The 284672-nt window shown below is 48.8% G+C and overlaps 7 protein-coding genes, 1 long non-coding RNA gene and 1 other non-coding gene across 14 annotated transcripts; 4 read left to right on the forward strand and 5 right to left on the reverse strand.

Annotated features, from left to right (window-relative positions):
• Positions 1–1621: 1621 nt before the first annotated feature.
• CIMAP2 (ciliary microtubule associated protein 2) lies at positions 1622–27434 on the reverse strand. 2 transcript variants are annotated; one of them, XM_066269094.1, is made up of 10 exons: positions 27345–27434; positions 24271–24358; positions 23649–23813; positions 17503–17640; positions 17210–17353; positions 15282–15443; positions 14154–14279; positions 12018–12151; positions 7710–7780; positions 1622–3206 (listed from the first exon to the last, which is right to left on the reverse strand). In XM_066269094.1, exons 2-10 carry the CDS (start codon positions 24271–24273, stop codon positions 2995–2997), a joined length of 1155 nt encoding a protein of 384 aa, XP_066125191.1. In that variant the 5' UTR covers positions 24274–24358; positions 27345–27434; the 3' UTR covers positions 1622–2994. The 2 variants fall into 2 exon arrangements, with proteins under 2 accessions (XP_066125191.1, XP_066125190.1); XM_066269093.1 differs by lacking the exons at positions 7710–7780; positions 27345–27434 and adding exons at positions 23366–23488; positions 25643–25692 and having other exon boundaries at positions 3082–3206.
• A 1017-nt stretch (positions 27435–28451) lies between these two features.
• On the forward strand, positions 28452–57569 carry TTC22 (tetratricopeptide repeat domain 22). Of its 3 annotated transcripts, none has more exons than XM_066269096.1 (7): positions 28452–29160; positions 43233–43288; positions 43487–43602; positions 44249–44367; positions 46005–46166; positions 49860–50012; positions 56347–57569. In XM_066269096.1, the coding sequence occupies exons 1-7, from the start codon at positions 28594–28596 to the stop codon at positions 56410–56412; spliced, it is 1239 nt and encodes a 412-aa protein (XP_066125193.1). In that variant the 5' UTR covers positions 28452–28593; the 3' UTR covers positions 56413–57569. The 3 variants fall into 3 exon arrangements, with proteins under 3 accessions (XP_066125193.1, XP_066125194.1, XP_066125192.1); XM_066269097.1 differs by lacking the exon at positions 56347–57569 and adding an exon at positions 55030–55864; XM_066269095.1 differs by lacking the exon at positions 56347–57569 and adding an exon at positions 50498–52312.
• Positions 57570–63700: 6131 nt separating this feature from the next.
• Positions 63701–68701, forward strand: PARS2 (prolyl-tRNA synthetase 2, mitochondrial). 2 transcript variants are annotated; one of them, XM_066269098.1, is made up of 3 exons: positions 63701–63884; positions 64962–65141; positions 65703–68701. In XM_066269098.1, exon 3 carries the CDS (start codon positions 65732–65734, stop codon positions 67157–67159), a length of 1428 nt encoding a protein of 475 aa, XP_066125195.1. In that variant the 5' UTR covers positions 63701–63884; positions 64962–65141; positions 65703–65731; the 3' UTR covers positions 67160–68701. The 2 variants fall into 2 exon arrangements, with proteins under 2 accessions (XP_066125195.1, XP_066125196.1); XM_066269099.1 differs by having other exon boundaries at positions 63701–63842.
• Positions 68702–74048: 5347 nt separating this feature from the next.
• On the reverse strand, positions 74049–102376 carry TTC4 (tetratricopeptide repeat domain 4). 2 transcript variants are annotated; one of them, XM_066269100.1, is made up of 10 exons: positions 102192–102376; positions 101449–101566; positions 100078–100239; positions 97010–97087; positions 95506–95630; positions 83803–83889; positions 81705–81916; positions 80980–81061; positions 77176–77258; positions 74049–75161 (listed from the first exon to the last, which is right to left on the reverse strand). In XM_066269100.1, exons 1-10 carry the CDS (start codon positions 102312–102314, stop codon positions 75059–75061), a joined length of 1173 nt encoding a protein of 390 aa, XP_066125197.1. In that variant the 5' UTR covers positions 102315–102376; the 3' UTR covers positions 74049–75058. The 2 variants fall into 2 exon arrangements, with proteins under 2 accessions (XP_066125197.1, XP_066125198.1); XM_066269101.1 differs by lacking the exon at positions 80980–81061.
• TRNAV-GAC (transfer RNA valine (anticodon GAC)) lies at positions 83323–83398 on the reverse strand. The gene has a single exon. It is a non-coding gene; the product is annotated as a tRNA-Val (tRNA).
• Positions 102377–107574: 5198 nt separating the features above from the next.
• Positions 107575–140179, reverse strand: MROH7 (maestro heat like repeat family member 7). The gene is made up of 18 exons (XM_066266547.1): positions 140078–140179; positions 139119–139214; positions 138535–138639; positions 138182–138317; positions 134391–134503; positions 133860–134036; positions 133359–133513; positions 130758–130896; positions 127610–127800; positions 122458–122595; positions 120114–120228; positions 115513–115653; positions 114702–114881; positions 113979–114134; positions 113595–113717; positions 110482–110584; positions 108354–108416; positions 107575–107819 (listed from the first exon to the last, which is right to left on the reverse strand). The coding sequence occupies exons 1-18, from the start codon at positions 140177–140179 to the stop codon at positions 107575–107577; spliced, it is 2478 nt and encodes an 825-aa protein (XP_066122644.1).
• Positions 140180–142875: 2696 nt separating this feature from the next.
• On the forward strand, positions 142876–158582 carry FAM151A (family with sequence similarity 151 member A). The gene is made up of 8 exons (XM_066269102.1): positions 142876–143148; positions 144261–144407; positions 153459–153611; positions 154079–154238; positions 155551–155775; positions 156436–156575; positions 157317–157460; positions 157909–158582. Exons 1-8 carry the CDS (start codon positions 143034–143036, stop codon positions 158580–158582), a joined length of 1758 nt encoding a protein of 585 aa, XP_066125199.1. The 5' UTR covers positions 142876–143033.
• Positions 158583–158713: 131 nt separating this feature from the next.
• Positions 158714–214903, reverse strand: ACOT11 (acyl-CoA thioesterase 11). Its single transcript, XM_066269103.1, has 16 exons — positions 214585–214903; positions 181638–181848; positions 180599–180668; positions 176651–176711; positions 174276–174374; positions 173484–173619; positions 171530–171686; positions 170045–170164; positions 168533–168677; positions 166547–166602; positions 165627–165693; positions 165190–165273; positions 163270–163403; positions 160384–160515; positions 159651–159777; positions 158714–158869 (listed from the first exon to the last, which is right to left on the reverse strand). Exons 2-16 carry the CDS (start codon positions 181774–181776, stop codon positions 158714–158716), a joined length of 1683 nt encoding a protein of 560 aa, XP_066125200.1. The 5' UTR covers positions 181777–181848; positions 214585–214903.
• Positions 214904–232095: 17192 nt separating this feature from the next.
• On the forward strand, positions 232096–240961 carry LOC136331127 (uncharacterized). The gene is made up of 4 exons (XR_010730448.1): positions 232096–232239; positions 238067–238273; positions 238413–238463; positions 240513–240961. It is a non-coding gene; the product is annotated as an uncharacterized lncRNA (long non-coding RNA).
• The last annotated feature ends 43711 nt before the right edge of the window (positions 240962–284672 follow it).

Raw genomic sequence — 284672 nt, forward strand, 5'->3', positions numbered from 1 at the left:
CATATATTTTTAACTCAACCGTGGCCCTTATCTGAATTTCACCAATTTTAACACTAATGTTCGTGTGTGTGTGTGTGTGTGTGTGTGTGTGAAACAGAGAGAGGGACAAATAGGGATAGACAGGGAGAGAGATGAGAAGCATCAATTCTTCATTGCTGCACCTTCATTGTTCATTGATTGCTTTCTCATATGTGCCTTGATGGGGACTACAGCAGAGCGAGTGATCTCTTGCTCAAGCCAGTAACCTTGGGCTCAAGCCAGTGACCTTGGGCTTCAAGCCAGTGAGCCCGTGCTCAAGCCAGGGACCTCGGGGTTTCAAACCTGGGTCCTCTGTTTCCCAGTTCAAAGCTCTATCCACTGCACCACCGCTTAGTCAGGCATGTTTCTTTTCTTTATGGAATCCTTTCTAGGACTCTACATTGCATTTAGTTGTTATTTCTCTTTAATTTCTTCCAAACTATAACAATTTATCAAGGTATAATTAACATATGATAAACTGCACATAGTTTAAGCATACAATTGGCTTAGACTTGACATCTGATGGACAAAATGCAATTATTAACTCATTCACCTGTTAATGGACATTGGGGTTCTTTCCACTTTGGGGCTATCACGAATAACGTGGCTGAGAACATTTCTTTATGGTCTTTGTATAGATCTGTGCTTTCCTTTCTTGGGTAAATACCCAGGAGAGGAATGGCTGGATCATATGGTAGATGTGTAGTTAACTTATTAACTTGCCAAATTATCTTCCCAAAAGGGTTGTACCAGCCTAACCAGGCAGTGGCGCAGTGGATAGAGCGTTGGACTGGGATGCAGAGGACCCAGGTTCAAGACCCCGAGGTCGCCAGCTTGAGCACTGGCTCATGTGGTTTGAGCAAAGCTCACCAGCTTCGACCCAAGGTCGCTGGCTTGAGCAAGGGGTTACTTGGTCTGCCAAAGGCCTGCGGTCAAGGCACATATGAGAAAGCAGTCAATGAACAACTAAGGTGTCGCAATGAAAAACTAATGATTGATGCTTCTCATCTCTCTTCGTTCCTGTCTATCTCTATCCCTCTTTCTGGCTCTCTCTGGCTCTGTAAAAAAAAAAAAAAAAAAAAAAAAAGACAAAAGGGTTGTATCATTTTACATTCCCACCTACAGGGTATGAGACGTTCAGCAGTTCTACATCCTCACCAGCTCCGGGTCTGGTCAGTCTTTTTAATTTTAGCCATCCTAATAGGTGGGTAATGCTATCTCATTGTGGTTTTAATTAGCATTTCCTTAATGACTAACATGTGAATTCTGAATGTAAGTCTTTTATCAGACATATGACTGACAAATATTGTCTTTGGATAGTCTTTCCATTCTTTTAATACTGCCTTTAAAATAACAAAAGTGTTTCATTTCAATTAAATCCAATTTAACAAATTGTTAAATAGTTAAACATTTCAATAAGTAGTTAAATTGATATCTAAGAATTATTTGCCGAACACAAAGTTCAAATATTTTTCTCTTATGTTTTCTTCCAGAAGTTTTATAGTTTAGATTTTACATTTAGATTTGTGATCCATTTTGAATTAATTTTTGTATATGACACAAGTTTGATCATAGTTTTTAAATAATTATTTTATTTCTTTTTTGTATATTGATATCCAATAGTTCTAGCACTATTTGTTGAAAAGACTATTCTTTTCCCACTGGATTGTCTTTGCACCTTTACTGAAATGCAGTTGTCCGTATGTGTTTGTGTTTGAGTTCTCTTTTCTGTTCCTATAATCTATCTATCTTGATACAAATTCCACACTGTGGAATAAAGTAATGTTAGTTCTCCAGCTTTATTCCTCTTTTTCAAATTTGTTTGGTTATTTTATGTCTTTTGTATTACCCTGTATAAGTTTTAGGATCAGTTTTTCAACTAAAAAAAGAAATTGGGATTCTGATTGGTATTGCTTTGAATCCATCTTAACACTATTTGATTCATGAACATGGTATATCTCTCCCTTATTTAGATCTTTAATTTCTCTCAGCAGCATTTTATAGTTTTTAAGTGTACAGAGCTTATACTTTTGTCAAATTTAAACCTACGTATTTCATAGCTTTGATGCTATTATGAGTGGTATTTTCAATTTTTGATTGTTTATTTTTAGTATATAGAAATAGTTGCTTTTGGTATGTTAATCTTATTTCCTGAAAGCTTGCTAAACTGCCTTATTAAATCTAGTTTGTGTCTAGTTTGGCTTAGTTTTCTGAGGATTTTTACATAGATGACATGTTGCCTATGAATAAAAACAGTTTTACTTCTTCCAAAACAGTCATTTTGACACGACTGAGAAATAAACTGCTTTCTGTAACACGCTCAGGCTCTGAAGGAACTATTGGAAGTATTTTTTTTTTATCATTATGTGTATTTTGTGGCTGAGGCTGTGGTGTCCCATTCTCCTTTTCTCTTAAGGACAACAGTCTCCTGCCATCCCACCCAATCTCTCACTGACAAAAAACAAAACAAAAAACAAAAACAAAAAAATACCCCAGCTAAGACATTATGATGAATGCCCAGAGACTCAGCTTTGTGCTAGAGTGGTGTGCCCATGAGGCATGACTCCAGGGGTGAAACTTATGTGCCCAATGGCTGCATATTGCCTGCATGTTAGCAGCCTCTTCATAGCACAGAGGCCCTGCTGAGCTTCCAGAAACATCCTGGGGTGGAGACGGAATACTCCTAGCGGGGACCTAGAGCGGCCTTATGACATATGCCACTCTCTCCCACCCGTTTTGGATTTTAATGAACAAGGAGTCAAAGACTTTGGTTTTAGAATAGAAGGGATCCCAAAAGTGTCCACCACATTTTACCCCTTTAATTGATCTGCTGTCTGGTTCCTATGTTCCTGTTACTGACTGATTTGAATTCTCAGGATAACTGATCTCTCATATCAAAAAATATCTGGCTCCCGATGTTCCAGCAGACATTGTGAGCCCCAGGAAGATGTCTCTAGTAAAAGTGACCCCACCACATCACCACATCTCTTCTAGGCATTCCTGTGTGTCCTTTCTCCAAGACCCCCTCCATTCCCTCCTGCACCCTCCCACCCCCAGATTTGTCTTCAGTCCTTTTGGCCGTCCGGTCACCACAGGCTTTCCTTCATATGCAGCTTTAAGGAGTAGGATCTGAATTGTGATCCACGGTTGGAGGGCACCTCCCCTTAGTAAAAGGTGTGAGCCTTTCCCTTTAAAAAGAGAAAAATAGAAAATGGAACTGGTCCCTTGGAAGGGAGTGAGCCCCCCACCCCTGGAAGGCACCCACAGGTATGAACAGGTTGGTTGTGGTTCCCAGGAGATCCTACACTCGGTGAAAAGCCAACATTGATGACTTCCCAAGCTCTCCCATTAAAACAGGCTGGTCCTAAGGAGGAGATCCCTCTACTTCACACCAAGTTCAGTTCACCAGGGCCCCCACGTTGCTTTACCAGAACTTCAAATATAAAATCCTAGCACCTGAAAGATCATTTAGCCCAAACCTGAGAGGGGGTGCTAAGGGCCATGGAGAGAAGGGAACTTGCCTGAGATCACCCTGATGTGAAGAGTTACCCAGACTCCGGACCATTTCATCAATTAATGCAAACTCACCCTTTAACGAATATCCACTGAGCACCTTCTATGCATACCAGCTAGATGCTGGGCCAGAGAACAGAGAAGTTCTGTTTAGTGGGGACCACAAGCATATGAATAAATACTACAATAGAATGGGAAAAGTACTCCAAGCAGGGAATTCACAAGAGGCTGAGAATGAAGAGACACTATCTGGAAAGATCAGGGAAGCCTCATATTTAAGCAGAGTTGCAGAAGATGAACAGAAATTTTCCACACAGAGACTAGAAGGATGTTCTAATAATAGATCACAGTGTGGCCAAAGGCTGTAAAGCAGAAGGGTGAAAAGCAAAGGGAGGCCTGGCTGGAGCACAGAGAGCCCATGTCCACATGGCCAGAGGTGGCCAGATGGGATAAAGAAAAACCTGGCCATAAGAGCCAGAAAGGTGACCAGATGGTAAACCTGGCCCACTGGTCAGCCAGCCAAATTTATAAGTGCCTGTATACACAGTTCTAAAGAATGAAAAACAAAAGCTGCCTTTCCCATGCAGTAGTTAAATCCCAGGCTGCCTAGCTAGAAGCCCATAACCCTACAGCTTAGCAGGAAGAAGCAGGTGAGATAAGGGAGTGAGGGGTGAGAAAGACTAGCTATAACTACACATTCCAGAAGGAGACTTCACAACTCTCCCACAGATGCCCTCCCTTGCCTGCCTCAAGGCAGCAACGCTTCAAAGACATGTTGTGTTCTGTCAATCCACAGCCTCCTCCAAACCTGGCCAGGGAGGAGAGGCTGAAGCACAGGGTCGGAGTCAGAGCCCTGGCTCCTGGTCCCTGCCATATCTCTGTTTGGCTGCAGGACCTGCGCCAGTAGCATCACCCCAACCTCTCCAAGCCTCACTTACTCAAGTGCAAAATGGGGGCGGGAGCTCTGACAGTCACTCTATAGCAGTCTACAGCCCATGGACTTCCTACACTTTCTCATTCTCAGCTGTGCACACTGGACGGTGATCACTACCCTGGAGCCAAGGCAAGGATTAACAATAGCATGTCAGCCATTGTGAGGGTCCTATGAGAATGCCTCCATTCACTTAGTCTCCATTCAGTTTTTTGTTTTGTTTTGTTTTGCAAGATAGAGCAGGCAGAAAGGGAGAGAGATGAGAAGCATCAACTCATAATTGCAGTACCTTAGTTGTTCATTGATTGCTTCCCATATGTACTTTGACCAGGAGGCTCCAGCCGCACCAGTGACCCCTTGCTCAAGCCATTGACCCCTTGCTCAAGCCAGTGATCTTGGGCTTCAAACCAGCAACCCTTGGGCTCAAGACAGTGACCATGGGGTCACGCGCTCAAGCTGGATGAGCCCACACTCAAGCTGGTGACCTTGGGGTTTCGAGTCTGGGACCTCAGTGTTCTATCCACTGCACCACCACCGGTCAGGCTCCATTTGTTTTTTGTTTGTTTGTTTGTTTTCTTAAGGGAGAGGAGGGGAGATAGACAGACTCCTGCATACGCCTTGACCAGGATCCACCCGGCAACTCTGTCTGGAGCTGATGCTCGAATTAACTGGGCTATTCTTAGCATCGGGGGCCGAGAAGGGGGAGAGAAGCAAATAGTCGCTTCCCTTGTGTTTCCTGACTGGGGATTGAACCAGGGATGTCTGCACGCCAGGCCAACGCTCTATCCACTGAACAACACAACCAGGGCGGATTCCATTTGTTTTTACTCCTGCTTTACTTTTAATTTATTTTTATTTTTTAAAAAAACTTCTAGAGTAGAATATTGTATCTTTTGATTTCAGTTTTTCTTGTTTGGTATTAAAAGCATTTAAAGCTATGAATGTTCCTCTAATGAATGCTTTTTAACAATGTTACATAGGTTTGATACAGAGTTTTCATTGCAATTAATTTATTTAAAATATGTCATTTCAAACTTGACTTTTCTTTTAGATCCAAAAGCTATTGAATAAAGTATTTTCTAATTTCCAAGTACTTGGTTTTGGTGGCTATCCTTTTATTGTTAAGCTCTTGTTTTATTGTACTATGTTTAAACATTTTTAATCTTAAATTTTCTAAGAAGGATGTTTCTAATTTAGGTATTTTATTTACTTTATTTATTTACTTACTTATTTGAGAGAGAGAGAGAAAGAGGAGGAAGAAGTGGGAAGCATCAACTCATAGTAGTTCCTACATGTGTCTTGACCAGGCAAGCCCGGGGTTTCAAACAGGCAACCTCAGATTCCAGGTTGACATTTTATTCACTGTACCACCACAGGTCAGGCTTTAATTTAGACATTTTAAATGAGATTTTATTGGAGGATCAACTTTTATAACTGTTCCATGAGTATCTGAAAATAATGGGAATAGAATACACCCATCCAAATCTTCCAATTAACTATTTGTCCTCATCTTATTTCTATTAAGAATTCCCATTATGATTGTAAGAGTTTGTCATTGTTTTTTGGGTATGTAAAAGTTAGGGTATTGTAACTTCTTTTGGATTTTATTGTTTATCATGATTAAAATCCTGAAGTAGCTTTGTCCCATGTAATATTTTTGCCTTGAATTCTACACTGCTTGGTGTTTGTATTACCACTTTTTCTTTTTGATTACATTTATTTGGTCTATCTTTTTTTTGGTGTATGACAGAGACAGAGAGAGGGACAGATAGGAACAGACAGGAAGGGAGAGAGAAGAGAAGCATCAATTTTTCATTGTGGCACCTTAGTCATTCATTGATTGCTTTCTCATATGTGCCTTGACCAGGGGGCTAAGCAGAGCAAGTGACCCCTTGCTCAAGCCAGCAACCTTGGGCTTCAAGCTGTGAGCCCATGCTTAAGCCAGATTTGTGCCTTGACCGAGCCAATGACCCCTTGCTCAAGCCAGTGACCTTGGGCTTCAAGCCAACAACCTTTGCACTCAAGCCAGTGACCTTAGGATCATGTCAATGGTCCCACACTCAAGCCGGTGACTTCGGGGTTTTGAACCTGGGTCCTCCGCATCCCAGTCTGACGCTCTATCCACTGCTCCACTACAAAAACTCTTAGAGATTAAAATATGAAACCAGAAATGAGAACTTGGTAAAAGAATAAGAGAACATTTCTGGTCACCTGAAAACAATCAGCATTTCAGAAGTGCCGGGGCTGCCTGACCAGTCGGGGCACAGTGGATAGAGCATCGGCCTGGAATGCTGTGGTCCCCAGTTCCTTTTCTTCTTCTCAGTTAAGCTTTCTATTTGTTGTGGCTGTGATATCAGAGAAAACTATTTATATTCTTAACTGCATTTGCCTCCTTAGCTTTAGTTTTAAAATGAACTTCCTTGGATTTCTTTAGGTAAACACATATATCATTACAAATTGTAATGATATTGCTCTTTCTTACCAATGTTTATATTTCTTATTTATTATTCTTGTTTTATTGCGTTTCCTAGAACCTCCAGAACACTGTTGAATACTGACAGTGATACAAGCCTCCCTATTTTGTTCTTGACCTCCTGAGAAGCTTTTAGTATTTTACTGTCATATTTAATATTTTTGGCCTCCTCTTTCAAAGCCCCCACCCTCCCTCAGGATTCAAATGCCCTCCTATTTCTCCTCCCATCTCTACCAAATCTCCATCTTAATAGAGGCATTTCCTTGGATCTCTAACAACAGAGAGTTATTTAAATTATTGTAGTTTCAGCCCTGGCCCGTTGGCTCCGTGGTGGAGCATTAGCCGGGTGTGTGGATGTCCTGAGTTTGGTTCCTGGTCAGGGCACACAGGAGAAGGAAACGACCATCTGCTTTTCCACCCCTCCCTCTCCCCCATCTCTAGCTCTCTCTCACTCTCTCTTCCCCTCCCACAGCCATGGCTCAGTTGGAGCAAGTTGGCCTCGGGCACTGAGGATGGCTCCATAGCCTTGCCTCAGGTGCTAAAATAGCTCAGTTGCTGAGCAATGAAGCAATGGCCCCAGATGGGCAGAGCATCACTGGGTAGGGGGTTGCCAGGTGGATCCTGGTTGGGGTGCATGCAGAAGTCCATCTCTCTGCCTCCCCACTTTTCACTTAAGAAAAATAAACAAACAAACAAATAAATACATAAATAAATAAAATATTATAGTTTCTTTTCCTAGATGATATGCAATTTAAGCCTCTTTAAAGAACTTACCCCTTATATTAACAAGACGGACTTCTGCCGAGGTGCAGCAGCTGCTAAGGGATGAGGCAGGTACAGCCTTCCTACAAAACAGCATCCACAGGGCAGAGCACATGTACAGGCATGATCTCCCTCAGTCCTCAAAGCAGACTCCACATGGTGGTTATTTTGTTTCCTCTTACTTTTCAGATGGAAGTCTGTCTCCAAGTAACTTGTCCCAGGTCACACAGCTAAGTGGTGGACACAGCATTCTAAGCGAGGATGCGAGGGAAATCCTGTAACTCTCACAGGCTGACTGCTAAATGCGGTAACCGTGGTTGTGGGGAAAATGGTTGCAGTTGGGCTTGCTCACTTGTTTTCGTCTGCGTAGCTGTAATGCCTGATGTAACCAAGGACATAGGACTTTGCATACTGCCTCAATGTAAACACCTTATGTAATCAAGAACACGGCTCTTGGCTGAAAGCCACTTTTGTCTAGGCAGCTCATAAGAGGCTGTGGGCATTTGCCCGAGCGATTCTTCCCCTGCCTCCACCGGGAGAAGCAACTCCTTCCCCTGCCTTGTCTCTCACACACCCAGTGAGACTAAATAAAGGGGAATGACACACACCACCCTCCGCCCTCTGGCTCCATATATGTAAACCCGCAGGACCTGGACCTCTTGCATTACAGCCGTGAAAGGAGAAATTTAGACCCAAGGGGAGGCAGATGTTGAAGGTTCTGTGGGAGTGGGGCATTCTTCCTTTCCTTAGGTGAGGACACAGTATGTAGCATAGGCTCTGCTGACAGGATGGCTGAGGAGAGGTGCCCCTTCAGGAATCAGGGCATGACACTCTTCCTGGCACCTCCCAAATCCTCACGAGGGCATCTGTGTATGGAATGGACCCTGCTCTGGGCCGGGAAGGACTGGATTCTAGTCACAGCTATCACTCACCAGCTGTGTGACCTTGAGCAAGTTGCTTGCTCCTTTCCCTGGTCCTATAAAACACCTGTGAAAGAAGGTGAACTACCTTGGCTAGAAAGGGGAAGAAACCACTTCTGTCCACTGTGTTCCATATGGCTTACGATTAAACAGTCGAAAAGATATGCATTTATCTCTATTTATTCTACTTCTGCCTGCAATGCACTAAAAGAACTAGACAGAAATTTTTTTTTCCTAAAAATAGACAAATAAGAAAGGGGGAGGAGGTATCAGGGGACAAAGGCATTAATACGGTTTTGGGAATGGGCAAGCGGGGGGGGGGGCATTCACAGAGCAGAGAGGGTGGGGGACAAGTGCCTGCAGTGGGAGAGCCAGTGAGAAGCTTGCTAGCTCTAGCCAACCCCCCCCCGGGGGGGCAGGAATTGGAGGCACCAGTATCTCGAAATGCAGGTGCAAGATGACAGCTGAAAATGGAAAGTCAGACACACTCCCCTTCACACTCCTCACCCACCCGACAAGAGCGTGCAGGTTTATATTCAGAGAGTCTCCAGAGTGGGGAGGCCCACAGTGGAAGGTAGGCAGCCAGGCACCAGTGAGAAGAGAGGGAGCAGGTAGAATCCATATACTGATTAAGACCCCAGCCTCCTTGGCCCTGGCTGGTTGGCTCAGCGGTAGAGTGTCGGCCTGGCGTGCAGGGGACCCGGGTTCGATTCCCGGCCAGGGCACACAGGAGAAGCGCCCATCTGCTTCTCCATCCCCACCCCCTCCTTCCTCTCTGTCTCTCTCTTCCCCTCCCGCAGCCGAGGCTCCATTGGAGCAAAGATGGCCCGGGCGCTGGGGATGGCTCCTTGGCCTCTGCCCCAGGCGCTAGAGTGGCTCTGGTCGCGGCAGAGCGACACCCCAGAGGGGCAGAGCATTGCCCCCTGGTGGGCAGAGCGTCGCCTCTGGTGGGCATGCTGGGTGGATCCCGGTTGGGCGCATGCGGGAGTCTGTTTGACTGTCTCTCCCCGTTTCCAGCTTCAGAAAAAAAAAATACAAAAAAGACCCCAGCCTCCTTCCCTAAACACTAGCAACCACACTCGCTGTCACCACCCCAGATGTGGGATCCTTTTCTAGGAAAGTTGAATAAGCCCAAAGCAAACACCTAGAAACGCTGACATTGAGGGTCACCCTCTAGGACGGCCACATCTCCATCCAGTCATTCCCAGGGAAGCCACTGACTGACAAGCCCTACCCAGGTTCACAGCATGTTTTAGCACTTTCCTGCTCAGTATGAATAAAGCATGTGAAAGAAGGGGGGAAAAAACTTTGAGGATGTGGAGACAATGCCAGGAGCAAAAGGAAACTTAAGGAAAAGTCATAATCCTCAGACCAAAGAACATACTGCACACATGACACAGAGCTGGGTGCTATTAAAAGAAAAGAACACAGAAGAGCTATTGGAAATTTAAAAAGATGACAGTTTTGTAAAAGGGCAATAGTAGGGAAGGAAGATGAGGACAAAGAAAATTTGCTGGAAAGTAGGACAGAAAATGTAGAGATGGGAAATAAGGGGAAAAAAGAAAAGGACAGCATCAAACCAGAACATCTAACATTCATTTGAAGAGAAGAGAGAGAAAACAGAGGAGGAAATCATCAAAGACAAAAACGTAAAACTTTTCCCAGAATAGAAGGTTCTGAGCTTTCAGAAGGAAGGAACCCACTAAGTATCCAAAACAATATATGAAAGTAGACTCACACTAAGACCCAATGTCATGAGGCCTGACCAGGCAGTCACAGTGGATAGTGCAGGGGTCGGGAACCTTTCTGGTTGAAAGAGCCATGAACGCCACATATTTTTAAATGTAATTCCATGAGAGCCATACAATGACCCATGTACGTTACCCATTATCTAATAAAAATTTGGTGTTGTCCTGGAGGACAGCTGTGATTGGCTCCAGCCACCCACAACCATGAATAGGAGCGATAGGAAATGAATGGATTGTAATACATGAGAATGTTTTATATTTTTAACGTTATTTTTTTTTAATTAAAGATTTGTCTGGGAGCCAGATGCAGCCATCAAAAGAGCCATATCTGGCTCACGAGCCATAGATTCCCGACCCCTGGGATAAAGCATTGGCCTGGAACACTGAGGACCCAAGTCTGAAACCCCCAAGGTCACTGGCTTGAGCGCAGGCTCATCCAGCCTTGTGCAAGAGGTCGCCAGCTTGAGTGTGGGGTCATAGACATGACCCCATGGTCGCTGGCTTGAAGCCCAGGGTCACTGGCTTGGAGCCCCCCAGTCAAGGTATGAGAAAGCAATCAATGAACTAAGGTGCCGCAACAAAGAGAGATGCATCTCATCTCTCTCCTTTCCTGTCTGTGTCTCTTGCTTAAAAAAAAAAAAGACCCAATGTCATCAAATTTTAGAACACAAGGGGCAAAGAGAAGATTCTAAAGAGGCTCAGAGAGGAAGAGGCAGGTGCATACAAAGGACAGAAAACCAGAATGACACTGAATTCTCAGCAACCATGCCTGAAACTCAAAAGCAACGGAGCAAAGCCGTCAAAATTCCAACGAAAAATGATCTCCAACTTAAAGTTTTATTTCCAACCAAACTACTGATCAGTTGCACAGGTAAGAAAACATTTTGTTTCCCAGGAATGCAGTCTATCAAAAACATTACTGCCCATCACCTTGCCTAAGGTAGCCACCAAATCAAGGGAGTAAATCAAGGAGGAAGACACAGGACTATTTAGATAAAAATGAACAGTTAAAAGCTGGTTCTCCCTGAGCAATCTGATCCCCAGAACCTGGTCCTCATGCCCTCACCAGGATTTCCAACAACAAAATGACCAGCTCTAAAGTGCATGCTTATCCACATCTTTGCATTTCTGAAAGAGAACACACTGTAATTGATGGCCTCTTTGGTCAATAAAATACGGCAGCCACTAACATTTGCAGGCTGTTTCACAGCTAGCCATGGTTTTTATGTACTTTTTCTTTTGGCTTCACAACACCTTCCTGAAATGAGTTTTACCCACCCTTCTTCTGAACACCAAGAAACTGAGATTCCATCGGGTGAAGCCTTGTAAGGCAGAGCCCCAGACTGGGTGGGTTGTGGGTGGAGGCGTTAGCGTTGTTGAGTTCCTGTTCCTTTTCACAGCTTTAGATAGAGCGCCTCAGTTGGGTCTCTACAGTCCTCCTCTACAGCTGGGGAAAATGAGGCTCAGAGAGGTCAAAGCAACATGCCCCCGCCTCACAAAGCCAGTAAGCAGAGCCACAGCTGTTTGGCTGGCACTAGGGGCAGCAGCCACGCTCCCGCAGGAACCAAGCGTGAGGTGGAGAAGGGCCCCGCCCACCCAGAGTGAGTCCTTCCAGGCCCTGGCCCCTCTGCTGGAGCTCCAGCCACACTCACTGCATGAATCTGTCCCGGTCCAGGTCTGAGAGGTAGCGCTTGGATCCGCTCAAGAACAGGGACCGATATCGCTGCCGATGGTCCTTTGTCTCCATCGGCCAGGTGTTGAAGTAGTAACCCACACCCACAGGGTTCTGTACCAGTGAGAAGAGGCGAGACGTTAGCAAGCTGGCTGCCTGGCCTGGAGACTTTATCTCAGGCCTCCTCCCCTCCCCAAGGCTCCTCCCTATTCTGTCATGGGTTGAATTGTGTCCCCCAAAAAGGTATGTGGAAATCCTAACCCTCAACATCTCAAAGTGTGATCTTACTTGGAAATACTGTAGTTGCAGATGCAATTAGTTAAGATGAAGTCATACTGGAGTAGGGTGGGCTCTTAATCCAATGTAACTAACTGGTCTCCTTACATGAGAAGAGATGGGGAGTAGGGGCCGGGGGGAGGAGAGACGGCCATACAACACGGAGGCAGAGATGGGAGTGATGCATTTACAAGCCAGGAATTACCAGGATTGCTGGCGGCCACCAGCTCGGAGCAGACCAGGAAGGAGTCTCCCAGCAGGTTTCAGAGGGAGCACAGCCCTGCTGACACCTTGATTTCAGACTTCCTGACTCCAAAACCACAAGATCCTGTTGTTTAAACCATCTTGTTTGTGGTGCTTTGTTATGGCAGCCCTGGGGAATTAATATGCAATCCCCTCCCCCAAACCTGGGTTGGTCATAGATACAAGAGGCACTAAAGGTTCAGAGAGGAGATGCACCCTGCCCAGAGCGACTAGTGAGGCCAGAAGAGCATCAGGACAGGAGCCCTACCGTCTGTGGAACAGGGGTACCCAGGGTGAGCTAGGAACCAAACACTAGTCCAGTGTGAAGCTGGACTTGCTGCCAACATGCAAAGAGGCCTGTCTGGTGGGAGCAGGCCCCCAGCCCGTGTGCAGGCAGAGGGGCTTCCTGTCCTGGGGGCGGGGCGAGCTCAGCCTCCAAACCGGAACTGGGGCCTCTCTTCAGCCCCTCCCACCCTCCCACTGTGGCCAGCCCTGTGGTAGCAGCATGGTCATTTGGCTCTTTTTAAGAAAAATGTTTTAAATTGATTTTAGCATGAGAGGAACGGAGAGAGAGAGAGAGAGAGAGACAGGAATGTCAATCCCTTCCTGCATGTGCACTGACTGTTGATCAAAGTGGCAACCTCTGCACTTTGGAACGATGCTCTAACCAACTGAGCTATCTGGCCAAGGCTGTTTGGCTCTTTTTAAAACATCTTGATGGGGTGTCCGAGGGAGACACTCTTCCAGGAGATGCAGGCTGGAGGTGAGAAAAGGAAGGATGTGAGGGACTGACCAGCTGGCTCTCATGAGAACGGGGGGGGGGGGGGGGTGTCGTGTGGGCACACCGGGGACCCAGCCATCACTCAGGGAGGGGAGGAGATGGGGAGGTGGAACGCTGGCATGCTGCTCTCCTTGGGGTGGAGCTCAGGTGTGGGGTGGGCATTTGGCCGTGGGAATACAATAAGAAGACAAGTAAGTTACAAGCAAGATGTTCCCAGAGAAACCAGCAGGGGCCTTAAAAATATACAGCTGTTCAAAACTGGGCAAAACTAACCTGTGCTACTAGAAGTCAGGACAGGGAAGATTATATCACATGTGGGGCTGGCCACCTCAGGAGGTGGGGGAGGGAGCACAAGGGGTCCTTGCTCAACCAGAGATGAGAAATGGGCCAGCTCCACCAGCTGCCCCTGAGACCTCAAGACAAACACAAGGAGAGAAAGGAGAGAGCATTCTCCTGGAAAAGTAAGAGAAGGAGCCGGTTCTGGGCGATGTCCCGCAGCCCAGTGGTTCTCAGGCGCGGTCCCTGGAATAGCAGTATCGGCATCACTTGGGAACTGGTTAGAAACGTAAATTCCCAGGCCAGACTTCTGAATCAGATGCTCCACAGTGGGGCCCAGCGACCTGTGTTTTAATAAGCCCTGCGAGGTGATGCTAACACCTGCTCAAGTTTGGAAACCAGTGCCTCAGAGAAATGAAGGCAGGAGTGGGTGTCAGGCCCTGGGGGAGGTCGAGGGGGAATCTGGCCCACTCAGAGCATCAGTTCCCAGGGGGCAAGGAGGGTTTGGGGCTGCTCATGGCCCCGTGCCAACTCACTCACCCAGATCCCCTGAAGCATCTGGCAGGCCCTTAAGTCCGCCCGCTTGGAGGACTGCAGGAATGGTGGCTGGTTGGTTCGTCTGAATTTCTTCTCTGGAGGAAGCCACATGCCGGGGCCAGAGGTGGCCTAGGCGAAAGGAAAGAAGGCTGAAAGCTGAGGAAGGCTGGCAGCGGTCAGGGCCAGGGCAGGTGCGGGCTCCCTGACAACCCTGGGCCTTCGGTGGGAGGCACTTAGCCACCCCCCACCTCACTGGGAGCCCATCCTTCAGGGGTGGAGGGCCCTATGGTGCCTTCATGATCAATGCCCCTGCACTAACCTCCACTCACGAGCCTGACACCTCTTTCCAGGCTCCCAAGGGCCCTCAGGCCTGGCAGGGTCCAGAGAGATGCCCAGCTGCCAGCCGAGGGCAGAAGCCACTCAGATTTTGGAGCTAGATGAGTTGGGTTCCAATCTGTTCCTTCTCGTCCTTGCTAGGGGAGCCTGGGCGAATCCCTTCCTATCTCTGGGGCTCAAGTTTCCTTTTGTGAAATGCAAATAGTAACCCCTCCATGTGGGGAGATGCTGGAAGGTGCCTGGCCCGGCACAGGAAATGGTGGTACCCATTCTCCTTCCCCAGACCCCACTCCTTCCCAAACTGTTAGCAGTTCTCTCAGAAGGGGGCAGACCCTACTGGGGGAGCAGCTAAAGGCAGGGGCCTACTCGGATGACAGCCTGCTGGCCCCGCAGCGGGGCCCAAGACTCCCCTCGCTGGAACAGGGGTGCAGTCCTCTGTCAGAGTAGAGCCCTGACTCGCTCTGCCTGACCCAGTGCCCTGCCCCCCGTTCTCTCTCTAGGGAAGAAAGGCACAAGATGGAGATGAATGCTGGCTGGGCACTTTTGGGGACTAGACTCCAGCCCTTAACCTCATTTAATTCTCACAGCCACCTGGTTATGCTCCTGCTTAGATCAAGTCTGCAAAACAAGGCTCAGAGAATGAGAGGGACTCACGCAGCGTGGCTGATAAGTGCAAGACCAGGACTGGGAACCAGGGGGTGGGACACCAAGGCTGAACTTTCCACCGGAAAGAGCTATCCACTCCACCCCAGCCCCAAGGAGGGGAAGGAAGGCAGGCCCTGGGGGGACACTGACTAGTTTTCGGGGAAACTGGCTGAGGGTAGACCAGTAAATCCTCTCTGTAGGGGTTGGGGGATTGCGGGAAAGTTTCGAGAACACCCCATGCTTCTTATTCGGATATGAGTTCAGTTCATCCACGAAGCTCTTGAAATTCACCAGTTCCCTGGGCTTTTTTTTCTGAGAAACAGAGAGAGGGAAAAAGGTGATCTGGTATGCCAGGAAAACCAAGGGTGCCCTTTCTGGACCCTCCCCAGCAACCAGAGAAAAGCAAGTGGCCACACAATGAGCTATCCCTCCCCATCTACCTGAGGGTACCCTGCAGCCAGGCCTGCCCAGGGCAGGTGAGAAGCCGCCCTCAGAAGCCGCACCAGCCCCGCACGGTTAGTCTGACAGTCTTTGGCTCCCCCACCTACGTGCCACATTCTACAACCCAGCTGAGGTTTTCCCATTTCTTCTTCCACTCAATTCATGAACATTTACTGAGTCAGGCACAGTTCTAAGCAGGATGGTAGTCTAAATATTTAAAAACCAGTGTGATGGGGAAACACAGGACTTGTAGAGCAGTGAAACTACTCTGTCTGATACTACAATGGTGGGTACATGTCATTATACATTTGTCCAAACCCACAAAGTGTACAACACCCAGACTGAAGCCAACGTAACCAGTGGACTTTGGGTGATATCAATGCAGGTTCATCAACAGAACAAATCAATACAACAGATGCACCACTCGGGAGCGAGAGGATGACGGTGGAGGAGGCTGTGCATGTAAGGGGGACGGGACATGGGAACTCTACTTTCTGCTCAGTTTTGCTGTGAACCTAAACTAAAAATAATCTATTATGTTTTAGATAGCAAAAAAATATACAGCTCACAAAAATTCGGGGATATCTTATAGTCTCATATTCATTTTGAAATATCCCCCAATTTTTGTGAGCAGTATATTATGTGGCATGAGTACTACATTTAGCATGGGCACTGACCTCAGGGCCTGAGGAGGGAGGGCCCCAATGTCCCTGCTGTGCTGGGCAGGACCACCATAGTAACTGGTCTGGAAAGGCCCCGGGGAGCTGGCACCAGGTGAGAGAGATCAGTTCAGTGGCTATTTACCAACCGGTCCAAAAGTAGGCAACGCCCCCCCACCCTCCCCTCTTCCCTGCTGACGCCCTTCACCACAGCACTCAACACCGCTAACACTCTGTTATTGTTACTCAGGACTGTGTTTCCTTTTCCATTAGAATGTAAACTCCAAAGGGACAGGCTTCCCAGCACTTAGACTATTATTACCTGGTCTAAACATACACACAGAGTGAATGCATAGTGGAGACTAAAAAAAAGGTACTTACACAAATACTTAAGTCCAGTTGCTATGAGCACAAAGAAAGCAAAGCATCAAGTACTACGGGTCACATAACAGGAACTTGATGGGTGCAGGAAAGGGAGGATGGAGCTAAAATTCTACCTCCGCTTCCCCTCCCCACCCTCCGGACCTCTGCCTCATTAACAGCTCGCCACTAACCCAGCCAGCTTAGCTAGGTCTGTGATGCCTGGGAAGGGAGTGCTGAACAGCAGGACACCCAGACCTGAGCTGTCAAGGTCCCGGCGGGCTTTGTGGCCAGTCTCCCATCCAGTCCTGGCATTGTGGCCATCTGCACTGCCTCTGTAGTTCATGCCAGTGCAGAGGAGAGAAAACTGGAGAGTGAAATCACAAAGACATGCCAGAGTTCAAATCCAGCTCTGCGCCTCACCAGCGGGGTGGCCGGCCTGTTTCTTCGTCTAACACAGGGAGCCGTATCCCGCCCTTGCTGTAAGGGTGAAGTGAACAGGAAGTGGGAAGGGTCCTGCATGGTGCCTGGCACACAGGGTGGTGTTTCCAGTGGCGGTAAATGAGGCCTGTTATCCTTTTGGGGAACGCACCCCCCAAACCCTACCTGGGCACACACCTGCACAGAGTAATGTCCATACGGTTGGGGCTTGCTTCGGTCACCAGAGAAAATGTCATAGGGGCCGCGGGTGCCTGTGGTTCGTTCCAGGATTGCCTCTGTGCCACTTTTGAAGGAGTAGGTGCATGGTGCCAGACCACTGCCCTAGAACAGAGCACAGAGGGCCAGCCCTGAGTGAGGGCTGCTGAAGCTGGCCCATCGCCCCCTCGGAGTCTCAGGCTCCCATCTGCTCCGGCAGTCTGCTCCCAGGACTGCACAGAACGCAACCGGGCCTGGCCAGGTGAGAGAGATACCTGAGGAGCCCTGGGTGGCAGCCTGCTGCTCATCCTGCACATGAGGCCCTCGGAGTGAGACCGGTTCCAGGCCATCTCCTCCAGCTTCGTGTATGGGTTGCCCTTTTCCCCATAGTTTCCAGGGCCTGGATAGTAGTTCTGTGGGGGGAGGGAGGGACAGGAAGGCCATCAGTCCTCACACCTCAGGAAGAGATGCCCCGAGAGGGGAATGGGATTTTCAGGGACCCTGCGTGTCAACCACCCCCCAACACACAGCACTGTTGCCCTGCTGGCCTCCACCACGGATCAGACCTTCAATTCCAAGCTCAGACTCTTCACTGGGGCCCTGCTGCCTGTTGACTTATCTCTCACAGCTCCTCTCCTACATCCCTACTTCAGCCCAAGTGGTCCTGGCTGGTCCCCAAACACAGGCCATTCTGCAACCTTCTTGCCTTTGCTTACTTGTGCAGTAGCCACTCAAAATGCCCCTTCCTGCCTTCTTTGCCTTGAAAAATTCTTCTAACCCTGAAGAGCCAACCCAAATGTCCTCTCTCCTGGGGATGAGGCCCTCCCCTAGCACCCCAGACAGTCGCTTGCTTTGGTGTCCTTGGAAATTCCACCCATGTCATAACCTTGCGTTTGCACAAGTGGGTTTCATGTTGAGCTGTAAACTGTGACCTGGAAGGACCTGAAAGGACCTGAAAGGAACTGAAAGGACCTGGAGTCCTGGGTTCGAATTCCGACTCTGCTCCTTCCTAGCTGAGTGACGATAGTTGTCACTTGCTCCTTCTGGGACCTAGGGTCCTCTTCTGTAACATGAGACGGCAATACTTTCTTCCAGGGTAAAGAGAATGAAACTTTTAAATGCCTATAAAGCCTCCTGCACAGCGCCCAGGCCATAGTGGACACTGACACACGATAAGTCCAGGTGGGGACCGTTGTCTTGGAGGTGGGGAAGAGGTAAGAAAGGCTGAGTATTACTGCTAGAAGGCTGGAACGACCATCTGGGACCTTGACTGCCAAGGTTGGAAATATATGCTTTGTAGGTAGAGTGAGGAGAGCCACCCTGTAGTGTAGGTTGGTGGGTGAGTGGGTGGAGGTCCTTGGGCAGAGGCCCAGCAGGAATGTCTGTTGCTGCTCTGCACCTTTCAGCCACGAGGAGTCGCTGCCGCTCCACGGTGGTTCAGCCCTTTCCACCTCCCGCCGCAGAAGCGCTGCGGAAGCAGCCGGGAACCAGGCAGGGTGAGGGGGCAGGGGGCTCTGCTGGGGGACTCAGCGCTGCCGGAATCCGGATCGTTCACCCTCAGGGTAACACGACTAGACGTCGCCCCCATCAAGGACCCGGGTTTCCCGTGTGCTCAGGAGAAAAGCTGGGTCCCTGCATTATGTGTTAGGTGTTTCACAAGCCTGACACCTTGGTCCTGGAGAAAACTCAATGAGATCAAATCAGCGCCACCCTCAATGAACAGATGAGGAAACTTAGTCTCAGAGAGGCAAACCTGTGGTCAAGGTCCCACCTCCGAAAGGGGCGGCACAAGTATTCCAACTCCAGAATCCACAATCTTTCTGAGCCTCTGCTGTTTGCCAGGCATCATGCAGACAGTGGGGCGTGGGGGAGCGGTGGGGGGTGGAGGGGCAGTGAGCTCCCAGGGACCTTAAAGGTGACAATTGTAACAGGAGGGAGAGTAACCGCTGTTCCTGGAGCCCCGTGCTGGGCCCTCGGTTGGCAGAGCCTCACCCTTCCTCAGACTTCCAGGTCCAGCAGTGTGGTAACACACCTGGGCAGATGTGAAAGCCTGTGATTTGAATGGTATGTTGTTGGAGCTTTGGGGACCTAGGTAGGAGGAGTGATTAGTTCTGAAGGGGAAGAGTGTGTGGGAATAGAGGAAATGGCACTTGTAAGATTTTTTAGCTGGACTTTGAAGGTTGAGAATGGACCCAGGAGATGGGTGTGGGGTGGGGGCAGTTCCCCCAACCAAAGGGGCAAAGACAGGGAGGCCAGAACATCACCTTTGAGGCGAGCTGAGAGAGGCATGCTGGGAAGAGGGTGGGAAAGTCTCTGGAGGCCCCAGCCAGGCTAAGACCTGATTCCCAGGTGTGAGGGAGCTCCAGAAGGTACTGGCAATGTAGGAGACCAGGGAACCCACGAGGGGGCTATCTCTGGGTGGGGTGCGGCAGTGGTCTGGGCCGGGGCAGGGGCAGTAGGGATGGGGCAAGGAGGCCAGGAGGCCAGAGCACAGAACCCAGGGGCTGTGGGAAAACAAGGCGGGCTGGGATTCTGGCTCTGACAGCTGGGTGGGGCCCTTCCCCAGAAGGGCAGGCCTGGCGGAGATGCTGACAGGTGATGGGGGTGGTGCAGAATTTGAGGTGCCTAAGGGACCCTGGAGTGGGAAGTCATCTGCAGGGAGCCTGGCTGCATGAAGGAGATCACCCCAAAGAAGGGGTGGTACTCGGAAGAGGAGCCATGGAGGACGGCTGGAGACTCCAGGGCTGCAGAGCCCGCTGTCCCCAAGGCCCAGAGAGGGAGAGTGCAATGAGGGAGGGGAGGTGTCAGCACCCAGTGCCATGGGGGGTGGGGTTCAGAAACCAGAGAAGGCATTGCCTTTAGAGGGTTCAACAGCCCCATCCTCTCGGGGGAAGGAATCATGAGACCCCAATGCAGGCACCCACAGTTTTGGTGGGTGGTATTTACAGACCGGCAGTGGTGGGGGACAACAGAAGGGACTAGAGACTAAAAAGGCCATCAGGTTCCCAGCCCAGCTCTCACAGCAAGACAATGACAGAAAAGCTGGCCCTGCCCTGGCCGGGTAAGTCAGTTGGTTAGAGCATCATCCTGATACACCAAAGTTGCGGCTCAATCCTCAGTCAGGACACATACAAGCATCAACCAATGAGTGCATAAACAAGTGGGACAACAAATTAACATTTCTCTCTCTCCCCTCCACCATTCTCTCTCTCTAAAACCAATAACCAAAAGTAATTAAGCCTGACCTGTGGTGACTCAGTGGATAAAGCAATGACCTGGAATGCTGACATGGCTGGTTCAAAACCCCAGGCTTGCCTCGTCAAGGCACATACGAGAAGCAACTACTATGAGTTGATGCTTCCTGCTCCTCCCCCAACTTTGCTCTCTTTCTCTCTCCTCTATCTAAAGTCAATACATGAAATCTTAATTAAAAAAAATAATTAAGAGAAGCAGATTTTGGATGTGAACTCCTCACATCCTGCCTTTACCCCACCAGAGCAGCGACACCTCCTTGAACTTACTGTCCAGGGCTGAGCCTAGGAGAGTGACTCTGAGAAATCCTGCAGGGCCGGGGCAGATGTGGGGACCAGGGGAGAGAAGAGACAGCTAGGAGGGAGGGATACACCATGGCACTGTCACCTGCTCATCCAACCCTCACAGATGCCCCAGAGCGGTGACACAGGAAGGAAACACAGTATGTCCCCCCAACCCCTCTGCCGTCAGCTGGGCTGGGCTCTGACACTAGACCCTGTCCTCCACAAGGAGGAACAAAACCCGAGTGGGCCAAGCCTATAGGTACAGTGCAATAGTTACGTGTGGATACCTGGATTCAAATCCTGCTTCTGTCACTTAGAAGCTCTGTGACCTTGTGTGGTTACTAAAACTCTCTGTACTCTAGTTTTCTCATCTTGAAAGTGGAGACAATGATAGTGTCTACTTCATAGGGTTTTTGTGAGGATTAAATTAATTAGTACACTGAGGTCCCGGCCAGTTGGCTCAGCAGTAGAGCGTTGCCCCAGAGTGTGGAAGTACTGGGTTTGATTCCCAGTCAGGGAACACAGGAGAAGCAACCATCTGCTTCTCCACCCATGGCTTGAATGGTTCAAACAAGTTGGGCCCGGGCGCTAAGGATGACTCCAGAGCCTCACCTTAGGCACTGAAATAGCTTGGTTGCCGAGCAACAGAGCAGCAGCCCCAGATGGGCAGAGCATCGCCTGGTAGGGGGCTTGCCAGGTGGATCCTGGTCTGGCGCATGCAGGAGTCTGTCTCTGCCCCCCTATCTCTCACTTAATAATTTTAAAAAAATTAATACACTGGAGTGCTTAGAACAGTGCCTGGCAGGTGGTAAGTGCTGTGTTAAGTGTTAGCTATTACTACTCTAAATATGAAGGTTATTACTCATTTTTAAATACCTGCAGGTATCTCCTCTCTTTAAGTTGCAGTTACAGCATCTGAACCTGAAGATGCAAGTGCTTGACCCTGCACAAAGCTAAGAGTAATCTCCAGGCCTCAGAAAGGGCTTCCCAGTGGTGAGGTGTGGGAGAAAGGCCCTGGATGTGAGGTTGGACATTCCTCACTTGCAGCTGTGCAGCCTGGGGAAAGTTGCTTATCCTCCCTGAGCCTCCAGGGCCTCCTTAGGAGTGAACGTTAAAAATGAGAATGTTTTGGAGCACCTGGTACTTAGGAGGCATACATGCAGGCAGTCCACCGATACTTACCACATGCCTTCTCTGTGCCAGGCACTGCCAGGACCTGGGAATTCTGCAGTAACTAGGCAGATTTGGTCCACCCTAGAGGCTGATGTCCAGTGGGGTGTGGGAGGACACTAACCACACGATCATAATAGGGACTCTTAGGAAAGGGACATGTCATCTAGTGGGGTTTCAGGTCAGACCTTGGAGCTGAGAGCTGAGGGACAAGTAGGAGTTCCTTCGGTGAAGGGCTACTCAGGGAGGAAGGGCATTTCTGGCAACAGGAAGAGCAGGAGCAAAGCTCTGGTTGAAAGAGCATGTGCTTGTGAGAAGCAGGGAGAAGGTCAAGAGCATCCAGCACAGAGAGCGTGAGAGCTGGGGAGGGGAGGCACTCAGCGAACCGCAGTGCTCTCAGCATGGTGTGCCTTCTCTCTCGTGACCTCCCTGAGCTGGAGCCTCACTCCATGTTCCCCTACATGGGACGTTCATCCCAGCCCACACTGACACCACTGCGGCCCTCCTGCCACCCCCATCTCCACAGCCATCGCATCCCATCTAGACCGCTGCAGCCTCCAACCCTCACCCCCACAAGCAGGCTGTACCTCTGAACACGTAAGTCGGGCCTTGCCCAACAAAACCCTACACTGACCTCCCACAGCACTTGGAAGCAAAACCAGAAACCCCCACATTACCGCAAGCCCCTCGTCCTGCTCTCCCCCTCCCTCCGCCCTTGCCCACTCTCTCCGGCTGCACTGGCCTTCTGCCTGCTGCTCTGACTCAGGGCCCCCGGCTTTGCTGCTCCTGCTTGCCCAGAACGCTCTCTCGCAGATACCATCTACCTCAGTGGCTCATATCCTGCAGGTTTTGCTCAGATGTCACCTCCTCCCAGAGGCTAACCTTGACCACCCTATAAATTGCACCTCTGTCACTCTTTATGCCTTCCCTGTCTCAAGTTTCCTCATAAGCCTGATAATATATGATTTGCTTCTTTATATTGTTGTTTCTAGCACTAGGACGCCAACACCAGGACAGCAGGAATCTTGTCATCATCACTGCCGGGTCCCCAGGACCAACAGTGTATGGCATTTAGTGGGTGCTTCATCGTCATTTGCTGGCTGGCTGGCGGGCTGGATATATAGATGCAGGGGTTTGTTGTGCACCTAATGTACGCTGGGCTCTGTGCTGGGGACTCAGAGATGAACCAGACCCATCTCTGCCAGCAGGGAACTTCGGTCTAGTTGGGGGACAGACATAGGGACACACCACAGCCAGTGTGCTTGAGGCTGTGGCACTGGGAAGGTGAGGGCTGTGGGGACCCAAAGGGGAGCCTGGCCAAGCCTGGGGAGGAAATGGGGATGAGAAAGGTGCTTCCTGCACCACCCAGGCTACATGCTCTGGAGAGAGCAGAGGGTGGGAGGGCTCCCACTGCCTATCCGAGAACACCTACCCCAATGAGTCCTCGGAAGCGAACCTCCCCAGAGCTGAGCAGCCCCCGGGTGCTGCACGGTTTCTGATGCAGCTCTTCTAAGAAGTCTTTCAAGTTGTAGGAGCCAGGCCCCAGCTTTTCCTTCTGTCCCAAGAAAAGAGGGAAGGTGAACACCTTACACTTGGGGATGTCCACACGGGAAGGAGCCCGGGTAATGATGCTTAAAGAATGAGCTCTACCTGGGCCTGGGAGGAGACTGAGACCACCCTGGGAGTGGGGAAGGGCGGGGCCTAGGGAATCTCACCTGCAGCCGCTTCTCTCTCATGATGGTCTGGTATTGGAAGTGGGGCAGCTTGGTCAGCCGGGTGGCTTCCTGGGCCTTGGCCCAGCCTGTGCCCACCTCCCTCTTCAGCTTTTTCTTGCTGAAACAGGTCTCCTTGCAGCCATAGGTCCCAGGTCCTATGTGGGCCTGAGTCAGAGCACCGTCAGAGGTGGGACAGCTACACACAGTCTACCCACAGAGCAAGTCCTCGCGACGCTGCCACCCTCACCTGGGGTGGCCTGCCCCCCCGGTGGTTCCACCACCAGCACTGAGCCTGGCACCGAGGGGCATGGTGCTCAAGGTACCATCGTGAATTCCCCTGTCATTGGCCCCCTCACATTTCAGAGAGGAGTAGTAACTCATTCAAGAGCCCACAGCCAGTCAGTGCAAGAGACTGGAATGGAACCCAGGTCTCTGTAGCCCCAATTCACGCTGTTTTCTCTACAGTCCTGCCCTGGCTCTGAACCAAGCTCTGTGCTGAGGACTGAGGGCATGGAGAGGTGTATGCCTATCCCTTACACGGCTCAGCTCATCCACCATGGTGAGGACTCAGAGGGCAGAGGCCAGACCACGTGGGAGAGTAACTGAAACTGGGCAAACTCACCATGTCCACAGAATGAAGCCTGGAGTACGGGACCTCCGTGAAGGTACTACATTTCTTCTGGTCTGGATAAACAGCTGAGACATCAAACCTGGGAAGGACAGAGGTCCAGTGAGAGCCCGGCGCCTGGCACCCAGCCCTGGCACGAGCAGTTCTAGGGTGTAGGGAAGGTGACTTCGGAGCTAGCCCATGTAGGGTGAACTCCCACCTCAGGGTCCTTCCTGGTTACCTCTCCTTGGATACCACTCTCGCCTGGTCCCCTCCCCCTGCTGGGAGCCTTTACTCAAATTCCTCAGTGCAACCCCCACGTCACCTTCCAGCACTTGCCAGCTCCTCCTCCCAGATTTCTTTTCCTCCATAGCCCTTATCACTACCCGACATTTTATGTATTTTTATTTTTGTTTATTATTCACTCCAACTACCCTGTCCCCCAAGAATGCAAACCCTGATTATATTGCTGTTCTGTTTACTGCTGTATCCCCAGATGCTACAGCTGTGCCTGATACACACTAGGTGATATATATATATATATTATATACACACACACCTCAATATCATATGTATGTATGAATGAAGAAAGATGCCTGGACTGAAATCCTGCCCATCACTTTTAAGCTGAGCAACCTGCTTCGCCTCTCTGAGGCTATCACCTTGTAGGTGCTTTAAAAAAATTTTTTTTTCTTTTTCTTTTTTTTGGCCTGACCAGGCAGTGGCACAGTGGATAGAGCATCAGACTGAGACGCAGGGGATCAGGTTCAAAACCCCAAGGTGGCCAGCTTGAGCACGGGGTCACTGGCTTGAGTGTGGGATCATAGACATGACCCCATGGTCGCTGGCTTGAGCCCAAATGTTACTGACTTGAAGCCCAAGATTGCTGGCTTGAGCGAGGGGTCACTCACTCTGCTGTAGCCCCCTGGTCAAGGAACATATGAGAAAGCAATCAATGAACAATTAAGAAGACAAGGGAGCTGCAATGAAAAATTGATGCTTCTCATCTCTCTCCCTTCCTGTCTGTCTGTCCCTCTCTCTGTATCTCTCTCTCACAAAAAAAAATTTTTTTTTAAGATTTTATTTATTTACTTTAGAGAGAGAGGGAGCGAAAAGCTCCTTCAGTAGCTGTCTCACTCTAGTTGTTCATTGACTGCTTCTCTTATGTGCTTTGACCAGACAAGCTCAGGGTTTTGAACCAGCAACCTTAGCACTCCCAGCAGAGGCTCTATCCACTGTGCCAGCAGTGGATGGCGCTGAAATGGTTTTAAGTAACAATAACGGCGATAAAAGGACTCTGGGCACGGAAGTGCAGCAGGCCTGAGGAGGAGAGAGCGCCCAGCCCCCTCGCACAGGTCCCTCTCCCGCCGGCCCGGCCCAGCCCCACCTGTGGCTCTGCACCCCGAACGGCGCCCCGGTGAACCACTTCACCGCCATGGCGCTCGCTCGCGGCCGCCCTCAGCAGCGAGGTCCTTTGAGGGCTGGGCCTCCACCCCTTCTCGCGGGACCCCTGCCGGAAGACTTCCGCGCACCGCTAGTCTCCAGTCCGCTGGCCTCTGCCGCTGCCACAGCAACCGGGCTTTGAGATTTGTGATTAGCCAGAGAGCTGTGGCCGCGTCGCTGCCGACGTGGCGCCCCCGCCGGCCTGCGCTGCCCCCTGACCTTTTCATTCCGCTAAGCACGTTTTCACCAGCTACCTTGCCAGAGCTTCCTCCCAGAACCCCGCAGATTTAATGGTCCCTCATGGTGGTTAATATGGATGCCACTGGTCAGGTGTTAGAGTCACTTGCTGAGGAATGGGTTCTGATTTCTTACTTTATCCCTAGGCTCGACCATGAGCCAGGTAGAGCACAGCTCAGGAAATGCCTTTTTTTTTTTTCCTAGCGAGAGAGGGAGGAAGAAGGGGAAGGGGAGAGAGAGAGAGTGAGAAACAGACAGGAAGGGAGAGATGAGAAGCATCAACTCATGATTGTGACATCTTAGTTGTTCATTGATTGCTTTCTTATATGTCTTGGGGTGTGTGTGTGTGTGTGTGTGTGTGTGTGTGTGTGTGTGTGTTGGGGAGGGGGCTCCAGCGAGCCAGTGACCCTTGCTCAAGTCAGTGACCCTGTGCTCAAGCCAGCGAACATGGGATCCTATCTATGATCCCACGCTCAAGCCGATGAGTCTGGGCTCAAGCCCACAACCTCAGGGTTTTGAACCTGGGTCCTCAGCATCCCAGGCCAATGCTCTATCCACTGGGCCACTGCATTGTCAGGCAGAACATGCCTCTTAATATTCCCCTTATGCTCATGGGAACATTGAGACCCATAGAAGCCTCAACCTGGGCAAAGAGGGCACCTGGTTCCTTCTCCCTTTGGGGAGCGAAGGAGAGCCAGAGGAAAGGGCATGAGTAAGGCTGCAGAGAGGGACAGAAAGGTTACAAGGATGGAGTCAGGACTCATCTTCTTTCAGAAATCCCCCCCCCTCTCTCTAGGAAGCGTGGGACCCACATGAGGTCCTAGCCCTGAGAGTCTAGTGGGGGAAACAATGATCACAAGTTTGGCCAGGCCTATGAGAGAGGAAGGCCTCTGACCCAGCCCTTGGGTGGGTAGATCAGGGAAGGCTTCCTGGAGAACTCCAAACTCATCATTGACATATATGCATGACCTGCTAGGTAAAGAAAGGAGTTGAAAATATATGCTCCCAACAGAAGATGGCCAGCTCTCTTTCTTCCTCTTACCTATCTGTCATAGCAGGGAGCCACAGCCCATTTACAGTGACAGGACTTAACGGTAAGTCAGAAATAGGATTTTCTCTGCATCTAACCCATGGTGGATTACTGGGACAGTTCTTCCAGGCCCCACCCAATGCCTTTCTGACATCCCAGACATCCTAATATAGCATTTAAATGGACGCCCAGCACGGCCATGAAGCTCAGGCATCAGGTCAGGCAGGCACATAGCATGGCTGGTGGAGTGTCCACCCTGCACTGCTGAGCTGAACATGTACAGAACAGACCCCCGGGTCACCCAAGCACAGACCCTGCCCATTCCCAACTCTGCTACCTTGGGCAAGCCATTTCCTTTTCTGTTTCTCAACTTTCTTACCTGTAAAATAAAGCTAATAATCTCTGTCTCTCCAGATAGCTGTGAGGATTAAACAGGCTAATTTAGGTATGCTTCTGGCATGTGGCTCAGTAAAAGGTCACTATCCGCCCTTAGAAAGGGGCCTTCAGAAGGTCCAGGGCAGAAACTGTGTCTCTTTCACTCCTGGTGCAGTACCTGGCACATAGTAAATGCTCAGTAAATATTTGTTGAAGACAAGTGAACAAATAAATTAACAAAGTCCAATTTCCCAAAAGTACAAAAATATTCAGAGACTCATGTTTGAATCCTGGCCCTTCTGCTTCCTAGCTGCTGGCCCTGGTCAAGTTGCCCTGGCTAAGGTTCAGTTTTCTGGTGTGATATGGACATATGACTGCAGCCTCCTGGAGAAGCTGTGTTGGGGGTGTCAGTGTGGTTTGGCTGTGTACACTACCAAGTCCTGTGCATAGGAATCCTTGAAACCAGCCCTGACCTGCTCAGGTATTCTCAGTGTGGCCCAGACTGCCTGGACCTGCTTCTGTCCCAGCCTGAGTCTCTTGGCTATAGGACTCATGGAGGAGTGACCACAGGATATAGGCCAAGGTCCACAGGGATGGGAGTCCTGGTTCCTGGCTGCCAGACAGACCAGAGCAGGCCAGGTTGAGTCAGCTGTGCAGCAAGGCAGCCTGCCCTGGTTAGCCCACAGCTTCCCCATCACAGCAACTCACCCTTTCTCTCTTGTAGGTACTGCTGCAACCTCTCCCCTACCCCCATTATACAGAAGAGGAAACTAAGGTTCAGACAGGGAGAGTAACTTGCCCTGGTCACATCTAGTGAGGTATAGAATCACACAGTGGATATGGAACTCATAACTAGGTTTGGGAGTTTCCTGGCTGCAAGAGTTTCTAACTCATCCAGATTCTGGAGCCATCTGTTATGTCAGCCTCAGTTTCTTCAGCAGATAGAGTGAAAACACGCCTTTTGCCATTCACCGGGGTTTGTGCGCCCCACATTTGGCAATGCACCTGTTTGTCTGGCACACCTGGTTGTGCAATTCAGGACTCTAAGAGCAGCTGAACAGCGAAAGCGGAAACACCCACAGGGACCCACCCACCAGCGGGAAACGCCCCAGGACCCGGAGGTGGCCGCGCCCTGGGCCCCCGAGCGCTGACCTTCCTTCATCTCCCGCGCCAGGCTAGCTCGGGGACGCCCCATCCACTGCCCTCTGCAGCCTCCCGGGCAAGGGCCAGGCCCGGGGAGCAGCGGGGCAGACATGGCGGACCCCGAGGCCGTGGCTGAGGACCTGAACGCCCTCATCGACGACCTGGACTACCTCCCAGGCCACTTCCACCTGGAGATGCAGCTGAACTTCGAGCCGCGCTCGCCGGCTTCGCTCCGCGCCAGAGACCTGAAGTTGCAGCGGGATGTCCTGCGGCAGGAGCTGGAGCTGTTGGCCGCCCCGCAGCGCTCGGCGGTGCGCCACCTCCTGGGCACCTTTGCCTTCTACCTGGAGAAGCTGGAGGAGGCCCGCGAGCGCTTCCTCGAGGTGGCCCGCGAGGACCCGGGCAACCTCAACGCCTGGGCCAATCTGGCGCACGTGTACGGGCGGCTGGGGCAGGAGGAAGAGGAAGAGGCTTGCGCCGGGAGGCTGGCCGGCCTCATGGGCCTGGCGACTGACTCGGAGGCCGACGGGAACCCCCAGCTCCGTGCCGCGCGCTGCCTGGCAGAACAGGGCTATGCACACGGCTTCGACGTGGGCTGCGCCAGCCTGGAGGAGCGCGCGCGGGTGCTGGCGGCGGGCATCACGCTCTACGACAAGGCGCTGAGCTACGGGCAGCTGGTAGGTGACCCCTCCCAGGCTGGGAGGGCTGAGGTCGTGGCCTCAAAAATCTATGCCGCGCACCCTCAGGCTCTCCAAACCCTGGAGCCCTTTGATTTCCTGGGGAACTTTCTAATGTGCCTCTCCTCTCTAGCATGATCTGTGGGTCACAAACCAAGTCTGTAGCTTTTTTCTGCTGGGCTAGAAGTAGACCATCTTCCTATCCAGGCAGCTTGCATATTATTTTATTCTGGCAACACCAACTCAACTTGGCCACCTCATTCCTGTTATCGTGCCCCTCCTACCAAGTACATGTCCATGTGTCTATGCACACCCACCTAAGTAAAAGGCCCAGAAACGTGGACAGCATTCTTACCTCCTCTCTGCCCCTCATCCCCCCACCCCCATCCCTTCAGACCTCAGATCCCATCCATCCCACCTCCTGATGTCTCTGAGGTTTGTCCCCTCCTTTCCAGCCTCCCTCTGCCAGTCCTGTGTCCATCATTCTCTGCCTGGACCAGGGTGGTCGCCATTATCCTGCCTGAGTTTCTGTCCTCTGCTTTGACCCTTCTGCCTTGTCCTCCAACCTGCTGCCAGTGTCATGTTGCTCCATCTTGCTAGCCACGTCCTTCAGCTGCTTGCAACCCCCAGTGACTCCCTACTGCCTGGCAGATTAAGTCCAAGGCTCTGCAGTGGGCATTTGCGGCCCTGCGCGATCCCTGCCCTCCCTCTGTCATGTTCCCCCTTCCAGCCAGGCTTTTCCCATGGTCTGTTTCCCCTTGCTTCCCCCTAAGCCAAGTCTCCTTATGATCTGTCTTGGCACTCTCTCAGCCTTTCTTACCTTTCACTCTTCTGCTCACCTTTGTCTGGAAGGTTCTCCACCATTTCAGATATCCCTCCACTGACTTCTCCAGACTGGGTTAGGTGCCTCCCTGGGCTCCCATAGCACGGTTCACACTGCCCTCCTACAAGTCTGTCTCCCCAACTCAACCTTAAGGTCTTTGAGAGTGAGGACATCTGTCTGGCTTACCACTTTAAACCCAATACCTAGCGTGGTGCCTGGTACACAGTGGCACTCACTAAATGTATCTTGAATAAGTATAGGTGAAGCATCCTGGCAATAAATAGACAAATACTAGGTATATTAGTTACCTATTGCTGTATACAAATACCTCTCAAAACTTAGCAGCTTAAAGCAATAAGCATTTATTATCTCAGGATTTTAGTGGATCAAGAATCTAGGCTTGGCTTAGCAGGGTGCCTCCAGGCTGTGGTCTCATCTGAAGGCTTGCTTGCTCTCCTTCCAAGCTCTCTCACATGACTGTGGACAGGATTCAGTTCCTTGCTGGCTCTGGCCAGAGGCCTTCCTCAAATCCTTGCCACATGGACATTCTGTCATTTTTGCTATATTTTGTCAGTAGAAATGAGTCAGTAGGTCTAGTCCACACTCAAAGGGAGTAGATTGCACAGGGCACCAAAATCAGGAGGGAGAGATCACTGCTGATATCTCAGAGGCAGCCTGCATTGGATGACAGGAACAGAGGACGCTGTCCTCGTTCCCACAGAGAGGGAACCTCGGTTCAGAAAGGTACCATGACTTTTCTGTGAAGGCCTAGCACAGGCAAAGTTGAACTGATAACAACATTTTATAATGGTTTCGATTTGTGATGTTTAAATAACATGCCTTCACACAGGCCTCCACTCACAAAACCTCTGCAGACTCCCTTTGAGTCGTTTGCACAAAAGCTTATGGCTTCAGAGAGGAAATGTGGAGTCTACACCTCAGGGGACGTGGAGTAGACGGCATGGACTTGATTGAAGAGGAGCAGTGTAGGGTGGAGGGTAAGAAGGTAGACTACGGGTCAGGGGACCCAGGCCCAGGTCCCAACTCCTCCGAGCTCTCTCACCTCCAGTCGCTCCTTAGCATCACTGAACTTCTGTTTCCCTCTCTGTAAAATGGGGGTGCTAATGGCACGATGTCCTCAGCTTCCTCGTCTGTAAAATTAGGATGTTCTTATCTGGCTAGTTTCATAACTAAGAGCTGATATTTGGAAAGTACGTGGAATACAGCCTTCACAGAGACCACCGGGTCACAGACAACCACTGCCTCTTCTGACCTGGAAGAGTCACCTCCGTCCCACACTGAGTGTAGCTGTGACAACGCATGGGGCCAGCAGGGACCCAAATTTCCTGTTCTAAAGGCTGCACCTGAGGCCCTGAACACCAGCTGCCCTGTTTCTATTGAGTTTGGTCTCGGCGTCAGAGTGAGGCCTAGAGAGCCCTGGGCTACGAGCGAGGAGAGCTGACAGGGGCCTTCTCCTGTCTGAGCTGTGGTTTTCCATCTATGAAAGGGGGGCAGGGACGAGGACTGGGTGGTCTTCAAGGGCCCTTCCTGCTCTCTGGAAGGGGTTCACCAGGGGAAGGCTTCTAGGAGGAGGTGAGCAGGGAGGCAGAGGTTTTGGCATAGGGGTGGAATGGAGGCTGGCTCTCCCGCCCTGGTGGGGGCCACTTACATAGTGAGTGACCTCCCAGAAGAGAGAGTATCAAGCAGGGCCCTGCCCAGTGCTCCAGGGAGAGAGCTGATTGCATTGGGGGAGATGGCCGCCAGGCTGTGTGCTGTGTCCTCAGGCCTGGCCCAGGTGCTACTCTCCAGGTTTGGACAGAGAGGCTGTGGTCATATCCCCAAACAGTCCCAGGAGAAAGTGGGGGATTTGAAGCTCCTCATTTAGTCATCTGAGGATTAGAAGAGATCGCGCTTATAAAGCAGCTGGCACAGAGTAGGTGACCAATAAGTAGCCACGGTCAGGATAATGACAATGATTTCATTACAGTTAGAGGGCTGAGGCCCCCAGCTCATTATTTTGCTGTGTGGCTATGAACAAGTCACTCTGGCCTCAGTGTCTGGCTTCATGAACATTAAACAATAGTGATCTCAGTGTACAGACTATCCAAGTGAATCGTGAGGTGAAAGTGTGCATAAGCTGGTCAATGCTGGGCATGTCCGAAAGGCATATACTCAGCACCTTAACATTTATTGAGCACCTGCTGTATGACAGGCCCTGTCTTGAAGAAGCTCATGGACAGAGGGATGGGGTAGCATTTGTGTCTTCACTAGCTAGTCTGGCCTGGGCCCTTCCTCTGGGAACAGGAGCCAAAGGGACAAGTCAGAGATGTGCCTACGACTGGCTGAGGTCTCAGGCATTCATTACATGGAGTGTGCCATGTGTCAGTCATCTCTGAGTGATGTACACCAAAGACCATACTTTCTGAACCAAAGACAGGTCCCCTGAGGCTGACAAGGGTCGTGACCTTTGAGGACATCAGCAGTGACCTGTAGGGGCCAGTCCTGAGGATAGAGTGGCATGACTGAGTTTCAGAGAAGGAACACTTCTGTCGGGCACAAGTGACTGAGGGAGGCTTCTGGAACAGGCAGGAGTGGACTGGCAGGAAGGAGGGGAGGGCACTCCGGCAGAGGGCGGACCTGCGGAGCCTGAGGGCTTTGGTGTGGAGCAGGGAACGAGCCTGGAAAGAGGGCAGCCAGAAGCTTCCCAGGAAGAGCACACGATGGCTCTGAAGAATGACTGCTGTGTCCCAGAAATCCGGCTCCTGCCCTCCTCTTCACCCGTACTTCCTCTTACTTCCCTTGAACCTACTTCCCAGCGATTCTAAACTACTTATCCTTCTCCAAACATGCTATGCTGCTTCATACCTCCCTATGCAGCTCCTATTCCCTCTGCCTAGAAAGCAGACTCCATCCGTCAAAACCCAGCCCAAGTCTCACCTCCTCCTTGAAGCCTTCCTTCATACAACACACAGCTTCACACAGTAATATTCATGTCTTCTATGGGTGCCTTCCCCAACTTTACCTTAGACCAGGGGTCGGGAATCTTTTTGGCTGAGAGAGCCATGAACGCCACATATTTTAAAATGTAATTCTGTGAGAGCCATACAACGACCCGTGTACGTTATACATTATCCAATAAAAATTTGGTGTTGTCCTGGAGGACAGCTGTGATTGGCTCCAGCCACCCGCAACCATGAACATGAGCAGTAGGAAATGAATGGATTGTAATACCTGAGAATGTTTTATATTTTTAACGTTATTTTTTTTATTAAAGATTTGTCTGTGAGCCAGATGCAGCCATCAAAAGAGCCACATCTGGCTCACAAGCCATAGGTTCCCAACCCCTGCCTTAGACAGTGTCACAAGAACCCTCTGATGCCATTTTACAGATATGGGAACTGAGGCACAGCCAGGCTAAGTAACTTGCTCAAGGTCACAGTAAGTGGCATTTGAATCCACTCCACTCTGCCTGACATCAAGGCCTTTGCTCTTTCTGGAGAGGTCAGCGAAGTGGGGGTATGATGAGTGTGGTGCAGGGAGCTGGAGGGTGGTGAGGGAAGACCCCTCCTAAACCACCACCTGGAAATCTGGGGTGGAGGGTGTGCTGAGAGAGAGTAGTTGGGTTTCCCTGTATCATTAGGGGCGTCTGGAAAGATGAGGGCAGAGATGAGGCCAGAGTGAGGGCCAGGGAAGGAGGAGGTGGAATAGCAGAGCAGCAGCTGTGGGACCCCTGGCCAGTTGAGAAGATTACCACCCACAGGAGCACAGCAGGGGTGAGCAGCTTGTGTGTCCCACCCTGTGCTGCAGCTCCGAGACTCTCCATCCTAATGGGCTGGGACTGGCCCAGGCGGGAGGAGCCCCTGGAGTTCAAAGGATAAAGAGAAGCTGAAGAGCCAATGAACAGCTGCTCATCTGCTAACTAAAATCACAAGAGAAAACATTGTAAAAGCCTAATAATCTGGCCCATAATCCAAAAACAAGTAGAGTGTTTGTATATGAGAGGGTGTTTACCACTTCCTGTCTCAGCTCTTCATTCCCTCCCTTTCCTCTTCCTCAAGTTACAAAAATATGATCAGGCAGGTTGCTTTTATCTGTCATTCGTCCCCTCCTCCCAACCCCTACACACACACACACACACACACACACACACACACACTGTCACAGATGGATTCGTGGTGGAAATCTCAGGTTGAGTGGGTAATAAGCATTTGGAATTAGACCAGGTTAAAATTCTGCTTCCACCACACCATCAGGTGGCAAGTCATTTCGCTTCTCTAAGCCTCAGTTTTCTAATGTGCAAAATAGGATTCCAACATCTGTCCCAAGGTGTCCCACAGGGTTGCTGTGAGGACGAAGTGAGAGGCTCCAGGCAGGATGCAGACCACGTGGGGCTGGCGCCTCCCCTGCCCGCCTCACCCCACAGCCTTTGCTGTTGCTTTTCTGCAGAGCCATTGCCAGCCTCTGGCTTATCGCCAGGGGTCTGCCCCCTGGACGGTGAGCCCTCTGTCTTGGGCTTTCCTCTCTCTTCTCCCACCAACTGGTGTCTAGCACAGAGTTGGACACCCAAGAGTTTGTGATTATTGTTAAATTTAATTTAGTTGAAAACTGAATTTTAAATCTTAAAACCCCTATTATGTTTTTATAAATAAGGTAACTCAAACTTACTGTATTTCCTCATGAATAAGACATTTCCATGTATAAGACACACTTTAATTTTAGGCCCGAAATTTGAAAAAATAATATATTACATAAAGTTACTGAACTCAAGTTTTATTCATCATAAAATTCATACAACTCCTCGTCACTGTCAAGACTCCTATCCATTAGCTTGTCCTCATCTGTGCCTGATAACAAGTCATTGTCTTCAACAATGAGCGCAAAAACAAGCACGAAAAAGCAGGAAATGCAAGTTAAAAAAACAAAACAAAACTACAACCACTGTATAAGGCGCACCCAGTTTTTAAACCCCAGATTTTTCAGGAAAAGGTGTGTCTTATATATGAGAAAATACGGTATATTTCTTTAAAAAATAACATCCCTGTCTCAAGCTACCTGCTGGGCTTCTTCCCCTTTGCGCTTGGTCCGGCACACGCACACGTGCAGGCTCCCACATTCATCGCCGGGGCTCAGGCTCAGGGCAGGCCCTGGGTGACAGTGAGGCCCGCCACTGAAGGGGGTGCCCTCTGTCCCGGCCTGTGCCCAGGCACTGAGCTCAGAATGTTACGTTCATTGGTGCATTTGACTCTTACTCAAACCCCACAGACACACTGCCAGGTGAATGTTACCATTCCCTGTTGTACCAAGGACATGGCAGCCTCAGGGAGGGAAGTGACTTGCCTGGGGTGACCACTGTACCAGATTTCAGCTGGCCAGCAGGGGCAGGTGGGGAGGGAGGCAGTGCTGGTCGGCCAGCCTCACAAACAAAGGTGTGAGCATTCTGATTGCCACACCCAGGGGGTGGGGACCTGGCAGGAAGGCCAAGGGCACAGCCAGTCAGCAGTACAGGGACCCCAGCACACACACATGCTCTTCTGCCCGCGTGCCCCTTCTCCCTGTCTTCCTTTCTCACTCCCCTCCCCTTCCCCCAGGCCCAGGGCTGCCCCCAAACACTGGCGACTCGGATGTTCTATGCAGGGCAGACGCAGGTGTGACCTCAGTCAGAATGTCAGTGTGGGAGACCACAGGCCGCAGGAGAATCCCTGAGCTGCCAGCCATGCCCGAGATGACTGGGGCCAGTTGCTTAACCTCTCTGAGTATCGGTGGCTTCCTCTGTGAAATGGGGACAGTGGCACCAGCCTGATGGGTGTCGGAGGAGTAACTGGGGTCACAGAGGGAAGGCCCAATCCAGCGAGCATCAAGAGACGCAGGCTTCTTGTCCTTGTCCCCAGGTGGGGCTGCCAGGACCAAGGATGCACAAGAGCCACGGAGTCTCCTTAGTGAGTCCCCGTCCCCTCTCTGCTTCCTCCTGCCCTTCCTACGGTCTCCCTCATCCCGGCCCAGAACCGGCCTTGGGAAAAGAATAATAACTGGAGAAGAGCCCACTTGGGGGCAGGGGCCAGGAAATGGGTACCGGCCCCAGCCCTGCCCCGACTATGGGACAGTTGGCAAGTCATCTTGCTTCCCTGGGTCTCTGTTTCCTTCTCTGTCAAATGGGGGAGAGGGCGGACTGAGGTGGTGGGCAGGTGATTTCAGGGACAGGAAGAGCTTAGAGAGGTGGAGGCAGGAATGAACCTCCTGGCAGAAGAAAATGCATAAACACACATATGGAGGTGGGAAACCACAGCCTCGGGAATGTGGAGGGCAGTATTTTAAGGCCTCAGGAGCTGATCTCCAACTTTTGAGATCATGGGCAAGGTTTCTCTTCCCATAGTGCTTGCAAACACACACAGACACACACACACACACACTCCACAAATCTGAGTGGTTTCATTTCGTCCAACTAGGAAAGGAGACAGATGGCCGCTGGATGCTGAGCTAGGCATTGTGCATGCACATCCTTGCTTTCCACAGATTAGCTCACTTGGTCCTCACAGAAATGCTGGGAAATCAGAATTGGTATTAACTCCATTCTACAGATGAGAAAACTGAGGTTCAGAGAGGTGTAGTGACTTGCTCAAGGTCACACACCCATAAATGGCTGGCAGGAACTAAATTGAAGTCTCTGGGACATAAAGCCCAGGCTGAGGGGTAGCTTTCCTGAGGCTCTGGCTCCAGCCTTCTGATGACCTTGGTGCCGCTGGTATTTGCATATTAGCACCTTCTGAGTTTGCCCCTGGCTTCTCTCCCTACTTACCTGGCAAAGTTTGGAAATGGGCTCTCCCCTCCTCATTGATACAGGATCCCAGAGCCAAAGTCTTTAGCATCATCTGACCCAACTGCCTCTTTTACAGGAGAAAAGATCAAATTTTGTTACCGGTACACACAGCACAGACCTATGGGAGGAGCTGAGGAAACTCAGGCATCGCTATTATTACTACAGGGGGCAGGATACTTCTTCAAAGCCACCCAGCCTCCTCCGAGGCTAGAGCTGGATTTGGACCCAGGACTAGACGGGATCCCTTTCCTCTAAGGACAGTGGAATAGCAAAGTGGTTCAAGGCAATCCTGCAAGGCTGGGGAAACAGTGCAGAGCCTAGGAGACCCACAAGGTCTGGGTTTGCTCAACAGTCCTAGGAACAGAAAGGGGGTGATAACAGGAAGCTGCAGTTGATCTGATCAGATCTTAAAATCCACATAGAACCCTCCAGAGAACCCAAGACAGGGATGTGTACGTGACTTACTTCCACGGCATAGCACCCGTCCTTCAAATCCCCTCCAGCCGGTCACACTGCCCACCCCACCACCACACCTGTGGAGAGACAGGCCAGGTGCATTATCCCAGTTTGTAGATGCAGTAGCTGAGGCCCAGGCTGGGCCAGCAGCCTTTCCAGGATACCTGGAGGGTAAGGCAGGGGTGGGCCTCAATCTCATCCCACTTCTGAGGTAGAAGTTGGGTGAGGGAGGAGAAATCCTCTGCTCCTGCCATTCTGTTCATGCCCCCACAGATGGCAGGGCAGACCCAGGCGGGGTGAGGGCAGGGTTTGGTGCGCAGATCAGGGAGGCTGCTCTGAGTCACCACAGAGGACATTCCAGTTGTGCAGGAAGAACATATTCCTGAGCCTGTCACCTTGTGACTTTTCTTTCTGCAGCGTCAGCCTTAACAGGGTCAGTCTGGTGAGGTGGAAAGGACAGGGGCGTTGGAAGGAGGCAGATCTGGACTGGAATCCCGCCGCTCTGCCCTGTCCTGGGCTGTGGGTCTGGGCTGGTCCGTGGGTTTTTCCTTAGCCTCTGTTTCCTCACCTGGAAAGGGAGGAGGTTGCATTACATCTCAGCCTGCTGTGAGGACCCAGTGGCTTGATGCGCTCATGTGCCCAGTGGATAGTTGAAGCTCAAGAAAGGTTTGTTCTCTTTCCTTCTCATTCCTCCTCCCTTTGAGAGATAATTAGCTCTCAGGAACTAACTTGCAAATATAGAATACAACAGTCATCAAGGCAAAGTTCAAACTGCAAGGTGAATATTTTCCTTAAGAACCAACAAAGTGTCTGTATAGCCAATTCAGATACACACAGAATCGTAACCCGTTGGTGTACTAAAAGATCTTCTATTAAAATCCTTTAAAACAGCCAAGCCCCCAACATTTTCTTCTCTGGGGGTCACCTTTACAAGTAAATAGAATAGCTAAGACCCATCCTCATGCCCCTGTGTTTGCACAAACCTGCTCTGTAATAGTTTGTCGTAATCCTACTGTCCACACAGGTTCGTTGAGGTCACCCACCTTTGTCACTTACCAATTGAACTGCAGCAGCTTGGATCATCAGGTTTCTCTGAGGGCTGCAAGTTCTGATCCTTTGGCTCATTTATAAAAAGATCCACCAGCCAGCCTGTGTATTACCACGAGAACCTAGTGCCGTGGTCCTCAAACGGGGGTGCAACCTGTTAAAACACTGGTTGCTGGGCCCGCCCGCAGAGTTTCTGATTCAGTGAGTCAAGAATCTTCACTTCTATCAAAGTCCAGGTGTTGCTGATGCTGTGGGTCCTGGGAACACATTTTGAGAACCACTAGTCTAAGGTAGTTGGGGGCGGGGGCTCTGGGGCTTAGCTACTACCTTCTAGCTGTGCCACTCTGGACCATCAGAATAACGACAGTCTCTACCTTGTAGGTGTGCCTGGACAGGGCCCAACGTGTTAACACATGCTGAGTATGTGCCCGCTGCATAGCAGTGCACAGGAAAATTTGCTGTTATTAACATAGCAAAAAAGCACCATTTCCAGGTCTCAGTCTGGGCTTTCACGCTGGCCATATGACTTTGACGACATCATCTTGCCTCAGTTTTCCCTTCTCTACTAAGAGGGTAATGATGGCCCACTTTACATTCCACACAGGGTGTTGTAAGGATCAAGTGGAAGCTGTGAGTGCACTTTTTCAATGATAAGCACTGTACACACACTTGCAGCTAGGCATTTCAGGAGAACACAAACATGATATCAGAGAGAGCTGGCTCAAAATACCAAGTTAAATACACAGGTCTCTACTTCTTTAAGGCTCAGTTTCCCCATCTCTAAAATGAGGGAAATAATAGTGAGAGCCTCAGAGAAGCCGGGAAATGTCCTGAGAACCCCTCATCTGAGGTCCGTTCCTCACTCTCATTTGCAGTTAGTACCAGAGTCTAAGGATTTCAAATCAAGTCCTGTGCTGGCACCTGTGCCTTGCCCAGTCCCCTCCCACAGATCGGCCCCTCCAGCTTGAAGCCTGGGCTGACACACACTGGCCAGCCTCCTCTTGTAGGGAAGCCCCAGAAACCCCAGCTGATGCGGTCGTGATAAGGAAGGAACAAGAGAAATGTGCACTGCCCAGATTCCCACACCAGGCAGGCCCTCAGTAAACACCCCCCTCCCAGCAGAGGTCCTCTCAGCCCCTCCCAGGCTGCCTCCAAACATCTTGCCTCTGGGAGCTATCAACTCTGGAAGTGAATTCCTTGCAGCTAAGAGATTTCACAGCAACTTTATTCTCCAAGAGAGAGGTAGAATAGCCCTTACCTTCTCCAGGAGGGGAGGGAATAGTCAGAAACCTGTTTAATTTAATTTAACGCACTGTGGCTTGCCAGGTTGCCCCTAGTAACAGCTTTAGTGGCTGCTTCAGTTACAACCAGAAGAATTTTTAAAGAGACAGTCCATTTTAGAGCCAGTATTGCACAGCAGAGTAAGGGCATCCATCAGTTTCATCACAGGGCTAGAAGATTAAACCTTAGGCACAGCAAAGCTTCAGACCAGATCCATTTATACAATTAACTCCATTTCGTATCTGCAACCCCATAAGCCCTCCTGCAAGTGTAACTCTTAAGTGGGAATCTAAAAAGGGACTATGTTTGGGATTTGTCATACAGATGTCACTCAGCTGGCTACTTTCTGAAAATCACTTTCAGTCTTCAAGTTGAAAGGGAAGGAGAGTAAATGCCTAAGAGTTGTCCCTGCAATTCAGGCATACTGCCACCAGGTGGTAGTATTGCATGGTTGATTGCTTAGTTCAAACCATAACCAGGCTCTTGAATTACTCAGGAATATCAGAGTAATGGCTAAACCACTGGATTTTAAGCCTTGATACTACTGTGTGACCATTGGTAAATTGCTTCACTTCTGTGGTCTCAGTGTCCTCAGAGATATAATAAGGAGATTGATCAAAATAATTGAGTGTTGTGGACAAGGCTTGAGGCTGGGATTATGAAAGCATGAACTTAAGTCTCAGCTCTGTCATATACCCTATGACTGGACATATAATTATTTCTTGTGAATACCAAACAAGAGAGTGGCTATGAACCATGGAGAACCCTGAGGACACCCCACTGCTCTCCAGTTCTGGGGACCTGTAGAGTTGAGAAAGGTTCCTGGGAATCGAGGGGTTCTGAAGCCTAGGAGCACAGCAGGGTGTGGAGAGTTGGGCGCGGCAAGGATGCCTCTGACTTCGGGGCCTGAGACCTCATTGCCCCATATGGGACTGAAATAGGTCACAGTGGATGGAGCAGCTTTCTAGACACCCCAAACTCCACTCAGCTTTACCCCAAACCAGGAGAAAGGGAGCAAACATTAATGGAGCAAGTACTCCAGGTGAGGCACTGCCTCATTTGCCTATGAGGTTGCTGTCATCGTCCCCCTTTGCAGGTAAGGACACAGCCCCGAGAGCCGGCCACCAGGCCTCTGCTCTTTGTAGTACAGCCCCCACATCGACTACACCTGCTCTTGCTCGTAGCTACGCCTCCTTGGAAGGAGCCTGAGAAGAGGAGCAGGTTCTGTCTCTCCCGACCATGACCCAATTTGGCCAACCTCAAAGTGGGCAAGGAGTCAGAGGTCACGAGGTCACACCTACAAACATCCAGGGAGCCCGAGGCATACATGCCTTCAATCTCTCCATGGTCAGACACTGATATTATGTCCAGGCCTTCAGCCAGGGTGGCACACAGTAGTCCCATGAAGCCGAGTTCCCTTCCCACATCCCAGGTCCTGTGTAGGTGCAGCAGGTAAGGTTACACAGCAGCCAGTCTCAGACTTTTGCTTTAGCCAGTGCTCCCCATTGAGCTCGCAAGGGTGCCCTTTAACACTCGGGACCTGTTGCTCTCTCTCCCTTCTGGACAGCCCGATCCAGCCAAAGCCCCATACACACATCCCCTCCTAAGTAGCAGATTCCTCTCCAAGACGATGTGAGTGTAAAAACATTGGAACTTGGCACTCCCCAGCTCTGACCTTTCTGTGGCTCCCTGCTGCCCTACAGATGAGCTCCAGGTCCTAACCGGGCACTCGGGGGGCTCCTCCTGGTGCCCCCCCTGCTGGCTCATTCCCCGTCCCTTACAGCTGGGATTCCAGCCACTGGGGCTGCACGCAGCCTCGACACGCCATGCTCACTCATCTCTGAGCTTTTGCACACGATGTCCCTCCGTTTGGAATGCTTTCTCTCATCAGATCCATTGGGACGGTTCTTATTTGTCCTTGAAAACCCTCGTCTAACTTCTCCTCTGGAAGCCTTGGGGGTACCCCTGGATTGTGTGGGATACCTCCTTCAATATCCCTAGTGTTCCTTTACTTTGTGTCTTTAGTTCCGACTTTCCCACCGGACCTGGAGCTCCTAAAGGCAGGGCCTGCTTCTTTCCTCTCCTATCCCCCCCCCCGCCCCGCCCAGCCTGGGCCACCCAGGAGGATACTTGGGGAACAGTGGCTGAGGAATGCAATCAGTGGGGCCTCCTCCTGGTGGTCTTGCTTGGTTCACTCAGTGGGATGTGACTCCCAGGTTGCCTTCTTCTTCCTCCCTCCAAGCTCATCTACAGCCTTTCCAGAGAAGCTGCAACGTAACATGTAAACTTGAGCTCACACACCATGCTCCGTGCTCACCAGGCTGCCCACATATCTCTATGCTGAGCCCTCCATCTGGAATGCCCTTGTCCCCCAGCCCACCGTCTGAAATACCGCTGCTATTCAGGGCCCACCTCATAGCCTCTGTCTCTGCGCGGCTTTCCCAGAGCCTTCTGGCTGGGACGGCCTCTCCATCCTGCTGTGTCTGTCTGCGTCCCTCTCAGGGCCTTCACCACACCCGGCCTTGTGCACCCAGTGTGATGAAGGGAGCATGGGCTTTGGAGCCTAACAAAGGGAGTTCAAACCCCAGTTCTTGTGTCACTTTACCTCTTTGAGCCTTAATATGTTCCTCTGTAAAGTGGGACACCTGCCTCACTGGTGTGCGACTGAGATGGTGGGTATCAGGATCCTGGCACGCGGCAGGCACTCAGTCAGACCCTATTATTTATGCCTGGGTTTGTTTCCCCAGCCAGGCTGTGTGCCCTTTTGGGCCCGGCTGCAGTTCCCATTCATTTCCACATCCCCACAGCACCCAACACTGGGCCCCACATCACGGATGCTCAGAAATGCTGACTGGACTGAGTGTGTTCACCCCAGCTGCTGGGAGTGGAGGCAGAGAGATGATGCGGTCCTGAGCCGAGGCAGCCATAGTGGGGTGTGGGGTGAGTGCAGAATCGAGCCTGGAGATCACCAACGGGAGATGAAGGCAGAGGGAGGGGCCGGAGCCCGAAGCAGAGCTGCTGATATGCACTGGGGGTTTTATTGGTTTTCATTAAAATTCCTTCCCGAGGCAGGAACAGCTACTCCCATAAATAACGGCATAAATATTTTATCTGGTGCCCAAGTCGGTCTAAATGCACGACAAGGTTGGCAAGAATAACAATGGGAGACAGTTCAGGGGGGTCCTGGGCCTCAGCTGAACTCCCTCAGCATGCCCAGTGGGGCTTTCTCTAGAAGGCGGGAGCTGAGGGATGGTGTCGAAGGGGAGGACGGAAGGACAGTGTGGGGGGCAGGTGAACAGTGTGGTGTGGGCCCCAGAGTGGGGGGAGGCAGAGTACAGGCAGGGGAGGGGAGCTTAGCTTGTAGAGCAAGATGGGAGGGGATGTGTCCCACACCAGCTCTGCAATGGGCTCCTCATGTAGGACATTCATATGGATTGTCTCGTCAATTCCTCTGTGGTCAGAGAAGTAATGTGACTTGCCCAAGGTCATCTGATTAGTCACTGGCAGAGCCAGGACTATATCAAGGATGTTTAAGGCCAAGGCCCTTGTACTACTGGCTGCTTCTTGGGGTTCAGGGAAAGTGTGGGAATCTATGAACAACAGCCTGAGTACTTCAATAACAGCAGCCTCCCCCATTCTCTGCTTCCCTAGATCCCCATGGAGGAGAAAAGGGGCTGGTACTTCACCATGGCAACGCTTTGCATCAGGTCAGGCTGGGAAGGGGAACATGGGATGGGGGAGAGGTGTGGCTTGGAACCCAGGGGAGAGGTAGTTAAGCCCATCTCCATGGCAAGGGCTCCCCAAGGTCCTCTCCCTGCCGGGGGCCAGGGAAAGGGAGGACTTACTGCACACTGGGGACAGCTGGGGGGGGGTACCAACCAGCTGCATCCTTTTCTTGGCTGCAGGCTAGATGGCATCTTCCTGGAGCTGGGCAGTGAGGAGCAGAAGAGGCTGCCTGCCTTCAACCGCACACTGGCCCTGCTCCAGCAAGTCCTGAAGTCCTCGGACCCCCACCATCGAGGTAGGGCCCCTGGGGATGGTGGGAGAGCAGCTTCTGCCCTGCTCTTCCTGCACCGTCTCTGACATTGGCCCCACCCCTAGCACCGCCTCTCTTCCCTGGACCCTGTTTCTCTCTCTCACCTTGTCTCATATATATATTCACTTGTTCCTCTCAAGAGCTCGCTCACCTTACACAGGTGAATACAACAATCGCAAATCACTACAACTGCATGTTTTGAGGTGTGCGCCCCACGACCTAGCAAATAAGAGACAGAGTGTCTCTCTCAGCCTCCCGTCCCCACTTTCTGGCTGGGAGCAAAGGCTCTGCTGGAAGAGTCCTCATTTCTCACAGGGCCACACGACCAGAGCAGGGACGAGCACTCCAGAGCTGTGGAGACTGGAGCCAGGGAAGCCGTGCGCCTCCGGAGAGGCCCCCTGAGAGAACACAGATTAAGCACCACAGTGTGTTCATCCATTCACTCACATGCCTCCCCCCTTCTGTTTCTCTCAGTTGGCCCCTGAGTGGCCCTCCATGATTTCATGCCACTGACCCCACCTTTGTCTTCCTGGGAGCTGACACCTTGGGGCAGCTGCCCCTGCCTCCTGTGGCTCCTCTCCCTCTGTCCTCCCTGCTGCTTCTTAGAGGCCCCTATCCCACCCCTCCCCAGCTCTGGCCTGGTGCTACCTCGGGATGCTGCTGGAGAGAAAGGACACCTTCTCCACCACCCCCATGGGCGTCCACGACTGCGGGTACTCAGGGACCGAGCCCCTGGACTGCTTTGGCAAGGTACGTGCCCAGCCACACCCATTCTCCAAACTGCAATGGAGCCTAGCACCCCATCTTCTTCTTCAGGAACCCTCCTCTGCTTCTCTGGGTGTCACCCCCACTTTCACCCCCTCCCCACTGTGTGCCCACCCCGGATGTGCCCTCACTCCAGACCTTTCTCTCCATCCCAAACAAAACAAAAATGCCCCCTTGTCATCAGTCCTCTGTGTAAGCATCGGACCCTCCCCACACCCTCTCCGGCCCGAGCCTGTGTCTTCAGCCTTGTCTTCTACGCCGTCCACCATTTCCCAGATGTCCCCTCAGGCTCTTCTCCTTGAGGCCTTGGCTCACATTGCCCCTCCCCACCTCCAGCCCCTAATGGAAAGAGGATGGGTTTAGCCAGAGTCTCCCCGTGTGCTCGTTGTGCCCACAGGCTATGTGACCCTAAGGCAAGTCACATCCATCCCTGAGCCTCCTTATCTGTTATCTGGTCTGTCTACCTTCTAGATCAGGGGTCCCCAAACTACAGCCCGCGGGCTGCATGTGGCCCCCTGAGGCCATTTATCTGGCCCCCACCGCACTTCCGGAAGGGGCACCTCTTTCATTGGTGGTCAGTGAGAGGAGCATAGTTCCCATTGAAATACTGGTCTGTTTGTTGATTTAAATTTACTTGTTCTTTATTTTAAATATTGTATTTGTTCCCGTTTTGTTTTTTTACTCTAAAATAAGATATGTGCAGTGTGCATAGGGATTTGTTCATAGTGTTTTTTATAGTCCGGCCCTCCAATGGTCTGAGGGACAGTGAACTGGCCCCCTGTGTAAAAAGTTTGGGGACCCCTGGTCTAGATGACTGAGAGGCTCAAAGAGGCCAGTAGAAAACTGCAAAGTGCCAGTCAAGCCTGATTCCTGCACCTTGTTTATGTGGCAGTTTCTATACTCAGCTCAGTTTTGAAGTCTTTCCTGGAGGCTAGGGTCCCTGTGATATTCTTTCACCTGTGCATTCAGCAGTGCCCTGCACGAGCTTGTCCCTAACATTTGCTGGTAGGCTGTGGGCAATGTGTTGACGACAGATCTTAGAACAGAGCATTAACACCGGTTCATGAGGGTTCTGAGAGTTGTGTCCCATTTATCAAGAACACTGCCTTCACCACTGCTCGCGAACCTACTCAGTGCTAGGGCAAAGAGCTGGGCAGACAGGCCCCTGCGGGAGTTCAGCATCTCAGGGGCAGCCAAGAACACAGCGCAGGCAGCCATCAGAAACAGTATGGGGGTGAGTGCTATGGCCTAGATAGGATCACTGTGACCAGTTACGGCTGAGGCTGGCCCCTACTCCCACCTGCCCTGGGAAAATGGGGAGAACACACCGGATATGTCTGAAGAAGAGGGGTTTGCCTGGGGTCTGAAGGGGTTCACTGGACATGAACATGGTGGAGAGCATGGCGGTGAGTCAAGCTCTCGAGAGTTAAGTGCCAGTGAGTTGTACCCCAAAGTGTCGGGCTCCCTGAGAAGACTGAACTTACTGGCAGGTGAACAGGGGGAGTAAGAGCATTACGATGACATGGCTCTATCCAGGGATAGGGTTCCTGAAGATCAGGCACTGTCTAGCCAGTTCTGGCAAACAAACAAATTGTATGCTCTTACCCTCCTCCCTTACCCAGGCCATCGAGATTGCCAAGGACCAACCCCCAATCCTGAATCGCCTGGCCAAAATCTTCCACTTCCTAGGAAAGCAGGATATGGCCATTGGCACCTGCAACATGGCCCTGGATGTCCTACGAGATCCAGAGCTCAACTGGCAGGCATACTACACAAGGGCCAAGGTGAGTCACGCTTTAACTCCACCTCCTCCTGCCATCGGGAATTAGAGAACAAGAGCCACGGGCCAAGACCCGGTTGCCAGAGTCCAAAGATAAGACCCGGTTGCCAGAGCCTTCATGGTGGAAAGGAGCTTAGGAATCACCGAGGCACACAGTTTACGTTCTGCACAGTTGTTGAGGTATCCCTTCTACAATGACCTACCTGGTAAATGACCTGCAGCCTCTTTTTGATTAGTACCCAATATACTCAGACTGATCTGGGTTGAAATCTGACCCCTCCATTTATCTATCACTCTGGGACTGGGAGCAAGCCAGTTAGCCCTCCAAACCTCCAAATCTGGAAGATACAGATAATAACACCTGTCTTACAGGGTTGTCAGAAAACTAAGTGAAGTAACATCTAATGTACCATGCCTGGTGTGTGGGAGGTGCTTGTGAAAGGCAGTAATATATATCAGGAGGAGTCTAAGGTAGTAGATCAGAGTTCAGCTCTGGACGTACTAGTCTTGGTTCAGTCCCACAGCACCACTTACATACTATGGGACCAAAGATGAATGGTGTTGCCCAAACTCTGAGTCTTGGTTTATTCATCTGTAGACTGGAAATGATTGTACCTACCCCATAGAGTTGTTATGAGAATTACTGTATTTCCCCATGTATAAGACACACCTTAATTTGGGGGCTCGAAATTTGAAAAAATAATGCATTACATAAAGTTATTGAACTCAAGTTTTATTCATCATAAAATTCATACAACTCCTCATCACTGTCAAAACTCCCATCCATGAGCTTGTCCTCATCTGTGTCTGATGACGAATCACTGTCCTCGTATATTGCCTCGTCCTCAATTCCATCTAAGGCATTTGAAATGCCACAGCCACTGTATATGACGCACCCAGCTTTTAGACCCCGAAATTTTTTTGAAAAAGAGTGCGTCTTATACACGGGGAAATGTGGTAAATTAGATTCTGTGTAAAACTGAGCACTGAGCACATAGTAAGAGCTCATAAGTGATGGGTTGCTATTATTAGGTGGATATTTAACTGACTCACTAGCTCTTTTTTTTTTTTTTTTTTTTTTTGACTCACTAGCTCTTGAAGCAGTTTAACACATGGTCATTCAGCTCTGCAAGTTACAAATTTAGTTGAGAGCAGTCTCTCTCTGCCTTCCCCCACTGGTCCCAGATCTGGCCTGTGGACCCACGTAGAGCCCATCTGCTTGGGGAAAGAAACATGGAGCCCTTAGTTTCCTTTGCTCCAGGCTAAACAGCTCCTCTTATCTTCTCTACTAGCTTTCTTAGGACATGATTCCGAATCTGCTCCCTTGTTCTTGGTCTCAATGACATAATCATTTTTGCCAGCTGGTACTAGGCAGGATATTCATTCATTGTAGTTAATGTGATTATTATCAGTAGTAATTATATTAGTCACAACAGTAAATAATAGAACATTTCTGAAACACTGTGTCTTACCTAGCACTTACATTTATGATCTGATTTAATATCCTGACCTCATCACCAGCTTGTGTCCTGCTCACTGCCTCCCTATAGATCCAAAGGTCACACACTACTCAGATGGCCAGACTAGCACCACAGATGGGGGCAGGGAGTGGTGAGATGGCAGGAACAGAAAAGAAGGGAACTCATTACCTGTGTGAAAGCCTCAGTCCCCACCCCTGAGGCTGCAACCCGGAAGGCCCTACCTGGCTCATTACCTCCCAACCCCACCTCCCTCTGCTACCCCTCCCTCAGCTCCTTCTCCTCCAGCCACCCTGGCCTCCTTCCTATTCCTGAGGCAAGAAGGATCTCCCTCAGGACTTCTGCCTAGAAGGCGCTTCTTCCAGACGTCCACTTGGCTTCCTCCCTCACTTTCTGGAGTGCTTGATAAAGACAGCTTCTAGTACTATCTCACTGAGAATATCAACCCCTCAACATTTTATGTCCTCCTTTCTTGGTTTACTTTTTCTTCTTAGCACTTATCACTCCCTAACACACTATTTGCTTTATTTATTATCTATTTTTGTCTCTCTGCACCACTAAAATATAAGCTCCATGAGGGCAGGGAATGTTGTCATTTTGCTCTCTAGAATACCTCAATTCCAGGAACAGTACCTGGCACACAGCAGGCTCTTGATGGATATTTGTTGAATGAATGAATGAACGAACTAAGCACCTACCACGTGCTAGGTCCTGGCTGGAACATGTTCTCTCAATCATCATGGTAACTCCCCAAGAAAGACAGTAGTGTAATAACTTTTCAGATGTGGAAAATGAGGCGCAGAGGTTGAGGAACTTCCCCCAGTTCACAGGCTAAAAGGAGAGGGGCTGGATATCAGCCAAGTCCAACCGGCAATAAAACCAGAGCTTCCCACCCTCCACCCACCTTGTGATGCTCTCTTAGAATCAGAGCCCATCCCCTCAGCTCTCTGGCATTAATACCTTCGACCATGACCCCCTTCTCCTTATTTTCTCCTTTTCACCCCTACCCCACCCTGCCTGAATCTCTAGATTTTCTAAATGCTCCAAGTATGGGGAAAAAAGGAAGAAGTGGGGATGAAAGCAAGGGTCTGAAATCATTTGTAATTTGATGCAAGTTGGGGCCACCTGCCATTCTTCCCGAATTGCTTGCTTACATGGACTTTCACCAAATCGCTGTTGCCATCCTATCTAAAATAACCCTCTCGCCTGACCTGTGGTGGTGCAGTGGATAAAGCGTCAACCTGGAGCCTGACCAGGTGGTGGCGCAGTGGATAGAGCATCGGACTGGGATGAGGAGGACCCAGGTTCAAGACCCCGAGGTTGCCAGCTTGAGCATGGGGCTCATCTGGTTTGAGTAAAGCTCACCAGGTCGCTGGCTCAAGCAAGGGGTTACTCGGTCTGCTGTAGCCCCATGGTCAAGGCACATATGAGAAAGCAATCAATGAACAACTAAGGTGTCACAACGAAAAACTAATGATTGATGCTTCTCATCTCTCTCCGTTCCTATCTGTCTGTCCCTATCTATCCCTCTCTCTGTCTCTGTAAAAAAAAAAAGAAAAGAAAAGAAAAGAAAAGGTCGACCTGGAAATGCTGAGGTCGCCGGTTCGAAACCCTGGGCCTGCCTGGTCAAGGCACATATGGGAGTTGATGCTTCCAGCTCCTCCCCCCTTCTCTCTGTCTCTCTCTCTCCCTCTCTCTCTCTCCTCTCTAAAAATGAATAAATAAAATTTTAAAAAAATTAAAATAACCCTCTCCTCAGTTACCTCAATCACATCACCATGCTTATTTTTGCATAGAACTTATTACCACTGGAAATGGTACTGTTCACTTGTTCGTGATCATCTCCCTACTAGAACGTTAAGTTCCACAAGGGCAGGAACCTCATCCGTCTTATCAGCATTGCACCCCAGTACCAACCACAGGGCCTGGCATATGGTAGGCACACAATACATATTTGTTGAATGAATGAAGGGCTCTTACTTCATTCAGCCCACTCATTGTACAGACAGGGAAACTAAGGCCCAGAAAGGGGAGTGGCTAGCCCAGACTGGCACAGGACTAGAACCCAGGACTCCCGGGTCCCAGTCCTGGGGGTTTCTGCTATACTACAGAACCCCCCTGAGTTGCTGTTAAGGAAATGACTGGCTTCATGTAGGGCAGAAAGGAGGGCAGGGGTCCTTGCTTGGAGCCTCTTTCCTGAGCTGACTCTTTGTGGGCAGATCCATATCAGAGCCTACCTTCATGACCTCGAGCGAGTCAAGATGGGGTTCGGAGGCATGCCTGACAGGAACCATCTGGCCTGCGCCAAGGCAGACCTCGAGGAAGTGGTCAAGGTGTGCCCAGGCCTCAAGACCTACCTGGACATCGGCCAGGTAAGGCAGTCTCTTGGCTTGCTAAGAACCTATTTACTTTCTGCCAGCCAGCCCTGGGAACTTAGGGCACAGGGAGGAATAGGGGGCATCATCCTACCTGATAACAGTACCCACTTCCTGTAAGCGAGGATTAAATGAGGGAATGCGTGCACATCGTTTAGAACAGGGCCTAACTTCTTCTAAGCACTCAGTAAGTGTGAACCATTCATCTTTACCAGCAGTGCCTTCTGTGAACAGGGCATACTAAAATGTGACAAGATCTTATTTTAAATATGAAAAAAACTGAGAAATTGCCTTGGTCAAGGTTATGTGGCCAAGAGTGTGGGGCTGGAACTGGAATCAGAGTATTGTCTCACCTTTTCCAGGGAAGGGAGACCAAATATTGTGGTTAATAATTGTGAAATAGGGAATGTTGGGATGCAGGAAGCAGCCCTGGCAGGGAGGGGGTGGTGGTTGCAAGGCTCACCCAGGCCACCCCACCCCAGGTCTACTACTACATGGGCGTAGATGCGATGCAGGAGCTGCTGGCCGTGGACGAGGCGGCGCTGAACCAGGCCCTGGTCTTCCTGGCCAAGGCTGGGGAGTCAGAGGTGGGCGCCACGCTGCCCGAGCTGCAGCTACTGCGAGGCAAGTGCCTGCGCATCAAGGGCGAGGAGGCCAACGCGGCGGCCTGCTTCAAACGCGTGGTGGAGCTGGACGACACTGGCTCCTGCCACACCGAGGGCTTCGGCTACCTGCTCGAAGCGCTGCTGGCGCAGTGGAGCCAAGCACAGCTGAGCGACGGCGAGCTGGGCCGCGAGGTGGACGCGTGGCTGCGCTGCGCCCAGGACAAGTACCCGGCCGCGCGGCTGCGTCAGGAGCTGCAACGTGTGTGGCGCGGCCACACCGGCGAGGTGCTGGGGCTGGCCCGGGCCTTGGTGGCCCAGGGGCGGCCGGCGCTGGTGCGGCTGCTCTTTGAGACCATGGAACACGAGGGCGAGGACACTGGCGCACCGCGGGGCCGCCGCTCGTTCTCCTTCTGAGGGACCGCATCGGGGACCTGCCCCGCCCCCTCGAGGCCCCGCGCACAGCTGATTGGACCAACTCTGAACCTGCTTGAGCAGGTGGGGACTTTGAGACACTAGGGCAGTTTGACATGCGTGCGGAGAAAGAAGGACCTGGTTCAGGAAAGTGCCAATTGAAGGAGAGAATTGGGAAAATATGCAGAGAAAATAAGATGGTTGCGAGTCTCCTAAGGGATACGGAAGATAACTGTCTCCATTTTGGCCGTTCTCTAGTCCATGGTGTAGTCCCTGAGGCCTTAGTGCCTGTCTTTGGATTCCCGGGAACGACACTCTGTAATAAAGCCCTTATTTAAGTTGACTGGAGTGGGTCTCACAGGTCCTGCAGCCAGAAAAGTCAAGGCTAGAGCAGAGGGCAAAGCTGCACAGTGAGCAGGGAAGGGGCAGAGTGGTGGCCCAGACCCGCCTGCTCAGGGCTCTTCCCTACCTGGCTAGCAGCCTTCCAGCAGGCCTCATCCTTGCTCGGGTGTCTGCAAGCCTCCCAGGAAAGGAATAAAGCCCATCAATAGTGATTTTGCTTCACTCATCAGGAAGTGCCACCTGCCGCCAATCTTGAACCTACCACAAGAGAATGAAGAATATCTTGGAATTTTACACTCTTGGAATCATAGACATAGAATCTTATGTGGACTTTGATGGTCAAAGACATAGACATTGGCCACCAAATCTTAGACTGGCCAACCTGGATTTTTGTGGCCCCACCTACAAGAACTACTCAACCTAAAATTCCAGATTAAGTTCTTGCCAGACTCCAGGAAAGCTAGTTAGTCGTACATAACTGCAATGGCAAAACCCCCATATTGGTTTGTAATTTGTTTTGCATTTGTTCCTTTCTTTAAACAGTTATACGCACTGCTTTGCTCAGATCTCTGATCTTCAGCTATTCACCAGGGATAGGCCAGCACCCCTACATTGCTCTTTATGCCTCCAATAACAGATGGAGAAAAGACTGAGAGGTGCAGGCCTTAGCGATCACATTCTCCACATCTCTCATTGTGGAGATGGAAAGACTGAGAACCCTCCAAGGGAAGTGATTTGCCCAAGGTCACATTTCCTAGCCATTCCTCCTTTGTACCTGAGACTTGCTGTGAGCATTTTTTAGGTTTGGAAAAGTATGAATATACTGGTTAACACTAAAGCATTAAGTGTTTATGTGTCACCTGTCACATAAACACTTTTCCTCTACTGCCTCCTCTTCCGGTTAAACCTTTTTAATAAACTTTCATTCTGATCACCTCATTCATACTTCTCGTATAAATGACCAACAAACACCCACTATAGCGTCTCTCAGAGATTTCGTGTATTGACTAAAAGCTAAAAAGATAGGAAACCCCATTTCCAGGACAGACCCCAGATTCAATTTCCGGCACTTCTTGCATGTAATTCTCTCAACAGCCCTGGGTAGTAGCATTCTATCCTCATTTTACAGATGAGGACACTGAGATACTGTGTCCTCAGGTAAGTATGGGAAGAGCCAGAATTTGGACCAGGCCTGCCCAGTTCTGTGCTGCCTTCTGAAACAGTCTTTCCTGGGAGATATGTCATCTGTGGTCTAGAGTTGGGTCTATTATAACCAATTTGAACTGTCCCTTCCCCCAGTGCCCTAGTCTCTGTGTTCCCAAATTGCTTTTCCTCTGTGACTTTGTACATCCTCCACCTCCACTGGCTTTTTTCCTGTGACTTCCATCCCAAGTGCCTCTTCCAGTAAGTCTTACCAAAGCCTCCCAGCTCTCATTAATCACTCTCTTTTATGCATAGAGAGCTCTCAGGGCACCATGTCCTACCGCATTGCATTTATTCCTTCTTTTTGGGTCATAATTTTGTTAGCATGTCTGTTGCCCACCCTGCCCCCAACTCTATTTACAGCAGGAACTATAACTGATTCAGCCCCAGGGCCCTGCACTGATCTTGGCACACAAGACAGGCTCAGTCTGGGTTGTTGAGCTGAGTAAACTCACAGCGGTGATGTCGCTACCTCAGTCACAAACAAGTGACTCCATCACCAGGTCCACAACGCTGAGGCTGGAGCCAGCTCTGCAGCCCAAGGACCTCTGAGGCCCAGAACTCAAACTTAAAGCAGGGGCTTTCTTTCCTCGTCCTCTCCAGCCTTAAGCTAATTCTCCAATTCTGCAACTGGGAAACTGAGGCCCAGCTTGGGAAACAGGCAAGAGAGCAGGGACTTGACCAAGGTCAAGCCATGAACCAATGACTGGTTCAAACTTGAATCCCAGGTCCAGACTTGCGGGCCAGTGTTCTCCGCCCTTTCAGGACATGCCTCCTTTTACTTCTATCAAGTCCAGGAGGACTACAGGCCTTCCGTTCCTTCACTCAGCTAGTACTTATCAACCACTGGTTGAGTGCCAAACATAGTGCCAAGCTCTGGGGCTCCATGGAGAACAAAATAGACCTGCCCTTACCTTCAGGGAGCTCACAGGAGACTAATGGGAAGCTGAGGAAGATTTTTTTTTTTTAATTTAGTGAAAGTATGGAAGGCAGAGACAGACTCCCACATGTGCCCCGACCAGAATCCACCTGGCATGCCCACTAGGGGGTGATGCTCTGTCCATCAGGGGCCCTTGCTTCATTGCAACCAGAGCCGTTTTTTAGTGCCTGAGGTGAAGGCCATGGAGCCATCTTCAGTGCCTGGGGCCAACTCGCTCTAATCAATCCACGGCTGCAGGAGGGGAGGAGAAGAGAGAGAGAAGCAAGAGGGAGAGGGGTGGAGAAGCAAATGGATGCTTCTCCTGTGTGCCCTGACTGGGAATTGAACCCAGGACATCCACACGCCAGGCCGACGCTCTACCACTGAGCCAACCGGCCAGGGCTGAAGAAGGTTTTAGCTGGCAGAGCTGGCTACCCTCCCCCTCCACACCAGTCTTCTGCATCCTGTTTTAGTGGCCTTCCCCACCCCCCTTTGGGGAGGAGAGGATGGCCATCCCTGGGGCTTGGGGCCTGGTCCTTGGCTGCCCCTCTCCAGCAAGCCACTGCTGAGGCCAGACCTCACCGTCTCCCAGGTCTATGGTTCTGGCTGGTCTGGGGAGGCTAGTGGGTGGCTGATCTTTATTTAATTACAATTTTGAGCCCTGCAGAACACCCCTGCCCGCTGGGCAGCTGGGAGAACAACTGTCTGTCACACAGCTGAAGCAGCAGGAGATCCTTAGGGGAGCACTGCAGAATAAAAGCCTTAATGACCCCATAATCGGAGTAATGAAGATAAATCACACCTCGTGCTGCCTGCCCTCTCCTTCCTCTGCACCTAGCAGCCAACACCAGGCAGCTGGAAACTCCTGTTTAGCCAGTGTGAGCAAGGCATGCTAAAGGAAAGCAGGCGAGATATTTCAGCTGTAGGCTTCCAGAATCTCAGGGTTGGAGAGAACCTTAGTCATCACCTCTTTCAACCTGTCCATCTAAAGCAGGACTCCCCTCAACAGTGGTTGCTCTGGAAGGAGGGTCTGACTACTTGCACACCTCTGGCAGACAGACAGCTTACTACCTAGTGAAGGAATTAACCCATTTTCATCTGGTCTGCCTTTTGAGTTTGTGCTTCTATTGGTTGAAATCCTCTTTTCTGTAGTTTCTATCTTTTAATTCAACTTCAGCTTCTGGGCCCACACAGAACAGGCCCTAATAAACATGGTGACCTTGAACAAGTTACTTTCCTCTGGTCCCCATTCTCTCTTTCTGTTTTAGCACCTCTTTCAGTGTTAGAGTTGTTCAAAAGGTGGCTGGCCGCTCCGTCCGTGGCCAGGTGGAGCTCTGACCGGCTTCCAGCGGCCAGCGCAGCCTGGAGCCTGCACAGAGCGGTGCTAACAGCTGAAAGCAGAACAGAACAGGGCTCTCCCGTCCCTAATCAGGCCCCAAGGGTGCACCCTGTGTGGATGGATGATGGTGGCTGGATGCCAAATGAAGTGAAATATCTCCTTTTCTCAGGCTGTTAACTTTTTTTCTTGTTTAAGGAAGGGGAGGATAATGACATCTAGCACTTTACAACTCAGCAGTAAAACGAGCAGATGGAAACAGATCCCCAGCATGGCGGGCATGCTTGCAGTGAGAAGCCCTCCCCAGCCCTGTGGGCTGAAGTCACTGGCAAGGCTGGCTGATGCGCTTAGGGCAGCGCCTGCTCCCTTTCTCTCCCCCAGCTCCTCCCCACAGGCAGCTGCTCCAGTGCCTGGGCTCCACCTGCCCTCACCTCTGGCTTCCTACCTCTGCTCACCCTATCCCACCTGCCTGGAGCACCTTCCCTACCTCCCAGGTCTGCATGGAAGACACCTAGCTCTAGTTTTTATGAGGAGGGGAGGAGGGGGCTGTTCCTGGCCAGCTGTGGTGAGCAAAAACTGGAGCTGCGGAAAAGCTTCAGCTGGCCTCTAGGTGGCCATAAAAGAAAGATTTGGCTGAGCAGGGAAGTTTCCCACAGGGAAGTCAAAGAGAATCATCTTCTTCATCATCACCATCACAACAATGTACTGAGACGTTGACTTGGCCCGTCCCTGTGGCTCGTGGCTCACACGCCTTACCTCGCTTGCCCCTCATAAGCCCATAAGCTATGTTTCAGCTTTGTCTCCGTTTTACAATAACTTGCCCGGAGTCCCTCCACCCCGCCTGGAATGGCAGGCAAGCTAAAGAGTACTAATAAATGGCTTTTTAACTGTTTGGGGTTTCGATTACTTTCTCTTCTATCACATATGTTGCTGTATAAACTGAACACTTACAAAAAATCTGAATGTATTTTTCAGGTTTATGTTTCCAAACCCAGCAATAGCTCTGTGGTGGGGCTTGTTCAATTTTGGCATGTAAATTGTTTCATTAAACTGCAGCTGCTCTGTGAGTTTTATTTGTCATCCACAAAGTAAAAGAAACAAACAAAAGAACCTCCATATTTACGGTGGAGATCTATTGTTTCCTCTGCTCAAAGCCCCTCCCTGCTGGGAATAGCATACTTCTTCCTGGGCTGGGAAGTGGCTCCTTCCCTACTCTGCCTGGAAGAGGAGGGCTGCCAGTCACAACACCGCATGCCCAGAACACAAGAGCTGACAAATGACTGAAGTTGGGCTAATCAGAGTCCTTCCCATAGACTTTTCCAACTGGGTGCAGGGACAGAAAATGCTCTGTGTGTCTGTTGAAACAGCTGTTAGTGGCTGTCCCGTTAGGATTAGGCTTGGTTTTCATCAAAGACCTGAAAACAGTATTTCAAACAAGATGGCAGTTTGTCCTGTGAGGGCAGCTCAAGTATCACTTTAGTGCTTGCCCACCTCCCTTCTCCCCTCACCTACCAGGTACCTGCTGAAGTCATCCTACTGCAAGCACCTGCCACTCTCCACCTGACTGGAAACACTGGGTAACTGAGGCCCCTGAGAGCAGCCTTCAACTAATGGGGAATGGAAATTGAAGAAGAGCCCAGCGCATGGGGGGTGGGGGAGATAAGATCATTCGGAGGCAAATTCCACATTCTCCCTGAGGTCCCATTGGGACTGAGTCTGGTTTTCCATAGCAGTAACCTGCTTGTTCATTCTTCCTTCCCTCTCTCATTTCCCCACTCCTCTATTGGCATTTCCTGGGATCACCTCCCAAATTAACTGCTAGCCCTAAAATCCTTAATTCAAGGTCTGCTTCTGGGGCAGCCCAGCTTTGGACAGCCTTGAAGTCCTTCTTTCTCCCAAGATGAGATCTGCACCACCTCAGTACTCCCTTGGCACTTTCTTTGTACCTCTAATATAATGCATCATGGTCTCTTCTGTTGTATTTAAGTATGAGAAAAGAATGAATATAGGGAATATAGATAATTGAGTCACTTAACCAAGCTGCTAAAATTGTTAATGTTATGAAGGTTAATGCATAAGGTAACTATCCTATTCTTGATCTAACTCACCTGGGAACTTAAACTTCTGGACTTTCAAGTCCTGTGTCAATGCCTGGATATACATCTGGACATACCCTAGACCTCCAGATAACCTCTGATTACTCCCTGAAGGACTCGTGTATCCAGCCCACCTGACATCCATTCTAGACCCCTGACCTCTGACTGATAACCATCCTAGGCCAACCCTAGGGCTAAGAATGCAGGACAGAAAATTCTCAAAAAGGTACTTTATGGCCTGACCTGTGGTGGCGCAGTGGATAAAGCGTCGACCTGGAAATGCTGAGGTCGCTGGTTCGAAACCCTGGGCTTGCCTGGTCAAGGCACATATGGGAGTTGATGCTTCCAGCTCCTCCCCCCTTCTCTAGGTTGCTAAGAACCTATTTACTTTCTGCCAGCCAGCCCTGGGAACTTAGGGCACAGGGAGGAATAGGGGGCATCATCCTACCTGATAACAGTACCCACTTCTTGTAGGCGAGGATTAAATGAGGGAATGTGTGCACACTCAGTAAGTGTGAACCATTCATCTTTACCAGCAGTGCCTTCTGTGCACAGGGCATACTAAAATGTGACAAGATCTTATTTTAAATATGAAAAAAACTGAGAAATTGTTTCTGTCTCTCTCTCTCCTCTCTCTCTCCCTTTCTGTCTCTCTCTCCTCTCTAAAAATGAATAAATAAAATAAAAATAAAAAAGGTACTTTTTACTGCAAGAATTCTAAACATTTCTTTTTTCTTCAGAACACTTTTAGGTTTTTGCCTAGCCATGTTCATAGTTTGCCAATTCTAAGACCCTTGAATAAGTCTTTATGATTTATCTCTAGCAAAGCCTTCAGACTCTTTTTGAGTTCATTTAACAAGTATAAAATAGAAAGGAATATTCATTTATTATTGAGTACCAGCTGTGTACCAAGCACTGTACCAGGTATCTTGTGCTCATTCATCCATTTATTCACTAATTAATTTATTCAAAAATATTTATTGTGCATTTACAATGTGGCAGACAATGATCTAAGTCAAGGGTTGGCAAACTATGACCCACAAGCCAAATTCAGTCCACCACCTAATTTTTTTTTTTTTTTTTTTGTATTTTTCTGAAGCTGGAAACAGGGAGAGACAGTCAGACAGACTCCCGCATGTGCCCGACCCGGATCCACCCAGCACACCCACCAGGGGCGATGCTCTGCCCACCAGGGGGCGATGCTCTGCCCCTCTGGGGCGTCGCTCTGCCGCGACCAGAGCCACTCCAGCGCCTGGGGTAGAGGCCAAGGAGCCATCCCCAGTGCCCGGGCCATCTTTGCTCCAATAGAGCCTTGGCTGCGGCAGGGGAAGAGAGAGACAGAGAGGAAGGAGGGGGTGGTGGGTGGAGAAGCAAATGGGCGCTTCTCCTATGTGCCCTGGCCGGGAATCGAACCTGGGTCCCCCTCACGCCAGGCCGACGCTCTACTGCTGAGCCAACCGGCCAGGGCCCCACCACCTATAAGTAAAGTTTTATTGGAACACAGTCATGTTCATTTGTTGACATACTTTTATGGCTGCTTTCAGGCTATAACAACAGAAACCATATGTCCTGCAAAGCATAAGATATTGACTGTCTGGCCCTTTACAGAAAAAGTTTAGTGCCCTTGGTCTGGGCACTGGGGATGCTGCAGTGAACAAAACAAACAAACATCCTATACTCCTAGATGGCGTTTGCATTCTCCTGGGGTTCAGGGAGAGGTAACACAAACAAACTGAAGACTAGGTAAGATATTTAGTATGCTAAATGGTGATAGATACCATGGAGAAAAATGAAGCAGGTAGGGAGTATCAGGAATGCTGGGAGGAGGACAGGTAGGAGTGGGGATTGCTGTGAGTATGAGAGCTAATGGGCCAGATGAGAACTCAGACAAAATTCTGAGGAGAGGAGAGTCCTTACCCATGAGAACTTCAAGAAAGGCTTACCAAAGAGGGTACCATCAGGCTGGGATCCTAAAGATCAGGCCTCCAGACAGAGGGGACCCAACCAGAAAGACTGTTTGTGTGATGGCTCCCACGATTTTGGTTATGGGTCAACACATATTTATATAAATAAGTTGCCACTGGAGGCTGTGAGTGCATGGAGATGAATTTTTTCTCCCCCTTTTATTAGTGGTGTTGGCCACAGACAAGCTAGCCAACTTTTCCAAGCCTTGGTTGTCTCATCTGTAATATAGACATAAGAGTGATGTTTACACCTCATGGGGTTATTGTGGGGATTTAGCCAGACATGGACATTAAAAAGTGTTTAATATTGTCCCTGGAATATAGCAAGGGCTTTATAAATATGATGATTATTGCTGGCCACACTTCAATTCTGAAGAATCTTGATTTAAAAAAGAGGCCTACCTCCCCAGTCCCCATCTGGTCTCTAATCAACTTAAACTTAGGCATTGAAGCAATGAACAAGTGGTGCTCTCTGGGTCCAAGCAGAAGAGGCCCCTGAAGACAGAAGAACAGATTTGGTATCCCACACAGTGGCAGAGTGGGAGTCCTTTGTAACTAGAGGCAGCATCAAAATGATAATTCTCTCCTTCTGAGACAGGCTGAGCCTCTCTTAGATGAACGGGAATGTCCTTTACTTACCTCTTGAGCCTCTTCAAGATAAGATTAAGGTTCTCTTCGGGTACTCCTCAAACCAATGTGTCTGCGCCTACACCAGTCAATGCCAGCCTTCGGCAGAAGCCCAGAGAACAAAGAGATCCACTCCACACGTGTACAAAGAAACCCAGCTCCATATAAGCCAGACCCCAGCAGCAGTTCAGGGAGCTATATGCTGTAAGTGCATGCTCCCTTGATGCATCAAGCTCTCCTCTTCCCTTTTTCCCCTCGCCCAGTTTTTAGTAAGCCACTTCTCTTTTGAATCTGTTTCACCTCCTCTCGTTCTACCCTGGGGTGGGGGAAAGAACCCCTCCATGCTGGCGACACTTGTGGTGGGCTAGGGGAGCCATGTGGTTCCCAGAATCAGAATGGGTTCAGGGATGGGCAAGATGCTTTCAAGTACATCTTTCATTGAATCCTCCGAACACCCCTAAGTGATGCTATTATGATTTATGTTTTACTTAATGAAAAACTGATGAAGTAACTGTCCCCAGGTTACATAGCTAGGAAGTGGCTGGGCAGGGTTCCAATTCGAGGTCACCTTCCTACCTACAGTCCAATCTGTTTTGGCTTGGCTGGGCTAATGGGGTGGGGGTGGGCTCTGAAGTCCACCAAGTGGACTGTTCCAATGGCTCTCTGGAGTCGGTCCCCTCCTCTCCTGCACACCGCCCCAGTCTGGGCCATTGCAGGAGTCTCCCATCAGGCCTCTCTCCCTACCCTCTCTCTTCCATCTGAGTTCACACCTCACTCAGGCAAAGAAACACAGCTGACCATGTCCTTCCCTGGTGTAAAACCCTTCTACTGCCCGCAGGCCTTCCACTGCCACGGACCACACTGGCCAGTGAGTGACCTCAGCAGAGGAGACAGCCATCTTACTGTTGTGGGTTAAGCTTCTCAACAGGTGTGTGTGTGTGTATGTGTTGGTGGAGAGAGGAGTATCATTCTTCACAGAAAAAGTCTCATTGGCCTCAAAGATGAAGAGAAACTTGTCGCCGGTCCAGCAGGCCCCACCACACTGGCACCCACTGCCTTTCCAGTGGTGCTTTCTCACACTGAGTGTTCTTGTATTCCAGCCACAACTATCTTTAAGCCTTCTTATTTACAGCCAGATGTGACTTACTGTCCCTCGACTAGAATGTCATTCTACCCCCCCTTTAGCCCGAAAAACTCATTATCCTTTAAGGTCCAATTCCATGTCCCCTCCTCCAAGAAGCCCTCCTGATTCCACCACCCCCATTCTTGTAAGCAAGATGCTCCCTCATCATCTTGCTTTTCCCTCCTCGCAGCTTCTTACCACAGGCTATTGGGACTACACTTTTGAGAGGCAGTCTCTCCAGAACGTTGTGAGCAATTTGAGGTCAAGGAGTTCCCCATTAACTCTGCCTTTACTTACTCATTCAGCACACATTTGGAACCCCTCTCCATGTAGTTCATGGGCTCTGGATGCAGGGATGACGCACTGTGTCCTCAAAGGAGCTCCAACCTGAAAGAGAGACAAACCATCCATTCATTTACTGATTGATATATTACAACAACAAACAAAAAGCAAAACCCTTTGCTTATCTTCCTTCTGGGCCAGGCTCTGTGTTCAAGGCATAGGAAAGAGCAAAACCAGTCTGGCCAGTGGCCAAGGGAAACCATTGAGTGTGTAGTAGGGTGTCCCCAGGGCTAAGGGACACCAAGGCAAGTGTTGGGTCCTTTTGTTTTGTTTTAAATGACAATGAATAATTTGTTCTGTGAGATTTTTTTTTCTGTTTTAGGGAACTTGTAGAATTTTAACCATGAATGAACTCTATAAATCACCCAATGAATGACTGATCAACTGATTGATTGACGTGTAACACAAGAAGTTGCTAGCAGCCATATGGCTACATTCTTAGTCTCCCTCACAGTGGACTTCCTCAATGGGGAACAAATTTATTCTGACCATGGCTGGCTTGAGCAGGCTCTGCAGCTCCAGGCTGTAGAGCCTCCTGCAAACTTGAAGTAAAATGCTGCAGTTCCCAGCCTGCCTCCCAAGGGGGTCGTGAGCATTAATTAGTTACCATTGGTAAAGTGCTCTGAAGATGTGGGGTGTATAAACACAGCAAGTCATTAGGCCTCTCCATACCACTATGCTCTACAGCCTGGGAACTGCTAATTGAGAAATAATTAACACCTCAGGGTGCAGAGGACGGATGCTGGCTTTTCCAGGATTGGAAGGGATGTAATAATGTACATAGGGAGCAGGGAGAACTATAAGGCTACTTTGGATCCCAAAATATACCAAAGATTATTCAACTCCTGCCTCTAAGGAGGAAGTGTGGGGAATATTGCCTCAGTAAAACCTTTGGGACTGCACTCCTTGGAGAAAGCCTGGACCACAGTGTTGGGTTGCAGAGACTGAGCCACACTCTTAAATCAAAAGAGCTCAGGTCCAGCCCAATTCTGTCCAGCCTCCAAGCTGGTTGGGCGGACAGCAGTTGTGTGGTCCACCCAAGCTGTATTTTCCTCAGCTGTAAGACTGAGATGATAATATGCATCAATCATCTGTCCTACCTACCCCACACCTGGCTGTCTAGTGCCTTTTCTTGAGGCCAGCAGATCCAGACTCAGCTGCACACTAGGATCTGGAGAACTATAAAGTACTGATGCCCAGACCCACCCAGATTGATAACCAGCATCTCAGGGGCTGGGCTTGGGCACATATGGTGATTCCAGTGCAGTCAAGGTTGAGAAGCACTGTGTTCTGATTCGTGAGAAAAGATGTAAACCTGACCACACCCCATGCTTCCCTCACACATGCTCATCATTTCCTGATTCCGTGCCGGTGCGTGTTCTGGTCCCTCTGCCTGGACATTCTAGTTCACTCCCTCTGCCATTCTTGTCCTGGTTAACCACATTCATATTTCAGGTTCAGCTTCAAGCTCACCTCCTCAGTGAAGCCTTCTTTCCCAGCATTCATTCCCTCAGGAGATTTTTCAGCTCCCATTACACCACTGATCACATGGTGTTTTTCCTAGCAGATCCAAGATAAGCTGAGAGGTTCTTGGAGCCATTATCAAAATCACTAGTGTAATCCCAGGTGGCTCAGTGGATAAAGTGTCTTCCTAGTGCACTGAGGTCACTGGCTTGATCCCTGGTCCGGGCAGGTACAAGAAGCAATCAATGAGTGCACAACTAAAAAACTAAATAAAAGAAAGGAACATTAACTGGAACAACCAAGTTGATGCTTCTCTCACTCTTTCTGTCTCTCAAATCAATGGGAAAAATTTTTTTATTAAAAAAAAATAACAATCACCAGTGTACTGCATTGGATACGATACATTTCATGCACTCAATAAACTATAGCTGTTATTACTCAGGTAGAGTTATATGACATGCAGCTCCTACCTCAGTCATCTACACTTGTGCCCAGTGTCTAGAACATTCTTCCCCTACATTTCTGCAAAGCTCTCTCATCTCCTTCAAGTCTTTGCTAGAATGGGACCTTCTCAATGATGCTCTCTTGATCATTCTATTTTAAATTGCAACCACTTGACAGCCACCTGTGCCCTTCCCTAATTAATTTTTCTCCATAGTATATAACAGCATCTGACTGATGGTTCCTGTCTTCATATAAAATTTAGGTAATTTGTTCACCATGGACTTTTTGCATTAATTTTTAAATTAATTGCCTTAAAATATCTTTTCTCTGAGTTCTCTGGCCTCCCTTTAGTTTCACTGTATTTGTTTATCCATTAGAAGGTCAGCTACATTGAATATAGGGAATTTTGTTTGTTTTTGTTCATTATTCCCAGTTGCTACAACAGTAGCTGGCACATGGTAGCTGCTCAAAAAATATTTTATCAGTGAAAGTTTGATTTAGCGTCTTAAAGACTTCCTTTTTCCAATTGTTTAAAAATGTTTACTCTATTTAAATTGAAAGCCTGTAAAATAACAGGGTAGATTTCAAACAAGGCCAGCTGTTGTCATAGTTACATTATCGCCAGCGGTTCTAGTCAGAGAGCGGGGCGGGCCCTAGCCGTGGGAGGGAACACCAGACTGAAAACCCGGAATACAGTCTTTGACCATAGAGTTACGCCTCCGTAAGTCCTAGAGAGCACTTCCGGGACGGTGATCCGGCCTCTTTGATCTTGGGGAGAGTCGAGTTCTTTCTTCTTGGCTGAGCTTCCTTCCGGAAAACTTCTCACTTGTCTACAAGTTGAGTGGGGCTAGCCTACTGAGAACAGCTTGTGATTGGCTAGAAAGTCAGAAGGCGGAGTTTGGGAAGGCACTCCCTCCCCACGCCTGCTCCCGGCGCAGGCGTGTTGGCCCGGTACGGTGGTCTTATAGGAGGTGTTGGCTGGGGCTGCAGCTGGTGAGCGTGGGTGACAGCGAGGGCTGATGAACCTGCGAGGGGCGGCCGAATGAAGAGAGGGCTCTGGGCGCGCACACCTAGGACTCTGGTGTCCGCTTTCCCACGTGCATCGTTTTTGGGTTGGGGGGGTCACAGTCACATAAACTTTTGGATACTTGTCACCTAGGCTAATTTTCCTCTATGGAAAATTGAGATCTAGACTTCCTCCCTTGTCTACCTCAGGCGTGAGGTGTTCCTAGAAATGCCAGCCCTGGAAAGACCTTCAGGGATCACCTGGTGGCTGAGCCAGACTTTTTTTTTTTTTCTTTTTCTTTTTTCTGAAGCTGGAAACAGGGAGAGACAGACAGACAGACTCCCGCATGCGCCCGACCGGGATCCACCCGGCCCGCCCACCGGGGGGTGACGCTCTGCCCACCAGGGGCGATGCTCTGCCCATCCTGGGCGTCGCCATGTTGCGACCAGAGCCACTCTAGCGCCTGGGGCAGAGGCCACAGAGCCATCCCCAGCGCCCGGGCCATCTTTGCTCCAATGGAGCCTTGGCTGCGGGAGGGGAAGAGAGAGACAGAGAGGAAAGTGCGGCGGAGGGGTGGAGAAGCAGATGGGCGCTTCTCCTGTGTGCCCTGGCCGGAATCGAACCCCAGGTCCTCCGCACGCTAGGCCGACGCTTTACCGCTGAGCCAACCGGCCAGGGCTGAGCCAGACTTTCCATTTTACATATGGAAAAACTGAGGTCCGGAAAATGGAATCCTTTGACGGACGGGGTCACCAGCCAGTGACCGCCGAGCTGGTTCTTAGAACTAGGTTTGGAGTTCCATTGCTGTTTTATGAGGCATGGTACGTAATGGAGACTACGTGGATGGAGACTCCAGATGTGGCCCTGTGCTCATCTGTCAACTCACTTGACACAGTAACACCTCAGAGCCTCCCCTCCCTTTCCGTGAGTTGGGCATAATGATAATAGTGAATTCTTTGTGCCTCTTACTAGTATACCAATTACTGTTATAAGCACTTTATCCAATTTTCCTGCCAAATACATTTCTAATAACATTTTTAAAATTTTTTATTTATTGATTTTAGCGAGAGAGAAAGGGAGAAAGAGAGACAGGAACATGGATCTCTTCCTGTATGTGCCCTGACCAGGGATTGAACTGGCAACCTCTGAGCTTCGGGACAATGCTCTAACGAACCAAGTTATCCGGCCATGGCTGTTGCAATAACTTTTTATAACTCTTGTAATTCACACGGTGAACCTATAAGGTAGGTTCTATTGTATTAGCATTTTACAGATGAAGAAACTGAACACAAAGGGGTTAAGTCACATGTCCCAAGCTGCACATGTCTCTTCACAGTATGCTGTTATATTTTAATAAGTGGGAAAATATTGATTTGTTTTTACATAGCTGTAAGAGGTAAGAAAAGTATACTGCTCACAAAAATTAGAGGATCAAGGAATGTGCAGATACTACAGTACTTTCAGCCTTTTGTATAGTGCATTTTCACCAATGAAATAAAAGTTGGTTTTGCATATCATTTGCATAATTGAACTTTCTTTGACTTGATGTTTGCTTTTCTGATGTCCTTGTTTAATAAAAAAAATATCAAATGCTTTTTTTTATCGCTTCATATTCATCTTGAAATATCCCCTAATTTTTGTGAGCAGTATAGTACTTGGATCTATTAGGAAATTGGAAATGAAAAGATTTGCATCTGCAGAATCAGTGGCTGTCTTAGAAGGTTGTTGGACGCCAGACTGAGCTGACAACTTTAAGGTGTCAGACACAGTTAACACTTATTTCTGCACAACTCATTTTTCTCCAGGCACAAGTGCGTCCCTGTGCCAGGGTGTCATGGAAGGGCTGCTGACAAGATGCAGAGCACTGCCCACCCTGGCCACCTGCACCCACCAGCGCTCTGGGTACGTTCCCCGCAGGTTTCACTGCTGTGCCCCAGGGAGAGGGAAGCGCTTGTTGCTGTCCCGTATGTTCCAGCCTCAGAACCTTCGGGAAGACCAGATGCTTTCCTTGGAAGGCAAATCTGGCGACCTGAGCTGTAAGAGCCAGCGGCTGATGCTGCAGGTGGGCCTGATACACCCAGCAAGCTCTGGCTGTTACTACCTCCTGCCTTATACTGTTCGTGCCATGGAGAAGCTGGTGCGGGTGATTGACCAGGAGATGCAAGCCATTGGTGGGCAGAAGGTCAACATGCCCAGCCTCAGCCCAGCAGAGCTCTGGCAAGCCACCAACCGGTGGGACTTGATGGGCAAGGAGCTGCTAAGACTTAGAGACAGACACGGCAAGGAATACTGCTTAGGACCAACTCACGAGGAAGCCATTACAGCCCTGGTCGCCTCCCAGAAGACACTGTCCTACAAGCAGTTCCCATTCCTGCTGTACCAGGTGACAAGGAAGTTTCGGGATGAGCCCAGGCCCCGCTTTGGTCTTCTCCGTGGCCGAGAGTTTTACATGAAGGACATGTACACCTTCGACTCCTCCCCAGAGGCTGCCCGACAGACCTACAGCCTGGTGTGTGATGCCTACAGCAGCCTGTTTGACAGGCTGGGGCTGCATTGCCTCAAGGTCCAGGCAGACGTGGGCAGCATCGGGGGCACAATGTCTCATGAGTTCCAGCTACCAGTGGATATTGGAGAGGACCGGCTTGCTATTTGTCCCCGCTGCAGCTTCTCTGCCAACATGGAGACACTAGACTTGTCACAAACGAACTGCCCTGCTTGCCAGGGACCACTGACCAAAACCAAAGGCGTTGAGGTGGGGCACACATTTTACCTGGGCACCAAGTACTCCTCCATTTTCAATGCCCAGTTTATTAACATCCATGGCAAACCATCCCTGGCTGAAATGGGTTGTTATGGCTTAGGTGTGACACGGATCTTGGCTGCTGCTATTGAGATTCTTTCTACAGAAGACTGCATTCGCTGGCCTGGCCTGCTGGCTCCTTACCAAGTCTGCCTCATCCCCCCGAAGAAGGGCAGTAAGGAGGAGGTGGCTGCAGAGCTCACCGGGCACCTGTATGACCATGTGACAGAGGTGGTGCCGCAGCTTCGTGGGGAGGTCCTGCTGGATGACAGGACCCATCTGACCATTGGAAACAGATTGAAAGATGCCAACAAATTTGGCTACCCCTTTGTGATCATCACTGGCAAGAGGGCCTTAGAGGACCCTGCCCATTTTGAGGTTTGGTGCCAGAACACCAATGAGGTGGTCTTCCTCACCAGAGAAGCAGTCGTGGAGTTACTAAGCCAAGTGCAGGTTGTCTAAATGCACCTACTCTGTCCCTGCCTCATCTCTCGTTCCCTTGGAGTTCATTCTAATGCTGCCTTTCCTGTATTCCTTTCTGGCGCAGGTCTCTCCAGAAACAGGGCCTCTTGTAGAAGGTGAGCACATGTTAAGGAAACCAATTTTTATCCACTCATTTGTTCAAGCTATTTGTATTTAAAGTCATTAACTTAGTCCCTTTTTCTGGACTGGGCAATGCTGCCACATACCATTCCTTTTCTATCTCAATGTGAAAGCTTCTGTTAGGCAGCGAAGCAAGAAGGAGCCGACTTCTCATCCTGGCCCTCCAAGACGAGAGTCACTTTCCTTCCCTCAGCTGAGTTTGTGGGGTGGGCGTGGCTGGTGGCCGAGGCCTTCCCAGCTCCGTAGTCTGACCACAGGCTACTTGCTGCATACAGTCTGGAGCGCAGGCCCCCAGTCCTCCTCCACTTGAACATGTCCTCTCCCCTACTAGGGCCTGTTTCCCCATCTGTGACATGAGAAAATGGAATTAGATCTGTAACATCCTTAACAGCTGTCTGTCACTTGGCTGCTTCCATGAGAGGTTCATGAGAGGCATTTGTTTCCTCTGATCCTCCTGAGTCTAAGCTACCCAGATAGCTGATATAATCAGCTAATGGTCCCAATAGACTTGGCTCTAATGAGGTAGCTCTGCACTGAGATCATGTATTGATTGAATAAAGTCAAACTATTGGGATGAGTCTTGCACATTCATTTGAAACAGTGGTGACATCTGCCATCTTAATAGTGTAGTGGCATGCTATCTTAAGAGTCTTCGTTCCTTTCTTTTTCTACTGTTTCATACTCCATTCCAAAAGGGAAAAAATGAGAAAGTGTGTTTTAAACTGTCTCCCCACAAATATCAGGGCTAGCAGGCTTCTAGTGTCACGGTGACCCCGTCCTCATGCAGAGTAGGATCCGAGAGCCATGATGAGTGAGTATTAAAGGCCCTGCCTGATTATGTGGGAAACCAGGAGCTAACCTGAGCCACTACTGCAGTGCTGCCTGCTTTCATTGCTCCTGCTCACCAGGTTAGGGTCTCAATATGTCCAAATCTAACAAGAGGCTAATGAGGGCAAGCTTACAGCTGCCCCCTCCGGAAACATGCCTGACAACTCCTGGAAGCGGGTTTCTCTGGCTCCCCAGCACTCTCCCGTTCAGCCCTGGTGGCGGTCCTTGTTCAGGGCCACACAGCTCCTTGTTTGGTGGGTGCGGATTCTGACAGCAAACCTGAAAAGGCCTCTGGTAGTTGATGCTCAGCTCCGAGGCCAGGGTCCTAAGCGGATTGATTCCAAGTGCACTGCAGTTCTTGCCTTGGCTAGTTGTTCCACAGCCACAGGACTTCCCAGCAGCTTGCTACTGCTAGAGTAACCCCACTCCAAGCACATACCACCAGATTCCCCAATTAATGCGTGTGCCTAATGACTCCCAGCCTACCCCTGGAGCTCAGGCCCAGCATTTAGGCCAGGAGGTGCGATTCTGACAGCAAACCTGAAAAGGCTGGATTGTAAGGGAGTTCTCTATTGGCTGCACATTGGAAACCCCCCCCCCCCCCCCGTTTTAGTTATAGCCTTGGGGGAATTTTAAAGCTCCTGGTTGATTATAATATGCAAAGCCCATTGAGAGCCTACTTTGAGGCTGAGTGTTTGAGTAATTTCAGTTGTATATTATCAGACTGATACCCGCTCTCTGCTTTTAATGGCCTGGAAGTCATTTATTTGTGAGGGAATTGCCATGGGTCGCTATGCTGTGAGGCCCTTTTATACACCGTTTTCAGACCTTGGAACCGCAGGGGAGGTGCCGTTACTCAAACTTACCAGTGAGCAAACCTGAAGGTGAAGCAACTTACTAATGCACAGCTCTTAAATATCAGAACTAGAATCCAAACACTGACCAAAACCTCTGCCCTAGCCACTGCACTGCATGGTCTTTGCCTGTGCAAAAGTGATTTCAGTAAATAAAACTGAATTATGTATGTCTATCTAATCAAGTTAGCCTAAAATTAGATGAGAAATTAGAATTTGTGCAAATGGGTGTATATATTTAAATTTGTGCTCTATAATCTTATGTATGGAAGGCTAGCCAAATGTAAGCACTTTTAAAAACCAATTAATTTTAAACTCTTCACAAATATGTGACTGAGTATGATGTAGAATCGTGGCACTTAAGAGTGGGAGCCTGCCTGTCCAACCCTTGCTTCACAGATGGGAAATAAGCCTGGAGTGGGAATTCACCTACCACATGCCATCTGACTGGCAAAATACCTGATTGCAGGCCAGGTGCTACTTCCCCTAAATTAGGTACTTCTGGTTGATCTCACTGTATTAAGAGGTGTGGCTAGATCAGAGCCTTTGAGCTACAAAAGCCTCGTAGGTATGAAAACGGTACCCGTCCTTTACTTTCCAAAGTAGATAAACCTGGGAAGTGCAGTGGTTTGCCCAAGGTCAAGTTGAACCGAAACCTAGGTGTCCTGATTACTAAGCCAATTTTTCTTCTAGTAGCCAGGGGCAGGCAGTATCATTTGGTTGAAAGATCAGAAGATACATAATCCTAGATCCAGCTATAGGACCTTAGACAAATTGCTTGCCCTTTGTGCATTTCAGATTCTTCATCTGTAAGATGTCCTCATGGTAATGGTACCCACTTCCCAGTGTTGTCTGGAGGTTTGCTGAGCTCACTTATATGAAATGCTTAACCCTTAGTATGCTCTCAGGAAACACTTCCTTCATACCAGACTTGGGTCTTGTTTTCTTGATGTGATGCTTTACAACCTTCCTGGGGAATACCACCAGCAAGAACTATGTAACACCTGCCCTGCAGAATGGTTCTATCTCCTTTGTGGAAAGGAGAAATATTAAAATCATATGCCTTTCTCCTTCCTGTACCTGCCAGTGTTATCTCTTGCCATAAATTGGTGAAATGGAAATGCCGGCAAAGTAAAAGGTACAGGCTGTATTATCATTGCTCCTTCCTTGGGGAGATCTAGAAGCAACTGGCAAGGAAATATTTAGCAAAATTAATACTTGGGGACAAAAGCTGATGCATAACAAAACCATTGTGTAAATCAAGCTCAGGATGTAAATCATGGGCTCCATTAATATTCACTGTTTTAATGGAAGAAACACCTGCTGGGCTATTCATAAAGGAGCTTTGCAGAAATCTGTTGAAATTGTCATTTCCTTAACTAGCTGAGTGCCAGGCCTCTTCACAGAGTTCCCACTGTCCATTTCTACACCAAAGCACTAAAATGCTTTTTAGAATGACCTGTTATACATCCGAGGGCATGTAAAGCTTTGTTTTAGAGTTAGGAAAAGATTTTATAATTGTGGATATTTTCCATAATGTGGGAAATGGGAAAATATTTTTATGATGTTATTGCAAACTTAGGAGTCATTTGAAAAAAAAAAATCAACATTCTTCAGTTGATTTAAAATAATGGCTTATATCATAATGACCCAGACTAGAGAGTGGAGTCAGACTTCCTGGGCCAATTGATAGCCATGTGACCTTGTACAAGTATGAATGACCGTGACCTTCCTCATACTCCCAGCCTTTCCTGGTAAAAGAACATTGCCTGGCTCACAGCAGGTGGCAGCTGCCCTTGTCAGGCCAGTTAGCCATTAGCACACAGTCAGTATGAGGAGGTGGTGCATATGGGCCAGCAGAAGTGGGTGGCCCCTTTAGGTTCCCCACATCCAGACACCACTTTGGTGAAGCCATGGCATCCACTCCTGTTAAACCAGCAGCTTTAAAGTTTGCTGACTTCTATGGTAAAAGCTTAATTGCCCTTGGCCTAATTAAAACTTTAGGGCTAGGAAGGTGAGGAGGAGGCACTTAGCACTTAATGCTGAGGATGCCCCATTTGCAAGGGTAGAACTTGTTGCTCAAGCTCACCCAGAAAGCTCGTGGACAGGAGCCTCATTGGTAGGGTGTTAGGTGCTGTGGGTGTTCAGCTGTAGGCACTGGCAAGAGTTTCTGCAGACTGTAGACTCTTCTACCCAGGCAGACAAGTTGGGGACATTGCATGACTGAATGCCAAAACTGTACCATAACCTTGGAGTAGGCAAGAGCCACTGGTCTTGTTACCATTAATATCTCCGGCAAGATTTAGGGGAGTCCTGAATCCAAGTTCTGGCTATACTTTTCACAAGCTAGCTGATTTTGGACAAATTACTACCCTCTCTGTGTCATTTTTCTCATCAGTATAATGGTGCTATAAAGCTACTTGCCTCTTAGAGGTGATTGAGCCATTCCACATAAAGCACTTAGAATGCTGTCTGGCACATCCTAAGTGCTCCATAGATGGCAGGCCAGCATACACTCTGTCCCTGGCATATGCCTTTTCAAGACTCCTTGCCTTTGTTTGAAGGCCTCCCACTTCACCCCATCCTGCCAATGCTTTAACTTCATGGCCCACATCCATCACGTATGGTGGCTTTCACCCCTGATCTGTTCAGGGGTGGAAAAGCTCTGCCTCAAGTCAAGGATGCTGAGGATGCTGGTGCCTTGGCCTCTTCTCTGGACCTTAATTTCCTCATCTGTAAAATGAGGTGGAGGAGGGTTGAGTCCTTATAGGAGTTCTGACTTGGCTCTGCTAGAGTCCTAGGTGAAGGCCAGTCCTGCATGCCCCACTCAAAGCATCTGTACTTGCACCCCAGCCCTGCAAGCTCTGACCCTGACCAGTGAAGTCTTGGGGAGCATAAGGTCTACACGTGCCAGGTCTGTGGCTTGCAGGGACCCCTGCTCTGTGGGGCTGCTCCTAAATCTGTGCCTGTTCCAATCTCTTGGAGATCAGAGAGGATGGCAGGGGTCAGAGTTGGCAGACCCATGGGCTGGCAGGCCAGGAGTCTTCCTGGAGGTGTAAGACGGGCACATTGGGCTTAGCCTGGAAGTGCCATTGATGCCAGTGTGTGCACAAGTCGGGCCTTGGAACAGGACCCTGGTGTATTTTTTTTTTCATTCATCCATCTATTCATCAGCACACGCACTCTCACTGAGCTCCTACTGTGTCAGGCCTGGTCACTCAGGCAAATCCCCCTCTGGCTCCTGCCCACTGCAAGCTTGCCCTCTGGAAGGCTTAGTGCAGCATTTCTTAAACTAGTATTGACAATTTGGGACAGATAATTCTTTACTGGGGGCTGTCCTGTGCACTATGGGATGTTTAGCAGCATCCCTAGCTTCAACTCACTGGATGACAGTAACATTTCACCAAGTTGTGATGGTCAAAAATGTCTCTTGGCCCTGGCTGGTGGCTCCATGGATAGCGCGTTGGTCCGGCATATGGACACCCCGGGTTTGAACCTGGTCAGGGCACATGGGAGAAGCAACCATCTGCTTCTCCTGCCCTCTGTCTCCCCCTTCTTTCCTCTTTCCCCTCCTGCAGCCAGTGGCTCTGTTGGTTTGAGTGTGGTCCCACACACTGAGGATAGCTCTGTTGGAGCACATCAGCCTCAGGCACTAAAAATAGTTTGGTACTCAAGCAATGGCCCAAAATGGAGTTGCTGGGTGGATCCTGGTTAGGGCACATGCAGGAGTCTGCCTTACTGTCTCCCCTCTTCTCACCTAAATAGTAATAATAATAATAATAGTAATAATAAATGAAAATAAAAAATAAAGTAAAAAAAGTAAAAAATGTCTCTAGACTTTGGCAGATGTCCACTTGGGTACAAAATTGACTCTGGTTGAGAACCACTGGATTAGTGTTAACAGTCTGCATAGATGTACACCTGGATACAGTCTCTTAGGGTTAAGAGGTGGTTATTGAGTAATTATGTACAAGGCACTTGACTGATCACTTTGCATACCGTATCTGCACAGAAGTGCCACAGACACACCTATGAGGTGGCTACAGCAAAACATTTTACAGATGGAAGTAGGCTCGTAGCACAGTCCCTTCCTCACAGTCACAGCAAGTCAACAACCACTAGGATCCTACTTCTGGTCTAAGTTTGCCATTCCAAGTCTCTTTTCTCTCTTTCCGGTTCTGCCTGACCCCCACCTGTAAGGACAGGCAGGGACAAAAGGGAAGGGAGAGCAGAAGCTGGCCGATGACCTCAACTGCCAGGAGACTTATGAAAGGGTCACATGATAACCCTTGTCAGGTGCATATATTTTTTTTCTTTTTTTAAATTTATTTTTTACAGAGACAGAGAGTGAGTCAGGGAGAGGGATAGACAGACAGGGACGGAGAGAGATGAGAAGCATCCATCATCAGTTTTTCATTGCGTGTTGCAACACCTTAGTTGTTCATCGATTGCTTTCTCATATGTGCCCTGACCACGGGCCTTCAGCAGACCGAGTAACCCCCTGCTGGAGCCAGCGACCTTGGGTCCAAGCTGGTGGGCCTTTGCTCAAACCAGATGAGCCCACGCTCAAGCTGGCGACCTCGGGGCCTCGAACCCAGGTCCTCTGCATCCCAGTCCGACGCTCCATCCACTGCGCCACTGCCTGGTCAGGCAGATGCATATATTTTTTGATGTACCACCTGCTGTCATTGAGCATCTCATCCAGCCTCACAGTGTCCTGGGAGGGGGCAGGGTAATCTGTCTCACAGAGGAGTAAGGAGGTACACTGGAACCCGCTTTGCGCCAAGACAGTGAGGTAGCTGGAGTCAGCAGCTACAGGGAACCCTGCAATGCCTGCCTCAGTTGTTGCTAACTGAATGTCAGGCCTCTTACACAGAGAATCAAGCAGGAGTCTCTAGCTGGGAAGCAAGGGAGGGTGTCCTTAGAGTGGCCTCGGCCAAGCTTAGGATGGTGTCTGGACTTCAGCTTCCTGGCCACAAGCTGCATGGCTCTTCGTAAATATTCCACAGCATGTTGCCCTTCAAAGACAAGGAAGCACACAGCACAAAACCCCACATTAGTCCATCTTAAGGACAGCAGCTGGTTTCAGTTTAATGATGTATTAGCTTTGCTATAGTAACAAACAACCAAATCTCAGTGCTATTACTACTACAAACATTTATCTCCCGTCATGTTACAATCAGTGGCTTCAGGGCAGCTGCGGCAGCTCCACTGCAGATGTCTTACCATTCCGGCACACAGGCGGAAGGAACAGCCCCAATCTGGGAACTGTTCTCATGGCAGAGAAAAGAACATAGCCTTTCATACCCATGGCTCTTCAGGGAAGTACACCCCTCCCTTTGGGATGGGGTTGGCATGGCAAGAAGTCACATGGCTTACAGGTAAGGACATGTAAAACCCAATAGGTAAAAGCTATGACAATGACTCAACATGCACAAATATTTTTCAGTTTAATAGGAACAAAATCCTGAAATGTGAAAATTAGGGAAGAATGCAAAGTCCACTGTTCAAGTGTATCACAGTCCCCCCATATTGCAAAGACCAGGAAATCTGGCAAATATTTTAGGGGTTCTGGAGAACCCTAGATTTTAGATGTTTGTAGAGGCAAACATCTAAATAGGACCCGGCTTTCCTGGCCCCATCTCACACCAAGGCCTAACCAGGGGACAAGGTCTCTCAGCTTTAATGACGTAAAACTGTAGGTGTGGTCACTGGATCCTAAGTCCAGTAAGTTCTTCAGGTCAGTTGCTGTGGTAACTGCAACAAATCGTCCCTTCAGAAATGGAGGCCAGTAACCAACACAACTCACAGTGAGTATAAGGAGGTCATGACCAAGGCACAAGTTTTGTATCAACCGCGGAGAGTGAAGACCTGCTGAGGCTTTGACCAGAACGGCAGCAGTTCAGGGAAGTCAGTAGCCCCTCCCCTCCCACCACGTGAGGAAGAACTGCCCCAAGGTGGCAGAGAGAAAGCACAGGATTGTAGGAGTATGCCAACTGAAGCAAGTATGCTGTATTCCAGGCAGAAGAGGATCAGGGAGGAGATCCTGGGGGCCTGGCTCCGCAGCTTGCATCGGTCACTTTATTCGGTGCACCTTTCTCTCCTGGAGATACTTTCTACAAAAAGTAGAGGATCCCACAAAGACCAAAAATGCTGGTGTCAGGGCTTTTATAAAATACCTGTAGTGAACACAATAAAAGAGAAGGATTATTTGAATTGCAATCTTAATCATCCATGGACCTTCCTAACAACATTCAAGGTGAACCTTTGAATGTGAATCAACATTAAAATGCAAGTTTAGCCATTTATTTGTTGGGTTGTTTATAAATATGGCAAATTAGCATGACCCGGCCCCCATATAACCTAGCCAGACCTTTTGGGTCAGTCCTCTAGCACCAAGGTCTGTGGCTAAGCATGACATAAAACTACAAGAACATGCTTTCATTCATTCATTCAATAGTGAATATCCAGGAAAAGCCAGGCACTGTGCTGAAAACAAAGATTAAAAAAACCAACAAAAACCACTGTCCCTGCTCTCAATCCCTGAGGGAAGGGAGATAAATAATTCACAGCTGCAGGGCACAACCGTAGAAGCATTTGTGAGGTATAGCGTTAGCCCACGGGGTATGATTTCCTCTATGGGAAAGAAGAATCTGGAAAGGTTTCCTGGAAATGTCTTGTCTGAGTTTGACTTAAATTTGGAAAAGGGGTCGTGATGGGGCATGGGGGGTAAAGCCAGGCAGTGCAGGTCACAGAACGTTTGCTGGTGCTGGGCATAAAGCAAACGGAGTGGGGCAGGTTGGAAAAATGAGAAGGCCGTGCCCTCCTGGATGAGAGGTGTTAGCATTACCCAACGTACTTGCGTCTGGACAGAGCGGCCTGTATCTCGGCTCTACCCAGTGCAGGGTCTGAAGTTGCTGGAAACCTGTCCTGGGTAGCCTCCTGCCTATACCAGTCATTTAAAAAGCAGTAGCATTGACACTTTCTGAGAAGCGTGAAATTGGCTCTCCACAAATCAATCTGTTTTCTGTTTAGATTTATCCCCCATTTTTTTTAAGATGAGGGAGAGCGGCCTTTAAATTATCTAGGTAATTTGTTAATAACTGAGAAAATGAACAGCTAAAAATTTGTCAATAAAAGAGAAAGGAATGTGATGCCATAAAAAACACTGCCAAGAGAAGTCATTAACTATATTTTTAAAAATCTTCACCTCCTGCCTGTCAACCCAAAAGAGAAGCATAAAGAGCAGCTGGAAACCCTACTGAGTCAGTCCCCTATTTCAGGCCCCACCATCGACTAGTGCACTTAAAATCTGTACATCACTGTGCGAAGTTTATCTAAACAGCATCCTCTGTGGCTCCATACACCATCTCAGAACAAAGGTCATGCTCCATAGGCAGAACATTCAAGGTCTTCGCACACGGCTTTAACCTAGCTCTCCAGCCTCATTTTCCACCACACTCAACCATCTTCATTCCGCTAACAGGACTCTACGAGCCCCCAAACAAGAGCATTTGCTTTGCCCAAAGCTCAGGGAAAGTAGTCCAACAGTCAACTTATACATCTACTGAGGGCATTCTTCATAGTCTGGGAAGATCCCAAAGCAGAAGAAAATGACAACTGCCAAATCCAACTGGCTGCCACTGCCACAAATGAAGGTGCGCTTAGAGCAGTTTACAAAAGCACTGGACTCCCACTCGTCATCAGCTCTCAAATACCTGAGAAATAGGCAGGCAACAGTATGATTCCCATTCTGGAGGTGAGGAAGTCACCCCAGAGAGACAGTGTGTGCTCAGCCGGGAAATGATGAGTCACAGCCAGGAAATGATGATGTCTGACTTTAAAAGCCAATGCTCTCTCCATATACCAGTATCAGGGGACAGGGCACAATTGGGAGCAGGAGGGCCACCCCATCTGTCTTCAGGCACAAAAGCTAGCAGCTTCTCCCTCCTCAGACCAGTCCCATTCACTTCCCCAGCTGAGGGTGCCATGGCTGCAGTGCAGTGAGCTCAGCTGTCACATTGCCACCTGTTTAGCAAATGCCTGGCCATTTTCCATGGCTGTCATCTCAACAGTTTTGTGTCCAGAGCAGAAGGGAGGAAGTATGAGGCAAGTGGTGGTGAAATGAGAACCTGGCTGTATCTCTGGGATGAGCATCTTCTGTGTTCTGCTCAGCCCCATGAAGTGACTCACCTGGGGTGCTGTAGCACTTGCAGCAGGGTGCTCTGGGGAAGAACCTGGTACAGTTCTTCCCTGTCCTCGTCCTCAAAGTAGACCTGCACAATTAACAGAGGAGCAGAAGTCAGATACAAAGTGCTGCAGCAGCACCAGGCATGCTGAGGCCAAGTCTAGGGAAACATTAAAGAGATGGTGACCATTTTTAGCTGAATACCTCCTGTACAGAGCTGTGGAATATAAAGCACTCAGTCCTCACTCATGATACTATGAAAGGTATTATTGGCTACATTTTACAAAGATAGAACCAAGCCTCAGAGAAGGGAAATAACTCATCAATGAAACTCAGCCAGTAAACAGAGGAGCCAAGACTCAAGCCCAGGCCCTTCCCTAACAATTTAGTCCTAGAGCCATCAGGGGTGCGGGAAGAAAGCCATGACAGCCCAGAGCAGGGGAAAAGGATGTCCACACAGGGAGCAGCCCAGTACAGGTGTCAAAGCCCAAGCAGGGCTATAAAGCCCTCTCTCTACAGGAGGACTGTGACGGGGTCAGAGGTGCAATAGCCCAGCCAGTCAAGGAGGGGACCCCTGCTGGGGGCCGGCCAGCCTAAGTAGGGTAAGAAGGGCTTCCTCATAAGATGGCTGTCCAGGGTAGGGTGTCAGAGCCCACGTTGGATGAGGAGGGTTTCATGTATGGAGATGGCTGAGATGAGGTGTCAGAGCCTAACAAGAGTGAGGAAGGCAACCACTAATGGCAGGGAGAGGGCTGCCGTGGGGAGTGCGAACCCAAGTAGATTAAGGGGGGAGAGTTGTGCAGGGTGGCTGAACAGTAGGAGGAGCTATAGTATGTGTAGGATGAGGAGGGCACCTATGGGGCAGCAGCCTGATGTGGGGAGTTAAGAGTCCAAGTAGGGTGAGGAAGATTCTACATGGGAGAGGGGACAGTGGTGGTGTCAGGAGGGGGATTAAATATAGGGGGACTGATCAAATTAATAAACACAGTAAGAATAACAGAAGCCACTGTCACAAATATAGAAAGTAAAAAAAGAGATCTTGTGGTGTTGGATTAGAATTGAAGATACTGGCCCTGGCCGGTTTGCTCAGTGGATAGAGCATTGGCCTGGGTATGAATGTCATGGGTTTGATCCCCAGTTAGGGCACACATGAGAAGCTACCATCTGCTTCTCTTCCCCTTCCTCTTCCCCATCTCTCTTTCTTTCACTCTCAAAGCCAGTGGCTCAGTGGGTTCAACTGTCGGCCTTGGGAGCCGAGGATAGCTCAGTTGATTTGAGCATCAGCCCCAGATGGGGGTTGCCAGATGGATCCTGGTCGGGGCACATGTGGGAGTCTATCTCCCCTCCTCTCACTTACAAAAGAATAAATTGAAGATACTGTGAGACCTCATATTTCTTCTCTCTCTTCCTCCCTCTCTCTTTCTCACTCTCTCTCTCTCTCACACACACACCCTTACTGCCACAGATCTTGGCTTCTAAATATCCTTTCGCTCTAAAAAGAACCAAGGCTCCTTGGGAAAAAATGGTTGATTCCAGAGCTAGGATAAGGAAAGCACAATTTGAGCCTACACTATCTTGTGCCAGATAGCAAGGAAATGCTTAAAATATGGGAACAAGTCAAAAGGACTCAGAAACAAATTTGAAGGGATTCCCACTGGCCAAATCTGAGATAATTTGAGTATAATATAGTCATAGTAACAGATTATATAACTCAAAATAGGAAACCATAAATCCACTGATATAAAAAAATTATGTTGAAGGTTAAAAATAAGCAATGGGATATTTACATCATTTCAGAGTAATACTATAAAATACTAATTACAAAGGGAGAAAGATTAACTTTATAGTACGGAAGACTATCAGAACCCCACCTCAATCTGGTGATAAAAGTGAATGTCATCAGAAATGGAACAAATTGAAATCAAGTACAACTGATAGGATGCAACAAGACACAGCATCACTTCTATGATATGCCAGTCAAATGTACATAATCCACACCTAGTCACAGGAAACAAAAGACTAACCCACACTGATGGGCTTTCTACAAAATACCTGGTCTATAATCTTCAAAACTGTAAGATCTAGGCCCTGGCCAGCTGGATCAGTGGTAGAGTGTCGGCCTGGTGTGTGGAAGTCCCAGATTTGATTCCCGACCAGGGCACACAGTCGAGGCGCCCATCTGCTTCTCCACCCCTCCCCCTCTCCTTCCTCTCTGTCTCTCTCTTCCCCTCCCACAGCCAAGGCTCCATTGGAGCAAAGCTGGCCCTTGCACTGAGGATGGCTCCATGGCCTCTGCCTCAGGCACTAGAATGGCTCTGGTTGCAATGGAGCAATGGCCCAGGTGGGCAGAGCATCACCCCCTGGTGGGCATGCCAGGTAGATCCAGGTCAGGCGCATGCGGGAGTCTCTCTGCCTCCCCACATCTCATTTCAGAAAAATACAAAAAAAAGAAAAGAAAAAAAAAACTGGTAAGATCTAGAAAATCAAGGAAAGACTGAGAAACTCCTCTATAGCCTGAAGGAGATTAAAGGGACGTGACCACTAAATACAAAGTGCAATGTGGGATTCTGAACAGCTTTGCTATAAAGAACTTGACTGGAACAATGTGTAAAAACTGAATGGAATCTGAGTACTGAATGGCACTACAGCAGTGATTTTCAACCTTTTTCATCTCATGGCACACATAACATTACTAAAATTCTGCGGCACACCAAAAAATATATTTTTTGCCAATCTGATAAAAAATAGGTATCATTTTGATTTATTCACACTGGACAGATACAGTTGTATTGGCTGTTGTCATTTTTTATTTGACAGCCTAAGAGAAAGAGGTCAGTGCATTGCATGTTTTAAAATTTTTTGTGGCACACAGGTTGAAAATCACTTCACTAGTGTATCAAAGTTAACTTCCTGATTTTGATGGTTGATTGGGATTGTGAAGGAAAATGTCCCTGTTTGTGGGAAACAGACAGTGAAGTATGCAGGGATAATGGGGGATCAGTTGGCATCTTATTCTGAAATGATTAAAAGACAAATTCTTTATACTATAATTTGTGATTATTTTTAATCCCCAAAATAGAATATTATTCAGCCTTAAAAAGGAAATTCTGACATGTGCTACAACATGGGTGAAACTTGAGGACATTATTTAAGTGAAATAAGCCAGACACAAAGACAAATATTGTATGATTCTGCTCATATAAGGTATCTAAAGTAGTTGTCAAGTTCATAGAGACAGAAAGTACAATGGTGGTTTCTAGGGGTTGGGGAAAGGGAAAATAGGGAGTTATTATTTAATGCAGGCATCCCCAAACTAGGGCCTGCGGGCCGCATGTGGTCCCCTGAGGCCATTTATCCGCCCCCCCCCCGCCACACTTCCAGAAGGGGCACCTCTTTCATTGGTGGTCAGTGAGAGGAGCACCATATGTGGCGGCCCTCCAACGGTCTGAGGGACAGTGAACTGGCCCCCTGTGTAAAAAGTTTGGGGACCCCTGATTTAATGGATACAGACGTTTACTTTGGGATGATGAAAATGGAGATGAATAGTGGTGATGATTGCATAATAATGTGACTGTACCTAATGGTACTGAACTATAATCAATAATTATATATAATTTCATAACTATAATTAAAATAGCTAAAAATTGTATTTTTATGGTAAATATACAGAACATAAGATTTACTATTTTTACTATTTTTATATATTTTATCATTTTATGTTCGTATATTTTACAATTTTTTTTAAAAAGCAATGAAACCTCCACCCCCTCAGAAAATCCCATAGAGGAACAAAATAAAACTTCTCTTACCTCTAAGTTATAAGGGCAGTATTTTTGCTCTAAGTCCCAAGAGGGTGTTTCACCAAACATCACCATTAGATGATCAATAAACCTAAGGATATAACATGCACTTTTTGGGTATCAATAACTCATGACCCACTTTCCCATATCACAGTCCCCAGACACCAAATAAGAGTTATCAGGAATGTATAAAACATAAAATGGAGGTGTAAGCCATTTTGACAACAGTACCCAAAATGTATATGGGTATCACTTGTCCTATTTTGACACAGTAATTTTCTTTAACTTCTTTAAATTTAAGCCTGACTCAAGCTTAACAACATTCTTCATATTTAGCTACATTCTAAGCATTAACCCTAGTAAATCACATGTTAAACTGCAAATCATAGTTTTTCTAATAAATATATATATATATTTAAGTTACTATGCACGTACTACCTACGATGATTTCATATCCCACCACAGATGCACAAACTCTGTACTGCAGCGTTACCCTTACAGGCCCATCAATACAATGAGAGTTCTGTCTCTATGAACTTGACAACTACTTTGTCACTAGCAAAGCTAGTTAGCAAAGGGAGAAATCAGCTACAGGAGGGAGATCAAGCCAAACCAGAGTGAAACCCTCTACAGTTCTCTTCCCTCCTCAACCAAAAATCCACCTGTCCCTTCTGCAGAGATGGCAGGAAAAGAGCATGCAAGCAACAGCAGAGGGTTCCTGTTCAAGTAAGTACCTGGAGTCCTCATGGAAAGCAGAGATAAAGTCCGACTGGACGTACTCTGGGTACAGAAAGAGCACAGGCCAGCTCAGTCTGCCCTGGTCATCTACTCTCAGCCTGGCTCCATAGGGATTCTCATAGTTGAGCCCATCCAGTTCACCTAGACCTTCTGAGGCAGAATCTTCATCCTCAGTGGCAGCTTCAGAAACTAACCTGATGTTCCTAGCCTGGGGTAAAGACAGAAATGCACAGAAACCTTATTGTGTGGAAGCATGCAAACCATTTCATTAAAACAGGGAGACCATGCACTACAAGCTCTCTGATTTATCCTCCTCATCTCTGAGGCCTAGCACATAGTAGGCATTTGTTTAAGTAAACTTCTCCAGACATCAACCACAACAGAGATGAGCTAGACATGGGTCCTGCTCTCCTGACCCTGCTCATGGTCTGTCTAGTGGGCAGATAGCTAAGGAAATAGTACAATATACAGTAAGAAGTAAACATGTGGAACTGTAGACCATGAAAAATTAATTCAACCTGGGGCTGGAGGTGACTGGGGAATGCCAAGACTTGAACAAAGACTTTGAAAGAGAAGTAGGAGCAGGAAAGGCAGAAGGGCATTCCAGCCCAAGGAACAGCATGTGCAAAGGCACAGAAAAGATCAAGAGTTTGGCATGTACAAAAATGGCAAACACTTCAGGTTAGCTAGGACATGGAATACTAAAAATAATGGAATACTAAAAATAATGCACTTAGCCTTGACTATTTCATGGAAATAAGGATAAACCTAAGGTCTGAAGAGTAGAGTCACCTCTTATGTATGTGTGTGAAGATTCCTAAGGCTATGAACGAGGGGAAAATTATATGTAATCAAAACTGTCTTTGATGGTATCTCCTAAATCAGGGTTGGTAAACTTTCCCGTAAAGGGTCAGATAAGAAATATTTTAGGCTTTGTGGGTCAAATGTTCTCTATTGAAGTTAACTACTCAACTCTGCCATTGTAGTGTGAAAACAATATAACACATAAACAAGTAGAGCTGCAGTTTGCTGACCTCTGCTTTAAACTATTGGTAAAATATGTATGGCTTTGTGTATATGCTATCTTTTATAGAATGAAGTTTCTGAAATGCAAAGTTAAGACTAAAGGAGAGAAACAAAATCAGGTCTGTGTACAAAAACCTGAGCATTCCAATATTCTACATTTTAGAAAATGACCAAATCCTTATTGTGAATGTGGATTAGATGGAGAATCAGGAGTATTCCATTTTGTTTAATCTATTAATGTGTTAACACAGTTGGTCCCCAACCTTTTTTGGGCCATGGACCTGGGGGTTTTTTTTTAATTTTTTTAAATTTTTCTGAAGCTGGAAACGGGGAGGCAGTCAGACAGACTTCCGCATGAGCCCGACCGGGATCCACCGGCATGCCCACCAGGGGGCGATGCTCTGCCCATCCGGGGTGTCGCTCTGTCACGACCAGAGCCACTCTAGCACCTGGGGCAGAGGCCAAGGAGCCATCCCCAGCGCCCGGGCCATCTTTTGCTCCAATGGAGCCTTGGCTGCGGGAGGGGAAGAGAGAGAGAGAGGAAGGAGAGGGGGAGGGGTGGAGAAGCAGATGGGAGCTTCTCCTGTGTGCCCTGGCCGGGAATCGAACCCGGGACTTCCGCACGTCAGGCCGACGCTCTACCACTGAGCCAACCGGCCAGGGCCGGCCACGGACCTGTTTAATGTCAGAAAATATTTTCATGGACCGGCCTTTAGGGTGGGACAGATAAATGTATCACGTGACCGAGACAAGCATCAAGAGTGAGTCTTAGACGGATGTAACAGACGGAATCTGGTCATTTTTTAAAAATAAAACATCGTTCAGACTTAAATATAAATAAATATTTATTCTTTCTCTGCGGACCGGTACCAAATGGCCCACGGACCAGTGGTCCGCGGCCCAGGGGTTGGGGACCACTGTGTTAACAGATTAGATGTTGTGGGGAAAGACTAATGTAGTGCATCTTAGTAGTGTGAAGTTCCCTAAGTCACTTAAATGGGTGCATAATTTAACTCACCAAAGAATGAAACCAAAAAGACCATAAGGACATAAGGTTTGAGAACTCACCTTGATGGCCTGGAGTAAAGCCTCATTCTGATCCTGCTCCTTCTTTTCTTTCAACTTTGCTTTCCTTATATCCCTCTGTTCAGTTCGCTGAAAATGAAAGTCAGATGTATCAGTTTAGGGAACTTGCTTTCTCTTGTTACCCCAACCTGCTCCTAAATTACTATCTCTGGCCTCTAGCCAATCCAGACCCCTGTCAAGGGATACCAGTGGCCAAGTTCAGTTAGCACATATCTGGGTGTCAGGACAAATGGCAGCAGAAATTAAAAAATCTGCAGTTCCTGTACCCAAGGAGCTCAGTCTACTGAGGGGCATAGACAGGTAAAAGGTCTGTTATGTGTTCCCCTGGCAGTGTGTACCAAGTGCTATGAAACAGAAGAGAAAGTGACTGATTCTGCCCCTCTGAGGAGCTGGGTTAAGACAAAGAAGATTCCACCAGATGAAGGAGAAAGGGCATTCTTAGTAGAAGGCCTGACATCACATGTATACCACTATGGGGCATTTCAGCTTCACTGGTATGACTGGGAAAACCCAGGGCAAGAACCTATCAGAGGCTATGCCTTTTGCACAATTATAACCCATAAGAGAAAAGTACCACCAGTCTACTTAACCTGGTAGAAATATAACGTAGATTTCCTTTTTTCCTAATCTACCACAAATCAGTTGATCCTGCTCTTATTCTCAAGATTACAGATTAACAGGAATCAGCGGCCTGGCCAATGGCTCAGTGGATAGAGCATCGGCCCTGCATGCAGGTGTCCCAGGTTCAATCTCGTCAGAGCACACAGGAAAAGCAACCATCTGCTTCCCCCCGCCTCCTTCTCTCCCTCTTCTCCTCCCACAGCCAATGGCTCAATTGGTTCGAACATGGTCCCAGGCACAGAGGATAGCTCCCTTGGAGCGCATCAACCTCAGGTGCTTAAAATAGCTTGGTACTCAAGCCTCGACCCCAGATGGGGTTGATGAGTGGATCCCAGTTAGGGTACATGCAGGAGTCTGTTTCACAATCTCCCCTTCTCTCACGTTAAAAACAAAACACAACAAAAACCAACAGGGATCAGCAAACTCCTTCTGTAAAGGGCCAGAGAGTAAATATTTTAAGCTTTGCAGACCATATATGGTCTGTCACATATTACCTGGTTTTATTTTTGTTTATAATCCTTTAAAAATGTAAAAAACATTCTTAGTTCCAAGAAATATGCAAAGACAGGCCACAGGCTGGATTTGGCCTGTGGGTCAGTTTGCTGACCTCTGCTCTAAAGTATAGCATGACCTATCCCTCATCCTCCCCAAAAATGCCCTATAGAGACTAATACAGATCTTATTTTTCTTGTGAACAAAGTTTACCCTTTCAGGGAGATAGTGGTTAATTCTTGGTCATTCCTTCTCCAATCCGGTCTGCCAAGAGATCTACAGAAATCCTTTATGCTGTTAGCAAGTTTGATTACACTATCAAGCATGCCCCACCCATGGAAACCCCTGGAACTATGTCCATTTCTGCCTTCCTAGTTGAGCTACACTTGACCAGTGTCTGGTCCCACATTAGAGAATGATTAAGATGGATAATTAAGGATGACTTAGACTAGGGGTTGGGAACCTTTTGGGCTGAGAGAGCCATGAACGCCACATATTTTAAAATGTAATTCTGTAAGAGCCATACAACGACCCATGCATGTTACGCATTATCCAATAAAAATTTGTTGTTGTCCCAGAGGACAGCTGTGATTAGCTCCAGCCACCCGCAACCATGAACATAAGCAGTAGGAAATGAATTGTAATACATGAGAATGTTTTATATTTTTAATGTTATTATTATTATTATTATTATTATTATTTTTTACAGAGAGAGAGTCAGAGAGAGGGATAGATAGGGACAGACAGGAACAGAGAGAGATGAAAAGCATCAATCATCAGTTTTTTGTTGCGACACCTTAGTTGTTCATTGATTGCTTTCTCATATGTGCCTTGGGGCTACAGCAGACCGAGTAACCCCTTGCTCAAGCCAGCGACCTTGGGTCCACGCTGTTGAGCTTTTGCTCAAACCAGATGAGCCCGCGCTCAAACTGGTGGCCTCGGGGTCTCGAACCTGGGTCTTTCGCATCCCAGTCCAACGCTCTATCCACTGCACCACCACCTGGTCAGGCTAACGTTATTATTTTTTTATTAAAGATCTGTCTGCGAGCCAGATGCAGCCATCAAAAGAGCCACATCTGGCTCGTGAGCCATAAGTTCCTGACTCCTGACTTAGACTCTCATATATATATTTTTTTAGGGGGGAAGACAGGGACAGACAGACAGGAGGGGAGAGAAACGAGAAGTATCACAGATAGGAGGAGAGGGAAATGACAAGTATCAACTCATAGTTGCAGCACCTTGGTTGTTCATTGATTGCTTTCTCATATGTGCCTTGATGGGGGGGTCCAGCCGAGCCAGTGACCCCTTGCTCAAGCCAGTCACCTTGGGCTCGAAACAGAAACTTTGAGCTTCCAGCCAGCAACCTTTGAGGTCAAACAGTGACCCTGGGGTTATGTCTATGATCCCACGCTCAAGTTGGTGAGCCCACACTCAAGCCAGATGAGCTTGCGCTCAAGCCAGTGACCTCGGAGTTTCAAACCTGGGTCCTCAGTATCCCAGACCAATCCTCTATCCTCTGTGCCACTGCTTGGTCAGGCAGTTTCATGTTTTTTACTAGGATTAATGGGATGCAAGTACGTGGATATGGTTTCCTGCTGTCTCACCTGAAGTGTGGGGTCCCAGTAGTCCACCTAAAGTGAAACAACCATTAGCTCAGGTCAGAGGAGCCCTGAACTATGGAATTTGATTCTTCTTTTTTTTTTTTTTGTATTTTTCTGAAGCTGGAAACGGGGAGAGACAGTCAGACAGACTCCCACATGCGCCCGACCGGGATCCACCCGGCACGCCCACCAGGGGCGACGCTTTGCCCACCAGGGGGCAATGCTCTGCCCCTCCGGGGAGTTGCTCTGCCGCGACCAGAGCCACTCTAGCGCCTGGGGCAGAGGCCAAGGAGCCATCCCCAGCGCCCGGGCCATCCTTGCTCCAATGGAGCCTTGGCTGCAAGAGGGGAAGAGAGAGACAGAGAGGAAGGAGGGGGGGGTGGAGAACCAAATGGGCGCTTCTCCTATGTGCCCTAGCCGGGAATCGAACCCGGGTTCCCTGCACGCCAGGCCGACGCTCTACCGCTGAGCCAACCGGCCAGGGCCTGCTGCTTCCTCTTTTAAAACCAACTTTGTTGAGATATAATTTACAAATTTTAAGTGTACAGTTCAATAAGTTTTGACAAATGTATACCCTGAGGACTCAATACTCCAATCAACACAGAGAACATTTCTATTCCCTTGAAAGTTCCCTCATGTCCCTTTGCAGTCAATCTCCCTCCCATCCCACCAAAAGATTCGTTTCTTTTTATTGCCAAGTAATATTCCATGGTATGAACACAGCACTCTGCTAATCCATTCTCCTGTTGTTGGACACAAGGGCTAGCTCTAGGTTATTATAAATAAAATGGGCTATGAATATTCTTACACAAGTCTCTTTATGAACTTGGGTTCATTTCCCCTAGGTCAGTGGTTGGCAAACAACAGCTCGTGGGCTACATGCCGCTCTTTGGCCCCTTGAGTGTGGCTCTTCCACAAAATACCACGTGTAGGTGCTACCTCGATAAGGAATGTACCTACCTATATAGTTAAAATTTTAAAAATTCAGCTCTCAAGGATCTAGAAATAACACAACTGAAAACCGGAGGCAGACAACACCAAGCCTAGACTCAACTGGCTCTACAAACAAAACACCCAAACACAGACATAATGAGAAGACAAAAAAGTGCAATCCAAATGAAACCACAAGAGAAACCTTCAAACGAACTGATATGGAAATAATCAAACTTCCAGATGCGGAGTTCAAAATAATGATTGTAAGGATGCTTAGGGATCTTAGAACAACAATGGATGGTCATTATGAATATCTAAATAAAGAAATAGCAAGTATAAAAAAGAATCAGTTGGAGATGACAAATACAATATCAGAAATAAAGACCACAATGGAAGGAATTAAAAACAGGATAGATACAGCTGAGGATCAAATCAGCGAGTTGGAGGACAACTGGAATGAAGGCATGAAAGCAGAGAAGAAAAAAGAAAAGAGACTCAAAAAATCTGAGGAAACTCTTAGAGAGCTCTATGACAACATGAAGAGAAATAACATCCGCATCATAGGGGTTCCTGAAAAAGAAGAAAAAGAACAAGGGATAGAGACTTTGTTCACCCATATCATAGCTGAAAACTTCCCTAAATTAATGCAGGAGAAACTCTCACAATTTCAAGAAGCACAGAGGACTCCATTAAAGAGAAACCCAAAGAAACCTACACCAAGACACATCATAATTAAAATACCAAAGCTAAGCGATAAAAAGAAAATATTAAAAGCTGCAAGAGAAAAAAAAGCTATTACCTACAAAGGAGCCCCCATAAGGATGACATCCGACTTCTCAACAGAAACACTTGAGGCCAGAAGGGAATGGTAAGAAATATTCAAAGTAATGCAGAACAAGAACCTACAACCAAGACTACTTTATCCAGCAAGGCTATCATTTAAAATCGAAGGAGAAATAAAAAGCTTCCCAGACAAAAAACAACTCAAGGAATTCATTACAACCAAACCAATGCTGCAGGAAATGTTAAGGGGCCTGTTGTAAACAGATCAAAGTGGGAAAAGAATATAGCAAAAAAGGAATACAGCTTTAAAGAATAAAATGGCAATAAACAACTACATATCAATAATAACCATAAATGTAAATGGATTAAATGATCCAAACAAAAGACATAGGATAGCTGCGTGGTTAAGAAAGCAGGACCCGTACATATGCTGCCTACAAGAGATACACCTTAGAACAAAAGATACACATAGATTGAAGGTAAAAGGATGGAAAAAAACATTTCATGCAAATGAAAATGAAAAAAAAGCTGGGGTAGCAATACTTACATCAGACAAATTGGACTTTAAAACAAAGTATATAGTAAGAGATAAAGAAGGCCACTACAGCAGACTTAAAGAACTTACTAGATTAATTCAATTTAATAGATATCTTCAGAACCTTTCATCCTAAAGCAGCAGAATATACATTCTTTTCAAGTGCTCATGGTACATTCTCTAGGATAGACCACATGTTAGGGCACAAAAGTGGTCTCAACAAATTTAAGAAGATTGAAATCAGGCCTGACCTGTGGTGGCGCAGTGGATAAAGCGTCGACCTGGAAATGCTGAGGTCGCCGGTTCGAAACCCTGGGTTTGCCTGGTCAAGGAACATATGGGAGTTGATGCTTCCAGCTCCTCCCCCCTGTCTCTCTCTCCTCTCTCTCTCTGTATCTCTCCTCTCTAAAATGAATAAATAAAATAAAATTAAATTAAATTAAAAATTAAAAAAAAAAAATCATATCCAGCACTTTCTCCAATCACAACAGCATGAAACTAGAAATGAACCACAACAGAAAAGCTCAAAAATTCTCAAACACATGGAAACTAAACAGCAGGTTGTTAAATAATGAATGGATTAAGAATGAGATCAAAGAAGAAATAAAAAATTCCTAGAAACGAATGACAATGAGCATACAACAACTCAAAATTTATGGGACACAGCAAAAGCAGTACTGAGAGGGAAGTTCATATCACTACAGGCATACTCTAAGAAGCTAGAAAAAGCTCAAATAATCAACTTAACCCTGCATCTAAAAGAACTAGAAAAAGAACAGCAAGTAAAGCCCAAATGTAGTAGAAGGAAGGAAATAATAAAGATCAGAGCAGAAATAAATGACATAGAGGCTAAAGAAACAATACAGAGGATCAATGAAACTAGGAACTGGTTCTTTGAAAAGGTAAACAAGATTGATGAACCTTTAACTAGACTCACCAAGAAAAAGAGAGAGAGGACTCAAATAAATAAAATTATCAATAGAAATGAGAATGGAGAAATAACAACTGACACAACAGAAATACAAAATATTGTAAGAAAATACTATAAAGAACTGTATGCCAAAAAACTAGACAACCTAGATGGAATGGACAAATTCTTTGAAACATACAATCTTCCAAAAATCAATCTGGAAGAATCAGAAAACCTAAATAGACTGATTACACCAAATGAGATTGAAACAGTTATCAAAAAACTCCCAACAAAGAAAAGTCCGGCCCTGGCCGGTTGGCTCAGCGGTAGAGCATCGGCCTGGCGTGCGGGGGACCTGGGTTCGATTCCCGGCCAGGGCACATAGGAGAAGCGCCCATTTGCTTCTCCACCCCCCCTCCTTCCTCTCTGTCTCTCTCTTCCCCTCCCGCAGCCGAGGCTCCATTGGAGCAAGGATGGCCCGGGCGCTGGGGATGGCTCCTTGGCCTCTGCCCCAGGCGCTGGAGTGGCTCTGGTCGCGGCAGAGCGGCACCCCGGAGGGGCAGAGCGTCGCCCCTGGTGGGCGTGCCGGGTGGATCCCGGTCGGGCGCATGCGGGAGTCTGTCTCTCCCCGTTTCCAGCTTCAGAAAAATACAAAAAAAAAAAAAGAAAAGTCCGGGCCTGATGGCTTCACAACTGAATTCTACCAAACATTCAAAGAAGAACTAACTCCTATCCTTCTCAAACTATTTCAAAAAATTCAAGAGGAAGGAAGACTTCCAAGCTCCTTTTATGAGGCGAGCATAATTCTAATTCCAAAACCAGGCAAAGACAACATGAAGAAAGAAAATTATAAGCCAATATCTCTGATGAATATAGATGCTAAAATCCTCAACAAAATATTAGCAAACCGGATCCAACAATATATGGAAAAAATCATACACCATGATCAAGTGGGATTTATTCTGGGGAGGCAAGGCTGATACAATACTTGTAAATCAATCAATGTGATTCATCACATAAACAAAAAGAAGGAGAAAAACCATATGATAATTTCAGTAGATGCAGAAAAAGCATTTGATAAAATCCAGCACCCATTCATGATCAAAACTCTCAGCAAAGTGGGAATACAGGGAACATACCTCAACATGATAAAAGCCATCTATGAGAAACCCACAGCCAACATCATACTCAATGGGCAAAAATTAAAAGCAATACCCTTAAGATCAGGAACAAGGCAGGGGTGCCCCCTTTCACTACTCTTATTTAACATAGTCCTGGAAGTCCTAGCCACAGCAATCAGACAAGAAGAAGAAATAAGAGGCATTCAAGTTGGAAAAGAAGAAGTAAAACTATCATTATTTGCAGATGATATGATATTGTATATAGAAAACCCTAAAGTCTCAGTCAAAAAGCTACTGGACCTGATAAATGAATTCAGCAAAGAGGCATGATATAAAATCAATACTCAGAAATCAGAGGCATTTTTATATGCCAACAATGAACAGTCAGAAAGAGAAATTAAGGAGACAATCCTGTTCACTATTACAACCAAAAAAATAAAGTACCTAGGAGTAAACTTAATGAAGGAGACTAAAGACTTGTACTCAGAAAATTACAAAGCATTGATAAAAGCAATCAAGGGAGATACAAACAAGTGGAAGCATATACCGTGCTCATGGTTAGGAAGAATAAACATCATTAAAATGTCTATATTACCCAAAGCAATCTATAAATTCAATGCAATACCAATTAAAATACCAATGACATACTTCAAAGATATAGATCACATATTACAAAAACTTATATGGAACCAAAAAAGAACACAAATAGCCTCAGCAATCTTAAAAAAGAATAAAGTGGGAGGTATCACACTCCCTGATATCAAGTTATACTACAAGGCCGTTGTACTCAAAACAGCCTGGTACTGGCATAAGAACAGGCATATAGATCAATGGAACAAAACAGAGAACCCAGAAATAAACCCACAGCTCTATGGACAACTGATATTTGACAAAGGAGGTAAGGAAATACAATGGAGTAAAGACAGCCTCTTTAACAAATGGTGCTGGGAAAATTGGACAGCTACCTGCAAAAAAAATGAAACTAGATCACCAGCTTACACCACTCACAAAAATAAACTCAAAATGGATAAAAGACTTAAATGTAGGCTGTGAAACCATAAGCATCTTAGAAGAAAACATAGGCAGTAAGCTCTCCAACATCTCTCGGAGCAATATATTTGCTGATTTATCTCCACAGGGAAGTGAAATAAAAGACAGGATAAACAAATGGGACTATATCAAACTAAAAAGCTTTTGCACAGCTAAAGACAATAAGAACAGAATAAAAAGACAACTACACAATGGGAGAACATATTTGACAATACATCTGATAAGGGGCTAATAACCAAAATTTATAAAGAACTTGTAAATCTCAACACCAGGAAGACAAACAATCTAATCAAAAAATGGGAAAAAGAAATGAATAGACACTTCTCCAAAGAGGACATAGATGGCCAATAGGCATATGAAAAAATGCTCAACATCACTAATCATTAGAGAAATGCAAATTAAAACCACAATGAGATATCACCTCACACCAGCCAGAATGGTGCTCATCAACAAAACAACACAGAATAAGTGCTGGCGAGGATGTGGAGAAAAGGGAACCCTCCTGCACTGCTGGTGGGAATGCAGACTGGTGCAGCCACTGTGGAAAACAGTATGGAGATTCCTCAAAAAACTGAAAATCGAACTGCCTTTTGACCCAGCTATCCCACTTTTAGGAATATACCCCAAGGACACCATAGAACGGCTCCAAAAGGAGAAATGCACCCCCATGTTTGTGGCAGTCCTATTTATCCATAATTTTAGTGAAGATCTGGAAACAGCCCAAGTGTCCGTCAGAGGACGAGTGGATTAAAAAGCTTTGGTACATATATACTATGGAATACTACTCAGCCATAAGAAATGATGACATCGGATCATTTACAATAACATGGATGGACCTTGATAACATTATACAAAGTGAAATAAGTAAATCAGAAAAAACTAAGAACTATAAGAATCCATACATAGATGCGACATAAAAATGAGACTCAGAAACATGAACAAGAATGTGATGGCAATGGGGGTGGGGGGAGGGGGCGAGGAAGGAGAGAAGGGGTGGGGTAGGAGAGGGGCACAAAGAAAACCAGATAGAAGGTGACAGAAGACAATATGACTTTGGGGGAGGGGTATACAGCACAATCAAATGTCAAAATAATCTGGAGATGTATTCTCTCAACATATGTACCCTGATTTATCAATGTCACTGCATTAAATTTAATAAAAATAAAAATAAAAAAAATTCGGCTCTCAAAAGAAATTTCAATCGTTGTATTGTTGATATTTGGCTCTGTTGACTAATGAGTTTGCCGACCACTGCGCTAGGTGAACTAGGAGTGAAATTGTTGGGTCATAAGATAGGTAAATGAAACTGCCAATCTGACTTCTAACAGTCATATCATTCTCTATCCCACTGGCAATGCATTAGAGTTTCAGTTGCTTTACATCTTTGCCAATATTTGGTATTGTCAGTCTTATAAACTGGTACCCTGCTGAGGTTTAATTTGCATTTCCCTGATGACTAATAATACTGTACATATTTTCATGTGCTTATTGTAAATCTTCTTTTGAGAGGTGTTTCTTTTGCCACATCTTACATTTTTTATATTGATTTATGTATTCTGGATACAAATCCTTTATTAGATATTTGTATTACAAATATTTTATCCCACTCCATGGCTTGCCTTTTATGCTTCTTAATCATATATCTTCTTTCTACATTATAACCAAGTCCTATTTATCCATAATTTTGTCTTTTATGGTTACTATATTTTTTTAATTTTTAAAAACTAGGGTAAAATTCACATCACATAAAATTAACCATTAACTATTTTAAAGTATACAGTTCAGTGGCATTTTGTATATCCACAATATTGTGCAATCATCCCCTCTATCTAGTTTCAAGACTTTTCAATACCTGAAAGAAAACCCCAAGCCCTTTTAGCATCCAGTTCCTATTTATCCTATCCCACCAACCCCTGGCAGCCATTGATCTGCTTTTTTTTTTTTTAATTTAGTGAGAGGAGGGGAGGCAGAGAAAGACTCCCACATGCGCCTCGACTGGGATCCACCCAGCAAGCCCACTTGGAGGTAATGTTCTGCCCATCTAGGGCATTGCTATGTTGCTCAGCAACTGAGCTCTTCTTAGTGCCTGAGGCGGAGGCCATAGAGCCATCCTCAGCACCCAGGGCCAACTTGCTCCAATCGAGCCATGGCTGCAGAGGAGGGAGGAGGCGAGAAGTGGAGGGGTAGAGAAGCAGATGGGCGCTTCTCCTGTGTGCCCTGACCAGGAGTTGAACCCAGGATGTCCACACCCCAGGTGACTCTCTACCATTGAGCAAACCAGCCAAGACCTGCTTCTGTCTCTATAGATTTACCTGTATTGTATGTTTCATATTTATCATTCATATTTCATTTTTTTCTGTATACGGCCATACTTGCTTTCTTCTTTCTTTGCACGTCCTATAATTTTGTTGAAAACTGGACATTTTAAATATAATGTAGCAACTCTGGAAATAGGATTTTCTGTCTCCCCTCCCCAGCTTATGCTGTTGCTACTGTTATTGTTTGTTTAGTGACTTTACTGAACTACTTCTGTAAAGCCAGTACTCTTTTGTTTGTGACCACTAACTTCTTCAGCCAGTTAGCTTAGTGTTCAGCTAATGACTAGACAGATTTCCCTAAATGCCTGAAACCAAAAAGTCTCCCAGTCTTTCTCAAGGGACTCAGTGTGTACATATTAGGGCACACCTCCAACTCTCACCCAAGCAGTTCATAATTCAGCCTTAACCTTCACTTCCTGCTTGCACAAAGCCTCCAAATCAGACAGAAGGAAGAGTTAGGGCATTCTTAGATCTTTCCTGAGCATATGCATAGCCCTAGGCACACATGTGACCTTATAGATTGCCAGAAATATGTTAGACCTTTACAAATCTCTTATAGAATCTCATTCTTACAGGCTCTCCTCAGCTTTTCCTTTTAAATTTTCTGGTAAGCCTACTACTGTTTGCCCCAACTGTTATCCACTGCCTCAGGCAACTACAGTCTTAAATAACTGCCTCTAATTGTTTTTGACAAATGTTCCCTCCACCCCTACACCCAGCCAGACTGTGACAAGTCTTATGTCATTCCTTATTTATTCAAACCATAATAGCCACAAATTTATCTGGTCCTTACCGTATGTTTGAAAAATGTGCTTAGAAGTGTGCACATGTACACACATATACATTCTCATTTAATCCTCATAACATAAACTTTGAGGTAAATATTTTGTTCTACTATTTTCAAAGAGGGGATTGAGTTTCAGAAATATCAGGAACTAACCCAAGATTAATCAGCTCTGCTTTCTTCTGTCTGGAATATTCCCCTTAACCCTCCTTCAGCTGAGTAAATTCTTGCTCAATCTTAAAGAGATTAGACTTAGGTATCACCTCTTTCGGCACTGCTACCCCCATCTCTGCCTTCTCTTGGCCAAGACAAAGTTAGATACTATGACTACTATATATTCTTGCTTGCATCTACCACACTATAACCATTTACTTGTTTACTTGTCTATGTCCTCCAGTATTCCAATGGTTGGAACTGGTTTTCAGTTTTGTTTTTAAAGAAAAAGCTTACAATGACCAAAAAGACAAAATCTGGGGAATGCTAATTAATTCAATAATGCTAACTAAATGCCAAATTGCTACTGATTTTGCTACCAACCTTCAGTTTGTCTGCTTTAGCCCTCATTTCCAGAAGCTTCTTCTCTTTGGCATCTATCTGCAGCCCCTCATCGCACCAGTTCACAGCCTCAGCAAAGTTTTTGAGTTCCAGATGACATAAGGCACCTGCAGAACACAGAACCCTTAGGATCCATGGACAACATGTACAGAATGAGGCCCCCTTGAGGAGGAACCCCCACCTCCACCAGCTACCAGCCAGCACCCTGAAGGGAAAACAGATAAAGCCCCTTGTACTGCATTAGGCCCTCAGCTCAAAACTCCTGGGAGCCTCCCTCGTCTTCAGGACACTTAAAGTAGGGAAGGCTAAAGCTTAGTGGCAAAAAGCACAGACCTTGGAATCAGAAAGATCTGGGATAGAAATCTGGCTGTTATTTACCACCTAGGCATTAGATAAAGAACTGAGCATCTCTGAGCTTCAGGTTCTTTATCTGCAAATGAGAATAAAGCTCATCGAAGGAGATTTTTCTAATTGGAGTGAGAAAGCAGAATTTGCCATTAAAGCAATGGCAAGACCAGACACATTAGGTCTCTCTTAAAATTGTTCCTTACGGCTGTCAGTTTACAATGCCTCTTCTTTAATCATGCTCAGTTTCTACCAGTTAGCCTCTTAGGCTTTCCACAGAATTTCAAACTATCAGAACTGCAGGTGCTTAGATGTCAACAGAATCCAACTTCATCTTCCAAAGATGAACCAATTGATGCTTGGAGTGGGTCTTACCAAGGTCACATGATAAGGTAAAACTGACAATTCAATCAAAGATTACAGACTTCCAGCCTGAGGCCAATTCCACAGGACTACACTCAACATACTTGCCAATCTTTGTTCAGTACCTTCTTTACTTATGAGAAACACTGATCTATAGTATTTAGCACCCCTATTCATAAATACCTAAAGAAGAATAACTGATAAAGCATTTTAAGTTCATTCATGGGAATATAGGAAACGTTAATATGTGAGGAATAAATTAAAATTTGAAAAGCGCCTTTGAGTTTCTCAAAAACAGATGAAGTATAAAAGTAATAAAAGTACTATTATTACATAGAAAGGTCAGACTACACAGAAGAAATAACCTGGGAACAACTTAGCATCAGAGTTATCAGCAAAGGTCCCATAACTTATCTTTTAATTAACATTAACATGGCATTTGAAGATCTCACCTTTCAATTAACTAATTTGGAAAAAAATTAGAATCTGGCTTTTGGAACTGCTTTATTTTAATTAATTTTATTCTTTATTAGTTTGAAATGAGGAATTTCCATTTTTCTACAAATTCTTGAAACACAAAGAGTTAGACTGGGCAATTCTTTTAAAAATAGCATGCTGCTGTTGATAAGGACCAGGAACTTTAACATCAAGATTGCAAAAATAAGGTGACTTCATTAGTACCTTAGCACCATAATATCAAAGCTTAAAATGTCTCAACTCTTGGTAAAGTACTAACTTTTCCATAATGAAAAGTAAACTGCAGTGGTACAACACTTACCTCTTACTATTGCTTTGAGGTGGCAGGGTTTTAGCTTTTTGGCAGCTGTCACATCATTGAGAGCAGAACGAAAATTGCCTAATGAAAAACATGATTTAGTAAAAGAAAGTGTAAGTTTTTTAAAATCTTTCTGTTGATTTGAGAAAGAGAAGGACAGGAGAGAAGGAGAGAGACATTAACTCATTGTTTCACTTAGTTGTTCTATTCAGATGTGTACTCATTGACTGCTTCTTGTACATGCCTTGACTGGGGAGCAACCTGTGACTTCTGACACACTGGGTTGATGCTGTATTCACTGAGCCACCCGACCAGGGCCAAGAAAGAACAAGTTTTCAGATCAGAATGTTTCATAAATTTTGTGCGTAATGGCCCTGGCCAGTTGGCTCAGTGGTAGAGCGTCGGCCTGGCGTGCAGAAGTCCCGGGTTCGATTCCTGGCCAGGGCACACAGGAGAAGCGCCCATCTGCTTCTCCACCCCTCCCCCTCTCCTTCCTCTCTGTCTCTCTCTTCCCCTCCTGCAGCCGAAGCTCCATTGGAGCAAAGATGGCCCAGGCGCTGGGGATGGCTCCTTGGCCTCTGCCCCAGGTGCTGGAGTGGCTCAGGTCACAACAGAGCGATGCCCCAGAGGGGCAGAGCATCGCCCCCTGGTGGGCAGAGCGTCGCCCCTGGTGGGCGTGCCGGGTGGATCCCGGTCGGGCGCATGCGGGAATCTGTCTGACTGTCTCTCCCTGTTTCCAGCTTCAGAAAAAAAAAAAAAAAATTTTGTGCTTAAAGACAAAGACAATCTTGTACAATCTTGGATAAAAAGAAACAGAGCAACTGTTTTTAGAAAAAAATATATAATTATGCTCATCAAAAGCCTTAGAAATGTGCATAATATAAGGCAACCAATCCATGGAACTATAGATGGCTATCTTATAAGCATATGAAAATATGCCCAACATCAGAAATAATTAGAAAAATTAAAATGAACATGAATTGGTAAAAATTAGAGAGATAATATCCAGATATGGGAAAAGGACACTCTAATGGTAAATTACAGAGCAAATTAGCATACCTTGGTGGATACATTGTGATCCAACAATATTCTTTTTTGTGTGTGTGTGTATCTTTCTGAAGTGAGAAGCGGGGAGGCAGAGAGACAGACTCCCACATGCGCCTGACCGGGATCCACCAGGCAAGCCCACTAAGGGGCGATGCTTTGCCCATCTGGGGCATTGCTCCGTTGCAACCAGAGCCATTCTAGCGCCTGAGGTGGAGGCCATGGAACCATCCTCAGCACCCGACCAACTTTGCTCCAATGGAGCCTTGGCTGCAGGAGGGGAAGAGAGAGATAGAGAAGGGAGAGGGGAAAGGGTGGGTGGAGAAGCAGATGGGCACTTCTCCTGTGTGCCCGGGGCTGGGAATCGAACCCAGGACTTCCATATGCCGGGCTGACACTCTCCCACTGAGCCAAACGGCCAGGGCTTAAGAGTGCATCCTACCACCCTGTCCCAGATGGCTCAGTAGGTTAGAGTGGCATCCTGAAATGTGGAGGTTGCTGGTTCGATCCCCGGTTGAGGCACATGCAGGGGCAGATCAATGTTCCTGTCTCTGTCTCTTTTCCCCTTCCTCTCTCTCCTAAAAAATAAAAATAAAATTTTTTTTCAAAAATCAAAATTTTTTAAAATAAAAAAATAAATTTTTTTTAAAAATTAAATTTTTAAAAAGAAAAAAAAAAAGAATGTATCCTACCTTACATAGTTGCTATGAGATCAAGAGGGATAACAAATGAGAAAACATTTTGTAAGCCATACCAGTGACAAATTTAAGGAATAGCTTTTACTATTATGCATCTGTTCCTCTGGTGTCCTGTGTACACTTTTTTTTTCTTGCAAGGTGTTTTTGTTCTTATTAGCCCTATAAATGACATCCTTTAAGTTCCACAAGGAAAGGAACTATGTAGCTCTTGTTCACAATGCAGTGCTTAGCACACAGTAAAAGTCAAGTCTTACTCATCTCTACAATGTTAGTGCCTGGCACAGAATATTGACAGCTGAATAAAGAAAATGAATTGCTCTAGAAATTAGAAGCCTGGGTTTCTAGTCTAGGTTCTGGCATTAAGCAAAGGGTCACTTCTCTGGGCTTATGCAAAATGAGAGAGTCAGCTGGCCCAAATAATCTCTAACATTCTATACTACTCTTACTTTTGAAAAATTTTTAATGAAACAGGCTAAATGAGAAAACAGTTGGAGCAGATGATGGTTGAGGAGAAACTCTGCTCATAGTGATGAGTCCAACAGCCTCATCCCAGCTAGACCACAGGCTTATTGTCTCCCAGCCCCTCAGAAATGCCTGGAATCATTCCCAGGTCCTCTCTAAACTCTGTAATAAAAACATGTGTTTAAAATGACCAAGACTAATAACCAGCAAATAATCAGTGTTTCCCAAAGTCACATCTGCAGAACAGTACTATATGTTAACACATGTTACTTGAAGAAGAGGCTTATAAAACTTGAGAATCAGGGGGTAAGGCTCTTTGCTGTAGGCTATCTCAGAGTCCTCAGCATACTAATGTGCACTGTAAATCCGCTTCAAAGCAGCAGCACCTTCCAAACTTACTTGTCCAAAGAATATTTTTTCCTTCAAGAGTCCCACAGAATACTCTTTTGAGAAATTCTCCCTCAGATAAAATAGTTTCTCTCATACAAAGATATCTATTATCTTAATACTTCGAGCATCCTTGAGAAGGCTATGGGTAGGGTGGGGGGCATTTGAGGCAACAGAAGCATTTGGGCTAAAAAAATAAAATAAAATAAAAAATCCCAGATAATACCAACTCATACATTAAGATATCTGATGTCACTCATTTGGTTCAAAAAGCAAAAAGTATGCAATATATCTGGTTTCTCTTTTTACCAAGTTTACCTGGAAGATCGGCGTTTAATTAGAATAAACAATCCTAGGAATCTGGGATAAGCAGCTCCTCTTCCTCTGACACTCTAACTCTCTATTAGCCATCATAATATCAATAGCTTTATGTGTCATAAGTTAGCTCTTTAGCAAGCACTCAGTAATGGAATAAATTACCCAGATAGTATTGTGCTGCTGCCCGGTTGGTATAAAGAACAGCATTCAAATCAGCATCTGCACATTTCTTCTTTAAGCCTTCAGTATATGAAATCACAGCTTTTTTATACTCTTTTTCTTTAAAGTAATCATTGCCCTCATCTTTATAGGTCTTGGCCTGTTCTGCAAAGAAAAGAAGAAATAATCACTATTTTCTATTTTTTAAGAGGCTCATTAAAAGCATTCTAAATCATGAATGAAACATAATAAATCAAATAGAAGACATCAACAGGGAAAGAAAACTCAAAAATTAATACTATAAACTGGGTATTAACATAGAGATGCAAAATCATGTGTACTTAATGCTACAATCAATTCCAAATATTTTACCAAGTAGCTTAAGTGCTTAAAAAAAAAAAAAAAAAAAAAAAAAAGGACGCATACAGGAAAAGAGCATATTTACCCTAGCTCTTGAAGAACTTTTTTTTTAATTACAGAAGAAATTGGGAGGGTTACACTTCTCTGCTTTTGCTTATGTTATTTTTTTTCCCCTAGGAATGCAAATTCACCCCTCACCCTAGTAAGAGCCTACAAAATTGTTAAGATTCAGTTCCGGCCCTGGCCGGTTGGCTCAGCGGTAGAGCGTCGGCCTAGCGTGCGGAGGACCCGGGTTCGATTCCCGGCCAGGGCACATAGGAGAAGCGCCCATTTGCTTCTCCACCCCTCCGCCGCGCCTTCCTCTCTGTCTCTCTCTTCCCCTCCCGCAGCCAAGGCTCCATTGGAGCAAAAGATGGCCCGGGCGCTGGGGATGGCTCTGTGGCCTCTGCCCCAGGCGCTAGAGTGGCTCTGGTCGCAATATGGCGACACCCAGGAGGGTCGCAACATGGCGACGCCCAGGATGGGCAGAGCATCGCCCCCTGGTGGGCAGAGCGTCGCCCCCTGGTGGGCGTGCCGGGTGGATCCCGGTCGGGCGCATGCGGGAGTCTGTCTGACTGTCTCTCCCTGTTTCCAGCTTCAGAAAAATGAAAAAAAAAAAAAAAAAAAAAAGATTCAGTTCCAATGTCTGATCCATTATGAGTACACTAATACCTCTCTGCCCTCAGTGTTCCAGCAGTGCCTAGTATATAGCTACTTATTGGCACTTAACACATACATCTGTCCTGATTCTTTAAGACAATCTGGCTACCCACTGGAGCACGACCTTGGAGGGAAGTCTTCTTCATCCCTGAATCCCTAATGCCTAGCATTTAGTAGGTGTCCAAAAAACTATACGTGGAATAAACAGTGGTAAGTTATCTCAGGCTAACTACTACTTGTTACATATCAGAACAATTCAATCTTTGCCTCAATTCAACGGAGATACAAAACAAATGTTAGAGTCGTGGAAGATACCTTCTGGAGGTCGCTCATCATCAAAAATAATTGACTGGAGGCAAGCCAAGTCAGGATTCTCCCTGGGATCAATTTCTGATGGGGCTTTCTTCATAAACAGGGGGATCTTTTCAAATTCCTAGAAGTTAAGAGAAGAATGAACTGTACAAATAGGATTTGCCACTGAGTAGATCCAACTCTTAAGTATCCCCATCAAAGTTGTCTTCCTTTTCATGATTTGCAAAAACATCATGATTGGCTATGTCGCTCCCTATCCAGGCCTCAGTTTCCTATCTGTAAGATGAGAATGTAGGATAACGACCTCTAAAGATTCTTTCAGTTATTACATAGCATACAAGAGCGGGAGTAATTATCACTTACAGAGCGCTCAACGTTCTCGTTCCCGGCGCTTTCTCCGCCATCTCACTTCATCTTTGCTACAACCCTGTGAGAACCGAGCTATATATAGTCAGGGCACTTTTATAGATCCGGGAGACGACTCAGGGAAGCTAAAGCAACTAACCCAGTACTGGAGCCAGTAAGTGGTGGTCACAGGTCTGCCCGACTCCAAAACCTGGACTCCTAAATGTACTGACAGATTAAGAAAACTCGCAAACCCTCGAGGCCAATTTTTAACCCTGAGTGGGAACCACCGGTCCGCGGCAGCGCCAGGGGTCCGGGGCTGAGGGAGGCGCCTCCACGCGCTGTGCCGAAAAGGCCGCACGACGCCCCCACATGTGCGCAGAGCCCACGGGCCCGCCCACCTCTTCCCAATGGTTCTCGCGGAAGCCGCCACTATAATGCTGGCACTGGAACTCTTCTAGGAACGAGCCCGAGCCGTCGTCGGTGCTGCCGTCGGAGATGGCGACCGGCTTAGGGAGCTCCATGACAGCTCCTGGGTACTCCCCCCACGGTCCTGCGAGTCCCGGCGCCGAGAACCGCGCGACAGCTTCCGGCAGCTCGCGCGCTCTTCTCTCAATCCTCCGGGCGGCGCCTGCCCGCGAGCCTGGAGTTCCGCGGCACTCGGGGAGGCCGACCCGGCTCCCTCCAGCCCTCGGACAACACCTGCCCCGCCGGGCCGCCCCCTCAGCGCAGCCCCCCTCCCCCAATGCTCCTGGGAGGTGGATAAACCCAGCTTCCCACCATGCACCTAGTACTGCACTGCATTCGCGCGTTTGTTGATCCGGTTAATATATTTTCTCAGCTCCTCCTGGGTTTCAAGCCTGTGGTAGTTGCTGGGTCTACAGTGGTGGACAAAGCAGATAAAATCCCGGCCCCCCTAGGAGCTGATAGTGGGGAGAGACAGACAATAAATAAGCTGTGTGAGTTTGTCAGGTGGTAGCAAAAGTATGGGAGAAAAGTTTTTTTGTTTTTGTTTTTGTATTTTTGTGAAGCTGGAAACGGGAAGAGACAGTCAGACAGACTCCCGCATGCGCCCTACCGGGATCCACCTGGCACGCCTACCAGGGGCGACGCTCTGCCCACCAGGGGGCGATGCTCTGCCCCTCCGGGGCATCGCTCTGTTGCGACCAGAGCCACTCTAGCGCCTGGGGCAGAGGCCAAGGAGCCATCCCCAGCGCCCGGGCCATCTTTGCTCCAATGGAGCCTTGGCTGCAGGAAGGGAAGAGAGAGACAGAGAGGAAGGAGAAGGGGAGGGGTGGAGAAGCAGATGGGCGTTTCTCCTGTGTGCCCTGGCCAGAAATCGAACCCGGGACTTCTGCACGCCAGGCCGACGTTCTACCACTGAGCCAACCGGCCAGGGCCAAAAGTATGGGAGAAAAGTTTTAAACCAGTGTTTAGGCATTCAAGCAAAGGAGGAGGCCTGGCGGCGCCAGGGTGTGTGACAGTGGGGAGAGTAGATGAGGGAGGGATAGATTCCCCATGGAGGGAACAGGCTAGGTTGAGTCCCAGCGAGGGGAGTCCCGAGGGTGAGGTGCTGGAGCAGAAGGAGAAAAGTGAGGTGGGAAAGATAATGGACCGTGATTCTGTGGGCTGGGATTTTTCTTCAGTGCAATGGGATCTTTTGGAGAGTTTCAGGGAAAGAAGAGATGTACTCCAGCATGCCTATTTCCAAGATTAACCACCCCCATTCCCCCACAACTGAGAGGGAAACAAGGTCTTCAGGCCAGGTGAGCCTCCCGGCAGCAGAGGGATGCTACAATCTCAGGGAGCCCAGAAGAAAAGGCAGCCGGGCTACAGACCAGTGGAAACCAGGCTGCTTACAAGTCTGCACAATGGAGGCACAGAGGAATGGGTGTTACCTGGGGGGATTCAGGGAGGTGTCACAGAAGAGGTGACATAGCTGACAGCAGAGACAAGAAAGGTCTTTGCAGATGGATGACACTGGACGGAAAGTTGGATGTTTCAGGTAGTCGGAACCCATATGCAGAGGGAGGGGCATGGAGATGTAAAACAGACAGCATGCTGAGTAACTTTGAGAATGAGGCCCGCAAGACGGACGAGGGCCAGAGGGCCTGATCGCACATTGGCCTTTATCGTGCAGAGGATAGTGAGCCACAGAAAAGATCTAAGGGCAAATTTGTCTCATGAAGGCCTCAGTTGCCAGGTGACAGATTGATGGGGGAGACTGGGTTAAGAAATTGACAAGGAGACTTAGTGAGAGACCAGGGGAGAGAAAAGATCCGAAGCCCAGTAGAGGAGCTGACAGGCTTGGTTCATTATTTGACACGAGGATGAGAGAGACAGCAGGGCTAAGGATGACACATGGAGGGCCATGAACCTTCCAGGGCCAGGATTGTGTCTTTCCCTTCTAAATCGCCCACATGCAGCAAAACACCTGGTCCCTTTCTTCCAAACCTAGACGTTTTCCACACTTCCTCCTCCAGCCTGCTTCCTAACTACAGTTCCCATACTTACTCTTCTCCTCTTTTCCCTTCTTGAATACAGAGCCTACTAAGTCCTTTTGCTTCCACTTTTAAATTTGATTCTTATAAAACCCTGTGAAGTAAAAAAATTTTTACAGGTGATGATAGAGGCTCAGAAAAGGGAAGTGATTTGTCTACTGCTCTTTGATCCTTCCAGCTCAAGACTACTTGGGGGCCTAGGCAAGTAACTGAGCCTATTAGCCACTGTTGAGCTTTGAGGGCACCCAGATCCAGACTATGGCAGCTGTCATTTGTCAAGGCCACCCCCAGACCTGGGTTCTAGCCAATGAAAGCAGTAGTGTCTGTGGGTGGAAAGGGTTGAGACATTAGACGGGACAATCTTTGGGACGCGCACATCTATTGATTTCCTTGTGTGACCGTGGACAAGGCCCACTATCTGAGCCCTGTCTTCATATGTCAAATGTAGACAATGAGAGCGGCCTACTGTTTCCCATAACTCTATATGGATATTGTGACGCTCAAATGATGCTTGTGAACATTTTTGGCAAAGAGAAAGGTTATGTGAAGGGGCCATCCCCATTTCCTACTCTGTCTTTTGCCCAGGATCCTGATTGCTTGGCCTACCATTTATTGAAGGATGATTATGTGGTCAACTTCATGGGTTCCTTATCCCCAGGGGAAGATAAAATACAGGTGTTCCTCAGGCTTATGTCTCTTTCCATTCTACAGACTCCCCCAAGGAATCTCGTCTCACCCCTATACACAGATGAATGTCAAATCTGTTTCCATCTCAGATCCCTCTGCTGAGCTCTACCCCTGTGCGGCCAGCCACCTGGTGGAGGTCTCCACTAGCATGGAGCAAAAGCCCCTCAAGCTCACCACATCCAGCCTGAACTCATCTCTTCCTAAATCTTCTCCTGGTTGAGTGGACACCACTGAACCAGTCATCCACCCAGAAACCTGGGTACCATCCTGGGCACTTTGCTCTTCCTTCCCTTTCTTCATCAACCACCAGGTTCTGAAAATTCTCTTTCCTGACTCTCATACAGGTCTGATCACGCTCTTCACCCCCGCATTGCAGGCAGGCATGTCCCACCTTTCTTCTCTGAAGCCTCCAGCCAGGTCTCCAGGCCTGTGTTCTTATCCATACAACTCCCCCACACACACTGCCTGGCCTTTTTTTCCACTTAGAATGAGCTTCTACCACTCCTTTTTTTTATTAGTTCCTTTTATGCCCTAGAGCCCTCCACATCCCCTCTCATCACTCTAATGTGTTTTAGTGTATATTTTCAGCTTGTACGTGTTCTTGCAAAATGCAACTTTTGTGCACATACATATTTAAAAATTTTTTTATTAAGTGAGAGTCAGGGAGGCAGAGACAGACTCCCACATGTGCCCCAATCAGGATCCACCCAGCAAGCCCCCTACTGGGCTATGCTCTGCCCATCTGGGGCCCCTGCTCCATTGCTCGGCAATAAAGCTATTTTAGTGCCTGAGGTGAGGCCATGGAGCCATCCTCAGTGCCCAGGGCCAATTTGCTCAAACCATTTGAGCTATGGCTATGGAAGGGGAAGAGAAAGAGAGAGAGAGAGAGAGAAATGGGAAGGGGTGGAGAAGCAGATGGTCACTTCTTCTGTGTGCCCTGACTGTGAATTGAACCTGGGACTTCCACACACTGAGCCGATGCTCTATCACTGAGCCAACCGGCCAGGCCCTTGTGCACTTAATTCTTGTGCATTTTTAATATGCTTTTTTTTCACTCAGCACAAATTTTTAGGTCCCATCCATGGTGCTACAAGTATCCCCACTGCTTCTGTTTCATAGGACTCTATGGTGCCCATTCATTCCCCGAGGATGGACACACAGGTCCTCCTCTCCTAGGCACCACAATAGCACTGTGGTAGACTTCCTCATACATCTCTATGGACCTTTGGGAAGATTTCAGACCCCTGAGAGTTGTGCCTGTGAGTAGAATTTCAGGGTCATGGATATATATACACTTAATATGCCTGAAGAGAGATGGATTCCTGTCCAGAATGGCTGTATTCATCTACCCTCCCACCAGCAGTGGCTGGGGATTCTTGTATCCCCACAAGGAGAGAGCTTTCTCAAGCAGAAATCTGCCTACATTTCTCTCCTGCCTGCCTCTCCCCTCCCCACCATGCCTTCCCATTGCCTTCTGGATGAAGTCTCCCTCCTTAACACAGCCTTCAAGATCACAGTGACCAACCCTTGTCCTTCTCTTCCCTCCCACTGGGCTTTGCTGCACCATTGTATCTGCATTTGGGCTTTGGCTCTTTGTTCCCTGTTCTCCATACACACCCACCATGTGGTCACCTTTCCAACCCCCATGGAGGGGAGCCATGCCTCTGGGAAGCCTCCCCTGATACCCAACCCCAGGCTGGTCTATCTACCTTCTCTAGACTTCACAGCTCCATACTTCCCTTCATCACAGTACTGACCTGCTGGGCTGTTGGTGTCTTTATGTCTCTTATACTTCCATTAGACCAAAGTTTCTCAGTGCTAGCCCTTTTAACAATTTGGAATGAGTAATTCTTCCCCGTGGGGGCTTTCCTGTGCATTATAGGATATTTAGTAGCATCACTGGCATCTACACAAGGATGCCTATAGCATCTCTTTCCCCAAGTTGTACTAACCAAAAATGTCTCCAAGCTTGCCAAATATTCCCTGAGGGTCAAAAATCACCCCCTGTGGGGAACCACTGCATCAGACCATAAACTGCCCAGGGCCTGGGGCTGGGTCTCATTTATATCTGTATCTTTGACAGCCAGAGAAGGCCTGGCCTAGGTTAGCTGCTCAATAAATGTTGCTCAAATGAATGGCGACCAATCTCTGGGAAAAGATCCAAGGGTGGGACTCAGAGAGTAGGTTTCTGGGATATGCGTGATGTCATGGGATGAAAGGAATCTCTTCCTCCCTCAAAAATCACCCAAATCATCTTATCTCTTTGTTCTTATATTCTGTGGGGGGAGGGGAAACTGAAACATCCAGCAAACTTACTGTGTGGCCATGAGCAAGCCACTTCACCTCTCTGAGCCTCAGCTTCCCCACCTGTAAAATGTGGACAAACAACCTATGTGAATCTGTAAGTGCTCACTGAGCCAAAGATGAAGGCCATGTTCTTCTCACAGACTTGTTGCATAGAGCAATGACTGCTCCAGACCCCAGGGCATCTCCCACAAAGAAACACTCAGGGGAGAGAGGTAAGCCACGTGGTGTTTATGGGGAGTATAGCTGGGGCTCTGGCCTCCCCCTGAAGAGGACTGGGAGCTGAGGGACATCACTGCTTCAAGGACATCTTCCAGGAGCCCAGTGCCTGCCGGATCCAGGAGCGCCGCTGGTGGGAAGTGGGTAGGTTCTCACAGCTAGGGCTCCAGCGGTGCGTGGTAGCCGGATCACACGCCCTCAAGTCCCCAGGTGGCCGTGGCCAGGAGTTCCGCCAGCAGCTGGCCATGATGTTGTCCTGGGCCTGGGCTGCAGAGATGCACACTGATGCTTCTGGGTCATGTCTCAAGTTTTCCAGAGCTGAGCCATGGGAAGGGAAGAGGCCACTTCTTAAGACCAGGTCCCCACAAGGGTCTCATACCTCATCCTTTCTTCTCACTTCTATGCCTTGGCTTAGGCACCCTCAGCTTAGCCTTCCCTCATCTTACCTTCCTCTCAGCTCTTCAAATTGTTTAGATTCAAAGCCTGAAGCAAAATCTGCCTCCTTCAGGAAGCCTTCTTGGGCTGCCCTACCTTACTTTAGCTTTCCCAGTTACAAAATTAATCTTACCCCCTTAAGAGTCTGAACTGCTTGCCCTGAACCAAGTGGTTTTTGGTCTGGGTTTCTGAGCCTGGTTTCCTAGACAATAAGGTTCCCTAGGATAGGGCTATATCCTGTGTCTTGGTGACTCCGTGGTACTTAACATGTTCTTGCCTGCATAAAATCTAACACAGCTGAACTGAGCTGAGAACGCTTGCCTTGCGACCTATCCCTCCCCTTTCCTGTGATCCACTATGAGCCTACTCCTTCTCTCCCTGGCCCCTGAAATCTCACCAACACAAGGCACAACTTACCGGCTTTAACTTCATTCCAACGATCTTCTGTCATTATGCTATCCATGAGGGGGACCAGGGACCCTTGAGCATAATTGGAGAGGTGAGCACACCTACCTCCTGACTCAGACCCCACCCATCCCACCCTCAGACCAGATCTCCTCAGAGAAGCTTCTCCAGCCCTGCAAATGAGGACACAAAAGGAGAACTTCATTTGACCCTGGGACAGATTCCCCAAGAGTCCCCTGGGACAGGTGGCAGGCTCGAAGGGCAAGGATGGCACTAGGACAGGGGCAGGATGTGAGCTGTTGCCAACTCTGACGGGCAGCCCCACGTGGTCCCTTAATCAGACTGGCCTTTAGCATCCTCAGCTGATACTTGGGGAGGTGCTGCAGCTGCCCCTCTTCTGGGGAGCTTGAGCCACGATTACATGAAAGACACCCCGTGCCTGGCATACCTTCCAGGCAAGCAGTGGACAGCGCCCTAGTGGGCTGAGACCCAGCTCCGCAGCAATGTTATTCAGCCCTCCTGTGCTCCCAGCCTGAACTGGCTCCCCGAGTACCAGCACATCCTTAAATGGCCTAAACCTCTCTGCCCGCGGAGCCTGCCACCTGTCGGTCTATACCACTTCTTTACCTGGCTAATTCCTATTATCCCTGACTATTCAGCTCAACATAGTTGCTCCTCCAGGAAATCCTTCCTGCCCCTCTCCCAAACTAGGTTAAGTGCTTCTCTGGGTTCCCAGAGTCCCCATGAGTTTCTCTATCTGTAGATACCATGCTGTATTTTACACGTGATTTATGAATCTCCCACCAGAGCAGGGATTTCTTTAGCTTAAATCCACTGGGGAGGGGAAGGCAGGGGACGGTAAGGTAGTCTCTGAGGCTCTAGAGCATGTGCACAATCATATGCATGTATGCATTTTCCCAGAGAAAGTGTTCATGACTTTCCTCAGAGTCTCACAAAGGACTGGTAACCCACAGGGATTGGCAGCACCGCCCCACAAGGGGGGCCGTCTGCAGGCAGAGGCAGGCGCTGTTCGGCTTCGTTCCCCCAGCATGGGCCCTGGCACAGAGGAGACTCCCAGTGTGTCAAACACCAACACGTTTAGGAGTGATTAATTTGGAACAAGATTTAGGAAATAAGGTCACTCCATGTGAGACTCTGCCACTGAACAGGCCCCCACGTACTGAGGGCTCCACCAGTCCTGGGCATGGCTCCTCTATCCCATCACGGGTCACATTTTAACAACCACTCCACCATAAGCATCGCCTCCTGAAGGACTCTTTGTTTTCCTAGACTAAGCATAGTGACTGACCCAGAGTAGGGGGTCAACAACTGTTTGCTAAATAAACCACTGAAGGGATTCATGGATGACTGGATGGATGAAAAACTGCAAATGAATTGAGGAAGCATTGCTTTACAAAGTAGGGGGTTGGGAGCATCATCTTCTCCATGCCTCTTTGCAAGAGGGTTTCCTGGTCCTTGGTGAAGGGTGTGTGGTTACCCGGGGGTGAGGGAAAGTAGCAGGGAGGAGACATGCCCAGCATGTCATCAGAAGGGTCCTTCCTGCAGGGGATTCTGGGTGAGGGGAATCTGCTATTTGTTTTTTCCCCACAGAGGCCGAGGTTGGGATTTTGGGAAGTAGAAGAATGAAGGTAATTACCCTTGAGTGAGCTACCTTGACCTGCCAGGCTTCAAATTAAAAAAAAATTCTCATTCATTCTGTGAAACAGGAATTTACCCCCATCTCACGGATGAGAAAACTGAACTCAGAAAAGGGATCATGGAGCTGAGATATGACTTCACTTTTCCACTGTACCACTTGGCCCTCCTGCCGGGCCTGACCTAGGCTATACCCCATGTGGGAAGCAGCAGTTCTGCTGTGTACAGTTGCCCGGGTTGTGACCATCACCAGGGCTCCAGACTGAATTGAGCCTGTGGCCCACTTCCCATGCGGGGATCTTAGAGGAGAGAAGACCTTTCTAACTTTCACCATGACTATCTGCCAGCCAACCCTCAAACCCAAAGAGGGGCATCCACCCAGGTGCCAAAAGGGCTGGCAGCTTCCTTCCTTCCAAGGGGAAGAAGCAAATGGGAGATTGGGCAGAGCCCCAGGAGCAGGACTAGTCGTGCCAGGGCAGGTTACCTATGAACATGACTGAGGACTTCCGGAGGGAGGCCCGGGAATTCTTGGCATATTCCAGGCTCTGGCTGAGAAATGTGAAGGTGCTGTCTTGGTGAGTGTTCACCTGGGACAAAGAGAACCCCCAGAGTACTGAGCCCTCACAGGGACTAGTTCCTCATCCACCCTCCTAAAGATAAGAATGGTGACTCTGTCAGGCAACCAAGCCCTGGCCCCTTGCCTCCTAAATATGTCTGCCTGAGCCCCCAGAGGCCAGGCCTCATCTTCTCTTCTCTTAGCTGATTACAATTGCTTCAGTGGTCTTTCTGCCCTGAGTGTCTCCTCTCCTGATCCATCTCCCTGCTGCAGCTGGAAGAAAAGTTCTAAATGCAAGTCCAGGCAGAGGTGAGAATGCACATGGCGTGCAAGAGACACGAGCAATAAGGAGACAGGTCTGACCAGGGTGAAAGATTCAAGTTGCAGAGCAGCTGGTAATAAACTGGTGAGTGAGGAGGCTCTTAAAAGCCCTTAAAAGCCAGACAGGAACAGGGCTTACTTACACATTAGAAAATAAGAAACCTACCTATAGGGTAATGGTAAAGCAATGTTTTGGACAAAATAGTTTGATAGTAGTGTTTAGGATAATTTTGACCAAGTAGAAACTAGGGGGCAGGCATCCTGCTAAGAGGCTGATACAGGAGATGAAAAGAAGTCTGATCTGACCACTCCTCTGCTGACTATCTGCACATGGGGGAATAAACTCCTAGTCCTAGCATGCCAAGCCTTTGTGGTCATGTTCCTTCTCAGCCTCAACGTCCACCATATCCTCCACCTGCCATGCACATCATGCTGGGGTCCCAGGGCATAGCCCAGCTCACCCCAGATCTGTGCCTGGTACAAGCAATTGCTCCTGATTGCAGCGCCCTTTCTTCTCGTCACTGTCTGATGAATTCCCTCTCATCTTTTGAGGCTCAGCTCAGAAGCCACCTCCTCCCGAAGCTTCCACAACCCTCAGGCAGAGCTGATCCCATCACCCTTGATATTTCTGCAGCATCTTGCACAGTCTTTGTCATGGCACCTATGACATTGTGCTGTAATTATCTATAGCTGTCTCCCCCACTGGGTCCTGAGCTCCCCAAAGAGAAGGAGCCAGCTCACTCGGCTCAGGGTCCTCGGCACCCTGGACAGGGCTGAGCATGGTGCAGGTGCCCAGAAAGAGTTGGATGCATAGATGGGTGAATGAATGAACTGAGGAATGGGTAGGTTACCAACTCCTTCTAAAGCTAAGGCTAGAGGTTGACCTGCACATGAGCAAAAGCTGTTGACACTTAGAGATCAAAGAAGAGACTGGGCATCCTGCAGGGTCTAATGCAGAGGTCACAAGCTGACAGCCCACAGGCCACAAGTGACCATCCAAGCAGAGACCAGCACACTGTTTTAAGCAAGCGTAATTGATTGCTAATTAACATCTTACAAAAATTTGGATTCTAGTTTTCCTTGTGAAGCCAGAGGACCTGGCAGTGGCTGCATAGTGAGCTGGAGCCGTCCACTCAGGCTTTCGGCAGGGACCGGGCCCGCCAGGTTGCCACAGGCAGGCACTGCCACAGCACGTCACTCATGATCATTATCTGCCCAGTCACTGGGCACTGTAGGTATTTGAATTAGTGCCCCAGCCAAATACTTCCTCCAGGCCTTTTTCTCTCTCTGTAAAATGATGGTAATAATATTAGACACTGGATTGAGGAGATTTTGAGCATTACTGGTAATGGCGGTGTTGAGTCCTTTTCTTGATCCTAGTAACAGTCTGTTACTTGGTATATATTTGTTAGGTTGGCATGGGGGTGTTAGCATGCTCTGCCCAGATCTCCCTTTGGGTGTGAAAAATTCATTCCCCCTTTGGGGATTGCCTTGGGGGAAGGAAACTGCTGACCCAAGGTCATGTTCCTTCTCAGGGTGGCTGGCATCCAGAGAGGTGGATACAGGGGTGTAAAGACCTGACCCCAGCCCCAATTTGGGGAATCTCACATAGTGCTGGCTGAGACTTCCCCTGAAACTACCCTGAGGCTTGACTTCTTCGCCACTCCTCCTCCCTGCCTTCCCTTCCAAAGGAGTTGACCCCAATGGTACTGCTTCATAAAACCCCTGCATGGTAGTCTCTGTCTAAGAGTCTGTGTCCCGGGGACCCTGCCCATGACGACAGTGAAGGTACATGGGACTGGACGGCAAAGCTTCCTAAATGTTGTATGCAGGAAATGGGTTGTGTCCTATAGTTCAGCACTTTACTACCTTAGGATATTCTCAGATGTTATCCAGAAAAGGGGTTCTGCGGTCAAATAACTTTGGGAAGCCATAAATTAAACCACCATGAAACATGTCCTTAGCGCAGGAAGATCTCAGAGGCTTTAATGAGCTGATGGCATTGCAAATATCCAAGAGGAAGATGACAATGTGGTATTTCCCAAACTTATTTATCTTAGAACTCCTCCCCTGCAGGGCATATCTTATAGAACAGGTGTCATAGACAATACACCCTGGGAATTACTGTTGTAGAAAAGGGAGCCAATGAAGCCCTTCCAGCGAGACAAACAGATATTGTTTTAACCAGACCACTCTGGTCAGCTGGGTGGGGAATGGATTGGAAAAGAGCTGAGATTAAAGGCTGGGAGACCCACTGGATGGCCAGGCCCATGTCTTGGCTGAGAGACATCCAGGACCTGAACTAAAGGCAATCACAGTGGGGATAGGGAGGGAGAAACAGATTTAGGGGTATTTAGCATATTTAAGATTGATCTCATGTCGAAGTTGAGGGAGATGAAAGAGTCTAGGATGACTCTAGGTTTCAGCTTTGGGGACCGAGAGGGACAGAGCAGAATTGTAATGGGAAAGCCATAAGTTCAGAAGAGACACGCTGAGCTTGTGGTGCATGTGGTTCAGCCGGGGGAGGCGTCTGGTAGGCCACTGGGGTGGGAACACGACGTGCAGAGAGAGGTCAGAGATGGAGATGAGCATTCAGGAGCCAACAACACGAGTGCTATTGAAATTGCCAGTCAGGATGTAAGAAAAAAGGAGAGAAAAGAGAAGACTTGCCCACCTCCAACATACTCATAACGAACCACTGCAGTCTCGGAAGCACTCACAAGGTAGTTGCAAATCTTGGTCACCGTCTGTGGCTGGCTGTCCCAGGGCTTCCGGCTATAAGCTCTTTTTGGCAATTCCCAAGCCATGAAGCAAGAACAGCAGAACAGGGTCTTCACACAGAACTGGGGACCAATGGAGAGAGAATACCAGAGCTGTGGAGTTCCAGGACAGCTAGATATGTTCCAGGAGAAAGCTGTGTGCAACTGGATTTTGGAAAGTCAATTCCTATTTGAAATGTACAAGTGAAGTTGGCTGTTTGGAAGAGGGATCCTGACATAGGTGCTTTTGGAACACAGACTTCCCCCGGTAGATTGTTAGTGATTCTGGATCGGTTTCCATAAAGGGAGATGCACCTGCAGGGCCAGGTACCTGCGGACACTCACCTGGCCCACCTTGGTGTTGCCCTCTTGCATGGTCAGCAGCAGGGGCACCAAGGTGCTGATCAGCTGCTCCTCCATGGCAGGGGTGGGGGGTGACCGCAGCTTCTGGACCACCTTTCCATAAAGGTTGATGCAGGAGGAGCGCACATCCTCTCGTGACTGGGACAGACGCAGAGGCTTAGGAGTACCCCCTTCTCCAGGAGGCCGCCTGGCCCCTGAGTCCCACTTGGAGGCACCACAACCTTCATTCCACTCTTTCTGAGTGGCTTGTCAGGCACAGAAGGCACAGAGACAAAGAATAGCAGAGGCCACCTGGTGGGGCTGATCTGAGGTTGGGGTCCCATTCTACCGGAACCTAGGTCTGGAGCTCCACCCACTCTTCCCAGCCAGGGCTCCTGCTCACCTAAAAGGTACCTTAGTGCCAAGTGGGAAAATGCCCCCCTCTGCCATGGCCAATAAAAAATGCACCTTCTGTAGATGTAGTAAGTCTCTGGGGAGATTTGATTACAAAAGAAGTGCTCTCTCTATGAGAGCCAATTAGAGAAGGACCTTTCTCCATGCAAACCTATTCACAAAAAGATGTGGACCAGTTGAAATGAGGTCCCCCTTCCCCTGGGCTGACTTGGCCCTGCCCAGGACCCAGTAGCCCGTGGAAGTCTCACAGCCCTCTATATGCCAACGCCCTCCCCTCCTGCGGCCACCACCCACCACCAGGCGGTTCCTCACATCACTGAAGTGTGGCAGCAGGACCTGCAGCATCTCCACGTAGACCGAGCTGTCACTCCTTTTCCGGTCCTGCCCCTTGAAGATGGTCTTGAGATTGAGGCCCGCCTCCATCACGAGCAGCCCATCCACACTCCTCAGGCCCTTCACCATGGTGGGCAGGAGGGCCTGCACTCTGGCAAACTGTGGGGCAGCAGTATTTGGGATGGGGGCTCTTACCTGGGCTAACAGGTGGGAGGTCCAGCCTCTGATTCATTAAGAAGAAGTTGGTGAAGCAAGCCCCACTTCCGAGCCTTTGTTTATGCCAGCCCACCTGCCTGGAATGCCCCCACTCAAGCTCTTGGTGTCCCCAATGCCCTCTTTGGCCTTGCTGACTCCTTCCTGAACTGGATACCTGAGGCCCTCTGCTGTCTACTCCCTCCCTCTATTTATAGCTTTGTGGGTCTACATCTTGTCCCTTCATCCTACTATATATATCATGAGCTGCAACAATACCTGGTAGAAAAAAAAAACAAAGCACTTTTAATTTTAAATATGCTAATGGCGCCCCACAATCCTGGCCTTGTTTTTCTAATGTGTAAAACAGGAATAATGGCTGCCATCCTCAGCCCCTCTTACACACACTGCCTTTTGGGTCATGATGAAAAGTCTGGATTAGAAACTATTTCAAAAATATTAAAGTATTTAGGGAAAATATTTAAGGGATATTTGTTTTATAGATGGGACAGCTGAGGCAGGGACAGAAATGGGCTCTGATTCCAGCCACAGCATTTAGACTTGGGCCGGGCCAGGCTCCACTCTGCCCTCGACTCACCTTCTCACTCTTGCGGGCCAGGATGACCAGGCCTCGGATGGACAGCACCCTCATGATGGGGTTGTGGTGGTTCAGGCACTCCACCATTCGTCCCAAAGAGTACTCCTCGGGGATCCGCCGCACCTGCTCCATCTGGAAGAGCTGAGGGAGTAATGGTAATTACTCTGTGGACTGAGGGGACAGGCATGCCCCTGTGTCCCCATGCACTGACAGCACACACTGGATGACCAGGGGCTGAGTGTGGGACATGAATGATTACTGCCTGGCCAGTGCTGTCCAATGCAAGCCACATGTATAAGCTTAAATTTTCTAATAGCCACATTAAAAAAAAATAAAAAGAATTACGTTATGTTAACTTTAATAATATATCTTATTTAATCCAATATATGCAAAATATTATCTTTTCAACATGTAATCAATATAAAAATTATTGGTATATTTCACACTGAAATCTGGTGCGAATTTTATACTTAACAACCTATTTCAGGTCAGACACCTGCATTACAAGGGCCAAATAGGCCCCAGGTCGCTTGTGGCAATAGTATTGGACAGCTTGGGTTTACTTAGTGATAGCACTGGCTCCTCTGTCTCCATCCAGCACTAAGTGGTGACCCAGACCCTGTCCTTTCTGCCCCCTCTCCTTGGCGAGCCCCCCCACCTCAGGATATTTTTTAATTCTTTTTTTTTTAAGTGAGAGGAGGGGAGGCAGAGAGACAGACTCCCACATGTGCCCCCTTACAGGGATCCACCAGGTAAGCTCCCTACTGGGGATGCTCTGCTCATCTAGGGCTGTTGCTCAGCAACCAAGCTATTTTTAAGCTCCTGAGGTGGAGGCTCGAGGGAGGCATCCTCAGCTCCCAGAGCCAACTCTCTTGAACTAATTGAGCCATGGCTGTAGAAGGGAAAGAGAGGAAGAGAGAGAGAAGAGAAGGGGAGGAGAAGCAGATGGTCTCTTCTGTGTGCCCTGACCAGGAATTGAACCTAGGACATCCACGTGCCAGGCCAATGCTCTAACACTGAGCCAACTGGCCAGGGCCCACTCTCAGGACCTTAACGGCTGTCCCTAGGCAAATAACTCCTGAGTCTTTATGTCTGATTCAGCCTCTGTCTGGAGCTTCCGATTTGGAAAACCAATAGTTCACTGCACATGTGCACCTGATGTCCAGCACCTCACGTCAGAGCTGAACGTGTCACTATTCAGCTCAGAGCCCCCGTGTCCACCATCGCCTTTCACTATCAACTTTAATGGCTCTGGGGCCTCATTCATGCCTGCCTACCCTCTAGCTACACTCTTACCACCAACCAGCTTCTAACCAAGCCGCATTGTCTGTGGAATGACCGAGGCTGTTTTGTCTCTTGGGTGTGGGCAAGATGCCCTTTGCCAGGGCACCCATCTCCACTCTAGCCCCTGCTTACTTCGCATGGCTCCATCCAGAGCTCGGCCCCCAGGAAGCCATGTCTGGCAGTGCCCCCAGGCTTCACCTGGGCTGACGGCTCCCTTCCCTGGGCCCCCTACAGCCCTGAACGTAGAGACCTCAGCACCCCCATCTGCTTATGCCTCCCCTGTCCCACTGCGATTTTCCTTGAGGACACAAATAAGTGTTTCTCCTTGGGTCCCTGTTACCTAACACAGCTCTGGTGTGGAGTATGTGCTTAGGGGACATTTGCTGCATGCAACATGAAATTTGGTTCCTTTTCTCATTAGAACTGCTTTCCTCCTGTGTCCCCATTGCAGGGTTACCACCACCAACCCCCACCCTCGTCCCAGTCCCAAACCAGGCATCACTCTCGTCTCCTTCCTCTCCCTTGCTGCCCTCCCCACCCCTGTGACCACCAGGCTTTTGCTCCTGCCTAGTCATCCTCATACACTTCTCCTACCTATTGCCTTGCCCTGGATCTACTGAGACTATTGAGATCATGTCCACTCACAGTGATGAGAAGAGAGAACTGGGGAGAGGGGCTCCCACCCATCTACATAATGAACACTTGGGTCTGCTCTGCACCAGGTTCTGTGCTGGGCATTAAAGACACAGAAAACAGTAGTAGTAGTAGTAGTAGTAGTAGTAGTAGTAGTAGAAGTAGTAATAATACTAACACTACTACTAATAACAGCAACAGAGCTGACTCACAGAGAGCACCTCCTATGTTCTAGCCCTATACTGAGTGCTTTATGTAAACTCACTGAACCCTCATCAAAACCTTATTCTACAGGCAATCCATTATCCCCTTATTACAGGCCAAGAAACTGAGGCACAGGCAGGTTCAGTGACTTGCCCAAGGTCACACAGTCCTTGAGGAGTTCACCGGCCATTGGGAGAAGCAAGTATACACAAGACTTTCACAGTATAGGGGCCTGGGGGAGCCAGGGAGGGACATCATCTGGGCTACATCTAAGTTCCACAGTGTGCATGGTGAGTCTGGCTCTGGCCAGAAGCAGGCCGCCTCTTCTGCAGAGTAGAAGAAACTATGGGAGAACTCTCACTCCATGGAGGGAGGGCCACTGCTCAGGGTTCCAAGGAAATGCTGCAAAAGGTTAAGTGTAGAGTCCTTGACCTTGTGATGGATATGAGAGCATCCCCTGAGATCTGGCAAGGTTGCTGGTTCGATCCCTGGTCAGGAGACATACAGGAACAGATCTGTGTTCTTCTCTCTCTCTTTCTCTCTCTCCCTTACTCTCTCACTAAAGTCAATCAATAAAATAAAATTTTTTAAAAAGTAAGACCTATGCTTATCCTCCAGGAGGTAACATGTTCTACTGGTGCCTGCAGAGCCAGGCAAAGTGTTCGTTCAGATGTTTATGTGTTCATTTAATCTCCACATCTTAGAGCTCTCTCAGGACTGGGCCTGGGGATGCAATGCAAACGTGATGTGGCCGAAGGTCCACAGACTCACAGTGCAGCTGGAGAGGCAGGAAGGAGGCAAGCAGTGCCTAGAGCACCGCCGCCTCCTGTCGGGCTGCCAAACTTTGTTCACCTGTCAAGGCCCAGCTCAAATGGCACCACCTCCATGAAGCTTTTCTTAACCAAGCCTCCTGCCTCTGAGCCCCACTGTACAGACCCTGGTGATAGCCCTGACCTCCTGCATGATAACCAGTCGGCCAAAAGAGGCATGCAAGCTGGGTTTGCAAGTGTCCATCAAGAGATGAATGAATCAACAAAATATGTGTACACACACACACACATACACACACGCTGCTCACAAAAATTAGGGAATATTGTATGGCTTCATATTCATTTTGAAATATCCCCTAATTTTTGTGAGTAGTATATATATATTCTACAGAGTATGATTTAGCCTTAAAAAGGAATGAAATGTTGATCCATGCATGCTACAACATGGATAAACCTTAGAAACATTATGTTAAGTGACACAAGCCAGACAGCATATGATTCCATTTATATAAAACCTAGAATAGGAAGATTCACAAGACAGAAAGTAGAACAGTGGTTGCCAGGGGCCAGGAGTTGGCCAGGCAGGGGGTGGGGTGGGGTTCAGGTTGGGAAGGAAGATTAAAAAGTTATGAAGATGGATGGTGGTGATGGTTGCACACAATGTGAATGCACTTAAGGCCACTGAACGGTGTGCTTAAAAATAGCTGAAATAGTAACTTCTATGATATATAGGGTGGGAGAAAAGTAGGTATTCAGTTGTTCAAATGGAAAGTAGTACAATAATTAATAAATAATATGTACAAGACTACACTCTGCGTTTCAAGTACTCACAACTATAAACCTTTGTTCACTCCGGTAGTTATCTCTCTCTCTCTCTCTCTCTCTCTCTCACACACACACACACACACACACACACACTGAAGAGTGTGTTTTAAGAGCCCAGATGGCTGGGTTTGAATCCTGGATCTGCCACGTGTGACTGCGTGTGCCTCAGCTTCCTTCTCTGCAATGGGAGATGTAGTATCTGCATCATAGGATTGTGTGAGGACCGCATGAATCACCATGTATAAAGCTCTCACAAAGTGTCTGGAAGACAGTAAGTACTCAGTAAATGTTCTGCTTTTATAAGTGAGTCTGCTTCTCTGAGTATGACCCTATCAATTTTCTCCTGACTTATCTTTTCCCAGCACCCCGTTCCAGTACCTACACACACACACTCACTCAGCTTAGATGTCACTAGCTCCAGGAAGCCCTCCCTGATGCTCCCCACCACCTCAAGGCTCTTGTTCTGCCACCACAGCCTGGACTGCGCCAATGCTAATACACATCATGCTAATGCATCCCATGCTATAATAAGGGTGTCGTCTGTCCCCTCTGCTGCACCAAAAATTCATTGAGTGGAGTCAAATTTACATTTGTATCTGCAATCTGGTGCCTGGCACACAGAAGTGCCCAGCAAAGAATGGTGACTGCCTGGGGCACAGAGGAGATCTGACAAGAGTGGAATGGAGTGAAGGAATTGGGGAGAGGAGGAAAAAAAGGGAGGGAAGAGGGAGCTCTTCATATCAGAGAGATATCATGCTCACAAAAACTGTACATTGTTAAGCACTCTTTGCACAGGAGAAAAGACAAGTACTGAGAACTGAGGTCTGAGCTCGGGGGAAGGCCGGGAGCAGCTCCAACCCAGCACACCCAGGGCCCAGTGGGTACCTCCACGAAGAAGGCGGTGGCAGTGATCTGGTGCTTCTCGTCGCCTCGCTCCAGGAGCGGGATGAGCAGGTAGAGGATGCGGCACAGCTCCTGGCAGGAGTAGTGCACCATGGCCCTGCGGCGGGGAGGGGAGCGGTCCCTCAGGCTCGCCAGCCCCAGGGAGACCTGCTGGGGGAAGTCTGGCCATGACATTTGAAAGTATAGACAAGACAGGGTAACCTGGGTTCCTGTGTTCCCAAGATTTCCCACCTGAACAGGACCTCAGAGACCATCTAGTTTAACTGCTCTGTTTTACAGATGGGGAAAGTGAGGCTTACAGTGGGAAGTGACTTGCCCGACAGACAGGACAAACCAGTAAGACAGGCAGGCTTTAGACTCCCAACCGCACAGGACCACTGAGGAGGAGGAGATGGGAAGGAGAGACTGTGAGGACCCACTCACTAAGCATCAGGCAGCAGCCAGAGGCGTTCACACTGTTATCACACTGGATCCTCACCATGAAGCTTCGAGGCAGATTACTGCTATTGTCCCCATTTTTATAGACAGGGAGACAGAGCCTCCAAGTATAACCTGCCCAAGGTCGCAGAGCTGGAAAAATGGCAGGGCTGTGATCCCAACCCAAGGCTCCCCACTCCAGCTGCCTTGTTTATCGTACCGAGTTGATAGGTCTCAAAGTACCATACTGCGTCAGCAGCAGCAGCGTCCCTAGAACCTTGTCGGAAATGCACAGTCTCGGGCCCCATCGCAGACTGGCTGAATCAGGAACTCTGGGAGTGGGGCCCAGCAATCAGTGGGTTTTTTTTTTTTTTTTTTTTTTTTTTTTTTTTTTTTTTAGAAAGGAGAGAGAGAGAGAGAGAGAGAGAGAGAGAGAGAGAGAGAGAGCAGGGGGAGGAGCTGGAAGCATCAACTCCCATATGTGCCTTGACCAGGCAAGCCCAGGGTTTCAAACCGGCGACCTCAGCATTTCCAGGTCGACGCTTTATCCACTGCGCCACCACAGGTCAGGCCAATCAGTGTTTTAACAAGCCCTGATGATTCTGATGCTCTCTCAAGTGTGAAGACCACTACACGTCTGACCTGTGGTGGTGCAGTGGATAAAGGCATCGACCTGGAACACTGAGGTCGCTGGTTCAAAACCCTGCACTTGTCTGGTCAAGGCACATATGGGAGTTGGAGCTTCCTGCTCCTCCCCCTGCTCTCTCTCTCTCTCTCTCTCCTCTCTAAAATGCATAAATAAATAAAAATAAAAATAAAAAAGACCACTACACTATGCTCCATTCAACACTGGACTCAGACAGCGTGGCAACCGTGCACAGAGTCTGGAGCAAGACAGCCGGGGTTGAAATCCAGCCCCGCCACTCGCTGTGTGACTGTGGCAAGTCATTTAGTTTCTCTGCCCTTGGTTTCCTCCTGGGTAACACTGAGAAAATAATAGTGCGATTTCATCGTCATGGTGAGAGTTAAATGGAATAATTCACAGACATACGGCCTTTTGCATGATGCCTCAAGCAAAGTAAGTACGACTCAAGAAATAGGATTGTATCCTGAGACCCCAGGAAGAGCAGCGTCCTGGGCACTTGGTGCAGGGCTAAGAGGCAAGCTGTTCCTTCAGGAGTCACGTCGTTGAAATCAAGGTGCCCCTCCTGACCCCAGGGGAGGCTGTGTGTGGTTTCAGGGAAGAGCTCTGGTCTGGGTCAGCGGGCCATTTCCCAGCTTTATGACCTTTGGAACATGACTGTCCCTCTATGCATCCTCTTCTGCATTAGTGATTTCTGCCCCACCAGGGAGTATAGCGACAGGAAAAGCTAACCTGTGTTGAGTTCTTACCATATGCCAGGGACTGTTCCAAGTACTTTATTTAATCCTCGCACCAAATCTTAGATATGGATCCCATTATTATTTCCATACTACTGAAAGGAAAACAGACCCACAGAGAAGTAACTTGCCCTGGGTCACACAGCTGGGAAATGGCCAGCTGGGGTTCCGACACAGGCAGACCAAACTCCAAGGCCACACTCGGAACTACTCAGCCATCCTCCCATCATTTCTGGATTCGTGTGGGCACTAACTTCATAACACAGTGAGAAAAGGTGCTTTGTAAAGAAGCTGAGTGCTGTGCGATGGCCAGGCACTGTAAAAACCACAGCTCGCCTCCACAGTGTGTGCCGTCCTGCACATTTGTATTGTCTACCCACTGAAGTAGGCGGTACCCTGCTGGTTTTAGAGAAGAGGTGATGGCCTGAGGGAAGGTTTTTGCCCAGAGAGATGCAAACTCAAACCTGTCTGAAGATGCTAAGGTCTGTCCCCTCCCTCTGCCCCCTGCCCCAGGGGTCTGTGGCCTCACCTTGCCAGCAGGGACACTCCTCGGTGGTGGTTCTCCGCCTGCCCTATGAGCTCCCAGCCACCCTGGTCATCCAGAAATGTGGCCTCATATGAGCATCCCATCTTCAGCAGTAGGGTCTTCACCACTTTGACCACCCAGCTGCCAAGACAAGGGGGCTGAGACCTCATGTCACCCCATCCGCAGGCTGGGCTTCCCTCCACCCAGGTCCCTCCCACGTCAGCTCCCATCTGGCCAGATGCTTCTCTCTGCCATGTTGTTCATTAGCTAGTGGTGTTTGGTGTAACCACAAAGAGTGGCTTTTTTATAAAGAGTTGTTAGCTTTGAGAAAAAGAGAGAGAACAGAAGCAAAACGTCCCTCCCTTTGAGCTGGTGCCCACCCTCCTTTTTCCCCTGGGTCTCTCGACAGGAAGGAGGCTGGGTCGGGGCCTCCCAGCCTCCCAGGTCCTGTCTCACTCTTGCCCTCCACCCCCATTAATCCCATGGCTGGGTGGTGCTTTGTGGGACAGTCCTTTTGCTCATTTGGACACAGTCTACTATCCAATCTTGGGTCCTTCATTCACTCAGGACACTGAAGTAGTGAGTCCCAAACCTGGGGAGCTTGTACAACCCAGGGACCAACCAGACTGGGATCCTGGCCTCTGAGCTTTTGCAGCCCCTGGGTGAGCTTGAGAAGCTCTGCTATGAAAAAGCAAGAGGGCATCGTCCTGGGCTGTCACCCCACCTCATGCTCAGCATAGCACTGGGTGTTCACAGGTGTACATTGTATATATATATATATATGCACTTATATATATGTGTATGTGTGTGTATAAACCTATATTAAAATAAAAATTGATAATGTGTGGAATAAAGTTTACATTTAAGCAAAGCTTTCCAGAAATCCAAGCCCTTGCTTTAAGAGTTGCAAGCCTGGCAACACTGGCCTGTGGTGGCGCAGTGGACAGAGCGTCAACCTGAAGCACTGGGGTCGCTAGTTCAAAGCCCTGGGTTTGCCCGGTCAAGGGACATACAACAAGCAATCAATAATTGAAGAACCAAAGTGAAGTGACTATAAATTGATACTTCTCACTCTCCTCCTTATTCTCTCTTCTTGCTATAAAATCAATAAATAAAACCATTTAAAAAGAGAGAGAGTTTGTGGCACAGTGATGTGGACACACCTCAGATGACCCTGAGAGGTGCTGCTTCTCATGACTCAAGACAAAGCATCAAAGTGTTTTGGAGCTCAGGTAATGTTCAGGAATCTGCTCTTAATTTTCATGATTTTGGTTTTGTAATGAATGAATATTAGTCCAGTGTGAAAATTCAAGCTTCTCCTGAGCCCCGGGCATGCAGAATCCTGCTGATTCTCTGAAACACATGCGCAGTGACAGCCCCTCAGCGGCAATGCCCTTGGAGTTTGAAGTTACGCGCACACAAGGGGACAGAGGATGGCAGGCTCCAGGTGCTGTCCACCCTCTATGACTCTCCCATCTACCCTCCTCCCTCACCCCTGAAACTCCAAACACTGGCTGAATGGCTAAGCTGAGATTTATCCATTTTGTTTGGAGAAGGAAGGTTGTATCTTCCATGACAAGCATTAGCATCTTCAGCGAAAACAGAACGAGTCACTTGTGTATGCTCTCTGCTATGACTTGACTACCCTCCACTCCCTGACTGTCTCCATCTCCAGGGGCAGTTGCTTAGGTTCTCACTAACTGGGTTGGGGACAGGATTGAGCTCAGGGCTCAGGATCTCCACAGGAAACAATCTGACAGTCACAGGTTTCAGACCACAGCTTTTACCCAGACCCCTTGTCTTCAGCTGCTCAGCCAAAGCAGAAAGATTTAGGCCAAAGCTTCTGAATCATTTGTGGTTTGTCCTCTCCCATTTTTCAACACTCCCTCTATAAGGCCCCAGAGTTTAACTAAAATGACCCTTCTCATCTCCCCTTTCCCCACCTCACTCCCAAAGATACATCTATAAAAACCCAAAGGAAGGCCCTGGCCGGTTGGCTCAGTGGTAGAGCATCGGCCTGGCCTGCAGGAGTCCTGGGTTTGATTCCCGGCCAGGGCACACAGAAGAAGCGCCCATCTGCTTCTCCACCCCTCCCCCTTTCCTTCCTCTCTGTCTCTCTCTTTCCCTCCTGCAGCCAAAGCTCCATTGGAGCAATAATGGCCCAGGCGCTGAGGATGGCTCCATGGCCTCTGCCTCAGGTGCTAGAATGGTTCTGGTTGCAACAGAGCAACAACCCAGATGGGCAGAGCATCGCCCCCTAGTGGGTGTGCCGGGTGGATCCCAGTCGGGCGCATGCGGGAGTCTGTCTGACTGCCTCCCCATTTTCAACTTCAGGAAAAAAAAAAAAAAAGACAAAGGAGGCCAGCCTGCATTGCCTTGTAAGAAGGCAGAGGTGCATCATTGGGAAGAAGCTCTGGGGAGGGAGTGTGTTTCCTTTGGCTCCCTAAACATCCACTCTGTAAGCTTCACTTTCCTGGAAGATTCCTGTCTCTTCCCAGGGACGTGGAGGGAGGTTTGTTACCCTGTCGCTGCACTAGGTCAAGGATCCAGCATGGAGCTGCTTCGAAGCCTGAGGCTGCTGCAGGGCGTGGAGGCCAGACTTGATGGGACACGCTGTCAGCCTGTGTCTGTGGTGTCCAGTACAGCAGGATTTGTCCCTCCCCCTTCAAACCCAAGTGTGACAGGGCTGGCATCCACACTCATCGCCTCCACCCACCCCTCCACACAGGAGGGTGTGACAATCTCTGTGCACTCCGCAGTCTCGTCTGAGCCCTCCCATTCCATGACTGGAGTCTGGAGCACAGAGGACCCATTCAGCTTCCACATCCCGGCGTCTTAGTTTCCTGTGGCTGCCCTAACAAATGACCACATACTTGGTGGCTTAAAACAATGGAAATTTATTCTTTCACAGTTCTGGATGCCAGAATCCAAAATCCAGTTAGCAGAGCCAAGCTCCCTCTGAATGCCTAGGGCAGAGTCCATCCTGGCCTCTTCCTGCTTCTGGTGGCTCACGGCCTTCCTTTGCTTGTGGCTGCGTCACTTTGCCTCTCTTCATGTAGCCTTCCTCTGTGTGTGTGTGTCTTTTCCTCTTCTTATAAGGACACTTGTCATTGGATTTAGGGCCCACCTGGTTAGTCCAAGATAATCTCAAAATCCTTAACTCTACCTTAAAATACTTTTTCCAAATAAAACCACAGGTTTTATTTAGGTTCCAGGCGGACATATCTTTTGGGGGACACCATTCAGCCCACTACACCGAGACCACCTCATGGCTTTTCTGGTCCTCTTCAGCATGATACTTGCCCACCTGTTTTTTCTGTCTCAAAAGCTGCGTTCTGAGAGGTGGCGTTCTGAGAGGCGGAGGTGAGGGTAGACACTGGACTCTTCTAGCTCCCTCCCTTGCACAAGTGCCAGCTGAGTGAAGCCCTCGATGTCAGGCGGTTGCACTGTCCACTCAGCAGGTGAGAACTTCTCCATGATGTGCCCCTCTTCCTCCTCCAGCACCCCCCTCCACTTCTCTCTGGTTTTGTGTTCCCTTAAGTCCACCAGCTTTCTGGGTCAGGGGTGACACCCTCATCGTGGCACCTATGAATGCCTGGGAAACGAGCATCAGTGTTTTTCTGTGACACGATCCTGTTTGATTCTTACCACATACTTGGGGTAGACATCACCTACCCAATTTCATAGGCAAGGGAACCAAGCCCCCATAAGTTTAAATTACTTCACCCAAAGTACAAACACTAAGTGATGAAACCAAGACTCAAATCCAACCCAAGCTACACCACTGCTTGCTCTCTACCCCTCAAAGTGCACCTCCGTGAGCATAACACACAATAGAAGCCACAAAAGATAAAATGAAAAAAACTGGACTACATAAATTTAAAATTTATGAATGACCAAAAAGATATAATAATAAAATAAAATAATTGCAGGTCAAGTGACAACTAGACTACAAATGACAAAGAATAATGTCCTTAAAACATAAAGAGCTTTTACAGATAATTAAGAAAAAATCTCAACAGTCCTATATAAAATTGAGCAAAAGACAAGAATAGGTGGCTTGCAGAAAAGAGAACACAAATAGCATTTCAACCTCAACCTCACTCATGATAAAAAAAAAAAAGCAAACTAAAGTTACAGCAAAATACTATTGTCTGTCAGTTTTTAGATCAGCAAAGAAAATGTTTTATACTACCTTGTGCTAGCAAAGTGTGAGGAAAAATAGACACTCATGCACTATTGGTGGCAGTGCCTTCTGTGGGAGGCAATTTGGCAAATTCGGAGCTTTAGGGTATATTCCAACTCCGCTGTCATCATTTCACTGGTCAAGAACCCTTTCTACCATGTTACTGTTCCACCTTAATATTTAGAGGCAGAAACTCTTTGATGCAGCCATTCTACTGCCAGGAATTCCTCCTATAGATACAATTGCAAGTGTGCAGACAGACATATGAACAAGCAAACTCACTGAAGCATTGTTTGTAACAGCAAAGGTCTGCAAAGTGCCTCCATCAAGAGGACCCTGTAAGTAAATGATGGTACATTTGAAGTTTTTTACATAGGAATATTATGTGGCTGTTAAAAACGAGCCGCTCCACATGTAATGATCTCCAAGATACAGTATATGCTAAAAGCAAAAGTGTGTAATTGTGTAAGGTTCACACTTTTAGTGCTGTAAAAATAGAGAAATAAACGTGTGCTTATCTCTGCACACACCACCTCTGGAGGGGTGTAGAAGAACTCCGTCCTTCTGGAGAAGGTAACTGTACAAAGAGGAGGGAAGGAAACTCACTTTTAATGTCTTTTGAGATTTTTACCATGTGCATATATTACCTATCTCAATTAATAATTTTAAGTTGGATGGTCGGGCCTTGGATTCAAACTTAAAACAAATCATATCTCTGGGAAGAGGAGAAAAATGACATGGTGAGCCCATAGGGAGGGCTGATTCTCTCCTGTAGCCCAACGCCAGGCAGAGTCTGACACACAGCAAGCGCTCACGAATATTAGCTGGACAAATTATTGGCTCTCATAAAAATGTGCTTCTGTTTTCTCTTCTAATCCCACAGCTAATGTCTCTTGATTGATTTGCCCTAAAATTGTTTAGAAGGGCCCTTACTGCTGCATGGCCCTCCCCAAGCCCGGGACAGCATACTGGACAGGTACGACGACAGAGGGCTGTACATCCTTCTTGGCATCCTTGTGGGAAGCCACGTGCCCAGGCAGTTTGAGGTCGATGTGGTAATGAACCTGAATGAGCAGGGCCAGGAGCAGCTGCGGGTAGATGCGCCGCACGCGGCCCAAGCAGCTGTTGACAGAGAGGAGCTCACACAGGCCGCTGGCTGCCTGGGGGCAGAGGGGAGGCTGGTGGGAAGTCCTGGTCCCTTGTCTGAGCATCCCTGGCAGGGGATGGACTGCCCTCCTCTCTAGGAGGTCAGACCTAGATCTTTGCTCTACTCTGGCGCAGCCTGGGAAAGCCCCCACCCCACCCCCCACACCCAGCCACATCCCACGCTGGCTCCTGCCTCTCTGGGTGCGCCTTGCACCAGAGCAGTAACAAAAGCCTGCCTCCTTGACATTGACATGGAAGATCATGCTGGAGGGACCCCATCCCGTCTGTCTCTCGTAAGGTAGAGCCTTGATCCCACTGTGCCAGTGAGGAGACAAGCTCAGGAGGGTGAAGGGACTTGCCCAAGGTCACCTAGACCCGTAGGGGGAGAAGTGGCTCTTGAACCCAGGATTCAGATACGGCTGTAGCACGCCCTGCTTCTTCCTCTTTTGTAACACAGGCACGCAGACCACGAGAGGGCACCAGCTGACTCTTTACTTTGGGCCATTAAACTAGGCTACCCACACTGCTTCCCCATGTGGCCTGCAGCCAAAAGGAACAAACCCCAGACTTGAGCAGAAGCCAGGGAGGACCAGTCCTGGACTCTTACTCCACACCCACCTGCCTCACACCCTTGCCCTACACCCGCCCTCCCAAATCCCGGGAACTTGGCTTTGTTAGTGTTTGGCCCACCAGATTCCCAAGGATCCATTTTGCACTCACCCCTCAACTTCTCCACCTACCAGTCCACTCTGGTCCCGGCCTGGGCCCAGCCCTCACACCCAGCCCATCAAGCCCCTCTCTAACTGCAGGACAGTGTGGGGGCAGGGATGGAGCAGGGATGGGCTGGCGTCACAAGACCAGACGGTTCATTCTGGCTCCACCACTTCCTGTTCCTCTTTGGGCCTCAGGTTTATCCTCCATAAAGTGAGGTTACTGGTCCTCTTCCAGCCAGCCCCACAGGCGTGGAAGGGCTCGAATGATGGAGAGGGGAGAATGTTTTCTAAAGAAATGGTTGAAATCTGTGCCCACCAGGACCCCACGCAGCTGGCCCCTTTCATTGTAAAGTGAAAGGACCACAGCTTGTTCCCCTGGAAATGAATGACATAGCGTGGGCTGGACAAGAATAAGAAATGGCACTTGTTTGTAACTCACAGCTTAGGAAACCCTTTCACATACACTGTCTCACTCTTCTCAACAGTCAGACAGGCAGGAGTTTTACTACCCATTTTACAGATCTAAATATGAAGGCTAAAGAAGGGGAAGTGACTGACCACGGTTATACAGAGAGGCAGTGGCAGAGCTAAGACAAGCCCCTGGGACTCAGAGCCTTCACGCTTTTCAGCAGCCCAGAACTAGTGACTGTATTCAAAGAAAACAGTCTGTGGTATAGAAAAAAGTCTCTTGTGATGTGCCCTTGAGCTCTGCTCATGGCTTAATCTTGCTCAAATGGTCATCAATACAAGAAAAAAAATTAGTCCAGGCTGTGTCTATGCTTGAACTATGTTTGTTGAACAAGAAGCATGAATGAGTAACTGGAAAATACACTAACACCTGCTGATTGAAAAAGGAGTGGATAAATGTCCAAATTAGAGAAGGCATGGGTGCTGCTGCCTTACTCATAGAACTTAGGGCTGGCAGACAGAGGCAGAGAGATCTGGTAGTAAAGCACAGGATTTGGAGGTAGGAGATCTGAGTTTGAGTCCTGGCTGTGTGACCTTGGACAAGACATAGACTGTTACTGAGCAAGAGTATCTTCCTCTGTAAAAGATAATACCCCCCTCTTCCATTCCCCATACCTTTATTTGCTTCCCGCCATCAGAATGTTTTGCTCTCTGCTGAATCACCAGAACTTATGAATGTGCCTGGCACATAGTAAGTGTTCAATAAATATTTTTTGAATATATCTGTTCAAATTTTTTTAATATCTACTATGTGCCAGGTGTATGTTAGACAATGGAAATATCGTGGTGAGCAAAATGAGCTCAGGCACTGTTTTCATGCACCTCACAGATTAATCAAATGATCCCCCCCAACTATCATCAAATCACAACTCGGATAAATTCTCCCAAGATAAAGAATGTGAAGCAAAGTATAGTATGCACAGATTTTATCTCGTCAGGGAGACCAGGGAGGACTTCCCTGAGGAGGTAATGCTTGAGTTGAGAGCTGAGGGGTGAATAGAAGTTAACTTGCTGGAGAGTTGTCTAGATAGAGGGAACAACGTGATGTGCAAAGGCCCTGTGACAGAAGTTGCAATGCACAATCATTCTAACAAAGACCAGTGAGGCTAGAGCTGAGCAAGCAAAAGTTCATGGAGTGTGGTGAGGCCAGAGAGGGGTGCAAGGTCTCGCAGCACAGGTAGAAGCACGGTGTTATTCTCAAGGGCAAAGGGAAGTGAGGGGGTTGAGAAGAGCAGGTGTGCATTTCTCAGAGGTTTTTTTGGCTGCAGTGCAGATTGGAGGGGTAGGCATGGAAGCAGGGTGATGAGCAAGGGTATTATCCAACTGGCTTAGCCCGGGTGGTGGTGACAGAGGCAGAGAGAAATCGTCTGTCTAGCCAGCTCTCTTCCCACAGTCAGAACCCTTTCCCTCTGTGTCCCCAGGGCTGAGCTCTGAGCCTGACAGCAAGAAGCACTTACACATTTTGTGTCACCTAAGTGAAGGAATGAGTTGCGACAGACACTATTCTTTCCACATATAGATGCAGAGACTGAGCCTCAAAGAGGTGAAGGGACTTGCTCAGATCACAAAAAAAAGTAACATAGCAAAGCCAGTTCTCCCACTGAGGTCTAAGAGCTCCAGGTCATTTTGTTTTCACTACCGGAGGCTGCTGACATCAGTGGATCACAAGAGCCAAGACAGAGACTTGCCCAAGGCCACACAACTAGCTGCTAGCAGAGCAGAGCAGTAGAAGCTGGGCGCCTTGAGCCCAGCGGGAGGGGGAGGGGAAAGGGGCAGGTGGACGGTCTCACCGCTAGGGGCACAATGGAGGCCCTGCCCTTCTTGGTGACGGGCCTCTCCTTCAGGCTGGTCAAAATCAGGTCCAGGAGGTCTCGGACGTCACAGCTGGGCTTGCGCAGTATCAGCTGCCTCCACATCTCTGCTCCATTGCTGGGAGGTCAAAGGTGAGATCATTAGTGGGGACAGGGGGTGGGAGGGGTCCACCCTGCCCCCAGTGGTGTCCATGGGCATGCCAGCAAATTTCTGGAATGGTTCAGAAAACACTCCCTATGAGGCAGGGCAAACACGACAGAAAACCCCTATTTTCCAGGTATTCTGCCGGTGCTTTGCATACAATTTGCTACTTCAGTAAATACTGAGCACTAAGCAAATCTCTGAGGACACAGATGTAAACAAGATATTTAAAACATTCAAGTTCATTGAGTTCTCACAATAACGCTCAAGGCGGGTTGTTATTCCCATTTTACAGATGCAGAGTTGAGGCTCAGAGACATGAAATCACCAATCCAAGACTACAGAGCTAATGAGTGAAGTGACCAGGTCTGATGTCTCCAAAGCCTGGGCTCCTGTGCCAAGGAGCCCTTTGGGGCCTGGATTCTGCATTTGTCATATAATATCAAGGAGCTCGCTCCTGACCAGGCCAGGGACTACATCCATGCCAGGCGGCACCAGCCTGTGGGCACTCCTGCCTTGGGGAGTTAAAAGCGCTGGCAGGCCAGTGCACTACAGGGTTAATCCAACCCTTTCCCCCTTCTACATGAACATTAACTCTCCAGCTATGTTCCCCTGGAAACCTGATAAAGATAGTATGTCAACTATGTTGCTAGGCAACATTGCTTATGGTAAAAATGACCCAATTGGTAAATGGCATCTGGGCTGAGAGAACTATAAATCAACTATAAGAACTGATTGGTACACTGTAGCTTTGAACTTCCTAGGGTGCAGGAACCCTTGTGACTGGGTGTATCTTTGTGGGGACCTCAGAAGCAAAGTCTACAGTTATTTGTTGTAAGAAATACTAGTTCCTGTGAGGCCTGATTGAACAGGGCAGGCCCTGCACCTTTCCCCTGAGAGGCCCAGGAGACCAACATTTAGACACAGGGCCAAGGCTACGGTAAGAACAGTGAAGCATTTTACGGCACAAAATTTAAGGAATCCCTCCTCTCAGGCTCATGTAAGTGCAGGCATGGCACCCAAGAGTGAGGGCCTCCTTAAATTTTGTTCCAGCTCTGTCTGGCTGGCTTCATGTTCCAGCTCTTCCTGTGAGGAGGAGCCCCTGACACTGCCCTGTCCTGTGTACTGCGTGATGCTGATGTCAGGAGTCTACCGGCAGCCTTGTGAGTCTGAATGCTTAGTGACTCCAAGAAAACCCTCTAGTGGGCAGTGCAGTCAGAATGGTTAGAAGATTCTTGCAGGTGGGAGCACAGAGATGTGTCACCTCAGCCCTCACCGCTCATGTCCTTGGCTTCTATGAATGATGCCAAGTCTCTTTATGAGAAGCATACCCCATTTGCATAGCTCTGCACAATTCTGTTACATTCACTCTCAACCAACCATCTTAAGATGTGGACCACACACTTTCTGCCTTGTTTTAGTCATTCAAAGGTGTGGGAGCAATTGCTGGACTGGGAGGCTGGAGCAGTCAAATGGTCTCTCCCACCCATGAGCTCACCATCTGGCCACAGTCCCCTCTGCCCATCAGAACACCTGCTCCCTGAAGGCTGAGAGCAGGGTGCCTCCTGCACAGGTCAGGACTAGGCAGGAACTCCGCACAGCTGGCTGTACTGCTTGTCACAGCCACCCACCGGGAGCGGGAATGCAGGGATTATTTCCTCCTTTTGCCGGTGGGAGAAAACTGAAGCCTAAAGAAGACAAGCAGGCTACCCAAGGCCACACAGCAGCTGGAGGCCAAGTCAGGACTGTCACTTAGGCCCCTTTCTTATGGCATCTTTAAAGAGTTCTGGGCTTGCCTAACCAGGTGGTGGCACAGTGGATAGAGCGTCGAACTGGGACACGGAGGACCCGGGTTCGAGACCCCAAGGTCGCCAGCTTGAGCGCGGGCTCATTGGGTTTGAGCAAGGCTCACCAGCTTGAGCCCAAGGTTGCTGGCTCGAGCAAGGGGTCACTCGGTCTGCTGTAGCCCCCCCGGTCAAGGCACATATGAGAAATCAATCAACAGACAGCTAAGGAACCCCAACGAAGAATGGACGCTTCTCATCTCTCTCCCTTCCTGTCTGCCTGTCCCTCTCTCTGATTCTCTCTGTCTCTGCCACAAAAGAAAAAAAAAAAAAAAGAGCTCTGGACTTGGAGTCGATCAAATCTGATTTAGGTCCTCATTCTGTTGCTGGCTCAGTGGAAGCCTAGAGTAAGAAACTTCCCCTGAGCCTCAGCTTCCTCATCTGTATGGGATTATTGTACTACTAATGCTGACCAAAGACAGCTAGTAGTGCTTGGGAAGTGCTTAACGGTTGCCATCAGCACCACAGAGCACGGAAGAGGGGCCCTCTGGGTGAGCAAGGGGCTCCTCTGGGGAGGAGGAGAGTTTCAAACCAGGGTGGGGACTGTTTCAACCCTCTGAGATGTAGTGGCTGACAACACCCCTCATTTGGTACCTGTCCAGTGGGAGAGGGCACATGAGCAGGGCCACGACGACCTCAGGCGTGAAGGAGCTGGCCAGGAGAGAGACGGGCAGCAGGGCCACCTCGCGGGCCCGCGGCTCCTGGATGTGGCTCAGCTGCACGTAGACAGCCTGCATGATTTCTGGAATCTGGAGTATAGCAAGCAGCTGTGAGCAGGCAGAAGGCCAATAGAGAAGCCAAGGGAGACATGGGGGCAAGGAGACGGGAGGAGGAGAAGAGTGACAGGATAGAATGACAGGGGAGAGAGGGGCACACGAGAGAGAAATGGGGGGGGGGGGCACAGTGCCTGCTCCTTCCCTGAGAGTGAGCCATTTTGTCTTCACTGCCCACCTCTACCCCACACCAGATGGATGAGTTCTTTCTCACCTGCAAGTTGGGAGCACCTAAACTCAGTCACTACCACCCCTGCCCTGCCTGATGGATGAGCAGGCCCTGTGGGGTCTCCCAGCCCAGCACTGCTCCCAGGGGCCTTACCACCTCCAGTGCCCTGTGATGGTACCACTCCAGCACGGAGCAGAGTGTGACCTCCGAGGCCAGCTGCATCATCTCTCCCAAGTCTTTCCCCAGAGCCTCTGAGCCACCTTTCAGCCTTTCTAGGGCTGCTAGCAACAGGTCCTTTACCTGCCGGGGCCCCAGGAAGTCTCCAAATTCCTGAAACAAAGACACAGATACGCTAGCACACATAGACCCTGAGCGAGCCGTACAATGATGCATAAACACAACCAGACACAGACAGAGGTCAGTGGAGGGGAGGGGGCAGGAACTCTGGGGAGAAGCTGCAAAACATGGTGTGACATGGCCCCGAAGCTGGGTGACATGGCCCACACACCATGGCACGGACCAGAAGGGTTTGGGGCACTCAGGATGGCCCACGTGGTAGGGGAAGGCTTTCTGTAAAGAGGACTTGAGCCTGAAAGGTGGGAGGGGAGGGCGTTGGGCAGGCTGGCGTTGTCCTTCTCCCCTGTCCCCAGCAAGGCAAAGGGCCAATAGGAAGCAAGCAGTCACCGCAATCACACGCAGAATGTTCTGGCATGGGCTGACAGGGTTGTAGGGCCCCAGGAAGCGCTTGTTGCTTTCATACAGTTCCTCCTTGTTGGTCTCTTTCTTATCTCTGGTTCCTGCAAGAAGAGAACCTTCTCAGTGAGGCCCAACCACCCTTTTACATAGATGTGTGTAAAGTACATCAAATCACAGGTAACCAGTTTAAAAATGTTTCAAATGCTAAACCTGTCCATGTAACTGGCACTTAGATCAAGAAAAAGAACATGATCAGTGCCTGACCAGGCAGTGGCACAGCCAGGCAGTTGCACAAGTGGATAGAACATCAGCCTGGGATGCTGAGGATGCAGGTTCAAAACCCCGAGGTCGCTGGCTTGAGTGCGGGCTCACCAGCTTGAGCTCAAGGTTGCCAGCTTGAGTATGGGATCACAGACATGACCCCATGGTTACTGACTTGAGTCCAAAGGTTGCTGGCTTGAAGCCGAAGGTCGCTGGCTTGATCAAGGGACCACTAGCTCAGCTGAAGCCTCCCCCCACCCCGTCAAGGCACATATGAAAAAGCAACCAATTAACAACTAAAGTACCACAACTACAAATTGATGCTTCTAATCTCTCTCCCTTCCTCTCTGTCTGTCCCTTTCTGTCTCTCTCTCACTTTTAAACAAGAAAAAAGTGTCCTGGCCAGTTGGCTCAGCGGTAGAGCGTCAGCCTGGTGCGTGGAAGTCCTAGGTTCAATTCCCAGCCAGGGCACATAGAAGCACCCATCTGCTTCTCCACCCTTCCCTCTCTCCTTCCTCTCTGTCTCTCTCCCCCCCCCCCCCACCACAGCCAAGGCTCCATTGGAGCAAAGTTGGCCTGGGCGCTGAAGATGGCTCCATAGCCTCTGCCTCAGGCACTAGAATGGCTCCAGCCACAAGGGAGCGATGCCCGAGAAGGGCAGAGCATCGCCCCCTGGTGGGCATGCCGGGTGGATCCCGGTCGGGCACATGTGGTGTCTGTCTGACTGCCTCCCCACTTCTAACTTTGGAAAAATACAAAAATAAAATAAAAATAAATTTTAAAAAAGAATATGATCAGCCCCCCAGAAGCCCCTCTTGTGCCCCCTTTCAGGCCACTCTCTCCTTTGCCCACCCAGGGTAACCACTATTCTGACTTCTCAACCCACAGATTAGATGATAGGTAGATATCCTTGCTGTTGGACTTCTATACATGGACTCATATATTATGTTATCCTTGATGTCCAGCTCTCACTCAACATCATGTGGGTAAGATCTATTGATGGTGTTGCGAGTGGCATTGCTTCCAGTGCTGCATAATTTTTCATGGTATGAATTTACTACAACTTATGTATCTGTTCTACTTCTGATAGACATCTGGGTGTTTCCAGCTATTATTCATAGTGCTGCTATAAACATCCTAGTATGTATGTCGAGCGCATGCCTTTGGTGAACATATGTATACACATTTGTTAGGTGGATAGGTAGGACAGAAATTGCTATGTCCCAAGGTTGGCATAGGTTCAGTTTCAGGGGATACTGACAAATAGTTTTCCACAGTGGGGACCAATTATGCTCCTACCAACAGTGTATGAGGTTACAGTGGCTTCACACCTCACCAGTGTGTGGCATTGTCTCTCTGTTTCATTTTTGCCATCCTGGTGGGTATGTGGCAATACCTCTCTTAATTGGCAATCCCCCTACCCCTAGCATTCCTAGTCCCTCTTTTCTGCTTTTTTTTTTTTGAGGACTTATCATCATCTGACTTACCATACACATTACTTTTAAATTTTGTTGTCTCCTGACAATAAGAAGGTAAATGCAACAGGGAGGATTATTTAATTTGTATTTATTTCTTCACTACTGTGTTCCAGTGCCTTCAATAGTATCTGGCATATATTGGTTCTTTATTTTTTATTGAATGAAACACATTTTGATGCATTTCCTGAGCCCTTACTGTGGCTTGGCCTGGGTCCTACCTAGATCCCCCAGCATAGGAGAGACATAGGTATTAAAAAGGTCCATCAAGGTGGACTGACCATGTGGATCAAATGTGTGGGTTGTTTGTAAAGGAATCAGGCAAACACAGGTTCATATCCTAGCTTTGCTGCTTCCTATAGCCACCGGCCCCGGATAAACCACTTTGCTAGAGAATCTAAGGGTGAGTTTGGCTTACAGTTGCCAGATAAAATACAGGACACCCAGTTTAATGTGAATTTCAGGTAAACAAATTATTTTTAGTAAAAGTATGTCACACATGTACCCACAATTATTTATTGTTTGTTTGAAATTCACATTTAACTGGGTGTCATACCTTTATTTGCTAAACCTAGCAATGCTAATTTAGTCTATGCTCTTCCTGACTCTAAGACTGACGATTAACATGACTTCCACCACTTTCACTCATCACTCCGGAGGTCTGAGTGGTTCCTGGGCAGCAAGGCAAATCGTTCAGGGGCCAGATCTTTGTCCCAAGTGTTAGAGGTCAAGAAAAGAAGAAATAGTAGACAGATCCCAGAAAGCTGAAACTAGTAAAATCATTCTTGTAGGCATGGAGAAAAGGATATTACTTGACAAGTGTCTATAATGTGTGGTACTAAGCTGGTCTCTTTACATATATAATCTCATTTAATCTTTCAGAAAGCCTACTAATGAACCTGACCTATGGTGGCGCAGTGGATAAAGCATCAACCTGGAATGCTGAGCTCGCTGGTTTGAAACCCTGGGCTTGCCCGGTCAAGGTACATATGGGAATTGATGCTTCCTGTTCCTCCCCTTTTCTCTCTCTTTCTCTCCTCTTTAAAATGAATAAATAAAATCTTTAAAAAGTAAAAATTTAAAGCATTTTCTAAAAAGCTTCCAAGTTATCTCCTATTGTATCTTTTTCACGGATGAGGAAATCTAGGCCTGGACAAGAAGAGTACTTGCCTGAGGTCACACAGCTGGGAAGGGAGGTCTCTCACCTAGATCACTCTGCCTCCAGAGCCAGGGAGGTTTAAACAACATACCTACATCTCTTGTTTGGGGGCAGTGTTGGGACTATGGGAAAAAGAAGGAGGCAAGTAGTAGGTGATGTTGCGCCCCTCTAGGTGCCTGTGTCAGCCAGTACGCCGTCACTAACACCCTGAAGCTGAATCCAGGTGCTCTCCACCTACAGGTTTTAACCACTGCAAATGATGAGACAGAATCTGTTCTTTGTGCGTTCATTTATTCAATAAATGTTCCCTGAGCACCGACCATGTGCCAGGTCTATGGCTAGTCCTTGGGAATTCAGTGGTAAACAAGACACAGCTATGTCCTGCCCTTAAATGAGGTTATAGTCTAGTGGGAAAGACAGACCAGGAAAAAAGAGGTTAGGGCTTTCATGCCTGGGTATACATGGTTCCCTGGGAATGTGAAAATAAGAATCTCAAATTAAACCTGGAAGGATGAAGAAACGTTTAGATAGAAGGATTGCTTAAAATCAAAATAGGTTTGTTTGTACTGAGGTCGCTGGTTCAAAACCCTGCACTTGTCTGGTCAAGGCACATATGGGAGTTGATGCTTCCTGCTCCTTCCCCCTTTCTCCTCTCTCTCTCTCTCTCCTCTCTAAAATGAATAAATTTAAAATTTTTTTAAAAAAAAATAGAGTTTGTTTGCTGTCTATGCCCCATGGTCTTGTGGGGACTAAACCTTTGTACCTCATCAGACCCTTTGTTGGTCTCCTCCATCTCCCACCAGTACCTTCTCGCTAAAGCTCCAGCCAACTCCCTGGCTGAGCACCTGCTCAGAAGCCTTGCTTCAGAGGTGTTCCAGGCTTACGTTTTTGGAGCTCCAGGATGGTGTAGAGGATGGTGATGCCCTTCAGAGCCTCCTGGCCAATGTCCTCATCAGGATCCCCAACACAAAGGATGAGCCTCCCCAGCAGAAGTCCTGGTGCCAGGAATCCTGAAGACCTCTGTTTGTGTTGTAATCTTAGGAACTGAATCTTATAGGTTCAATAATGTTATAAAGTAAATGGTGAAAAGAGCTGGAATGTCTGTCCCTGATAGCAGAGCCCTCTGAGAATCGTAAAGGCCACCTGGGACTCTCTGGACAGAGAGGCACAGGCATCCTCAGGGCTGGGGAAATTCTCCCTAGGAGTGCCTGCCCCCCACCTCCCAGGAGCCACTCACAAAGGAAGGCAGGGTGAGAAGCATGTGGTTCAACACAGAGACATTGCTCTTCACAGCACGAGCTCGTTCATGGGCCTTTCCAGAGTTCATCCAGGGCCCCAGGGGCTGTGAGGACAAGGGAAAGACTCAGAGCTACCAGCTGGCTGCCAGTCTCTGCTGCCTGGGTGAGCAGACCAGCCCTCACTGATTAGCTTCTTGGGAGGGCATAAAGGCCACTCCCCACAGTTTTTCTCTTCTGGGAGCATACTGAGTCATGGGGTCCAGGAGCTGAGAATAGAACTGAAAGACCAGAGGGAGGATGGCCAATGAGGATAGAGGTGGAAAATGAAGAGTCATGAGGATAAAAAAGAAAGACGAGAGCAAGAATGAAGAGAGCAAAGCTACAGGGGCAGCTAAAGCAATAGTGTGAGAAAGAAGGACAGAGGCTGTAAGGACAGGGAGACAAAACACTGGCACAAGATAACATCCTAAAATCAAATCACTCCTTGTGGGTCTAGCCCTCCTCACCACCACCCTCTTACACCCCGCACCCTGGGCCAATTCTTTTTTCTCCTCTACCCTGCCTCCCTTCCCAGTCCCCACACCTCCAAAATGCTCCTCAGCCCATCGGGAGTGGGGTCCTCAACAAAGAGAGCGTTGAGCAGTGTGTGCAGGGCATCCAAGGTCTGATCATACAGTGTCTATTGGAAAGGAGGAGGACCAGGCCACTGTGGAGTCTCCGGAACAGACACTAATCCCAGGCAAACCCCCTTTGTATGAACCCAAGAAAGCTGCTTTCTGTTCCCATGAGTTACAGTTTCCTTATCAACTAGTTACTAATAATTATTCCTGCATTTCTTAACTTATAGGGGGTGGAAGTAGAGACTCAATACTTACCAAGACTCTACCATAGGCCAGGTAAGCAATAAATGAGGGGATGGGTAGGAAAATGCTCTAGAACTGTAAGATCTAGATAACTTTTTATTATTGTCTCTAGGGACGTGCTCTGATTCTTTTTTTAATTGCTACTCATAGACCTAAATAGATTTTCCAAGCTATCTCTTAAGGGAGCCATCTCTCCCCTGCCCAGGTTCCTCCTCCATCAGCCACACTACAGTCCTGGAATTATTTTATGAGGGTGCAGGCCTTACACATACCCAAGACTGAGCAGTAGTTTTGACCTACTCTGGGAAGGCCCTCTCTTCCCTGTCTTCCTTTGCCCTACGAGCTTCCCATGTCTATCTCTCAGATTGCCACTGTCCAGGTTTCTGGAGGCTGTACCTACCAGGGTAACACCACAACCACCAAGCAAGCACTGACAACTACTTCCTCCTTCCCTCTCAGTTGCAACCCATCATTGTGCAGCACTGACCTCTGCTGCCTGACCCTGGTACTACAAGAGCGCTGATCTTTGATCTTTTCACACACACAACCCCCCCAAGCAAGGATTTCCCACCTTTCCTTTGGGTCTTCTCTCATTGCACCGCCTCTGGAACCCGGAGCCCTCATGCTGCCATGTGGTCTGCCCCCATAGCTCTCTAGCCTTACTTCCTAGCTCTCTCACCTGACCCTCAGCACCCCAGCCACACTGCTTCAGTGTCATCCTCACAGTTACCACGATCTCTGTCCTCAGGCCTCTGCACAGGCTGTTCCCTTTGCCTGGCATGCTTTTTCTTCAGCCAGCCCCACTCCCTTCAGCTAGGTAGCTTTTCTTTCACCTCTCAGCCCCAGCACCAAGACCTTTGACCCCATGTAGGCCAGGTGCCCCCATTCCAGGTTCTCAACAGCACCAAGTACAGTAGTACTTCTTGCTTGCAACATTTACTGGTGTTGTAATGTTCACATTAATTGTATGATACTGTGGTAATGTCTATCTCCCTCCTACCCTGGCCCCTACTGTATCTAACCCCTGTACTTCTGGAGTAGGCCTGCAGTTCATACCTGATGAATGAAAGGATGAGTGAATGTGTCTTACCCTGAGCTGAAACTCCTCTCCCTTAACTTCCCCACTGACTAAGGGTCACCGCTACCCACTCTTCCCAGGACAACCCTGCTCATGTGAGTGAGCTCCTTGAGCTTCTGCTTCTCCAGGCCTCAGCCCAGTCCTCTTTGTGGCTGTAAAGCCAGAAGCCACGGCCAGGGCCACTATCACAGCAGCCTTCTGGCTCATGCAGGTTCGCATTGGATTCGGACAGTCGGTAAAGAAACAAAGGAGCCAAAAACTGGTGGGCCATAGTCTTTAATTCTAGCTTGCACCCGGTGGGCAAGTAAAAATACACACTGGGCTCCAAAACCCACTCACATTCAGTGCTCACAAAGCCACTGACTTATCCAAGTTTCCTAGAATCAAAGGTTTCTAGCTCACCAGCCTTATTCTCCTCAGTTCCCCGTCTCCTTCTTTCTCTGTACACAAACTACACAAACTGGCATCTCAGTCAGCACTCCGCCATCTTGGTTGCTTCTCCTGGCCTCATGGCCTCTTTCCGCTGCTCTCTGCTCTGCTCCCTCTGCTCTCTCATGCTAATCATCCCAGGAACCAAGAGAGCAAACTCTTGTTCTGCCCTCATTTTATATTGCAGCTTCACAACTTCCAATCCAATATACAAAATAGGGAAGTCTCTAATACAAAGTCACTTCTCTGAGGCATGATTGGATTGTACCACCCACATTAAAAAGGGTGGGAAAGGCTTAATCCCAAAACCAAGCCCCAGGCTACAAGGATTCTCAACACACATTAATATCACCTGGGCAACGACCTCACGTGGGCAGCACCATTTTTATTTATTTATTTATTTATTTTATTTTTAGAGAGGAGAGACAGAGAGGGAGAGAGAGGAGAGAGAGACTGAGAGAGAGAAGGGGGGAGGAGCAGGAAGCATCAACTCCCATATGTGCCTTGACCAGGCAAGCCCAGGGTTTCGAACTGGCGACCTCAGCATTTCCAGGTCGATGCTTTATCCACTGTGCAACCATAGGTCAGGCGGCAGCGCCATTTTTAACAAAGTGAGCATAATACATTTTATCTGCCCAACACCCCCCCAAAAAAATGTCTATCCCTTGTAAATGGAGTCCATGGACACTGTCCTCACCAGTATCGTCCTCATTCTTTCTTTTTTAAAACTTGATTTGAGAGAGAGAAAAAAAAACAGGAAAACATCGATTTGTTGTTCCACTTATTCATGCATGCATTGGTTGATTCTTGTATGTGCTCTGACTGGGTATTGAACCTACAACCTTGGTGTGTCAGGACAACGCTCTAACCAACTGAGCTACCCAGCCAGGGCACAGTAATTCTTTTTATTGTCAAATCTGGCTGCACTTTGCTGTCCTTTTAGGACTCTGCTCCAGGTATAACTGACCACCCTTTCTTCTAGAAGTGATCCTTCCATTCACTCCTGGGACCCCTCTGCCCTTCTTCATTCCATCCCATTCTTCTTGATTGACTCCTCTGTTTCCACTAGCCCTGATTCCCCAGAGGTCTGTATTCACTCCTTCTCTCTGTGCCTTGGATGAGAAATCATGCTCACATCCTAGTCTTTGGTCCTGAGTCTCAGACCTCTATATCTAGTGTCCTCCTGGGCAGCTCTTCAGGAATGACCCACAGCCTCAGGACTCCACAGACCTGAATCAAACTCCCTCCCAACTTGCTCCTCACCACTCAGGCTTCTTCCATCAGCCCATCATTCATTCTTCTAGACACTCTTACACACATACACACACTATAATCAGTCACCAGTGGTCCTGCTGGGTTTCTCTGTGAACCTTTGTAAGCTGGAGTCCCTGTGTCCATTACAGGTGATTCTCGGACTCATTTAAACTCTAGGGTAGCCTAAGTCAGGACAGTCGCTAACTTCCTTCCCACACCTCTATGCAAGGTGGTAACCCAACCTCTCCCCATGGACTCACTGTCCTGGGAGTGACCTGCAGTAACCCGGGCCAGCATGCCAGGCCTATCGGTTTCAATCTCAGGTAGATAGTCTATCAGCCACAATCTGGGGTGGAAGGAAAAGTTCCCTAGGCAGATCCAATCTGTCCTGTCACCAACCCTTGCCTGATCTTCTTGACTCCCTGGGGCAGGGCAAAAAGAGGGAAGGACAATCCAGCTGCCTCCTTTTACAAAAGGGGAGAACCAGGACCAGAGAAGGGAAGACACTTGTTGCAGGTCTCCAGAAAATTGAGGTCTAGATCCTCAGTTTCTCAACTCCCAGGCAAGGCAGACAGGCAGGGGGTGGGGGCTCAGGCCAACATCCTCAACTGCCTCTTAATGTGCTCAAAGGTCATACTGAGGGTGACAGGATTTTATGCATGACCCGTTAAGATCCTGGGAGGGCGGAGGAAGAGGAGGAGGGCAGAGGGAGGAGGAGCACCACCCTGGGACATCCCACACCTGCAGGAGCTGCCCTGTACTGGGGGAAAACGGGTGCCGCTGGGAGCTCCTGCCTCCCACTGATTCCAGCTGCAGAGCATTCAGGGACTCTGGGCTGTGAGGAACTGGGAGGCAGTCTCCAGGGAGGGTGGTCATGGCCTGCAAGGTGTGCTCAAACAAGTGGGCTATTGCCAGTGTTGCCAGTGTGGTCCTGGTGTTCATCCTTGGATTGGTCCTGTGCTTCACACTGCTGGAGGTCACGCAGCCAGGTAAGGGCCTCCCTGCCATGCTATTAGGTTGGCTTCCCCCATTGCTCACTCCTTGTCCCCACCAAGGCAGATCTCATCTGTCCTTATCACTAACCCACCTGGTCCCCACTGACAGATCTGATGGCCTCCTCTCCCGTCCTGCATTTCCCAAAACTTAATCTCATCCACAACTCCATCTGCCTCTCCCACTACCACCCACACCAAGACTTCCTGCACAAGGTCCCATTGGCCTTATTGTCCTTCCTGTTTCACCAGGCTTCAGTTGCCTAAAGACCACACCAAACCTTGGTCTTCATCCCAGACCTCTCTCCTGTGCCCTCAAATAGACATTTCTTTTATGAGGTGGGCATCTCAAACTCAGCAAACTGAGCCAAATTCACCCTTTCCCCCCACACCTTCCTGTTGCCGTGCCCCTCCATTCACACAAGGAAGTGGGAACAGTCTCCTCCCACCCTCTCTCTCAGGCTGTCTCCTCGGGCCCTACACCTTGAGGCTTCTGCCTTCTGCCCTCCATTGGCTACCACCCTGCCTTCTCAGGCTCCTCCTGGACCCCGGCAGCAACCCTCCCCTTCCCACACAGTCTCTGCCACCAAGGGGACCTTTCTAAACACAGAACTCACTCACTGCCCTCAGCACACATCCAACTCCTTTGTTGGTGGTCTAAGCCATTTATAACCTGATCACAACCCTCACCTTCCCCGTCTTGCCCTATTCCATGCTCTATAGCCCATCTGTACCAAGCCGATGGCCATTCCTTTAGGAAACCCCCCTATTTCCTACAGTCAAGCCCTTGCTTATAATGTCCTTTCTGTCTGGAATAACCTACCCCCTTTTCTGTCAGATTTATACCTAGCCTTCAAGCCCCCCTCCATAAATGTTTCCTTCTCTGTAAACTTCTTGACTGCCCCAGGCCAGTTTGGAGCCTCCTTACACTTAGGAGCCACATATGTCCCTCTCTCTCAGCACTGATGACTCTGGGGTCCCACTGTCTCTCTGCTAGATGACATGCTGGGCACACCCTGAGAGCCCAGAAAAGAAGGGTAAGTGAATGGACAGGAATCTTGAGCTGGGACAAGAACTGAGGCTAACAGCCCCCTTGGCCTTCCTTCCAGGCTGTGAGCAGGATGTGGCTTGCCGCCCGGATGCAGACATGCTGGACTACTTGCTGAGCCTGGGTCAGATCAGCCAACGAGATGGCCTACTGGTCACCTGGTACCATGCTGCCAACAGCCAGGAGGAGATGAAGGCTGCCCTGAACAGTAAGTCTGAAACTGGAAACATCAGAGTTTGTGCTGCCTGTCACCAATTCAGCCAAAAAGTCCTTATGAGCACTTTATTCAGATGGCCAGCAATCTGAGGAGACGGGGTTTACATTTCCAAATTGTTTCAACCCTCTGGCCCCAGACAACCATTTTATAAGGGGAAGAAAAGAGTGGGTAAGGAAATTTCGAGGGACAGTTAATCAGATTATAGCCAAAGTCAACTGGATCATAGTCAGCAGGTTTTTCTTCCTCCGAGTACAAAGGTGGTCTGCTCACAGATCTCCTGGGGCACAAAGTGTATTATTTGTGGTCCTTTGGGGCACAAAAGTGGATCACTCACAGATCTCATGCATGTGGGCTTGTTCAGGTATCCCAGTTCCTGGAACAAAGCTTTTACTTGCATTAATCATTATGCCCACTGACCAAAACCATAGCCACCAGTTCCCCCCATCAAGTCCAGCTGCAAGGACTGGGACAGGCCAGGCAGGAGTGGAGGAGATGGAGGGAGAGCAGAGGTGGGGATAAGACCACATTGCCAATGAAGTGCCACTATCATGGGAATCCACACAGCTTGTCATTCTCTACATGAGGAAGTGGGGGCTCAGAGAGGTTAAGGGACTGGCTCAGGCTGTGCAGCTGATAAGCTTGGAGCCTAGGACTCGAGCTAGAAGTCTTATTCCAAAGTTATCATGTCCTGCCCTTCTTCTCAGCTACCCCTCCCATGACCTGTCAGGTGACAACTATCCGTGCTATGGAGGCCTTTGCCCTCAAAGCCTAAGGAAATCAGAAAACGTGAGTTTGAGGCCCAGCATTACCAAACAGAAGCTGTAAAAACCTGAGCAAATAGTGTAACTCCTCTGAGTCTACAATTCAGAATGATTATGACAACCAGTGAGCAATGTTTCGGTAGAGATGTGCACACACATTCCACATGAGTTCTCCTGGGTCCACCAGTGACCTGTTTCATGGGTACTTTGTAACAAGAGTAATAAGGAAGCTCAGAAAAGTTGAGTAACTTACCCACGGTGACACAAGAGCAGTTGGCCCCACGCTCTTGAACACTGCATTATGCCCTACCTGGTCCAACAAGGAAGATATAAAACTCAATATCCAAAATGAACGGCATGGCCTTCAAATCTGAGCATGCTTCAGAAGACACAGATTGCTGGCTCCACCCCCAGAGTTTCTGATTCAGTGATTCTAAGATGGGGCCTGAGAATTTCCATTTCTGATAAGTTCCCAGGTGATGCTGATGCTTCTGGCCCCAGGACCACACTTTCAAAAGCACTGCTCAACCAAAATACCTCAATCTCAGACAAGAAAACTGGGGTCCAGAGTGGGAGACAGTCTTGTCCAAGGTCATGCAGTAGGTCTAAAGCAGAGCAAGGTCTAAGAACCAGGCCTCCAGCTCTTACTCCTACAAGGAGGAATTCCTATACCAGAGGGCCTAAGACTAAGTGCCTGGGAAAGGTTTACTGAATGAATGAATGAATGAATGAATGAATGAATGAATGAATGAATGGTTAGGGAGGACTTCCTGGAAGGGACAGGCTTGGAGATCAACAGAGGTGAGACCACCATCGGCTGGGGGGAGCCAGTTTGCTATGCTTCAGAGATCTCCTCTGATTAGAAGGTTGATGGCCAAACCTTGATGATAAAGAAGACAGACCCCACCCCCTGAGGGAGCCAGGCCAGAAAAGGAGGACTCTTATCTGGGAGATAAGGCCTGAGGCAAGGATGACTCACCACCCCTAGGCGCATCCCATGTCAGCGTTGGGGCAGCAGACAGATCCAGCTCTACCAAGCTGGGAACTTGGCTAAAAAGAAAGTCAAGCGCCACCTGACCTGAGGTGACAGAATGGATAAAGTGTGGACCTGAAATGCTGAGGTTGCTGGTTCAAAGCCCTGGGGCTTGCCGGGTCAAGGCATATACAATAAGCAATCAATGAACAGCTAAAAGTGAAGAAAGTCAAGGGCTTTACCAGGCGCAGTGCCAACAGCTCAGAAGCATGGAGAGGCACACTTAGTATAGCTGCAGGGGTCTAGAGAGGACCCAGACCTTGCTTCTTTCTGACAGCATACCAGGTCCCTGGAAGGCCCCTGGGAGCAAGGTGGTGCCACATTGGGGTTGATCCCCAACCGGGAGCCAGTGGTAGGGCTAAACCGGTGAAGTCATCTCAAGACATGACTGGACATCCATGTGGGGAGGAGGGGCCAAAGTGAAGGCCTGGGAAGCAGAACGGGATTCAAATTTTCCCTTGGCCCTTTACTAGCAAAGTGCTTTGGGGCAAGTGACTTCATCTGTTACAGCTCAGTTTTTCCCTCTGCAAAATGTGGGTTAGTAGGATGACTGTGTTATTTATCATTCCAACCAGGGCACTTTTGATAGTGGAAGAAATCATTATTAATTATTATGCAGAGATAACAGAAATATACCAGACTATCCTAGGAAAACAAGGATATATGGTCACCTAGTTAAGTGAGTTACTCCATTACTCCATGTAAATAATAATTAACACTTAGTGAATGCCTAACCAGGGATATTTTATTATTAATTCTAGTAAATGAGAAGAAAGCACACAATGGTCAAGTAACCTGCCCAAGGTCAGACAGCTAACACGTGTTAGCACGGACACTGGAAGCTAACAGAATGGGTTCAGGGTCTGCATGCTCAGCAGCAATGCTCTCTCCCTGGGTGAGAAGTGTAGAGCTGGTCTGAGGCAGGGCGGGGCAGGGCTCGGTAACTTCCTGTCTGTTCCCTCTGGAGAGTAGCACTCCTTCCTTCCCAACTGCACCCCTGAGGACCAAGGCTCCTGCTGTGGCTGCAGGAACCTGATCCTTCCCTCATCTCCTGTTCCTTCTTCATATCCCGCCCAAGCAGGTGGCAATCACAAGGAAACAGGTTAGGACTAGAATGCACTCCCCATCAATTTTTAGTCCAATTTGCTAAGCAGTTGCTGGGCCAAGGCTCTGAGACAAGGAAAGGAACTGGCTTGAGACAGGTTGTAGAAGTTCCTTAATCTGACAGTGATTTTGATATCTACTCTATCTTTTTTAAAAAACTCTATCTTCATTATAACAGAAACATTATCAATCTAACAATCTTGAGACTACAATAATATTTGTATCCATATACTCAAGAAAAGGCCCCCTTTCTACCTTACACTAAAGAGTCTGTAGATAAAATTTATGGACAGATTAATGGTTATCTTTCCTGAGGTCTGGGGATACCACAGAAATGGTTCAGTCTATCCCAGTCCAGTCACCAAATCTGCATGAGATTCTGTCAAGTGGGTCAGAATCAAAATGGTGCTTTGATCCACTTGAGCCATGAGGTGCCCCTCTTGTACGATACAGCCAGCATTGCAGAATGAAGCACATCCTTTTTATTGTGAATAATAATAATGAGGACAGCCCAGGCTGGATAGGTTGATTGGTTAGAGCATAGGCCCGAAACACAGAGGTTGCTGGTTCGATCCCCAGTCAGGGAAAATACCAGAACAGTTTGATGTTCCTGTCTCTCTCTCTCTCTTTCTCCTTTCCTCTCTCATTAAAATAAAAATAATAATTTTAAAAAATAATAATGAGGACATATTTTTTCATATTGTTTTATTTCTTTGCATTGAGTATGGGGAAGACTTTCCTGTGTATATATTATTTTGTAGTATAAATGAATATTACCAACTGATTTGATTCTTCTCAGAGGGTACTGTTGTTTAATGAAAATGATAACTAATGAGCCTGATCAGGCGGTGGCACAGTGGATGCAGGGGTCCCCAAACTTTTTACACAGGGGGCCAGTTCACTGTCCCTCAGACCATTGGAGGGCTGCCACATACAGTGCTCCTTTCACTGACCACCAATGAAAGAGATGGCCCTTCTGGAAGTGCGGCGGGGGCCAGATAAATGGCCTCAGGGGGCCGCATGCAGCCCGCGGGCCGTAGTTTGGGGACGCCTGGCAGAGCGTCGGACTGGGATGTGGAGGACCCAGGTTCGAGACCCCGAGGTCTCCAGCTTGAGCACAGGTTCATCTGGTTTGAGCAAAGCTCACCTGCTTGGACCCAAGGTCACTGGCTTGAGCAAGGGGTTACTCAGTCTGCTGAAGGCCCATGGTCAAGGCACATATGAGAAAGCAATCAATGAACAACTAAGGTGTCGCAATGAAAAGCTGATGATTGATGCTTCTCATCTCTCTCCATTCCTGTCTGTCTGTTCCTATCTGTCCTTCTCTCTGACTCTCTCTCTGTCTCTGTAAAAAAATTTTAAAAAGATAGCTAATGATTTCCCCCCCATTTTTATAACTAATCAATATTTTAATATGTGTGCTCTTTATAAAATTTAGATGTGATTCATTATTGAACTCTGTTTCCAATATTCGTATGTAGCACGTGATGTGACTCGAAGGAAGCGCTGAGCTAAAGCCAGCCCTCCAATATTCATATGTATATAAACATAATGCTATAGCCATTTTTAAATACATGAGAATAAATAAAATAGTATTTAAAAAAACAAAAAAGATTTATCTATGTTGCCGCAAATGGCAATATTCCATCTTTTTATGGCTAAGTAATATTCTATTGTATACATGTACCTCATTTTCTTTATTCATTCATCCATCAAAGGACACTTAGGTTGTTTCCATGTTTGGCTGTTGTGAATAATGCTGCAGTGAACATAGGGATACATGTATCTTTATGAATAAGTATTTTCAAATATTTTGGGTAGATACCCAGTAGAGGGATTGCTGGGTCATATGGTAGTTCTAGTCTTAATTTTTTGAGGAACCTCCATACTGTTTTCCATTGTGGCTGCAATCTACATTCCCATCAGCAGTGAATGAGGGTTACCTTTTCTCCACACCCTCGCCAGCATTTGTAGTTTGTCTTATTGGTAATAGCCATTCTAATAAGGGTAAGGTGGTCTTGTGATTTTGATTTGCATTTCCCTTATAATTAGTGATGTTGAGAATCTTATGTCTTTTGGCTATCTGTATGTCTTCCTTAGAAAAGTGTCTATTCAGGTTTCTGTCTCTTGATTTTTTTTTATTTTTTATTTTTTGAGAGAGACAGGAAGGTAGAGAAAGTGAGGAGGGGTAACAGAAAGAGGAAGAGAAGCATCAACTCATTCCACTTAGCTGCCCTGACCAGGGATTGAACCAGCAACCTTGGGGTCTAGCCAGGGACCCCAAGATTGAACCAGCAACCTCGGTGCTCCAGGACAACATTCTATCGACTGCATGACCTGCTGGGGCCTGTCCATTTTTTAATCAGATTGTTTTTGTTATTGAGTTGTATGAGTTCTTTATATATTTTGGATATTAGCCCCTTATTGAAGGTATCTTATTGAAGGTATCTTCTCCCATTCAGTTGATTGTCTTTTTGTTTCGTTGCTGACTTCTTTTGCTGTGCAGGAGAAGCTTTCTAGTTTGATGTAGTCCCATCTGTTTATGTTTTCTTTTACTTTCCTTGCCTTTGGGGTCAAGTTCACAAAAAATCCCTCTGAGACCAAGGTCCATAAGTTTAGTGCCTATGTTTTCTTCTGTATATTTTGTTGTTTCAGATCTTATATTCAACTCTTTAATTCATTTTGAGTTAATTTTTATGTAAGGTGTCAGATAGCAGTGTAATTTCATTCTTTTGCATGTGGCTGTCCCGTTTTCCTGATACCACTTATTTAAGAGACTTTCTCCAGTCTATATTCCTGGCTCCTTTGTCAAAAATTAGTTGCCCATATGTGTCTGGATTTCTTTTTGGGCTCTATTCTGTTCTATTGGTCTGTGTGTTTGTTTTTCTGTGAATACCATACTGTTTTGATTATTGTATTTTTGTAATATAGTTTAAAGTCAAGGAATGTGATACCTTCAGCTTTTTTTTTTTTTAAGGTTGCTTTGGCTGTTTGGAGTCTTTTATGGTTCCACACAAATCTGAGAAATTTTTGTTCTATTTCTGTGAAAAATTACATTGAAATTTTGGTGGAGCCTGTATATTGCTTTAGATAATATGGCCATTTTAACTATGTTAATTCTTTTTTTATGTTTACAATTTTTTTTTTTTTTCATTTTTCTGAAGCTGGAAACAGGGAGAGACAGTCAGACTCCCGCATGCGCCCGACCGGGATCCACCCGGCACACCCACCAGGGGGCGACGCTCTGCCCACCAGGGGGCGATGCTCTGCCCATCCTGGGCGTCGCCATGTTGCGACCCTCCTGGGTGTCGCCATATTGCGACCAGAGCCACTCTAGCGCCTGGGGCAGAGGCCACAGAGCCATCCCCAGCGCCCGGGCCATCTTTTGCTCCAATGGAGCCTTGGCTGCGGGAGGGGAAGAGAGAGACAGAGAGGAAGGCGCGGCAGAGGGGTGGAGAAGCAAATGGGCGCTTCTCCTATGTGCCCTGGCCGGGAATCGAACCCGGGTCCTCCGCACGCTAGGCCGACGCTCTACCGCTGAGCCAACCGGCCAGGGCCTATGTTTACAATTTTATTTATTGATTTTAGAGAGAGGGGAGAGATAGAGATAGAGATAGAGAAGGGGAGTGGATGGAGTGGGAAGCATCAATTCATAGAAGTTGATTCTTATATGTGCCTTGACAGGGCAAGATAAGGGTTTAGAACTGGTGACCTCAGCATTACAGGTTGATGTTTTATCCACTGCACCACCACAGGTCAGGCTATGTTAATTCTTCTGACCCATGAACATGCAATACCTTTCTATTTCTTTAGGCATTCAATTTTTTTCTTTCTTTTTTGGGAGAGGACAGACAGACAGGAGAGAGATGAGAATTATCCATTCTTCATTGCAGCACCTTAGTAGTTCATTGATTGCTTTCTCATATGTACCTTAACTGGGGGGCTCCAGCTAAGCCACTGACCCCTTGCTCAAGCTGATGAGCCTGCTCTCAAGCTGGCAACCTTGGAATTTCTAACCTGGGTCCTCAGCATCCCAGGCCGACGCTCTATCCGCTGCACCACCCTCTGGTCAAGCATCTTCAATTTCTTTCAACCATGTCTTGTAGTTTTCAGTGCACAGGTCCTTCACTTCCTTTGTTAAGTTTATTCCTAGGTATTTTATTCTTTTGTTGCGATTTTGGTAAATGGAATTATTTCCTTCACTTCTCCTTCTGCTATTTCATTGTTAGTATATAGGAACACAACAGATTTTTGTATATTGATTTTGTATCCTACAACTAACTCTACGATATTTATTATTTCTAACAATCTTTTGATGATATCTTTAGGTTTTCCATATGTAGAATGATGTCATCTGCAAATAGTGACAGTTTTACTTCTGCATTCCCATTTGAATGCCTTTTCCTTTTCTTGTCTGATTGTTCTGGCTAGGACAATGTTGAATAACAGTGGTGAGAGTGAGCATCCTTGTCCTGTTCCTACTCTTAAAGAAAAAGCTTTCAGTTTTCAACATTGAGTATGATAATAGCTAAGGGTCTGTCATATATAGCCTTTATTATTCAATAATTCATTTTGCAGCTCCTTTTTTGTGCCTGGTACCATCTTGGTCCCAGAATTCCAAGCAGTGGTCAATTCGGATTGGGCCTTGCTCCCTGGTGCTTACACTTAGGAAGGCTGGTGCTAAGCAACCAATTACATGGGGCTGAGCTCTTTCTTAAAGGAGAAGCCCTAAAGCAGGCAGACTAACTTAGACTGGGCATGGGTTTCAGAGATAGCCTTCTTGAAGAAGTTATATTTTAAGCCAACACCAACAGAGGAGTGGGAAATAGCCTACCTACTAAAGCTGCAGAGGAAAAGTGTTGCCAAGGAAACAGCCACATGTCAGAGCTCAGAGATAGGGAGGACAAGACAAATTCGAGCTTCGCTACTCAAAAGCGTGGTCCATGGCCCGGCAGCATGGGCATCCCTGAAAGCTGGTTAGACATGCAGAATATTAGGCCTGATCCCAGATCTACTGTATCTGAACTTGCATCTTAATAGTTCCTGAGTGATCTGTGTGCACATTAACTAATGTTGGAGAAGCTGGAGTGTTGAAAGCTTAGAGAATGAGGGAGAGAGGGACTCGAGGTAAGATGGGAAAGCTTGCTGGGGTCTGATCATGCAGGACCACACAGACTACAGTTAGGAATTTAGATTTGATTCTTAGGGCAATGGTGAGGCTGTTGTTTTTATTAACAGAAGTGACATAGTCAGGTAAGTATTTAGAACAATCACTCTAGTGGCTATGCAGAGAATGGACTTGGAGGGAGGGGAGCAGGGCTAGAGAGGAGAGGAGGAGTCAGGAGGCTGTCAGTGTAAATCAGGAGAAAAGGCCTCTTCTGATGTCAACTGTCTGCGGTGTGGAGGAAGATAAAAAGTGACCCCTCTCTCTCCCTGAACTTCTTTCGCTGTCCAAAGACAGAACACTGCTGGCAGGGTCTCCCAGCTCTGCTTCCCGCTGGGATCCTTAGCTCTTATCAGATGACATCAGATGACATCCACCTGACGAAGTGAATGAACTGCATGCAAAAGCGACAGTGCTCAGTGCTGTTAGGGTGCAGGGAGATGGGCCAGTTTGTGGGAATGCGAAGCACAACAGTTTTTCTGGACAGTGATTTGATAACATAGGCTTAAAATGATCCTGTATTGCCCTGACTCAAATTCCACAAGCAGGGATCAGAAGTTATCAGAAAACCAGGATCAAATGTGCATCATTATTTATTAGTAGCAAAAAAATTAGAAACTACAGCAATGTCTCAGGAATGGGGGGGGGGGGGTAACTAAACCATTATGTATATCATCAACCGGGGCTTTTATAGCCTTTTTTTCTTTAGTGAAACATATAAAGGTTTGTGAAAATGTTGAAAGAAGAAGATTAAAAATTACAAATGCAGTGTAGTCTCAACTGTGTAAAAACTATACATTGACAAAAATGAAAGAAAATACATCCAAACATGAACTCTGATGGAAATGTGGATGAACAGGTCTATCCTCCTGTTTTTCTGTATTTTCCAAGTGTTCCACAATAAATATGCAATATTTTTATGATGAGGACAACTGGTTAAAAGCAGTCAAGAATTCCTCTGAATTTTGTGACTTGCACAGGCAACATCATGGTTTTGGAGGCAGACGTCACAGTAGAAGGGCTCAACACAGCCAATGAGACAGGGGTCCCCATTATGGCACACCCCCCGGCCATCTACAGCGACAACACCCTGCAGCAGTGGCTGGAGGCTGTGCTGGCCTCTTCCCAGAAGGGTAAGCTCCTTTCTTGCCCCTTTACCAGCTCCCAGCCCTCCGGTCCTCAGGCAGCATGTGCAGGGATTCCTCTACTGGGAGGCAAGTTCAGTCTCTGTCATGAGTTGCTTATTGCCTTGGCTTTCCAGCCAGTGTCCCAGAAGCACTTGCTCAGGGGATTCTAGGTGAGATGGAGGATTTGAGAGGGCTTGTCCTGAGTATTATCTCCTGGACACCGGTGAGATGGAGGATGCAGCTCACTTCTGCAGCAGTCCTTCCTCCCTGGGTTAGTTCTGCCTGTTTGAAAGCCTTTCTTCACCCTCAGCCAGAATAGGGTCCCCATTCGTTCCTCCTCTCCCCAAACCCTTCCCCTCCCAACACACACACACTGTACCTGCTTTTCCTGCCCCGGGAAGTCATGTCTTCCAGTTCCTTCTTCCCTGAGCATGAGGGGGCAGTTCCCCGAGCCCCCGGCCTTCTACCCACAGGTATCAAACTGGACTTCAAGAGTCTGAAGGCCGTGGCCCCTTCCCTGGACCTTCTGCGGAGGATGACAGAGGATGGGAAAGTCCGGAGGCCTGTGTGGATCAACGCGGACATCCTGAGGGGCCCTAATGTGCCCATCTCCATCGAAGTCAATGCAACACAGTGGGTGTTCCCCTCTGCCTCAACTCTTCCTCCAACATTTGGCACAAAAGTGCCCAGGGGACATTTCCTGAGTTTACCTTCAGACATACCATATACTCTGATCTCTGAGCCTTCACACAGGCTATTCCCTTTGCCTCAAATGCCTCTCCCCATTTCCTGATGAACCTTTTCCCAGTCATGACCTCCTCCAAAAACCAGCCCAACATCCCAGGCTGAGAGCCACACTTCCTCCTAACACAGCAGGCTCGGCCTACTAGAAGAGTCTAAAACACTGACTCATTGCCGAGCTCCCATGCACTCTCAGCACTGCCCCCCATGGCCCTCATATACACCCTCTGCATGCTGCTACACAGTTACAAAGAAGGGCCACAAAAAAGGAGAGCGTTTATCTGATTTGATGCTTACATAGCATCACTAGGTTTGAAGTATTTTCCCTCCATTTTGCAGATGAGAAAGCTGACAACAATTGAGGCTTACTTTACTGAATGTTTATTATGTGCCACAGGCACAGCTGTAAGTACTTTAGTTGTAGAATACCATTTAACTCTTACAATGAGAACGAGGTAGGTACTATTATTTTCATTGTATTAGTACAGGAACTATCTCATCGAAGTTAAATGACCTGCCTAAGTCTAGTAATTGGCAGAGCAAAGAGTCAAAGCCAGGCCTTTGACTCTAAGCCCCACACTGTTGATCACCCATCTCTCCATCCATCCAGTATTTGTGATTCTCAAACTGAGGTGCATCTGGAAAGCAGCAGTTTGAAAACTGTGTTCAGAGGCTCAAGATACATGTGGTTTGTCTTCTTGGACTATTAATTTTCCTCAATAGGTTGTGGAGAGGGAGATGGGACATTATTTGCCAATTAAAATTTGTATCAGGGCAAAGTCTGAATGAAATTTTAAAATAAAACCCAAAGCTTCAGAGACTCGCACAGCAGGCAGAGCCCAGGTCCTTACCCCTGGGGCTCTGGCTTTCATTGCTTCTGTCCATATGGGGATGTTTAAGAGGCCCTGCCCCACCACCTTTCCCCTGAGGGATTCCATCTTTGAGAATCAAAGAGGCAAAGTGAACTGCTCAAGGTCACAGTCAGGACCTGAACCCACAATCAGTCCCCTTACCCCCTCCCCCAACTCCAAAATCCAAGCCCTATTTGTGAGGCCTTGAACAAGCCACTTCTGCTCTTTAGGACTCTGCTCTGCCCTTATATCAGAGACTCAATGGTCCTGCCACTCCTAGCATAGTGGTGGGACCCCAGCTGAGGAAGGGGCCAGTGAGGCTCTAAAAGACTGGTGTTCCTGATTCTCTGCAGGTTCCTGGCCTTGGTCCAGGAGAAGTATCCTGAGGCCACCCTATCTCCAGGCTGGACCACTCTCTATGTGCCCCTGTTCCCGAACAGCACATACACCCGAGCCATGGTGGAGAAGATGCAGGGGCTTGTAGGAGCGCTGCCGCAGAGGGTCACCTTCCCTGTGCGGGCGGTCATGGTGCGGGCTGGCTGGCCCCACTTCAGCTGGCTGCTGGGCCAATCTGACAGGTGAAAACTGCCAGGCCCCTGGCACAGCCCCTGCTCCTGCCAAACGCACCCCTAGGTACTGATGCCCCCAGGAAAATTCCAGATGCTCGTGGCTGGAAGGGTCTTAAAGATTCTAGTCTAACCCCTGCTGGTGTTCACATCGTGTGCAACGTCACTTTCTACTTGTATACTTGTTTATGGGCTGCTCATGATCACCTGAGGCAGCTCATCCATTGGTGGATAACTGAGTCCCTCTCTGTTTGAGTTTACACTGAGACCCCGTCTGCCTCCTCACAGCTGCCTCCCACGGGAGCCAGCACAAACTGTACCTGCAACCTCAGCCCCAGGATAGTCCCCATCTTCTCTGCTGCAGTCTGCTCCCCGCTGCCCAGCCCCCCTCTCAGCAGCTCCCCTCATCCCCTGTGCCCCTTCCATTCTGTCCTTATCCCTTTCCTAAAACATGAAAGAGACATCCTCTCCCTCCTTCTGGGCTTCTGCTTTCAGTTATCATTGCTGAAGCCCCTGTGGCTTCTGCTCCCAGGAAAGGGGCAGTGCTCTGGAAGATGGGGCTGATGGGAGGTCAAATGCTCTGCCCCTGGCCCAGCTAGGGTCCAGTTCTGAGCACAGGGACCGAGGGCCTAGCTGGGCCAGGCAGACGCTGAGCCTGCTCTCTGGGGCCAGGTACAGCCTGACGCTGTGGCAAGGCGCCTGGGACCCTGTGTCAGTGGATGACCTCCTCTACATCCGGGACAACTGTGCCACCCACCAAATCTACTACGACCTCTTCGAGCCTGTCCTGTCGCAATTCAAGCAGCTTGCCAGTAGGGAGTGGTCTGGGAGGGCGGGAGGGGCGGTGGGGCCGGATTCGGATTCGCACAGGGCAGCACCTGCAGGGCACTGGCGCAGAAGTGGAGGGGCAGGGCAGGGGAAGGGGAAAATCTGGGTAAAACAGGGAGAAGGAGTCGTTTTAAGCACCTATTACGTGCCAGACCCTGCTACTGTATGCTATCTGAGCTTCATGTATCCACGAAGCAGAGATTCCATTTTTATAGTCATTCGGCTTGTACATGGCACAGCTCAGACTGGAACCCAGAAAATTTCAAACCCCAGACACCTTCCCTGGAGCATAGAGTCTCTGTGGGTTACTCTAAGTTTCAGAGAGCGGCCACTCTGCTCTACCTGCTAATCAATGATCCAGATGCTATCTGTTTCCCTTGTTCGAATCCCTCATTCCCTTGACTCCAAACCTAGGAGATCCTTCGATTAAACCATATCAAAGGGGATTCATCAGATCCAACATCTTGCCCCTAGGAGCCATGTAGGTGAGGGGGAAGAATATCAGCTCTGGGGTCAGATAAACTTGGCTCCATCAGATTCTAATCCCAGCATTTCTGCTATTGGCTGTAGGATCTTGGGCAAGTCACTTCCCAAAATCTACAAAGTGGGAACTGACAGCTTCTGGGCAGGTTGCTGTGAGGGTTAGAAAGTATGTATGGCCGTGGTGCACAGAAGGCACTCCGTGAACGGTGGCCACTTCATCCTGATTGTTTGGGGCCCCACAGTGAATGCCACACGGAAGTGGAGCTACTACACAGGGGGCAGCCTGATCCCTCTTCTCCAGCTTCCCGGGGGTGACGGTCTGAGGGTGCAGTGGCAGGTTCCTGGCATCCAGGGCAATGGAACCACAGCAACAGTTCAACTCCCAGGTGAGCTCCGCTGCAGCCCCTGTGCTCCTAGCTAAACTGTGGGGGCTTGCCTTTGCTTGGGGGGGTAGGGACTCTGTTACCATGGCAACACACCAACTAGGAGGTGGGGAAGGACAATGTTACCAGGGGGATGCTGTTCTTGGCCTTCAGACCAGTGCCGTTGAGCCTTTAGCTACATTGTGCTGAGAGAAGTGGGCACAGCCCTCAGGGCTGAGCCACTAGCAAGGGCCAAGAGCTGAGCTGTAGCTCTCCTGTCATTCTGATGACACATTTATAAAGCGACTCCTCCACCTGGATCCCAGCCCCAGCCCATAGATTCCAGACAGAGGAGGCACCAGCTCCTCCTCCTTATCTGCCCATTACCTCCCTGCTGCCCCTTTAACAAGGGCCTCCGACGCCTCTACGATAAGCAAACCACAGTCACTGCTGCCTCTACCACCTCCTCCAGACCAGGAAGGCATGATCCTGCTGAATGTCGGCCTCCAGGAGCCTGCAGCTGGGGACGCTGTGCCCATCGTACGTGCCCCAGCTAACCCCACCCTGACGCTGGAGACGTGCCTGCTGCAGCTTGCCACACACCGTGGACGCTGGGGAGTCCATCTGCACATAGCAGAGCCCACAGCCCTTCGGCCATCCCTGGCCGTGCTGGCCCGCCTCTCCAGCCTCGGTCAGCTTTCTCGGCCCGTGTGGGTGGGGGCCACAGTTTCCCATGGGCATTTTGCAGTGCCTGGCCATGTGGCCGGCACGGAGCTGCTGTCAGCTGTGGCCGAGGTTTTCCCCCACGTGACAGTGGCACCAGGCTGGCCCGAGGAGGTACTAGGCAGTGGCTACAGGGAACAGCTGCTCACAGATATGCTGGAGCTGTGCCAGGGCCTCTGGCAGCCTGTGTCCTTCCAGCTGCAGGCTGGGCCACTGGGCCAGAGTATGGCTGGAGTAGTGGCGAGGTTACTGGCAGCCTCCCCCCGGGCCACTGTCACAGTGGAGCACCGCCCCGTGGAGGGCAGCTATGCATCTGTGCGGACAGCGCTGCTGGCAGCCAGGGCCGTGGACAGGGCCCGGGTCTACTACAGGCTGCCCCAGAGTTCCCGCGAAGATTTGCTGGCAGATGTTGGCAGAAACTGACCACCGAGTGGAGCTGGACAGGAGGCTTTCCAGGGGGGAGGCATGAAGAAATAAACGCCTCTGCCTTCCTCAGTGCACTGCACGTGTGTCCTTGGAGGATGGAGTGGGAGTGAGGTAGCTACTGAGGGTGCCTATAGGGTCTGGAGGCTGGGGGCCAGGTCGTTTCGGTTGCTCAGAAGGAACTGCTCACAGGCCTTGAAGGTGTTGTAGAACTCAGAGGAGAGGCCGGCCACGTTGGTGGTCACGTAGTTGAGAAAGCTCGAGGTGGCCTGGTTGTAGTAGGACACCTGTAGGTCAGAAAGCCACACTCAGGGAGGCCGGGCTGGGGAGGGCTGGGCGCCAGGTGGGCATGAGGCAGCGGAGTCAGCCCTGCTTGCCTGCTGAGGGCACCACCCAACCCCCCCCTCTGGGTGCTGACAACCCTAGCTTCCCTGTCACCACATACTGCACTGTCACCGTGTGTCCCCTGCCAGCCGGGAAGCCCTGGAAGACAGACACTGGGTTTCTGCCCAACACAGATTCCTGTTTAAATGAAGGTCTATGAGGGCCTCAGAGACAAGTTAGAACTAAGCCCAGGGATTGTCCCGAGAGGCTCATCAGTTCAGTGTATTACTTGAACAAATCTCAGGGGCCCTAACAACAGCTGTGAGCCAGGGAGGGAGCTGTGTCTGCCCACCCTCACTCGCTCTCAGCCCCCTCCCCACATGTTCAACGCCAACTGCCCCGCTGAGTATAATGGGCCCTGAGACCCATACGAAGCCTTCCTAGACAGGAAGCGGTATAAAGGTAAATAAGATGCATTTTAGATCATAACCTAGGCTTTCTGCTCTCAGCATCCAGAGCTTTTCCCAAGACCCTGCAATGCCCTCGGACTTCTCTGTCTAGATTAGATCTCAATGATAGTTTACTTCTACCCCCTGACATTCGGCGGCTCTCCCAAGTTGGAAGAGCCCAGTCAGGCAGAAGGTGGGGGCCCAGGGCTGGAATTGTGGGAGCTGGACAGTGCTGAGCTCAGTACATGCATGTGGATTTGGGGTGGATCAGGGTGCAGGGGACACCAGGTCTCACCTTGGTCATCTGGTCCCCCTGGCGCCAGAAGCAGAAGCCTGAGCAGAGGGTCTCCCCACGTCTATACTCTGGTGTCTCAGGGTGCGTGGGCAACATAACTGACCTCAGTGCAACGACATAGGGGTCCCTGGAGGGGCGGAAGAGTGGGTAGGGGCACAGAAGGAGAAGATGAGGGTTTGTCCTGCCCAGCCCAGGCTCTGGAACACCGCTCTGGCACTGACACCAGACTCCAAGGACACGTAAACACTTAAAGGCCCCGTGCCTGGCTCCGGGCCAGGCTGGAGAGAGGAGGCACCTGTGTGTTAACAGCACTGAATTTGTCAGAAGCCAGCATGACTTCATGTACCTTTTCTGGAAAAGCCCCGTTGGAAGGAGTGGTGGGCTTTGGGATTTTTATGCTTCATCTGTCTATGGCTGTCTCTAGCAGAAGTAAGGCCGTCTGCTCAGCATCCTCACTATAACACCGCTGGCAGACTCGCCACCCGTCAGCCCACATGGTGCTGTCAGAGGATGGAGGCCAAGGAAGCGCCATGTGAGAAGTGATCTCACCACCTCAGGATCAGAGGTGCTTTAGGGCATGAGTGACCAGAGTGGAGGTGTGGTCCCTGTCCTGCATCTTACCCAGAAAAGCCAAGTATTACTTGAGGTCTCACAGCCAACAAGAAGCAGAAAGCCAACTCTAGGCTGATGTCTCCTCCCTGTCCACCTCCCACCCCATCAGGCAGACACTCACCCGTTGTCACAAGGCTTCCGCCGGGAGGCCAGGATCACAAAGTCCTGGGGTTTGGGGTCACCACTGAGGGGAGGGCTGATGACATGGTAGATGGCATCGTCCTCATCCACCTGCTGCACTAGTTCCACGCTCCTGTGGGGAGGCCCAGAGACCAGGGCCCAAGAATGTCACACCTATTCCTTGTAGGAGAGCAGGAGAGCAGGTCTGGTCCAGCCCTCCCTGCTTCAGCCTCCCTGAGTCAATGCGTAGGGGACACGTTAGCCCCTACATGGCTCAGCAGGGACCACAGGAGGCAGACGGCTTGGCCAAGATTCGTGCAACAAACAAATACACAGGTACAGACACAGGAACAGATGAAGACATGCAGACACACACCTGCAGGTACACCTCCTTGTACAGATACTATGGGTGTGTGGCAGGTGCGCACACAGACCCATGCATGTCTGGACATGTCTGCAGGTACACACATGCCACACAGATGTGTGATGACTTATTGGTTGTACTGAACATTTAATGAGCACTAGTGTGTGCCAGGCACTACTCTAAGTGCTTCATGTGTACCGCGCAGGTAATCTCAGATAGCAGATACTCTTAGTAGCCTCATTTCATAGAGGAGGGGCTGAGTCTCTGGAGACAACCTGCCCACAGCCACAAAGCGAATAGGGAAGCAGAGCAGCTGGGATGTGCCCACGCTTTCAGGTGCTAGGATCTGCCCCTCAGGCCTGGGTACACCGTGTCCATGTGCCCGTACACACACGTAGGCTTACACCAACACACATAAACACAAGGACATCCACAGAGGTACACATGCCACCTTCTCCCTTGTCTTCGGCTCCCTCTGAAGCAGCCTCAGGAGCAGGGTGGGGAGAAGCAGCTAGGGGCTCTCCTTCCCCTCAGGCCACTTCCCCTCAACCCCATCAAGCATCAACATCTGGTCTGGCCTTCAAGGCCCACACCAGCCTACCCCCTCCAAGAAGTCTTCTTACCATATAGTCAGCTTCCCCAATATCCACCACCAAATCGAATGGCATGCCAGCAGGCCTGGGGTCACCTAGACCAGAGCTTTTTAAAACAGCACAGCCCTTTTTGCAAAGACATCTGAAGCAGAAAGCCCGTGTATAAACAACTACAAGTGGGCCTGCTCAAGTGAAGACACACGGGGGTAGGAGCGAGAAGACCCATTTGTCAAAAATCAAAGGAACTGCTCACTGGATTTCTAAAAGCAAGGTCCTCCTAAAGGATAGACTCAGGAATATAGGCTCCTCATTATAAGCCACTGGAGAAATGATCAAAGAAGCCCCCCTCCAAAGTAGGGTGTTGGCATAGCAGAAAATGATTTCAAAGGGATTTGACAAAATACCACTTTCAACGTAACATTCCCATACTAAACATTGAAATTCTGGCTTATTTTCCTGAGAACATAGCTCCTTGACTAAATGCAAAAGATATTTATATGAAGAATCAGTTAATTTGGGGAACCAATGTATTAATAGGAATAACATTCATATTCAGTCATTCACTACATTAAAAACTAACATATTTGCCTGACCAGGCGATGGCACAGTGGATAGAGCGTCGGACTGGGATGCGGAAGGACCCAGGTTCGAGACCCCGAGGTCACCAGCTTGAGCGCAGGCTCATCTGGCTTGAGCAAAAAGCTCACCAGCTTGGACCCAAGGTCGCTGGCTCATGCAAGGGGTTACTTGGTCTGCTGAAGGCCCGCGGTCAAGGCACATATGAGAAAGCAATCAAAGAACAACTAAGGTGTCACAACGAAAAACTGATGATTGATGCTTCTTATCTCTCTGCATTCCTGTCTGTCTCTATCTATCCCTCTCTGACTCTCTCTCTGTCCCTGTAAAAAAAACAACAACAACAACAACAAAAACTAACATATTTGTATACATAGCCATACGTAGAATTAACATACAGTAAATTTGGTATATTGGCATTCTATTAGTTGGCCTGAATCTGGGAGGGGTCCACCAGCCTTTCAGCCTTTCATCCCCCACCCCAAGCAGTATCTGAAACTCTCTTGGGAACGTAGAACTCCACCAAACAGATTGAAAGTCAGTGATCGATCCTTGACTGTAAACCCATGACATCCCTCAAGTACCCATTTTTTTATCTTTCTTTTTTTTTAAGTTTTACAAATGGCTTTGGATTGCTCTGGCTGTCATGCAGCAGAAAAGATTTGTTTTAAGAGGAGGAAAAGTAAGGCCCAGAAAGGGAGTGACTTGCCCAAGGTCACACAGCTAGTTGGACCAGAAACAGGACCAAGCCTTCAACTTCAATTCCAGGCTCAGTCCCTTCTCTAAAGGCTCAGAATAACCCTGACCCTGACTCCCATCTAACACATAACTACAGCCCCCTCCCCCATCCTGGCTAAAGGCCAGCTGGGGCTAAGCATAATAAAGAATAGCGTTGGGCCCTGGCTGGTTGGCTCAGTGGTAGAGCGTCGGCCCAATATGTGGAAGTCCCGGGTTCAATTTCCAGTCAGAGCTCACAGGAGAAGCTCCCATCTGCTTCTCCACCCCTCCCCCTCTCCTTTCTCTCTGTCTCTCTCTTCTCCTCCCACAGCCAAGGCTGCATTGGAGCAAAGTTGCCCCAGGCACTGAGGATGGCTCCATGGCCTCTGCCTCAGGCGCTAGAATGGCTCCAGTCACATCAGAGCAATGGCCCAGATGGGCAGAAGATCGCCTCCTAGTGGGTATGCCGGGTGGATCCCAGTCAGGCACATGCAGGAGTCTATCACTCTGTCTCCCCACTTCTCACTTCAGAAAAATACAAAAAATAAAATAGTTCCACTGAAGGACACCTGTGGGCCCTCCACCTCCCCACCAGGCCCAAGAAGGGACCATACCCCACCAGTGCCCTAGCCCTCACCGGTAATGCTTGTCCCACTCGGGCCTCCGACGCAGGTCTGAGAGCAGCAGGAAGGCGTGGGCTGCATCCACATGTACCAACATCTCCAGGTGGAAGGAAAGGTACTTGTCATCCTCCAGTGTGTACAGGCGGACCTGCATGGGACAGAGGGCAGCCTCATTCCTGTATCCCCAGACTATGCTGCTGATGGAGTGGGCTGACTGGGATGCTGGAGGCCAGGGATGGAAGCTCAGGACTGCCACTGACTTGCTGTGTGACTGTGAATAAGCAACTCAACCTTTCTGAGCCTCAGTCACATTCCTATGAAAGTGGCTGTTGAGAGAATTCAGCACGAGTGGACAGAAACGTGTCTTAAGAAGCAGTGGCTGAGGCCACAAGGAATGGGTCCTCAGAGCCAGGTGCCCATCAAACCCCCTAATGGGGAAGTGACTCGTCCCAGGGCTGAGGCCAAAGTGGCAAAGCTCGTCTGCTTCTGCCCATGCTTGTCCACTGCCCCCACCCTCCCCTGTGTGATCCATGGCAGAAGGAGGGAGGCAGGGAGGGAGGGAGGAAGCAGCTGGGCAAAGGCAGCACAGATGAGAGATGGGGCAAGAGGGGGGACAGGAGAGGAGCATTTGGGGGTTCTCTGCTCAGGGCCTTGTGCAGGCAGGTATGACTGGGTTGGCTTTATGGCAGCAGTTCTCAATCTGTGGGTCGCGACCCTGGGGGGATCGAATGACCAAAACACAGGGGTCGCCACCACAGGTTGAGAACCACTGTTTTATGGGTTCATCCCAATCCTTTTAAGAAATCCCCTTCTGCCCCAGCCGAGTAGCTAAGGTGGTTAGAGTGTTGTCCTGATATACCAAGGTTATGGATTCAATCCCCAGTCAGGGCACATACAAGAATCAACCAATGAATGCATAAATAAGTAGAACAAAAAAAAAAAACAATATTTTTCTCTCCCTTCCTCTCTCTGTCTAAAATCAGTAAGTAAAAAAATTTTAAAAAGAAATTCTCTTTTCAAATTAAAACCACAATGAGATACCACCTCACACCGATCAGAATGGTGCTCATTAACAAAACAACACAGAATAAGTGCTGGCGAGGATGTGGAGAAAAGGGAACCCTCCTGCACTGCTGGTGGGAATGCAGACTGGTGCAGCCACTGTGGAAAACAGTATGGAGATTCCTCAAGAAATTAAAAATGGAACTGCCTTTTGACCCAGCTATCCCACTTTTAGGAATATATCCTAAGAGTACCATATCACTGATTCAAAAGAAGAAATGCACCCCCATGTTTATTGCAGCATTGTTTACAATAGCCAAGATCTGGAAACAGCCCAAGTGTCCATCAGCGGACAAGTAGATTAAAAAGCTGTGGTACATATACATAATGGAATACTACGCAGCAGTGAAAAAGAAGGAAATCTTACCTTTTGTGACAACATGGATGGACCTGGAAACTATTATGCTAAGTGAAATAAGCCAAGCAGAGAAAGAAAAATATCATATGACCTCACTCATTTGAGGAATCTAATGAACAATGTGAACTGAGGAACAGAATAGAGGCAGAGGCAGGATCAAAGGGACCAGAGGGAAAGTGAACAGAGGGAAAGGGGATGAGAGAAAGGAAAGAGATTGGTGAAATTATATATACATAACACAACGTTATAGAGAGCAAGAAAGCAAATCCTGGAGGGAAGGGGGGAGGGCGTTGGGGGGAGGGGGGCAAGGAGGATGTTGAGGGGAACATGGGGGTGGGGGGATGTATTCGGTGGGACACTTGAATCTATGTAAACACAATAAATTAAATCAATAATAACTAAATAAATAAGAAATTCTCTTTTGACATGAATGACTTGAGAGACTTCCTGTTCCTTGCAGTCAGCCACCTCTGGTTGCCCAGAGGAGAAACAGTGGGTGGGTGGGGTCAGCTACCTGGTTGACCTCTGAGGACAGCACCCAGTTGTCCTTGGCCACCAGCATCTTCAGGCAGGAGACGTTGTTGTAGCTCAGGTACACCTGGACAGGGCACATAGAGAAGCCTCACCTTCTCCCCTTCCATAAGGCTTGGTGCCAAGGCCATGCTGAGGTCAGGGAGAGGAACTTGGACTGTGAAGGAGGGTGGGTGCTGGGCTTTGGGGACGGAGGCCAGGCCTGGTCAGACCCGGGCAGTGACCTTGGACAAGCCACTTCTCCCCTCAGCTCCCTCCTGCCAAACAGGGACATAGGGAAGCCCTTTGCTAGCTACATGAACCTTGAGGTATTAGTACTCTGTCCCCTTCAGGCCCACCTCCAAACCCACTCTGACAGCAGGGAAAGGCTGGGGACCCCGCTGGGCCCGAGGACTCTCCCCTCAGAGCTGAGGGCCTTACCTGGTTGCTAGGATCCCAGGAGACAGAAAGGGCGAGCTCCGCCTGCTTATAGGACACAATGTACTTCCTGGGAGAGAGGAAAGATGGCAGTCTTGATCCCTTGGGAGCCTGTTTCTTTGGACAGACTTCACTGCATGCCAACTGTGTGCCAGGCCCCGTGCTCAGCCCCGAGAGACCCCAGTCTATCCAGGGAGACTGGATGGGCCCACAGAACACAGCAGCAAGAATATACACACTCAGTGAGCGGAGGACGGGCCGAGGGCAGGGTGCCCGTGCCTGGGGAAGGCTCGGTGCCCCACACCCTGGCTGAGCTAAAGCAGCTTCACTCTCATGCTTCAGTGTCCTCATCTGTGAAATGGGGTTTGTAGTCACACCTGCTTCATAAGATTGTCATGAGAACAGGGCTTGGCATATGGTAAATGCTCCATAAATACACATTTTCTTATTAACAATGAATGGAAAAGGTGAACGTTGGTGTGTTTACGGCTCTAAACTGTACAGTTCTAAACTTTACAAACTAGGTTTGTAAAGTGCTTCCTTAGCCAAGTCATTCAGACCCAGGCTTTTGTCTCGAGCAATCGCTTCTCTTCTCAGGGCCTTTCTTTCTTCATCTGCCAAATGGGCATCAAAGTCAATGGAAGAAATAAAGGACTGAACATTGGCCAGGCCTGGCCAGGTTCAAATTCTCACTCTGCTGGTCATTCCTATCTGTGTGCCCATGGCCACAGTCCCTCTGTTCTGTGTTCTTACCTTGTACACTGGGCCAACCAGACCACGGTGAAATGAGGCTACATGGATGTAAAGGGCCCACGCAGGGCCCAGCACTGGGGCAGCATTGAAGAAATGCAACTCCTTGAGGCCGCAGAAGCATGTGGCAGCCTGGACCCCATGTCCTGTCCCACTACCCAGCCCCAACTTGCCTGTCCAGGCGGATCTTCCTCCTGGCACTGGCCTCTCGGTACCGCCGTTCACCATCCTGGGGAGAGAATCGGGGACACACCATGGTATGGGGGGGAGGGGACAACCAGCTTGCTCCCCACACCCCTGGTATGTCTAACCCTCCCCCCAACAAGGGCCCAAGGAGGTATTCAGACCTCACTGGGGCAGCCAGAGTCAAAGCAACCTGGACAGGAAAATGCCCGGGCACTGAGCTCTGGTCCCAGCTCCCCCTCAGACTCTGGGTAACACTGGGAACACCACCTGCTCTCACCAGGCCTTAGTTGCCTCCTTGGAAGAAGGAGATCCCTAAGGACTTGTAAAATGCTGATAAGAACCCACATTTACTGAGCACTTGCTATGTACCAGGCATAGTTATTCTAAAGTGCTTTCCATGCGAACTCTGCCTGTGGTGGTGCAGAGGATACAGCAATGACCCAGAATGCTGAGGTCACCAGTTCACAGCTCTGAGCTTTCCCAGTCAAGGTACATATGACAAGCAACAAGCAAGTCATGAACAACTAAACTGAAGCACCTATGAGTTGTTACTTCTTACTCCCTACCTCCCCTGTAAAATCAATAAAATCTTTTTTTTTAATCCATTGAAAGGAGGGAGTCAGAGAGACAGACTCCTACATGCACCCCAACCAGCATCCACCCAGAAAGCACCCTAGGGGGCAATGCTCTGCCTATCTGAGGCATTGCTCCATTGCTCAGCAACTGAGCTCTTTTTAGCACCTGAGGTGGAGGCCATAGAGCCATCCTCGGTGCCAAAGGCCAACTTGCTCCAATCAAGCCATGGCTATAGGAGGGAAAGAGAGAGACAGACAGATAGACCTAGAGAAGCAAGAGGAGGAGGAGTAGAGGAGCAGATGGATGTTTCTCCTGTGTGCCCTGACCAGGAATTGAACCTGAGACATCCACATGCCAGGCCAATGCTCTACCACTGTGCCAACAGGCCAGGGCCAATAAATAAAGTCTTTTATAAATAAATAAACAAAATTCTAAAAATAATAAAATCACTTTAAAGTGCTTTCCATGCAAAATTTCATTTAAGCCTTACAACAACCCTCTGAGGTTGGGACTAGTACATCCCCATTTTACAGAGGAGAAAACTGAGGCATGAAAAGTTTAAGTGGCTTGCCCAAGGTCACAGGGGTAATGAGTAGAGAGAGGAACAGAACCCTGATGGCCTGCCTCAGAGCCTGCCCTCTTAACTACTGCTCTAATGTGTCCCCACTCACGAGCAGTAAATGGCAAGGGCCTGGAAGGCATTGTGGGGACTGTACACTATACTGCCCATCTACCAGGCTCCCCATGCCTCCACCCACCACCCACTCTTGACTGCCCAATCCCCAGCTATGGAGCAGGGAATTTTCATGGCCCATACTCAGCCTTGTGAGGCAGTCAGGGCAGGGACCTTCCCAGAGAGAGAGAACAGCCTCTTCGAGGTCATTCCCTGGCCCTCCAGAAGCAGGTCCACTGAAGGCACAAGGGAGCATTATTTTAAGGGACAGCCTTTGAACCCAGGCCCTGACACTCATCCCTGTCTCCTTGCTCTCCTGTCATCGTTGTCATAACAATCACCACTTTCTCAGTATCCCATAGACCCCCACAGCCCTGCGAGAGCTAGACTGCAGGTACGCCCGCTTTACAGGCAGGGACCAAAAGCTCACAGAGGGCACCCACTAGAATGTAGCAGAGGTCCCTCTAACACACATCTGACCCCAAAGCCAGTGCTCTTCCAGCTCTGTTAACACCCGCTAGGAGCCAAGTCCACGCGCATGGTCTGAAATGTTTTAGGCAGAACAAGGCTCCTGCCTGGCCCAAGGGGTACCTCCAGGGCACTCAGTACTGGCTGTGCTCCAGCAGAGGGGCAGGGCTGGGCCTGTCAGGAGCTGGCAGGCATCCCAACCCTGGGCAGGAAGGCAGGGGAGCTGGTAGAAGGGCAGCGTGCTGCACTCACTCACCCCAGGCTGGGGCTGAATCCAGGGCAGCAACTGGGGCTGGTCATTTGTGTCCAGGACCACGAAGGTCATGAAGGCGCTGTTGATGTGCCGCCGATGGGCCTCTGCCTCCTGGCGGTAGGCCTCCACGCTCACGCCCACCTCCATGCTGTGGGGCAGGGAGGGCTGCTCTCATGCCAGGCAGACCTTCCTGAGGCCCTCTCCCCAACACACATGCACACACACACACATGTGCGTGCACACACGTGCACTCCTGCAGTTCTCTCTAGATCAGAGCCCCACTGGCAGGATACCCAGAACTGTTCCCTTTCATCAGTGTTTACAGAGCACCTACTGCATACTTGGCTCTATGCCAGTCACTGGAGACAGAGAAACGAACGAGCCTGTCGATCCATGTCCTCGTGGGCTAACAGCTGAGGGGTGCGGCAACAAGCATTTATATATAATATATAATGGTAGAATGTTATGAAAATATGTTATGGAAAAACACTAGCAAGGAGGTGGAGGTGCAGAGCCTAGTTAGAAAAAATGTTCATTACACACACAGTCACCAGCACCCTCACAGCTCTGTGGCTGCTGTTTCCGTTGTATATCTGCCTTTATTAATTATATCATAGAATAGGAGCCACCATCCCCCTCACTGAAGGTCTTGATCATAGAATGTAGACCTTATACAGATGGGAAGAGCAAGACCTAGAACAGGGTAATAACTTGCCCAGAGTCACACAACAGTCTGGAAGAGAATCTGGACCAAACACCAGGTTTCAAAGCTCCCTGTTCAAGGCTTTTCCCCCTGCTTGGCAGCAGAATGTGTGCTGGTCAGACTGTGAATAACAACAATAATAATAGCAGCAGCAATGGCTGTCCTTCAGACCTTCACCAAACATTTCTCTGACTAGTAACACATCACTGAATCCTTAAAACTATAAGATAATTGTGGTGAGCCCTGTTTTACAGGCAAATGAACCAAAGCTCAGAGGGATTAAGTAACCTGCCCAAAAGTAGTCACACAGCTGGTAAGAGGTGAGCCAAACTTGAACCCAGGTAGCCTGGCTCCAGATCCTTCACTATTACTGACTATACTATGATCTTTGAAATCACCAAGAAAAGATAGACATTTAAAGTAAGCTTCATAGGAGTAGGAGTCAGGATTCATTTCAAAGGTAAGGGTTCTGGGGACTAAGCTTTGTTTAGAAAAAGGTTTGATGACAACAGAATACTGGCAAGAGGCAGCCCTGTGATCCACACTGTGGCAGGCCAGGCGTCTGGAGCACACACATAGTGAACATGTGGTACGTGATCCGAGACAGCAGGAGACACAGGGTTGGGGGAGCCCCGAGGAGGGAACATCAGAGCTAACTCTCGGCGAAGGTGAAAGGACCCAGCAGCAGGGCAGGGCTTAGACCTCATCTGCAGGGCCAAGGGTTCCTGACAGGTTTGCAGTAGGGTACTTTCTTGGGTCAGGAAAAATCTTCAGCCCCCAGGACCCTGGTCCTGCCCATCCCAGCCTCTTACCTATGTTTGAAGGCGTTGTTCACAATGGCCTTGAGCACCAGGCGGTCCCCAACCTGGGATGGTCCCCGGAACTGAAACATCTCAATGGCTTTCAGCGTAGGGTGGCCATGACACAGCCGGCTGGAGGAGATGGGTAGGTGAGGGGACAGGAGAAATGTCCTGTCCCTAGTGCTTCAGCCCCTGGCTTGAGCCAGCCTCTACCCCTACCCCCATCCCCACATGCACCACCTTCAGGCCCACCCACTCCCACCCAGTGACAGTTCTGCCCAGAGGAACAGAACTAAGTCCCATTTCCGAGCTTAGACTACTGAGTCTATGTGCATGGCTGGAAAGAAGCTGCGTTTGAGGTGACAGGGTTGGGGCAGGGTTGGGGTAATCCCTACCCCATTTTTCTTCCAAACATTGTATCTAAGCAACAGCTGTCCCTACTACCTGGAAGCCCTCTCCTTACCCCAAACTACTTGTCATTCAAGCCCAACTGAAGTGCTCTCCCTCCAGGAAGCCTTCCCTGACAATCTAGACTCTGACTTTCCACTAAAATCTTACTGTATTCACAGCTTGGGCTGCCTAAAAGGGCATTGCTTATGCATCGTGTCCCACGCACTAAACACAGAGGAGGGGCCACTGGAGCGAGACTCTCAGGGGTGAGGAAGAAGTTGCCTAAGGAGAGTGTGGGTTGGGAAGAGCACTCTTGGCAAAAGAAAAAACAAGTACAAAGTCAGTCACAAAGGTATAAGAGTGTCAGTTAGTGAGTGGCAGTTATCCTAACTATAAAAATGCCCTGATGGTTAGGGTAGAATGAGCCCAAGACAGGCACAGAGGTTGTAGACGAAGGAAGGAAATAGTTTCACCTCTAGGGAGAAGGGACTAGTCAGAAAGGCTTCATGGGGGAGGCGGGCAGGATTTTAGCAGACAATAAATAGAGGGGTGGCATGGTAGGAGGTTAGACAAGGAGCAAAGGCACTGGGAACAAGGAGGACAGGCTGGGGGAGGGAAAGTGGCTTGATCTGCTGAGTAGAAGATACAGAAAGACCGCTGCAGGACCAGGTCAAAGGGAGGCCCTGGTACTGGACCTAGGGACTCAACATTTCCCAGGCAGGAGATGGAACCGGTGGAGGGCTTTTTTTTTTCCTCCAAATTATAATGGGAAGTATATTTTTATTTAAAAAGTTACAGAGGTAGTAGAAGGACCTTTGGAACTCAAGAGAAAGAGGGAGAGGGATATGCGCCTTGAGGGACAAAAGAGGGACAGGCGCAGGCGTGCTCCATAGAGACAGCTGCCCTGCAGGGCTTTTTGAGTAAAAGAAGGAATGGGCAGCTCACAGAAAATCATTGCTCTCCAATTCTCTGGGTCTGAATGTCCCAGGTTACCTTAATAGAACAGCCAAGCTTCTGAAGCCTTGAATGCCAACACCAAGCTAGGGTTTCTACCCTGAGGGAGCTGGCTAAGGGAGGGAGGGCAAACTCAGTGCACTGTCCTCTCACCTGGCTGCAATGGTGGCCACATTCTCCATCCAGGCCATGATCTGGCCCCCGAAGGTATTGCCCTGGTGATTGGCGTGGGGGGGCAGGACCAGCTCCACGCTCTCCACGCGGGTCTTCTCGGCTGGCACCATGTGGCTGCAGTCTCTGCTCTCCAGGTCTAAGCAAGGATGGGCAGAGGGAGAGTGGGGCAATGAGAAGCATCCCCATGGGCAGCCCAGGACCCTATTCCCCCACTCCGCCCCACCCACATTCTTTTCTTCTCTCAGCACCAGGTGTGCTGGACCTACACGAGGGAAGAGAGGAAACCAGGCACCGAGAGACGAGGCTGGCACAGGGCAGTGGGCACAACTCTTGCGCCTCAGCTCCACCTGACGCAGGCTGGAAGGCTGTGGACGCATCAAGTAACCTTTCTGACCCCCAATTTCCTCATCTGTGAAGGGCAGATGTCAAACCCAACCCCACAGGACTGTGGAGATGAAATGCAATCTCCATTCTAGAGTGCCTGGCACCAAACACAGTAGGTACACCCTCAAAAAGGATAGCGCTTCCCTCCCTCTGCCCTGACATGCCCTGCTCCTCAGGGGCAAAGGCATTACGATCTTCTTAGTAGGACAGGTTGGAGAGGCCAGGGAGGCCAGGGACTCAGACGCTGGCATGCCCCACCCAGCCCAAGGAAGGGTCATCTCCCAGGGAGAAAGGCCTCCTCCTCCTCAGGGAGGGCCCAACAAATAGGTAACATTCTGCTTGGCTCACAGGCTGCTGAGAGATGCCACAGGCAGGGAGTAAGGAGGTTGCAGGCCTGAGCCAAGGGCTGGAGGCAGAGTGGCAGGACAGTCACAGTCACGGGGACAACCAGGACTTTGACTTAGCTAGAGCAGAGGGCAAGTAAGGGACAGCACCAGATGAGGCTGAGCAGTCAGCCAAGGTCCTGGATGCCAGGTGAGGGCATGTGGACTGACCCTTGAACAGAAGGGCTATTACAGGAGGGATTTGGGAGGATTGCCGTGGGGATCGATGGCTCTAGGGGGTCCTGATGACAGTAGGAAGAGCTGGGCCTGCCTCGCCGCAGCCCCCAGGCCCAGAACAAATGGGCACAAGGAATTCGAAACAGAGCCCACTGCTTTCACTGGGTAAGCTAGTACCACCTGCACCCCTCCCCACTCTGGGCAGCTGAACTATCTTTGACTTATCCTAAAATTTCCTGCTTTAAGTTTCAAGAAAGACTCCACATCCTAATGTTCTGGAGATCAGTAATGAAATCCAAGGTCACCCCTCTGATTTGTTGCCCAGCCTGTGCCCTTTGTCAGGAATGCATTTCCTCATCTTTCCGTCTGTCAAAATCCTACCAGTCCTCAGAGGATCTGCGTGTGCTGGGACAGAACAAGCTCCAAGATGCGCTTTAAGGAAGGAAAAGCAAGAGACAGAACAGTCTGTACTGTATGTTCCCTTTTGCGTAAAAAAGGGGGCTAATTATACCTAGTGGGCTTAAAGATGCAGGAATGCTTCTGGAAAGAGGCCCAAAAGTGAGGAACAGTAGGTGCCTCTGGAGGGGATCTGCATTCTTGGGTAAGAGAGTCTTGCTTTTTACTTTATCTTCAGCTCTATACCTACACACATACCTATGCCTACATCTCTATCTATCTACCTTCCTACCTATATGCTTTTTAAAAATCCTAGAGTCTCCAAGGCCAAGCTCAATGCTACCTTCCCAAATACCTTACATCCTAGAGACCCAAATGCATTTTGTGAATAACAAAGTGCTTTCCTCATGGCAGCTGGGAGCTGGGCAAGAGGCACTCCCCTTTGCCTAAAGGAGACCTTGAGACAAGAGGGCCAGCCAGGCCTGAGGCCACCAGTGGGTCAACATACCAAGAAATGTCTTTCCTCTCTGCCCAGTTGGGGGCCCAGGGCCGAGGGGAAACAGCAGCTGCCCTCCCTAGTCCCAGCCACTCACCGTCCTGAATGGCGCAGTTGGCCAGGAGGTCCTTGATGGTGTCGGCGTAGACCAGCCGCATGCGCCGGCGCTCGGCTGCCACACCGTGCTCAGTCTTCTCCTCCTCTGTCTGCGGTGTGATCTGCTTCAGCTTCACCTGTGGGCAGTGGGGTGGGGGATACTCAGGACAGGATCCCTGAATCCTCACCAGAGTCTGTCCCCCCAGCCGCCATCTCACACCTGGGGCTGTAGAATGGTTACAAGTCTGTTTGTTCTTTCTTTGTCCATATTTGAAAAACCATATGTGTGGGCAGTGCCTGGAGGGTTTCTGGGCATTTATGGGTGCCCAGAGCCACAGCCAGGACTCGCTCTCTCAGTCTCAGTGGTCCCTCGGTCAGCACTGGCCCAGCTGGGGGAAGCTGTCTCGGTCTGAAGGCCATAGGTGGTAACATAGAGACCTGGGGTAGTCTCAGTGTTGACTGATACATAATATTCATCCTCTAAATGGCCCAGGCTCCCTTCTGGGGTAAAGGCACAGGGGAAGGGGAGTAGGGGTCATTGCAGAACATGAAAGGGAATGATGAGACCTGAAGAATCCTCATGTGAGATGCACAGGGAGAGGCGGGGAGAAGGAGAGAGCCTGGGGCTGGGGGCTGGGGGGGGTTGGGCCTTCTTCTAGGGGCTGTGGATTCCCTGTCACACCCCCACCTCCACCACTCTGCAAACCCAGCCTCACTACCCTGGTCCAGGCCCAATATGACTGGTGGCCAGGTGGCCCAGCAGCATCCAGCAGCCAGGTATATAGCCACCAACCTTGGAGACATCACGCTGGGCCACAAAGGTGGCCAATGCCTTGCACACACTCCAATGCTTCTCAGAGCACAGGTCCTCAGAGGCCACCTGGATGCCCACCTGGAGAGGAAGAGTGGATGGAGGAGTGAGGAAGGAAGAAATAGAGCTCAGGAACTGAGGCCCAACAGCCCAATGAGATAGAAAGTCCCCACCCCAAGCCTGGCTCTGCATCACCCATCAAGTCTAGGAGGCTAGAGACCTGGGGTAGGTTCTGATTCTGCCCCTGGCTCCCTGGGAAACTGGGAAAATCACTTTCCTTCTCTGGGCTTCGGTTTCCTCATCTGTAAACTGGGTATGATCATACCCAGCCTCACAGGGCCATTGAGAGGATTAACAAGAGGCTGTGTCTATGAAAGGACTTAAGGCAGTGGTGGGATTTAGTTGGTTTGCACCAGTTCAGCAGAACCGATACCTAATTTTTTGCTGAGTTTGGTGAACCAATTTTTAAAATGGCACTTGTAATCTGGGTTCTAAGGTGGGTGGCTGGCCAAGCCTACCTTAGATGTGGAAATCATAATTTTACATTCCTTACTCTTTTTTAATGTTCCTTTGCACAACAGTATATTCTAAGCACCCATACTAATGCTCATTCCGTCCATAAAAATTTGACGGAACTATGTTTGTTTTTAAAAATTCCCAGAACTATGCAATTCCTGAAAGTGTTCAAAGAGCTAAAAATATTGCCCAAACAATTGCTGTAAGTGCCACCAGGTGGTGGCATAGTGAATAGAGTATTGGACTGGAATGCGGAGGACCCGGGTTGGAAACCCAAGGTTCTTGGCTTGAGCACAGGCTCACCAACTTGAACGTGGGGTCGCTGGCTTGAGTGTGGGATCATAGACATGACCCCATGGTTGCTGGCTTGAATCCAAAGGTCATAGGCTTGAAGCCCAAGGTCGTTGGCTTGAGCAAGAGGTCACTTGCTCTGCTGTAGCCCCCCAGTCAAGGCACATATGAGAAACCAGTCAATGAATAACTAAAGAGCCACAATGAAGAATTAATGCTTCTCATCTTTCTCCCTTCCTGTCTGTCTGTCCCTATCTGTCCCTCTCTCTGTCTCTGTCTCTCTCTCTGTGTCTCTGTCTCTGTCTCTCTCTCTCTCTCTCTCACTCACATACACACACACACACACACACATACACACACAATGCTGTAAGTTCAGCAGAAGCGGAAAGAGGTTTTTCAAAGATGAACATAGTATGTTCAGAGAAGAGGAGTCGCCTGTTTTTAATATATTAAACACAATGACTATTACTATAGTCTAATTGGCCTACCTGTAAAGAAATGGGATCCTACTCCTACAGGGAAAAGATGGTTAATGATAAATCACAGAGCTGATGATGCTTGGATAAAAGCAAAGAAAATTACAAGTGAGGACACCAATCAAGAAGCAATATGGAAATACGTTAAATAACAGGTTTGGGGGTTTTTTTGTTGGGTATTATTTAATATTTTTCATTAATATTTTAAAACTTTCTTATAACATAATCTAGTTTTGTGTACCTCTTTCATTGTTCTTATTTAAGTATTAAATGCATGAAATAATAAACTACCTTTCAGTATATCTTTTTTTTGTACTTAAAATGGTCATTAGGGCAGAGAACAGGTTGTTAAATTATTTGAATCCCACCACTGACTTAAGGTAAGTAAAGTGTTGGATAAATTGAAAAATCAAACATGTGGGTGGTGCATTTATGGGCATTTCCTGGGCATTTATGGGTGCCAGAGGCACAGACAGAACTCACTCTCTCAGCCTCAGTGGTTCCCCAGTCAGCACTGGCCCAGCTGGGGGAAGCTGCCTCAGTCTGATGTTCATGGGTGGTAAATAGAGTATCTCCCCACAGCTCCAGAGCCCTGCGCACCATCAAGAGTCCTTCAACAAGCCTGAGCCATAGGAATCATGCTGCCACTTCCCAGGCAGGGAGACAAAGTCTGTGGGAGGTAAGCTGAAGGACTGAAGTCCAGCGCTCGCCCTGCTCCAGACCCACAGCCTCCAGGGTCAGGCACAGCAGCTGTCTTCCTTGCATTTCCTTCCTTCCAGGCAGGGTCTGACTAGGCATGAAGACCCAGGAGGCCAGAAGTCAAGTCCCACATTGGGATCTATATAGCTTGGTGACTTGGAGCAAATCCCTTCCCTTCCCTGGACCTCAGTTTTCCCTTCTATGTTATGGGGTGTCGGACAGAAATATCCTGAGGATCCTCCCAGCCCTGCCTGCTAGTTCAGAGCTCCACTGCCTGAACCAGAGCTTTGCGTGTGTGACATCTGGGCTGGGGACAAAGAGCAGAGGGGAGACAGAAAACCCCCCCAGCACCCAGGCGGTGTCTGCCCCACGTACCTCCATGCTGGAATTGAAGGCCCGGTTCACCTTGGCCTTGATATTCACTACTTGTCCGACACTGGGAGAGAAAAGCAGGAGGTGAGCCTTCCAGAGGGAACAAACGGAGGCAACAGGAGGCCCCCAATACTTACAGGGCCTCTGCCGAGTAATTGGCAAGATAATGTAAGTTTGCAAAGCATGTTTACGTACGAATGTTACCTGAGTCCTCAAATCAACCCAGCAAGATAGTATTAGCACCCCTTTTATTGGAGGAGCAGCTGAGGCTGAGAAAAGTGGTATATTTCATTCATCTGCCCTCTCTCTCACACTTCTCCTTGTCCAATGAATGAACAAGCTTCTTTTTTCTGTTCACTGGTCATTTTCTCAGGGAACCTCACCCTATCCCCCTGTAGCTCTGCAAGGTTCACCTTCCTAATACTTCTTCCAGCAGATTGACCTCTGTCACCCCCACAATCCTCAAGCTCCATTGGAGCATGACCTAGCACAGGGCACAAGGCTATCCCTCCATACTGGGTTCCCCTACTAAATTAACACATTCCACACATACGGCATACCTACTAAGTGCAAGGAGCTATCAACAGAGGGTGGGAAGGGAAATGAAAACATTTAAAGAATGCCTACTACATGCCAGGCATGGTCTCTACCTCATTTGAGCCTAAAAACAACTGTGTCAGGTAGGTTTAGGGGCAGATTGAACATCAGAGAAAGTAAGCCATTTGCCCGAGGTCACCCAGTTAAAAAATGACAAGGCCAGGATTCTAGACTGATTCTGCTGACTGCTCTGGCCCCCTCTGTCCAGCAGCCTGTTCCTCGGGAATGAGTCCCACATCCAGATGAGCAACCAGAATCCCCAGGGAGCCACCCAGCCTGCCCTGTGCTTACTGGCTCATTCCCGCCCCCCTTTATTTTTTAGCAATTCCAACAGTCATGAGGGGACTGACATTTTTTGGAAATGCATGATGACAGGTAGAGGGATGAGTATCATGATGCTTACAACTTACTTTCAAATGGTTCAGCAAAAAGAGAAAGTATATGTATTTATCCATATATAGAGAAAGCCAACTTAGCAAAATGTTAATTATTGAATCTCAGTGATGGTGATCATTGTATTATTCAACTTTTCTAGAATTCTGAAAGTTTTCATAATAAAAAAATTAGATAAAAACCTTCCCTTGTCCTCAAAATAAAAATAAAATTTTATTTTCTGTGGTGCTAAAAAATAATAATAATAAAATTTGTGACTCTCCTCCCTCCCCCTCATCCTCATCCTCATCCTCCCTTTCCTCCTCCCCTCTGGCCTCCCCCAAAGCCAAGCAGACATCCATGTGGACTTCAAGATTCTCTTCCTTCTTAACTGTCCTTCATCCCACAGCTCAGGCCGAAACTGACTCCTTCCCCGGGGTCACTGCCCAGCCTCCCTGGGGGTCCCCTCAAGCCCTAGTTCCCCAACAGCCCTCCAGGTGTTCACATGGCGGAGAGGCAGCTACCATAAACAAACCTGACCCGTGTTTAAGCCCTTCCCCAGGACCAATTTACTCTCAGGGGACAGAGGAACATGTTAAATGTCATGTCAATGATGCCAGCAGCAAAACCCAGGCGATGGAGAGAGAACCCTAGAAGGCCAATGACCAGGTTTTCTCAACACATAAATTCCAAGGAAAGAGACAGATGGAAAGGGGGGAAGGGAGAGAGCGAGAGAGAGTTTGGGGGGAAGGTATAACACCTATAGATTTAAAAAAAGACTTAATGCCTGGCCTGCGGTGGAACCGTGGATAGAGCGGCGAGCAGGAATACTGAGATTGCCAGTTCGAAACCCTGGGCTTGCCCCAATCAAGGCACATACAACAAGCAATCAATGGACAACTAAAGCGAAACGACTATAAGTTGATGCTTCTTGTCCCCCCACTTTTGTAAAATCAGTAAGTAAAATTAAAAAAAAGACTTAAGAAACATATCATCCAATTGCAACCTTATTTGCATCCTGACTTGAACAACAGAAATATCTGTGAAGCAAAACAAAATAGAAACAAATTCATGATACAATATGGGCAATTAAATGCCGACTGAATATTTGATGTCTATGAGAAATTATTGTTCATTGGGTTTAGGTGTTTCGGCCTTGAGGTTAAGTTAAAAAGAGTTCTTACTACAAATACAACTTGAAATGTTTTTAAATGGCAAAAGAAAAAAAGAACACTTCCGCAGCTTTCCTCAGGTGCAGCCCAGGCTTTCCTGGCCACCAACCAGATTCCAGGCCCTTCCCCAGCTTGCCTTCCTTCCCAGGATCCTCTCCAGCTTTCCCTTCCACACACGCCCTCCTCCGCCCAGACTTACCGCCACTCTGCTGGGCCTTGCCGCAGGTCCGTGCATCCCCCCACCAGCCCTCTCTATCCCTAGCCCTTCCAGTTCCCAGAACTGTGTTGGAAGCAGAGACTCAGAACTGGCCCAGAGCAACTTAGCTGTTCTTCAAAGTGTCTCTACTTATAGTGCTGACAGTACTTGAGCCAGCTCAAACGCTTCTTCCAGGAAGCCTCCCTCCTTTATGCCACAATACTCACCCCAAGACATATAGGAAATGCAGCCCATTGGGTAAGAGCAAGCTCTGGGATCAGACTGCCTGCCTGGTACTGTATCCTGGGTCCTCCACTAGCTGTATAACCTTAAGCGAGCTATTTCACTTCTCTATGCCTCAGTTTCTTTTCTGTAAAGTGAAGACACTAACAACCAAGATCTCATCGTATTGATCTGAGGATTAAAGAATGTATTTTAAGAGGTATTGCAAATAAGGAATCAGTATTGGTTCATCAATTATGACAAAGGTACTACCATATGAATGTAAAATGTTAATCAAGGAGTTGAATATGGGGTTTATGGGAACTCTCTGTACTATATACAACTATTTTTGTAAATCAAAAACTATTCTAAAGTAAAAAATATTTGGAAAAAGTATTACAAAGTACCTATATGTCAGAGATCATTATTAGCATAGAACTCACCCCTATGAATTTAAATTATGTTTCTACATATGCCTCCCTGCAGTTTGGGAGCTGCTAGGATATAGGGACTACACTCCAGTTGATTGTGTGTATCACACACCCAGCATTGGCCCTAGTCCAGAAAAGGTGCAAGTAGTGATGAATGTCTATACAATAAACATAGGGACTGGCCAAACTTTTTCCTTAACTGAAACATTCTGGGCACTAAGGAAGTCTTAAATAAGTCCTTGGCACTTGATGTCCTAGGTACTGATGGAGAATTTAGAAGCAAGACAGAGGCAAGAGCATTGCAAGCAGTCCCTACAGCCTATCCTGGGCAGAGGGCTTAGCATGGTCCTTGGGTCCCAGCAAACCTCTACAGAGACAAAGCTCGACACAGTATGATGAAGAACTTTCTAACCAATACAGGCGTTAAAGAAAAGAAAAGAAAACTGGAAGATAGTGAGCTCCTCATCCCTGGAAACATGTGAGTAGAAATTAAATGACCCAAGCTTCTGGTTAGGTTTTGTCAAGGTACCTTGTCTAGGGACCTCCCTACAGTCCAGCGACCAATGAGCCACAGAGAATGTCCAAGATCAAAAGGCTTTCACTGATTAAGTCTAATCCCTTCCATTTTGCAGATAAGAAAACTGAAGCCCAGAGAAAAAGTCTGACTTTACCAAAGCCACACAGCACCCCATGATGCTGCCTCAGCAACATCCCTTTCCGAATTTGAATCAACTTCCTTGGCTCCACCCTGGCTGAGCAAACCCACCCTCAGCAACTAGCAGCAAGCCAGCTCCCAGTCCACTGCTGTCCCAGAGACCCTGCCGATGGGTCATTGCTTCCCAGATGCTTCCCCAACTCCATCTGCAAAGACCATCAGGTTCCATGCAGGAGAGACAGGGCAGGGGTCGCTAGGCTAGTGGTGGGAGCCCAGAAGGACCTAGAGGCAGGAGGGGCCACTTACCTAATGGTGTGCTCAAAATAGATATCATCCATGGAGGCCGTGACACAGGGGCAGCCAGCATGCCTCTCCGCTAGCATTAGGAGAAGAAAGCCATGTGTTAGCATCCTCCCATGTTATGCAGACCTCTGATTAAATGTCAGATCTCCCGAGATAGGGCTATGCCTCCTCACCCACAACCTTCTTTACTTTCCTTCAAAGTTACCATGTCCCATTTTATATATCTGGCTTTTGTCTGTCTAGTACCTCTCCCTTCTGTCCAACTGCAAGTTGTTTGAGGACAAGAATTTTTGCCTTGTTCACTGTTGTACCCCAGTCCCAGAAGAGTGCCTGGCACATAGGAAGCACTCAATAAATAGCTGTTGAATGAATAAACGAATGGTTATACCATGGTAGTCTACTCTCTACCTTCTAGAGTGCCCACACAGTTCTGCTCAGCCAATTTCACCCATCTTTGCTTGCTTGCCTGAGTAATTCTTACCCTCAGGACTCTGCTCATGTGCCTTCGTCCCTCTAGAATCCCTTCTCTGTCCCCAGAGCTAGGTCACAGCTTCTGGTCTATTCTCCCACAGCCCTAATTTCACCTCCCTTTCCCAGTCCCCACAAAACAGTGCCGGAGGGCAGTTGGGTCATCTGTCTGTCCCCCCAAATCAGACTGTAAGCTCCCTGTGGGTTGGAGAATACTGGGACATCAAAAGGAATTAAATGAGTTCAGCTCAATTCAACTTAATGTAGGGAGCCCTTTAAGGCAGACAGCATAGTGCTTGCTCACATCGCTCCTAAGCCCATCTTGGAGCAGCCGCGCTAAGGCCATGCTGTATGGGAGCAGACCTATGGGGCACTCAGGGCTAGAGGGTTTGGAGGAAGGGTAGGCCAGAGCTGAGCATCAAGAAATCGGAGAGGGCTTTGCAGGTAGGCAGGCTGGGATGAGGGGAGAGTGCTGCACTCAAGGAAACAGCAACCACCTCAGAAAACCGAGGCCTCTCCTGCAGGTGTGTGGGGCCAGGGGGCAGGAGGACGGCTGTGCCGATCGTAGCCTCACCAGACAGGCAGGCCGTGGTGTCAATCCACTTGAGCAACTGCCCTACGCTCAGCTCACCACGCTGGTTGGTATGGCAGGGCAGCACGAGCTGGCTCATCTGCACTTCTGTGGGGTTCCGGTACCCCTCGCTGTCTGACATGGCGCTCTCTTTGTCCTCTGCATGTGAGGTTGACTTCCGGGACTGGCGACTCAAGAACACAGAGGAGAAGCCCTGGGGAACAGGTGGAGTCAGAGAGGTCAGCTCATAGCAGGGTACCCTGGGTCTGCCCATCCCTGAGACCCGAGGGCTGGAAGGACAGGAGAGCACCTCAGAGCCACCTCCCACCAGACCCCCAACTCCAAGAGTGGTGTTCACCCTCCAGCTCATGGCTCAGACCCCAGGGGGCAATTTGAATGTCACTTAATGCCCAGTTTCCTTTTAACCAACAACTCCATGTTACCATGACCTTGAACCTGAGGGGGGGGGGGAGGAATCGTGTGGAGAATTCAGTCCTCCTTGCTTCAGCTTGTATGTGGGTCCGCTTTTTAAAGTTTTGCCTCTGATTGACCTTCATGCTTGAAAGATTTCCCCTCTCCGTGCAGAGAAGCATAGTGAGCCCTCTAGCCCTCAAGCCTAGGGATTTGATCCCAATAAACCATTTCAAGAAGCAGCTCCTATTTCATCCCCCAAGGGCCCCTTTCTCAGGCTCCTAGTTCTCCAGATGACAACTCTGTTGGGTGCTCATTTGTCTTTAGCACTTAGCTCTGCTGACTGGGAGGGCTCTGGGCAGTCACTGAGCGGCTGGGCTGCGTGGCCCAGGCCAGGGCTACAGAGGCTGCCAGCTGGAGAACCAGCCGAGAAAATCCTCAGACTTGTTCATTGGAGGTGGGGTTTCTGCCCAGCGCCAGCTTTTCTTAGTCCTCAGGCAGAAGAGGTGGCAAGGGCCTAGCAGCCCCTTGAAGGGGGTGGGATGGAGAAGGTAGAGCCCACCTGTCATTCCTTTTCTTCCTAATCAGACTGTGAACAAGAGCTGGGTACACCTGCATGTGTGAGAAAAATGACAGGAGGGGCAGAAACAAGTTCCAATTCTCACGGCCACTGCCAGTTGTGGTGATGATGACAGTTGCCACCAACATTTATATAGCACTTATTAAATAGCAAACACTCTTCTAAGCACTTTCCATGAACTAATTCAATTTTATCCGCACAACAAACCCCTGAGGTAGGTTCATTATTATCCTCACTTCACAGCTGAGGAAACTATGTGAGGCCCAAGTAAGTGGCAAAGCTTAGCCGTAACCCCGGAGGCCTGGCTTCAGTCTGAGGTCCTACCCACCACACTGCACTGCCTGCAGGGGCCTTTGGGGCCAACATGAGAAGGAAGCCAGGGCTCTGGGCCTGGATTCAGCAGCAAAGAGTGTCACAACCCAATGCTGACCCAGCCCCTGCTGCAGATGGGGGCAGTGACAGCTCAGGGCAGAGGTGGCCCTCCTGCTAGAGGCGTGCACTCCTCGGATAACTCTCCCAGTGAGGCTCCATAGCTAATTCAATAAATTCAAAACACACCAACATGACTGACTCAAGGTTGCTGACCCATAAGTGGTAGAACTGGGATTTGAACCCAGCTTGTCTGACCCAGAACAGCTTGTAGTTCCCCAGAGAGGCAGCTCATTCCCAAGAGCCCCTGGGTACCAGGCACAGTTCTGGGCACTATGGGGAGACAGGGAAGGGCAGCCGTTCCAGGAGCTCTCAGTTTGGGTGGAAGCCTTCGAGGTGCCTGGCTGCCAGGCTTGCAGGATCTTGCAGGCATCTCTCAGGCCTTGTGGTCTAAGCACAACTATCACCATGGTAACCACTGCCAAGGCATTTCCCATCCAGTGTGCACTGGGGGCCTGCTTGGATGTGGATGCGGGTGACTGCCTTTCTGTGTGTAGGAGGCGGTAGAGGGAGGAAGCCGATAGACTGTTCACCCAGCTCTCCCCAAACCCCTCTCAAAGCCAGGGGGTTCTACACAGAACATTCCAGAAAGAAGCCTAGAGAAAACTAGGGAAACAGGGGAGGCAAGATGCACAGGGTAAACAGGCAGAAGAAAGGGAGCCAACGTGTGGGGTTTCCGGGCAGTTCTGGGCATGCACACACAATGTCCCTGCTTCACAAGCCTATTTCACTCCCACCGCTTCACTGGATCCCCACAAGGAAGGCAGACCCCATTTTTACAGATGAGGAAAGTGAGGATGGAAAAAGCCCTAGACCAGAAGTCAGGATACCTGAGCTCGAATCCTCTCTCTGCTTCTCACCTGGTCAATCTCCACTCCCACCAGCCTCCTATTTCCTGTTCTATGAAAAGAAGTCCTTACCTTCCCAGTGGGACTCAATACGTCTCACTCATTCACTCACCAAGCACCTCTTCTGCACAAAGCCCTGGGCCAAACTCTAAGAACTCAAAGGTAAATTGAGCCAATCCCTCTGAGAAGCTCCTACTCTAGTGAGTGCTCATGTCTAGAAGGGCCTGGCACTAAGTAGGACCTCATCAAAGGTTTGTGGAGAGACAGACAGACAGACTTGAGTTCAAATTCTAGCCCTGTCCCTCAGGAGCTATGTGATCCTGAGCAAGTCCCCTCTCCTCTGGAACCTCATCTATCATTCACAAGGTGGGCAGGGGCAGTGGGAGACTGCCAATCCCCAAGGTATTCCCAGTCCTGGTTCTAGGATTCTGGAGTCTAACCCTGCAGGGTGCTGGCATGCCCAGATGAGATTTCCAATGAGGAAGCCAAGGAGCCCTGTCACCTCGTCAGACAGGAAATATTAGCCTTCTCCAAGCAGGGCTGAGCTCCCATCTCCCCAACCCTTGCAAGCTGCACCATGGCTCTCCCCCCAACACCTCTAAAAGAGCCCTGGGCTCTAGCACCAGCACAGGGGACAGAGCGGCACCAGTGGCCTGGGAGACACGGCCTCTCAGATTCTAACTCCTTCCTTGGCTCCAAGACAGCCTGGCCCTGCCAGGCCGGGCCAGGCCTCCTTCTTATCCCAGAGTGGGCAGGCAGCCAGCCTGGGAGGCAGGGGAATGTGCAGCCCAGGACGGTTTGGCCAATGGGATCCTTGAGCTCAGCCACTCCTCCCGGAGCCAGTTACAGGGTGGGCGGAGACACTGTATGGAGTCAGGTCCTGGGCAGGCCAGGCAGCTGAGCTGAGACAGCTCACAGGGAGGGCAGAGTCCACCAGAAAGGTGGGGTCAGAGACATGCCCTCATAGGAGGCAGCCGTGCCAGGCTCTGGCACCCAGCCTTAACAGATCTGGCCAGGTTTGATCATGCTAGACTAGGCCTCAGTTGGCTACACCCTAGGATCTATGTCCCACCTCCTGGGCCAGCCATGTCATAGACCTACTGGTCAGAGCAGGAAAGGCCGTTCGCCCAATCACGTCATTGACAAGGAGACTGAGGCACATGGAAAGATAGGCTGGTGCAGGGTCATGTAGCTGGGTGCCAGGATGAGCCCTCCTGGGCCAGGGCTCCTTCTAGGCTATTTGACCACAGCACCACACTAACACACTTACTCTGGGTTTCCTCCCTTCCTCAATGAACCAAGTAACAGGGATCCAACCTCGCAAAGCTCTCAGCCTACCCCACTGCCCTGACATGCTCGGGCTCCCGCACTGCAGCTTGCCGGACTGTTCCCATAGCCTGTTCACAGGCCTCCAGTACCTGCCTCCTTCCGGCCTCCACGCAGCACCAGACGGATCTTCCCAAAAAGCAGATTTTACTGTGTCCTGTCTGGCAGGGAGACCAGGTCCAGTCCTTGTAACTCCTCCCACCCCAGGATTTTGTTCTGTCCCTTAGAACCACACAGACCTGTTTGAACAGTAAGCCTGATCAGACACCTCCCCTGCCCCAGACCAGACAGACAGCTCCCCGCTCCGCCCCCTCCCCCCCCCCCCCACTGCTCTCAGGACCCAGGCCCTGCTCCAGTCCTGCCCTCCCAGCTCGTCCACAGGAGGGTCCTCAGAGCACCACTCTCCTCCACCTCCTTCCTTCTGCCCCTGGTGCTGCTTTTGCCTAGGATCTCTCTATCTGCCCTATCTGCCAGGTGAGTCCTCCCTCCTTCTTTTGCAAGCCCCCCCGCCTCTTCCCCAGGGAGAGTCAGGGCCTCCCAGCCCCCACAGCCCTGCCAGTCTCCATCACAGCACTGAGCACGCTGTGTAGTCACTGTATTCATGGACGCCTCTCCCATCAGACAGGCATTTCCACAGGACAGGGACAGATTCAGGCCTGGCACAGAGCAGATGCCACATAAACACCTATGGAAGAGGCTAATGACAGGGTCCACCTTAAAGCTGAGACCTGGAGATGAGGAAGGTCTGAGGAAGGAGAGGACAAGAAGGCAGTAGAAAGGACAAGCAGGAACAATGGTGCCTTGGGTGATGGGAATGACCGTAGCAAAGGAAAGCATGAGGCAGTACTAGGCACCTATGTGGGTAGACAGAGGGAAAGGGGCCAAGGAGTCCCCAGAAATGATGGAAGACTCTTGGAGAGGGGTATGACTTATAGTCAGAGGAGAACTGAACAGCAGGCACACCAGGTGCACACCCTGGGCCCCGACTTCTGAAGGCCCCGCAAAAGCCCAACTTTACACCTTTTTGTAATGACACCAAGTTTGGTTTCATATGTGCAATTTTAACATTAATAGCTCATAATATTTTTTTATTTATTTAAAAATATGGTTAACATGTATTTTTATTTCCCCTGTCTCCCTTTTTATAAGGGGCTCAATATTTTCTTCTGCTCTCGGGGTCTCAACTGACTTTAATCTGCCTCTGCCTATAGTGGTTACCCAGAAAAGGAGACCAGCCAGCAGAGAGCTCTTAGTGCCTACAGGAACCACCAGGAACAGCAAGCCTAGAGCAGGGGAGGCCCACCTGCTCTGGCGGGAAGGAACTGGTTTGGGTGACCTCTCAACTAACCCGCCATGACAGATGGGCCTTGGAAGTTGACCTGGCCAGGGTTAAAATCTGGTTCCATAGCTAACTTGTGTGACCTCGGGGCAGGATGGTAAGAAGCTAGGAAAGTTCCTTGGGGAAACTGAGAAAGACAGCTGAACAAACTGGCCCATACAGAATGTCACCTCCCTAGAGATAACATCTAGGCCTCGGTTGTATTTCAGCTCCAGGCCCAGAAAAGCAGCAAAACCAGGTAGGCAACACCAGATCCAGCTGCAATGGCTGATGACCCGTTGTGCTGACCAATCAGTAAAGACCATGACTCTGAGAGGGCACACCTGGAAAGCTGGTGAATATTCAATTGAAACCTCCCATAAGACCTCCCCGAAACTCCCAGCCTTTAAAAACTCTCAAAACAGCCTGACCTGTGGTGGCGCAGTGGATAAAGCGTCAACCTGGAATGCTGAGGTTGCCAGTTCAAAACCCTGGGCTTGCCAGGTCAAGGCACATGTGGGAGTTGAGGCTTCCTGCTCCTCCCCCCTTGTCTCTCTTTCTCCTCTAAAGTGAATAAATAATTAAAAATAAATTAAAAAAAATAAAAAATAAAAATAAAAAAAAAACTCTCAAAACAAAGGACCAGCGCTTGCTCTCCTGCTCTCCCTTCTGGGAGCTCACCCAAGTCTTTCTGTACCCCCTCTTTTTCCCCCACAGGGGTGCACCTCCTAAACTCTAAGGGTCCCCATGAGACTTGTAACCAGGGAGCAGTGGGTAGCAGCAGCTTGCCTCAGGCTTACCCCCTGAAACTGTTTCCAAGGCCCCCTTTTCTCTGACTTCCCAGTGAGCCAAAGCAGCCCCGCGTAGGCTCTCCTGTTCCTTCTTCTTGTTTCACCATCCCCAGCTTTAACAAACGTACTCTCAAAACCACCTGGACTTGCATTGTGAAGTCAAGAACCTGCATGAAGTCAAGAACCCACACACTGCCGGCTGGCCCTAGGCAGATCCACTAAGGGCCAGACCCCCTTTCCAGTAACAATCTCAGGATAAGCTGCTCAACTTCTGTGGGCCTTAGTTTTCTCATCTGTAAAAAAATGGGATTATAATACCTACCTCCAGGGGTCATCCTAAGAATGAAACTAAATGAGATCAAGTGTTTAAAGCTCCTAGCACATGGCTGCCATGTGGCTAACATTTGTTGAGCGCTCACTATTGGTTTTATAAAGCTGAGAAACATGGCTGGGAGAGACCCAAACAAACCTAATTCACACCGGACTTCACGCAGCCTTTCCTCACCTATGAGTTCACCAGAACTTCATGGTGCAGGGGCAAATCTGTGAAGGGGCAAGGTTATTAGCACACTTGAGAGGTTCTGGAGAATTAAAAAAGCCATTGATATTGGAGCCTGAACTCAATCCCAGGGTGTGGGACTGAAAAGCCCCCGTTCCTTCCACTCTCCCTCCCTGCCTTTGCAGAGGGGTGAGGACTAAAATGCAGACTGGAGCCTGGCCTATGGTGGTGCAGTGGATAGAGCACTGACCTGGAATGCTGAGGTCGCCAGTTCCAAACCCTGGGCTTGCCTGGCAGGCATATTTGTCAACATCCTAAATTCTCCTCAGATTCCCTAACTTTCTCCCCAAAAAAGGCTCCGACCAGCCCCCACACACTCACAGGATGCATGTGCACTGGGAGCTGAAATGCACGCAGAGCTGAGAAACCAAATAAGGGAGTAATTATGTCAAGGTACATAAGACAAACAATCAATGAACAACTAAAGTGAAGTAACTATTAATAGGTTTCAGTTCTTCAGGTTACGAACGTAAGTTTTGTTTCTTTAAATTTCTATTTATCTTTCCCCGCCATTTTGTATATTCAAATCGTTTCTTCTACTCAATCACCTTTTGACATCTACTTCTATATAAGGTAATAATCCGTACTAAGCAAAAACTTCCACATAACTGCCTAACTACTCCTACCAGTGAGAGGCCGCCCCGTATCCTCCTTCCTCCCCTAAATGCCTTTAAAATGACCGTACCAACCATAAACCGGGCTGCTCTCCCTTACGAGACAGCCTGGCAGGTTTTCTCTCAATAAAGCCTGTTACACTGGTCTTTCGGACTCAGATTGACTCTATCAACTATGAGTTGACACTTCTCATTCCTCCTCCACCCCTCTCCTCTCTCTGTAAAATCAATAAAACTCTTTAAGAAAATTAAAATGCAGGCTGGAGGGGGCAGGGAGAAGCAGCCTTTGACACACACACCCCTCTGAGCCCCTGGCCAGGCCCACGAAAGGCCTGGTTGTTTAAGCATGACCACTCTGAGCTGTCTGAGGGAGCTGCCTAACCTGATACCCTGTCCCCACAAAGGTGGCTCCAATCTCTCAGAGAGACTATCATGGCTTCCTCATGATGGCTTCCCCACCAGCAAGGCAGGCATATTTGTCAACATCCTAAATTCTCCTCAGATTCCCTAACTTTCTCCCCAAAAAAGGCTCCGACCAGCCCACACACTCACAGGACGCACGTGCACCGGGAGCTGAAATGCACAGAGCTGAGAAACCAAATAAGGGAGAAGTAATTGCGTTAAGAATCCAGCTACACAAAGATGCTGCCCTAGAGAATTGCACTTGGCCTTGAGATTCCCAGTGGACAAAGCAAAAAAGGATAGCAGTGGGCACCAAACTCAGGTAAACAGAGGGAGGAGTCATCCATGAAGCTAGCGTGAGGGTTGGGAGGACACCAGCGGGCTGTTCTGATTGTCATGGTATCAGATCATATCTTCATTCTGGAAGATAAATAATGACCCCCAGAGCCCTATACAAACATCCTCATTTTACTTCTAGCCACGGCGTGTGTTGGCACTTAACGTTTTTCAAAATTTTTTCATGGGAACGGTAGATAATTAAATCAATATTTTTTATTAAGCACTTTCCATACACTATTCACTGGGTTAATATTTATTGAACACCTAGTATGCATAAAGTTCTATGCTAAGAACTTTCAGATATATTATCTCTGTAATTCTCATATTTACTATGTGAAGCTTTGTTATTCTACCCATTTTACTGATGAGCAAACCAAGGCTAGAACAGGTACATTGCTTCTGTGCACCTGGGAAGTGGTAGAGTTTAAGACACTCCCAGACCCACCAGCCAAAGTCCATGTTTACATTACTATAGCATTTCCATAGGCCTTGGGGATGAGGAAGATAGAAGAAATTCTTCCCATGTGCAACTCAGAGAGGGGAAGCAAACTACCTCTAATCACATAGCTAGTCAGCAATGGAGGAGAAAACAGAGGCTGCAGACCTCAGTCCCTGTCCAGAGCCCACAGCAGGGGTCCCCAGACTTTTTACACAGGGGGCCAGTTCACTGTCCCTCAGACTGTTGGAGGGCCGTACTATAAAAAAAACTATGAACAAATCCCTATGCACACTGCACATATCTTATTTTAAAGTAAAAAAACAAAACGGGAACAAATACAATATTTAAAATAAAGAACAAGTAAATTTAAATCAACAAACTGACCAGTATTTCAATGGGAACTATGCTCCTCTCACTGACCACCAATGAAAGAGGTGCCCCTTCCAGAAGTGCAGCGGGGGCCGGATAAATGGCCTCAGGGGGCCGCATGCGGCCCGCGGGCCGTACTTTGAGGACCGCTGGCCCACAGCCTGGTGCAGACTCATCAGGCAGTGAGCTTCCCCCTTTTGACTGCTAGCCCTTGGGAGCAACTGCTTTATAGGTAAGGAGTTTTACTTTAAAGTGATAGAAATGTTTTGGAACTTGATAGAGGTGGTGGTCGCACAACATGTTGAATGCACTAAATGCCACTGAATTATACACTTTAAGATGGGTAATTGTATTTTATATTTCTCCTTGATAAAGTGTTTTTAATTCTTCAGGAAAACATTTTAGATAAATATCAGAGAAGCCTGTTAAATTAATGTAAATGTAAAATGCCAACTATATTAACAAAAAGAGATGTTAGAAGCTGACTGTTTACCTTAGTATCTGGCACATGCTAAAAATGGTAGGCAGCTTTTATTATTAGCTCTCTGGGCCTCAGTTTACTCATCTGTCAAATGGGGCATTTAACTATAGTCTCCAAGACTTGGCTTCTGGGAGGAAGTTGTCAACAGGGCCCCTGAGGTCTCCGAGGCCCCTCGCAGACAGCCCTGCCACATCTCTAGCCTTGCTCATACCACGTGCCCCAGCCTCACGGTCTTCTTTCAGTTCCTCATACTCCTCATGCCACTGTCCACCACAGGGCCTTTGCCTGTGCCATTTCCTCTGCCTGGAGCACTCTTTCCTCTCGTTTTCACTTCTGTAATGCCTGCTCATCCCTCAGTTCCATGATATCTCCCCCCATCCTCAGGCTCCTGGCATCTGTACCTCACCTCTTTAATGCACTTTCGATAATGAATGACAATGTTTATTTAATTGTGGGAGTACTTGGTTGACACTGGACCAGAAGATCTACCAGGCAGGAGCATTCTCTGTCTACCCCTGGTATCCACAGGGCCCAGCACAGAGCCTGGCTCATTGAGGACCAAATAAATAAGTTTGTTCCATGGGTCCCCAATTCCCACTAGTAAAGCAGGGAAAACAGAGGTCATAGGTCAGGTGAGGTTCCCCACTAGAGGTCCGGCTCCCACCCCTGCCCCTTCACCCCATTCTAGAACAGAGAGCCTGGCCATCACCTGTCTTCCTCCACCTCCAGGGTAAAAATAACCTTGTCTGAAATCTGATGCCTACCTTCAGGCAGGTCAGCAAGAGAACTCCCACTACCCCACAAGGAGCCTGCCAGGGCCAAAGTGGGTAGAGAGGGCATTTCCTGAATATTTTCCCATTCTTATCCTATCCTGACTGATGGGCACACATTTGAGGGGTTATCACTGGCGAGGTACACAGAAGACCCAAGCCCAGAGAAGTCCCAAGTCCTGTCCAAGGTCTCCCTGCGCTGAACCACAGAGCCAGGCTTAAGCTTAAGAGCAGGCCTCCTGCCTCTACCAACACTGCAGCCCTTTCCTCTACCATGAGAGTGAGGAGGGTTTGGGAAACTGATGACAACAGCCTGCTTATATGACTAGGGAAACTGAGGCACTGGGGGCTCTCTGTCCAAGGTCCTGAGTGAAAGAGCCTAGAGTCAGGCAGACCTTGGGGAAGTTATGAAGAGGCTGAGGACAAATACCCCTTCCGACCTCATCCAAGAGTAGTGTGAGGACTAACAGAGATCCCAACAATGAAGGCACAGCACCGGGCTAACTGGGAAGTGTTGGGCACATGTTAGAGGGTATCAGTTTGAGGAGGCTGGAGAGGAGGGAGCAGTTGGGCTGGATAGGGCCTGGTCTCTCCTAAACCACGGGACACTCCAGCGGCCCTCGTTTCTCAGCTTTGGGGAAGTGAGAATGTGAGGAAAGGAGGCACCATGGGACCGTGGGTTCTAGAGCCGGGTAGGCTGCATGCAAACCCCAAATGCAAGGTTCATGGGCAACTTGTTTCCCGCTACACCCAGTGATCATATGTTCCACCCCTGAGCAGCCCCCGCCAGAGGCCAGTGTCCCCATCTGTAAAATGAGATCAATAAATACTCTAGGCCCTGGCCGGTTGGCTCAGCGGTAGAGCGTCGGCCTAGCGTGCGGAGGACCCGGGTTCGATTCCCGGCCAGGGCACACAGGAGAAGCGCCCATTTGCTTCTCCACCCCTCCGCCGCACTTTCCTCTCTGTCTCTCTCTTCCCCTCCCGCAGCCAAGGCTCCATTGGAGCAAAGATGGCCCGGGCGCTGGGGATGGCTCTGTGGCCGCTGCCTCAGGTGCTAGAGTAGCTCTGGTCGCAACATGGCGACGCCCCGGAGGGGCAGAGCATCGCCCCCTGGTGGGCAGAGCGTCGCCCCATAGTGGGCGTGCCGGGTGGATCCCGGTCGGGCGCACGCGGGAGTCTGTCTGACTGTCTCTCCCTGTTTCCAGCTTCAGAAAAATGAAAAAAAATAAATAAATAAATAAATAAATACTCTACAGAGCAGTCCTGAGTGCAAAGGGAAGGGACATGTGGGGAGTGCTTTGTAAACTGCAATGGTTCTGCCCTCTTATTCCAGCACTACCTGAGACTCTGAGCAGACCTGCCAGTGTGCACAAGCCTGAGCAGATCCACAGCCTCACAGAGCTGCAGAGCGAGGGGCTCCCTCGTGCTGTTACAAAGAGGGGTAAGGCCTGTGGGAATCTGCGCCGAGCCTACAGGACGAGGGACTGGCCTGTGGGGCTGGGAGTTCAAGTTCGCCTCAGCCAACACCCTCACTCCACTTCTCTGGACCGTGTGGGTGCTGTCCCGCAGTATGCCCCAGAACGAACGATGACAAACATGAGCAAGTGTTTTCACGTCTGTCTCTGGCCCCAGCTTCCTCATTTAGAAAATTGAGAGGGTGGGTGCGTAGGTGAGATTGAGAACAATCGCTCTCCCTTGCTTAAATATTTAATACGTGCCAGACACTGTGCTAAGCATTTCCTGTGCATTATCTCTTTCAATCTTCACGTGCTCTAATAGTTGGATGTTGTTATTCCCATGTTAGAGATGGGAAAACAGGGGCTCAGAAAGGGAAAGTGACTTACACATGTGAGCACGCACACACACTCACACAATCTCACTGCCAGTAAAGGGCAGAGTTGGAACTTGAACCAAGTCCGTTTCACTCAAAGTTGCCCACTTTGCCATAATTGCCTCTCTCATTTGACAGGCCAGGTAGTTACCTCATCATCCCAGGTATCTGTGCCAAGTACAGCCCTTCCTCACCACACGTGCCAGGCCGGGACCCATATAGGGACTATCCCTGTCCACCTCATGTGCTCCGCAGGGAACGGTGATGTTAGCAGTACCTCCTTCCAACATAGTCCAGAGTCAAGGCTCTTGTCTTACTGGATTGGATGCTCAAGGCCCAGAAGCCCACGAGGGGACCTGGTGGACACCACAGTGAGACACCTGCACGCTGGCTGAGAGCTGCACCCTGTGCTGTGTAAACCCTTAGCTCTCAGGGGTGTGTGGAGACCTACTGGCCAGCTGGGTACACCCCTCTCAGGTGTACCCAGGAATCTCAGCTACCACACTCCCTCGAGTGGCTTCTAGCATGTGCTGGCTTGCTCCTGGAGGTAGGGGCTCACTCTCTTCTGACATAAATCCTTCCACTGAGGAGCAGGTCAGCCTGTCAAGAGTTCTCCCATCCCCCCCCCACACACACACACACCCCACACACAATTGACAGCTGCCTCCCTGCAGCCTCCCCCCTTGGCTCTGTTTGCTACCTCCTACCCCCACTCCACCAGACCCCATGAAGAGGCAGGAGAGTGCTACACAAAGGCAGTCTGACCCTAAGTCCAATTGTTGCCAGTCACCCTAATAGTACCTGTGGCCCCTCAGGGGAGCCACTCTGATAGCACCCAGCCCAGAGCCCACATTCAAAGGCACACCCCTATGCAGAAGCTCCTGGCAATGGAATGTGCCCTTCAGGAACTGTGAAGAACAGGTCCAGCCTTTCTCCTCATCAGAGCCCTCATGCCCTCCCAAACAGACAGCCAAGGCTGCTGCTTGACACTGCCTCTGGGTCACCATGGCAACAGGTGGCCAGGTGATGGGTCAGGCCCAGCCATTTTGACAGTGGCCTCATTTAACCTTGGGGCTGAACACACCAGCTACAGACATCACAAGTTCCCTTTAGGAGGGCACAGGAGAGGGAGAAAGAATAAGAAGAAGGAAGGGGGGAGAAGAAAAGAGGGGTTTCAGAGACAGAGAAAGAGGGAAAGAGAATAGAAAATTCATGAGGTCAAAGAATACAGGCTGGTAGAGAACAGAGCAAGTAGAAGAATCTCTCTCTCTCTCTTTCCCTCCCCCTCTCCCCAGAGAGAAGCAAGGGAAGCAGGAAAGGGGCCCCCTCACCCTCCCAGGCTGCACACATTCCTGTGGCCTGAGCTGCTGCTCTCAGCCCTATAGGATTCTGGCTGCAGCTGGGACTTCCTGCCCCAGGAAGCTAGCAACACGTTGGGTGGCCCCTTCAAGGCCCAGCTGCTCCTCCAGCCCTGGCAGGCCCCTCCTTCTGAGGGATGGTGTCCCTGGCCCCTGCAGGTGGGCGTGCTTCCCCCAGTCCCTTAGGCAGCACCTTCAGGTTGACCTCTCCTGCACTCTCTGAGGCCCCAGACAGCCCAGCTCTCCAGGCCCCTCCCCCCCAGGTCTGCAGTCTGCTTGTCTTCTTTCCCGGCTTCTCCTCATATAACACACCAGCTCTTCCCCCAAACTGTTCAAGAAACCTTCCCAAGCAGAGCCAAGTGGTAAGAGCAGGAGTGTGCCTTTCTCCATGGAACTCATGCCCTTATACCGTGTAAGCGTTAGACCAGGCCTCAGAATGAGGTCAAGCAAGGAGACACCACGCCTCAGAGGGATGCGCTGAAGGCCTCAGTCACCATGTCTAAGGGTAAGAAACAGAGATGGGGCACCCCTTTGTGGCACAGCGGGCATACCACCTGCTCTGCACCAGGCACTTACTGTGCTTCAAGTCTTTCCCTCCGCCTCAAGCTCTCTGACTGCAAGATACCTGTGCTAGTCCCACCCTCACCTGTGTGTCCTACACTGTCTCTGAGGAACTTCAGCCCACAATAAAGGTTTGTTGAAGAAATGATGATTCAATAAAAATTTTAAAACAAACAAAAAAAGTCCTGGCCAAGTAATTTAGTTGATTAAAACATCATTCTACCATCCCAAGGTTGTAGGTTCAATCCCAGGTCAGGGTACATACAAGAATCAACAACCAATGGGGGGAAAAAAAAAAGAAAGAAAGAGAGAGAGAGAGAGGGAGGGAGGGAGGGAGGGAGGGAGGGAGGGAGGGAGGGAGGGAGGGAGGGAGGGAGGGAGGGAGGGAGGGAGGAAGAGAGAAAGAAAGAAAAAAAAGCAGGCCTGACCAGTGGTGGCATAGTGGATAAAGCATTGACCTGGGATGTTGAGGTCCCAAGTTCAAAACTCCGAGGCCCCTGGCTTGAGCAGGGGCTCATCCAGCTTGAGTGCAGGCTCACCAACTTGAGAACATGGCTGCCACCTTGAACATGGGATCATCAACATAAGAGACAATGAATGAACAACTAAAGTGCCGCAACTACAGAGATGCTTTGATGCTTTTCATCTCTCTCCCTTCCGGTCTCTCTCTCTCTCTCTCCCCCTTTCTCCCTCTTAAAAAAACAACACAATTAAGTACTAATGTGAAGTTGCCCATGCCTTCTTTTCCCCTTCCCCCATCCCCTCTTCTTCCCCCACAGGCATGTATCTCCTAAACTCTAAGGGTCCCCATGAGACTTGCAACTAGGGGAGCAGTAGGCATAAGCAGCTGGTCCCAGGCTCACCCCCTGAACCTGTCTCCAAGGCCCCCTTTTCTCTGGCTTCCCAGTGTAGGCTCTTCTCTTTCCCGAAGGTTTCTAGAGCCACGGCAGCCCCATCTAGGCTCTCTCCTGCTGCTTCTTCTACTCTAGGTCCTTCCTTGTTTCACTGTCCCCAGCTTGATAAACTTACTCTCAAAATCACCAGGGCTGCTTTGTGAAATTTCTCCTACACAAAGTCAAGAACCCACACGCTACTGCCTGGCCCTAGGGAGACCCGCAAGGCATGATCCCCTTTCTGTTAAAAGAACCAGGGCTTCATTTCAGACACGAATCAAAATGTTGAATAGAACAGTCTGTGGCACTCCACGGAGACTTCCCACAGACATTCACACAGTCTCAGGGATTTCTGGGCCCCCAAAAAGCTTAAGATACCTCATGAAGAAAATGTTTTCTTGGAATAGAAGGCCATGATCACTAGAAACCAGCTTGGGTTCACTGGGAACAAGACATTCCAGGCACAAGGGAAGAGGTCATTGGGGCAGGAATAGACATATTTTGCATATTTTGCATTTGCATAGACCTTGAATATTGTAAGGGCTCAGTCAACATGTGTGAAATTGAACCTGGGAGGTGTCTCCAATGGACTACCACATTTGTCTGCTCTGTTCAACAGTTGATCAACTGGTTTGAATGAAGACACACCCAGTCAATAGATGGCCACCTGAAACATTTTCACATAAACATCAAACCAAACAGATGAAAATAAACCAGACTCATGGTACCAGTCTGCATTTTCGTTTTTCTATTGCCATCAATTTGCTTTAAGTTATATGCATGATGGGTGGCTCTAACTTAACAATTGTTTATGCAAAAATAGCCACATGATCTCACCTGTCCACAGCTCAACAGTGTCAACTTCTACTGTAACCAAACTAGCACCCTGTGGTTGCTGAAGCCTTCTGCTGTCATGGGGGCATATTTAGGGCAGGAAAGATTTAGCGGCAGGGAGAAGACAGCCTCCCACTGGGTTACAACAGCTAGGATGAGCCCCAGTCCTAAGAGGGGAACAAAAGGAACAAGGAGTGGCAAAGGACAACCATGTCCCAGGAGGGACAGTGAGGGGGCTGGGCTACATTTGGCCTGAGTAACAGGCTTCTGCCTAGGTCAGAGGACAAGAGGGGTCCTAGTAAGGTATAAAACCATGACCAGACCAGGATGGGCCAATCCTGGAGATCAACATCGATCTTTTTTTTTTTTTTTTTACAGAGACAGAGAGAGAATCAGAGAGAGGGATAGACAGGGACAGACAGACAGGAACGGAGAGATGAGAAGCATCAATCATCAGGTTTTTTTTCGTAGCGACACCTTAGTTGTTCATTGATTGCTTTCTCATATGTGCCTTGACCACAGGCCCTCAGCAGACCAAGTAACCCCTTGCTCGAGCCAGAGACCTTGGGTCCAAGCTGGTGAGCTTTTTGCTCAAGCCAGATGAGCCCGCACTCAAGCTGGCGAGCTTGGGGTCTCAAACCTGGGTCCTTCCGCATCCCAGTCCAACGCTCTATCCACTGCGCCACAGCCTGGTCAGGCAACATTGATCTTTTTTTTTTTTTTTTTCTTTTCTGAAGCTGGAAAAGGGGAGAGACAGTCAGACAGACTCCCGCATGTGCCCGGCCGGGATCCACCCGGCACGCCCACCAGGGGCCACGCTCTGCCCACCAGGGGGCGATGCTCTGCCCCTCCAGGGCATTGCTCTGCTGCGACCAGAGCCACTCTAGCGCCTGGGGCAGAGGCCAAGGAGCTATCCCCAGCGCCTGGGCCATCTTTGCTCCAATAAAGCCTTGGCTGCGGGAGGGGAAGAGAGAGACAGAGAGGAAGGAGAGGGGGCGGTGGAGAAGCAAATGGGCGCTTCTCCTATGTGCCCTGGCCGGGAATCGAACCTGGGTCTCCCGCACGCCAGGCCGACGCTCTACCGCTGAGCCAACCGGCCAGGGCAACATTGATCTTTTTTAGGTGCATTTGAGATCTTGCTCCCCAGCATGTCATCAGTTTGGCTTAAACAAGCTCTTTTGAAAATTCAAGTAAAACAAAACATGATAGAGGGAGACTTGACTTGAGGATGGGTGAGCACACAGTGCCATGTACAGATGATATATTGTAAAACTGTACACCTAAATATGATTAGCCAATGTCACCCCAATAAATCCAATTAAAAAATAAATAAATAACAAAACATTGACTCTTTTTTAAACTCCTATTCATTCTTTCAAGGCGCAGAGACTACAACATTGAACAAGACACACTCTTCTTTCATGGATGGACAATAAACAAATAAAGGAACAAGATCATTTAAGGACTGAAAAGTGCTATTAAAAACAAACAAACGACCCTGGCCGGTTGGCTCAGTGGTAGAGTGTCAGCCTGGCATGCAGGAGTCCCGGGTTCGATTTTCGGCCAGGGCACACAGGAGAAGCACCTATCTGCTTCTCCACCCCTCCCCCTCTCCTTCCTCTCTGTCTCTCTCTTCTCCTCCCGCAGCCAAGGCTCCATTGGAGCAAAGTTTGCCCGGGCACTGAGGATGGCTCTGTGGCCTCTGCCTCAGGCGCTAGAGTGGCTCTGGTCGCAACAGAGCGTCGCCCCCGATGGGCAGAGCATCGCCCCCTGGTGGGTGTGCCGGGTGGATCCCGGTCGGGCGCATGTGGGAGTCTGTCTGATTGCCTCCCCGTTTCTGGCTTCGGAAAAATACAAAAAACAAACAAACAAACAAACAAAACAGCAGGCCTGGGCCTGGTAGCTGGTTGTTCAGAGTGTCATCCTGATACGCCATGGTACTAGTTCAATCCCTGGTCAGGGCACATACAAAAAGCAACAAATGAATGCACAACTAAGTAGAACAATAGGTCAATGTTTCTCTCTTTCTCCCTCTCTAAAATCAATAAATAAATTAAAAAAAATTTTTTTAAACAGCAGATATGATAACGAGAGAAGGTGATGGATGGGGAGGAGCTAATTGAGGTTGGGTAATCAAAGAGACTTCATGGACAAGACCTGAATGAATGACAAAAAGGAGTGATTTTGCAAGGCTCTGGGGGCACAGGGTCCGGGCAAGGAAAAAGAGGGTGTAAAGATCCAAAGGAGGGATGGGACAGGCTTGGCAGGGTGGCCAGAGTGGCTGGAGCAGTCAGAGAGGGTGGCCAGGCAGGGAATGCCGTCAGGGGAGCAGACAGGGCCCTTGTCACCGAGGCCTTGTAGGTTCCGGTGGAGTTGGGTTTTACTCCAAGTGTGATGGGAAGAACTGAAAGCTCTAAGTGGGGAGGGAGGTGATTTGATTGGCATTTTAAGATCACTCTGCTGTTGTCTGGAGGTGAATTAGAGGGTGAGAGAAAGAAGATAGGGAGACTCCTCAGTGGGACACTGCAGTCCAGGGAGAGGTGATGGAGCTTGGGCTGGGCTGGTAACACTAGAGATGCAGAGAGATGATGGCCCGAGGGAGTATTTGGGAGGTGGAGCCAGCGCAACTTGCTGATGGATCCCACAGGCTCACACCAGAGAGAAAGGGAGGATGCGGGGAGGACCCAGACTTCGGACACATGACTGGTGAGTGGTGATGCTGGTTACTGAATTAGGGGAGACCAGGAAGAAATAAGTAGGGGATAGAATCAAGAATTTTTGAGATCTTGCCAAACCAGGCAGTGGTGCAGTGGATAAAGTGTTCACCTGGTAAGCTGAGGATCCAGGTTCGAAACCCCGAGGTCACCGGCTTGAGCGCAGCATCACCAGCTTGAGCATGCGATCATAGACATGACCACATGGTCTCTGGTTAGAGCCCGAGGTCGCTGGCTTGAGCCCAAGGTCACTGGCTTGAGCGAAGGGTCCCTGACTCAGCTGAAGCTTCCCAGTCAAGGCACATATGAGATGCAATCAGTGAACTAAGGATCTGCCACAAAGAATTGGTGCTTCTCATCTCTCTCCCTTCCTGTCTCTCTGTCCCAGCCTGTCCCTGTTTTTCTCTCTCCTGATAAAAAGGAAGGAAGGAAGGAAGAAAAAAGGAAAAAGAAATTTTTTTTTTTACAGAGACAGAGTCAGAGAGAGGGATAGACAGACAGGAACGGAGAGATGAGAAGCATCAATCATTAGTTTTTTGTTGCGCGTTGCAACACCTTAATTGTTCATTGATTGCATTGCAACACCTTAATTGTTCATTGATTGCATTGCAACACCTTAATTGTTCATTGATTGCTTTCTCATACGTGCCTTGACCCCGGGCCTTCAGCAGACCAAGTAACCCCTTGCTCGAGCCAGCAACCTTAGGCTCAAGCTGGTGAGCTTTTACTCAAACCAGATGAGCCTTGGCTCAAGCTGGCGACCTTGGGGTCTCAAACCTGGGTCTTCCGCATCCCAGTCCGACGCTCTATCCACTGCGCCACCGCCCGGTCAGGCAGAAAAAAGAATTTTTGAGATCCTATTAAACATACAGAGATGCCAAGGAGGTGACCGTCTGAATGTTCAAGTTTGGAGGTCACTGGTGAAGAGGCTAAATCTGGAATATGAGAGTATGTGGACATTTAAGATCTGTCGGACTCTGCACCCTTGTGGTCAGTCAGATATGGCTGTCAATTCTTTGTTACTCTTCCCTTTGACGGGTTGAGTCTAATTCCCTCCCCTTGAATTTTACGTCACTGGTTGCGACATTTCAACTGGTGACTTCTGAGACTAGATCACAAGAAGCTGGCAGCTTCCACCCAGGCCTCTTGGAATTCTTGCTTTAGTGGAGCCAGATGCCAGGTGGTAAGTCTGACCACCCTGAGACCGTCATATGATAAAAGCTTCATACTGGTGCTGGGAATGACAGTTGGGACAGCTAGTCTCAATCTTCCAGCCATGCCAACTAGCCAGATGCCAATGATGCCATCCCGAACTCCCAAGTCTAACCCATCTACCAGCTGAATACCACCAGGTTATCTTCTATGGAGAAATATCCATCAATACCACATAGAGCAGAAGAGTCACCCAGCGAAGCCGTGCCCAAATTCCTGACAAATAGAATCTCAAGATATAATAAAATGGTTTTCTTGTTTTAAGCCACTAAGTTTTAGGGTAGTCTGTCACACAGCCATAGTAACTAGAACAGATGTCACCTAAAAAGGGAGCAAAGACAGAGCTATTTAGTGGTAGGATGGGAGGATGAACCTGCAAAGGAGACTGAGAAGGAACACTGGGCAAGGTGGGGAAGATACCCTTCCCAGAGGGAGATCCAATCGCCAGCCCCAGGGGACTTCTAAGACAGAGCTGGGCACTCTGGAGACAACTCCATGGGTTCCCCCTGGCTCCCCTGACTTCCAGGTGATATGGAGAAAAACTGGAAGGGGGTGGTCTCTGACCAGTCCATCCCACCTGGGCAGCATCCCCACCATCATCATCCCACCACAGTCTATCCAGCTTTCTGTCTGCCTAGCTGAGAACAACCTGATGCAGTGAGACACACCTTCTCTTAGCCTGGCTGCCCGGAAGCTCTCTTTTTATCTTCAAAAGCAAGGAGGGGCGGGCGGGGACTAGGTAAACTCAGAGTCTCAGGAAGCAGGCCCTCAGGGTGAGGTGAAGGATGCCAGAGAGCAATTCTGTGCTTGCCTGCCCCCTTCCCACTCTCTTCAAGGGAGGGTCACTCCCCTGGACCCTAAGTCTTTTCATCCTTGGGCCCCTTCCTCTCTGCGGGTCCCCTTTCCCGCATAGCCTACTGCTCTCAAGGGCTGGAAGCACACCATTCAATCTCTTAAAATTCATCTTCTCTGTGTAACCGGCAGCATGGAGTGAACCTGCTTGGCACAAAACTGACTCAAGTGACAGGGACCATTGTTACCCCCGAGTCCCCATATTACAGATAAGGAAACTGAGGCTGGGAAAGGAGTCGCTGCTACCCACTAGCAACAGTCAGCCAGAGTCTTCTGACTCCAGACCTCCATCTGCCCCTCCCACAGCTCATGGGCCATAGAGAAGAAGGAGAGCTGGGGAGTCTCTCCACACCCTCCCTAAGGAATCAAAAGGAAATGGAGACCCACCTGGTTCAGCTCAGCCCTGGAGGGTGCTGGAAACCTGAGGCTACTGAAGGGAGGCCCAAGGGCCACTCCCCTTCCAACCTCTGACCAGTTTCCAGGCCTGGAAGCAGGACCACACCCCCAGGGCGGATCACAGCCTGTTCTAGAGGTCACAAATAGGACAATGCCAAGGAGTGGAGAGCTCGGGGGTTTGGCAGCCACAGCGCCACCCACAGTGGGCATCCCATCCTGAGTGATGGGCCACAGGGGAGGTGTGGCCAGCCAGCCTGCTGACTCTGGGCTTTTGAACAACCAGATGAGGTAAAGCTCACACACTAGATGTAAAGTGGGTACACAAGTGAGGAGGTAAGAAACTCCCTGAGGACAGGGGGCAGGTCCTGTGTCTCTGTAGTCTCAATGTCTCATGACATATTCTTCCAGATTTATTGAGATATAATTGACAAATAAAAATTGTATGAATTATGTAGGTTACACAGTGTGATGTTTTGGTATACATATTCATTGTGAAATGATTACCACAATCAAGAGATGCTTAATACTTAATATCTACAGACAATTAATTAACTAATGCCTGGTTTGCTGAGGGTAAATTATTACTATTTAAGAAGCCCCCAGACAGGATGTACACATTACATGGACAAGGGGGCCAGGAAGGGACTGTTCAAGGCGTCACCGCCAAATGCTCTGCCCATTCCTTACGGAGTGAGCTCTTCCCCACATCTTCCGTATGGCTGCCCCTGTCTGGGGCCTGGGAAGCTCCTTTAGGGAGCTGGCCTGCCCCCAAGGCTATGAGGGCCACTCTGGGCCTCCCTCTGTCACAACCTGGCCACACTGTGCTGTCATCACTAGTTTGTTCCTCTTTCTGTCTCTCCATCAGTGTGGGGGCACCTGAGGACAGGTCCAGTGTGACTCATCCCTGTGTCCCCAAAGCACCAGACTCTAGTCCTTTGCATCATTGCCCTGATGCCACCTCCTACCCGCAAGGAAGCTGCTCCTGGGGAATAGCAGGAGCACGAGGTCCACAGCCAAGGAGCTGGCAGAGGGCCCCGCCACCAGCACCATGTGTCCCCGGAGCCACAGGACAGAGCAGGCACAAGGCAGCACTGTCAGTTCACTGCTCAGCCAGGTCGGCCAAGGACAAGAAGAGCCACAGCACCAGCTCCCCGCCCAGCTGCAGCTTGGGGTCAGACAAGACTTGGAATTCTCTAACTACCTCGACGATTCAATGTCAGAGCCATGGTTTTCTTATCTGTAAAGCCAAATGAATACCAGCAGCCTGGCAGAGCAGCTGGGAAGTCTAAATATGCCTGACACTTACAGGTACTCCACAGGAGCTAGCTTTACCATCTCATCTGACCACCTAATCCTGTTAGCCGCCCACTGAGGAAACTGACGTCCAAATGAGATGAAAAGAGCCAATATTGACTATAGCTAATGATGTGCAGGTTCTACAGTCCTCCTAGGTCTTCATCTCACCAACTATCCAGCAAGATCTGCAGGAAGACCTGGTTCACAGATGAGGAAACTGAGTCCCACAGGAGTGAAGTGAGTTCGTATCTCCAAGGCAGGTCACTGGACCCTGACACTGTGGGCGCAGTGGTGAGCTGCCAACCAGAGGTGCCGGGGATGCCAGCTCGGCCCCAGCTGGATCAGGCACAGGTGGAAGGCAGTGGAGCAGCCTCCCTGGACCCTGTGGTGTGTGAAGTGGGGAAGGTGGGCAACCCTGGAGCTGCACTGTCAGTGTGTGAAGGTGGGCCGAGGAGGCTAGGATGGTGGGGTAGGTCTGAGTGCGAAAGACCCTAAGACCATGTTCCTGGGTGCACGGAGGCTCTGGGTGCCTGCCTGGTCAAGACAGGGCTGGGAAAAGGGTCCCAGACTCACAGGTAGAGGTCCTGAGTCCCTCACCAGCTGGATGAGCCCAGGCACATCATCTCACCTCTTGGTGCCTCCTCTGTACCAGATGGCTGATCCTTTCAGTTCACCACTTAGGTGGCTCTGACATTGAACCATCGAGCTAGTTAGAGAATTCTAAGTCTTGTCTGACCCCAAGCTGCAGCTGGGCGGGGAGCTGGTGCTGTGGCTCTTCTTGTCCTTGGCCGACCTGGCTGAGTGGTGGTTCCGCACCTACCTATTGTGAGGGGTCGGGGTGGATGGGAAGACAGCTGGGACCTTCAGTGTGCTGGCCATTTAGAGGAGAGGAACCATGATGATGTGCTTCCCTACATACCTTGGCACCAAGCCTGGGGGCCCAGAGAGTCCCCAAGGAGTGCACAGTCTGGTGGGCAGGACTATACAACCCAGGGCATTCCAAACCCCTAACCCAGCCTACAGGGCCCAGACTCCCAGCCTGCTGCACACGGCAGCCATGTCTCAGCCCCTCCAACTGCTCTGTCCTCGCTCACTCCACTCCGACCCACTCTGGCCTCACTCAGCAGCTCAGACACACCAAGCTCGCCCACCTCGGAGCCTGCACGTGAATGTTCTTTCCCCAGTTCCTCACAGCTGCCTCCTTCTCAGCTGCTAGGTGTCCACTCAGTTACCACCTGCTCAGAGAGCTCTCCCATGCCCTCTCTCATTACTCTCTAACTTCTCTGTTCTCCAGACAGCCTGAGTTTAATCTTAGCAGTGCCACTTACTACCTTTGTGGTCTTGGGCAAGTTACTTAACCTCTCTGTCTCTATTTCATCTTTAATACAGACGCAATACCATTATCTACTTCAGAGTTGTTATAAGGATTATCTGCGTCCATGCAAGCTTGGCACATAGCTAGCACTTATATGACATTCACTCCTACTGTTCTATTCACAGCCTTCAGCACAGATTTCCTTGTGTATTTCCTTGACAACTTTTTCACTGGGTCTCCCTCATTAGCTGTCAGCTCCACACAACAGTCTGAGTTCATCCCAGTGTACTCAGCACCTGACACATGCTAATCCTGTGGAGGGAACAAATGAAGTCAGGAAAACATCCTGAAGAAATGCCATTAACTCTGGTACCAGGCAGGATGGGAACTGGAAGGGAAATGATGGCCACGCTAGGTTTCAAATAATAAAGAAGAGTCCTCCGGAACAGGCTAAGAACACTAATGGTGTCTGCCCATGGCTGAGACTGGGGTTCAAATGTGGCTCCTCAGTAGTCTGAAGCTATTGAAGAAGTCCACATTGGTTTTTTTAAATAATTTTTTTAATTTAAAGTTTTTATTTTAAAGAGAGAGAGGAAAGAAGAAAGAGACAGAAAGATCAATTTGTTGTTCTACTTTTTTATGCATTCATTTGTTGATTCTTGTATGTGCCCTTACCAGGGATGGAACCCACAGTCTTGGTGTATCAGACCAATACTCTAACCAATTGAGATACCCAGGCAGGGCTCTAAGTGTCCGAGTCTTGCCTCTTCCTCCAGGAAGCCTTCTGGGACCACTTCAGCCCCTTATGAGCTCCCATTGTCACTCATTCATCGAGTAGTTTTTATACTCCCACATATGATAGGCCTATCATTTTATGCCTACAGGTCTCCCTTCCAGCACCGCACAGTGGAGTCCTTGGTCAGATGACCCCTGCCTTTCATTGTCAGGACCAACCTAAAGGTGATGCACAAACCCTTCATAAACCTCCAGATCCCTAAGATGTCAAGGCTGGTGGGGATCTCAGGGACACCCAGAGATGGGGAACACCTGGCCCAAGGTTACATGTGAGCAATGAAGTGAAGATAAAATTCTAATTCAGGGTGATCAAATGTTGTGCTCTAAAGCTCCCCACATTAGAGCTGGACCCCTAATGAGGCTGGGGCTTTGGGCTGGGAAGCACACCTCCGCTGTCCTCATGTTCAAGGTGAAGCAGTGGGTCACCAAAGGGGTGGGGAGCAGCATGAAGGTGTGGGTTCACATCAGCTGCAATACCTGGGCACAGGGCTTCTCAGGGGAACTGGGACAAACAGCTCCACCCCCCTTTCCAGAGTAAATAAAGTTCCTGGGCCCACTGGGGGCTGACCGGAACCAGGCTGGACTAGGGCTAAGCAGAGACACCCAGCCTCCCACTGATCTGTCAGTGGGTCCCCACCAGCCCAGGGGTGTGAAACTCAGGGCCCAGTGCAGACCGGCCCTTGGATGTGAGAAGGAGAAGGGTCTCCACTAGGAGGGGCAGGACGGGGGACCCTCCCAGCACCACTGGGCAGATGCCCAGTGCTCCCAGCAGCCCCTGCCCCCGCTTGGCAGCAGACTCACCACCTTGTCCGTTCTCACTCCCTCTGTCACTCACTCACACATGCAGAGTGCTTGCTGGGTACCCAGTGGTAGGTAAGAGCCAGAACACTCCAACTCCAAAATGCCCACTATCTACAGAGCCACAGGATACAGACAAGGGTCCCCAATCCTGTGACACTGGCCCCCTTTCTGTTCCCAGTTTAACATGGCCTTCTTTAGGTGGGTGGGATTTTTTGGTTTGCTTGTTTTTCACTAAAAAAAGGCTTTGGTAACAGCCTAGAAAACAATCCCCAACTCTACTGTATTCATGGGGAATTGGGAATTCAGGGGGGAATAAGGGGAGTCCAAGCAGAGCTGCCATGCAGGCAGTGGTCCAAAGGTGGCAATTCAGAACAGTGCTCTCGGCCAGCATGAGGTCACCAGTGTCACCTTGCGGGCCCAAACTGCATGCCCCACACCCATCTCCACTCCCAGACTCAGTGGGAGCGAGGGACAGCGCAGGGAAGAGAAACTCCAGCTGGGCTCGAGTCTGGACATGGGGGTTGGAATCCCACTCTGGGCATCTATCAGGCTGAACCTCAGGCTCCTTAAGAACTCAAACTCTGAGCCAAATTTGAGTTCGTGTTCAAATCTCGGCTCTGCCACGTCCTCCCAGTGTGACCCTGAGCAAGCCACTCACTCTCTGAGCTCCACTTTCCTCATTTGGGATATAGGGATGATAGCTCTACCTACCTCCCAGAGAACTGAGGGGGTTAATATATGCATGCTCTGGTGCCTAGCATAGTCAGTGCAATGTAAGGAATTGAGCTAGAAGATATTGCTGCCTGACCAGGTGGTGGCGCAGTGGATAGAGCGTCAGACTGGGACACAGAGGACCCAGGTTCAAAACCCCCAAGGTTGCCGGCTTGAGCGCAGGCTCACCAGCTTGAGTACGGGGTCTCTGGCTTGAATGTAGGATCATAGACATGACCCTATGGTCACTGGCTTGAGCCCAAAGGTTGCTGGCTTGACGCCTAAGGTCACTGGGTTGAGCCCAAGGTTGCTGGCTTGAGCAAGGGGTCACTCACTCTGCTATAGCCCCCTCGGTCAAGGCACATATGAGAAAGCAATCAATGAACAACTAAAGAGCCGCAACGAAGAATTGATGCTTCTCATCTCTCTCCCTTCCTGTCTGTCCCTATCTGTCCCTCTGTCTCTCTCTCTGTCTCTGTTGCAAAAAAAATATTGCTACCTCTGTAAAATGGCCACAGTGGTATGCCCTCCCCTATTGCCTTCTCTCAGTTTCTGATGAGAATCATAGGAAAGAGTCAGATCAATGGGAGAAGAGTTAAAGACGAACAGACATAAGAGACAGAGGTGCTCTCTGCCCTGTGTTCAAGGAACAGGAGTAAGACACCCTGCTGCTCAAATACCACCCTTGGCCTTGCTGTGAAGTTGTCTGTGCCCTTCTACTCATTAAACATTCGCTGGGGCTCTGGCTCTGTCCAACACTGCACTGGGCACACCAAGAGCATCCCTGGGGAACTCACTGGCTGGTGGAAGAGATACACATACAAGTCCACCACACAATCTGGGTGAGAAGGGACAAACAAAGAGGCTTGCTGTGCTGAGAGAAATCTGGGAAGGCTTTCCAGAGGAGGGAGCATCTGAGCTGAGATCTGAGGGCTGAGACATACCTTTCCAGAGAAACAAGTTAGTAGGGTGCAAGAGGAGGCTGTCACTCCAGCAGAAGCATAGTATGTACAACAGCACAAGGAGAGAACAAAGTTGGTACACTGAGGCAGTGGCGAGCAGAGCAGGATGGCTGCCATACTGGACGCAGAGGGGAGGGCAAGATGAAATGAGGAGGGAGAGGTGGGCAGAGCAGACCACCAAAATACGTTCATGTCAAGTAAGCAATGTGAACATTATACTGATGGCAGCCATCTGAGAAGGTGAGGAATAGCGGCGTTTACCTTTTAGAAGCATCCCTCCAGTGGAAGGTGGATTGGAAGGGGCTGGATATGGGACAGGGGAACAGGTGGGGAGAGGGTACAGTGAGTCTGAGCTGAGTGGCAGTCAGGGAGATGGAGGGAGGAGATGGGTAAGAGATTCCATTATTTGCCCCTTCCCCTTTTAAAAAGGCTTTTCCTGGAAACATCGTCTGAGGCCACCCACTCTACACCCAGCACAACCTCTGCCGGGGTGTCCCAAACCCTTCTCTGTTCACAAGATCAAAAGCCCACTGAGCACGTGGGTCTGTCTCGTGCCTCTGCATCTAATCTCAGCTCCAAAGTCCCTGTGAAAGGGTCCCAGGGAAACGTTCTCTGCAAGGTCACCTTGCAGGCTGGTAGAAACAGCCTTCTCTTGGTCCTGCACTTGCTCTCCCAAGAGGTTACTGTTCCCAAGAACCCTGGCTTCAACCTGTTGCCCTGGTCTACACACCCCAAGCCCTGTAATGTCTATCAGCTCCGTGGCCTTTGAGCCCTGAACTCTAAGAGTTAAACACCACACAGACGTGGAGCTCCGGAGTCCTGTGGAAACACACGCAGACCTCTTCTGAAGAAAGAAACACACTCCCCGGAATAGAATTCCTGACACAAAGAACTTGTGGAGGATGATTGCACTCACCACAACCTGCCCTCGGGAAGCTAACAGCCCTGGGGGCTTGTTTGGGGATTGTTGCTGATAAACCAGCCCAGGGGTCCTAAGATTTCTCCTTCCAAAAGAAGAGTTAGAAAATTGCCCATGGAAAATGAGAGAGGAGATGTAGAACTTCTGACTGAAAATGGAAACTTTAATTCTCTATTGGGATCCCCAGATCCTCCCCTTCGTTTTGCCTCCAGTCCGCCCCCGGTACACCCTCCATACCCTTCGCAGATGATTCCCAACGTTCTGCATCATGGTGGCTGAGACCCCGCTGGCTGGTTGCACGATGGCAGCACCCTCCTAGAGACGGGAGTCACCTGAGCGACAGCCAGGCTCCAGCTCCATATGAAGCCTGTTGGCAATCTCCTCCAGCTCCTCCTCCTAAGCTCCCGCCCCTGTGCGCCCAGGTCCAAGCCTCCACTCAGACTGCCCTCTGCCCCCCCTTCTCTGAGCCCCGCACAGCAGCTCTGAGCCTGCCTGGTGGAGAGGAAGGAGAGAGGCTGCCAGCTGGGGCATACCCGTGCCCACCCACTGGGCTCCTAGCCAGACACTCACTTCACTTCCAGCAGCAGCCAAACTTAGTCACCCCCATTTTCAGCCCCTGACACCCTCCCCACAGGGTCTCTTGACTCTGGGGCCACTCCCAGGGGCAGGAGCCTCCAGATCCCCAGCCCCAGTCAGACGGGTAAACTGGGCAACAGGATCCATGTGTACACAGGGGATCTGGTCAGAGATGGCAGGAGGCCAGGGAGCTGCCAGCAGCGTCCCAGACAGACTCTAGACCCACCTGCTAGGACTCTTCACCCTTTGAAGTGGCAGTCCCCCGCCCCACTGCTCCAGGCTGCTGGCATCCAGCAGCTGCTGGTCAGGGATAGGGCACTTCCTTCACTGCCTTAAAATAGGTGGTGTGACTTTTCTATAAGTGGCACCTGCCAAATCCTACCTGATTGGCTCCACAGGACTCAGCCCCTGGGCACCCTTCCTAGCCTCTCTGTAGCCACTACCAAATGACAGGCCACTGGGATTTCCCCTTCTCCCTCTCACTGCTGCAAGAGGCTTGATGAGGAGGCCTGGCACTCGTGCAGGACTTCTTACGACAGGGCAATAAAATCAAGTGTGGTGGTTAAGGGAGGAAGGGGGTGGCAGTCTAGGCAGGGGAGTCAGACAGACAAGCGGATCAGCACTGATAGTGAACTCCTTACAATCACTGAGCAACTACTGTGTGCCAGGCCTCACTATGGTCCTCATTCCAGCCCCACCAGTAGGTCCCTTGGGGAAGATAGGTGAGGTGCTTCAGGGGGCATAGCGTTTGAGTACGGGAGCTGTGCTGGCACAGAGGTCAGCCTGATTCTGAGGCCTTTGCCCTTTCCCCTGCCCCTCATTGCCTCTATTACACTCACCACAAATCTAATACAGTCTCCCCCTGGGCCTATGGCAGCTGGGTCTGAGCCTGGTTCTTTCACATAGCACGCTGTGTCATTCTGGGCATGCTCCCTCCTCTCTCTGAGCCGCCCTGCTCTAGGAGCCAAAGACCCCAATGTCCATCCCTATGAGGTCAGGCCTTGCCTTTCCATTGCTTATGGTCTGTCAGCAGTCTAGTGTCTACAAATGAGAAATTAGAGTCACACCTTAAAGACCACACGATGGTCCAAGGATGGCACTGAGGGTTGGGGCAAGCCAGGAAGCTTCCTGAAGGAGGTTGTGCTAGGGCTTACCTGAAGATTGAATGGGTTTGGATAGGCTGAGAGGAGGGTGAGGGGGAAGAAAGAGAACAGGATGCTATCACAGGCAGTGGGGGCCCTCACCTTGCAGAAAGAAGCTGGTATGTGTCGAGGAGGGCCTCACATGCCAGGCAGGCAAAGGGTCCAGGCATCTGGAAGCCTCTGAGAATGAAAAATATGCTCAATGTAATAAAAAAAAAAAAGTCATGTGAGGTGAACAGAACAAGTGTCATGAGACTGCCCTGGACTGGGAAGAAAACCATCCCAGAAAGGGGACAGCTTGTATCACTCAGCCTCACCGGATTCAGGAAGGCAACATGACAATCTTAGGGATCTCACTATGCAGGTGAAGGAATCAAAGAGGATAGGGTTGGGGACCAGAGAGCTTCTCCCCAGAGATCTTAATATCTCAGACTCACTGGACTCAGTCCAGTCCCCTCACCTTACAGATGGATACATTAAGGTCCATAAATGAAAAGTGAGCCCCCCCTCCCACAAAGTCACACAGTGAGGAAAGTCATCTAGAATCACCACTCCTGACCTCAGTCTAGAGCCCTACCCACCCCATCCCACAACAAGGCATAAAATAAGGAAGGCTTCAGTTAGACTTATGAGAAGATGTCCAGCAAGGTTCAATCAGTATTATTTTCAGGAACAAGCAACACAGGGCTAGATCTTTCTGTAGAGGCCCCTCCAGCCCACAAAGTTCTCTCTCCTCTCTGCTATTTATTACAGAACTGACTCCTGTGTCTCTTCAGCAGTTCTGTTCAGGATGTTACTCCAGGGCATATTTCCATGGATATCTGCCTCCCCTTTCCAACTCACCTAGGAGTCCCGTCCTATTAGCCCCCAGACCAGGCCCCTAAATGCAGGAAACATGAAACACAGCTGCAAGACTCACCATCCTGGAAAGGCAGATGGAGGTATTAAGTGATAGCTAGGTCAGTGGTTCTCAAACTCCAGTCTCCATCAGAATTACTCAGAGGGCTTGTTAAAATACAGATTGCTTGCCAACACAAAATTTTTTTAAAAAAATATACAGATTGTTGGGCTCCATCTCCAGTAGAGCTGCAATAAAACCTGATAATTTGCATTTCTAACAAGATCCCAAGGGCTGTGGATTTTGCTGGTTCAGGGACCATACTTTCAGACTCAAAAATAGGTCAGCCCTCCCTTTTTACGGAGATTTTATTTTATTTTATTTTCTATTTTTTTTTTTCATTTTTCTGAAGCTGGAAACAGGGAGAGACAGTCAGACAGACTCCCGCATGCGCCCGACCGGGATCCACCCGGCACGCCCACCATGGGGCGACGCTCTGCCCACCAGGGGGCGACGCTCTGCCCACCAGGGGGCGATGCTCTGCCCATCCTGGGCGTCGCCATGTTGCGACCAGAGCCACTCTAGCGCCTGAGGCAGAGGCCACAGAGCCATCCGCAGCGCCCGGGCCATCTTTGCTCCAATGGAGCCTTGGCTGCGGGAGGGGATGAGAGAGACAGAGAGGAAAGCGCGGCGGAGGGGTGGAGAAGCAAATGTGCGCTTCTCCTGTGTGCCCTGGCCAGGAATCGAACCCGGGTCCTCCGCACGCTAGGCCGACGCTCTACCGCTGAGCCAACCGGCCAGGGCCTTTACGGAGATTTTAAAGGCAGCTCTTGCCAGAATATTCCCTGTCATCACCATCATGACTGTCACTGTCATTATAACCCTTCTCACATGCCCAGCACTGTGCAAGCATTTCATGTACTTTACCAGCTTTGGGCCCTGCCCTAAGGGGAAGGTACAGTACTATGATTATTCTCTTACAGAAGAGAAAACGAAGGCAAAGAGCCATTTGTCCAAAGTCACACAGTTGATAAGAGTTAATAGCAGGATTTGAACCCTGATCTAAGCCTGGAACCCACAAGTTCAACCACCACTCTACACAACCTGCTTAGAGCTTAAGCTGGTCAACAAATGCTCAGAGGTTCCCAAATCCAGTAGGTTCATGTATGGTGTGGGATGGGCTTATGGTGCACTCAGCCCAGAGGCCTGGTCCTTGAATGGGTTCCCTGGGGGTCCCACATTTTCAGAAAGCCTGCCTCTGAAGCTCTGTGAGCACAGAGTGTTTCCTCCCACAAACACTTCTTTTCCCAAATTAAGTCCTCCATCTGGCCCCACCAGTGGGGCCTTTCTAGCTGAAGGACAAATGTCTGCATTAATTCTTCAGATCCACATCCCAGCTTTACCTCCTCACTCAGTGACAAAGCATAATGAAATAATCTTCATCTTTATTCTACAGTGATACTGTGGGGTGACTGACAGGCACTGGTCTGTCTCCCCCCATCAGACTGGGAATTCATGAGGGCAGAGGTCTCTTCTGAGCCTTAGTTCTCAGCATAGGGTCTGCTCAGAGCAAGGATTTAGTGACTAAGTCATGGAAAGAAGAAAGGAAGGAATGAAGAAACAAAGAGAGGGAGGGAGGGAGGGAAGGAGGGAGGGAAGAAGGAAGGAAGGAAGGAAGGAAGGAAGGAAGGAAGGAAGGAAGGAAGGAAGGAAGAAGGAAGGCAGGACAGAAGGTAGGAAGGAAGAAAGGAGGTATAGGAGCAAATGAGGAAATGAATGAGTAAATAAATAACCAAACTTTCAGGAATTCTCTCTCCTGGGCCTTTTAGTCTTCCCAGATAGGATCACAGACTTTCTAGGTAAGAGGGGACCTCTGACATCATCCACTGCAGCTCCCACTTTCAGCACTGTCCTAGCTGAACCCATCCATGGGCCAGAAGTTGCTCTCCACCTCCAAACGCAACCCTAGTACCCAACCTCCACTTACATACCTCCAAGATTGAAGAGCTCACTCCATCTAAGGCTGCCTGAACAATTGAAGAGCTCTAATAGCCAGAAGGATCTTGCCGTCAGCCCATGACCCTGGCTCTAGGTCACCCAGAACAAAGTTGCTCCCCTAGTCCGTGACATTGGCAGAGATGTGGGAGCACATGTCCTGTCCTTTGCCTGGCCCTGGCCATCCTGTTCAGACTTCTAATGCTCTCAAGCCACTGGTGCTTCACACCTAGAGTTTCCTCTGCTCCTGTTGTTCCCTCCACTCTGATGCCCTCAGATAACTCTGCATCCAAACCCTGCCCTCCATCAAGGCCCAGCTCAAATGGTACAACCTCCAGGAAGTCTTCTGGGCCCCTCTTAAGTGGAAACTACATTTTCCTCCTCTGGAGCCTCAATCTCCACACACAAACACACACTTCACAGCCCTTATTGCTCTCTCATGCTGATTTTTCTCTTAAATTGGGCTAATTTATTCTAATTTCTCCTTCCTGATCTTGTGCAAGCTGGCAGTTGGAATGGTGTTGATTCATCAGAGAGAACATCCTGCTCCTTCCCACCAAACACTCAGAACTTGATCATAGTAGATGTTCAATGTCCAAAGAATGAGTGAGTAATTGAATGGGAAAGAACAAGGGAATATGTGAGTGAATGAAAATAAATACATGTGTAAATGAATGATTGAATGAATGAATGAATGAACCAACCAACCAATGCAAGAATGTTGTCTGTCATCCTCTCCTATTCTTGAAGCTAAAGACTCCCAGTTCCTTCTGGGGCCCCTTTGGGCGTGGCCTGACAAAATGAAGGAAGTTGTAGGGTAAATGAGTAGGAGGACAGGGGGCAGAAACAAAGGAAGACGGCAGTGAATCACCAAGATAGGAAGTAGAGGTGAAATAAACATTGCTTACAACGTGGGCTAGTGCGCGTGCGCTCTCTCTCTCTCTCTCTCTCTCTCTCACACACCACACCATGCTCAAGTCAGCAGCAGCTTCTACCCTCTGAACTTTGAGTCTTGTGCCCCTATGCCCTCCCCAGGGCCAGCTTTCTCCATCCTAGTGAGAGGCCCGCCCATCCCAGCTCAAATCCCAGGTGCTGTCTACCAGCATGCCCAAGCACAAGTGCATCTGGTTTATCTGGAGCCCAGAACTGGGCTAGAGGCAGATCTGCTAGAGAGGGTGCTGAGACCAAGGAGGAGCGTGCAGCAGGATCCCAGGTAAGTGGCCTTTCTGAGGCAGGGAGGTGAGGGAGGGGCTGTCAGTGACTGGAACCTTACCCAAGTGGTGGGACACTCTAGACACAATGGCTTGCTGGGCCGAGGCCAGGGGAGCCGAATGGGGATGTCAAAGAAGCCAGTCCACCGGGAGAGGCTCTGAAACAGGCATCCGAGGTCCCAGAGCAGAGTGTAACCGGGGAGGCTGCAGGAGGCTGGAGGGAGGCGCAGGAAGCAGTCGAGAGAGGCACAGTCGGGGCAGCGGGCCAGTTCCTGGAGGTTCCTGCTTCCCTCCCCTCCTCTCGCCTCACTGGAGCGGGTGAGGGGCCCCGGCGGCCGCCGAGCCTGCGGAGCACAAAGGACCAGGGCACCCGGGCTGGCGCCAGACTCCCCGCCCCGCGAGGCAAGCGTCAATCCTAGGCGCCGGGCAAAGGCGGAAACCAGGCTCAAAAGCCTCTCCCTGTTACTGCTAAACCGGCCCCTCTTAAAAAGTAACACCTGCTACTCGTTCACAGCTCTACTGAACACCTACTATGTGTCAAACACTGCTGCTGGATAATGGAATGAGGTTCTGAGCTCGACACACTCTCCTTGCCTTTTTGTGTATAAAATAAAAATGTGCAGTCTGAAAAGAAGAAAAGAAAATGGATACCATCTATTATCTCTCTTCACTCAGAGAATCACTGTTGATATTTTGGGGTCTATGCTTCCCGCTGGACTAGAGATAAAAAAAAAAATGTAGACACACTGATGGAGAGATGGAGGCAGCCCTCCTCCTCCCATGCTGAGTATATACATATGTGATATGATATGATATAAGATATGATATATATATATATATATATATATATATATATATATATATATATATATATATATATAAACACAATGCAATCAAAAGCATGGAGGAGCTGCCTAGAAAAGTTGCCATAAGTGCTGATGTTTTGGGTGTGGGCTCCTCCGGCAATCTTAGAAGGGAGCTAACAGAGGATGATGGTGGTCCCTGAAAGACATGTATCTGGGGGAAGAGGAGTTTGGCAGGAGAAGTGCATTCCACACCCAGAGGGAGAGTGGGAGGGATCAGTGATTTCAGACACTTCCCAGAGGTTGGCACTTGAACTCATCCTGCCCCAGCACCTCTGGGAAAAAAAGGAGAGGCCAAAGAAGAGAGCTGCCATGATGAGCTCAGCCCCACTTGGGGCCGAGTCAGCCTTCCCGTGGGGCCCTCTGGCTATGTAACAAGATGGGGCAGTTCCCCTTGTCACATGGCCTGGGCCATGCTCTCTGAAGACCCTAAGGCTGAGCTCATTAGGACGCGAATGACAGGGCTGCAGCCTGGGCCTGTCTCTGGCTCAGCTAGCAGCATTAATGCAGGTGCCTCTGCTTAGCAGAGGCTCCAGGTGTCAGCAACCGCAAATGACATCTGAGATTGCTCTCCAAGTGCAGTGAGTCACATTTGAAGACATCCAGAAACATATGAGACAGGTGGACTTTGCAAGGAGGGGAATCTCCACACTGGCAGGGTGGTTATGGCTGGCATAAATCATGAATTAATTATTTTTATTTATTGATTTTTATAGAGAGAGGAAGGGAGAGGGAGAGAGAAACATTGATTTTTGTTGTTCCTTTTATATGCATTCATTGGCTGATTCTGGTATGTGCCCTGACCTCGCATCGAACCCACAACCTTGGAGTATTGAGACAACACTCTTACCAACTAAACTACCCAGCCAGGGCAATCATGAATTAACTTCTTTTTAAGATTTTATTTATTCATTTTAGAGAGAAGAGAGAAAGGGAGAGAGAGAGAGAGAGAGAAGGTGAGGAGGAGCAGGAAGCATGTACCTTTACCAGACAAGTGTAGGGTTTCAAACTGGCAACCTCAGTGTTCCAGGTCAATGCTTTATCCACTACACCACCACAGGTCAAGGCAACCATGAATTAATTTTAATGTGACACTATTTGTGATCAAATGGTGAATCCTAGAGATATTCAAGGTGTCAAAAAAAAAACATGTTTATGGCAACATTGTTCACAATAGCGAAGATCTGGAAACAGCCCAAGTGTCCGTCAGTGGACAAGTGGATTAAAAAGCTTTGGTATATATATACTATGGAATACTACTCAGTCATAAGAAATGATGACATTGGACCATTTACAACAACATGAATGGACCTTGATAACATTATACTGAGCGAAATAAGTAAATCAGAAAAAACTAAGAACTGTATGATTCCATACATAGGTGGGACATAAAAATGAGACTCAGAGACATGGACAAGAGCATAGGGGTTACAGAGGGAGGGGGTTGGGGGAGGGCAGGGGCACAAAGAAAACCAGTTAGAAGGTGATGGAAGACAATTGGACTTTGGGTGATGGGAATGTAGCATAATCAAATGTCAAAATAACTGGAGATGTTTTCTCTGAACATATGTACCCTGATTTATCAATGTCACCCCATTAAAATTAATTTTAAAAAAAGTACTGCTAATAGTGAATAGATTGATAAACCTATGGGGAAATTTTTAATAAACATATTTAATTATTTATATTTTTTTAAAAAGATCACGTAGGGCACACTGTCTTGTAATCTGATTTTTTTAATCTCAAAAATTATTATGAATATCTTTCCATAATTTTATTGCTCTGTATTATCTTTCCTTATGGATCTACTTGAATTTATTTAACTAATCTCTTTGTTTCTGCTTTTATAGCTTTACTGAGATCATTACATAAATAAACTGCACATCTTTAAAATATACAATTTGATGAGTTTTGTAATATATATTTTTTTGTTGTTGAAAACACAATTTTTTATTTTTCATTATTCTTTAATATGGTCTGAGACCAGCTGGGTGGGTTTTTCTGCTTCATATGGTGTCTATGGGGCTGGAAAATCCAATATCTTTTTTTCTTTTCTTTTTCTTGACATATATTTTAGAAAGCATCACCACAATCAAGTTAATGAACATATTCTTCACCCCCAAATTTCCTATGGCCCTTTGTAATCTCTCCCTTCTGCCCCACACTGCCTCTGCTTCTCCGGGCTAACAAAACAATAATCTGTCACTCTAGATTAGTTTGTATTTTTTAGAATTCTATATAAATGGAATCATATAGTATGTATTCCTTTTTGTTTAGCTTCATTCATTCAGCATAATTATTTGGCAATTCATATATATTGTTTGTTGCACACATCAATAATTTGTTTCTTGTCTGACCAGGCGGGGCACAGTGAATAGAGCGTCGGACTGGGATGCCGAGGACCCAGGTTCGATACCCCGAGGTCGCCAGCTTGAGCGTGGGCTCATCTGGTTTGAGCAAAAGTTCACCAGCTTGGAACCAAGGTTGCTGCTCGAGTAAGGGGTTACTCAGTCTGCTGAAGGCCCGCGGTCAGGGCACATATGAGAAAGCAATCAATGAACAACTAAGGTGTTGCAATGCACAATGAAAAACTAATGATTGATGCTTCTCATCTCTCCGTTCCTGTCTGTCCCTGTCTATCCCTCTCTCTGACTCTGAAAAAATAATAATAATTTGTTTCTTTTTTTTTACAGAGACAGAGAGAGTCAGAGACAGACAGGAACAGAGAGAGATGAGAAGCATCAATCATCAGTTTTTCGTTGTGACACCTTAGTTGTTCATTGATTGCTTTCTCATATGTGCCTTGATTGTGGGCCTTCAACAGACTGAGTAACCCTTTGCTCAAGCCAGTGACCTTGGGTCCAAGCTGGTGAGCTTTTTGCTCAAACCAGTTGAGCCTGTGCTCAAGCTGGTGACCCCGGGGTCTCGAACCTGGGTCCTTCAGCATCCCAGTCCAAAGCTCTATCCACTGTGCCACCGCCTGGTCAGGCTAATTTGTTTCTTTTTATTGCTGAGTAGAATGCTATCTTACTGATATACTGCAATTTGGTTATTCATTCACCTATTGGTGGACTTTGGGTTGTTTCTAATTACTGGTTATTGAACAAATAAAGCTGGTATGAACATTCATGTTCAATTTATGTGTGGACATATACTTTGATATCTCATATGTACATACCTAGGAGTAGAATGGCCAGTTCATAGATGTGTGTTTTTCATTTTTTTAAATTTAATTAATTTATTTATTTTTGAGTGAGAGGAGGGGAGACAGAGAGACAGACTCCTGCGTGCATCACGACTGGGATTCACCCGGCGACCCCCATCTGGGGCTGATGCTCTACCCGTCTGGGGCCAATGCTCACAACCAAGCTATTTTTAGCACCTGAAGTGGAGGCTCCACAGAGCCATCCTCAATGCCTGGGGCCAATGCACTTGAACCAATAAAGTCATAGCTATGGGAGAGGAAGAGGGGGGGGAGAGGGAGAGAGAAGGAGGAGGAAGAGGGGTGGAGAAGCAGAAGGTTGCTTCTCCTGAGTGCCCTGACTGGGAATCAAACCTGGTACATTCACATGTCGGGCTCTATCACTGAGCCAAACAGCCAGAGCCTCGTTTTTTCTTTCTTTCTTTCTTTCTTTCTTTTTTTTTTTGTTTGTTTGAGCCAGACATTTATTGTGCAACTAAACATTGAAATCCTTAAGATGAACTGGATACTACAATGGCTGCCCTCTCCAGTCTAGGTTTTCTTCCTTCACAGAATCAATGCCTGCACCTGCAGTAAATAATTTTTAAGTGCCTCGTTTTACCAGTGTTTCACATTTTTTAAACTGCCAAAATTTTTCCAAAATGGTGTTATCATTTCACATACCCAACTAGTAGTATATAAGAACTCCAGTTCCTTCATAACTTCCCCAGCAGTTGACATGGTCAGTCAGAATTTAATCTTAGTCATTCAATGAATTCACTGTAGTATATCACTGTGGGACAGTGATATACTACATGTTCATGTATGTTAAGAATCTTTCTATTTTCATGTTCATTAATGTTAAGAATCTTTATGTATACTTATTTGCCATGATATGTGTATTTTTTGTGGTAAAATGTCTATTCGAATCTTTCCTTGTTTCAAAAAAATGAGATTAGTTGTCTTATTATTGAATTCTAAGGGTTCTTTATATATCCAAAATAATTGAAAGCAAGATCTCCAGGACATATTTGTATGTCCATGTTCATAACAGCATCATCCACAATAGGCAAAAGGTAGAAGTAACCCACATGTCCACTGACTAATGAATGGATAAACAAAATGTGGTGCATACATACAATGGAGTACTATGCAGCCTTAAAAAGTAGGGAAATTCTGGCCCTGCCTTGGCAGCTTATTTGGTTAGAGTGTAGCCTTGATACATCAAAGTTGTAGGATCGATTCCAGATCAGGGCACATACAGGCACAGATCAATGTTTCTCTCTCTCTCCCTCCCCTCTTTCTCTGTTGATAAAATCAATCAATACATTTTTTATTTTCAAAAAAAGTAAAAATTTAAAGGAGCACATACCTTTCTCTTCTCCCTTTTCTTCCCCCCAGCACATTTCTCTTTCTCCTAAACTCCAAGGATCCTTCTTTTGCCTTGTAACTTGTTTCTTCACCTCTGTGACTTTCTAAATAAACTTTCTCTTATGGAGAAAAAGCTTTTTTAGGAGGAATATTCTGACACATGCTACAACATGGATGGACATTGAAGATATTATGCTAAATGAAATAAGCCAGTCACAAAAATACAAATACTGCATGGCTCTACTATGTGAAGTATCTAGAGTAATTGAAAACTTCTTCTAAGGTTTTTTTAATGTTAGCTTTTACATTTAAAATGCAACCTATTTTGAGTTTTTATATTTGGTGTGAAGTAAAAATAGAACTTCATATTTTTACATATGGCTATCCAGTTGTTCTAGCACCATATGTTGAAAAGATTTTCCTTTCTCCGTTGAATTGCCTTGGCACTTCTATCAAAAGTCAATTGACTAGCCCTGGCCGGTTGGCTCAGCGATAGAGCTTCGGCCTGGCGTGTGGGGGACCCGGGTTCGATTCCCGGCCAGGGCACATAGGAGAAGCGCCCATCTGCTTCTCCACCCCCACCCCTCCTTCCTCTCTGTCTCTCTCTTCCCCTCCCGCAGCCAAGGCTCCATTGGAGCAAAGATGGTCCGGGTGCTGGGGATGGCTCCTTGGCCTCTGCCCCAGGCGCTAGAGTGGCTCTGGTCGCAGCAGAGCGACGCCCCGGAGGGGTAGAGCATCGCCCCCTGGTGGGCAGAGCATCGCCCCTGGTGGGCGTGCCGGGTGGATCCCGGTCGGGCGCATGCGGGAGTCTGTCTGACTGTCTCTCCCCGTTTCCAGCTTCAGAAAAATACAAAAAAAAAAAAAAAAAGTCAATTGACTATATATATATGGGTCTATTTTTGGACTCTTTCCTTTGTCCTATTGATCTATATATACCCATCTTTAAGCCAATACTACATTTTCCTGACTCTTGTAACATAATAAGTCTTGAAATCAAGTAGCTTATTGATTTCAAGCAGGTCCTACTTTGTACTTCTTTTCCAAAATTGTTTTGGCTATTCTGAGTTCTTTGCATTTTCATTTAAATTTCAGAATCAGCTTGTCAATTTCTAAAACAAAAAATAATAAAGTTCATTTGGGAAAAATAGTGTGTCAAAATATTGGGATTGTGTCAAATCTATCAATTTGGAAAGAATCAACATTAATAATAATACTGAGTTTATGACCCGTAAGCATGGTTTATCTCTCCATCTGTTTTCTTTAATTTCTTCCTACAATTCTTGCATATCTTTTACTACTAAGTATTCACATATTTATACCATTATAATTGTACTTAAAATTTTTCAATTTCAATCAGAATATTGCTAGTATGTAGAAATATAATTGCTTTTTCTGTTATTAAGCATCTATCTTGAAACTTACTAAACTCACATAGTTTTAGTAGTTTTGTAAATTCCTTAGAATTTTATTTTTTTTAATTTATTTATTTTTTACAGAGACAGAGAGTGAGTCAGAGAGGGATAGACAGGAACGAAGAGAGATGAGAAGCATCAATCATTAGTTTTTCATTGCGCTTTGCAACACCTTAGTTGTTCATTGATTGCTTTCTCATATGTGCCTTGACCGTGGGCCTTCAGCAGACTGAGTGAACCCTTGCTCGAGCCAGTGACCTTGGGTCCAAGCTGGTGAGCTTTTGCTCAAACCAGATGAGTCCGCTCTCAAGCTGGCGACCTCGGGGTCTTGAGCCTGGGTCCTCTGCATCCCAGTCCGACGCTCTATCCACTGCGCCACCGCCTGGTCAGGCTAGAATTTTTTTCAGATGATCATATCTGCAAATTAAGACTGTTTTACCTTTTCGCCTGACCTGTGGTGGCGCAGTGGGATAAAGCGTCAATCTGGAACACTGAGGTCGCCGGTTTGAAACCTTGGGCTTGCCCAGTCAAGGCACATATGGGAGTCGAAGCTTCCTGCTCCTCCCCCTTCTCTCTCTCTCTCTGTCTCTCTCACTCCTCTCTCTCTAAAAATTCAATAAATAAAATATTTAAAAAAAAAAAAAGACTGTTTTACCTTTTCATTTCCAATTTATATGCCTTTCATTATTTTGTCTTGCCTGATAGTCCTGACAGCGTTAAATAGAAGCAGTAAGCTCCCAACATTCTTTCTTTGTCTTGGTCTTAGAGAGAGGGCATTTATTATTATTTTGTTTCTATGCTAGCATAGCTAGCAATACTGTAACTGTACACAGAAATGACTGAGAACCACATGAAATAGCCCATCAAACCTTCACTAAATGCATCTTCAATTTAACTTTCGTTTAGTCACCTCACAAAAGCCCACAGCCATTCCAGCCATTCCAACACCACCCAGTACAAGTGGAAGAGTTTTTTTTGTTGTTGTTGTCAGTTTTTTGTTTTTGTGGTTTTCTTAGCGAGAGACAGGAAGGGACAGAGATGAAAAGCATCAACTTGTAGTTGTAGCACCTTAGTTGTTCATTGATTGCTTCTCATACATGCCTTGACTGGAGGGCTTCAATCGAGTCAGTGACCCCTTGCTCCAACCAGCAAACTTGGGCTTCAAGCCCGCAGGTTTCGGGCTCAAGCCAGTGACGATGGGATCATGTCAAGCTGGTGAGATGGCACTCAAACTAGATGAGCCTATGCTCAAGACAGCGACCTCAAGGTTTCAAACCTGGGACCTCAGTACCTCAGGTTGATGCTCTAGTCACTGTGCCACCACAGGTCAGGCTTGTGGAAGATTTATGAAGAAATCAAAGTAGAGAGAGACAGCAATCTCAACTGCGGTTAAATAACTTACTTTTTCAAATTTTACACAATCATATGCTCCTGTAACCACACTACATTATAAGGACTGGCTGAAGTGTCCGCCCTTCTGCACTAGATTATGAACAGTGGGAGAACTTACTCATCTTGACCCTAGCACTTGGCATCATATGCAGCCCAAAGTAGGTGCTCAATGAATGTTTGTTGAATGGCATGTGTGAGCATGTGAAATCAACCCTAGAATAAAATTGAAGACCCTGTGTTTGAATCCAGCTCAGCCACTAGTAAGCATGTCACTTAATCTCCTTAATATTCAGTTTCTTCATTCGTTTGTAAAAGTCTTTTCTAAAACATGATTGTAGTTTAATGACTTTTTTTTTACCTAAGAAATACATGCATATGGTTTGAAAATTAAAGAGTACAGGTACTAAAAGACTTAGACTAAAAAGCTACTGTATGCTATCTCCTTCTCTTAACTGCTAGTCCCTATTCCCAAGAGGCAACACTTTTTAACTCTTTAAGCTTTCTTCTGGTTGGTATCTATAATTCTTTTAGTATCTATATTTTTATAAATAATAAGTTTATATGGAAATTCATTACTTTATCAGTTTGAAACATTATCTATAGCTATTCTTCCATGATAGGTGATATATTAACATATACCACTGCCATAACTCCTCTTCCCCCACCCAGCAGTGTTCCATAAATGTATCTATCAGATCTATGTTCTTGTTTTTATCTCTCTCTCTCCTCTCCTTCTTCTCTCTCTAAAATCAATAAATAAAATTAAAAGAAAAAACTCCTAAGCCCTGGCCAGTTGGCTCAGCGGTAGAGCATCGGCCCAGCATGTGGAAGTTCCGGGTTTGATTCCCAGTCAGGGCACACAGGAGAAGCACCCTTCCTTCTCTCCTTCCTCTTTATCTCTCTCTTCCCCTCCCGCAGCCAAGGCTCCATTAGAGCAAAGTTGGCCTGAGCGCTGAGGATGGCTCCATGGCCTCCACCTCAGGCACTAGAATGGCTCCAATTGCAATGGAGCAACACCCCATATGGGCAGAGCATCACCCCCTGGTGGGTGTGCCGGGTGAATCCAGGTCGGGCACATTCGGGAATCTGTCTGTCTGCCTCCACTTCTCACTTTGGAAAAATACAAGAATAAATAAATAAATAAATAAAAATAAAGAAACTCCTTTGCTGTGTTAAGCCAGTAGACTGTAGGGATGTTTGTTTCCTCTTCATAGCCTAGCCTTTCCTTACTGACATGGAAATCAGTACCAGAAGTATACTGTTGCTCTACCAAAACCTAAAACATGTGATATTGACCTGTGTTCATGCAGAGAACAGCAAAGAACTTGTCATTGGAGGCAGTGGTGAAACATTTGGTAAAATTATGTCCTGCAGTACATGGGAAGGCAGATCATAGACCCAATAAACTTTTAGCTCAATGAAAAAGGTTGAAATAGAACATTAGAAGTGCACATTGGGGCCCTGGCCAGTTGGCTCAGCGGTAGAGCATCGGCCTAGCGTGCGGAGGACCCGGGTTCGATTCCCGGCCAGGGCACACAGGAGAAGCGTCCATTTGCTTCTCCACCCCTCCGCCGCGCTTTCCTCTCTGTCTCTCTCTTCCCCTCCCGCAGCCAAGGCTCCATTGGAGCAAAGATGGCCCAGGCGCTGGGGATGGCTCTGTGGCCTCTGCCTCAGGCGCTAGAGTGGCTCTGGTCTCAATATGGCGACGCCCAGGATGGGCAGAGCATCGCCCCCTGGTGGGCAGAGCATAGCCCCTGGCGGGCGTGCCGGGTGGATCCCGGTCGGGCGCATGCGGGAGTCTGTCTGACTGTCTCTCCCTGTTTCCAGCTTCAGAAAAATAAAAAAAAAAAAAAAAAGAAGTGCACATTGGTTGCTGTTTTTGTATTTAGAAAGGTACTCCTTGCAACAAAAAACTAATGATTGATGCTTCTCATCTCTACCTATCTGTCCCTCTCTCTGATTCTGTTAAAAAAAAAAGGCGGAAGACAGTGTCAAGGCTGCACAGCTCAAAAATATGGTGTACACTTAGAAAGGTACTCTAAGAAAAATATGATTTAAGAAAATAATTGGTCAGTTTGCAAGTTAAAATGACAAGAACTAGAGAAGAGTCAAGACATTTAGGGACTTGTAGGATTGCTTCTCAATCCCAATGTAGAAAAGACGAAACTGAGAACTCTGAGTGAAAACAGAAGTACAGTCATCACCATACAGCATCTACATTTAAAATGTCTATGTGCGTCATGGTCTCTCACAGTAAAGGTCTAGTTAAGAGCATGGCACCCAGTATACAGTGTGTCCATAAAGTCATGGTGCACTTTTGACCGGTCACAGGAAAGCAACAAAGGACAATAGAAATGTGAAATCTGAACCAAATAAAAGGAAAACTCTCCCAGTTTCATACTTATTCAGCGCAGTTTGATGTGGGCTCATGCACAGATTTTTTTAAGGCTCCTTAGGTAGCTATTCCGTATAGCCTCTACAGACTCGTCACTGACTGATGGCCTACCAGAACGGGGTTTCTCCACCAAACTGCCGGTTTCCTTCAACTGCTTATCCCACCAAGTAATGTTATTCCTATGTGGTGGCACTTTGTTATAAATGTGCCAATATTCACGTTGCACTTTGGTCACGGATTCAAATTTAGCGAGCCACAGAACACACTGAACTTGCCTCTGTACCATCCACATCTCTACTGGCATGGCCGTGGGCTGCTCTGCTGTATACACGGTGTTACATCATCATCTGCACATGCGCACATGCTGCCACATCATCCTACAGAAACTGGGAGGATTTTCCTTTTATTTGGTGAGATTTCACATTTCTATCGTCTTTTGTTGCTTTCCTGTGACCGGTCCAAAGTGCACCATGACTTTACGGACACACTGTATTGGACAAAATAACTGAGAGAAAGGGAACTAAGGATGTGGCTCTCCCACTAATCAGGTCCGGTTAGAGAGGCAGAAGACATGCTAGGAGTCTCAGACAGAGGGTTTAATCCAGGAATTGCCAAAAGCAACTGTTCGCCTCAGGACTGGGGAATAAAAGGAAGAGATGTGGTTACCAGACCTAAGCATTTGGAAGGAGGGCCCACTTGGCTGCTCCTCAGACCTCTGAGGGGGTACCACATGGCTGGTGTGTGGACATGTGAGGGGGACACCTACTAGCTGGTGATGAGACTTCTGGGAGACTGGACTTCATACCACTAAGAGGAGTGGCTGACTGACACTGTAACTTACAAGAGGACATGACATGGCTGGTACCGAAAATGCCCAAAAAACCCCACTGTCTGTCCGAAGCATCCTTGGATTGACTTATGACCAGAAACGGGAACTGTGGATGGGAAAAAAAAAAGGAGCTCTATGGACAGTAACCTCTCAGAATGATCTGATCACAAATTCCTAACTGGGTAGGTCATGGTGTGTAGTCATGTCCCAGACATAACTTCTTAGTGAAAGGTTCATCTTTGCCTTAAGTAAGCCCTGACCTTTGTTTCTGTGCATCTAGGTTAACACACCTTTGAAATAAACTGTAACAACCTTCAAGAGAGCATATAATCTTATTAACTATCATATAATTCAATGTCCACTCTGCTTTCCTACCTCCATGTAATCTTCCTCAGCTTCCTCCTTAATTTCCAATGCAAAAGAAGAAAGAAAGAAAGAAAGAAAGAAAGAAAGAAAGAAAGAAAGAAAGAAAAAGGGAAAGGGAAGGGAAGGGAAGGGAAGGGAAGGGAAGGGAAGGAAAGGAAAGGAAAGGAAAGGAAAGGAAAGGAAAGGAAAGGAAAGGAAAGGAAAGGAAAGGAAAGGAAAGGAAAGGAAAGGAAAGGAAAGGAAAGAGGGGGGGAAGAAGGGAGGAGGGAGGGAGGGAGGGAGGGAAGAAGGAAGGAAGGAAATAAGGGAGGAGGGAGGGAGGGAAGAAGGAAGGAAGGAAGGAAGGAAGGAAGGAAGGAAGGAAGGAAGGAAGGAAGGAAGGAAATAAGGGAGGAGGGAGGGAGGGAAGAAGGAAGGAAGGAAGGAAATAAGGGAGGGAGGGAGGGAGGAAGGGAGGAAGGAAGGAAGGAAGGAAGGAAGGAAGGGCCACCCTGGCCATGGCTGGATGACTCAGTTGAGTATCATCCCAAAGCTCAGAGGTTTCTGGTTTGATCCCCAATCAGGGCGCACACAGGAACTGATCAATGTTCTTGTCACTCTCTTCCTTCCTGTCTCTAAAATCAATAAAAATAAACATTTTTTAAATTAAATTTAATTTTAAAAGAAAGAAAATGCTAAGAGCAGCTGGTGGCTGAAGCCACCGCTGGTCTTTCTACTGGAGGGATGCGGCTAGGTGCTGCAGAGAGGAAGGAAGTCCCACTTCCCCTCAGCCACCTTCTCATCTCCTGCCAGTTCTTCCCATTGAAAGGACCTAACAGGAAGCCAACAGACAAAGACACCTGGGGAGTTCCAGTCAACACAGACCAAAAATATTTAAGGGTGAGCTTGGAGCTGAGAGACAATAGAAAAACAGACACCTAACAAAGCATGCTGGCCCAAGATACCCAAGTTTAAATCAAGGAGGTACATAAGAAATATAAATGTCTGCTCACCATGTTGTACACTTGAAACTAAAATAATATTGTATGTCAACTATAAGTAAAACATAAATTTTAAATAGCTTCATTAAATAAAGACAACATGTAACTATAATCAATCAAGCAAGCAAGCAGCTATGGGGGCCCTGGCCAGTTGGTTCAGTGATAGAGCATTGGCCCGGCATATGGAAGTCCAGGGTTCAATTCCCAGTCAGGGCACACAGGAGTAGCAACCATCTGCTCCTCCACCCCTCCCCCTTCTCTCTCTCTCTCTCTCCTCTCTTTCTCTCTCTCTCTCTCTCTCTCCCACAGCCATGGCTCATTCAATCAACTTGGCCCCATGGCCAAGAGCTGAGGATGGCTCCATGGCCTTGCCTCAGGTGCTAAAATAGCTCAGTTGCCAAGCAATGGAGCAATGGCCCCAGATGGACAGAGTACTTCCCCATAAGGGGCTTGCTAGCTGGATCCTGGTCGGAGTGCATGCAGAAGTCTGTGTCTCTGCCTCCTTGCCTCTCACTAAATAAAAAAAATTTTTAAAAAAAGAGGTATGAGGTGAGAAAACAAAGAAATATGAAATATGGCAAATCTTCATGTTCTATGTTTAGAAAAAAATTGTGGGTGTGGCTTATTGACATATGGAACTGACCAGAAACAGATAAAAAGTTAACTAAGTTTTCAAGAGAGTTCTAGTCTCAAAAGAACTATCCACTTGAGCTGAGAAACTGTAACTGCTCAAGTAATAAAATGGCCCTTGGGTCCCTAGCCATCTTTGGGAAAATGACTGAGAAATGCCTCAATCCCCAATTTGGGTATATTCCCCAACATTCTCTTGAGATGTGGCCAAGGAAGCTGATGGAAAAGGAGGACCTCCTACAGAGCCCTGTGGAGGTCACAGAGAACAATGCATAAAGGAGCTATTACTCAAAGAATATTTTCCATCTCCATGGAAGGGGGTTCTAAAAATGTCTGCCTAATGGAATTTCAGGATCGCTAGGAGCCACTCTCGACTACTGTTTGTTTCCCATTCTGTCCCTTTCAGAATAACAGTGTTTATTATAATTACCATGCTCCGGTCCCACCATTTATGTTGGAGGGGGGCAGTAGGCCCCATGTTTTCATTTTTCCAGTTCACTTCTCCAGGAAGAGAAAGCTCCAGGCATCATTCAGAAACCCTGCCCCCTGGATGACTTTAAAGGCAGCTGGTGGACAAGGGCACTTGGGGCAGAGGGCACAGTTTGTAGCAAACCCTGCAGGTATGAAAGAGTACAGTGATGCCATGCTCTGGAACAAAGTAGGTACCTCACCCCATTTTTGCCCTCTTCGTTGTTAGGAAGTTTGGCTTAAAGTAAGGAAGATGCCAAAGGTGGGAGAATCCTGAGACCAGCTGGTTCCATCCATCCCTCCTAGAAGTGGAGACTGTGTCCCAGAGAGGGGACGGGACTTACCCAATGTCACAGAAACCTGCATGAATACAGTCAGAACCCAGGCTTCCAGACTCCCAGTGTGTTAGAGTGGGCTTCCTCTACCAGGCGCACAGGCACCCCTCCCTTCCTGCTGCCACCCCTCCCCGCAGCCAGGCATTGAGCTCTCAGAGCCCCCCAGGCAGGTCCTTGGCACTCACATTGCCCATTCTCATTTACTCCCTAAAACATCCCGCAGTATCTGACCCCTAGAAATTTTAGACATCCCAAGGAGAATAGCCTCTTATCACCATTTGCTAATTACATGTATGGATGTCAATTAATTCATTTAGCTAATTAGCCACTCGATGAGCACCACGCACCAAAGAACTGTAAAAGACAGGCATATGGTAAGGGAAGGGGGGTGGCTGGGTGCTCATGCAGCACGCAGGGACAGGGGACAGGGAAGGCTTGGTGGCTGCAGCTCCTCCCCACCCCCCAGACGAGTGAAGAGAGGCAGCTTAACGGCTGTGGGAACGAGCTGTGTCACTGCCATAAAGCAGAATTACAGCTTTCCACTCACGGTGCTGGGAAAACACACGCGTGTACAGGCACAGACAAGCACATATACATATACACACATTTCTGTTTACACACACCCACACTCAGGTGCTCGCAAACATAGTGTGCATAGCACACACGCACGCGAACACACACAGACCTACATACACATATGCAGACACATAGGGTTATGTGGAATCAATCCACAGGAAAAAAAAATGTTTTTCAATGACTAAGTTAAGCTTTTATTGTAGATGTTCTTCAAAAGAAGGGTGTTTACCCTGGTCAGAGAGCTCAACTGGGTGAAGCTTTGTCCTGAAACACAGAGGTTGCTGTTTCAATCCCCGGTCAGGGCGTGTACAGGGACAGCTTGATGTGCCTCTCTCTCTCTCTCTCTCTCAAAGCAATAAAATAAACAAAAAATGGTATTTCTGACTGGGTATTTAACATGGGGGTGGAGAAATCGATCTGAAAAGAAATGACAAGGGCCACACTTCAAGCTCAAGGTGAAACTGCTCCCCAATCATTACCATACCTAAGGTGGATACTGGCTATCATTTCTTTTTTTTTTTAATTTTTATTGAATTTATTGTGGTAACTTTGATTAATAAAATTATATAAGTTTCAAGTGTACAGTTCCATAATATGTCATCTGTATATTGTATTGTATGTTCATCGCCCAAAGTCAAGTCACAGAAATTTTCTTAACAAAGTTCTACCGTAGGTGGAGTCTGGACAAAGAGAATCCTCTTTTCTTGCAACCAGCTTTGTGCCAAGAAATGTGCTTAGCCCTTCCACATACATTACTTCATTCAACCTTCATCTGGCCCGCAAAGAACGAATTATATTCATTTTACAGATCAGAAAACTGAGGATCAGAGAAACCAAGACTCTTGCCCAAGGCCACATTGTTTGGGCTTTTATCTGCTTGCAGTTGGGCTTTTGGGGAAATAGCCTCTTTTGGGGGGACCAACTGCTTAAGGAGTGAAAATGAGCTGCTTGCAGGCTTGTGCCATAAGGATGAGAAGAAAACTGAACATTGATAAGAAAGAGGACTGATGTGAGGAGAGGGAGACACAGACTTGAGACTCCATCACTAATGTCATTTTCACTGGGAAAGGGGTCGGCCACAGCTTCATCCCATGAGTCCTCTCTGATGCCACCTCTGCTAGGCACAGTTCTCAGATGCAGGGTGAGTTAGATCTGAGCTCACAGGCAGATGCGGCAGACACTGCGAGACAGGCTGTCACCAGAAAAACAAGCATGTGAACTGCCAGGATCAAGAGCCCAAGCTTTCCAGTGTTCCATGCTTCCTCTTTCTTTCTGCCCTCGAGACAGGCTGGGCTCCAAAGCCTAAGATGAATCCTCAAACTCCCTGTAAGGGACTCTGGCTTCCTCTCTCAGCCTTTCTCTTCGGGATCCCATCCTGGCTTATCACACCCTTCTTCATCCCCATACTGACTTCAGGATTTGGCCTACTCCCCAAAACAAGAATGGAAGTTTCTCTAATTTTAGGGGGGGAGAATATTCCCTGACACCCCCCTTCCAGCTTCTCCTTTCACTTCCCCCTCATGCCCATTTATCAAATAATAGGGGACCACAGTTAGGGGACTCATTTATTCACATACTCAACAAACACTCCAGAGCGTTCCTCTGGTCTAGAACTGGATGGTCTCAAACACTACTTTAAGCCAAAACAAAACAGAACAAAAAACAAACTTGCCACTCAACCCCCAGCTCATATCAATATTATGTCCTGTACTTCCATCAGTTAAAAAATCTTTCTGTTGCAAGTGACATAAAATCCAACATAAACAAGTTTCAGCAGAGGGAATGTGTTGGTTCACATAACTGAGAAATCGAGGGGTACTAGGCAGCGTCAGGCACAGACTGATTCAGGGACTGAAGCAGTCATTAGGACCTGCCTTTCTCTGTCTCTTATTCTTACGCTCTCCATGCTTTGGCCTCATTTCAAGGCTCTACTAGTGATAGGCTTCTCTTCCTTTCAAATTCAAGGCCACCAGGCAAAAGGAGCTTTCCAAGAGCTACAGAAGGACTGGGATTCACTCTAGTGGGATGGGCTCGGGGCACATGCTCACCTCTGAACCAATCAGCATGGCCAGGGAATGCCATGCTCAGATTGGCTGGATCCAGGGGTGGAGTCTCATGGAAACCATTTGGACTGAGAAGTGGGGTCCCCAAATGTTGTTAGAAGAATAGGGAATGGACAGAGGACAAGAAGGCAAGCTACTGATACCCACTACAGTGTTCTTCTAAGCATTCAAGGCAGGCAGAGTAGGGAGCATCAACCCCATTTTGCAGCTAAGGAAACTGAGGCTGAGAAAGGAGGTAATAAGAATTATATAGTGAATAAGGGATTGAGTCTGAGTTTGAACCAATTCCTCTTAACTTCTACCTTGAGCCTTTCCCCTAAAACAAGTATCCAGAAGCACTCTCTAGGCATTCAATCTAGAAATAACCACCTTCCTCAGGTTTTACTGTTCACCAAGCAGGCGTCTGGGCCTGCAGGGCCTCCTGGGAAAGGCCTCTAAGCCTAGGGACTCTGTGAAAACCAGCCTGCTTTGTCTACATTGGCACCACAGCCCCACCCATATCCCTTTGTGCTCACGCCAGGAAAAAGCCAAAAGCTTGACACTCAACTCTCCCCAGGCTTTCCTCTGCCCAGGTATGGTGAGGGGCAGGTCAGGAGGACCCAGGAGTGGCCCCGCCAACTGCCAGTGGGAGTTGGAGGACAGACGCCAGCTCCCTGTCCCCACGGTGGCATGACAAGGTGGAGGCTGTTCTGCTCAGTTGGCCGCAGGAGTAACTGGCTTGATAAACACACCCTTCACCGGCTGCCTTTCCTGCCCCGTCTCACTCCCCATTGCTTTCCCTGCTTCCTGGGATCACCTCTCCAACAGGCTTGGCTTGGACTCCTGTCTCAGATCTGCATAGGGAGAAGCACTAAAGGTACTCTTCCCTATTCCTCTGGTAAAATCAGGGAGGGGAAGCTTGAGGGGTTCAATTGATCCATAATTTTCAAATCTTCTTCTAGTATTATGCTTTTTTAAAAGGCTCTTCTTCTCCTATCTGGCTTTCAACCCCCTCCTGAAATCCAGGCCTTCCCTCCTTCCCTCTTACCCCATTGAGTCGCTGATGGCCCACAGCCCCTTGTGAGTCTGGTGAATTCCTCAGTCCCTGCCACCTCCTAAACCAAAGGCATTTTACTCTCCACCAGGTTTGTGTTCTGAGTGGTGGGGGAAATTTGGGGCCCCTTGTTGAGAGAGAGAAAGGGTAGTGGGATTGGCTGCAGTGTGCTCCCTTCCCATGCCTCTAAAAATCAGACACATTCCACATCTCAAAAACTAGCTTCCTGTCGAAAACCCTCATCATGCCTACATATTTTTCCTGCCCTATGGGGGTTAGAAGCCCCAGAAGGAGAAGAGGATAAAACTCAGCTTTATTGCTGGCGAGGTGAGATTGAAGAATGGGGGGCAGGGGGGCTCTACCTACACCAGTTGTTGTCAGACTCTGTAGGATGACAGTCCTCTTATCCCAACAGCACCGAGAGAGGAGAGAGAGAGAGAGAGAGAGAGAGAGAGAGAGAGAGAGAGAGAATCAACCCCAGAGGCTGCCCGTACTTCACATAATGAGAAACCAAGCAAGAACTGCCCAGCCAGAAGTTTCCTGAATGTGTGATCCGTAGAATCTCTAAGCAGAATACAAGATTGTTTTATGCCTCTTAGTTTTGTGTTTAATTTGATATGCATTATCAAATGATTGAACACTTCCTATCTCCAAATACACTGCATTTTAAAGTGGCGATTCTGCCCCAAGCTAACCGGCCCCAAGGATGTCAGGATCCCTGCACTTTTATCAGTCAGATGTGTCACCCCTCCTCCCATGGGGAACAAGCAAGAAGAGAGAAGAGGACAGAAAGGCCATCCTAGGAACCAGCCCAGGCACGGGAGTGAGAAAAGGGTGTGGGGTTAGGAATGTCCTGTGCCTTGAGCCTTCATCATTCCAACACATCTCAACTACAGCAGACAAGGGGAACCGCAGACAAGGGGAACCGTACACAAGGGGAACCGTAGACAAGAGGAGAGGCTCCAGCAGCCCATGCCCACCCACCGGTGCCTGTTCTGCACCCCTCGGCCCAGCCTGTGCACAGCGCCCTCTTCCCCCGACTCCTGTTGCTTTTTCAAGCTCTTAGCTCTTCCTCTCCACCCCCTGCCCCAGACCTCCAGCCAGCTTCAGTAAATACAGAGAGCCTGGCTAAACACAGACTTCTAGTCCAGCCTCGGCTTTTGGCAACACAAAGAATCAGCAGAAGCTGGAACATTACAGCTTGTTCCCAAGCTTATTGAATGAAAGTGGCAGGCCATCCTAGGAACCAGCCCAGGGTGGGGAGTGGGGATGTGAGGGTGGGGGACGGGAGGGTGTCCTATGCCTTAAGTTTGACCACACCTGAAAGGAAAAGCATCAAACTATTTTTAAGCCAAAAAGAGGGTTTCTTGGGAGGTCACCAGGATAGCTCACAGCACAGGAAGAACCTTGGCAGGAACCTGGGTGGTGGCGCCAGGGGCCTTGGGAACTGGAGAACATAAGCCAAACTTTTAACAATGATTACATGCAGGGAATGGGATCGCAGAGGACTTATGCTTCTTCCATACAGGGTGGGGGGAAAGTAGCTTTACAGTTATTTGTATGGAAAATATGGTAATACAATAATTAATAATAATGCAAATAATACTGTTTGGCCTACTCACAACTGTAAACCTACTTTTGCCCCACCCTGTATAGTTTGGATTTCTATCTCAATAATCATGCATAATCAACAATGAGAACATTTCCATTCAGAGAGAAAATGGAGGTTTGAAACAAGGAGGGGCATGCCTGGAGCCCACAACCTCTGCTCCCATCCTCCTTCTGGGCATCTCCCCTGAATGATTTCTCAAGACCTTCCAGCTCAGATCCATTGTCAAATGCTACAGAGTCTAGACCTGCCGGGTCTGGGCTGAGACTCACCTGCTGTGACCTGGACCACGATGGCAGGCAGCACCTTAGGACCCACAGCACCTCATGTGTAAAGATCTGGGTCCCCACTGCTGACCTTCCGCCTGTTGACAAATGATCCTGCCTCCCTAGCGAGCTGTGACTCCCAGGCCCATCCATCAGCTGCCCGGCCAGTGCAATCGGAGTTTAATGATGTCATGACAGGAGTGATTACAATTGTTAATTACCTTCCAGTCATCAGCAGCTTCTGCAGGCCCTCAGTCATGTCGTGGCTGCCACTGCCACCCCATGCCTGCACACACCTCCCCTGGCCTCATCGACTACCCTACTGAGCTCGCAAAGGCCCTGGGATATGGAAAATGGGCGTTTCAGTGGGGTTTTCAAGGCAGCAGCATGCCTCCCAGGCCCGGGCTCTCTGAAGGTCTGAGTACTTTCCCCCTGCTTTGAAGTACAGAACCTAACTGTTAGTCCTGAAGGGAAACACTGACCACAGCACTATCTGTGCACAGTCAGTGGCTCCCTATGGCCACAGCATGAAGTCTAAACTCTTTAGATGGGCATTTAAAGTGCTCCACGAGGGAATGCCCAGAAAGGCAGCTTCCTGCTGTACTCTGGTTTCATCTCCCATTACTCAGCTCCACACATCCCACCACTAGAACTGCCTGCTATCCCCAGCCATGCCGTGTACTTTCCAACTCCATGCCCTTGCCCACTCTGTCCCCTCCACCTACAGCTCCGTGCATTCAATTCCTACCTGGTCTTCCAGTCCTGTACCAAGTGCTAACTTTACTGAAAAAGGTGTGAGAAGGGTCACCAAGATCCTCACTCCCACCTTGGCGGGATAGCTCAGTTGGTTAGAGCGTTGTCCCGAAGCGCAGAGATTGCCAGTTCAATCCCCAGTCAGGGAACATACAGGAACCAATTGATGTTCCTGTCTGTCTCTCTCTCCCTTCCTTCCTCTCCCTCTAAAATTAAAAAATATTATATATATATATATATTAAAAAAAAGATTCTCACTTCCACCCCACATGCCCCACCCCCAACTCCCCAAGTAACTCCTGGGTCTCCCATAGCCCTCCATTTGGCCCTCCGTTCTCACACATCAATTTTGCAGTGTCACTGAGGTATGTGTCCATGTCCTGTCCCTCTCACATCACAGCAGGGAGCTTCGAAGGGCAGGGCCTCAGCACCCAGCACAGGGCCTGGCTTTGACTAAGTGCTCAGAATCAATTAATGAGTCTCAGAGCTGGCTCAGGAAGAAGGAAATTCAAGTGGCCCAGAGAAGAATGCAGCATGAGCCACCGCTTCTTTCTCAGGTGACCCTGTGCCCCATCCAGGCCCTCACCACCTTACACAGGAGTAATGGCCTCCTCACAGGTCCCCCGGCAGCCTGCTTCCACCCTCCAGCAGTCAAAGCAAGCCTTCCAAACTGCGAGTCGGATTCTGCTAGTTCTTGGCATAAAACCCTGATCACCTGGGGGATAGGTTCCTTAGTTTAGTGTTCAAGGGTCTTCATGACCATAGCAGGCACTTTTACCACTACCTGCACAACTCCCCACCACCATCTCCTTTTGAACACTACACCCCTCCATGTAGACCAAGGCCATACTGCCATGTTTGTACCTTATAGGTGACTGGGCCTCTCAGCTGGACCTACCTGGTCCAAACTCAGCCAATTAGTTTTTTCCTCTTCCCCTGGTGTGGCCTTCCCAGATGTGGAACTGAAGGGTGTATACGGGCTCAGGAGTCATGGGGAGGTTATTGTCCACTTTAACCCAGAGAGGACAAATGAAGGGACAAGCACGAGAAGGGGAAATAAGAAGGGCACAGAGGGACAAAAAGATTCCAGACCCAGTCCTCCTGGGGTCCAGGACAGGCTCCCATCTCCTGTCTTTCTTACACTGCTTTCTGTATGATGTGTAAAACGATGGAGGAAACTTTGCTCATCCAAACACGTGTAGGAGAGGAAAATTTTTCCTCTACTTCTAGGTTCTTTTGGTTGGTCTGATCATCAAATTGACAAAAGACAAGTTAATAAGAGAAAACAAATTTAATTTCATATATACCCAAAGACATGAGATCCAAGCACAAGTTGAACATGAGGCTTATATACCATTCTGAGCTAAGGAGTGGGATAGGGCTTTGGGACTTCAAAGAGGCAGACGGTGATGATACACAGGACAATAAGAAGCGTAGATGTTTGGTGATTAGATATTTGCGGTGCTATATAGATAGGTCATTCAGATCAAAGTTATCTCTAGGAATAGCTCTCTTTCTGGGCCAGACCTCTCTTTCTAAATTTTTTTTTAAGATTTTTATTTATTCATTTTAGAGAGAGAGAGAGAGAGAGAGAGAGAGAGGGAGGGAGAAGGGGGCAGGAGCAGGAAGCATCAACTCCCATATGTGCCTCTACCAGGCAAGCTAGGGGTTTCAAACTGGCAACCTCAGCGTTCCAGGTCGACGCTTTATCCCCTGCACCACCACAGGTCAGGCCTAAATTCTTTTAGGTAATTATAGGAGAAGTAAAAGTTTTTCTTAACTCTGCTGGGTCTTGATAGCCTTCAGCTCAAAATAGTCCACACACCAAAGCAGCATGTTTTGGAATGACCTATTCTGCTCCCCTTCGCATGTATGATTTGGAACACAAATATCATATGTGTTTGGAAGAAATGCTCTGAGGAGCCACTTCAGGAGCAGTAGGGATGTGGGGGTACAAGTTCCAAGGGCTTGTCCACATTCCACACGGTGGTAAGGAGGCTGCCCTCTGAGAGGCAGGTGAGAGCCTCACGCTGCTTCTAGAAGTAGTCTGGAGTCGGAATTCCAGAGAACCAACCATTCAGTTAGCCCTGCCACTTACTGCCTGGACCAGTGATCTCTGGCCTCAGTGTCCTCATCTGTAAAAGGGGTATGCTGATAATAATAGAACTGTCTCGACAGGTTATTATGAGGACTGAGCTCATTATACGTAGAAAGCACGTAGAAGTGCCTATTAATGGCAAGCATCAACAAGTTAGCAAAAGTGGCTGCTATGGACATAAAGTCCCTGTTAACTGGAGTCCTGAGGTAAATTTGGGTCTGTAAATTTGAAACCCGGAGCTGCGGCACAGGTGACTCTGAGAAGAAAGGAACTTAAAGTAGACTGTTCGCCACTGTGTTGCTGGTGGCATTCTAGGCACAAGGCGGTCCAAGTCCCTGTTCTCACAGAGCTTCCATTCTAGAGGGGAACAGGCAAGAAACAAGGTCCTTTCAGATGACAGTGCGAAGACCACAGAAGCCAGGGAGGTGAAGCGGGTGGCTGGCGGGCTTCTCAGAGTCAGGTTGTCAGGGAAGGCCTGTCTGAAGAGGTGACCGAGAGAGAACTAAACGTTCAAAGGCACCAGCCATGTGCAGAGAAGCCAACAAGGAGGGAACAGCATGTGCAAAGGCTGGTGAAGGGAGGGAGGGGACAGAGATGCCACCAAGGTGGGGTACAGTGTGTGAGAGTGCAAGAGAGGGGGAGGACCTAGGGCAGACAGCCGAGCAAGGTCATGGGAGAACAGAACCTCCCTTACAGATTCTGTTAGGTTCTTTGCTATAAAGCATGAACAGAAATGTCCTCATCCATCTCTGCTTTAACCTTCAGTCCATCCCAATGCCCTTTCATGTTCTGGGGTGACTCGGTTCTCTTTGAGGGATGCAGGGATCGGTGAGGAGCAAAAACCAAGACAACAGGTGCAGGTAAGCCAGTGGGCCAGGCCCCTCCAAGCCTCTCTTCCTCCAAACTTACCCCTTCCTAAAAAAGGTCCACAGACTTCCAGTTTACCCTGCTGCACAAAAGAGACTAACCTGCTGCACAAGAAGAAGCTGAGAGAACTCACCTTTGTCCTGAGGACCTGCCAAAGACCAGGAGGCTCCCTCAGTGACCCCTACCTGGTGAGGGGAGGAAGGAGCACTGGCTGAGGAGTCAGCAGACCGGGTTTCGGTCTTTGCTCTGCCATTTATGTCCCAGGTAACTGGCGAGTTATTCCCGTCCTGCCCTGTGAAATGGGGTACTGGTTCCTAGGGAAGGTGAGTCGGGTTTGCTCACAGCATGTCAGGGGCTATCAATCTCCAGAGACCCACACTAGTTGTTCCTTTTTCTCTCCTAGGGGATGGAGCCAGTGGGACAGCATCATCCTGGATGTGAAGGGCAGAGACAGGTACCCATTAAAGAATGCCTTCCAGGTGCCAGGCACATACCAAGGAAAAATAGCAATATACTAAAAACTCAAAGAATGAGCATCCAGTAAGACAGTTTTACTACTAAGCAGGTCACCCCATCCAGCACAGAGTCCAGGCTCTCAGGGATGTGAGTTTGGTGAGGAAAAAGATGAATTGGGTTTTTTAAAGTCAAAATACCAAACACTGTCTTTGTTCCATGTAAAGAAAGCAAAGCCTCTGAGCAGGCCAGCGATACCCAGGTGGCAAGGGCTGGGCCGGAGTTACGTTGTCCAGTAGGTCTGCCCCAAGATCAAGACAGTTTATCACTGTACAGAGCTCCACGTGCATTACCGCTGATTCTCAGGACAACTCCACAAAGATGGCTTCTTACAACGGGAAACTGAGGCCTAGAGAGGTCAAGGGTTGCCCACCCCACCCAGGTTGCAGAGTTAGAAGGTGGCTGAGCTGGGATTTAAACCTAGATGCAAAGGATATAACGTCACATCAAGCCACAGATATGCCAGCTCTGAGGGATAAGAAGCAGAGAGTAGGCAGGCTGAGCTCAGAGCTTGGGTGGGGTGGGGTGAGGTGGGGTGGGCTGGAACTCGGCCAGAATCCTCCCTCTCAGGCCCCTGGGGTTAATGGGAAGCTGGGCCAAGATGGCACAGAAAAAAATGTGGAATCTCTCCCAAGCTGCCTCCACGGGACCAGCCTCCCCTCTCTCCTCAGCAGCCACCCCCTCACACCAGGGGGTGATTTTTTAACCCAAACTTTCCAACCTTACTTCTCCCTGGGCAGCCAGACACCCCGACCACCCACAGACAGCTGCCAGCCAGCCCTGCTTCCCTCCTGGAGTTGCCAGAAGCCCCCTGGTGGAAACAGCTCCTTATAGGATGGGGAAAACATTCTAAAACATTAGCTTAATAAATCAAGTGTTCCTGGAACCTATAGCCATGCTGCTCTGTAAGGAGGAGCCTCGGCGCCCACCCCTACTGGGGCTGGAGGGAGCCAGGAGCTCAGGACACCAGTGGATCCACCGGCCCTCCTACCCTGTGGAGCCAAGCTTGCAGCCCCACCCACAGGACCAGGCTTGCACCCTAACCGCAAGGAGCTAGACTTGCATCCCTACCTCATAGCCACCTCCTCTATGGTACCAAGAAGCCTGAGGAGAGGGCTTGGGAGCTCAGACAGCCCAGGGTTTGAATCCTGGTGCTGCCACTTGCTAACTTGTGACCTAGCATGAGGGCCTCCTGGGAGCCCCAGTGCCTTCACCACAGTGAGGCAATAACAGACGCTGCTAATGGTGGGCTGGCGAGCTGGTGCCCTCTGCAACTCACCACAGCCTGTGAGATGTGGGCCATACCACTGTTCAGAACAGTGGGATTTAGAGCACGCAGCACGGTTATTTTCAGTCCTGCCAATCCTCTACCTTAGGTCACTACCAGCCTGCGACTCCACCTCTGTCTCTAGAGAGTACTGTACATGAAAAGAGACTACGGGGGCTAAGTCCTACAGGTTCGCCTGGACCTGCAGAGCAACAGGCTCACATCTCAGGTGCCCAGGAGGCTGATCAGCCTACCAACTCTACCCTGCCCCCAGCCAACGAAACCCCAACTGATAGTAAAGGGGTTCCCTCCTGCCAGGACCCCAGGAGCCCCAGCCACTCCTGTGTCCTTGCTACACACCGAAGCCTGCTCCCCACCTTCCTGGGGCAGCGCAAGGGCTGGCCCCTTGGCCTTTCCCTTCTAGTCCTGGCTCAGATGCTAACCCTCTTAGCACCTGCAGTGAATCCCTCCCCTCCCTGGGCCTCAGTTTCCTCCTCGTACAAGGTTTTTCTTAGAGAATCTAAGGTTTCTTCTTGTCCCCCCTTGCTGGTCTAGGCAGAGAAGGGGTGCAACACCAGAGCTCTTTAGTAGGGAAAACCACTGTCAGAGAGCTAATTCTTTCTGCTCTCTGGGGGGTGGAGAGAGGGCTAAAGAGAAAAAAATTCAATTACCAGACGGTCTATTTGTCAACTCCTCCCTCCCCATTGACTTAATTTTCTCCAGCCAAACCCAGAGTCAGAGGAGGCAGGAGGAGTGAGCCTGCAGGCCCAGCAAGATAGGGAGAAAAGAGAGCTGAAACAGGGAGAGGGAAGAGAAAACTGCAACATGGACATGGGGATGGGCCCACTGGACACAGGTCAAAGCCAGGAAACCTCACTTGGACCAAGAACAAACAAGAAGCACCCAGAGACGAGCTCTTGTGGGTCTAGCCCTGCTCAGCATCACTGCCCTGGGAAGCCTTCCTGGATCTCCCAGGCCGAATTAGGAACCTCCTCAGGGCTCCCACAACCCCTTTGCTTTCCCAACCCCTTGCTGATCTGATCTGTTTACTTTCATTCATTTATACAACAAACATTTGTGGAGCATAGTATGTTCCAGGCTAAATGCTGGGAAAAGAGCTAAAACTAAAAACTAACTGTAATTTACTAGGGAAAACTGATAATAAAGTAAATGTAAACCTGTCTGGAATATCTACTACTGTATAACAAATCATATCCAACCTCATGGCTTAAAATAACAACCATCATTTTCTTTCCTCCCACAATTTCTGTGAATAAGGAATTTGGAAAGGGGACAGATGGGTGCTTCTGGCTCAGAGTCCCACTGTCAGACAGCAGGTGAAGATGGGACAGCAGAGGGCGGAGCAGCTGGGGGATGGCTGAGCACCCCTCTCTTTATTTAGTCTCAGGACTTCTCCTTGAGATCTCTCATGTAAATGAGCTTGCGCTTCCTCACAGCATGGCGGTTATAGGGCAGTCATGGCAACTGGCTTCCCCCACATTGAATTCTACAGGAGAACAAAGCAGACAAGCTTGCAGTTTTTATGACCTAGCCTTAGTTATGAAAAGTGTCACTTCTGCCACTCTGCTGGTCACGGCAGTCATAAAGGTCCACCTAGGTTCAAACAGAGGACATATAGACCCCATGTCTTGATTTGATGGGAGGAATGTCAAAGTCACACTAAAAGTGGAACATATGGGATGGGAAATATTATTGTAACCATTTTTGGAAAATATAATCTGTTACAAAACCTACTTAGAGTTATATAAGATCACCTCAAATGCTCCATTCACCCTTGGAAGTTAACTCCTCCACATTTCACATTTCTTTAAATTCCCCAGGGGCTGACTTACATTCCCATGATCACCTCAGATTCTAAATTCCTGCTTCAGCTGTATTTGATCAGTTTTTGGACTATCACCCCGGCCTGTGGGTGCTACTTGTGTCACAAGCCATAGACTTCAACAGAAACTCAACCCCTGCCTCAATTTCTACAAAGCCGTCACTTAAGGCAGATGAAGATGTGGTGGGCTTTGCTGAAGATTTAAGAAGGCAGAGGGGCAACTCCAGTGACTTGAAAATTAATATTAGACATCTTTGCTTGTAATGGAGGTTTATTCCTGGGCCTTTTCACTCCACATACCATCACCTTCTCTCTCTCTCTCTTTTAGTTTTATTTATTGATTTTTAGAGAGAGGAAAGGAGAGGATAAGAGAGAGAGAAAGAGAAAGAGAGAGAGAGAGAGAGAGAGAGAGAGAGAGAGGAGAAGCAGGAAGCATCAACTCATGGTAGTTGCTTCCTATGTGTGCCTTGACCAGGCAAGCCCAGGGTTTCGAACCAGTGATCTCAGCGTTCTATGTCAATGCTTTACCCACTGCACCACCACAGGTCAGGCCCACCATCCTCTCTCTTATCTTCTCTCTCCTCCTCATTCCTTCCCCTCATTTCTACCCTCCACCTAAACTTTTGTCAGCTAAGCAATTCTCCTAGACCCTTTCCCATAAACTTGGCCCCAGGCATTCTTTTTTGAAAGCTTAAGGCTTTCCGAGTTCAAAGCCACCTTTCCTAGAAGATAGTGTAGGAGAATGGGGAATATTCATTTGTTGTTCCACTCAGTCATGCATTCATTGGTTGCTTCCTATGTGTGCCCTGACCGGGGATGGAACCAACAACTTTGTCGTTTCAGGATGATGCTGTTAATCGACTGAGCTAACCAGCCAGGGCCACTGCTATTCCTCTCAAGCACCTTGTCCACAGTCTTCAACAATAAAAACTTAACTGAGCAGCTACTCTGTTCCCCAGGTATGTAATGACCTGCAGGAGACCAAGACGTAAATTAGAAACAAGGACTGCCAGTCTCCTTTGGATTATTCAACTATGGTGGAGTGGCTGCTGTGATAAAAGGAAGCACAAAGACAATGGAAGTTCAAAAATGGAACCCAGCCTGACCAGGTGGTGGTGCAGTGGATAGAGCGTCGAACTGGGATGCAGAGGACCCAAGTTCGAGACCTGAGGTCGCCAGCTTGAGCGCGGGCTCATCTGGCTTGAGCAAAAAGCTCACCAGGTTGGGCCCAAGGTCGCTGGCTCAAGCAAGGGGATACTCGGTCTGCTGAAGGCCCGTGGTCAAGGCACATGTGAGAAAGCAATCAATGAACAACTAAGGTGTTGCAACACTCAACGGAAAACTAATGATTGATGCTTCTCATCTCTCCGTTCCTGTCTATCCCTCTCTCTGACTCTCTCTCTCTGTCTCTGTAAAAAAAAAAAAAAAAAAAAAAAAAAGGAACCCAGCCTGACCAAATGGTGGCGCAGTGGATAGAGCGCCAGTCTGGGATACTGGGGACCCAGGTTCAAAACCCCGAGGTTGCCAGCTTGAGCATGGAATCATAGACATGACCCCAAGCTTGCCGGCTTCAGCCCAAAGTTCACTGGCTTAAAACTCAAGGTCACTGGCTTGAGCAAGGGGTTACTGGCTTGGCTGGAACCCACTGGTCAAGGCATATATGAAAAAGCAATCAATGAACAACAAAGGAGCCACAACAAAGAATTGATGCTTCTCATCTCGCTCCCTTCCTATCTGTCTGTCCCTGTCTCTCTCTCTCTCTCTCTAAAAAAAAAGAAAAAGAAAAAAATAAAAGCACCCAGCCCAGCTTTGGGGATCAAAGAGGGCTTCCTCAAGGGGATGATACTTGAGCAGCATCTTCAAAAAGTAATTATTGAATGAATGAAGGGCAAGAGGCCTGGGTGCTGGGGGATAAAATTCCAGGCAGAGCAAACAGCATGGGCACAGCTCTGAGGGTTGGAGGGCTGATATGATATAGTTGGGGAACTGCAAATATCTTAGTTGGCTAGAGTGAAGGGAGTATAAAAGGTTTGGCTGCGATGAGTTCGAGAGGCCAGCAGAACAGACCACAAGGGCCTTGAATACCACACAGAGGAGAGGGGCTTTCCCCTGAGAGCACCACAGAGCCAATGAAGAGGTTTACAGCAGGGATGAACAGAGCCACTTAGTGTATATTTTAGAAAGTTCTCATTGTACTTTTTTCATTCTGCTTGACCCAGTGTATTTTATTTTTATTATTGACTTTAGAGAGAGAAGGGGTGTTGGGAAAGGATCAAGATATCAACTCATAGTATTTGCTTCTCATAGGTGCCTTGAATGGGCAAGCCAGGGTTTCAAACTGGCAACCTCAGTATTCCAGGTCGACCCTTTATCCACTGCGCCACCAAAGGTCAGGCCCAGTGTTTATTTTTTATTTTTTTTGGGGGGGGAGGGGAGAGATAAGGAACATCAACTCGCATTTGCGGTACTTTAGTAGTTCATTGATTGCTTCTCATATGTACCTTAACTGGGGGTTCCAGCCAGGTCAGTGGCCCCTTGCTCAAGCCAGCGACCTTGGGTTTCAAGCCAACGACCTTTGGGCTCAAGCCAGCAAACATGGGATCATGTCAATGATCCCACATTCAAGCCGGTAAACCCACACTCAAGCTGGTAAGCCTGCTCTCAAGCCAGATGAGCCTGTGCTCAGGCCAGCAACCTCAGAGTTTCAAACCTAGGACCTCAGCATCCCAGGTCAATGCTCTAGCCACTGTGCCACCACTGGTCAGGAACAGTGTATTCTTTACGTACTCCAGTATACCAGTTTCTTGAAGGCAAGAACCATCTCTTTAGAGCCTTTCAGATCCTCTACGGAAAGAGGCAGGGAATAAGAGGGTAAAATGGATAAATAAAAATAGTTGTTTCTGCATTCCCAGGGCCTGGATTCAAGAGGGAGGGTTTCCCAAAGTGCAGTTCAGCCCAGGGCCCAGAATCCTCCCAAGGCTCCCTGTGGCTGGCACATGGCAATCCCAGCTTCTTAGGCCAGCACACAGGACCATCTCTATCTGTCCCCTCTCCAGCCACATCACTCCCCCCGCCCCCCCCCCACTTCAGCTACACTGTCTCCTGGTTTCTGTAAGGCCTGTGCTAGCTCATGACTTGTGCCCGCTGATGCTGTTGTCTGGTCATATCATTCCCTCTCCCTGGACTGTCTTCCCCCTTTAAATCTGTGTATCTGCCCAATTCATACTCCTCCCTTGGGACTCAGCACAGGCATCACTTCCTTCAGGAAGTTTTCCCTGATTTCCCCCAGGCTGGGTGAGGGTCCCCTCAAGACCTCATACTGCCAACAATTGTTATATGACCCTGCTGGTTGTCTCCGCCCTGGTCTATGGGCTCACGGGATGGGTGGCCGTGTTCACTTTAGTATCTCCAGGGCCTGGCAAAACCTCACAGTGATGACCTGTGCAGGCCCAGGGACCAGGGTATGCTCCGGAAGTCACATGCTCTGTGACTAGGACACAAAGGATGTGTCAGAGAAAGGCCCAAAATGAGGTGGAGAGGTGGGGTTGATTCTGAGGGCAGCTCAGGGACTGAAGGAAGGGAGGGTGTACTTGGTGATTCAGATAGCTCAGTGTAGGGGACAGTGTGGAGAAAAAGACTCAGAAGGGCTGTTTAGAGCCCCCAGAAGACCAGCAGGCCAGCAAATAGGATGGTAGCTATGGGTGGGGAGAAGGGAATGACTGCAGAGAGATTTAAGGGGAGAAAGGATCAGACTTTGTGCCTGACTGTGGATGGTAAGGCAGAGAAAGAAGTCATGAAAAGGGCGCCCAGTGCAGCTCCCTTGGTCTCTAGGAAGAGGGGAAGGAGGCCAGTATCCAGCTCTGACACCAGTTACCTTGGACACAACCCCCAGAGACCCTGCCCCCACTAGCGTCAAGCCGCAGCCTCAAACAGTAGCCCCCGCACCCAGTTTTCACAAGGGGTTGACTTGACGCTCTGCTGGCTCCCAGCCCATCGCTCCCTCCCGCAGTCAGCTCAGCGCCTGCCAGAAAGGGAGGGGAGGGGCGGCCGCAGAAGCCCTGCAGGGAAAGAGGAAGGGCGGGTGGAAGGAACTGCCTGGCCACCCCAGCCGAGGAGCAGGGAGGCGCTAAAGAGAGGGCGTGACAAACAAAGGAGGAGGAGGAGCCCTACAGTGTCACGGAGCACTAGAGAGGCAAGATGCCTTTGCACCCTCTTGCCCACCCCACCCCCATTTTAGAGATGGGGAAACTGAGACCCAGAGATGGCAGCAATTTAGGGCCCCAGAATCCAGGTTTTCCTAGATCCACACCATTCTGTTAAACTCCCTCAGCCTGGAGCAGGCACCTCCTCCCCAGGCTCAGGGGCCCCAGAGTGGAAAGGCAGACTAGCTCAGCCTACAGATCACATCCCCCAAGTCCCCATGGTATAGAGGGCTGACTGAAAAACAGAACGCTTAAGTTCTCACTAAGCTGTATGACTGAGCAAGTCAAGACCATTCATTTTTCATTTGTATAATAACTGAAAATGACTCTCTGACAAGGAACCACTGAGGTCAGGGATGAAAAAGGACTTTGTGAATCCAAAAAAAGCACAGGATCCCAGGAGGACTGGGGTCAAACCTCACGTCCTTGCGCTGAACAGGTCGTTCTGCTCTTAGGGCTCAGTTTCCCCAAATGCACATTGAGGCAACTAGATCCATTGATCTCAAAGGCCCAGGCCATCAGGAACCTGTAGGATGAACCCAACTGCCCGCCAAAGTCTGTTTTTTCTAGTTTCTGTGTTGATTTGAGAGAGAGAGATAGAAACATTCATCTGTTTCTGTACGGGCCCTGATGGGGATAGAACCCACAAATCTTTGCACATCCGGACCACGCTCTAACCAACCCAGCTATCCTACGAGGGCTGCCCGCCAAACTTTTAAATTCTAGAGCAAACATACAATTCCTGTCACCACATCCTCCCAGCCCCCATTATTAACACTTGGAAGCTCTACTCTGGTCAGTCACCGATGGGCCCGGGCATCCCTGCAGCCCCTGCCCAGGTACTCCTGGCTTAGTCCAAGACTAGACAATCTCACGGTCTCTAGTCCCCCCGGCTGCAAACCTCCGTCAGCGGCCCCTAGGGGGCAGTGTTGCCCCGAACTTGGGCCGCAGCCGCCGCTGCCCCCGCCCCAACTGGCGCCGGGAGAATACTTGAGTTCTGGGAATGTTTGACACCACCAGCACACACACCGTCCCCCGCTGCGGGCCTCAGCCCCAGGGGCTCCCGCGCCGCGCGCCGCGCGCAGCCCGCCCGGTGCGGACTTGCTGTTAGCTTCCCCACCTCTCTCAGCAAAATAATCTTCGCGAGGTCCGGGCTTTTGTTTTTGGGTTTGTTGGTTTGTTTGTTTCAGGAGAGAGGGACAGGTATTGGGCTCAAGCTGCTCGCGCGGACTAGCACGTCAGGACTCAGAAATCCCAGGGAGAAACGAGGGCGAGGGGGCTTGTTTTTCCAAGAATCTGTCAGCTGCTTCCCCCATCACCCCTTATCCGTTTGACATTCCCCCAATGTTTAGCCGACATCCACCCCGCACCTCCTCCCCCAGATCCACCTCCAGGGATCCCCCAACCCCTCCAGGAAATGCCAGAAGCTCAGTGTAGGGGTTCCCGACTCCACCAACAGCCTCATTTTTTGCAGTTCAAGCCCAGAATCAGGAACCGGGACACAGCCGGGATTTGAGGGGTTTGGGGGGAAGAGTTTTGCTGTGAAGTCACCCCATCCCCTAGCTTAAACAGCAAAATCAGGGGCTGGAGGAAAGATGGTAAAGGTTAACGGGAGGGAAACCCCATTCAAGTTCGGTCCAGCGGTTTAATGGGGAGGGGGATTAGAAAAAATTTAAAAGCCCCGAACCCACAATGCAGACTTTTTAAAAAATTATAATTGAAAACATCTCGAAGTAAGGGCCGCCAGAAGCGAGCCAGCTTCCCCCCCTTCGCCTCATTCCCCTCCCCTGCTCCCCGGAGTCCGATGAAGTCATGATAAGTAAGCTGTTAAAAAAAAAAAGTGTGGGGGGGCTAGGGACACAGGGGTCCCAGGCTGGGGCCCCGCGCGGACACAGTTTGGATACTATGGTTACGCGATCCGACCCAAACAGCGAAACCGGACAACAATAGCGGCCGCCAGAGGAGGAAATTCCTTCCGGGGTGGACGGCGCGGGGGGAGGGGCGCCTGGCTGGAACGCCGAGGCGGCGGCTCAGCCAATCAGCGCCCCGCCGCCGGCGGTTTCAAGGTGCCCCGCGCCGAGCGCCCCCCCCCCCCCCCCCCCCCCCCCCCGCGCTCCGCTCCGGCGCTGGAATTGCTGAGACGTTTCCCTGCACGCGCCTGGGTAACCCTGCGGGGGCTGCTGCCCCGGCTGGCCCCCTCCCCAGCCCTTCTCCCCGCCCCCCTCTCGAAGCCCACTGCTCAGGAAGGGCCTCGAGTTCCACTGCAAGAGTTGCTTGCACTGGAGGAAGGTGGGGGCAAGAAATCCTCCAAACCAACCCTTTCAATGGGGTTGGTTCCTGTACAAGCCTGTTTTCTATTTTAAAGCTTGTCTCAAAAAATGAGCGAGAGAGAGAGAGAGAGAGAGAGAGAGGAGAGCGAAGGTCCACCCCAACTCATGAAGCCTGGGAGTCTCTGACCCCTGCCTGGCTGGCCACGGGGGGGGGGGGGGGGGGGCTGTTATATAATAAGTTAGGTTATTGATATTGGCGGTCCTGGCTGGGCATCTGGCATGCAGAGGTCCAAGGGCAAAGCTGGAATTTAGAACCACCACCACCCCCAGTTAAAGTTACCTGCCTTGTAATAGACCAGAGAAACCAGGTTATTAATGTGATGCCCAAGGGGTGGCTATGCCCCTTCTCCCTCAGCTAGCAGGGATTCTGTGCCCAAGTCCCCCTCGATTTAGAAGCCCTCAGAGTGGCTCCCAAGCCTCCTGGCCCCCAACCCTCCATGGCCAGGCCCTCCACCGCGCCTCCTGCTCTCCTGCCAACTACCCAAAGCCGGCATGCTGGGCACTGCCAGCACTGAGTTGGTCCTGTTCCTTTTTTAAGTTCCCTGAACCAGGTTTCTGCTTTCTGATGCCTCCTGGGCATGGAGCACCACTTTGCTGAGGAGCAGATGCCTTTTTATTCATTGCATATTAAAAGATTCACTTCACTGGAAGGATCTAATGTTCAAAAAGTATTTGCCTCTCTCTCTCCACTCTTTCCCTACTTCTCTTCATATATAATGGGGATAGCCCTAATTCTCCAGTTCCTCGTGTGTCTGTTCATAAATAAATACTAAGATTTTATTAATTATGCACGTACACTATCTGCAAGCAGATTTCTATGTCTCTCAATGCTTAATAAAATTTAAAAAGAAAACCCCTCCACACTGAAGCTGTATTTCTTTCCCCTAGCAAGCAAACAAAAACTTCAAACGGTACACGTCCTTCAAGGTGGAAAAGGAAGGTAGAAGTTGGGACATGTGCAGGGTAGGTAGGGAGGGATTAGATTAAAAGGGGTTCCTTTGCAGATTTTTCAAGGCAGCTGGGGGCAACCTGCTTCACTTTTACCATTGAGCTGCTGGTCTGAAAATACACCAAGGTTTGCTTGGGCGTTTGTGCTCTAGGCTAGGCGGGATGGGCAGCTGTTAATAGTAAACAGGAAACCAGTGAGCAGAGAGCTGGCCACAGCCCAGTCCCTCCCTCAATTCTGTGCCCCTCCTCAGAGCCCCCAAACTCTCAAAACACATTTGGTTTCTGGGCATGTGTGCAACTATGTCCTGAGTGGCCAACACAATTCCTGGCCCACGGTAGTGGCTCAACAAATATTTGCACGTTGAACGAATGGAGCATGGAACACGTACAGAGAGGGTGGGGAGTGGTTGCAAAAGCGGCCAGGGGCTAGGTCTTGGGTACCACGCATTAAATAAAGGTGCAAGGGTTAGGGGTTTTGCCCTCAGATAATGGAGGAGGGATCACCCCTCAAGTTTTCTGGCCTAGGAAGTGACAGAGCAGAGCTGAGTGTTGAAAAACTAACCTGGATGAGGGACTCCAGAGAGGTACAACAATGCAGGCGACATTAGGCAGTCAGTGTAGCTAGAAAGAAACGGAGATTGGAGGGCAGGGAGGTCAGTATCTTTTTAGCACCTGGAAATGAGGGAGTGGGAAGGGTCAGAGGTGAACTTTGACTCTAGTTCTGAATAGCAAATCCCTATGGAAATAGAGATTTGAAGGGTGCAGAGGTGAGAGATGCTGGGTCTTCTGTGGAACAGGCCCTTGAGGCTGAAATGACAAAAGCTGTAAAGAATAGAGACCCTAGAGGAAGTGCATACCATTGCCATAGAGTTGTTTGTCCAGGGAGTTGTCCTCTACGACCCAGAAACCCCAAGAGGATCAGGGCCAGTTGGAGGTCTCACAGCAAGACAGTGGCCGAGCTGGCACGCCAGCCTCTTGCTTTTTGCTTTCTTTATAATTTGCACTACACCTGTCTCACAGGAGAGAAAACAGTTTTCTCACCCAGCCCAGGGCAGACCCAGCATACTGACAAAAGGGTTAATTAAACTGGGCATGTGTTGCGCAAGTTCAAAAATAATTTTTTTCTACAAGAGAGAAGTTCTGGATGCCATTTCTCCTGCCTGTGAGAGGTCTATATATCACTGAGGAGTTAAAACATAAAAACAAAATTGTGCTGGCTGAGGTTACCACAAAGCTATCAAGCTGGGTCTTGTTGCCAGAGCCCTGGCATCTGCTGTGTAATTTGGGGAGCATTTAGTCTCCCAATTGTGGGTGGGGGCAGCTGTCTGACTTTTCTCTCTGTATTTTCCTAATTAAAAAGGACCAGGGCCCTGGCCGGATAGCTTCGTTGTTTAGAGCATTGTCCTGAAGCACAGAGGCTGTCAGTTCGGTCCCCAGTCAGGGCACATATATAGGAACAGATCATGCTTCTCTCCCCCCCCACCCCTTCTTTCTCTCTAATCAATCAATAAAAGATAATTTAAAAGACCAGGATTCCGCCTGACCAGGTGGTGGCGCAGTGGATAGAGCATCGGACTGGGATGCGGAAGGACCCAGGTTCGAGACCCCGAGGTCGCCAGCTTGAGCGCGGGCTCATCTGGCTTGAGCAAAGAGCTCACCAGCTTGGACCCAAGGTCGCTGGCTCCAGCAGGGGGTTACTCGGTCCGCTGAAGGCCCACGGTCAAGGCACATGTGAGAAAGCAATCAATGAGCAACTAAGAAGTCGCAACGCGCAACGAGAAACTGATGATTGATGCTTCTCATCTCTCTCCATTCTTCTCTGTCTGTCCCTGTCTATCTCTGCCTCTGTAAAAAAAAAAAAAAAAAAAAAAAAAAGACCAGGATCCCTTCCATATGTGTTGAAAAACATCTCTCTGCCTAGGAAAGGTAAGGAGATGCAGGTGCTGTCAGCACTTGGGATTTGGGGAGGTGGTATGCAGATTCACCATGAGCCCCTCTCTGATGTGTGACCTTGGGCAAGGTCCTCAATTTTCCCACAAATCAAATTGGGGGAGAAGGGGAGGCTGGTAAAATCACGGATCCTTCGTGCTCTCTGGTTCTAAGATATGGGTCCCACAGTACCTCTGGGCTGTTTTCCCTTGAGGTCTGTTGGGATGGAGCTTCTGCCCCACGTAGCCATCACGCCTGTATCCTTCTCCCAGTTCCGGTTGTGGGCCAAGGTTCCCAAAACCCCCTGTAGACTGCAAAGGTCCCCAAGCTCCAGTACATACGATATATGCAGCAAAACCCTAGGGTTAGACACTATCAAGGCTGAGAGCTCATCTGGGATGCACATAAGCCCTCTACACTCCAAGCTAGTGCTTGTCCAGTCCCTGCTTAAATGCCACTACCACTTATGAACTCTAGCACAGTATACCCTGAACACTTACTACTCCTGTCCACCAAGATGTCCTACTAATATTTCAAAGCTAACAAGTACCAAGATTGAACTCTTGATGTTATTCTCAACAGACTTTCTCCTCTTCCCCTTCCATGTGTCCTTGCTCAAAAAAACTAGCATCAAAAAAAAAAAAAAATAGCCCTGGCCGGTTGGCTCAGTGGTAGAGCGTCAGCCTGGCATGCAGGAGTCCAGGGTTTGATTCCCAGCCAGGGCACACAGGAGAAGCGCCCATCTGCTTCTCCACCCCTCCCCCTCTCCTTCCTCTCTGTCTCTCTATTCCCCTCCCACAGCCAAGGCTCCGTTGGAGCAAAGTTGGTCTGGGCGCTGAGGATGGCTCCATGGCCTCTGCTTCAGGCGCTAGAATGGCTCTGGTTGCAACACAGCAATGCCTCAGATGGGTAGAGCATCGCCCCCTGGTGGGTGTGCCGGATAGATCCCCATCCGGCGCATGCAGGAGTCTGTCTGACTGCCTCCCGGTTTCCAGCTTCAGAAAAATACAAAAAAAAAAAAAAAAGGCACTGGCCGCTTGGCTCAGTGGTAAAGTATTGGCCCAGCATGTGGAAGTTCCAGGTTCGATTCCCGACCAGCACCCATCTGCTTCTCCACCCCTCCCCCTCTCCTTCCTCTCTGTCTCTCTCTTCCCCTCCCAGAGCCAAGGCTCCATTGGAGCAGAGTTTGCCCGGGTGCTGAGGACGGCTCCATAACCTCTCTCTGCCTCAGGTGCTAGAATGTCTCCAGCCACAGTGGAGCAGCGCCCCATATGGGCAGAGCATCGCCCCCTGGTGGGCATGCTGGGTGGATCCTAGTGGGGCACATGCAGGAGTCTGCCTCCCGGCTTCTAACTTCGGTAAAATAAAAAATAAAAATAAATAAATAAATAAAAGGCTCAGTGGTAGAGTGTTGGCCTGACGTGTGGAAGTCTCAGGTTCGATTCCAGTCAAGGCACACAGGAGAAGTGATCATTTGCTTCTCCCTCCCTCCCCGCCCTCTCACTTCCCTTCCAGCAGCCATGGCTCAGTTTGAGCAAGTTGGCCCTGTGCACTGAGGATGGTTCCATGGCCTTGTCTCGGGCACTAAAATAGGTTGGTTGCTGAGCAACAGAGCAGCAGCCCAGATGGGCAGAGCATCGCCAGGTAAGGAGCTTGCCAGGTGGATCCTGGTCAGGGTGCATGCAAGAGTCTGTCTCTGCCTCCCCATCTCTCACTTAATAAAAATAAATAAACAAACAAACAAACAAACAAACAAAAATAAAAGTGTAAATTTAGCCTGACCTGTGGTGGCACCGTGGATAAAGCATCCACCTGGAATGCTGAGGTTGCTGATTCTAAACCCCAGGCTTACCAGGTCAAGGCACATATGGGAGTTGATGCTTCCTGCTCCTCCCCCTTCTCTCTCTCTCTTTCTATTGCTCTCTCCTTCTCACCTCTCTAAAATTAATAAATAAATTTTAAAAAATTTTAAGTGTAAATTTAGAAGAAAAAAAACAGAAAAACTAGCACCACAAGGTAAAAGCTTGGGACTTATTCTTGACTTTCAATTCCCCCTCAAATCAGTCAGTCTCCAAGTCCTGCTGTTCAACCTTCTCACTGTCTCTGCAGTCAGCCCTGCCTCCTCGTCCCCACTGCCTCACCATCACTCACCTGTATGGTGGCATCAGCTTCCTAGCTGGTCTCCCTGCCTCCTCACTAGTCCCTCCCAAATTATCCTCCACAATACCTTCCAGCGGCTCTTCCTAAAGTTTAACCTGAATATGATACTCCTCTGCTTATAAACAAATGATAACCTGAGTTGCCCACATAATCAAAACCCAAATTCTGCCCTGGCCGGTTGGCTCAGTGGTAGAGCGTCGGCCTGGCGTGTGGAAGTCCCGGGTTCAATTCCCGACCAGGGCACACAGGAGAAGCACCCATTTGCTTCTCCACCCCTCCCCTTCTCCTTCCTTTCTGTCTCTCTCTTCCCCTCCCGCAGCCAAGGCTCCATTGGAGCAAAGATGGCCCGGGCGCTGGGGATGGCTCCTTGGCCTCTGCCCCAGGCGCTAGAGTGACTCTGGTCACTGCAGAGCAATGCCCCAGAGGGGCAGAGCATCACCCCCTGGTGGGCAGAGTGTCGCCCCCTGGTGGGCGTGCCGGGTGGATCCCGGTCGGGCGCATGCAAGAGTCTGTCTGACTGTCTCTCCCAGTTTCTAGCTTCAGAAAAAATACAAACAAACAAACAAACAAAAAAAAAACACCAAATTCCTTAGTATGTTATTCAAGGCCTCTCTCCATGTGGCCACAGACACACATGCAATCCCACTGCCCACACCCCCCAGCTGACTGACCCGTCACCTGGTAAGTGACTGCCTTGTACATAGCTGGCTCTTCCTTAAACAGACTTTTGTTCTTCCATGCCTGTGACTTTATCCATGCCAAGCCCTCTATCTAGGCATTGAAGAAAAGAATGGAAAGGACAGGGTCCCTGCGCTAGAGGAGCCTGTATTCTAGAGCTGCACTATTCACTATGCTAACCTCTCTCACCACACAGACCAACAGTGCCCATGAAACCTGCTAATCCAAATTGAGGTGTTCTGTGAGTGCCAAATTCACGTCAGACCTCAAAAACTTATTAATAAAAAGCAAATGTAAATTAGCTCGTTAATAATTTATTTATGTCAATTACATGTTTATAATATTTTGGATATATTGGGTTTAATAAAATGTATTATTATTTTTTAAATATTTTATTTATTGACTTTCAGAGAGAGGAGAGAGAGAGAAGGGGGAAGGGGTAGGAAGCATCAACTGTAGAAGTTGCTTCTCGTATGTGTCTTGATCGGTGAGCCCAGAGTTTTGAACCAGTGGCTTCAGCATTACAGGTCAATGCTTTATCCACTGCGCCACCACAAGTCAGACAAAATGTATTGTTAAAAGTAATTTCAGCCCTGGCCGGTTGGCTCAGTGGTAGAGCGTCGGCCTGGCATGCAGGGGTCCCGGGTTCAATTCCCAGCCAGGGCACACAGGAGAAGCGCCCATCTGCTTCTCCACCCTCCCTCTCTCTTTCCTCTCTGTCTCTCTCTTCCCCTCCCGCAGCGGGGCTCCATTGGAGCAAAGATGGCCGGGGCGCTGGGGATGGTTCCTTGGCCTCTGCCCCAGGCGCTAGAGTAGTTCTGGTAGCAACAGAGCTAGGCCCCCGGAGGGGCAGAGCATCGCTCCCTGTTGGGCAGAGCGTCGCCCCCTGGTGGGCATGCCGGGTGGATCCCGGTCGGGCGCATGCGGGAGTCTGTCTGACTGTCTCTCCCCGTTTCCAGCTTCAGAAAAATACAAAAAAAAAAAAAAGTAATTTCATCTGTGTCTTTGTTTTTTAAGATGTAGCTGCTAAAGCATTTTTTTATTATTATTATTGATTTATTTAGAGAGAGGAAGGGAGAGAGAGAAACATCGATTTGTTGTTCCACTTAACACATCCACTGGTTGATTCTTGTATGTGTCCCGACCAGGGATCAAGCCTGCAACCTTGATGTATTGGGACAGTGCACTAACCAACTGAGCCACCTGGGCAGGGCCTAAAGAATTTTAAATTGCAGATATGCCTCCTCTTTGCGACTTGTATGATATGTCTACAGGAAAGTGTTGCAAGGGGCACAGCATGAAAACGTAGTTACAATGATAATGTGGTGGGATCAAGAAATAATGGTAGGAAGTACAGGGTGCTTGAGGCACAAGTTAGGGGGAGATCCCCATCTAATGGTGGTCAATTTAGGCTTCCCAGCATAACCACATGGGTCCTATGGGCATGCAGTGACCAGTGCTTGTTGAAGTAAGTGCAAAAAGGGAGGTAAGGCCTATAGTCAAATAACAGCTCAGCTCTTACCTGGTCCCTTTCTCTGGGAAGCCAGCCCTGATCACCCTGTCCCTGCCCCAACCTGGGTTGGGTCCTCCTGGGGGCTCCACTGCCCCCTCAGCTTCCTTGTCACAGCACTAAGCACACTGCCTTGTCATGGCCTTTAATCCGTGTGACCACCTACCCAGCCGTCCCTTGACCTGAGCCTGCGGGCAGTGCCTGCTTCCTCACAGCGGTGTGTCCCAAGCACATAGACAGTTGTGTCCCAGAGGAGATGCTCTGTGAATGTTGAAAGTTGAATGAATCTCTTCGTTCAACAAACATTCATTGACCCTGAGCAACCTTTCCAACTGGATTCTTAACATCCTCCCACCAACCACATGTATCCACCTAACTGCTGGAGCAGTAACCAAGGCCAGGTTTCACTGAGCACCAACCATAGTCCAGGTACTTATGTGGGTTACCTTGTTCCATTTTCTCCATGCTCCTGTGAGATAGGTTCCATGTGTTCCCCCCGCCCCTTTCTGTACAGATGAAGAACTTGAAGCTTCAAGAGGTGAAGTGACTTGCTCAAGGCCCAAGGTCACAAGGTAGGTCAGGATGCAGCTTTCACAAATCCAGCCTCCAATTCACAGGCCTTCAGCTCATCCAGGGTGTTCCTAGGACTCTCCCAGCTGACCCCTCTCAATTCTTTCCCCTTCACATGCTTCCTTGTCTTCTCCTATCATCTCCAGCCTGTGAGACAGCTGAGTTTAACGCGGGCCCTAGCAGCAGAAGGGCCGCCTTCCCCACACCCTGTGCAGGGGAGGTGCCTCCCCCCCATAGCTGGCTAGGGCTGAGCACCCCACCCCCAGCTGGGGAAGGGAGGAGGGAAGGAAAGAGAAACCCACCAGGGGCCTCTGGGGCACAGCCCTCGAGGAGCCCCAGTGTTTGGTTTCAATTAGGAGGACAAATTCCAGGAAGCCAGGCCAGTGCTGGGGGGATGGGGGTGCACAGAGCAGGGCTCAGAACGAGGAGGCTCCTGGAATCTAGCCTCTAAATGAGGCTCCCGAAGGGCGTAGGGCTGAGGGGCCTGCTGGGAAAGAAGCTTGGCTTGGCGGTTTAAGTCCCAGTTCACAGTTACCAACTTCCAGTGTGCTGTCAGGGTGGTGGACAACGTGTGTCAGGTGCCTGGCACACAGTAGCCTCTCGTGGGCTCAGTGAATAGTGACCAGCATTGCTTCTGTTCAGGCCCAGATTGTTATAGAAATCCTAGCTCTCAGGGTGGGGAGGGGTGCCTGGTGTTGACAATGTAACCTACTGTATATCAAGCTGAGGGCTGAGCACCAGGGCCCCAAGATGACCAAAGCTGAGAAGTCTTGCACAGCAACAGGTACAAACAGAACTGCTATGCGAATGGCCCATGCGAGAGAAGAGCTAAGAGCTGGGCTCTGGGAAGCTCAAAGGAGAATGGAAGATCCAAGAGGGAAGGAACCTGTCTGTCCTGTTTATTCTTGTTTTCTTCCATAGCGTCATGCCTGGCACATAGAAAGCATTCAATTCATAGGAATGAATGGGTGATAAACTCTTCCGGGAAATTTCAAGGAAAGCTTCTTAGAAGAGAGGTACATCTACGCAGGGTTTTAAGGAATGAATCAAAGCTTGGAGACTGAGAAAGGAAGAAAGGGTATTCAAAACAAACAGCTGATGCAGGAATGAGGCAGCATGGAGCACATGACAAAGTATTCATTGATTCACTCATTCAACAAATACTGATGACGTGCCTGTGATGTTGCAGGCACTGTGCTCAGCAGCTGGCTGTGGCTGGACCCAAAGGAGATGGGCTGGAGGCAGGGGTCAGACCATGGGGGTGTGGATGAGGGTGGGCTTGTGTGTCTTGCGAGGGAGTCAGGATTCTGCTCTGCAAGCCATGGGGTGATCCTGAGGGATTTACATCTTCTGGGACATGATCCTGGTAACAGAACTAGAACGTGGGGGTGGCAGGGTCCTGCCACACAATGAGGAACCTGACACTCTGGGCAATGTTGGCACGTGTTCAGGGATAACTACGTAGGCACTGGCAGAGCGGGAGCCTCTTGAATTCCACCCATAGCCCAGGAGCCCCACCCTAGCCCAAATCCTGGGTCCAGGCTCCAGTTGACTGCTATCTTGCTGAATGGCTGTAACTATATCACCTTTTCTCTCTGGATTAGAGGGCTTGAACTGAGAGAGATTCTCCCAAAGTGTAGGTCAGGTAGACCCAGTGGATGGGGCTGAGTTCAGGGAGTACACAGACCTGGCCATACAGAACATGCCTCTTCCAGCTCCCCTCAGGGAAGTTATTCCTTTTCAGTTCTTACTTCTGATTAAGTCAAGGAGAGGAGAAAGGCCCAGTTTGGGGCTGGCATGTCTTATGCCTCTCTCTTACTTGCTTATCACCCTTTATAACAAAGAGTGAGGCCTCCTAGTGAGCAAGACTGTCTAAGCTGAAATTGTTTTGTTTTCACTGAATTTATTTTTATATTTACCTTCTGTTTTTATAAAGCCAAAATATTTTGAGTACAGATACAGTTTCCTTGTTAAATTTTGGTAAAATTGAGTTCATTTAAAGAAAAACACTAAGCAGATGAGGTAAGACAATCTGGCAAAAATTACGGAGGAGATAGCAATGATGGGACCTTAGGGAAATCCTAGGTAGGGCCTCTCTGACTCTTCAGGTCTAACATTAGCCATATCTAGGGAACTGATTTGGAGCCTAGAAGCTGTTCTTTTTTTGCAAAAGGGGGGAAAGGTTGGAATTTCACTGGGCATTTCATGCATCAACTCTATTTACCAAGCAAATTTCAATGTCAGCACCACCTTGGCCACGACCCCTGTGAAGGTAGAGATGAGGAACCCCAAGGTGGCTTGGCTGGTCCTGAGCCAGTGTCAAACTCCTTTCCCTGATTCTGTAGGTGCCCTAGGGAGGGAACTCTGGGAGTCCCACACCCCGAGGGTCAAGAGCAGCTGTCAGGAGGGTCCTTAGCAAAATGTCTGACCTTGCAGCTGTTTGGGGAATAGGGCTAGTGAAGGCAAAGACTTGTGAGAGGCCCCCTTTCACCTTTCTTTCTTTCTCTCAAGATTCTCCAGGGTCATCCCCTAAGTGTCTCTGCAGATGCCTCGTATACCAGCAGATTCTTACTTCCCCTTCAAGCTCCTTTGTCACCAATTGTAAGGAGCCCTCTCTCAATCTCTCCAGTCCTCCAGCCTCAGTCTGAGTCAAGAACTCCTGTGGGATCCCAGCTTCCTTGACATCCCAGGTTCAGGCACCCTAGGTCATCATTGCCTATTATGTGCCTACTGTCCCCATCCATGGAGAGACAGTGTCCGTTTTGTCTTCATATCCCAGCACCCAGCATAGGGTCTGCAGTAAGGAGGTACCCAATAAAGCTTTGCTGAATTGAAAAGGGTATTTTTAGTGCACAGAGTGGTGACATCAGTTCCAATCTACTCTGGGACCTCTCATGGGCTTCTTCTTCCTCTACTGAGTCTCCTATAGGTAAAGGTTTCTGTGAGCCCTGGCCGGTTGGCTCAGCGGTAGAGCGTCGGCCTAGCGTGCGGAGAACCCGGGTTCGATTCCCGGCCAGGGCACACAGGAGAAGCGCCCATTTGCTTCTCCACCCCTCCGCCGCACCTTCCTCTCTGTCTCTCTCTTCCCCTCCTGCAGCCAAGACTCCATTGGAGCAAAAATGGCCCGGGCGCTGGGGATGGCTCTGTGGCCTCTGCCTCAGGCGCTAGAGTGGCTCTGGTCGCAACATGGCAACGCCCAGGATGGGCAGAGCATCGCCCCCTGGTGGGCAGAGCGTCACCCCGTGGTGGGCGTGCCGGGTGGATCCTGGTCGGGCGCATGCGGGAGTCTGTCTGACTGTCTCTCCCTGTTTCCAGCTTCAGAAAAATGCAAAAAAAAAAAGAGTAGTGAGAGGCAGGGGAAAGGCCAAGACAATACCAAGTAGGCATGGGTTCAAATTGTGTTTAGCTGTTCAACTGATTTAGCTTAGCCAAAGTATTCTCATGAGTTAAAGGGGGATCCTAATCCTCACCATAGAGGCAGATAGGGTGTGATGAATAAATATAATGTGAGAAAAGCAAGTTCCCGATAAATCATCAGGAAATTGAGATGAGAAGGCTGAAGGTCACATAGGGAGTGTACTCCCAGCTTCTACATGGACTTACTGTAAGAATTTGGTTAAGAAGAAGGAAGGACTTCTGATCCCAGAGCTTTGGGCAGAATTCTAGTCCAGAATTTGACTAGCGGTGTAAAATGGTCTAAGAGCCCTGGGCAGTTGGCTCAGTTGGTTAGAGCATTATCTTTATACAGCAAGGTTGCTGGTTTGATCCCCAGTCAGGGCACGTGCAAGAATCAACCAATGAATGCATAAATAAGTGGAACAACAAATTAATGTTTTTCTCTCTCTCTAAAATCAATATAAATAAATAAATAAATGGCCTAAGGAAAGTCAAGGGTCCCTTCACCATAAATCAAAGATCAACTGGTCCATCCCTCTATGGCTAAGCCGCACAATTACTCTTGTCCCTAAAGCTTGAGTTCTACCTTGAGTGAGAAGAAACGGGATGCTCCCCACCAATGACTGGGTTTGGAGCCAACAGGCTGGGCTATGGCCAACCATCTCCCTTCCCTCCCTCTTCAAAAGCCTGACTCCCACCCCTGTCCTGGCCAGATAGCTTGGTTGGTTAGAACATGGTCCTGATAAGCAGAGGTTGCTGGTTAGATCACTGGTCAGAGCACATACAGGAACACATTTGATGTTTTTGTCTCTCTCTCTCCCTTCCTCTCTCTAAAATCAGTAAATCAATAATATTTTTTAAAAGCCTGACCCCTCCCCCCGCCTGGGTCGTTCATTTGTCCCTGAAGCCTTGACCCAGGGCAGTGACACCAAATTGTTAAAAAAAGAAATCCCCTTTCCCAGGCCAGGGAGGGACAGAAAGCAGCCAGGTCTGTTTTCCAGGTCAGAACTCTTTGCCTTTCCTTCCCCAGCCATTTTTCAAAATTAGACCTTGGGGAGAGAAGGCTAGTGTGTGGATGCTTCTGTGTGTGTGTGACAGAGTGTGCATGTCTGTGTGGAGAGAGGGAGCAGGAGAAGGTGGGAGGGAGAACAGAGCCTGGGAGTGTGTGTGTGTGGCTGTGTGACTGCATGACTATGTGCAAGAGAGACTGGGGGGGGGGGTTCCAGCAGCAAGCTGTACCTTAAAGGCACAGACCCTGCCTCTGCCCTGCTCGCTTCCACCTCCACTCCCAGCCAGAATCACCTCCCACCACCGTCAGCTGGGAACCAGAGCAGGCCTGTCCCCAGTGACTCCTGCCTGAGGGAAGAGAAGCAAGCCAAGCCCTCTCAGACACACCCCTCCCCGCCATGGTTGAGGCTTTGAGAGCTCAGAAATGGGTCCTACCGGAGGAAGGAGAAAGGGGCTTTATTCCTGAGGAAAGCAGGGCCTCCCAGAGGACTGAGGGCTGGGGGAGGGGAGGAGGCCCAGCTCTGGGGCAAGGCTGCCTGGTTGGGGTCCCGGCTCTTCACTTACTAAAGGTGGCGAGGGTGTAGGGAGACCACAACCTCCGCGCCTCTTTTGCAGGGCTGGGACACCCACACAGAACTGTGCAGCTGTCATGGCTGGAGACCACGAGGGTGTGGGTGGTGGCAGGGCAACCAGGAGGGTCTCTGCTGCAGACAGGAAGCCCCTATCTCAGGTCTGCTCTCAGGCAGCCTTCCTGCCATCTTGGCAGCTGGAGCTTGCACAACAGAACGCGGGGGTGTTTGTTTTCTTCCAACAGCAACCTTCCCCTCCCCCACGCTCACACCCGGTTTGGGCTCCTAGGCAGGAGATGATGATGGGTGGAGCACTGGGAGGCTAACAACTGATTTTTCATTCTGCCCTGACCTCCGGCTTGCAATGTGACCCAGGACAGGCCCCTCACCCTCTCTGGGCTGCTGCTACCTTCTCCATATAATGGAGACGTGATGATCGAAGACTCTCTACCAGCTCTTCTATGTCTAAACTTCCCAAGTTCTGAGTCCTGTGATGGGCGTCACTTAATGAGAAAATGCCTCCATCTAGGAAAAGGATGAGGAATTACCTGGCCCTGCATCCTCCCGCCTTATCCTAGAGCCACAAAACGTGGGGGTGCTGAAGTGTCCATGAAAATCACTGGGCCCAACTCCTCCATTTCATACTTGAGGAAACTGAGGCAGCGATTTGCCTGAGACGTACAGTGAGAACCGAAGCTAGGACGTGCGCCCTGGTCCCCTGGCCCTATCCTGCAGCTATGAAACGGAGTCCGCGTCGCGGAGAGAGCAGCGGGAGTGGAGAGGCCGGGAACAGAAAGAGGAGCCGGGGCGCGCCCCACCGGCCCGGCCCGGCCCCGAGGGCCCCTTCCGGCCCCTCCCCCAACTGCGCACCGTCCCGCCACCTGCTCCCCCGCCCAGCCGCCGCCCCGTCTCCATAGCAACGCGCGGCCGCGCCGGCCGCCCTGGCCTCTCTGCAGCCGCGCAGCCCATCTGGCCCCAAGCCCGTCCCAGCTGGGCTGCCCTAGGCCCCGTCCGCCGGGGGCCCCTCACAGCGCCGAAGCAGCCTGAGGCTCGGGCAGGACCTCCAGGGGCGTCTGGGCCCTACCCGTACCAGCACCTGGGCTGATCCTGATGGGTTGGAAGCCCCTTACCCTCTGGGACCTCACATTCTAGAGAGACACCCTCCCCCCAATATCCACCCAATAGGGCAGGAGGCAGCATCTCAGGATTAGAGACCAGCTTTCCGGAACCAGCCACCTGGGCTCAAATCCCCAAGTGGTGTGACCATGGGCAATTTACTTAACCTTTTACCCATCTGAAAAATGGAGGCGATCGTAAGAACCTGCATCATAGGGTGGTGGTGAGGGTTAAATGAGTCAATAAAAATACTTGGAGTTAGCACTCAGTAAATATCAGCTAGTATTATTACCGCAGGTGGCAAGTGCTGTAAGAGAGGTCTCTGAGAGCCAAGAGTAGGGGTTCTAACCTAGCCTGGGGACAGCAGGGAAAGTTTCTCAGAGGAGGCTATGCTGTTTGGAATCTTGGAAAGTAGCAGTTAGCCACAAAGCAGAAGAGAAGAGGGAGTAGCAGCAGCAAAGACACAGGGTGAAAAATAGCAGGGGTGGTGCAGGATGGGGATAGGGAGGCTTACAAAGCCCTTCAGTGTTGCAGGAGAGTGTAGAAGAGCTTGGCTTTCAGAGGGAGGGCACTGGGACGGGAGCCACTGAAGGGTTTTGTACAGAGACATGACATGTCCCTGTTCTCCTAGAGGTTACTCTAGCTGCCATACATGCAAGGGCTTGGGGGATCCAGTGGTTTGTTTGAGAAATGATGAGGCCTGAACTAGGGGAGGTGCAAGGTCAGTGGAAGGTACGGATGGATTCATAGCTATTAAGGAAGTAGACCTAGCAGGATGATGACCTAGGGATTGGATGCAACTGGGGAGGGCAGAGTTAAGAGTGGACATGGATGCCTGACCAGGCGGTGGCACAACGGATAGAGCAGGGGTCGGGAACCTATGGCTCGCGAGCCAGATGTGGCTCTTTTGATGGCTGCATCTGGCTCACAGACAAATCTTTAATAAAAAAAAAATAACATTAAAAACATAAAACATTTTCATGTATTACAATCCATTCATTTCCTACCACTCATGTTCATGGTTGCAGGTGGCTGGAGCCAATCACAGCTGTCCTCCGGGACAACACCAAATTTTTATTGGATAATGCATAATGTACACAGGTCGTTGTATGGCTCTCACAGAATTACATTTTAAAATATGTGGCATTCATGGCTCTCTTAGCCAAAGAGGTTCCCGACCCCCGGGATAGAGCGTCAGACTGGGATGTGGAGGACCCAGGTTCAAGACCCTGAGGTTGCCAGCTTGAGCACGGGCTCATCTGGTTTGAGCAAGGCTCACCAGCTTGGGCCCAAAGTCACTGGCTCGAGCAAGGGGTTACTCAGTCTGCTGTAGCGCCACGGTCAAGGCACATATGAGAAAGCAATCAATGAACAACTAAGGAGCCACAACAAAGAATTGATGTATCTCATCTCTCTCCCTTCCTGTCTGTCTGTCCCTATCTGTCCCTTTCTCTGACTCTCTCTGTCTCTGCCACAAAAAAAAAAAAAAAAAAAAAAAAGATGGGCATGGACACTTAGGTGGTTGGCTTGGGTACTGGAAGGGAGGCAGGCCTAGAAAGAGGAGCAGTTCTGAGGGTATGAGGAAGCTATGAGGGTATAGTAAGGGGGCAGGAGGTGTTGCCCAGCTTGAGAACATTGAGTTTGAAGCTGACCAGTGTGGGAGACATCAGGGCCTGGATGGTCACAAATCCTGCTATGGCCTGAGAGCTGCCCCAGAAACAGCAGGGGTGGGGCCCCTCACCAGGCCACATCCTCCTCCACTGAGAAGAGAACTTAAGCTTCAGGATTCTAAGAAGGATTCTGAGAATCCCTGGGTCCAAGTAGAATTTGTCCAAAAGGAATTAAGGAATTCTGACCCCAATTCTGTGTGTGTCATTACCTCTTTCTGAGGTTTGGGGGTTTTGGAGGGTTGTTTGGGGTGAGGGAGGGGCAGGAGAGTACAAGGAAATAGCATGTTGCACCAATCGGCCCAGCTCTATGGTTTACCAGCTGTGAGGTCTCAGGCAATTCCTCCTACCCAGCCTCAGTTTCCTCCTAGCTACAATGCAGGACTATTGTAAGAATTCAATGGGATGCTGAACACAAAGCTCCCAACATGGCCTCTAGTCATCTTTGTCAAACATGCAAATTCCAGGATCTTCTTCAAGACACAGAAATATGAATTTCCATATTTGGGGCTGGTCTGGTAATCTGTAGGTAAAACTGGTTCATTATTGGATCAAAACTTTCACCAACCCCCAGGGACTCCTCTGGCATTGGCCCACCCCTAACACTTGCAACCTGAGGCAAGAGTTTAATTTTTTATTTATTAATTTTTAGAGAGGAGAGAGAGGGAGCGAGAGAGAGAGAAGGGGGAGGAGCTGGAAGCATCAACTCCCATATGTGCCTTGACCAGGCAAGCCCAGGGTTTCGAACCGGCGACCTCAGCATTTCCAGGTCGACGCTTTATCCACTGCGCCACCACAGGTCAGGCCATTTTTTTTTTATTATTATTCATTTTAGAGAAGAGAGAGAGGAAAGAGAGAGACAGAGAGAGACAGAGAGAGGAGAGAGAGACAGGGGGGAGGAGCTGGAAGCATCAACTCCCATATGTGCCTTGACCAGGCAAACCCAGGGTTTCGAACCGGCGACCTCAGCATTTCCAGGTCGACACTATATCTACTGCGCCACCACAGGTCAGGCCGAGGCAAGAGTTTAAATGGCAGCTTCCCTCCAGGTTCCTCCCTCTCTTCCTACCTGCTTCATTCCTACTGCAAGAGTCCTTATGTGCAGACATGTGGACTCAGGCTTCCTGTCTAGTCTAAGCTCCCAGGCACACCTGCCCTCCCCCTAACAGCTTCCTTGTTCACTGCTCACGCCTAGGATTGCACATACCTGCAGCATAGTCCACTGGGAGGGCAAACTCAGGTCCTGGGAGTGGGGTCAGGGCCCTTTGGGCTGGAATTCCAGATACCTGGAGAATGATCTAGAATAAGCTTAGGCTTCAGATGGGCATGTCCCCTTGGCTCCATGTGCATACATCTCACTTGGTAGGAAGAAGTGGGGTTGGAGGAAGGCATAGGGAAATAGTATTTAACAGAATACAGAGCAGAGGCCCAGCTTTCCCAAGTCAATGAACTCCCCTGCCTCTGTACCTGTCAGCCTTTCCCACCAAGGCCCTCTGGCCAGCCCACTGGTTCCCAACAGCTATATCATGGAGGCTGCAGGCCTTTGTCCATTTGCCTGGTCCCTACCCAGCTGAGGTCACCTCAGACCTTGCCTCCAGCCTCTGCTGGCCCTCAGAAATAGAAGGTTCTGAGGCCTCCCACACAGCCACCTCATGGGTCATCACAGGTTGTATGTGCCCAGGCCCTGGATGGCATGGGAGGTTCGATTATTATTCTCCTTTAAAAATGAGGAAACAAAATAAATGAGTAAATAAATAAGTAAAAATGGGGAAACAAAGGCTTAGAGAAGGCAAAGGAGGAATTAGTATTATAGAGCACCTACTGAATCCCAAGGGCTGAGGTTGGTGCTTTTTAAAGACATGACCAAGCGTTGGCCTGGCGTGCGGGGGACCTGGGTTCGATTCCCAGCCAGGGCACACAGGAGAAGCGCCCATTTGCTTCTCCACCCTCCCCCCTCCTTCCTCTCTGTCTCTCTCTTCCCCTCCCGCAGCCAAGGCTCCATTGGAGCAAAGATGGCCCGGGCACTGGGGATGGCTCCTTGGCCTCTGCCCCAGGCGCTAGAGTGGCTCTGGTCGCAGCAGAACGACGCCCCCTGGTGGGCGGAGCGTCACCCCTGGTGGGCGTGCCGGGTGGATCCCGGTCGGGCGCATGCGGGAGGCTGTCTGTCTGTCCCGTTTCCAGCTTCAGAAAAATACAAAAAAAAAAAAAAATTAAGACATGACCACACCACACGTCAGAATTATCCCCAATTTACAGGTGAGGGCACTGTGACTCAGAAGGAAAGGTAATTGGCCCAAGGACCACCCAGTTGGTAGAAGGCAGAGTCAGAAATCAAAGACAGCTCAGAGTGCCAAGCCCAGGCCCCAGGGATACATAGTAGGCCTTCAGTCAAGTCTTGCCAAGAGGAGCTGAAGCTGATTGGAAACCTGGACCTGCCACTTCCTGTGCTGGCCATGGAATGTGAAGAATGTTCACCCCAGGGCAGTGCTGTGGGCAAGGTGACCTCTGGGGAGATAAAGTCAAATTCCAGTACTCAAAGGGAGACAGCTGAGGTGGACCTGGGGTGGTACTGCCAGGGACCAGGACCAGCTGCAGCCAGGCAGCCACCCCCAAACTGCTCCCCGAGCCAGGGGTTACAACTGCTACATCTCAGCCCCTGCTGTTCCTTCAACTGGAATTTCCTTTCCCCTACTCTACCAATAACACCTCAGCTATTCTGCCTCTAACCCTGTCCCCAGCTGTCACCTGAACATTTCCACATAGAGAGCCCTAAGTAATCTCAACCATAACTGTCCATAACTGAACTCACCACTCTCCCTGACTACCTGCCACCATCCTCCCTGGATATGCCACCTCCATACCCTAACTTGGTTGCTCAGATATTAGGGTGCTAGCCATGTCTCTTCCTTCTTCTTCTTACTCCATTCAAAATCTACCTCTTCTCACTGCCTCTGGCCTCCAGTCTCAGACCCTCCAGCCCCATCTCCCCAAGGCAGCCAAGTCAAAGTCACCAGATACAACAAATAAAAATAGAAGATTCCCACTTAAATTTTTGTTTGTTTGTTTGTTTTTTTAGCGAGAGAGGGAGAGAAAGAGGGATAGACAGGTTAGAAGGGAGAGAGATGAGAAGCATCAATTCTTCGTTGCAGCACCTTTTTTTTTTGTTTGTTTGTTTTTTACAGAGACAGAGAGAGAGTCAGAGAGAGGGATAGATAGGGACAGACAGACAGGAACGGAGAGACGGGAAGCATCAATCATCAATTTTTCATTGCAACACCCTAGTTGTTCATTGATTGCTTTCTCATATGTGCCTTGACTGCAGGCCTTCAGCAGACCAAGTAACCCCTTGCTCAAGCCATTGACCTTGGGTCCAAGCTGGTGAGCTTTTGCTCAAACCAGATGAGCCTGCACTCAAACTGGCGACCTCAAGGTCTCGAACCTGGGTCCTTCTGCATCCCAGTCTGACACTCTATCCACTGTGCCACTGCCTGTCAAGCGATTCCCACTTAAATTTGAATTGCAGATAAATAATAATTGTTTAGGACAAGTATGTCCCAGATATTGCATAGGACATACTTATCCTAAAAAATTATTTGTTGTTACCTGACCAGGTGGTGCACAGTGGATAGCGCGTCAACCTGGGACACTGAGGACCCAGGTTCAAAACCCTGAGGTTGTCAGCTTGAACATAGCCTCACCAGCTTGAGTGCTGGGTTACTGGCTTGAGCCCAAAGTTGCTGGCTTGAGCAAGGGGTCACTGGCTTGGCTACTGCCCCCGATCAAGGCACATATAAGAAGCAATCGATGAACAACTAAAGTGCTACAACTACAAGGTGATGCTTCTCATCTCTGTGCCTGTCTGTGTGCCTGTCTCCCTGTATCTGTCTGTCTGTCTATCTGTCTGTCTGTCTCTCTCTCTCTTAAAAAATAAATAAATAAATAAAATTCTTTATTGTTGCCTGACTGGTGGCAGTGCAGGGGATAGAGCGTCGACCTGGGAGACTAAGGTCCCGAGTTTGAAACCCTGAGGTCACTGGCTTGAGTGCAGGTTCATCTGGTTCGGGCATAGGCTTACCAGCTTGAACACTGAGTTGTCAGATTGAGTGTGGGGTCATCAAAATGATCCCATGGTCATTGACTTGAGGCCAAAATTCACTGGCTTGAAGCCCAAGATTGTTGGCTTGAGCAAGGAGTCACTGGCTTGGCTTGAGCCTTCTCGTCAAGGCACGTATGAGAAGCAATCAATGAACAACTAAAGTGAAGCAACTACAAGTTGATACTTCTCATCTTTCTTACTTCTTGTCTGTCTCTCTTGGTAAAACAATAAATAAATAAATAAATAAATAAATAAATAAATAAATAAATAGAAATTCTTTGTTGTTTATCTGAAACCTCACTGGGCATCTTGTATTTTACCTGGCCATCCTAAAATGGAGTGAACTTCACCACTTAAACCTCTCCAGTGGTTCCCTGAAGGGCAGAGGCATGCTTGGAGCACTCTGCCCCCACTGGTCCTTATCTGCCTATCTCCAGCTGCCTTTCAATTTTCAGAAATCACCTCCACCAGGAAGCTTTGCAAACAGCCATAAGCTGGGTTAGAGGCTTCTCTGTGCAATTAGAGGCCACCATACTTCCCTTATGAAAATTTTAAGTGCATTGCACTGCCAGTCCCCATCAGTAAGAATTCATGAGACTAGCATCTTGTTTTCTGTCCACTGTGTTCACTCCCCAGCCCCTAGCACCTTGCAGGCATTTAGAATGGTCTGTGAGGCCCTTTCCAGCTCTAATGCCTGTCCATTTCAACCTGATCCTGCACTTTGACCCTGAAGATCCTGGGCATGGGTGGCATAGGAGAGAACTCTGAACTCAGCTCGGAAGACCTGAGACAGCTCCAGTTCTGATAGCATGCGGCCTCAAGCAAGTTTCCACCTTCTCTCTAAACATGACTTTTCTCCTCTGTAAAGTTCTATACTTGTAGGGATCACACCACCCACCTGGAATAACCTAGTAGGTCGATAGGAGGTTGAAATAAAAAAGATAAGGCGTGCAGCACAGCGCAGGGCACATTGGAGGCCCTCAAAAAAAATAGAGGTTCCTACCTGTTCTTCCCCTCAACTGGGAGGCCTGAATAGCCAGGAGGGGCCCTGGAGAAGCTGCAAGAGCTCCACATGGAGGAGGAAGGGTGGCAGGGAGGGAGAAAGAGGCTGGTTGGGAGCATTCAGCCAAGAGTTTAAATCTGGTCTTAGATTTATTTATTTATTTATTTATTTATTTATTTATTTTTAAAGGGCCTAAGCATCTTCCATGAGAGTCCCAGGAATCAGTCCAGCTAACAGAGAGACATAACCTGAAATCCACTTCCATTCATTTGTAGGAGTTAATTTTTCTGCCTAAATGGGGGCACTGGGGAGCAGGGAACATGTGGGTTGAGGGGGAGCAGCCTGGTGAGACCTGTGTCCAAGGAGACATCTGGATAGAAGGCTTTGTCTAGACTTACTGCTCCCATAATCTCTGGACACCCCAAGTCAACAGGCTTGAATGCGAACAGGATGCTCCCTGGCCTCAGGACAAGCTTTTCTGCCATCCCCATTCCAGCCCCCTTCTAACCAGTGGGCCCATGAGGTGGGGAAACCCAGGCCCGCCCCTAGGGGCAGTCCGACTCTGTGACCCTGCTCTTCCAGTGCTTGGAAGGGACCTTCCCAAAGCCCAGTTTTGTCTCCTCATCTGGACAACTTGGGACAAGGACGGGAGACTCTGGCTTCTAGGACAGGGAGTCCGAGGTTTTATTGTTATTTTTTTTAAAGATTTTATTTATTCATTTTAGAGAGGACAGAGAGAGAAGTGGGAGGAGCAGGAAGCATCAACTCCCATATATGCCTTGACTGGGCACCCAGGGTTTTGAACCAGCGACCTCAGCATTCCAGGTCGATGCTTTATCCACTGCACCACCACAGGCCAAACCAGTCTGAGGTTTTAGAGGGTGAGACTACAGTGAGTAACTCAAGTGCTATGAGCTCTCAGGAAATGAATTCTTGCCTCTCGATATAAGGTTCTCTCACACCACCACTCTTCCCTGTCTCCTTTCCTCCCTCCTTCCTGCTCTGCTCCCCTGCCTGTCTCTCCGAGCCCCTGCTGAACTAGCTTCCAGTAGCCCATTAATCAGACCTGATGTGCCCTCAAGGCCAAAGAGACAAGAAGAGAAGGCAGGAAGGGATGAAGAGAGAGGGAAGGAAAAAATTAGCCTTCACTGAGACCTAGTCAGCTCTGCTCACCTTTGCCTCCATTGACTCCTAGAGCCCCAGGCACCCAGCAGGCAGAACCTATTTACTGTGGAGCAAACTCAGCCTTCAGAGCCTAGATATTAGTTCTGACAGACATCACACGACTGATAAGGAGCCAGCCTTCATGTTTCCCTCCTCAGTCTACGGCTCTAAGGTGAAATGTAGGAACTTAAACTGACCCCAGAGGAAGAAGAGTCTCCCACATTTCGAGGCTATGAGTCCCAGAAAAGGACTCAAATTTCTTTTTTTTTTCCCCCTATTGATTTGAGAGAAAGAGAGAGGAAGGGAGAGAAAGAGAGAGAGAGAGAGAAAGAGAGAGGCATTAATTCAACTCAATGTTCCACTTAGTTGTTCCATTTAGTTGTGCACTCACTAGTTGCTTCTCACAAGTGCCCTGACTGGGGTTGAACCAGCAACCTTGCACTAGGACAATGCTCTATCCACTGGGCAACCTGCTCAGGGCAAAAGGTCGTTTCTTGAAGCCATTCTGAGAGGTGGGAGGACTGGGCCGGCCACTTCTTATCCCAAAGAGGCTCAGTGACCGGAGGCAAGTCACTTCACCTTTCTGAGGATCCCTTTGTCCAGTAAAAATCTGAACTGGATTAACCTTTGCCCTCAAGGGAAAGGTAATAAAGGCCTGAGCTCTGGAGCAGGATGATTTCAAATCCTACTTCTGCTCTTCCTTAGTTGAGTGGCTAGACAAGTCACTGCTCTCTCTGACCATCACTTCGCACCTCTGTGAAATGGGGGCAAGGAGGCCACCCACATGATATTGGGAAAGATAGGGCACATAGAAAAGACAGCACAGAGCTCTGCACCTTGGAGGGCTCCACAGTTGGTGTGCGAGGGATGGAGAGAAACCCAGTGAAAAAGCCTAGTGACTGTGATCTCTGGGACCCACTAGGTCCCAACTACCTTGCTGTGGGAGTAGGCAAGTGGCTTCCCCCACTGAGAGGCCAAAGCATTCTTGAGCCTGGGAGGGCAGACCAGACCCTCATATGTGTGACCTGTCACCCTCTTAGACCTTCAGAGAGTAGACCCTCACCCATTTACACTGTCCTGGCCCTTACACTTCCATCCTGCTCCATTCTTCCCCACGCCAGCCCAGGTTCCGTCTCCACCCCACCCCCAGAACAAAAGGGACATTTTAACATTTTTGTCTAGTACAGACTCATTCTGCAAAGGTAGATCCCACCAGGCCTTACAGCTGGGACCTGCCACCTTCCCCCAAGCCCTGGCCCAGCTCTCCAGAGAGCTTTGCTCTAAAAGAACAGAGAGAGAGAAGGAGGGAGGGAGAGAAAGGACAAGAGAGGGAGGGGCCTTAAGGGAGCAGAGCCTTCTCTCAGAAAGTGCTCCCCACCCCCATCATTAGAATCGGCAGGAAGGAAACCAGGTTGGGGAGGGAAACAGAAGAGTCCAAGGAGATTGCAGTTTGTGAGGCCTTTGAGATTGGGGTGGGGATTACACTGAGGCTAAAACCTAGTCTTCTGGCTCCCAGGAAAGGGCTTTTTTCATTAACTGGTTTCTTAGTTTTTTGTTTGTTTGTTTTTTTCAAGAAATCGGTCCCAACCTTACTGTGACTTCTGTGACCTTGGGTGAGATCCTTTCCCTCTCTGGACCTTGATCTCCTTCTATAAAATGAAGACAAGGAACTGGAAGCTCTCTCACATGAGAAATTTCCTGAGCCAGAACCCGGCTAGGGGCTAAGACACCAGAGACATGCCACACGCCCAGAATCTAGTTCTAGAATTCCATCAGGAAAAAACACAAATGACTTTTTTTTTTTTTTTTGGCATTTTTCCAGTTAGAAGCGGGTGGGGGGGCAGTCAGACAGACTCCCGCATGCATCCTACCAGCATCCACCAGGCATGCCCATCAGGGAGTGATGTGCTGCCCATCTGGGGCTTTGCTCTGTTGCAGCTGGAGCCATTCTAGCGCCTGAGGCAGAGGCCATTGAGCCGTCCTCAGCTCCCGGGCCAACTTTGCTCCAATGGAGCCTTGGCTCCAGGAAGGGGAAGAGAGAGATAGAGAGGAAGGAGAGGGGGAAGGGTGGAGAAGCAGGTGGGTGCTTCTCCTATGTGCCCTGGCCAGGAATCAAACCCGGGACTTCCACACGCCAGGCCAACACTCTACTACTGAGCCAACCGACCAGGGACCACAAATGACTCTTAAGGTGAGAATAATGTTTCCATGAAAACAGGAGCCCCCCAACCCCGTGCCAATGGTGGAGTGCTAGACTCCATATCCTAGATTGATCCAGTCCTGTACAAAGCTCTCTAGCCCCTTCCTCTATTCATAGGCATGTGAAGCAAACAAGACCAAACTGTGTTCTCCTCTTACAGAAAATAAGGCTGCAAGAACTCAGAGGACAGGCCATGACCCGCCCTGAGAGTGGGGGGTCTGGGAAGTGCTGCCTGAGCCAAAAGGGGAAGGTATTCTGGTGGAGGGATCCCCGTGAGTAAGGGAGAGGGCAATGACACAATGGCTCTGGTTTGTGTGGCTGGAGCTCAGGGTATGCCTGAGGGGCGTGGGGATAGGAGGCTGAGGACCTTGGCTGCCCTGGCTAGGGAGTTTGTCCTGTGGGTGCTGAGGAAGCCGGAGGCAGAGGGAGGGGTCGTGCCATGCAGCGGACATTCACTTCCATGTGGGAAAGGGAATGAATGGTGGGGGCCCTGACTAAGACCAAGGGATTTGCGACAGCTGTGCACACAGGTAACTCCTGACAAAGGGGCCATGGAGCCTCCGTGGGGGAGGGGAGCAGAGCAATTCCTCCCAGGGAAAGAGGGGAAGTGAGCGGGGAGATGAAGCAGGGGAGAGGAAATGAAAGATTAAGTGCATAAAGGCCATAAAGCTCAGGAACGTCCAGGCCGGATGGATTCCGGTTTATAGATACATTTATGTCCAAGGATGCCCAGTCAGGCCTGACATCCCAGCAAGAGGAGCCATCTGGGGAGGCAGAGAAGGCGCTGGGCTGTAAGGGACCCCTCATGCCCCTGTGCTCTCCTCTCTTGTACTGCCCCCCCCCTAACTACCCCCAACTCCTAGGGCTGGCTGACAGCCCAGCTGGAAGCAATTGTGGGAGCCTCCAGCCTGGAGAGCCGCATCCCACAAAGGGCCCTGGTAAATAGCAGCCCACACCCCAGACGGCCTGCTGCTCCCCCTTCTTGCAGCCCCCTGCCCGGAAATTTAAAACAACTGCTCAACACAGTCTTAAATCCTCCAGGAAGAAGCTGGGGTTGGCAGGCAGGAAGCATGAGGCCGGCCAGGGCCCTGCTTGGAACTCCTTCCCTCCCCAGATCCCACCCTAGACTCCCCTGAAATACCACCTGCCCCTCAACCCAGAGTCTTGCCACGGGCATCCCACGCTGGTGTTCCCTGAAGGGCACTGCAGCTGCAGCTTGTTGGAATTGCCAGGTAGACTGTAAACATCCAGCACACACACAGTCTTGTCAATGGCTTGTACCCAGCACTGGGTCTGCTATAGAGCAAATACATAGAGTACGTACATATGAACAATAAATAAATGAAGCCACCATGTGACGCTGAGCCATTGCTCTGCTCTTTGGGCCTCAGTTTCCTCACCTATCAGATGGGCATGATAACTTTTACCCAGTTTCACTCTACTTTACAGAGTTGTAAAAGTTTAGTAAGAACCTTGGTATTTTATTAATGCAAGGCTGGTGAGTCACAACAGTTCTTGCCTTCCTGGCCTCAGTTTGCTTGTTTGTAAAATGAGGTCTGGAGTTGTGCTAGCTAGGGTCCCTCACAGCTTTGATAACAGTCTGAGGATGCCCAGACTTTCCTAGGCTCTGTCAATACCAGCTGGGGGGGGGGGGGGCGGGGCGGGGCGAGGGTGTGGCGTCAGGGAAAGAGCCCGGACTAGAATTCAGAAGGCCACTATTTTCGCTTTAGCATGACCCCTGGCTCACTGTGTGATCTCTGGGCTTCCATTTCCTTTTCTGTAAAATGGGAGTGGTTGGACACAGGATGCCTGAAGTGACCTCTAGTACCGACCGAAGTTCTGTGATGACAGGACGTTACCCAGAGGGCAGTGAGGAGCCACCGAGGGGCTGTGAGTAGGAGAGCGGCAGGGTCAGAGTCAGGTTTCAGAGCTCAGTCAGGCAGTGTGTTATAGATAGAAGCCGGGGGAGTCCGGAGACCTGGAAGGGGGCTGCTGCCTTTGCGCAGGCAGCAGAAAACAGCAGCCTTCAGATCTCTCCTCATTCTGTAGCCGGGTGTGGACTTCCTTGCCTCTTCCCAGGATCTCCAGCTTTTTTAAACTTACCTATCTTTTTAAAAAATATTTTATTTATTGACTTTAGAGAGAGGAGCAAGAGAGAGAAAGGTGGTGGGGGAGGAGCAGGAAGCATCAACTAGTTGCTTCTCCTATGTGCCTTGACCAGGCAAGCCCAGGGTTTTGGTCCAGTGACCTCAAGGTTCCAGGTCGACACTATATCTACTGCACCACTACAGGTCAGGCTAAACTTACCTATCTTTAAAACACAGTTCAGCCTGACCTGTTGTGGCGCAATGAACAAAGTGTCGACCTGGAATGCTGAGGTCGCTGATTCAAAACCCTGGGCTTACCTGGTCAAGGCACATATGAGAGTTGAGGCTTCCTGCTCCCTCCCTCTCTCTTCTCTAAAATGAATGAATAATAATTTTTTAAAAAGACACAGTTCAGGGACCACCTCCTTCGCAAGGTCTTCCCAGATAGTCCCTGGTGCCGCTAATCTCCCCTGCCATCCAGTTTCCCAGTTCTGGGTACTTTCATCATGGGACCTGTTTGAATTACTGTGTGTGTGTGTGTGTGTGTGTGTGTGTGTGTGTGTGTGTGTACACACATGTGTGCATGTGTGCTCTCTCCTGGCCTGTAAGCTCTGAGGTCAGGGTGGGTGTGCCACCCATCCCCAGATCACCCCAGCACCATCAGCTGGCCTGCCCTAGACGAGGTACTCAGTACATGCAGGCAGCTTACTGAGGGTGCCAAAGCATCCTGCCCTTTGAGTTCACCTTCAGGGTAGGAGACTGAGCTCCAGCCCCAGCTTAACTGCTAAGAGCCTTGTGACTTTGGGCAAGTTGCTTCTCTCTAGAGCAAGGTACCTCTTAGCCACATAGCGATTCTTTCTTATTCATTCTCAAGTCAGGACTCTGAAGGGAGAGGCCATCCTTGGGCCTCTTTCCCAGCACCTCCCCTCAGCATTTCCTTTCCCGTGCCCTGAATCATAATGATCTACTCTAGGGTGATTCCCACCAGAACCTGAGCTCACTGAGAGAACCTATTCCCTGGGTCCTGCATAGTTATCTGCACAGGGGTCACTTGACAGGCCTGTATAAAGAAGTGCTGTCCATTCCTCAGCTCCCAGAGAGGGAGTGGGGGGTCTCTGTCAACAGTGAGTTGCTATAAGTGCATGGCTTTGCAAAAGGCCAAGAACTCTCACTGCCCAAGTCCAACTGCAGCTTGCCTCTGTGCCCTACCCTCCTGTCCTGCCATCCTCCTGGGGCGGGCTGACCTCCCCTGAGAGGTGTGGGGAAGGGGTGCTGTCAGCCCCTAGAGCAGATGCATCTCCAGCCAGCACCACTCTGCCCCAGGCAAGCCCTGCACGAATCTCAGCCAGAATCCCCCTCCCGCTACCCCACCCCCATGGGCTGGGACAGACCTCAGCCAGCAGGCCTCCCAGCTTTGATCAATACAGGGCAAGCAGCCAAGGCGGCTGCAGGCTCCATCCTCCCAGGAGGCCCCAGCTCAGCCGGGGTCACAGGGGGGAGGGGCTGCATCCTGGCTCAGGGGCTCTGGGGGGTGGGGCAGGGCAGGGGAGAGCAGAAAAGGCAGGCATCCCTCACAGTCATCTATTCTTTCACCCACTCACTCTTACGCTCGCACATCTGTTCCGTCCACAGATATATAGTGAGCACTGACTATGCGCCAGATCTGTCATCGGCTCTGGGAACACAGTAAGGACAAGATAGCAAGCAGCTCTTGTGGAACTGGTGTTCTAGTGGGGGAGAGAGATAACACAAATGAACAAATACAACTAAGAGGTAGTTTCAAACAGTGATAAAAATACAATAGGATTACGTGACAGAAAGATTGAAAGTAACATTATATGTGGTGGCCAGAGAGGGGATGCCCACTCTGCTGACTCAGATCAGACTCCCAGAAAGCAGCCTTGAAGATGCAGATTTGCCTGCAGGAAGGTTGTTGGGTATACTCATGGGCTCAATGCCTAGGGTGAGTGAGAGAGGCAGGGTGGGGTAAAGGGAGAAGTTAATCAGCTGACCTCCAGGGAGCTCTGGAGCAAATAGCCTTTCACAGTAGTCCCCGCTGGATGCCGCAGGGCCAGGCCTTGGTACCCCACACTGACCAGCCATTGGGTAGTTGCCTTCAGGAGGAGCAAGACTTTGGGTATGCCAGCTATCTTCAGCGAGGTCATTCCCACAGATCTCTACTGAAAGCTACTGTCACCAACACTCTGCAGCTGGGAGATGAGGACCTCAACCCTGAAGGTATGTGAGTGGCACACTTCAGCATCCATTAGGTGTGCTAAGATCAGGAGGATGAACATTCCAGACAGAAGGAACAGCAAGCACAAAGGCCCTGAGGCAAAAATGAGCTTTACCTGACCGAGGCACAGAAAGGTCAGCATGGCCAGAGTGTGCATCATAAAGGGAGTCACAGGACAGCAGTCGGAGAGGCAGGCAAAGGCCAACCCAGAAGGGCCTTGTGAACCAGGGAACTTTAAGTGTAAAGGGTCACCCCAGGAGGGCTTTAAGAAGAGAGCAGTCTGGTAATTGCCTATGAAAATTACTGGCTGTGGGGGGGGGGGGGGCAAGAGGAGGAGAGAGAGGGGAACAGAAAGAACAGTTGGGAAGTGGTGAGAGGAGTCCAGGTGACGCTAGCTGGTGGTTTAACTAGAGCAAGAACAATCGTCTTAGTTAGACAGGAAGAATTGAAGGAGGCCCAGGATGCTACAGGAGCTCATGGAGAGGACTCCAGATAAAACTTAGGACTCCAGATAAAACTTGACTGTCCTCGGATGCTGTAAAGATGTTTCTAGTATCTCATGGGGGATATTAAACCAGATGGATTTGATTTTTCCCAACCTTAAGATCCTGAAATTTGTGGACTGGGCAGGAATCCTCTGTCCAAAAGTGTCGGCTGGTGGTTGTGCAGCCCCTGCTGGGCCTTGGAAGGGCTGAGAGCTCCCTCTCCCCATGGTCCACTCTGCTGGAAAGTTCTGAGAGCTACCTACCTCCTTGCAGCTTCTCCCAAGGATCCTTGTTCTGCTGTGGGCCACCAAACTAACCAATTCTGTTCCCTCTGCCCCAAGAGCCCCCTCAAAGGTGAGGACATGTCTTCTGTCTCCACTTCCACCCCATGTTCTGTGTTATCCTGGGGAGGTTCTCCCTGCCCCAAGCCTGGTTTCTTGCCTGCTCATGAATTCATTGCTGTGATAATGCATCTGATTCCAGAAAGGTATGGAGAGAAGTAATTTTGAAGAATTTGTAGAAGCATATTTTCTTCCTAGGTATGATGCTTGTAGAGGCATAACCAGGCTAGGAGTTAGGAAAACTGGGTTCTAACCTGCCTATGTGACCTTGGACCAATCACTTCCACTCTCTGGGCTTCATTTGCTCCTCTGTAAATGAGGCTGGCCAGCTGGGTGGTATCAACAGCTGAATCATAATGTTGTGAGTCCATGTGTTGATTTGCCCCTGTTTATTCTTCAAAGCATGAGCCAAGGAGTTTTCTGTTTCCTGTTCCTTTGATTCCTAGAGTCAGAAAATTCCAGAATGTTGGGGCTAGAAAGGCCTTGAAAAATCTAACCATCTTCCCCTGCTCTATACCACCTGCTCTACTGACCTTTCTTTCAACATCACCCACCATCAGTTGACTGTCTACCTTCAGAACTTGTATACTTCCAGACATGGAGAGCTCACTATCTTTGTTAAGACAGTTCTATTAGAAATTTCTCAAGTTAAACACAAAGATTTTATGATTCCATGATTCAACAATATTTACTGAGCTTCCATCAAATGGAGCAAGGCACTCAGAGCCAAGTGATGGGGGAAAATCATTATTATAAAGGCAGTCTAGCCTGACCAGGCAGTGGCGCAGTGGATAAAGCGTCGGACTGGGATGCCAAGGACCCAGGTTTGAGACCCCGAGGTCACCAGCTTGAGTGCGGGCTCATCTGGTTTGAGTAAAAAACTCACCAGCTTGGACCCAAGGTCGCTGGCTCGAGCAAGGGGTTACTCAGTCTGCTGAAGGCCCGCGGTCAAGGCGCATATGAGAAAGCAATCAATGAACAGCTAAGGTGTTGCAACAAAAAACTGATGATTGATGCTTCTCATCTCTCCATTTCTGTCTGTCTGTCCCTGTCTGACTCTCTCTCTGTCTCTGTAAAAAACAAAAAAACACAACAAAAAAAAAGCAGTCTATGTGCTTTGAGCACTTACACTACACTAAGCACTGCATAAATACCATCTTATGTAATGATCACAGTTGCCTCCCAGTTTGCAAAGGAGCAAATGAGGGTTAGAGAAGATGTGAGACTAGGTCTCGGTAGGAAAAAAAATGGCAACTGAAGGCAAAAAATTCTCTCTTTTTTTGAAGAGAATTTAATATAGAGACTATTTACAGAGGTGAGAGAAGAGTTAAAGAAAACTACAAGGGATAGTGGAGTGCCTCAAGATTAGCGAAATTGGGGAACTGTTACCAGCTCTAGGTCTGAATGGGGAAAGGTTGTCACTAGCACCCTGTGAAGCTGCGGCTGTAGAGAACCAGAACAAGAACAGGGTGGGAGGTGAGGAATTAATACCCTCTTCTCTGGCTCCTGCTGGTAGTTCCCATTGGTTGAATCCACAAGAAACCAGAAGGCAAGGTTTCCTAGGTGATGCAGTCCACAGAGGTCAGCCTTCTGGGGCACACACACAAAAAGAAAAGATAAATAATAGATCTCGGGGAAGGGGTGTGTGCAAATGAGAATAAACAGCCCAGAAGGTTAGGCGATTTGTCTAAGGTCTTGAAGTCAGGAAGGTGGGGAACCATCAAAATAAAGACTTGGTAAGTATGCTGTATTCATGAGAGTTGTGGGAGAGATTGGAAGGATCTGGAGAATAGGCAGGACAGAGAAATCTGTGGGACAGAGAAAGGGGAAAAGATATTCTAGAACAACTTAGGCAAAGGCTAGACATGTGCAAGAACACTGCCTATTGGGCAGGTGTAAGCCACTCTGCCCAGCTAGAGAGTGCTAGGAAGGTTCCAGAAACATCTGATAGGATGCTGGAGAGGGAGCTCAGAAGTATTGCTGTTGGAACAAGATAAAGCCATTACTCATTCATTAATTTATTAAAAATATGTGTTAAAAAATGTGTTGATCACACATCTTCTCTTTGCTGGGAACTGTGTTAGGAGTTGGGATTACAGCAGTGGAAAGAGTAGTCATGGTTCTGACCTCATGGAGCTTACCATCTAGTGAGGGAATGGGTAGAAGCCAAACAATGGACTAATTACAGTTGGGATCAGTGCTCTGAAGAAAAACCTGGATTTTCTCCAGTAAGCTATGGGGAGATATTGACAGACACTGATGGTTTAAACCTTTTAATGTTTGTTTATTTATTTTTAATTGGATTTATTGGAGCGACACTTATTAACAAAATTATATGGGTTTCAGGTGCATAATTCTACAACACATCTCTGTACACCATATTGTATGTTAACTCCCCCTGCAAGTCAAGTCTCTGCCCATCACCATTTAACCCCTTATACCTTCCCCTATCTCCCCCACTCCTCACAATCACCATATTGTTGTCAGTATTCATGAGTTTTTTCTTTTTTTTCTTTTTTTTGGGCAATGCCTACACCACCTCACCCAGCACACCCCTACAGTTGTCGGCCTGCTATCTGTCTAAGAATCTGTTTCTATTGTCTTGTTAGTTCATTTTGTTCATTAGAGTCTGCATATGAGTGATATCATATGGTACTTGTGTTTCTCTAACTGGTTTATTCACTTAACATAATGTTCTCCAGGTCCATCCATGCTGTCGCAAAAGGTAAAAAAATTTCCTTCCTTTTCATGGCCACATAGTACTCCACTGGGTAAATGTGCCACAGCTTCTTTCCCACTTATCTACTGATGGGCACTTGGACTGTTTCCAAATATTGGCTATTGTAAATAATGCTGCAATAGAAATAAGGGTTCATCTATTTTTTTTGAATTAGTGTTTTGGGTTTCTTTGAACAAATTGCCAGAAGTGGATTCTCTGAGTCATAGGGCAGTTTCATTTTTAATTTTTTTTGGTAACTCCATATTGCTTTTGTCAGTGGCTATGCCAATGTGCATTCCCACCAACAGTGTACAAAGGTTCCATTTTCTCCGCATCTGGGCTAACTCTTGTTGTTTGTTGATTTATTGATGATAGCCATTCTGATAGGTGTAAGGTGATATATCATTGTGGTTTTAATTTGCATTTCTCAGATTCGTGACATTGAGCATTTTTTCATATGTCTGTTGGTCATCTGTATGCTCTTTGCCTTTTTTTTGTTGTTGTATTTTTCCAAAGTGAGAAGCAGTGAGGGGCAGCAGAAAGACAGACTTCCGCATGCACCCAACCGGGATCCACCCGGCATGCCCATGAGGGGGCAATGCTCGGCCCATCTGGGGCATTGCTCGCCGCAACCAGAGCCATTCTAGTGCCTGAGGCGGAGGCCATGGAGCCATCCTCAGTGCCCAGGCCAACTTTGGCTGCAGGAAGGGAAGAGAGAGATAGAGAGAAAGGAGAGGGGGAAGGGTGGAGAAGCAGATAAGCACTTCTCCTGTGTGCCCTGACTGGGAATCGAACCCAGGACTTCCACATGCCGGGCCAATGTTCTACAGCTGAGCCAACCAGCCAGGGCCCCATTTTTTTTTTATTTTTCTGAAGTTGGAAACGGGGAGGCAGTCAGACTCCTGCATGTGCCCAACCGGGATCCACCTGGCACGCCCACCAGGGGGCGATGCTCTGTCCATCTAGGGCATTGCTCTGTTGCAACCAGAGCCATTTTAATGCCTGAGGCAGAAGCCACAGAGCCATCCTCAGCGCCCGGCCCAACTTTGCTCCAATGGAGCCTTGGCTGCAGGAGGGGAAGAGAGAGACAGAGAGGAAGGAGAGGGGGAGGGATGGAGAAGCGATGGGCGCTTCTCCTGTGTGCACTGGCCAGGAATCGAACCCTGGACTCCTGTACGCCAGGCCGATGCTCTACCACTGAGCCAACTGGCCAGGGCCCAGGGCCCCATTTTAAAATTGGATTATTTGTGTTTTATTTTTATTATTATTAATTATTATTATTATCATCTATTCAGTGAGAGGAGAAGGGGCAGAGAGACAGAGTCCCCACATGTGCCCCTACCAGGATCCACCTGGCAAGCCCACTAGGGAGCAATGCTCTGCCCATCCGGGGCCATGCTTGCAACCGAGTTCCTCTTAGTTGCTGAGGCAGAGGCCATGGAGCAATCCTCAGCCCCTGGGGCCAACTTGCTCCAATGAAGCCATGGCTGCAGGAGGAGAAGACAGAGAGAGAAAAAGAGAGAGAGAGAGAGAGAGAGAGAGAGAGAGAGAGAAGCTAGATGGGGAGGGGTGGAGAAGCAGATAAGCACTTCTCTTATGTGCCCTGACTGGGAAACGAAACTGGGACATCAACATGCCCAGCTGACATTCTACCACTGAGCCAACCAGCCAGGGCTGCTATATTTTTTTTTTAAGTTTTCCTGCCTGGACTATAGTGGTACAGGGGATAGAGCACCGACCTGGAACACTGAAGTCACAGGTTGGTAACACTGGGCTTGTCTAGTCAAGGAACATATGACAAGCACCAATGAACAGCTAGAGTGAAGTAACTACTTCTTGTCTCCCCTCAAAATAAATAAATTAAAAATGTTTTCCCCATTGATATGCGAGAGAGAGAGAGAGAAGCATCGACTTGCTGTTCCGCTTAGTTGTTCCACTCAGTTGTGCACTCATTGGTTGCTTCTTATATCCCTACAACCTCAGTGTGCTAGGATGACATTCCTTCCACTGAGCCACTAAGCCAGGACCTTGGTAATGTTTATAAGTTCTTTATAAATTTTAATGTGTTTTTTTTTAAATTGAGGTTTAGCTTACAAACAGTAGACTGTCCAAATCTTAAGTGAATCTTTTTATGAATTATAACCACCACTCAGATCAAGGCTTTTTCATGTGTCCTCTTGGCCATACCATCTACAGAGTAACCACTATTTAGATCTCTATCACTATACATGTGTTTTGTCTGTTTTTGAACTCCATATAAATAGCATCATATAGTATGTACTTGTTTGTGCTTGGTTTCTTTTGCCCATCATTATGTCCAAGAGATTCATTTGTGTTGCCTCTTGTAGCAACTGTCTGTTTCTGCTACTGGCTATATAATATTACACTGCATACATATATACTATATTTTATTTATCCACCCTACTATTAATAAACATTTTTTTTCCAATTTTTGACTACTATAAATAATGCTGTTATGAACATTCTTGTACATTTCTTCTGGTGAACATATGCACACTCATTTTTGTTGGGTGGAATTCCTGAGACATAGACTATATATATTTGTTTTGCTTTGGTAAATACTGTCAGTTTTCCAAAGTATTGTGTCAATTTATATTTCTATTAACAATGCATCAGAGTTCCAGTTGTTCCACATCCTTGTAAACACTTGAAAATGTAAGTCCTTTTTATTTTAGCCATTCTGATAGGTGTATAGTAGTATCTCATTATGGTTTAGATGTTCATTTTATTTATCAGTGACTAATGATGTGGGGCACCTTTTTGTATGCTTATTGGTGATTTGTAAAGTGTCTGTTCAAGTCTCTTGCTTATTTTTTATAAGATAGGTTGTCTGGTTTTGTTTTCTTGATTTATAAGGGTTCTAAGTATGAGTTTTTTGTTGAATATATGTATTGTAAATATCTTTTCTGTTTGTGGCTTATCCTTTCACTCTCTTAGTGGTATCTTTTAATGAAACAGATGTTCTTAATTGTAATGACATTCATTTCCTTTGTCTTTTCAACCTTTTCCTTTATGATTGATTTTTGGTGTGTGTGTGTATGTGTGTGTTTTATGGGTGTGTGATATGTTTAAACAATCTTTTCCTACCTCAAGGTCATAAGAAATCCTCTTCTGTTTTCTTTTAGAAACGTTATTGTTTTATCTTTCACACTTAGGACTCTAATCTATGTTAAATTAGCATTAGTGTAACAAACCAAATGAGAACAAAAAAAACTAAACAGCAACAACAACAAAAAAGAATTAGTATTAGTGTTTAGTGTTGGATAGGAGTCAGTTCATTCCCCCTACCTTCTCCATTCAAATTTCTAGCATCGGTTTTTTGAAAATATCCTTTTCCTTCCAATGAATTGTAGTGGCCCTTTCCTCATAAATCAAGTGATCATATATGAACAAGTCTATTTCTGGGTTCTTCTGTATTATTGGTCTACTTGTCTAATCTGTGCCAATACTCTATTGTCGTAATTAGTAAGTTGTTATGAGGTTTTATATATGGTAGTATAAGTTCTCAAGATTTGTTCTTCAACATTCCACTGTCTGTTAAGATTCCTTGCATTTTCATATAAATTTTAGAAGCAGTGTGTTAACTATATTTTTTCTTTATTTTTAGCTTTTCTTATTTACTTATTAATTTTAGAGAGAAAGAAAGGGAGACTGAAACATTGATCTGTGCCTGTGTGTGCTCTTATTGGAGATCAAACTCATAACTTTTATGTATCAAGATGCCGCTCCAACCAACCAAGCTATATCTGGCCAGGGCTTTATTTCTTTTTTCTTTTCTTTTTTAAAATTGATTTCAGAGAGAGGGGAAGGAGGAAGACAAAAAGAGAGAAACATCTATTCATTTCTGTATGTACCCCAACCAAAGATTGAACCAGTAACCTTTACATACTGGCACCACTCTAACCTACTGAGCTATCTGGCCAGGGCCAGAGTGTTAACTTTAGAAAAAGCTATTGTGTTAAGTATCTAGGCAGAGGATTTAACAACACTCAAGCCTCCCAGGGACATTCACACAGTGGTGGGATTCAGCCGGTTCATATTGGTTCGACAGAACCAATACCTAATTTTCTTTCTTTCTTTCTTTTTTTTTAATAGACAGAGAGAGAGAGGGGTGGGGGGGATAGATAGGGACAGACAGACAGGAACAGAGAGAGATGAGAAGCATCAATCATCAGTTTTTCGTTGCGACACCTTAGTTGTTCATTGATTGCTTTCTCATATGTGCCTTGACCGTGGGCCTTCAGCAGACTGAGTGACTCCTTGCTCAAGCCATCAATCTTGAGTCCAAGCTGGTGAGCTTTGCTCAAGCCAGATGAGCCCGCACTCAAGCTGGCAACCTCAGGGTCTCAAACCTGGGTCTTCTGCATCCCAGTCCGACGTTCTATCCACTGCACCACCGCCTGGTCAGGACTAATTTTCTTTTTTAGTTTAGTGAACTGGTTGTTAAAGTTTCTCTCTCTTTTTTTAAAGATTTTATTTATTCATTTTAGAAAGGGGAGAGAGGGAGAGAGAAGGGGGGTGGGAACAGGAAGCATCAACTCCCATATATGCCTTAACGAAGCAAGCCCAGGGTTTTGAACTGATCACCTCAGCGTTCCAGGTCTA

Source organism: Saccopteryx bilineata, chromosome 3 (genome assembly GCF_036850765.1).
Source record: "Saccopteryx bilineata isolate mSacBil1 chromosome 3, mSacBil1_pri_phased_curated, whole genome shotgun sequence".
Lineage (NCBI taxonomy): Eukaryota > Metazoa > Chordata > Mammalia > Chiroptera > Emballonuridae > Saccopteryx > Saccopteryx bilineata.

Excerpts from the sequence above, each read along its gene's own strand:
- PARS2 (XM_066269098.1), top strand. The coding sequence starts at position 65,732 with ATGGAAGGGCTGCTGACAAGATGCAGAGCACTGCCCACCCTGGCCACC.
- MROH7 (XM_066266547.1), bottom strand. The coding sequence starts at position 140,179 with ATGCCAGGCAAAGGGAACAGCCTGTGCAGAGGCCTGAGGACAGAGATC. Across the intron at positions 130,897-133,358 it reads TGCCCTCTCCCACTGGACAG|CAATGGAGCAGAGATGTGGA; the intron begins GTACCAAATGAG and ends TTGACCTCCCAG. Across the intron at positions 107,820-108,353 it reads TTGGAATGAAGTTAAAGCCG|CTCTGGAAAACTTGAGACAT; the intron begins GTAAGTTGTGCC and ends CCCATGGCTCAG.
- ACOT11 (XM_066269103.1), bottom strand. The coding sequence starts at position 181,776 with ATGTCAGACAGCGAGGGGTACCGGAACCCCACAGAAGTGCAGATGAGC. Across the intron at positions 171,687-173,483 it reads CAACTGCGCCATTCAGGACG|ACCTGGAGAGCAGAGACTGC; the intron begins GTGAGTGGCTGG and ends ATCCTTGCTTAG. Across the intron at positions 165,694-166,546 it reads AGGAAGATCCGCCTGGACAG|GAAGTACATTGTGTCCTATA; the intron begins GCAAGTTGGGGC and ends CCTCTCTCCCAG.
- TTC22 (XM_066269095.1), top strand. The coding sequence starts at position 28,594 with ATGGCGGACCCCGAGGCCGTGGCTGAGGACCTGAACGCCCTCATCGAC. Across the intron at positions 43,289-43,486 it reads ATGGCAACGCTTTGCATCAG|GCTAGATGGCATCTTCCTGG; the intron begins GTCAGGCTGGGA and ends TCTTGGCTGCAG. Across the intron at positions 50,013-50,497 it reads CCTACCTGGACATCGGCCAG|GTCTACTACTACATGGGCGT; the intron begins GTAAGGCAGTCT and ends ACCCCACCCCAG.
- FAM151A (XM_066269102.1), top strand. The coding sequence starts at position 143,034 with ATGGCCTGCAAGGTGTGCTCAAACAAGTGGGCTATTGCCAGTGTTGCC. Across the intron at positions 154,239-155,550 it reads ATCGAAGTCAATGCAACACA|GTTCCTGGCCTTGGTCCAGG; the intron begins GTGGGTGTTCCC and ends GATTCTCTGCAG. Across the intron at positions 157,461-157,908 it reads AGCAACAGTTCAACTCCCAG|ACCAGGAAGGCATGATCCTG; the intron begins GTGAGCTCCGCT and ends CACCTCCTCCAG.
- TTC4 (XM_066269100.1), bottom strand. The coding sequence starts at position 102,314 with ATGGAGCTCCCTAAGCCGGTCGCCATCTCCGACGGCAGCACCGACGAC. Across the intron at positions 77,259-80,979 it reads ACTGCCCTTATAACTTAGAG|GTCTACTTTGAGGACGAGGA; the intron begins GTAAGAGAAGTT and ends TTAATTGTGCAG. Across the intron at positions 75,162-77,175 it reads CAAGTGCTACAGCACCCCAG|GTATTTTATAAAAGCCCTGA; the intron begins GTGAGTCACTTC and ends TGTTCACTACAG.
- CIMAP2 (XM_066269093.1), bottom strand. The coding sequence starts at position 25,692 with ATGGCGGTGAAGTGGTTCACCGGGGCGCCGTTCGGGGTGCAGAGCCAC. Across the intron at positions 24,359-25,642 it reads TTCGGGGTGCAGAGCCACAG|GTTTGATGTCTCAGCTGTTT; the intron begins GTGGGGCTGGGC and ends TGTCCTTCCCAG. Across the intron at positions 17,354-17,502 it reads TGCCACCCAGGGCTCCTCAG|GGCAGTGGTCTGGCACCATG; the intron begins GTATCTCTCTCA and ends GCTCTGTTCTAG.